The sequence below is a fragment of the Archocentrus centrarchus genome, chromosome 3 (assembly GCF_007364275.1).
Source record: "Archocentrus centrarchus isolate MPI-CPG fArcCen1 chromosome 3, fArcCen1, whole genome shotgun sequence".
In the NCBI taxonomy this organism is placed as follows: Eukaryota; Metazoa; Chordata; class Actinopteri; order Cichliformes; family Cichlidae; genus Archocentrus; species Archocentrus centrarchus.
In genome coordinates, this window is record NC_044348.1 from 21042983 (window position 1) to 21281656 (window position 238674).

At 40.4% G+C, this 238674-nt stretch overlaps 9 protein-coding genes across 17 annotated transcripts in view; 4 read left to right on the top strand and 5 right to left on the bottom strand.

The window, feature by feature from the left end:
* The first annotated feature begins 10147 nt into the window (after positions 1-10147).
* tspan15 (tetraspanin 15) lies at positions 10148-53960 on the top strand. 2 transcript variants are annotated; one of them, XM_030724754.1, is made up of 8 exons: positions 10148-10289; positions 23702-23887; positions 25150-25224; positions 30070-30165; positions 41495-41611; positions 46475-46525; positions 46967-47080; positions 51794-53960. In XM_030724754.1, the coding sequence occupies exons 1-8, from the start codon at positions 10203-10205 to the stop codon at positions 51956-51958; spliced, it is 891 nt and encodes a 296-aa protein (XP_030580614.1). In that variant the 5' UTR covers positions 10148-10202; the 3' UTR covers positions 51959-53960. The 2 variants fall into 2 exon arrangements, with proteins under 2 accessions (XP_030580614.1, XP_030580623.1); XM_030724763.1 differs by lacking the exon at positions 46967-47080.
* A 17272-nt stretch (positions 53961-71232) lies between these two features.
* On the top strand, positions 71233-78967 carry LOC115777661 (zinc finger protein 501-like). The gene is made up of 2 exons (XM_030725608.1): positions 71233-71625; positions 77331-78967. Exons 1-2 carry the CDS (start codon positions 71463-71465, stop codon positions 78230-78232), a joined length of 1065 nt encoding a protein of 354 aa, XP_030581468.1. The 5' UTR covers positions 71233-71462; the 3' UTR covers positions 78233-78967.
* Positions 78968-88446: 9479 nt separating this feature from the next.
* On the top strand, positions 88447-101746 carry dna2 (DNA replication helicase/nuclease 2). Of its 3 annotated transcripts, none has more exons than XM_030724362.1 (25): positions 88447-88750; positions 88912-88977; positions 89117-90053; positions 90595-90703; positions 91369-91518; positions 91865-92048; positions 92299-92447; positions 93092-93214; positions 93518-93758; positions 93871-93985; positions 94212-94368; positions 94460-94651; positions 96693-96935; positions 97024-97137; positions 97260-97369; positions 97525-97634; positions 97745-97873; positions 98076-98168; positions 98358-98551; positions 98692-98781; positions 100030-100243; positions 100501-100590; positions 100731-100916; positions 101039-101185; positions 101352-101746. In XM_030724362.1, exons 1-25 carry the CDS (start codon positions 88721-88723, stop codon positions 101403-101405), a joined length of 4227 nt encoding a protein of 1408 aa, XP_030580222.1. In that variant the 5' UTR covers positions 88447-88720; the 3' UTR covers positions 101406-101746. The 3 variants fall into 3 exon arrangements, with proteins under 3 accessions (XP_030580222.1, XP_030580226.1, XP_030580232.1); XM_030724366.1 differs by having other exon boundaries at positions 93521-93758; XM_030724372.1 differs by having other exon boundaries at positions 89117-90047.
* A 15573-nt stretch (positions 101747-117319) lies between these two features.
* LOC115777096 (phenazine biosynthesis-like domain-containing protein 1) lies at positions 117320-127516 on the bottom strand. The gene is made up of 10 exons (XM_030724927.1): positions 127316-127516; positions 126750-126849; positions 124245-124343; positions 123977-124086; positions 123849-123878; positions 123656-123744; positions 123328-123419; positions 120782-120865; positions 117856-117918; positions 117320-117679 (listed from the first exon to the last, which is right to left on the bottom strand). The coding sequence occupies exons 1-10, from the start codon at positions 127397-127399 to the stop codon at positions 117567-117569; spliced, it is 864 nt and encodes a 287-aa protein (XP_030580787.1). The 5' UTR covers positions 127400-127516; the 3' UTR covers positions 117320-117566.
* A 5762-nt stretch (positions 127517-133278) lies between these two features.
* On the bottom strand, positions 133279-139254 carry LOC115774141 (phenazine biosynthesis-like domain-containing protein 1). The gene is made up of 10 exons (XM_030721255.1): positions 139053-139254; positions 138497-138596; positions 135992-136090; positions 135724-135833; positions 135596-135625; positions 135403-135491; positions 135075-135166; positions 134059-134142; positions 133799-133861; positions 133279-133615 (listed from the first exon to the last, which is right to left on the bottom strand). Exons 1-10 carry the CDS (start codon positions 139134-139136, stop codon positions 133503-133505), a joined length of 864 nt encoding a protein of 287 aa, XP_030577115.1. The 5' UTR covers positions 139137-139254; the 3' UTR covers positions 133279-133502.
* Positions 139255-139975: 721 nt separating this feature from the next.
* Positions 139976-151030, top strand: hnrnph3 (heterogeneous nuclear ribonucleoprotein H3 (2H9)). Of its 4 annotated transcripts, none has more exons than XR_004019167.1 (11): positions 139976-140127; positions 142944-143036; positions 143351-143506; positions 143739-143882; positions 144974-145112; positions 145902-146101; positions 146433-146528; positions 147736-147851; positions 149587-149722; positions 149853-149930; positions 150043-150099. XR_004019167.1 is itself a non-coding variant. In XM_030721220.1 (11 exons), exons 2-11 carry the CDS (start codon positions 142949-142951, stop codon positions 150325-150327), a joined length of 1209 nt encoding a protein of 402 aa, XP_030577080.1. In that variant the 5' UTR covers positions 139976-140127; positions 142944-142948; the 3' UTR covers positions 150328-151030. The 4 variants fall into 4 exon arrangements, 3 of the variants coding, with proteins under 3 accessions (XP_030577080.1, XP_030577091.1, XP_030577099.1); XM_030721220.1 differs by lacking the exon at positions 149853-149930 and adding an exon at positions 150251-151030; XM_030721231.1 differs by lacking the exon at positions 149853-149930 and adding an exon at positions 150251-151030 and having other exon boundaries at positions 142949-143036.
* Positions 151031-151308: 278 nt separating this feature from the next.
* On the bottom strand, positions 151309-172697 carry rufy2 (RUN and FYVE domain containing 2). 3 transcript variants are annotated; one of them, XM_030718689.1, is made up of 20 exons: positions 172423-172697; positions 171986-172302; positions 170338-170511; positions 169487-169604; positions 167956-168057; positions 167718-167841; positions 166518-166582; positions 166353-166418; positions 165874-165943; positions 164995-165096; positions 164737-164853; positions 164561-164653; positions 163189-163263; positions 162984-163081; positions 156365-156484; positions 156019-156148; positions 155816-155910; positions 154696-154744; positions 154489-154569; positions 154047-154190 (listed from the first exon to the last, which is right to left on the bottom strand). In XM_030718689.1, exons 2-20 carry the CDS (start codon positions 172260-172262, stop codon positions 154047-154049), a joined length of 2100 nt encoding a protein of 699 aa, XP_030574549.1. In that variant the 5' UTR covers positions 172263-172302; positions 172423-172697. The 3 variants fall into 3 exon arrangements, with proteins under 3 accessions (XP_030574557.1, XP_030574549.1, XP_030574564.1); XM_030718697.1 differs by lacking the exon at positions 172423-172697 and having other exon boundaries at positions 151309-154190; positions 171986-172262; XM_030718704.1 differs by lacking the exons at positions 154047-154190; positions 154489-154569; positions 154696-154744; ... (1 more) ...; positions 156019-156148; positions 156365-156484 and adding an exon at positions 158132-161196 and having other exon boundaries at positions 171986-172697.
* A 5462-nt stretch (positions 172698-178159) lies between these two features.
* LOC115777669 (uncharacterized) lies at positions 178160-181381 on the bottom strand. Its single transcript, XM_030725620.1, has 2 exons — positions 180968-181381; positions 178160-179240 (listed from the first exon to the last, which is right to left on the bottom strand). The coding sequence occupies exons 1-2, from the start codon at positions 181307-181309 to the stop codon at positions 178911-178913; spliced, it is 672 nt and encodes a 223-aa protein (XP_030581480.1). The 5' UTR covers positions 181310-181381; the 3' UTR covers positions 178160-178910.
* Positions 181382-221075: 39694 nt separating this feature from the next.
* fam120b (family with sequence similarity 120 member B) overlaps positions 221076-238674 on the bottom strand; it is a 27780-nt gene continuing 10181 nt past the window's right edge. Inside the window, exons 11-15 of the mRNA XM_030723031.1 lie at positions 234098-234190; positions 228997-229203; positions 228636-228783; positions 222020-222290; positions 221076-221875 (exon numbers count right to left, since the gene is read on the bottom strand). Of these exons, the coding sequence (XP_030578891.1) occupies positions 221845-221875; positions 222020-222290; positions 228636-228783; positions 228997-229203; positions 234098-234190 (750 nt within the window). The 3' untranslated portion in view covers positions 221076-221844. The remainder of the gene's footprint in view (positions 221876-222019; positions 222291-228635; positions 228784-228996; positions 229204-234097; positions 234191-238674) is intronic.

The window sequence follows — 238674 nt, forward strand, 5'->3', positions numbered from 1 at the left end:
TTTTTCACAGTCTGTACTCCCAGTGCAGACAAAAAAAAATCTGAATAAAATTATTTTTTAAAGATTGAATTTCATAGGCCCTGAAAAGGTTTGGGTTACTTTGCCGCTTTTAGTCCAAGGTCATTTTCTCATTGATGAAAGTAATAAAGGTGATGTATAAGTAATAAATGTATCAACAGGGTGAAAACAGCCAATCACACAGCTCCCTCCTACTGATGCAAAATGTTTTGTTGGCTGAGTCACTGCTGATAAAAACTGAGCCGCTGTTGGTGCTGAACAAACTGCAGCAAGGACGCTATAACCGCCAAAAGGACGAGGGTTCACACAACCTAATAACTGGATTATTAAAACCCTAAAATGTCTTCTGGTCCTTGACTGTATATTCAGTGGTTTGCATGTATGCTTTGGATACAGTGTGTGTTATAAAGTCTTTGATGGGCTGCCAGAGGATCAGATTTGCATGGGCTGTCCTGTTTGGAGGTGGTCACTGACCCACTATTAATCATAGACGTCATCACATGAGCCAAGGTGTGAAAAAAAAAGGCGTGCGTCATTCCCACCATGGGTGGTGAAGCCACGGTGAGGTCACCTGAAGTAAGATGTGTGTGGGGGTTGAGGGTTAGGGTTAGGGGTTAGTCAAGACTGCATTGAATGACTTCCGGGTGTCATGGCGGCCAGAGTGGCAGCATAAGAAGGTGACCCTGCATCGACAATGATTAAAGCCCCCTAATTCAAGTTATTAACACGCCAAAAGTTACTTTAAAATGAGTGGGGATAAAAATAGGAAGGGGCGAGTCCCAGGTCGGAGCTCAGAATTGCGACTCGAAAGCAAAGTGTGTGGAACATGCTCAGACGAAGGAGAGAAGATGGAGACTGAGGCCTTGCCTGCTACGGTTAGCTCACTGAGACAGGTGGTGGCCGAGGTAGTGGCGGAGGGCATGCGGGACCTTAAATCGGAGATGAAGAAGGAGTTATCCCTAGTGAGAACGAGCTTAAAGGAGGACATTAAAGTTCAACTGAATGAGCTTACTAACGAAATAAACCAACAGATTAGCGCTGCCACCAACAAGATTGGGGAGGTGGCTGAGCGCCTCGGAGAAATGGAGAAGAACATGGCGGAGAGAGAGAAATGGGACGTCGGAGTGCGTGATGTTATCGTTCAACTGCTAAACAACCAGAAGTTGCTTCAGGAGAAGATCACAGACTTGGAGGGACGCTCGCGCCGTAATAACCTCCGGATTTATGGCATCCCTGAAAATGCAGAAGGCACTTCCATGCAGAGATACGTGGAAAACCTGATTAAAACTGAGTTGGGGGACAGCGTGAACCTGGATGGTGAGAAAAGCCTGGGGATAGAGAGAGCCCACAGAGCGCTGGGTCCGCGGCCTCCGGCGGGTGCCCCACCTCGCTCTACAGTGGTACGCTTCCTGAAATATAATATCAAGGAACAAATCCTCCGCGCGGCATGGAAGAAGCCTGTGTACATACAAGAGAGACGCATATTCTTCGACCACGATTATGCCGAAAACGTTCAGATGAAGAGGAGAGAATATGCTCCTGTGAAGAAAGCGCTTAAAGAGAAGGCCATCCGGTTCCAAACCCCGCTGACCAAAATGCGCGTGCACTTTGATTCAGGTATGGCTATTTATAACAGCGCGGAGGAGGCTGCGGTGGATTTAAGACGACGTGGACTCGCGGTGGGCCCGGTGTCTGCAAGCAAATCCAAAGTCATTACAGCGGAGATGATCAACAATCTTCTGCCAACGAGAGAACGCACGAGAGAACGCACGGGAGAGGCTAAAGGTGTTTCAGCGACCAGGAGGAGAGGGCGTCACTACGGATGAATGATTTGTTCCCTGTGTCCTCCCGTCAAAGAAGCATTTGATCATGTTATGGGAGAGCTTAGGACTAGTTGATTATTACTGTTTAGAGCACTGCTGGGTGTTTTTTTTCTCCACACAGGAGGATCGAGAGGACTGTGACCCCTTCAAAACAAGAGTGTTGATGGAGCGATGCAGGTGACTCGGAAATTAATTACTTTAGTTTCCTTTTCTTTAAGTAGGCGACTAAGTAGGGGCCCCACATAGTGGCAGCTCCCCTACATTAAGAGGAAGTAAGAGATCCTCTTAATTGGAAGACCTGTTCATCGTCATGACAAGTTCAGTCATTGTGTATTATTGTATTTGGTTTGTTTTGAGGGCTGGGAGTGTTGTTACACAGGTACAAGGAACCATGCTAATAGTGTGTAGAAGGTATGCAGTATTATAATATTCAGTCTCTAAATGTGAATGGTTTAAAAAACCCTATTAAGAGAAGCAGGGTCATCTCAAAGTTAAAACGAGAGCGGGTTGACATTGGTTTCTTGCAAGAAACACATTTGTCAAATGAAGAACATGAGAAACTAAAGAAAATGGGTTATAAAAACACATATTTTGCATCCCATAGATCTGGTAAAAAGAGAGGGGTAGCCATTCTTATATCAAATAAGAGCAGGTTTGATCTTACGGCTGAACATAAGGATAAAGAAGGCAGATTTGTGTTGTTAAAGGGGAAATTAGAACAAGAAGAGGTAACTTTATGTAATGTTTATGCACCCCCTGGTAGCAGTATATATTTCTTCAAGGAAGTATTTAGCCTTATTGCTGAAAAGGCAAGCGGGGTATGTATATGTGCAGGCGATTTTAATTTGCTTTTAAACCCAAAACTTGATACAACCAGCCATGAACGAAGGAAAACTCACTTGGAAAAGCATTTTAAAAAAATTCTGCAAGAACTGGCACTCGTTGATATATGGAGATATACTCATAAACATGATCGGGAATTTACCTTCTATTCAACTAGACATAAAATACATACGAGAATTGATTATTTTTTTATGTTCAGTAAGGATCTCCATATAGTAAAGGACTGCATGATTGGACAAAGAGACATCTCTGATCATTCGGGTTTAACTATGAAAATTAGTTTAATCAAAAGCCCTAAAAACACTTTATGGAGGCTTAACACAAGTTTATTAAATAGTACCTCATTTAAAGCGGAAATGGCAGAGGAACTGAAAGTCTACTTGGAACTTAATGATAATGGAGCAGTTAGCCCTACAATCCTATGGGATACAGCTAAAGCATATATTAGGGGCAAAATTATTGCAAAATGTGCCAATCTGAAGAAGATCAGAGCAAAAAAACTATCAGATCTGCAGGAAAATTTGAAAAGATTGGAACAGATGCATTCGATTAATAGAAATCCCTCACTGTTGGAACAAATGAGGCCTGTTAAACAGGAGATTCACAAAATTCTAAATGAAGAAATTGAAAAAAAACTCAAATATACGAGACAAAGATACTATGAGGCAGGGCCTAAAGCTTCCAAGCTGCTGTCATGGAAACTTAGGAAACAACAGGCGGAAAACACAATTTACAAAGTTCGAGACATAAAGACAAATGAGATGACTAGTAAACTGGAAGAAATTCAGAGTTCATTTGAAGAATATTATGCAGCTTTATACACTCAGCCAGGCAAAGTAGATGATCATATAATTCAAAAATTCCTTACTTCATTGGATCTCCCATCCATAGGGAAAGAACAAAATGATAAATTAATGGCAGAAATATCAGTCGAGGAAATTGACCAGGGAATATCAAATCTTAGGACCAACAAATCACCAGGCTGTGATGGATTCCCTCCAGAGTGGTATAAGGGAATGAGGGGACCCTTACTCCCATTATTAATGGCTTCTTTTAACCATACTCTGAGAGGTGGTGCCCTCCCACCATCATGGCGGGAAGCATTTATATCGGTCATACCAAAAGTGGGGAAGGACAAAACAGACCCTAAAGGATACAGACCAATTAGTGTGTTAAATATAGATTACAAATTATATGCTGCAATTTTAGCTAAGAGATTGAGTATCTTGATGCCTTCTCTGATAGATGAGGATCAGACGGGTTTCATTGGTAATAGACAAACACATGACAGTGTAAGAAGGGCCATTCATATTATTGACCATATAACTAAAGGAAAAACAAGTGCAGTCCTTCTCAGCCTAGATGCCGAGAAGGCGTATGATACGGTTGGATGGGAGTTCCTGTTTCAGGTAATGAGGAGATTTGGGTTAAGCGAGAGATTTGTTCAATGTATAAAAATGATTTACTCTTCCCCAACAGCAAGAATTAAAATTAATGGAAGCCTTTCAAATCGAATAGCACTACAACGAGGATGTAGGCAGGGCTGTCCATTAAGCCCACTACTGTTTAACCTCTTTATTGAGCCATTGGCTCAGGCTATCAGAGAGGAGACAGGGCTGGAGGGGGTGACAATAGGGGCTGTGGAAAACAAAATATGTCTTTACGCAGATGATGTCTTGGTGACAATTAAAAACCCTGAATCTGGTATCCCACTGCTTATGAACATCCTGGAATCTTATGGTAGACTTTCCGGTTATAGACTCAACATACAAAAGACTCAAGTCATGACATTTTCTTTTGTCCCCTCAAAACAATTAACAGCTAGCTATCGATTCAATTGGCACCAACCACAAATAGAGTATTTGGGTGTTTTATTAACAAAAAATCTCGCTCAATTATACGATGTTAATTACAAATGGATAAATAAGAAAATATATGAGGACCTGGATAGGTGGAGCCTGCTTCCCCTCGACCTCGGCAGCAGAATTCGAACAATAAAGATAAATGTTCTACCAAGACTGCTATATATGTTTGCAGCACTCCCGGTAGAGGTCCCGGCAAAACAATTCAGGGAGTGGGATAAGCATTTTTCAAGGTTTATATGGAGTAATAAAAGGCCAAGAGTAAGATATTCAACTCTGCAGCTGCCTGGGGAGAGGGGAGGGATGGCCCTCCCTTGCTTATTGGATTACTATTTGTCTGCCCAACTCAGACCACTAGTGTACTGGTGTAACCCAGTCTATGAGGCAAAATGGAAGGACATTGAGCTTTCCTTGCTGGACTTCCCTATACAGTCTGTTTTGGGCTGCTTGGACAGGCTACCCCAAGTATATCAGTTACAAAATCTGTGTGTAAGTTCCTCCTTGAAAAAGTGGGCAGAGGTGGTTAAAAAAATTTCATCTCAGCAAGCAGATAAGGGTGTTAAGTTGGCCTGCATACCACCCTTGCTTCCTTCCAGCATTGATAGATCACAAGTTTAGAACTTGGGTAAAACAGGGAATCACCTCATTCTGTAAAATAATAGAAAACGGGGAGCTACTAAATTTTGAGGATCTGTGCCGGACTTACGAAGTGGGCAGAGAAGACTTCCATCGCTACTTACAGATCCGGAGTTTATTTGAGAGGGAAATCAAGTCCCATGATTTGGTTGTAAATCCAGGAATAATACAATTATTCATGGATGCATATGCTGCCAAGAGTACAAAAGGCATCATTGGTAAACTTTACAGAAATTTCTCATCTATGAATAGGAACTCAACAGATTATATTAGGCAACGGTGGGAAAAAGAAGCAAACATAACAATTTTACAGGAAGTCTGGGGACAAATCTGGAAGAATGCACTATCCACCACAAACTCTTTAACATGGCGTGATTTTTGCTGGAAGAATTTAATCAGATTTTTTATTACACCAAAACAGAAATCAAGAATAGGTGGCTCACAAGCTGCGTGCTGGAGGGAGTGTGGGGAGGTCTGTGCGGACTGCTTTCATGTCTTTTGGGCCTGTCCGAAGTTGAAGATGTTCTGGAACGCCATAAAGCAAGTAATCTATGAAACTCTGGGTATAACTTTAGCTTTTTCTTTTACTACTATGTACCTTGGAGAATCTCCTGAAGGTCTTAGTGTAAGCGATATATACTTGCTGAGGATATTTATGATTGCAAGCAAGAAGGCAATTACTAAATGTTGGCTCCAGCTAAGCCCTCCTACCCTGAACCTCTTCATGAATATTGTAAACCTGATTCATAACATGGAGATGCTGACTTTTTCAATACGTCTTCAAAGGGAGAAAGGAGAGAGACTCTGGGAAAAATGGCACTGTTACACGTGCAAAGGCTTGGAATAGTTAACTGGTGTGAATTGGGAGTATTTTGCCCCTCTGGTTGATTTGTAACCTGTTCCTAGTGTATATATAGAATAGTAATGTGCCTGTAAAATATGATGAATAATGTGATCGCCTGGTACCTGCCCTAGCCCTCTTGTTTGTTTGGTTGTATGTTATTTTTCTACATCAAAATAAATAATAAAGTTTAAAAAAAAAAAAAAAAAAAAAAAAGACTGCATTGAATGTGCCACCACCTATGTTTAATGATGTCATTCTCATGTATATGGCCACTGTTTGATCCCACAGGTATTTACCTCTGTGACAGCTTCTCCGTTTCATAGGGTCCTGATCATTTGGTTCGACAGGGTATTACCCACTTCCGAGCCCAGTGATACTACTTAAGCTGTGGCGGGGCTGCTCGTCTGGCTCTAACTGCTGATAATCCTATCATCTGCCCCTCTACCTCTCTGTTCTGATGCTATCGTTCAGGAAGGCTCACACAGACGACCCAAAACAAAGTCCAGATAGTTATAGCAGCCAGCCCCTTGATAAGTGCACTTGTAACCGACCAGAAATCTTTTATCGGTTTGGAAAAATAAACCCAAGGGACATATGTTTAAGTTGAAGTGGACTTCATACGACTAGTGTGTCCAAATAGAACCAGATGTTATAGCTTATCTTGCCTATTATTTTACTGATTGCATGAACGTAAGGGTACCGTAAAAAGGGAAGTAACTCTCAACGAATTATACTGACTTTTTAGGGTCAAATTTTATTATTATGCAGGTTTCAGCTCAAGCAGTTTGCATATAGCTCAAAATCAATTCTTAATCAATTCATCTAAATCAACGTTCTGTCTAGAAATCAATTTCAGAATCAAAAGTAATCAGTTCATGGAGCATAACTGTCAGAATGGCTAAATCTGATTCAAGATGTTATACTTAAGCTGGGTTGTTGATGAGGGGCTTGATAATGTCCAAATCTGTCCAAAAATCCTTTTTGAAGAGACTGCATTCAAGTGAGTCACTCGGCCAAAGCGACCACACCCAAAGTCCAGTCCTTACTGCCTCGGTGAAGAAGGGAAAAGGGGAAGTCGAAAGAAAGATATTTTCCTTGGTCAACCATCTCTTTATAATCCTCGTGCTGTAATCCAGAAATCTTCTCTGACTCAACACAAAGTCCACAAGACAGAATTTCCACAGCGAAGGCACGTCCAGCATCACTCGAACTGGCAGGGAGAATACCGGCAGAACTGTTCATCGTCGAATTAGTATCCACAGAGGGTTGGGGCAGTCCTCTCCGTGGAGCAGTTCTTGTCCGGGGAGAAAACTCCTGTGATTCTCAAATAATACCTCTGTGCAGCATAATTTATAGTCTCAATTCTAAGACCAAGCCTATTTTTCAAAACATCATCATGACAGTTATCACCCCGTTCCTGATATCCTTGTAGGGGGTTTGTCTTAGACATTACTTCATTTCTAGTTATCACCCCACTGTCCATACCCATTTATGGGATGGTTGGGCTTAACCATTACTTCATTGGGCCTTTTAGGTTCTTTTTAGGTACTTTTCCATTCTGAACAACATGCCTGGACATTTTTCTAACTTTGCTCTGCTCGTCTCCGGGCAACAGTTTCAGTTCCTCTTTTTATCCTTGGCTCAGTTGCACAACTTCCTCAGCTCACTGCTTCAACCATCACTTCTGTTACACTCACACACATTATTTGATCATAAATCATATACTTCATTCTCTAACGGTTCTATAAATTTGAATTATGATCGTACGTGCAGCACCAAGCTTAGGCTAACAGGCAACCAAGATCTCAATCTTCACTTGACCTCATTTGACACCACTTACTCCTCTTTCACTTTAATTTTCATTCTCCAAAGTGTGCCCTTTATCCTTCAGGTGCAGTACACCAGAGTCTTGTTCTCTTGAGGTGGCTCTTCTATGTTGTGCCATGCAGTTGTGAAGTGGATATTTGGTTTCTCCAGTGTAGAAGTCTCGCTGCACTGCACTGCACTGCATGCACTATGTTGCTTACCTTGTGTTTGGGAGATTTTTCCTTGGGACGAACCCGTTTTTGTCTTGGAGTGTGGCTTGGAGAAAATTCTCCAACAAACCAGCAACAAAAGGGACGACTATGTTGTTGTGTCTGCCATTCTCTTTCTCTCTAGCTGGTGCTTGACCTTCTTTCCTGTGCTTCTTCGCTGATTTGATGAAGGCCCATTTGGGAAAACCACATGTTTTAAGAGCTTTTTTACACATTTGTTTTTCTTTTCTTTCCCTTCTGCCTTAGAGGGAGCGTTTTTGGCTCTGGTGTTGCAGGGTCCCTGATCACCCAAAGTGTGCTGCACTGGGTGGTGGGTCTGTGTGGGGGTGCTTCTGGTAAACTTCAGTCATGAGGCTTAAACTGACTGAGCACAGCACAGTCCAGGAATGGTAATTATGCTTGGTTTCCTCCCTGAAGAAATTAATGTTTTTCTCCAGTTAGCTGATGTGGTCAATGAAGGCTTCTACTTCTTGAGTTTTCATTTTGACCCAGATGTAGAACTGTACTGGTGGCTAAGTGCTAAGCCTTTGAAGGAGCCAAGAGTTTTACTTTCCACTTCCTCCATGTAAAGGTTCAGTCGCCTTTTTTCAAGCTCTTGAATCATGACCTGGATGACTGAGAATCTACACAGACAGTCTGTGAATTAGTACAGCAGAGGGATGCAGGCTCCCTCTGCCAAATGTCACCACAAGGGGGCAAGGTTACTGTAGATGTCTTTTGTTTGTTTTTGTTTTGTTTTTTTTAAAATAATAATAATAATAATAATAATATACTACTTGTTACATTAGGTCAAAGAAAACATATTTATCTTTGACCGAAAGTATGTTTGCCTTTCTGGCTTCTGCCATGATCACACACTTCTGATGGCTGGCTCATTGCTCTCCCACGATTTTTTTTTTTATGGCAAGACGGATTGGTTGGTAGGCTATTTGTACTACAACAAACACCTGTGTTGGCTACAGTGTGAAGAAATCAATCAGAGTCATTAGGAGAATTTACAGGGTGAAGAGACTGTACTTTCCTGTCACACCACTTGAGCAAATCTCTCTTTAAAGAGGCTTGGACATAACACATGGTAACACATTTTAATTAGTATTAGTATGAGTGAATAAAGGGCATTCACAATAGACTAAACACAGGAACCCAGATCATATCACTTGCATCACTCAATCAGTCAAAACATGCTGGCATTTTGTCTGGCATAAAGGATAAAGGATATCTTTTTTTTTTTTCTTGACTTTTTACATTTGATAGCATCAAGTTAGAGTGGAAACCAGCAAACAAGATTCAAACAGAATATTCTGTCTTTTTGTGGCCGTGCAGCTAATCCACTAAAAATAAAATGACACCAGGAAAGTTAGAGTTTGCCTTCTGCACAGCGTTTTTATTCCTTGTCACACAGCTTGAGCCACTGTCCCACATTTTGACTGGCTCTGCAGGATATGTACTTTTCTAAAGTCTGTTTTTTACCCTAATGTATTACGAAGGAAATAAGAAATAACTAGAAATAGCTGGGAAAAATTTAGAAGATGCATCTTGTGAAATAGCCACACTGTATGTAAACTTCAGCCATAATGATGCTGGTTTGTTGGTTTCCAGTTTAGTATTTTAGCCGTTGTTTGTTTGTTTGTTTGCTTTCCTTTAACCAGACGTGACCGTCATATCAGCTTGTTATCAAGTTACAATAATAATTTAATGCTGGATATCTTGGTTAGAAAGATACATGTGTAATTCACTGTGGTACATGCAGACGGTTGGTGTGACAGAGGATGCAAGGATAAGGTGAGATGGAGGGAGATGATCTGCTGCGGCGCCCCAAATAGCGCAGCTGGAAGAAGAAAAAAGAAGAATGTAAAAAACGATGCTCATTTTGATTTTTTTTAAAGGCAGACTCCAGAAATCCTATTATACTAAAGCACATGACCAACATTTAATCACATTTTAATATGGCAATTTCGCTCCCCTTAATTGCTGACATTGTAGCACAGTAGTATGTTACAAGTTAAAAGTCTTCTATATGCCCCTTTATCCATTGATCAGTCTTACGCGTGTGTGCAGGTGCGGTGACGCGGACAACGCGGAAGTGTCTTGTCAACAGTCCGAGGAGCCGCTGAAAACAGCTATCTTCAGTCCAGAAACGATGGCCGACTCGGATGTCCGATACTGTCAGCGGTTTTCCTATTATGTACTCAAATTCATCCTGTTCGCCTATGCCTGCGGCTGGTGGGTGAGTACAGACGCGATTATTGTAAAACGAGCGCTTTGTTTGCACGGAGATCTCGGCTGGCAGGAGACAAGCCTGGGTGAATGGGTGTTTGTGAGTCCGGTACTTTTGATTTGTGGGTGTGTGCGCTCCGTTCAGATCCGTAGGGGGGGGGGGGGGGGGGGGGGGGGGGGAATGTGATTAGGTCTTATTTCGCTCTTCTAATAATGGCGCGCACTTTACGATTTACACCTGTGGAGAGACGGGTATTGTACCTGTGGAGTTAAGCCACTGATCACAGAGCAGTAGACGATATCCCCTCCCGTGGCCACACCCGGCTCTGCGTACCTGAGAAGAGTAAACAAAGACAGAAAAGGAGACAAAAAAACGGGGGTGGGCGGACGGCATTTTCCGCGTAGGACTGTGTTGTGACTGTGGTCACACTGTACGGAGTCATGTGGACAGATGATCCACATGCAAGTTAAATGACAGTGACAGCGTTGCTTCAGCAGTTTTTCATGCACTTTGATGACCAATTAACTCAGTGCTCAATGCGTGCTTTCAGTAAAGTTTCGGTTTTTCTTTTGTAGATTTAGGCTTTTTCAGCGTGATTTATTTTATTTATTTCAATGGCCGTGTGAGATCAGAGCTCTGCCATACCATACTGTTCTGGTTGTCTGGGGTCACTGATTCACTGCAGAATTTACCAAATGCCTCGCTGATGATATTATGTGATATTTAAGAATCTGGATAAAAACATAATCATCTAGTTTTTGTTTTGTTTTTTCCACAGACCTATACTAACTAAGAGGAAGTAAGCATGGGACCATCTAAACTGTAAATGACCAGTTACATTGAAAATTGAACCCAACATAAAAAAAAATCCATAGGAAATCTAATGGGGTGGCTGTAGCTCAGGAGGTAGAGCTCTAATTGGAAGGTTTGTGGTTTGATCCCTGGCTGCTTCAGTCTGCATGTGAAAGTATCCTTGGGCAAGATACTGAACCCCAAGATGCTCTCTGAGGCATTCATCAGAATGCTAAATAGAAAGCACTTAGGCGTGGAAAAAAGTGCTTGTATGAATGTGTGTGTGAATGGGTGAATGAGGCATGTTGTATAAAATGCTTTGAGTGCTCAAGTAGAGCAGAAAAATATTATATAAGACACAGTCCATTTGCCATTTACCAAAGTGCTGTGCAGGTCACTAATGAAACATCTGAACAGTGATAATGTTGCCCCTACCAGGCTTTTTGGGATTTGTCTTGTTTTCTTTTTAGGATTTTTTGCAGGACTGATTGACACAATCTGCGGGTTGGTTCTAGACTTCAGGACATCTTTGTGTCTGATAGAGTCATCTGAGACAAGGCCAGGAGTATATTGTACACAGCTTCTTAAACAGTTTAAGCCAGAGCATATGCAGACACAGAGCAAAACTTCATCCAGCACAATACAGTATAATATACAAAAACTAATACAGAATCCATATGTAATGCACTGTCACCATGCAAGGACAGAGGGACGGGACCGGCTCTGAAAATCAATCAACATCATAAGATGGTTGATAAGTTTTTTGTTTAGTTTTGTTCTTGTATTGTGAAACGATAATGATCCAGGTTTTCCTGTTTTGTCAGCACGTAGAATGCAATGAAGATAAGATTTTGTTGGGTGGCTGAAAGCCTGCTTTCATCATCGCTTTCATGTGACCTGAGGCTGTGAAAGTAATCAAACTTGATTTTTAATTATGATTTTGGCTTTCAACAAATAAAACCAGGACATTTTTTAGATAAAACTATTATTATCCAATATCCAGTCTGACAGTGTGGCTCTCATTTTAATGATACAATATAATGATTTATACAGATAATAAATAAGTCTCTGAGCCAACTGTGCACCTGCCTTTAGTCATGTAATTTATGAAAGTAGAACTATATTAAATTGTGATCCTGGCGTAGTGGATATATTTGTTTTGTTTTGTTCTTACCTTATCTTCATCTTAGCTTCTACATTTTATAATCAGTTATATGGGATAACAGGTGCCCTTGATAAAATTCTATAAAATTATGTTGTCAAAATAAACATAATTAAAGACACAAATGTTAAAGAATATCCTTCAAAAATATGCATCAAAATGTTGGCACAGGTACTGCTGAGGACCTCATCTCCAAAGAGTTGCTGTTATAATATATAGCTTCATATTCAGCTTGGTCTGGGTGCAGGTGATGCTACTGACAAGTTACTAATTATTAGATCAAAAACACATTAAATTATACCAATTATATTCACACTCAAAGCATCACTTAAAATTAAGCAGTCAGCCCTTAGTTTTTAAAAGATATCATGTTGGTTGTTGAGCTGTGATCTGCAAACTGCAACTAAACTGCCAAGATTACATTTGACAGCTTAAAAAAAAAATGCAGCTTTACTGATGACTTCTTTGGCACAGTGTTAGTTTAGAGCCAACTAAAAGTTCAATAAGTGTAAACACTAAAGTTGACCTACTGTGGGTTTTCTTATTTTTGTCATATACAAAAAATATTGTGACAGTGGTGGATGGAGGTCATTGTGTCAGTGATCCCTCTGAGCAAAAATCTCAGTCTTCAGCATCTAAATATTCTGTTTCAATTTGTGGAATTCTGATTTTCTATTCTGGAAAGTAACATAATAGGTCCACGTTATAAAAGCTAGCGCTAGCAGCCTTCTTTAAGTTTTCTAGAAACCTGAAGGGTATACTATGAGCGAAGTTCGACACAGCCAGGTTTACTTTGCATTAGCTGGCTCGACAAAACCTAAAACCCCAACTGGAGATGACGGGTATCACAATGGCAGTCAGCAGCTTTCTTTGTTTTTCCTTCAGACTCTGTGCGCTTTCGCATTAAAAAGGCTATTTTGCAGTTCATGTAACTCTCCCATACAAAATTATCCCTGTGGGTTATCAGATGATGATGATAAAATGGTGATTAAAAATTTCTAAAGAACATGAAAAAAAAATAACAGTAAAATTCAAGACTGTTACAAATAAGAGGGAGTAATTAATGCTGCAGAAATTAATGCTGCAGAAGATCATTAAACTTGAGATTTGGTGGTAGAGTGGTAAAACATTTTAATTCAGGTTAATTAGTTTATCACTGTAGATGCCCCATGCCCCCCATGGGACAAAGTGAGTTCACTCTTAGTGCTGCTGTCTAAGGTGATGGCTGCACATCAGTGCTCTGAAACTTTAAACTGGATACATTTAAACATTAAAGGTTACTTTATCCCCATCCTGATAAAGGAGACATGGGAATGGCTTTAGTTTGCCTACAGATCAGAGTGAAATTAGTTTTATTGATTCAACAGGTATTCTTGATGTGTGCTGCAATTCCAGCAGTGTAAAAGAGACTCAGCAGCAAATTAGAATCAAGTATGACAACATTTCTCTGGAGCTTGAAAAAGGCGACTGGACTTCTTTTTGTTTCTTGAAGACGTTTCACCTCTCATCCGAAAGGCTTCTTCAGTTCTCAACCAAATGGTGGAGAGACCCAGGTATTTAAACCCCTGTGGGCGTAGTCCCCTGGAGGTGGTTATGACCCTCTATTGATCATGTGCGTGAACACATGTGCCCAGGTGTGAAGGGGGCGTGGGTCATATTTAATCAGTGGTTTCAGTTGAAACCAATTTAGGACTCCGCTCCATTGTTTCCTGTGGCCTATTGAGGTCACTGGAACAAAGGTGTGAATGGGGGTTGAGACGTCTGATCATTCACACCTTTGTTCCAGTGACCTCAATAGGCCACAGGAAACAATGGAGCGGAGTCCTAAATTGGTTTCAACTGAAACCACTGATTAAATATGACCCACGCCCCCTTCACACCTGGGCACATGTGTTCACGCACATGATCAATAGAGGGTCATAACCACCTCCAGGGGACTACGCCCACAGGGGTTTAAATACCTGGGTCTCTCCACCATTTGGTTGAGAACTGAAGAAGCCTTTCGGATGAGAGGTGAAACGTCTTCAAGAAACAAAAAGAAGTCCAGTCGCCTTTTTCAAGCTCCAGAGACTACTATGACCTGGATGACTGAGAATCTACACAGACATATGACAACATTTATACAGTTTATGCATCAGCAGATTAATAGACCCATGTTCCTGTGGCACTTCATTCAGTGGTTTTAATAAGGCACAGCTTAACAAGTTGAACATATAAAACACATCCCGCCCAGCAGTGAATGTATAATGCAGTTAAAACATGTTGTAGATAAAAGATGAAAATGAAAATGTTGATTTTAAACTAAAACCTGGAACATGATCTGCTCCTGACCAGGTTAGGTGTTCAGCATAAGTTACCATGGTGATTTAACCAGGTAAAAAAGAGAGGCACTTTTGTGGCACAGAAAACTCTGACTTTAAGCTCCACTTCTGGCTTTGTAGTACACCCCTCTGGTTTTCCACAGGTAGCCTGTTCTTTCTGTTACCAGAAACAGTGGATCAGTACTGGAAGGCTACCCATGCACACAGAGTTGCCTGGCTTGTTTATTTTTTTGGGAAAGATGACCAAGCATGCAGCTGCTCCCTCTCATAAATGACGTGGCAGATTGTATATTTTTGAAGACAGATGGCAAATTGACACAACACTTAGACGATCTCTTGTTTGTTTTTCTTGTGAGTCTTCTGAAAAGTTAATTTGTGATGGAAGGAAGAGTAAAAAAAGACGGGGGCAAGGAGACGCATAAGGCTCAGTAATGGGTTTATTATGGCAAATGAATACTGCCTTGATAGGGGAGGTGAAACAGATTAACATGTTATATTTACTTTGCTTCTGCAGCTTGTGGATTCAGTCATATTAAGAAGATATTTTTACCACATCGTGTCTGAATAATTATCTCAAGAATTCTGGCACATCCTCCAGGAAACCTAGAAAAAAAAAAAAAGACTGAGCACCAACAGCGATTCTCATGAAACATTTTGTGCAACAGGTGCATATAAAGAAAAATATACAAATAAATAGAAATATACAAATAAACCTATTACAAGTTCACTGCATGATGTTACAGTCATAATTTTACACAACATGTATAATGAGTAATGAAAACAGCAAGTAGTGATGCAACAATTGGTTATGGAATAAACAGAACTCTGGTGCGGAGCAGCATTAGTGCTCTGGTGGTGATTTATTGAGACCATCACTTTCTGAAATGTCAGTTGAGATTTTAAACCCCCTGAAAAAAAGGCTTGAGTGGGTTTCTTTCAGATGTCTTTGTACTTCCCTTTTGGGTGTTGTTTGTTTTTAATGAGCTGTTTTTTTGCCCTCATTCAGTGTTTTTTGCAGAACAGGATGTACATGTGCTGATTATCAGCTGTCTTGAGTGTAAATTGCAAAACAATGTGGTATATTTTGGAGGAACAATGTACAGAAGATGATTTCCTGCTTAATGTGGGAAGGATTTAATTCACATTAGGGCAACAGGTTAATCTCATCTGGCTGGATATTCGGTATTCAAATGTGAAACAATTGACAAAGACTAAACACAAAATTAAAGCAAAGCCCGAGGGTGACGAGAATGCCTTAGGTCATGTTTAACAGTATTTGAAAGTCTCTGATTTAAAATCTTATTCCAAAATTACCATGAAGTGGAATCATGTAAACAGCAGTTTAGGAGGACAGAATGGATCAGAGTGCTGGCTGGAGTGCTGTAAAATGGTTTTGTCAGCAGTTTTGATGGTAGTCTGTAATTTGTTACAAATTGTTTTTTTCCTTAATCTTGAAGCAATGCAAAAGCAGCTGGATAACCTTCCCAGCATGTTCCCAAGTATGCTGGTTTCTTTTCAGTCTGCTGCATGAGGTTATTTGCTTTTCTTAACCTTTACCCAGGGAAGGTTGCCTGAGCTCACTTAACAGTGGCCCGCACTAGCACACAGTAAAACGCTCTCCAGGTAGCATCTCCTGTCTTTGACTTTTTACCCATGAGCAGTACAGTTACTCTGTAATTTAGGACTACAGTAACCCTTGTGTCATGTTTCATGTTTAATTGGCTTTAAAACAATGTACAAAGCTCAAGACAAAAAACTTCAAATGTTTATGGTATGCCTGGCGAGGTCTCCAATCAGAGTTCACAAGAATCACTACTTGTCCTCCTACTATTGGTCAGAATTTGTTTATCCAGATTGTCCTCAGTGTTGAGGTCAACGCTCATGTTTGTCATTTTCACTCTTGATGCTCTGATGTACTGTTCTCAGCGTTAATAAATTTTGCATATACAAAATGAAAGTGATCTTATTGGTCATGATCATTGAGAGAGTTGTCCTACTGATTAACTCCCACATAACAGAGGCGTGGCTAACACTATTACATTGACATTAGTAATATGGTCAGTGCTATGATATGTTGATATGTTCACATATTTTCATGCTTTTTATTTTTACTACTGATCATGTAGTCATAATACTCAGTCATTTTCATTTGTGGTGAACAAGATTAATTGTGACAAAGTGTGAACCACTTTGACTTCACCATGGACTTTAATTCTCATTAGGTTGTGTAGTACAGCCAAAGAATGACAAGAAAATATATCTACTTTTTTCTGTATTTTATACATTACAATAAACTCTGAACTGTGATGGATCATGAGCTGCATCACTGGTGTTCTGGTTTTAGTGTGAGCTCATGCCAGTGTTCACCAAGCAAACAAACCTAAGTGTAAAGGAAAAGGCTACAACCATGTGACAGAGTTTTTCACATGACTCTATGTGAAAAACCAAGCACACCTTTACTGCTTCCATAGGACTTAAGATGGTAAGTAATTGCCAGGGACTTCTAGACAAATGCACCTGATTAACTGATCATTCAGGTGTGTGCTAACACAATGCCAAGGAGGAGAGACATTAGCAATGATTTTAATCATTGCTAATGAGACGCAATTGTTACTGCCTATAAATATGTATAAATATGGGTAGGGCTCTGAAGCCATGTCCAAATAAACTGAAGTCTGTCAATCTACCGTGAGAACGATTATTCACAAGTGGGAAACACTGAAGATGACTGTCAATCATCTCAGGAACAAATGTCTGGGCAAATTTACCCCGAAGTCAGACTGTGCAATTCTCAGAGAAACAACAAATTCCCAAAAGCTACATCTCAGACTGCAGGCCTCAGTATGTTAAATATTAAAGTTCATGACAGTATAATTAGAAAAAGACTGAACAAGTATGGCTTGTTTGGAAGGGTTGGCAGGACAAAGCCGCTTTTTTTCTAAAGAGAACATGGCAGCACAGCTTAGGTTTGCAAAATTGCATATGATCAAACCACACGACCTCTGGAATAATGTCCTTTAGACAGATGAGACCAAAGTAGAGATGTTTGGTCATAATACACAGCGCTACATCTGGTGATTACCAAACAGCATATCAGCACAAACACCTCATAGCAACTGTCAAGCAGGAGGTAGAAAGCTGAAAATTTGATTTGAACTGCTTTGGATACCAAGTATTTTAGAGTCAAATGTGAGGCCACCTGATAGCTAAAGCCTGACTGAAACTGCCTCATACACCAGGAAAATATCGCAAACACAGCCTCAACCTGATTGAAATGCTGTGCATAAACGAATGTCCACAATCTTCAATAAACTGAAGTGATATTGTAAAGAAGAGTAGGACAAAATTCCTTTACAGCAATGTGAGAGAGAAAGTCATACAGAAAATGATTACTTCAGGTTACTTTCAGGTGACTTTCCTTTCCTTTTCCTGGACTGCAGATAGGATCAGTGAATCTGTAACTATAGGTTTAGCAATGTTTTAAGGCCAAAATAAACCAACAGACATCAAATTTAATTATTAATATATTAGTGTTTATTGTAATCTGGGGATTTCTTTCCATTCATAGTGTCATAAACCAAAGTATTGGATCAGATTTTACATTACATGAGAAGGTACATCACTGTGGATTCATGGAAATGTGGCATTTATGGTTTAGTCATTATGATTAATATATATATATATATATATATATATATATATATATATATATATATATATATATATATATATATATATATATATATATATATATATATATATATATATATATATATATATATATATAATATACGGTATATATATATATATATACAGTGTATTAATGGCCACTGGATTAAATAGCCAAAGAAAGCACTGTGGAAGATAGAAAGCAATGCAGTAATTTGTGGAAAGAACATTTTCATCTATAAACATGACCTTTTTAGAGGAAAAAGTCTAAAAAAAATTTTTGTCTGGGTTCAACGATTAAATATGTGTGGAATTTGTGGCAGGTTATTAACTGTTTTTCTTTTTTTTTTCTTTTTTTGACATTTACATTTGGGCATAATCGACATCTAAAGAGCTGCTATAGCTAAAAATGCAAATGATGTAGTTATTATAAGGACTGCCATATGTGCTCTGATTTTCACTGGTCATAGGTAAAATGCTACAGTCAGTAGAGTTTAGAGATATTTGTTGGTTACTTGTTTAAATTAGCTTTTGCAGACATTCTAAAGCTAAATTAGGACAGCTGATAGCAGTGATAACAGTAAAGACAAAGTTTCAGTCTGACAGTAGGTCCTTTGCATTGGAGAAAATTGATTTTTCTTGTCTGTCCCATGTCTGCAGCTTGTAGCCTGGTTTCAAAGCTGCACTGCATGCCTTTGTAGCAGTGATCTGTGTCCAGTAATAGCACTATGAAGTTGTTTTAGCAGAGTGTAATAGGTTATAAACTACTACTTGATCTTGGCCTAATGCCCTGAATGTGTTGCCAGGCCATCTGCAGCTAAGTGCATGCTGATAAACAGAGTGTGGCCTGTTTTATTTTATTTTCCCCAAGTACGTTTGTTAAAAATCCACTTGCATGAATCAGAATGATCCCACAAACAACAAGGCACTTTGTGGAGACTATCACTCTGGCTGTTGACATGTTCTATTCTTGGCAGAAATTTCAAATTACTGTTTAAAATACTCTAAGTGGTCTCCTCTCCTCTTGGCTGAATGGAAGTCAGTTTATGGCGGGCAGAGAACTGGCCGGTAAGATACCATAACAGACAGAATAACAGACACCAAGCAGGGACATGTAAGGGAAAGACGACATAGTGAATTATAAACAATGTTGGACCTTCAGAAATCTTCACATCTTTGCTTCCTCTCGCTCTCTCCTGTTCTGATGTGTTGTGCGTCTCAGGAGATGGCTGAAATCAGATTGTGGGAGGCAAACAGCAATTAGCAATGCGTCATACAATGGAATTTGCAGAAGCAATATGCCATGATTATCAAATCATAATATCTGCCTCTGTGCTCTTGCCATGTATTTCCTCCTCTCTTTCATGTTATCTCACTCTCTCTCTCTGGAACATTGCTGCTTTCACATTTCTGTGTACATCCACAAAAAGCCAATTTATGTTTTCTCGTTTTCTTCCTCTGATCTATTCAGTACCTGGGATAGTGCCGCGTGGCTCTACACAAATAGCCTAAATTTGTCTGTTTACAACATACCACACTAGCAGAAAAAGAAACCAGCTCTTCTACATTTTCTCAGTAGAGCTGCAGCCTTTTCAATAACAAGCTTCTAATATTACAGAAAGACAATTTCATTACGGCCATAATTATGAAAATGCTGGGGTTTTTTGTTTGTTTTTAGGGAGCAAAAGAGAAAATTCTTGTTTTTTGGTAATGGATATGTGGCTGAATGTCACAAGAAGTTGTGCTTATTTTAATCTATCCAGCATGCAAAAAAACAGCAAATAAATGAAATCACTATAAATGGATTGTTGGTGTTTGGCCAGTTTCTACTTTAGCTGCCTGATCCTATTACAGGATGTGCCATGTGCTATTTGGCACTAAATGAATCAGTATAAGTGGCTCTTTTCATTTTAATTTAGCCTGGAGCTCACTGTTGGAATGCACCTGGTCATTTATATTTGTTTCAGCAAATGCATAGTTGTTGACAGTTAGCCACAGTTGTTATCATGTGGCTCGTTAACATTGGTCTCAGACTGAAATTCAGGTACATACAGTGCTGTGAAAAAACATTTGCTCCCTCCCTTCCCAGACTATCACTGACCCACCACCAAACCGGTCATGCTAAACAATGCTACAGGCAGCATAATGTTCTCCACAGCTTCTCTTGATTCTTTCACGTCTGTCACATGTGCTCAGGGTGAACCTACTATCATCTGTGAAAAGCACAGGGTGCCAGTGGTGGACCTGCCAATTCTGGTAAACTATGGCAAATGCTAATCAAGGTCCATGGTGCCAGGCAGTGAGCACAGGGCCCACTAGAGGATCTCGGGCCCTCAGGCCAACTTTGTGAAATCTGTTTCTGATTGTTTGGTCAGAGATATATATACCCATGTGGCCTGCTGAAGGCCATTTGGTAGGGCTCTGGCCGTGCTCATCCTGTTCCTCCTTGCACAAAGGAGCAGATACCGGTCCTGCTGATGGGTTTGATATGTCATCCTGGAGAAGCTGGACTAAATGTGCAACCTCTGTAGGGTCCAGGTATCGCCTTATTCTACCTGCAGTGACACTGACCCTAGTCAAATGCAAAACTAGTGAAAAAACAGAAAAGATGAAAAGGGGGAAACTGTCAGTGGCCTTCACTTGTAAAACCGTTCCTGTTTTGGGGGTTGTGTCATTGTCACCCCTCTAGGGCACATGTTGTTAATTTCATTAACACCAAACAGCTGAAACTGATTAACAACTCCCTCGGCTACTGACCAGATCAGTATCCCAGAAGTTTAATTGGCTTGATGCTGTACTAAATTAAAAAGTGTTCCTTTACTGTACTGCTCAAAAAAAAAGAGAAATTATTTTGATGTAGGTGTGTCATGATAGCTCATTACTGAAGATAACGGTTTAAAAAAAAAAAAAAAGGTTTAATTCGCGTTAAATATTGCGTTAAATATGGTAATATTGTAAAAATTCCAGCACCAGCATAATCAGGTTAATAGACTCACTTTCCAGTTTATTGTGACTCTCTTCTCTTTTGGTAACTGCTTAAGTTCAGCTTCAGATTAATGACACACTTCATAGATGACAAAAGCACGTTGATAACACACTGGGAGCAATTCCAGTTCCCTACCAAACCTGCCAGACTAGGTCAGACTTAGTCACTCACAAAAATGAATGAAGCACTGGAGACTGTTTAGGAATTAATTGTTAATTTGATTACAGTTTTCTTTCCCTTTGGTGCTCCTCGTCACCTCCTCTCTGCATTTCAAATGTTTGAGCTAACAGCAGCTCATCCCTGCATCGTTAATGTACCCTACGCCTTGACTAAGATGTGTTTCTTCAGTTTGTCGCTGGCCTTGAGTCACTGCAGTTTGGTGCTCTATTTTACTGCATATTAGAGCCCGACTGGTTTATACAACAAGGTGATCCAAGCAGAGTGAGGCAGAACATAAATGAGTAAATAAATAACTATACACAACAAAAGGAAGGAAGGAATTCTGTTTATGCCTGAAAAAATGTCTGCCAATGAACTGTAATATTTTTAATCACTGTTATCAGTCTTAAAAGTCCTATATCAGTCATGCTCTGTTGCATATATTAGTGACATTTGTTTATACTAGCTTAGAGAACTCACTTTTTGATTTTTAATTGTATTAAACAAGGGCCACTGTTGCTTGAAATATATTTTTCTTATGTTTTTATTTTGTAATTATATTGAGATACGTGAAGGAAATGGATTTCCGCTCTGCAGAGGTTTTACAGGGGTTGTTCAATGTTTTGAGGTTTTTTTATTTTCTTGTAATTTGGGTGAACTGACCCTTTACGCTTTCCCGTCTCTCATTTTGCTCCTCCTAGACTTTGATAGGTTCGTTTGTTGATTGCTTAAATAGCTTCTGCCAATGCTAATTTAACTTAATTGACCTTTTGATGAAGGGTCTCATTAACAATTCTAATTTCTACATAAGAGCCTTCTTGTGATATATTATTCAGTCTGCATGTGGCAATATAGTGCTGCTTTCACAGCATCAAATAAAACACAATGGAACTGTCGGTCTGTGTATCTTAGTTTATATATCTAAGTTCAAAATGTATCTAAAATGTATAATTATATGAATCCACTCCAATCCAGGTTTTTGTATATTTGTCAGAACTAAATTGCCCTTGCAAGTTTTGCTTGAATTCAATCTGTGATGTTGAACACACAAAAGAAGAACATTTCTGTTGTGCTTTGTGAAAGCCTGCTTTGTCTATGTGATACTGTGGCTTCACAGGAATGTCCTGCTGAGTTTCCAATTATCAGTCTATAATGCTGGTGCCCTGTCTCGTTTTTACCCATCTTTTGTCTTTAATGGGGAAAAGCCAGCCTTCTCAACCCTGATCGGGATAATGGATGGATGAATGGTTACATTAGAACTTAAAACTGAGGATTGAAGAAAATTTTAAAGAGAAGCAATCACAAAGACAGTAAAGTGTGTTTTTATGGATGTGTATAAACAGTCTAGGCAATTAACTTCACAACATTGATGGTTCTTAAGTGTTCTTTTGAATTGATTATTGAATTATGTGGGAGTAATGAAGTGAAAGAAAACTCATAGACAATGTGTGTGTGTCCCAAATGAAAGCGCTTCAGAGAACCTAATTAAGGAATTGTTTGGGAAAAATGTCATACCCTTATAGCTCTATAATTTCTTGCAGACAGATGAATAATGACATCAGTGTTTAAGTTTTCCTTTTTGTTAAAGAGTCTATGCTAATGCTTTCTTTTTTTTTTTCACAGCAATTTTTACTATTTTTTGCAAGGAAATAACCAACATGTAAGCATATCGTAAGAATGCCAATGCTTTCTACAGTTGGGTCCATAATTTTTTGGACAAAAAACACAATTTGTGTAGTTTTGCTTCTGTACTTCACCATAGTGGTTTTTAAATCAAACAATCAAGATTTGATTGAAGTGCAGACTTTCAACTTTTATTCAAGGTTTTTTTATTTATTTTTTTTTCTTATAAAGAAACTGCATTAACTGTTCAGCAATTACAGCCATTTTCAGAGGCTCAAAATTAATTGGACAGTTGACTGACAGGCAACACAGAACTGTGTGAAATCTGAATTCAATTTCAGTCACCACGCCCAGGTCTGATTACTGCCAGACTTGTTGAACCTGTCTGAAAATTTCAAGTAAGCTAAAAGATCTCAAAAAGGAAAACATATTGCTGGATGTTTCTTCTAATGTGTACAACCTTCAACTTTTTTCTGCTGTCTTTAAGACCTGATGGTCTGAGCACTTTCCTTTTCCACTTCAATGTTCACTGCTAAGTGGTAGCTGACTAAGATGTAATTGTGGAAATTAAGCTTCGGCCCACTGAATGTTTTACTCTTTTAGTTATATTTAAATCAGCAGAAACTGAATGATCCAAGACACCTGCTGGTTTCCATCATGTTCAAGCTGATGACTAATCTTCCTTACTGCTTCTCCTGTGTGCTTCCAGCTAATAGGCGGATGCATCCTGGCTATTGGCATTTATGCTGAGGTGGAGAGACAGCAGTACAAGACCCTGGAGGGTGTGTTTCTGGCCCCAGCTATCATCCTGATCGTACTGGGACTCATCATGTTTATTTTTTCATTTATTGGCGTCTTGGCTACACTGAGGGATAATCTTACTCTGTTGAAAGTGGTGAGTGGTAAATTGTCCTAAAAATGAAGTGGTCGCTATCATTTTTAATCTGTAAATTTTCTTTGCATTATTGTGATGGACGGGTGACCTGTTTACCATCCAGCCCCCCTAAGTTTGCTAAGCACTTAAGAAAATGGATGGGTTGATAATGACACCCTTTCAAAATAATACTGCAGCTATGCTGAAAAAATATCAGTGAAGGAAGAAGAAAGAAGAGAAAGTCACTTGACTTAGGATATAGTCACACAGGAGAAATTATCATTCTCCAGCCCGTTGGTGAATGGTTGCTGGAGGTCGTTTGCTGTTGCTACATGAAATTGGTTGCAAAGATACGGTATTAGATGCTGTACCGAAAACCTACCCACAATTGCTTTGGTTGCTAGCAGATTGCCGCAGTTGCCCGTAGTTTGCATGGAAGATGCCAACTTGTCTGCAAACACTGGTTAACTATTTGCTAAGCAGTACTGAAACTGTGGAGAGCGCATTGCAGACCAGAAACGGAGACCGTTCACCTTCAAAATAAAACGTCCGTCTTTTGAAATGTATTTGTTTCAGTAGTAAAAGCACAACTTTTACTTCAACTGCAGCAGTCCCTTAGTTGCCGAAGCAATCAAAAGGAGGTTTTGCAACTGATTTCATCTAGGCCAGCAAACCAGCCAGAAACTTCCAGCAACCACTTGCCCAACCACTCAGGGAATGCGTATTTTCCCTAGCGCCTGGAGGTTGCCAGGAGATCATTGACTGGTCTCTAGGCCTGTGTGAGTGAGGTCTTAGTGGTGACAAAGTCATTTGACATAGTGCACTAAATCAAGTGATTTTCTTTTTTTTTTTTTACTACAAGTGACCATATTCATGAGATGCAAGACTTGTGTTTGAATAAATAAAGGTCAGTGGTATCGAGGGTCTGGATAAGGACAGGTACTCTAAGGATTTTGAGGTTATAATTTGTCAGACTGCAGTGATCGTTAAAGAGCAGCATGTTGGCTTTTGTTATACTAAAACATAAGAAGAAATGCAATGAATTGTTGGGTGAAAAGTGATAGTTGTGACATAAGTAGTCCTATTAGTAGTAGTCTCTCTGTAAAGTTACAAAACACATCTAAACCATTAAAATATGCACAGAAAGGAACTTTCAATAATCCTTGGGAAATTTTATCTCAGTTTTTTTGCTTGTTTTGAACTCCAAAAAGTGTATTACGATGTGATTGCACATGTAGAGTATATAATGTGTAATTTCTTTTCTCATATCTGGTTTGTCACAGTTCATGTACACCCTGGCAGTGTGTCTGGTTCTGGAGCTAGTCGGAGCAATCTTGGGGGTGGTGTTTCACAACCAGGTGAGCTGCCTAAGGTGTTAATCAGTTCCCTACTATTTTATAGTGAAGGCATGTGTTTTATTTCATGTAGCGCAGAACAAGATAACAGCCAAAGCTTCATACACCAGCAGTCTCACATTCTGCTTACTATGAGAAAGAGATGTACACTAGCCAAGAAAAATAAAGCCAGAATATATTTTTAAATTTGATTTTTTGAGTCTCATTCACTTTAACGTGACATAAATGTGCATGGTAGTATGAATGAGTCTGTTAAGAGCTGTTTAACTGTGACCAACTGCAATAAACTTGCATAGGATCAGAATTAGTATGTTTAAAGAGTATGTCTTTTTGTTATAATATTTTGTTACCGTCTCTCTATTTTGCACTTTTAATATTCCTCTTAATTTCCCCTGTTGTCTTGCTTATTGTCTCTGCCTTATGTTTGTCTCTCCATATATTTGGTGTCATCTGCTCTTTATATACAATCCTTAGAGAAACAACTTCCTCCAGCACAGGTCTTCATCACAATCGATACTTTGTATTCAAACAAAAAAGACCAGAAGGAGGGACTTTACATGACTTAGAAACTCCACATAGTCGTTTAAGATGTAAAGACTGGAAAGTTTGTCACTTAATTGTTGGAAATCACTGCAGCATTGAATGTCAAACTGTTTTCAATAATGCTCTGCAGGTGGGTGATTCAAAATGCAAGGTCTTGTCTAATGTAGAGGCCCCCGACCCCGAAATGTAGAACACCATTTAATGAATCCTGATTAAACAAGAAGACTTGAATGCCTTCATTTGCTGTGCTGCTGGAAATTCCAATTCTAACTCATTTAAAACTGTTGTTAATGTAAAGGTTGTTCCTGCTGCTGCTTCACACAAAGAGATTTTAATGATGTGCCATGTGAAGGCTTTGATTATGAAAAGCAACAGAAATTTATTTCTCTGTTCTTTTCCGGGGACTCAGTTTTAAATTTAGTATAAAGGGGAAAAAAACTGCGGGAGACAGTGATTCATCAGCAAATTCTTAAATTAACAGATTAAACAACAACAACAAAACACATTGTTATAAAATTTAATTTATGTGAGACGAATGTTCTTAAACTCCAACCTCTTAATGATTTGACTTTATGTAAAAGAAGCAACAGGGTTCTGTACACCAACAGCATTGTTTATTGTGTTTTTATTAAAACAGTTTAAAAAAATCTGTCCATTTCACATGAATTAAATGTGATTTTTATGTATACAGTAATTTAATACAAAATAATTTCCCTTTGCACCTTTAAAATACACTTTGTGGCTTGGGTGGATCCAAACTAAAGAAGGTTGTTCAAGTGAAATTAGGAAACTTTTGTAACCTATGAACTTAAAGTTTCAATTTATACCATCGTCACTAAAGAACAGCTAACATTGGTAGAAAAAACAAAAGCTATAAGGACCACAAAGGTATGTAGGTCCTGAAGATCTCCTTACAAGCTAAAATGAAAATAGAACCACTGGACCCATTAAAGCACACACACAATTAAAAACTATTCGACCACAAATTGTTGCTGTGGTGGCTGGAAGGTGTTTAGAGGAAGAGAAAGCATGCCAAAGGTCCGGTCCCCTCTATTGGTTTTTCAGTTGTTCACACCAGACCAGTTACACCAGAGGGAAGAGCACAAAGCACCGTGAGTCACAGATCATTTACTCATCATAACTGGCATGAAGGGGGTGATAACATTGACATGACTTATCTCCTTCTCATTTACATGTTAGAGCTGCGTGTTCGTTGGGCATAAAATTCCTCATATTATTTTTGTCAAATGAAAACCTTGTGATGTATGTAATTAATTTTGAGAAAGAAACCGTGATGGACTAGTTATTAAAATTACAGAATCAATTTGTTGGGTGCTTAGACTTAAGGTTAACACACTGTCAAAGGATAATGGCTAATATGGTCATCTTAAATATGATTCATGTTAATAAAGCAAACCCCACCAATTCTCTGCCAAGATATTAATGTCATTGGTTTTTCTTTATTTATTTATTTTTTTAAGCTTTCTTCCATAAATGTATTAATGTGGATCTGTAGGGAAAAACTTAGGAATGCTTCTGTCTTCTCCCGAGAACAGTTCTCCATCACACAGTTTTGTTCATACGCTACACCCCTGCCTAGTTTTAATAAATTCTGCCAAGTGGTTTTGCATAATCTTGCAGACAGACAGGTAAACAAAGGACAATGAAAACTAATTTCCCTGAGGCTCCACCTGTGTGGTAGAGATGATAAAGGCTTCTCTTTATTTTACGTGGATCTTCAGATGTGTTTTCTATTTTTTTTTTTTGTTTCTTTGTTTGTTTTGCTTATGAATTCTTTACATAGAAATAACATGATTTCTGTTTCTTGGCTGCATATGTCTTGTATTTCTGTGTAGTATTAGATTTTGGTTCCAGCTTTTATTTGATTAATATTCTTTTTTGTGTTTTGGTCTGGTCTCTCTGTCCATCAGTATTCAGTTTTCCTGTTTTTCTTCTGTTTTATCTAATGCTTCAGTCACATTCAGGAAAACAGTGGCTGTAGACCACAGTACGGACAAATTGATTGCAACAGTGTGCAATGAACATACAGTCTTGTTGCCTCGGAAATGTTTGCTTCAAAGATGGGAACCAGGTCAGCAACCGCTCACAGTGGCTGACTTCAAAACAGCAATAAGACAGAGTCAGTCTGCCATCAATTTGCAATTCAGTGGGGTCACGTTAGCAATTGCATATATTTTGTTTGTGATATGGTGATTAACAGGGATAAATTGGTGAAAATCACAAATCTGTTGCTTTCTACTTCCACAGAACTTCACATTAACTACTGTTTAACCACTAAATCCAGCAAGAACCTCAGAAACAGAAATTCTTCCACAAATAGTGATGTAATTGCTGCAGGGTGGGAATCTAACTGAAAAATAAATGCCTCTTGGCAACCAGTTGAGTTGAGTCCCTTATTGTAAAGCGATCCCAGATGAGTTGTGCTCATTGGTGCAGACTGACTCATAATGATTGCAACATGTTAGCAATAGAATAGAATAGAATAGAATAGAATAGTTGCCTGGTGGGAGGCAACTTGTGCAATCACCGTGTGACTGAAAGTGGTAAGTAAGTTTTGACATAGCCAAGCTGTTTCTTGTTTAGCTGGCTTGACAAAACCTAAAATTCCTATCAGAGATGACATTCGCCAACTGTCGTAGGGTTCTTTCATAAACTCCTCCCAACAGGTGAGGCAAAGAGTGTAGGCATAGTCAGAAGATGTTCTCAAGGTTTAAATTATTCTGCTGGCCTCCCAAAGTGCACAAAAAGACTGTTTACAAAAAAATTAAAAAAATTTAAAAAACAAAATACTTTATATACAAAGTCAAAGTGACTGAACTGGGTTCCTCCATAACTAACCATCAGAGGACTGACAATCCAGGCCATGACAGCCGCCCTTTAAACCAGTTGTCCCCTCCCAATAGGCAACATGTTTATCCATCAGAGATATCTTTTCCCACTTCTTGCTCATTAATCCAAACTATATTTTGCATATTAATTAGGCATGTTTCTATAGACATTTACCTGTACCTTAAACAGGCTACTTATGGGGAAAAGAAGTTCATGTGACAATAATAACGGTGTTTTTAACTTCCTTGGCGCTCGTGAGAACCGCGTGAATGTGCCTCCGTGTCCACAGGCAGTGACGGAGTTGCTCCGTCACACCAACCTTTCCATTTTAGGCTCACTCATATAAAATGTTACTTGACTCTTTGTTTCACCTGCTTTCTGCTCAAAGTAATGCGACTGAGTGCCACCTGCCCCTGTCAGAAGAGCATCATTAATCTTTTGAATCAACAAGTTATTATATTTTATTTAATTCCCTGAGTTCACTCTACATGCTGCTCTTTATTTCTAATGTTACAGCTGCACATTAGAGCTCAGAAACTTTTGAACATTGAAGGTTACTTGTTGCATTTCAGGTCTGACACTCTCCCATAGCCTGGGCACATGTAACTTTACAGCGCAGTTTCCTTTGGTGGTATTACTATCATGTGGATCAACAGGTATGAAATGTTCAGAGCAGGACAGAGCTTAGAATCTTCAAAAGAAAATGGGCCACTGGCACTTTTAACCCAGTTTCTTTCTTTAGCTGTAGTTCTACAAATGAGCATATTGTACTTTGGTTTAAATGTGGTGGCCTTGCACCAGCAGATTCACTGTCAAGACCTGATATGTTCAAGAGAGGGAGAAAAGAAATTACATGAAAAATGAAATCTCTTCTCTGTTGCTCTAATGGAGGGGTAGTGGGTGCAGTCTTAATTCATTATTGTCGGTGGTGCGCCAAAGAAAGAAATGGGGGAACAACGACAGGTCTAAGCAGGGGAAAAAGCCCAGCACTTTGGCACCGTCATCTCCAATGAACTCTAAATAAGACTAATGTATCAGAAGCACAGTGGAGAAATTAGTGGAATAAATGAACCGTTCCCTAAATGAAAACATTCAATGAAAAGCTCTCAACAAATTCTCTCAGGAGACTTACAAGTTATAAATATTTATTCTGAGTGTCTCGATGGGCTTATACATTGAACTAATGTAACGCCACAGCAACAGATTGTCTCTGACAGATGTGAGCGGTCAAACTCTCATTTTAATATTCTGGTTCAATGAATCAGTCACCTTGACTTATGAGAGCATTTCCTTTCCACAGGCATGTGTTTGACACGCTGATTGTTGTGTACTGAAATACCCCCTAACATAGAGGGTTTGGCATAGCAAATGGTTTTGGACAAATACGATGAATGTGATAACCTGATCTTCTCCTCTCCTAGTAATACTTGCTTTTGCTTTCATTCTCCTTCACAGACGGTGGATTTATTGAACAAGAACATCCGAAAGGGCATAGTAAACTACTATGACGACTTGGACTTCAAAAACATCATGGACTACGTTCAGGAGAAGGTAAGGTGACTTCCTGTCATTTGATAAATGCCGCTTGTGATAAAAAAATAAAATAAAAAATTAGCTTTTACATACAGAATGTAATAATTGCATCTTTCTACTAGTACCTACTCAGCTCGGGTTTTTAGGGTTTTGCATTAGGTGGTAGTACCTGGTGTGATGTCACAGTAGTGACATCCTTTTTTTTTTTTTATATACAGTCTATGTTAATAATCCATTGCAGTGGCGACAAAACCTGATTATCATTAAAGCTGAGGATTTGTTGGCATAAACTGCACCACCAGTGAACCTGAATGCTTACTGAATGTTAAGTGGTTAATGGCATTGCTGTGCACTGCTATCAGAGTACACCGAGCTGCCGTACACATAGCCTGAAGCTGAAGATCTCTTTTCCATGTTTTATCCAGCATATGGTAATGCATTGTAGGGGACATCAGATTGGTCACACGCTGAAAATAGCAGCCAGCAACAAACTCCTCGGGAGTTTGTAGCTGGCTGAGGAAGCAAATGTTCCATAAATCTGCATGCTACAGGCCTTCATCATTTTAAGGAATGTGTGGTGTGGAGCAGGATTGTGGCTTGATTGCGTGATAATTTGGGGTGCTTGAATTCCCTAAAGCCATTGTGTGGCAGGTGATTTGGTAGTTTATGGAATGGGCTGAATTTTGCACACAGTTGCAGACTGGCAGATTTAACAGCCTTTGAGCATTATCTATGAAAGTTAAAGTGACTACAAGAAAGATTTTTGTGGTTTTAATCACCAGTGTTACTGGATGGATGTAAAAATAAATGAGGTCTGTGTACTTATTATGATTTAAGAAAAATTAGAGTCTATCCCAGCAGTCGTGTTTCATGTTTTCATTCTTTCATATTGTTTACACCAAATTCTGACCGTGTCATCGTAATGTTGCAGCATAAATCGAGACTCGTCAGACCAGGCAATATTTTTTTCAATCTTCTATTGTCCAATGTTAGTGAGCCCGAGCAAATTTTAGCCTCAGCCTCCTGTTCTTACCTGATGGGAGTGGCGCCCAGTCTTCTGCTGCTAGAGCCCATCTGCTTCAAGGTTCAGCTGGTTATATGTTCAGAGACGCTCTTTTGCATACCTTGGTTGTAATGACTAGTTATTTGAGTTATTGTTGCCTTTGTATCAACTGAAAGCAGACTGACAATTCTCTTCTGACATCATCAAGACATTTTCACCCAGAGAACTGCTGTTCACTAGATATTTTCTCTTTTTCAGACCATTCTCTGTAAATCCTAGAGATGCTTGTGTGGGAAAATCCCAGTAGATCAGCAGTTTACGAAATACTTAGATCAGCCCGTCTGGCATCAACAGCCATGCCACGTTCAAAATCACTCAAATCACCTTGCTTCCCCTATTCTGATGCTCATTTTGAACTTCACTGGGTCGTTAACAAGCAGTTAACAGCTGTAACCAATAAAGTCCATGAGTGTATAAGCAGGTAATGCAACAAAAATTTAAGTCTTTCTGTTTCACCAGGAATGTTTGTTATTGCTTAAGGGGAAAGAAAAAAGCCTTGAAAATGATGTTTGTGCTTGGTTGGTCAAAAATGCACTTTTTTTTTTTTCTTGTATTTACTTTTGTCAAAGATCAGCACAGCCTTGGCAAACTTGTAGTTTGTTAAATTCGAAAGCAATTCCAATTCATTATCTCTTAAAACATAAAATGAGCCTTGAACAGCTTTGTAACAGCAAACACTGCCTGTAAATTATTTTTCCTGCCATGGTGTAAAGCTGCTTACTGCCCTTGCTGCCCTACTCTTAGTGAGATTTAAAAGTTTTTCTAAAGGACCCCCCCCCCCTCCCAAAAACAAAAAACAAAAAAAAAAACAAAAAAAACAAAAAACAAACAAACTAAGAGGTACTAAGACTGTTTCCACACCTAAATGGGTTTTTATCTGTGTTTATGAGGTTGGTGCCAAATTCAGTCACGCATTTGTGTTTGCGTCAAGCCAATGGTGACATTTCATATGTCGTGGGCGGGTAGGGGAAGATAACTGAATGGAAAGTTTAAGTTGTTTGTGTGAGTATTTCACTGCTCACACTGGCTGTGTGCGTATTGAGCACGGATCTGTATCTAACAGTGTTTTTAATGTTCTTTTTAAAATGTAGATTATATAACCAACTATTTTGGATTTTAATGTGTTATATTTGCTGTCATCCTGTGTTCCTGTTGAACTCTAGAAAGCCTCATACTCAGATGGAGGAAAACATTTCTAATGTGTTTAGATGACACCTGCTTATATATTGTCACTTGAATCTTTTTTTTGTGTCATTTGAAAAAGGTCCCTGTATGAGCCTTCCTGGAAAATGCTAGGTATTTTAAGTATTTTAAGTAGGAACTCAACAGGAAGTGTCTTATAAAAAGCCTTATTTCAGACCATGTCCCTGTTTATGTGTAAATAGATACTGATGGTTTAGATGGTGCTACTTCCGAACCACCTGTCATAATTACTTGTCAGGATGAGTCTTTAGGCTTGAAAACACCCTCATGCCCAACAGTCTGAACAGTTGTTTCTGAATCCAGAAACTGAAACTGACAGCCCAACAGTGCACACACTGTGTAGTTGAAGCAGGTAGGATTTAACTTCTTATATGTTTTTTTTGTTTGTTTTTGTTTTTGTTTGTATCCACGCTGGGGACAGCCCATGCCAGACACATGTTTTCTGGTTTTCCATTTTTCTTGAATGTGTCGTTTCAGGAATGCGTCATGAAATTTCAGTTTGACACAACGTTCACTTGGGCTGAAGGATGAACTAATTAGATTGCACTGGTCAAATGTTACACAAATGTCTAACAGGATAAAATAATATAACGTATAATATAATGTATTTTAAATCCTAAAGATTAAAGTGCAACTTTCATAATTTTCACAACTATGGCTAATTTAGAATCTGAAATTAACTTAACATTTATAGTAATGGTAAACTCATGGAAAGAGATATTTTAAGTCAGTAAGGACTGGAACTAATTGAATAAAAAGTAATTTTTTAAATATACAAATAGGTATATGAGTATTGTTTTAAGATAGGCTTGAAGCAATGTGAACTTCACCTTAACAATTGTAAAATCTGATGCCATACAGGTCAGGCGATAATCACTTTTATGCATGAGATCAAACTCTAAACATGCTGAATCATACAGTCACAGTTAAAATGAAAAGCATACTCACTGTCAATTCGAAGGCTTTATGTACTATGACATAATCAAAATAATCTGTCATTAAAATTTTAAAATTGGGTAAATACAACTTCAAATGAACTACAAAACATATTACACCATGTCATTATTAATAAGCAAAAATGAATCCAAAATGTAAAAGCAGCATGCAAAAAACAAAGTGCACCCTTGCCCTCTTAATTTTTATGGAGGCAATAAGTAGCAGCCAGGTGATGCTAATCAAATTCATTTGATTAATTGATCATCATCAAGTGTGAGCACCTCCTATAAAAGTAGAAGTTGTGGCAGTTCAGCATTCAGTGCCAAGGAGTAAAGTTATAAGCAATAATCTTAAAGACGCAGCTGTTGCTGCACATCAGTCTGGAAACGGTGATAAGGCCATTTCTAAACATCATTCTGTAGTGAGAGCAATTATTCACAAGTGGAAAACATTCAATACAGCTGACAGTCTTCGCAGGAGTGGACATCCCAGCAAATTCACCCCAAGGTCAGACCATGCAATGCTCAGAGAAATTGCAAAACATCGATAAAGAGATACATCTCAGACTCTGCAGGCCTCAGTTAGCAATTTAAATGTTAAAGTTCATCACAGTACAATCAGAAAATGACTGAACAAGTTTGGCTTGTGTGAAAGGATTGCTAGGAGAAAGCCTCTTCTCTCTAAAAAGAACATGGCAGCATAGATTAGGTTTGTAAAGTTGCATCTGAACAAGTCTTCTGGAACAATGTCCTTTGGACAGACGAGACCAAAGTGAAGCCCCCCCCAACATGGCATATCAGCGCAAACACCTCATAACTCCATGATGGTGGAGAGGTGATGATTTGGGCTTGTTGTGCAACCAGAGGACCCGAGCATCTTGACTCATAGTTGACTATGAACTCCTCTGTATACAAAAGTGTTTTAGAGTCAAATGTAAGGCCACCTGTCTGACAGCGAAAGCCAAAACTGGGTCATGCCACAGGACAATGATCCCAAGCACAGCCGCAAATCTACAATAGAATGGCTGAAAAAGAAAACAAAAAAAATCAAGATGCTGCGATGTCCCAGCCAAAGTTCAGAATAGAGATGAAGACATGCACAATCCAAAAATGTCTGAGGAAGGGCGGTTGTAGCCCGAAGCATTACTGATATTATGCTTTTGTATTACCGTAAGTTATTACTCAGGTGCTTTTGCTGGTGTGCGGACTTCTTTTTCCTCCAGCTAAATTTCACACCTCAACCCAAATGAAATGCTGTGGTGTGGGACCTTAAGAGAGCTGTGCACAAACAAATACCCCCAAACCTCAATGAATGGATGCAACATTGCAAAGAAGAGTGGGCCAAAGTTCCTCCACAATGATGTGAGAGACTCATAAGGCCTCACAGAAAATGATTACTTCAGAATAATGCTGATAAACTATTCTAAAGATGTGCGCTTATTACAGTTTTCACTGTTAATGGCTCCTCTTTTGGCACAGATAAGATGATAAATGCCAAACTAAAAATTATTAATTTTTGCCCTAATCTTTTTCGTTTGAAGCATTGTTAAACCTGTCTTTGGTGATGGAGTCCATGTGTAAGCTTTTTGTTCCTGCTGTAAAAACATTAGGAAACATCTCATTCTGAGCACAGCATTCATATATAAGTGGTGGGTCATATCATATCTGGTATTAAGTTGATTTCAAGCTGACCTTTCTATCCAATGCGCCTCAGTATTGTAATGGAGATGTGACATTTATTCCACCAGAAGAGGATGCCTCTTTCTTCGCCCCTGCAGAGGAAACAGAGGGGGCCTTTTTCTCATACAATTACATACATAATTTATCAAAATAGTTGTCATAATATTGACCACTTCTTGGTTTTATTGCCAGGAGCTGCAATTTTTCATTTACCTCATTAGATAACACTGTCACCACTGCAGACACCTTGCCTCATAAAGACAACACAGCTTGAAAACTGCACATCATTTGTTAACCACAATCTGCTCTGCAGTCACAGTAATACGTGCCCCCACAAGCACTGCAACAGGGTTCTGTTGTGTATACCAAGAATTGTTAGAGAACTTCAAACAAGAAAGCCATTCATTCATTTTGGCAGACACTCACTATCTTTTCACAGGGCTGTATATTTCACTCAGAAGTGATCATGCATATTTATAAGTAAATTCTGGATTCATCACAGAAGACATTGGTGCAATTTAAGCAGGGCAGTTTTGCATAGACATAACAAATTTCATTAAGAGAAAACTCTGTGAGCATAATATTAAAATATATCCAGTGGTGTCTGTCAGTGAAAATATAATAGACACCATAATACAAAATGCAATAACAAACAAGAAAAGTACAATACCCATTAATAAACCTTACACACATCCACATCCACACTGATAATCTTTGCCTTCCACTTACAGAAAACATTTGAATTCATTTATGTGGGTTGTGTAGGTATATTAAAATTATATTATGGTTATGTATATATGTTATGATTGTTTGGAAGATTCGCAGACCTGAAAACAAGTCTTTACCCTGCCTGCATATTCATCCATCTAATAGATTACAGGTTAAAACTGTATCTATATAATATACTGACTTATTACAAAACTCGGTCTTCAATGTAAATGTCAAAATAGCATAATTTCCTGGGAAATAAAGTTAAACTCTAAAGATGTTTTCACAGATCCTACAATAACTATATCAGTCCCCTGATGGTAAAAAAAAAAGTATATTCAGACACAACAAAAATTCTTGCCTTTGGGTTGTGGGTCAAGGCTGAACAGGTTCTTCCATCAAGCTGTTATCCTGTTAAAAAGTTTAAGCCACTTGCAAAACATCTAGTTCTTACCGCCTTGTGCATCCCTAAGAAAACTATCTTTGTGAATTGGAAATTAAAAAATAAACTGTGTATTACTCAATATAGAAACATATTAGTAGCTCACGTTAGTTTAGAGAGATTGTCTGCTTCTTCTAAAAAACAATTGGATGAATTTGATTCTCTCTCGTTCCCGCTGTTCAGCTCCATTACTTAGTGGAGGTGGTTGTCTGTGGATTCTGCTCCTGGTGTGCTTTGTAGGTGGCCCGCGGTGGCCTCCAGGGCCTGCATTTATCCGGTGGCTTCCTGAGACTGGAGTCCTGTGGCTGTCTTCATGTGATGTCTGTGCGTGTTTGTCCTGGTTGTTGGTGGTGGGGGGCTTGGGTGGGTCCTGCCTTGCGGTCTTGGGGTGTGGGGCCTGGGGTGCTTGGGGTGGCGGATATTGGCCCTTGGCTGGGTGGCTGGTCTTCTCTGTGGGGCTCATGGTGCGGGGTCTGGGCCCTGGGGTCGCCCGGTCCTGGTGAGATCCCTCCCTGCACTGTGGTGGTCTCTGCTGTTTACTTGCCTAAGACCCCAGCCACACAGGCCTAGGAACTGGGTGGTAACTGTCTGGCAAACAACCAGTTCCCCAGCTTGTTGCAAGTGGTTGTTGGCTGTCACTGTAAGATTGATTGCTAAAGCTCCAGTCACACAGTTTGAGTCTGGTCAGCGACCCCACTAGGTGGTCACAGAGGTATACAGTGCTGCACCGAAAACCTCCTCATTTGGGTCATTAGCAGATTAGCAGAGTCATCCATCATTTTTATGGAAGATGCTAACTTGTCTACAAGCACTTGCCAAGAAGTTTCCAAGCAGTAGTGAAACTTTGAAAAGTTACGCCTTTAGAAACATTTAATTTCCAGTTGTGCAGTAAGGCACAGCTTTTACTTTGAAGGCAGAAGGTCTCCAATTTTAGTTTGCATTTCATTCTTCAAGGTTTCACTTCTGCTTGGTGGTTAGTTAACGAGGATTTGCAGACAAGCTGCCATCTTCCATGCAAACTACAGGTGATTGCAGCAATTTGCTAGTGACCAAAGCAAGGTGGTTTTTGGTGTAACACCCTCTTTGTGACTGATTTCACCCAGTGACAGCCAGCAACCACTCAACAACCAGTTGAGAAATTTTGCCTTAGCAACCAAAGGTTGCCAGTGGTTGGCTGTCTGGCCTCTAGGGTCATGTGTCGTTCTATTGAATAACTGCAGACTCTACAGAACTCTGCTGCCAGGCTTTCAACTAGAACAAGGAGACAAGATAATATCACTACCATTTTGGCATCTTTACACTGGCTCCCACTATGTTTAGAATTGATTTTTAGATTCCATTGATTTCTTTGAAGGTGCTTTATGGCCTTGCACCTCTCTACATCTCTGACCTCTTTGTAAGTACCTATGCACTAAAGGTCTTTTGTCTGTTCCAGGAGCCTGGCTGAAAAGTAAAGGGGACAAAGCATTTGCAGTCAGGGTCTTGAGGCTTTGGCGCAACCTGCCTGGGGAAAACAAGTCATTCATTTCCTTTAAGTCGCATCTTTAAACATAGTTTTGATGAGAAGGCGTTCCCTTCCCTTTTAATTTGAAGTGTCTTTTTATTTTCTGACACTTTTGTTTTGTGTTGTACCTATGAAGCACTTTATAATGTCAAGCTAGAAAAATGGGATTATAAATAAAGTTATAATTACTGTTTTTACAGTATCAATAGTGAATGATCCTGAAAAGTTAAGCAAATTTTTTGGGAAAAACATTTTAGTCTTTAACCTATAATCATACAGTCATTATGTTGCTGTAATTGCAGCCAACGCTTTGAGCAGTTGGCTCAGCCGGGCAATTACCCATGCAGTTAGTCACTCAGTCTGTGTGTGAACAGCCCATCGTCAGTCAGCCGGACAGCAGGACAGCAGGACATTCTTCCTGCAAATGCTTAATTCCTAAAGATATTCCAGTAATTTATCCAGGAAAAATATTCCAGAAATCCACAGTTATAAAAGCAATCTAGAACTACCATCTTGCTCTTGTATGCCACTGCTAACCACTTGAGTTATATATTTTTGTGAGGCCATAGTCACTTTTGACCACTTTTGTGCAAATTTCAAGACATTAAAAAAAGAAGGGGGAGAGAAATCCTAATATTTTAACCTAATATTTACCAATCACTCCATGAAGTGCCTCTAAATGTCACATTGCCAGTTACAGACCTATGGACAGAAGGATAACCCCAGAACATAACGCTTCCAGTCGTGGCTGTCACCAGTGCAGAGTCATAAAAATAAATGAGGAAAAAAGTAATGAATAAATAAATAAACGGTTTATCTGTGACACCAGCAGAGGCAGACATTATTGTAACAATTTAACAAACTGTATTTGATAAAGATGTAAAAATTTGTTACGTCACTCTTAAATTACTTTGCATTTTACTTTGAACTTAAGTAAACAAACTGTTGTGTAATCGAGTCATCACTCTTAAACATCAATTTGGAGTCGCAGGAGATGGATGTGTTTTGAAAAGGTGCTTCAGTTTTATCTCAGAAGGCTGTGTAATGAATTGAATATGACAATCTGCTCAAAGATGGAATTTAGATTGTGTTATGCTGCACTGTTGCACCTGTCAAACTGGAAACTCTCTGTTTTGTTTTGTTTTGTTTTTAAGTTAAAGACTTTATAAAGTCATACTTTCTTTGCCTCCTTGTGACCTTTCTTTGGGTCTTGACCCAAGACTGGAAACAGCTGTGCAGAATCACACCAACAAGAAGAGGGAGTATTGCTTTGGCACACTGGCATCATATCAGCATACTGATCACACCGCCTGACAAAGAGCGTCCTCATATCTATTCATTTATTCATCGTCCCTCTTTATCTCTTGTCTCATTCCCTCTTTCTGTCTCATGTTCTCCCTCCCAGTAAAATATTAGAATCAGTAAGCGACTACTAAGCAGAGCTGATAGCACTGGGTGCTGCTTGGCTCACTGTTTACCGTCTGAGGCAGCTGTGCGGTTGCTGTCTACCCCAAGTGAAAGTGTAAATCAAACAGAAATTACTGGGATGTCAAACGGCAGCTGTAATTTATTGTGAGTCAGTATGGGTTTTTTTTCTTTCCCTTTTTATATTCAGATATTGAAAATCATTTGGTGCCAGATGTTTGTCATATTGGATCTGAACCACCCGCCCAATACTAGTAAAACTTGGGTGTGACCCCATTAACAGCTGCATCCCATTAATGCTAATTGTTAAGTGATGCAATACTGCTTTGAAAAATTCATTTGAATTTGTTATATGACAAGAAATGAGAGTTTAGGCTTATTGCTATTTTCTCTGAGCCTGTTCTCCAACAGTCAGTACTGCATTAATGATGTGAAAACTTTGCCTGTCTTATTGTCACTTTGGACAAAAATGCAAAATACAGTTCAGCATCAAAGCGTCAGCTTGTTCACTTTTTACGATGAATACTGAACAAACACAGCTTAAGATGGAAACGGATAATTCACCTTCAAAGTGGAAGTTTAGCCTTTTGAAACGTGTTGCCTTCGGGGGTAAAATGTAAGAAGAGCTAAATGGAATAAAACAAATTTCCTAAATGATGAACACAGTGAACCTATGAACAGCTGCAAACTGCTCATAGAAAAATTGACCTTAAGAAAATAACGCCTGGTTTATTGTATGAACAAGTGTATGCCCATCTTACAGTATTGTTTGTTCTGCAATTTTGAGTGTTGCTCAGTGGTTCCTAATGTGCTAATGAACCTGATGATGTCATGATATATCATGCGTAGTGAAAATTTTGTGGACACTGCATATCGTTGTCAAATAAAAAACATACCATAGGTGTTGTAGGTACATAAATGCTACAAATGGGTCATTTTAGTCCATTTGTAGGTGGTTGCTGGACAACATGATGACATATCATGCATAAAGTTTTTCTGAATAGAAATTAGATGTTATTGTCTTGCAGTACAAATCACAGTATGTTTTCATGAGGTGTTGTAGGTACATAAATGCTACAAATGGGACATTTTAGTTTTTTAGGTGGTTGCTAGGCAATATGATAATATTATATTGCTTGATTTATAAATAAGAACCATAAGGGATTCTTGTTTAATTAAATTAATTAATTAAATAATAATAATAATAATAATAAATACATTTTAATAAAAGAACCTTAAAGGGCCTAGTGCCAAGCCCGCTTGAACAACTCCTGATCATGTAGGAAGAGTTCACAAACAAACAGAGTTTGTGTATTATATTAGGATTTGTATTATTTGTATTTTCAGGAACAATACTTTAAAACTTTATGAAATACTTTAATAGTTGTCTTATTAAAGCTAATTTGTTTTCCAATTTTTATTCTTGTTGGTGCTGTTTGTTTTGTTATTTTTCATTCTCTTTAGGGTTTGCAAGCAATAACTGAAAAAGAGGGGCAATAAAAACATTGATTGGTGCAGCCACGCAAGTGTTGCTGACAATTAATCTTTCACTGTTCTTGTGAATATGATCATTTCCAGATTTGATGTGGATCAATGAACCAGCAAATTCTCTTTAAACATTCCAAATTAGTCCTTTTTCCAAATGAAGCATTTTGTATTTTCAAGTTTTCTTTTGATATGGGAATATTTTCCTCAGTTAGGAGTATGCCTGAGTCAGCTTTGTGCTTTGTGGACAAACAGAACAGCCAGCACTTTACAATTCAGGAACAGAGATGCATCCCCAAAGTAGAGCTTACATTTCTGGTGGGAAGGTGAAATACACCTGCTCTTAAAACTAATGAAGGAAGTAGATATAAGCAGGTTTTTGGATGTGTGCAAATATCACAATTCCTACCGACCTTTTCAAGAAGCTGGTTGAAGGAATGAAAGAGGGAAGCTGCATTTGCACAGTCCGATAAGATTGCCACCATTGGCAAATCTGCTGTTACTGCATGTAAATGTGAAAATTAGTAGCTTATTCTACATTATTTGTCTTGTAGGTAGCTTAATAGAATGTTTGCTTTGTGCATGAAAGCATAGTCATCGCTTCAGATGAAAAAAAAAATGTGTATTGCCAAACCAATCCACATTTGAACTGTACACTGTTTTTGGCAAAGAGGCACACAGACAATCAAATACTAATTAGATGCAAAAAAAAAATGCTACATTTCACATCATACCAGCACAAAATAATTAATGATGTTCACCAAATCGGTTTTTCTCTTTTTCCTCCTCTCTCTGTCTCTTGGATGTAAATCTTCTCCTCTCTTGCTTTTTTTTTTTTTTTTTTTTTTTTTTTAAATCCATGTTTTCGTTGACATTTTTGCCATTTTTCTCCCGTTTGTCAGTTTAAGTGTTGTGGAGGTGAAGGCTTTAAGGACTGGAAGGTCAACATGTACCACAACTGTAGTGCGCCTGGTCCACTAGCCTGTGGTGTCCCCTATACCTGCTGTGTTACTACTAAGGTAGGTGTCACTTTTACTGATGCTGTTACCATTACATCAGCTGCTTTTCTTGTTGCAGTAATGCTGACCTCTTGCATTGCCAATTTCTATGAATTAACTAATTCTACTCCTTCTGATAATACTGCTAATCTGTTACAAATATGTAGCTATGACAGAGACCCACAGCATTATATTTTGTGTTCAGCTACTGTGTACGTACCAGTTTTATAACTCCCACTAAAAGTAAAGTACTTTTTTTTTTTGCATGGTCTGTAAAATTTTGGATATTTTATAGAAGTTTTGTCATTGTTGTGTTTGTAAGACTTTGTTTTAGTGGTTGTGTCTTGGACATGAATATTAAACATAGCCTAAACATAGTTTAAAATAATGAGGTCAGTGTAGTACATATGTTTTTTCCAGGGTGGAGCATGATCATACAGCACACATCTTCAGTGACTTTAAGAAACAATAACAGTGTGCACAAGCTTGAATTTATTGTAGATTCTCCACACAGGGTCAAAAGTATTCATACAGGCTCAAATATATACATTCAAACAACTGTAAGAAACTACTAGTAACTCAGATGTGTCACCACTTTGCCAAGGTCACCCTTTGCAGCTATAACAGCTTCAGTTCATCTGGGAAGACTTTCCACAAGACTTGTTTGTTGGAATTTTTGACCATTCTTCCAGGAGCACATCTGTGAGGTCAGACACTGATGTTGGATGAGAAGGCCTGGCTCGCAGTCTCCATTCTCATTCATCCCAAAAGCGTTCTATGGCTTTGAGGTCACAACTCTGTGTAGACCAGTCAAGTTCTTCCAAGCTAAAATTTGCTCATCCGTGTCTTTATGGACCTTGCTTTGTGCAATTCTGAGCAGTCAAGTTGGAACAGGAAGGGGCCATCCCCACAAAGTTGGGAGCATGAAATAGTCCAAATTGTCTTGAAGCATTAAGAGTTACTTTCACTGGAACTAAGGGGTCGAGCCCAACACCTTGATTTTAAAGGGAGGGGAGCTGAAACTGTTTGTTTCAGACTGTGGGTGAACTGAGGGGCTGCTCCAAGGCCCTTTATAAGAGAAATAAGGATTACCTTAAACTGGACCTCGTGCAGAGCTTCTCTAACGGAGTCCAGGTATAAAAATATAAAGCTGGAATATTAGTAGGTCCCCTGACTGATCTGAATTTATCTTGATACATACTTGTCTGTCTCATTAGAGGGATTTTAATCTGCAGTTGTTGTGAAGACAACTCCCAAAATCCCATGTGGCTTCACTCCTGAGAGACATAAATTATACACTGTGTGATGCTGGCATCTTATTTGCTCAGGAAGACACCTTCTCACTGAGGGAACGCTGTCTGAACATAAGAGAGAATCGCAGATCAGCGTTAGAAACCAACTTACCTGTGATTTTACCATAAGTGTTTGTATACAGCTTTTTACTATTCCTGGATTTGTTAGTTTTAGATTAGTGTGTATATCATTAAATCCCCAGTCACACAGGCCTAGAGATCGGTCAGTGACCCACCCCCGCCCTCAAACAACCCAAAATCCTTGCAATCTCGAGCAACCGCAAACAACTGAAATTCAAGTTTTCATTTGCTAAGTGGTTGGTATTGGGGAATACAAATTTTGCTCTTGTGACCGGTGGTTGCCACTGTCTGTAACTGTGTGACTGTGGCCTAAAGTAATACCTGTTAGATGTGGAGCGACATTTAAAATCACCCTTATATTGTGATTAAGCCCCAGCCATGGCATATGCAGGGCAATTATCTCCACCACTAAGTAGCAAAGGCTCCCTGTAATTTATACACCTACAATGTCCAGTAATTATAAGGACAAAAAGACCAACCAAAACCTTTCTAGCTAAAGAAACGATAGTTTGATAAACTGTCTGAACTCATGAAACTGATCTCATCCATGTTCTCAAAATTAAATTTAATTACAAGGATTTGGTGTTCCACAATTTTGCATTACAGTGAGCCAATATGATAAGGAGGTTGTAGCAAAGGCCTCTGCTACACACGGGTTCACCTCAGCACAAACACAGAAGGGGACTGGATTGAGCAGTCTTTTATTTTTTTTTAAATAAACTCAGTGTGCTCTACGCTGGAGTTTGCCCGTCGTCACAAAGTGCACTCAACTCTGAAGAACAGCCTGGCCCCTGCTATGCAGCTCCAGCTTGTATCATCTAGACCCAGCACAGTACTGCATAAACAAAAGAAACTGATTAGCAGCTCATGACAGGTGTGCCAACTGTGCCAATCACATCACCTGTCACCCCTCCCTGAATTACTGAATTAAAAAGAAAAAAAACACACCCCACTGCCACAGAGCTTAAGTTTGTTTTTCCTCTTAAATGGCAACAAATGATGTTATATTATTGTTTCTGATTTGTCAGGTCATTAAGTTCAAGTAGTGCTTAATGTTGGTTTGAAATGGTTTTTTTTTCCAGGGTGGAATGATTGTACAGCATACATCTTTAATGACTTTAACAAACAAGAACAGAGTGCACAAGTTTGAATTTATTTTGGATTCTCGACACAGAGTCAAAAGTATACATACTGGCTCAAAGAGATAGATACTCAAATATTTTAATAAGTGAGGCTGAAGGTACTACAATGTCTTTTAACCTTATAGCCCAAGGCCTACTATTTTCTCATTAGCAATCATGATTGACTACAACTTTGACACCATAAAAAGGATTTGTTTGACAGCACTCATTGATTTGGCCAATACTCAGAACAACTCAGTGAAGCTCTAAGAAGGAGAATTGTAGATTTAGGGTTGGGAAGTTGGGAAGGTCTCTTGGAGCCATTTCTAAATAACTGAAGATTCCAAGATCATCAGTTCTACAATTATATGTACAATTTATTTGGATATAGATGTGTCTGGAAGTAGACCCAAACTGTCACCCTCAGATGAGAGGAAATTGGTTAGGATACTCAGGAGCAACCCAAGAATCAAGGCTCAACCCTGCCATGAACTGGAAACTGCTGTAACGCCCGTGTCACTGTCCACAGTAAAGCCAGTTTGACATCAATATGGACTGAGAGGGTGCCAACCAAGAAAGAAGCCCCTGCTCCAAAATGTACACCTCGACTGAAATCTGAAGCTGCCCACGTGGACAAGCCAAATGCCTGAGAAAGGTTTTAAAATCAGATGTGGCAAAGCTTGAGCTATTTGGGTGACAGTGGCGCAGTGGGCAGGTGCTCACCTTGCAACTGGAGGGTTGCTGGTTTGAGTCCCTGTCTGAGTGCATGCTGTCATTGTGTCCCTGGGCAAGACACTTAACCCACATTGCCTAAGTGTGAATGTGGTTGTGTGTTTGGTGGTGGTCGGAGGGGCCGTAGGCACAAATTGGCAGCCACGCCTCTGTCAGACTGCCCCAGGGCAGCTGTGGCTACATTGGTAGCTTACCGCCACCAGGTGTGAATGAATAGTGCATGAAATTATAAAGCGTCTTCGAGTGTCTAGAAAAGCGCTATATAAGACTAATGCATTATTTGGCCACAATGACAAGAGGTTTGTTTGGAGGAGTAAAGGCGTAAACTACCTCCAAATTCTTCAACTTTACCTCAGATTAACAGCTAGACAGTTGAAACTTGGATACAATTGGGTGTTCCAACAGGACAATGATCCCAAACACACATCAGAACTGGTTTTGGAATGGATAAAGCAGACTAACTTTAAGCTTCTGTAATGGCCTTCCCAAAGCCCCAACCCTTTGGAAAAATTTGTGGACTATACTTGAAAGCCTGGTCCATGCCTGGAAACCAACCAATTTAAATGAACTCTACCTATTCTGCCAAGAAGAGTGGTCAATACCATCAATACCAAGTTACAGTGCAACTTGCTAAGGGAGATTTAACCAAATATTAGTGGGGGTGTATGTATATATTTGAGTCTGTATGTATACTTTTGACCCTGTGTGAATTAGAGAAAATCCAAAATTAAATTCAAACACCCAATTCTTTTTTGTTTTTTAAGTCATTAAATATGTGTGCTGTACAATCACCCTGAAAAAAGAACAGTTCAAAGAAATCATTAGAAGCCCCAAATTACCCTGACATCCATGCCAATCATAAGTTTATGTAAACTTCTGACCACAGCTGTAATGGAAAGATTGTTAAGCAGCCTAAAGGCAAGTGTTTTATTTTTTGATTAGCAGTATTTTTATGTGGAAGAAAAATGCTCGTAACAACTGTTTTGGTGGCTTATAGGTGGCATAACGGACCCCTAGCAGCCAGATATGGCTCAATTGGTGGCAAAAGATGCTTCTCTAGAGCAGAACGTAATTGTCCTTAACACAGACTTTTCCTGGTAAACAAATACAGAATATACAGATTTAGAGGTTTATTTTTAATATTTAATAATATATATATTTTTTAATACAATTTAATTTAATTTTAATGCAATTAAATGTTATTGTGACACTGTTCTGAAGAGAAAACAGATTGCTTTAATTTAGCTATTTCCAGTTTGAAAAGTGAGATACATGAGGATGATGCGTGACAGCCTGGTGTTGTAACTGCACTTTATTTACCATCTTATTTGTATTTATTTGTTATATGTCTAATTCTGTATCTGAATATATAAGACCACAAGCTCAGAGTAAACAGGCTACAACAAGTCTAATTTAGACACACACAGTCTTTTATTCAATGGTAGACAGTTATTACAGCTGTACTCTCAGCAGTATTGTTCCCACTGTTTTAGCTGAATGTGAATTAGTTAACGCATCGCCTCTAGGAGTTTCCATGTCTGAAGATGAGCACCATCTAAAATCTTGTATTCTCCTATCTGCTGTTTGCTATTAAGTACTTATGCTTGACAGTTTTCTGGTATTCTTTATTTAAAACTCTTTACTTCTCTTTCCCCCAGCCTAATGAAGTGGCAAACACTATGTGTGGGTACAAGGTCCTGGAGAAAACGGTAGGAAACTTTTGTGACTGAAATAAAAAAGAAAGATGAGACATTTTAGTGGAGCTCTTCTCATTTGTTAAGTGTTGAAATATCCATTGTGACTCTTGTCTGCTTTACATCCAGAGAAGAATCATTTAATCTGGCAATTACAGACAGTTGTTTTAAAGAAAACTGGCAGTTGCTGTTCTTTAGCATCATCTCATTGACAGCTGGATATTTCTTAGCAGTAACTGTAGTGTCTGGAGCTGCCATGTATGCTGTGTCACTCTCATTTAACTGCCACAAATTTGTGTAGCACTGAAGACAAGTTACAGATAATTAAATAATGTACGGGTCCTATTAAAAGCAAAGGATGGAAAGTTATACTTCTAGATGAAGGAAAAAGGAGCTGCCTTTGACTTTCATGTCATTTTGAAATATGACTGACCACCAATGCTTTGTGTCCCACAGCAATATGAATTGAGTGACATCTATACCAGAGGCTGCACTAATGCGTTCTTTCTCTGGCTGATTGACAACTATAAGATAATGGCTATACTGCTGTTCTTGATCCTAGTGCCTCAGGTATACACAAACACACTTAACACCAACAAACAGACACATTTCTCTCATGGGTAGCTCAATTTTTATGATGAATGCACAGACTGAGAGATGGATTCATGCAGTGTCTGCAGTAACACAGTGATGTAGATGCTGTAATAGTCTGTTGTTGTGAAGGCAAAGCTGTCAATGGCAGATGCAAGTGTCGGAAATTAACTTCCTCAAAAGATAAGATAGATAAGGGTGAGGAACTCTGTCAGTCAAGAAGGGCACAGAGTAGAGCCATGCATCTTAGTTTGTTGTCCACAGGACTCAGATTCATAAAGGCCATAGATAATTGAGTCAAGAGAGTCAAGAGAACTTTATTATCATCATACATACAACAAAATTAATCATTATACATACAATGGAATTTCATTCAGAACAACCATCCAAGGACAGACAAGACTAACATGCGGGGGAGATGGGTGTCTGCAGCCGCTGCCGAACTAAGGGCGCCGCCAGCATAATCAATCCCAGGAAGAAAGGAAAAACAAACAATAGGAAAGTTAGGTTCAAAGAATTCATCTTGTACTGTGCTCATTATGAGCACCTTACAAGGTTCCAAAAAAACACCACAGCAAAAGCATACATGGCATATAGCATGGGAGCACTAGGGTGGGGAGAGGCAGGGATGGAAGGGAGCCAGTGGAGGCGAGTGGGGGGGGGCTACTGTGGGGCTGACTCAAACTCCCCTCCTCAGCTAACAGTTCTGATAAGAGGTGGGAAAAATGTTCATCAGCAGCTAGGTCAAGGGAGATCAGTCCAACACAGATCAGAAGGAGACAGGACAGCAGGGGCGTAGAGCATCTGTTTACAAAACATCCAGGAGAGGAATGAGATAAGCGGCAGTCCAAGGCCACCAGGGAGCAAAATTTCTGATTCTACGACTTGTTTTGGTACAGGCTGTACTGATTAATTTGTTTACAGCCTTTAGTCTTTCTGGCACTTCTCAGTGGCGAAAAAATCCAATCCAATCATCCGAATCCTCTTGGTTCAATCCTTCGCCGTGCAGAACCAGGTACCTCTCCAAGATCTAATCCCTCCAATCAGCTCCAGATATACTGAGTCTGAGTTTGAGTCTGTACCTTTCTGCATAACCTGTCATAAGCAGCCTTAGCATGGCCCAACAGCTGCCCAGACTTCCTGAATTGTAATGACAAGCCAGGTCCAATTCGGAGAAATCCTAGTCTCAATAAGCCAAATGTGTATGTCCTCCATTGACAGTACGGCCAGGCACGTCATCTTCCACCCACACAGGAATCCATAATGTAGCCAGCCGGGAATGTTAATTGGATAAGAGGGAATAGGATTCTCCTTTCCCCAATCTCCTCATGGTGAAAATTTGATCAAAATAATGGCACTGAAAGACCAGCTGACCAGATCCATAATTATAAATTATATTTTGGAAGCTTTCTGAAGAGAGGCACTACGCAGCAAAGGAGGATTAAAAAAAAGGAAGGGCTGGGGGGAGAAAAAAAGTGTGTTCTTCTCCGCTGTGGAGCAGGAGGGAAAGGAATGGATATACCTAGAAACATATGTGATTAAAATGATGCATTAAAGAGCCTATTAAAAAGGCATAATTTAACACAAAACAAAAGCTTCACCTTTGTGAGATCACCAACACTGGCTTGCAGTCTCCATTCTAATTCATCCCAAAGGTGTTCTCCTGGGATGAAGTCTGGACTCCGTGCAGGCCAGTCAAGTTCTTCACACCAAACTTGCTCATCCATGTCTTTATGGTCCTTGCTTTGTGCACTGGTGTGCAGTCAAGTTGGAACAGGAAGGGGCCATCCCCAAACTGTTCCCACAAAGTTAGGAGTATGAAATTGTCCAAAATGTCTTGGTATGCTGAAGCATTAAGAGAGTCTTTCACTGGAACTAAGGGGCTGAGCTCAACTCCTGAAAAACAACCCCACACCATAATCCCCCCTCACCAAATTTTACAATTGGCAGTCAGACAAGTACCGTTCTCCTGGCAACCGCCAAACCCAGACGTGTCCATCAGGTTGTAAGATGGAGAAGCCTGATTTGTCACACCAGAGAACATGTTTCCACTGCTCTAGAGTCCAGTGCTGGTGTGCCCCACTGCATCTGATGCTTTGCATTGTGCTTGGCGATGTAATGCTTGGACTCAGCTGCTCAGCCATGGAAACCCATTCCATGAAGGATTATTTAGTAGCAATGAGAGTTCATTACTGGACTTGTTGCACAGGTGGCATCCTATCACAGTACCAATCTGGAATTCACTGAGCTCCTGAGAGCGACCCATTCTCACAAATGTTTGTAGAAGCGGTCTGCATGGCTAGGTGTGGCCACGGAAGTGATTGGAACACCTGAATTCAATGATTTGGATGTGTGGATCCATTTCTGGTAGAAGCCTTACATCTGATTCAGCCTTTTGGGACTTGTCTCTCTCCAAGTAAGAAGTAAAAGGTACTTCAACAATAATCCACCAATCAAAAACAGAGGCCCAAACTATTTCAGGTCAATCAGCCAATAAGAATCATCTCTGTGTGTCAAACACACCACCTAAAACAAACTGAAAAACAATAAATCTATATTTTCAGTTAAAACCGTTGAAACTCAGTGTGTCGCTCTCATACCTCTGCACTATTATTGCAATCTTTGTAGTTTCCTTCCTCTTCAGTTACACGTTTGGTAGTACATGACTGTATTGCTCTAAATCATTTTAAATCTTGGAAGAAATTATTCTGGCATCCCAAAGAGGAAGCTGAGATTGCATACAGTGTTGTACAATCTTTCAGTTGACCTTTTTTGTGATGCTCAGAGGTGTGGATGCAGTGTTGTCATTTGAACCTGAGATTTTGTGAAAGCAAACTTGTACTTGCTTTTTTATTTACCAAAACAGTTGGCAGGGGCTAATGAAATGTACCTTTAGAGCTCAGTGGAATAAATCAGCTGTCCACATCCAAAAATCAGATTAGCACGTGGAATAAAATGTAAATTGCTTCACCCTCAGCAGTGTTAAAATAAGCTGTGCAGTTACATGCTGATCCAATTTATTTAGATTTGCTGCACAGCTGGATTCAACATGACACAGCTTTAAAAAAAACAAAACTTTTTTTAATCATTGTTCTTTTCTAGCATTAAATGAACACAATCTAGAACCTACTTTGCTGCTTATAAACCCACATAAATGCACACCATGCATTCACATTACGCCTTACACTCCCTCATCCTTCCTTTTTGTTTGAACCAGATCCATTTGGCAGGGTGGGTGTGAGAGCACACAAGCTATTTTTCATTACTTCACCATTTCTACTCTCTTGCTGGACTTTAATAAGCATGTTGAACTTCACGGAGCTGTGCAGAAGGTGTCAGTCTGACATCCAGTCTATAACACGGGTGCTTCTCTTTTGCCCTTTTCCATACATCCCAGTTCCTCAGGTGATGCTCAACAATTAATCTGGTCTCCTGCCCTGTGAGATATTTGAGACCCCTGGGTGTTTTGTTCTTAGTGGGGTCTTTTATCAAACCTTAAAGGAACCTCTACATAGCAGGACAAATAATATTCTTCTCAGCTGCAAAATAGCTTCCAGTTTAGGTTCCTATTTAGTGTAAGATCTTGCATCAGTGGTTAGTGTCTGACTAAAAAATTAAGCATAAAGCAACTTTACTCTTTTTTTTTTATTTTAACATATTTTGAATAATCTTAAAGTACAGGGTAAAGAGTTTTTTTGTATTTCATTAGTAAAAAAAAATGTTTTTGCTTTTTGTTGTGAAGCTGATAATTCAAAAATGTCCATGTGATTAAAAGTGCCTGATCTTTTCTATGATTCACTGAAATTATTTCTACAATTTTTCACTTTAATGTGGATTATTACATAAAAAAGCAAATGAGGGACTGGCTCAAAATATAAATAAAGAGATTAAAGGATTACCACATTGCCAGTACGCGTATTTTGAGTGTCTGGGCCATAACTTTAGTTGCTTGGATTTGTACGCAGAATAAATACAGGATGAAGAATTGGAAAATAAAAAGCCCTTCTTCTGCCACTTCCCCAGTCTCTTTCAAAGCCCCTACCACCAGAGAGGCACAGGCATTATATACTATAAAAAAAACTTAGGATTTACTTTCTACGTGGGCTTTGTTTAGTCTTAACAGACCTGTCTCCAATCATGAGCTGATTTCTTTAAAGCCTGAAAAAGCTTAGAGGAGGTGTGGGTGTCTAGTTCACTCAGACCACTTAAATTGCATTAATGTGTTTCTTTTTTGTTTTGCTTGTTTGTTTTTACCAGTGACATTAATAACATCAAAGGTTCAAAGGGAAACATACAGAGATATTTCCCATTGACTTTTGTTAGGTAGAAAGATATGGCAGCAGTAGTAATGCGCCCTTATTATTTAGATGGGCATCACTGTATCCCTGCAAAGACAATGCATGCAAAGCTGCCACTACCTGTAGACTGCCAGCTGATCAGGCTGTGCAGTCATCATCCAGACTGATGTTGCTTCAGGTGCTCATTCAGAGGATGTTCAGTTTATCTAAACGCACATTTCCTCTGTTCCTTCCTCCTCACATCTTCTCCTTTAATCTCTTCCTCATATCTTACATTAGAGAGGCTAACATGCAAGGTAAAGACTCAAATGAGACAAGTGACTAATGAGAAGCAGCCAGTGACTTTTCTTCCTTCACCCATATTAAGATTCTCTCTGTCATTCCCTCTGTCTAGTTCTTTGGTGTGATAGTCAGCTGGCTATATACCACTCGCATTGAAGACATTATTGAGCACAGTCAATCCATTGATGGGCTTCTGATATCCAGTGCACAGGAGAGTACAACCAAGAAACAACACCGCGTGGCTAAATGGTTCAAGTGTATGCCAGTGATCGACTGACGGAGACGGAAAACAACAAGTACCAAAAAGAACTGAGCAAATGCCCTCGGCGTGTTCGATGTTCAGCAACCACATTATTTTTAGTTTTGATGTTTGTGTTTTGTTTTGATTTTTCTTTTTAGCATCCACTGTTTTAATTACTTTACTTTTAACTGCTCTGAAATACAGTGTGCTCATGGATAACTGGAAAATAACTCATTTAGAAATAGGCTTTTAACTGCATTGTGCCTAAGACAGTCTCAGGGATACACAGAAATACAAACCACCTTTGCTTCTTACTTTGATATGAAATTAGTCTCTTAAGATGTAACACAATATCACAATCTATGCCTTTGCCTTAATTTTATAACTGCCTGTTTCTCCTACTGACCTTTCTAAACAACCACTGATGAGACAGCAGTGAAGCCCTGGTATACAAAAATAGGCTATTTTTTGTTTGTTATTCATATGAATGCTGGTAAATTTGCCTTATTTGTATCTCCTGAAGCGACCAGCACCAGTGATGCTCAGACGTATTACAGACATTTTATAAAAGCAAAGAATAAACTTTATTATGAAATGCAATTTTCTCATCGTCAGCAGATTAAAAATATTCATCTCAGTGAAGTGGCACTGCCATAACAGGCTATCTCAGGGTTACTATTACCAGCAAACCCTGTCTCTTAGAAATTGCCACTGTATTTCAGTTTGAGATCCGGTTTCTGCTGGGTTAATGTTGCCTATCTTGGACTGGGACACTGTCTTGCAAAATAAATTGCAAATCTAAACAATTTCAATAAATAAAGGTTCAAAAACAAATGTGTCTAAATGAAGTAGCAATATGACAAAGAGTCGTGTGTGGGCATTTTATTATGCTGAAAATCATTGTATTGGACGTTGATTTAAAATATACTGCAGCATATAATCCATTGTGGTTTTATCATTTACATTTACATATGCACTTGTTATGACATAACTGAATAATGTGAATTTATTGTGCTGTTGAACTTTGCTTCTGATTTAACATCAAACCAAAGGAAAAATATTTTGTTGAAGCTGATTTCCTTCTTCGTCTTGTGTGCCCAGTACTTTTTTTTTTTAACAGTGTATTAGTAGTGAAATATTTCAGATATACATGGTACAATGCACAGTGAAATGTATTTATATCAGGTGCCAGCTGGTCAGCACAGGTCTTACTATTACCATGTGGTCCAGCACTAAAGCATGTTTGCGAGCATTTTAAGTTCCACTCAGTTATTATTCAACCATGGTTTACAGAGTACTCCAATTTGCACAGGAGGTGCTTTCATTGACCTTGTTGCATATCAGCCAAATAGGAAATAATTGCAGTCAAATGAATGTGGCTCATGGTAGAGACAAAGGTTATTTGAAAGAAAAAAAAAATCTAATTTGGCCTTGAGGATGTGAAGCTATTGGCTGGTGGATATAAGGTAAAAATGTGTGTATATGTACCCAGTCATAAGGGACATTTATCATGTGTTGCAGTTATTTTATACTCTTTACAGTAAGGTTGTACTCACAGAGAATCAGTTTCAATATGAAGTAATATACAACAGCTTCTCCGTGCATGAAGAAAAAGTTTTATTTTTCATGATTTTTGCATCTGAAAAGAAGACTATTTTTAGTTGCATGGATTTAATTACACCACTGAATGTGCGTCATTGGCCTGACTCTAAACTAACGGTGACAAAGGGACTATTTCAGCTAATTCGTTTTAGAAATTTGATGGAAACTATAAACTAAACTGAAAGAAAAAAATGCGTTGTCCCGATTCACAATTCAAGTGCCAGTGTTGTATTTTTAAAAGAATATCAATACATAGGTGTAGCTATGTTAGTTTCATATGCATTATGCATGTGTTTCACTTCCCGTTTCTATGCCATGTGTTGTGTATTTATCTTTTGACCCTGGTTGCATACATATGTAGACATTACAAGGGTGGTCTCGATGGTAAATCTGTATTTAAAAGTTTGGGTGGGTGGAAAATAAAACAATTAAACTATTTTTAGAGTCCTGTTGTTTGTCTTTTAGTGGACTTTGACTGAACAGCAAACCCCAAAAGCAAGTCCACCCCACACACACACACACACAAACACACAACTCTACCCTCTCACCCAAATATAGGCACTTCTGGCTCCAAAAAACCCAGACAGCTAAACTTCAAATGTACTCCACAAACAAATGGGAGACATAACTGTGGTTACTTCCATTTTTTAAATGGAGTTTATGATCATAGCACTAATTTGGTCCTCCTGTAAAGTGATATTTGGGGTGGGGGCAGCCACTAAATAAATGATGGTTGATATCATACTGTGCATTTTCTAGGCCAGCCTTCATCCTGAGTTTACAGCTATGTCTAAATTTTTCATGTTTCATGAAGTATGTGAACATCTACGTATGAAGACGGAGCAAATGAAAAATTTAAAAGTTCCTGAATTATTTCTACCAGTATCTCCGAACAACGCAAATTATAATCGAAAGTTATCACATTCAGTTCCGCTGTTGCAAACTGGCACTGAAACCTGTCCAAGAATGGTGCATACAACAGAACATTAATCCAAAAACATAACTGTCAACATAAGATTTTTTTTTTTTTTAACATCCAGCCAGCCAGCCACCTAAGTATAGAAGCCCAGGCACATCCTCCAGCACATCTGGGGGGACCTCAAGGTGTTCCCAGGGCAGCTGAAAGATATAATAAATGCATTTAAAAATGAAAAAAAAAAGAACACCTGCTATTGTAGCACTTCTTTTTTGGATACAGTACCAAACAGTACCAGCCTAGATGCTTGCTTCTCAAACACCATGTGTACGTCACCTCAGCATTTCTTGGTTGTTAAACTTTTTCTGTTTTACACACTAGAGAAGTTTCTGTGAAAAGAGTGGGAAAGTCCACAGTGGTTTAGTGTTTATCTGTTATATTATCTTTCTTCCTCCTGTTCTTACTGCTCCACAGACTTCCTGCTGAATTAAACCCATTAATATTTTACTTTGACCACCACTGAGGAGCAGAAAAATTATTTTCCTTTATCACAGAAAGAAGACACTTTTGGGAATGATCTGAAAGTAATGGGCATGTTCAACCAACAAACAGCTTAAAAATGATATAAATAATAATAACATTACAGCCAGACTCAGGCTTAATTTCAAAGCAAGTCCTGTAAGCATTTAGGAGTACAAAATCAAAGATGATGATTACTATTCATCTCATTGAGAGCAAAAAAGAGAGAGCAAAAGCCCCTTGTCTTTTCCTAAACTTTTCCTTGACCTTGGTATAAAACACAATGAAGTCAGGGAAAGATGTGAAGAAGAATTCATAAAGATTAGGGAAAGAGAATTAGGGTGCTCAGAGAATCTGACTTAACACTGGCCTCCTTAACCCATAAGAGCCCACACACATTTCTCTTTCGAGAAAAATCTATACAGAATTTCAAAAATCATCTAAATTACAAACTTATTCAAGGAAACTTCCTTAACACGCGAAATTGTGACACTGGTGTCACTGTGGGTTCTTTATTTGTTGCTGACCTGGGTCTCAAACTGCAATGTCCTGAAAATGCAGAAAGCTCATCTTAGCTGCTTCAGTCAAATAAAAGAGAACAACTGGTGAAAAATAGGACTTCATTTGCTAGATTAAAATTCTAAAGGGAAGAAATAGCCTATAAAGTCAAATGAAATGCTTGTCACATTGAGATTAGTTGTTCTTCCTGTCCACATGTTTTCTCTTCCTGCTGGAAAGATGAGCAAGTGTAACTAATGTCTTTACTAAGGCTCTCTGTGACGGAAGAAAAATGAATTAATCATCATCTTGAGGCAGCAACACATAAATTGAGAACATAATTAATGCAAACTAAGTTATAGTAAACCTTAAATTAACTCTGATCAGTTTAATATAGCTCATAATCCTTCTTTAGAGAGCTACGCAAGGCAGCAGCTTCACAAGAAGCAGTGTTTAGTACAGCAGTGTGTTCATAATTCACCTGTGGGTTTAACAGTCAGTTGCTGAAGGTTCAAAATATATCAGCAGATCATGGCATGAAATATCTTTTATCTGAGTGTTGCTTTGAACTGTGGGGCAGCATTTCTGCTTCCTTTCATAAAGGATGGTCCAGTGTATCCTATCCAAAAGGAGGAAATAAAGAAAGTACTGAAACACATTTCCAGGATTTAAAGAAACTGGCCAGCTCTTATTATGACTGCCACAAAGATACTCCAGAATCCCTTCACTCTGTTAGGAACCTTCATAAAACCATTCAGACATTTTTTTGCAAAATCAAATCCAAATAATTTGCATCCAGTGCTGATTTATGGTGCAAGCTGCTGAGCATATGAGCACAATGTTTGAATATTAAAATCACATATTTCTTCCAATAAGCTTTCAGCTTACACAGCTACACACAGACCATCCTTCATCATCTGCAGTCAAATTTAGGAGGCCAAACCTGTCTTTGAGTGTCTGAGTCATCTTTTAAGGTTATGGTTTTACATCTATCTGTCCATTTTCCTCCACTTATCCAAGTCAGGGTCACGTGCGTGCGGGAGAGGTTGGAGCCTAGAGCAAAAGTGTGCCCATCTCCCTCTCAGTCTGGCTCTGTCTTTTCCTTGACTTTCACCTCTCCTCTTCAGCTGTTTACACCAAAACAAGCAGACAGATGTACAGAGAGCAGTGATTGGTCTGTCAGGCACATGGCATGCCTTATATATGACTGTACGTGAAACGGTTACAGAAGCAGACAGTATGCACTTTAAATCTGATTTTTCACTAGTTTTATAGTTTGTTTGCACTTCCTCTGAGAACGATGGCTGTCTGTATGTCTGCTGCTTCTTTGTGGAACCCAAAACTCAGCAGTGTTCAGGGCTCTGTCGGGGCCACACCATCTGTTGCAGGATTCAGTCACATTACTTATTGTTGAAGATTGTTTTTTACAACTCTGACATTTGGCAGCAAGTCTTCCAACTTTTACCTCTCATTTATTCTGCTAAACAGAGTAAATGGGAGGCTGCTGATCAATTGTTTAGTTATGATCAACAGATAATTACCGACACAGAGATGATTCCACCTTAAAATGTGTTTATCAGGGGCAGTTTACAGATAACATTTCAATTCACCACTTTATATCTACATCAGATATTTTATCATGTATACCCTCAGCAGTTTATACTGTGTTAATGATTAAAGGGTGGATTAATTGATTTTGTTTATTTATTTTAAGATAAATTGTTTTTATATATTTGATAAAAGTAAATGTGACAAAGAAATACATTCTGTTTCAATTCTTCTTTTGGTCATTACCAAATATTTGTTTTGCAAGCATTAGTATATGCACAGCTCTATCAGGTCCCCCATACAGCATTTCAATAGTCTGAACTTTGACAGGGTCATTGCAGCACCCGATTCTTTCCTTTTTCAGCAAGTCTGTTGGAAATTTGCTGCTCTGGTTGGGATCATTGTCCTGTTCCATGACCTAATTTGGGCCGAGGTTTAGCTGTTAGACAGATGGTCTCAAATTTGACTCTAGAACACTTTGGTGTGCAGAGCAGTTCATGGTCAACTCAGTGACTGCAAGGTATCCGGGTCCTGTGGCTACAAAACAAGCCCAAATCCTTGCCCCTCCACCACTGTGCTTGACAGTTGGTATGAGGAGTTTGTGTTGATATGCTGTGTTTGGTTTTCACCAAACCAAATCAAACATGGTGCTGTGCATTATGGCCAAATACCTCCACTTTGGCCTTGTCTGTCCAAAGGACATTATTCCAGAAGTCCTGAAGTTTGTTCAGAAGCAACTTTGTAAACCTAAGTTGTACTATATTCTTCTTAGAGAAAAGGGACTTCCTCCTGGTAACCTTTCCAAACAAGCTATACTTGTTCAGTCTTTCTCTAATTGTACTCTCATGAACTTTAACATTTGGCATGCTAACTGAAGTTAGTGAACTCTGAGTGTTGCTCTTGGGTTTTTTGCAGTCTGTCTGAGCACTGCATTGACCTCGGGGTGAATTTTCTGGCTATCTTGAATGTTTTCCACTTGTGAATAATCTTTCTCACTGTAGGATCATCAACTTCAGGTTGTTTGGAAGGGATCTTATAACCCTTTGCAGATTTATCAGCAGTAAAAATTACTTGTCAAACAAATGGTCAATTCTGACAAAAAAATGTGTTGACGCTTCTCTTGTGTCTTAAAAATTTGATTAGACTGCTGTGGACATAAAAAAAATTCAAATAATTTACCTAATAAGAAAGCATTTCTTTCCGGGCGCCCGGGTGGCTCAGTGGTGGAGCAGGCAACCACATGTATATGCCACATTGTGGTGTGGGTTCAAGTCCTGGCCTGTCGTCAGTTTGCCCATGTGTCTTCCCCTGTATCTTTCCCCATTTCCTGTCTCCCTCTACTGCTGACAAAAAGCCACTATGGCCAAAAAGAAAAAACATTTCTTTCTAAGGATTACATTTTAAATGTTAAGCAAAGACAAGGAGACACGCTTATAAGACTGCAATCAGTGTAAATTGTGGAATTTATTACTGTAACCTCCGGTTTTAAAATGATTTTAATTATTTAAAAAGAAGCAGAAATCACAGGGCATTCAGACCAGCAGGCTAATAAAGAGCATGTAGATGCTGTATACTCTCCCTTCCATTGCCATTATTTAGACACAGGTGTTCTCTCCCACACACTGTCACAGTGTTCAGTAATGTGTGGGAGTGAGCTGGCCTATTAGTCTTGGAGATAGTCCCATGTCTGGTCTGATGCTGACATTTAGGCCTGACCCATGTAAGAAAGTAATGTAATTAGTTTGTAGGGGCAGTGGACTTTTATTTATTTATTTTGTCTATGCATACTTAAAGAGTTCAACTGTAGCTTGCCAATGATACAGATGGTTTTACACCTTTGAATAATTTGGTCAGCTCCAACATGCTCATGTTGACACACCACATCTGAAACACATCTAATGGGCTGTGGCCATTAGATGTTTCTCTGTGACTGCAGACAAATTGACTAATTAATCTTCAGAGCAGACGCGCTTCTCTAAATGAATCACCAAAATTACCAAATCAGATTCGCCCAATCTGAAGTTGGCATTTAACACTGAAGACACTCAATAAACTAACAACAGGAATAGATTGAGTCTGGAAAGCAGCGACAGCTACAGGGTCCCCTGAGAACACCATGGCAGATGTAATAAAAGATGCAGTCATCTAAATAACTTTAAATAAATTATATTATGAATATCATTTCAAACTTGTCAGAGTAGTAAATAGTTTTACTTATGAAGGTAAATATGCAGACAGTAGTTCTATGCATAATTAAAATAGTCTTTCACTAAAGGAAACTAAATGTGTTTATGTAGAAGTAGATTTTGATTTGCCATATGGTATGTTCAGTCATGCAGCTGGAGCACCTCTATACATTAAGATTAAAAAGTTGTTTTTAACCCCTCTATGCTTAGGTTTGTCAGAAGTTGTAGGCAAAGGGATCCAAATACAAACTTAGATGCAGGCTAATATAAACAAAAAGCAAACTTATTCAGATACAAATAAAGTCCACCCTACTTCATGAACAGCCAACAAACAGACAGGGACAATAAGCATAACTGAGACAAAGACTGAGAGGAAGGTGGAATTATTTATACACAAAAGAGTAATCAGGGAATGGGACATAGGAGGGTAATAAGACACAGGTGAAGATGATCAAAGACAATAAGATGGGGGGGGATAAGCAGAAGAGGATGGATGGATGGATGGATGGATGGATGGATGGATGGAAGAACAAATAAGACAACATTTTTAGTAACAAATTCAATATCCAAAAAACTCAAACACAATGCAAAAAAAAAAAAAATGGCTATGTGCCACTGGATTTGTGACATTTACTGATCAGCCAAAACATTAAAACCACTGAGAAGCGAGGTAATTAACACTGATTATGTCTTTGTGATAAAATGTTTTGCTGGGTCAGACTGGCTCCTGGTTTTCATGTGGATGTTGCACACTCCCTGACGGCAGCGGCCTGCACCAGCAGGACGATGCCACACTACAAAAAAATACTCAGGAAGGGGTCATTTAACACTCACAAAGATCACAAGGTGTTGAACCAATCTCCAAAGTCCCCAGATCCAGTCTATATGAAAGTGCAAGTGTAATGCAGAATTGGATTGTGACCAAGTTAATTACAGCATAAGATCATTTTACACAAATGTCTCATTGGCAAGAAAATATACTGTTCATTCATCTGTGTTCATTTTCATGTATCAACAGCTGCACGCTTATTTTGAAAAAATACAAAATCCAGTTCCCTCTAATCATTCCCTCTATGTATTCAAAAGATACATTCTGATCTAAAAACTCCCGCTTACACCGTTTGACTAAAGTAATATTCTTGACTGCAAATGTGAAATTGTTATCTGGGGGTCACACTAAAGAGTATGGACAGATGATTATTCTTAAAGCCTGTTGCAACCACTTTTATCTCTCTTTGTTTGTTTTTTCTAATGATGCACTCAAGGGGGATTTCTCTCCCAGCCACATGCTATTGAAATAACTTTTTTAAAACAAACTAAAAACACACAAATAAACAAAAAACTGGAACCTGCTCTGACAAATTCACATCAGATTCCCTGCTCCTGTTAGTGTCATTTAACAAGGTTTTGATTGTGATATTTTATGGGATCACTGTAGCTTGAAATTTCTGCATTATTATTTCTTCATCTTAGTTTTATGAGAAGACATTTTAATTACATTTTCTTCTGAACTGGTAGATGGTAGATTCATGTGTGCTCTAAGGTGGAGGAGGTGGTGGATGCTGGGTAAGATACTGGGCAAACATAACAGCAAAACTATAATTTTGAAAATAATGGTATTGGAGAGGAAAGGCAGGGTTATGACCTCAGAGAATAAATTAACTGAGAAACATTTTATAATTTCATCTTTGACCCAGAAAACCTGCCTGTGCAGGCCCACAGTGGGTAGCTGTGAGTGAACTGTGGGGTTGTGTGTGCAGGGCAAACACACACTTATCCCACATTTGTCCGCACAGGTGACACAGCACTTTATGGGTTTTCAAGCTCAGTGGTTTTGCCCACAGAAATGCCACTTGAGAGCCCATTTGAGTCCATGCATGGCCCACAGTAGTTTTTCCCCTTGGAGCCCTCATAACAGTTTTGTGGGTTAAATTTGGGTTTGTTTGTTTTTTAACAACATTCTGGTGCACACTCTATACCAGTTGGTGGCAGTATTGCACAATGGGGCACATGGTGGGGCCTGGCACTGTCAGGCCTGTGTGGGTGGCCCCAGTATCAGCATGAAGTGCCCTACATTTCATGCAATACCGGTGCCCACAGATGGTTGTCTACTGTGTGCTGTGTGGGTCTACCCACAGTGGCCCCAAAGTGGCCCCAAGGGGGCATTACTGCCATATATGTTGGTTGTGAATGTGAAGGAGTAGAAATATATGGTATCATAGGGTCTTAAGCACTGTGGAAAGTTTTATTTTGCTTTCTTTTCATACCATTTTGTTTGGGTTGAACCGTACAGACTTTGCTGTTGTGATAACGTCAGTGATGTTATTAGACACTGCTTTCTGGAGATATTACATTTTGCTGTTGAATTTCTGTTCTAAATGTAATTGGTTTCTTTTTATATTTCTAAATCTTGAGAAAATTCTCTTTTCATGCTTAAGATGTACCCTGGGCCCTTTGTTTACTGAGCAAAGAAAATTTGAAGCTTTCAATTTCTTGCCACAACACTAGAAATTCACAGTGCATGCAAATGCAAGACCATGTAGAACTGAGCTTGAAGGTGTTACAACCAAACTTTTGTTTGTTTCACCCACATAAGAATGAAAAGTATGTGAATACAGGACTACTGGTTATTCAGACAGTGCACTGCTGAGTCTAAATATTCCTCACTGTTGTTCTGTGTGCCATATTTGCGCATTATATTTTCCCTCCTCCCTGTTTGTGTGTTTCACAGTGAACCTTTTCATCACAGTGTAAGTTATTTAGTGGAGCCATAATCAGAACATTAATTACAATAATTTTCTAGCCTCTGCCTCATATTTTCATTTGTACCCACACTGAAAGTTGATCAGGCATCAACACACAGAAGCTCCAACTGAGGCAGCTCTGCAATCTTCTACTTCACTGATTTACTATAGTAACTACTGGGAATAACAATTACCTTCGAAGATAGCCGGCAGAGATGTCTGTCAAATACACAGTGTCCAAACAGAAGCACAACACAACAAGAACTCTGTGCATTGGCCACCAAACCCTCCAGATCCCAGTCCAATCAAGCATTTGTGAGATGTACCAAAACAACTGTGGAGGCCCCACCAGCACCCCACAGGACCCTAAAGATCTGCTGCCAAAGTCCAAATGCCAGAGACCACAGGACATCCTCGGTTGTCCTGCATCCATGCCCTGATTGGTGGGCCTTCACAATATTAGGCAGCTGGTTTAATGTTCTGACTGATTTCTGTGTCGCCCTATCCCCTGCGCAAATTATTTGATGAATAAAAGGACAAATTTTCAAGAAAATATGGAATTTTCTGGCTATGTATTTTATTCTTTTTTGCCATCTATTCTATATCCTACACATGAAAACATGCATGGAAACTGACAAGAGATTGTGTTGAATATAGAGGTTTATTTTTGTCCAGAAGGCAGGCAGTGCACAGCATGTTTTAACACAGTTTCAAGCTGCAAACATTTTGGAAGCCAAAAGTCTCACAGAGCTCAATTTGAAGGAAAGGAAAAAAATAGGAACAGGACAAAAGAAACACAGGGAGCACCAGAGTCTAAACAAAAGGGAAAACAATTCAGGAGATTGTTCTGGCCAAGGGGCTAGGGACAGGAAGTGTAGTAGTTCAGGAGGCCAGCCCGGCCACAGGGCAAGGTCTAGGGGCAGAGGCCAGCAGCAGAGACGAAGCAACTGCAGTGGCTTGGCAGGGGGCAGCTGCTGGCTGAGGAAATGGAGCTCTCTAGGAAACAAAGAGGAAGTCGGCAGCAAAGCCTTTCAGGTGGTCTGCCAGGGGCCAGAAGGCCATTGATGGAGACCATTTGAAAGTTGAAGAGGTGGTCATTGACTTCACTGGAGGTTGGCAGATCAGGTGGAACAAGACCCTCAGACTCTGGGCTCTCAGGCAGCCAGCTGATGCCTCCAATGGGCCGGACAACAGGACCTCCAGCGGGCTGAGTGGCGTTGTCAAGGCAGAAGAACTGGCGTGCTTTGGGGAGATGTGGTGACAAGCACGCCGTCTCCTCTTAACAGCTGATAGAGGAGGATCAGGGGAAGGCTCTATATCCTCAGACCACTGACTAACCAAAAGAATGCACTGCCAGGCGAGGAACAGGCAGACTGTGGCAGTGTAAAAGCTGGCTCAAACTCAGGTGAGATTGGTGTATTTTGGTCCATGGAAGGTAAATGTAGAGATAACCAGTGCTTGTAGCAGTTATGGTTTCTGGTAGATTGTGGCGCCAAAGGCAGAGACACACTCACTAACATTCACAATAACATATTGAATACAACATTACAATGTCTTTATACTTGTCTTGCTTCATCTTGCACAAAAAAACTCCACTACATGACTACATGACCTGCTACAGCCCCCAAAACCTCCCCCACCCCCACTTTGAAGGTGGTGCTTAACTCTGGCCCTCTCTATGCTTGCATGACAGTAATCTAATGTATGATAATGTAATGAAATAAATACATCATGCACCTGCTCCTAGAAGGCTGCTGCAAATTGTGCAATGGCCAAAACATGTACAGTGGTGTACAAGGACAGTACATTTGCCCCATTTTGATTTTTGTTTTTTTCATATTTGTCACAAAGATCATCAAACAAATTTTAATCATTTAATATTAGACAAAGATAAATACAAAAATGCAGTTTTTAAATAATTATTTTCATTTATTAAGGGAAGAAAGCTATCCAAACCTACCCTGCCCTATGTGAAAAAAGTTAGTAAAATATTCTGTGGACTGACGAGACAAAAGTTGAATTTTTTTGGCAGGTTTGAGTCCCATTACATCTGGCATAAAACTAACACAACATTTCATAAAAAGAACATCATACCAAATATGATGGTGGTAGTGTGATGGTCTGGGGCTGCTTTCTGCTTCAGGATCTGGACAACTTGCTGTAATTGATTGAACCATGAATTGTGCTCTCTACCAGAAAATCCTGGAAGAGAGTGTCCCGCCATCAGTTTGTGTCCTGAAGCTTAAGGTTTGGTTTAAGCAGCAGGACAATTATCTGTAACACACAAACAAGTCCACCTCTAACTGGCTAATTAAAAAACCAAAAAGAAATGACCGTTTTGGTGCTTTGGCATGACTTTACACAGGCCAAATGAGCCAAAATTCCTTCACAGTGACATGAAAGACTCACTGCCAGTTATCACAAATGCTTGATTACAGTTCTTGCTGCCAAGATTGGCACAACTAGTCTCTGGAGCTTGAAAAAGGCGACTGGACTTCTTTTTGTTTCTTGAAGACGTTTCACCTCTCATCCGAAAGGCTTCTTCAGTTCTCAACCAAATGGTGGAGAGACCCAGGTATTTAAACCCCTGTGGGCGTAGTCCCCTGGAGGTGGTTATGACCCTCTATTGATCATGTGCTTGAACACATGTGCCCAGGTGTGAAGGGGGCGTGGGTCATATTTAATCAGTGGTTTCAGTTGAAACCAATTTAGGACTCCGCTCCATTGTTTCCTGTGGCCTATTGAGGTCACTGGAACAAAGGTGTGAATGGGGGTTGAGACGTCTGGGAAGGGAGCTCAGGACAGCACTGTAAGCGGGGGAAAGTTGGTGACGTAATCCACCTCCTCTGTTCAATGATGGTTGTTCACAGTGGACATAGATGGCTTCTTTCACTCCTCTTTCAAACCATCTGTTTTCCCTGTCCAAAATGTGGACATTGGCATCCTCAAAAGAGTGCCCTTTTTCCTTCAGATGCAGATGTACTGCTGAATCTTGTCCTGTCGAGGTGGCTCTTCTATGTTGTGCCATTCGTTTGTGAAGAGGCTGTTTGGTTTCACCAATGTAGAGGTCCGAGCACTCTTCACTGCACTGAACAGCATACACTACATCGCTGATCTTGTGTTTGGCGGGTTTGTCCTTGGGATGAACCAGTTTTTGTCTTAGGATGTGACTTGGTTTGAAGTATACTGAGATGTCTCAGTATACTTGGCACAACTACTTTTTCACACAGGCCAGGTAGGTTTAGCTTTCTTCCTTTAATAAATGAAATCATCATTTAAAAACTGCATTTTGTAAGTACTTTTGTTATCTTTGTATAATATTAAAATTTGTTTGATCTGAAACATTTAAGTGTGACAAATGTGCAGAAAAAAACAATTTTAAATCAGGAAGATGTCAAATACTTCTCACAGCACTGTATATGTCAGTGGATCATATGGCCGGGAAACCTCTTCACTCTTGGTTCAGAGATATTTTAATGTGTGTGTGTGCACGCATGTGTGCGTGTGCGTGTGTGTGTGTGTTTTAATATGGTAAATGGACTGGTTTGTATACAGCACTTTTCTACTCTATTTGAGCACTCAAAGCACTTTCTTATTACAAGCCTTATTCATCCATTTACACACGCAATCATGCAAGCACTTTTCTCTATGCCTAAGCACTTTTAACATAAGATTCACACACTTACACTCCGATGGACGCATCAGAAGCAACTCAGGGGTCAGTGTCTTACCCAAGGATACTTCAACATATGGACTAGAGTAAACCACTGATCTCCCAATCAGTAGATGACCCACTCTACCTCCTGAGCCACAGCCACCCCATGGAAACTTAATAATATCAGTCCTAACTAAAGGCTGTCAACCTACAATGTTCAGAGTCAAAATGCAAGTTTATTTAACTTTAACTCAAATTATATGACTCAAACTGATTTCACACTTGACAAAAAAAAGACTATGATGTCATATCACTTTAGTTTAACAAGCTTCTGCTTGAATTGTACCTGGACTTAGTTTTGCAGTAGTTATACTGTATTCATGTGCAAACACAGTAAACTCATAGGACTTCCTTTAATTCAGTCTTTTCTCCTTCACAGGGACCAGTCTGTGTGTGCTTTTTCCTTTTAATATTCACAAATGCAATTAGTTTTAATTTTGAAAAATAAACCTTTGTTCAGCAGATCACACTTTCATGGCTCACTTCATTTATTGCTTTCTGACTGGAAACTAATGATGATGGCAAACTTTTTTGTCTGAACCTTCTAATTAACAAAGATTAATAGGTATCCAATTTGGATCCTGTAAAAAATTCAGACTTTAAAACATCAATGCTAAATCAGGTACTAGTGCACATGAAAAAGCTTGATCATTAATATGCAGCACAAGATTGAAAGGTCAATTCAGTCAGGTATTCAGGTGCTTTGTCTAATGAGTCTACTGAAGAGCAGTTACATCTCTGTCTTTGCCTCTGTCTCTTTTTCCTTCTTTAATTCTCTAAATTTGGCTCTGACCTTTTTAAGAAATGGTGCTGATGCAAGCAAACACCCATGGCCTGCAACGATAAAATAAACACTACAAAGGAATGTGTAATGGAAGGGGGGTGACTAGATCAGATTGTGTGAATATACAGTAAAGTTCAGAGTTTAGTGACTGTGATCATTATCTGTCGCAGAGATAAAACTCATTTTAAAATACATCATGGAGGTTGTGGGTCCCACAGTTGTTGCTGTTGTGCAGAAATGTCATATCAAGATTTCAAATACACAACGTGTATTATCTGCAACTCAAACTCTGCTGGGACTTATAGGCAACTGAAGAGTTCGCACCCTGTAGTTTGTATTCTTTTAGAGTCATAACCCAGAGTGAAAACCACAGAAACCAAAATGAGAGTCATTGCTGTGGCTGGAAACAAAGGCATGGAAAAGTCTTTGAGCATTTCCATTAAGTTAGGCTATTTACCAGGTTACCGCAGTAATTTGTAGCATCTGAGAAAACTGTACCTAGTTCAGTTGCTTTAGATGTTATCAGTGATGCCAGTGAGTTACCTGTAGCTAAAACTAGTGAAATAATATCCATCTATGCTCTTATTCTGTTCAGGGTCGCAGGGGGGCTGGAGCCTTCCCAGCTGTCATGGGGCGAGAGGCAGGGTACACCCTGCACAGGTCGCTAGCCTGTCGCAGGGCCAACACAGCTAGACAGACAGCCATACATGCTCACATTCACACCTATGGGCAATTTAGAATAGCCAACAACCCCAGTAACTGCATGTCTTAGGACTGCGGGAGAAAACCAGAGTACCCGGAGGAAACCCACATAGACACAAGGAGAACGTGCAAACTCCACACACAGAGAGAGATAGGGGCCCGGGCCAAGGTGGAATCAAACCCAGACCTTCTAGATGTTATTGTAACTGTGAGGCAGCAGTGCTAACCACCACACCGCTATGCTGCCCAGTGAAGGGGGGCAGTGAAATAATATATTACATATAATTTACAAACTGATTTTCCTAAACAGAAATAGTAATGTGACAACCTAATTTAAAGAAACAGTCGCAATTTCTTACTAGGCAGTAGGAATTTGAATGTTTCACATTCAATTGTCAGCAACAGATACAGTACTGTGCAGAAGTCTTGTGCCAACCCTCATTTCTTTATGTTTTTTGTAATGTTTTAAAGTGATCTTGAGCAATAGTTCTCCAAGTTTTCTGAAAGACTTTCAAATTTTTTTATTTTGGGATTTGCTGATTTTTCACTCATTTTCAGTCCTGTCCTTATACCTGACCATTTTCATGTTTTGTTTTTTTTTGTTTGTTTGTCAAAACACTTAAAACTGACCACACTGATCCAAACATAAGAGGCACCTAATTCAAGTGATGAATCAATTAGTTTTCTACATATAACTGACAATTTAGCAAAGAACCAATTTTAAACATCAACATGAAAGTCATGTCCTTCAGAAACAGGAAATAAATTCAAAGTAAAGACTTGAGACAGGATCTAGGATATGCGTCTGGCCCTTCAGTTGATCCATCTGCTGCTTGCCAAAGCCACATCAGAAATGGTCTCAGTGAAAGGGTGGCTGTCAAGAAGCCATTCTTAAGGAAGGGAAACAGGGAGATAAGGCTGAGGTATGCCAAATTACACAAGAACTGGAATTAAAATCAGTAGCAATGGGTTTTATGGAATGATGAATCCAACTTTAAACTTTTTTTTGTTCAAATCATTGTCAGTCTATATGGGGGAGGTTACAGTAAAAACATGGAAAAACATGATGAAGGTTCTGTCATGGTTTGGAGCTGCAATTCAGCCAGTGGTGTTAGGGATCATATCAAAAATTAGAATTATGAATGCAGAAAAGTACCCTCAGCTTTTGCTCCACCATGCAGTCCCATCTGGAAAGAATCTGATTGGTAAGGGTGTAATTTTCCAGCATGACACCAAACACATTCCCAGTGCAGTAAATGCTGCGGGAGAAATTACTAACACTAGCATTCATGGACTGGCATCCCCAGAGGTCAAAATGATTGAAGCAGTGTGGGACCATTTTGACAGTGAACAGAACAAAGAGCAGCCAACATCCAAAGAAGAGCTTCGAATGTCCTTCAAGAAGCCTGAAGAACTATTCCTGCTTAAAGAAATGACATAAAAGCTTGCCTAAGAGAGTTGAGGCTGCATCGAAGAATTAAGGTGGTCATACCAAATATTGACTTTTGAGCCCATTAGAATTGTACAAACTATGTTTTTGCATTTTATACTATATTTCCACATATGTCAACAAATGGCTCCACCTATTTTGGATTTCCATAGCAAAATATAAAGAAATGAAGGATAGCTTAAGACTTTTGCACAGTATTCTGTGGAAAAATAAAAGAACAATGGACATTTTTATGCTTTACAAATATTTGGTGAATATCTTCCAAGGCTGCCCCTAAGGTAATTGCTATGATTGAAACACATTTTAAGAGTTTTTGACAGCTGCTGTAATAGAAAGAATGATTGAAGGAGCTGTGACATAAATTCCTGAACTAAACTGCAATAAATAAACTATCCAAAGAGGTCACACTGTCGACACACAGTCCAGGATTGCCTAAACAGAATGCTTCTATTTGCAATCCGTTGGCACACAAATTTTCAAACTCAAATGAGGGCTCATAAATTGTAGTTTTGTCTGACATCTAACCACACAAACTTGCTGCTACAACTGTGCCCTAAAAATACATTTTAATATTACATTAGCATCAGGCTTGGGTAGATTGATGTGTGTGGTCTGCAGGCTGAGCTGGTGTGTGTCTGTCACTGGCATATAAAATTTACATGGTGCCTGTGTTTTGTGTGGGCCCCCCACTGGTATGTTATTGTCTGCCCATACTGAAATAGTGAACCTTAATCCTCACGTCTAAACAGACAGAAAAGTCTGACAGCTTAGGGACAAAAAGGGGGAGAACAGAAAATAGAGTACAGTATATAATAATTATTGGGGAATAAAGACGCTGGATCATAAATTAAGTAAAAACAAAATATCAAAAGTATATTTTAAACAACTTTTATTATGGGTTTATGGAGGATAAGGCAGCTTGTTGCTTGGAATAGAACATAAAATGACCTAGAATGAGGTTAAATGGACAAAACAGGATATTTAAGTTGGCGGGGTGGGGTTAAGGTGGTTCATAAAGACAAATGGAAGATGATATTTGACAAGACAGTGTTGGTCAACTTATCCTCAGATTTTTGCACCATCTGTCCAGGTAAATATGGTAGATCAGCAGTTTGTGGCCACAGCTTTGACCAAAATAAATGATCTGTAGTTTTGAACGCCTCACTGACTGGAAGGTTTACTTGGATATCTGCTGCCATCTCCTGGTGGGCAACTGGAAATGAAAATCTGGTTAATCTGGGCACACAGGAATTCACCACTGCAAAAACATTTGTGAACTCCTTGGAGTTACTGGGATTTCTGAATTGTACTCCTAAGTAAATATGATAAATGTACTCCTAAGTAAATATGATTAACTTTATTGTATATTTGTGATAGGCAAATAACAAAAAAGATACTATGATTGTGAGTGATGTGATAACAGCTACGTTTAGGAAGTCATTTAATGTTGATGTCTCTTGTTTTTCTCAAGATATCTGGCAACCCAAAGGCAGCCTTTCTGCCCCTCAACCTCAGTCCAAAAAACGGACTGGAGGATAGTGATGTTCAATACCACAGATTTCCTTTCCGATCCAATATTGAGTAAAATTCAAGCTGGTATCAGCAAAAATCTTAAATGAAATAAAATCACAGGGCAAAACAAATGATAGAGCTATTCAACACTGATTGCTTATTCTTATTTAGATTGAACTCTATGGAGTCTCTCCAAATATCTATTGGAATACAAACATCAAGTGTTTGTATTCCGGTCACTGGGTGACTCAAATTAAAACTGCCAGTAAAATATTTTAATAAATAAATGCCACAATAATTCCATGTTTGCCAATATACCTATATTTTATTCAACAAATAATACAAAGTAGACTGATAATAAATGAGCTATATTTTATTGGTAAATAATTTTTTTATTCATCTTTTCTAGTATATATTTCTTATATTTCACCATAGCAGTTTTTTTTTGTTTTTTTTTTATCAGAATCGCGCTGTATTATTTAATGACAGCTATTAAACCACTTTCAGTTATCTTATACTTTAGGAAAGCTTACTTGAATAATTCTCGGCTTTTTTACCTCTGTGAGATTACCTCACGTAGCCATGTTACAAATATTACGCCAAGCTGAAACCATGCAGCTATGTGCTGAAGGATGTGTTTATTTCATTACTTATACTATCTAAATTAATTTGTCCAACTCAAACAGCGACCATGCTTATCGCCCCTTAAAACTCTAGATTCCCCTTCTCTGTACCTGGATAGTGCCTGCCTGCAACACTCCGTCTGTCTTGTCCTAACAGCAGCACCTGGCGTTTGGTTCTCCTCCTCGGTCGGCGTCATCATGTTTATTTAATTTATTTGTAATATTTTAAACCTTTATTTAACCAGGCAGACAGATTAAGAGCATGTTCTTAATCATGTTTCCTTCGTATTCAGTATTGTGGTCTATTCTGAGGTGTTAACGAGGTTTGTTGTGTTACCTCAAGTTCTCACTGTATTCCCACAGTGTGCATCTTGGGTATTTGTAGAGGTGAAATGGCTCCACACGTGACTATTTGCCACTGTTTCTATGTTTGAGTGAGTGAGTGAGTGAGTGAGCAGTAGCAGCACGCTGCGCTTGGGGATTACGTCCTTACGCATTACACACTTACCAGGCGGAAGAAAAAGTAGTTCCCATCAACCCTGTCTCATTTAGGCAAGAGCTCAGTCACTTAGTTACTTCCTAACGTGTTCTTGGTAAGATACGTTATCTCAAATGACTGAAGTATTGAAAGCATCGATACTTAGATTTGAGAATCGATTTTAAAAAGTAAAGGTCTGAAGTATCGATATTTCAGTATCGATCCGCACATCACTACTGGAGGACTCTCATACCGCCGCGAAAATGTTCAAAACAGAGAAACTAAAAGCTTTGGTCAATGAACGACTGCAGGCGGCTGCCGAGGAAATATTCAACCTCTTTGAAGAAGCTGTACGAGACTATGAGAAAGAAATATTCCGTTCAAAGGAGGTCGAGCAACAACAGCGAAGGATGGCCGGGTGGAAAGGTAAGGCCAGGGCACCACTGAGGCTGCATGTTCACTTTGTTCACTTCGTTAAGCTCAACTAAAGCCTTCACTTTAGTGAGCATCTACTGGAGACTTTGGTCTGTTATACAGAATACAGCAAATAGCGCCATTTTGCATCCCTGAAAGAGGGAGGGGGATGCAAAATGGCTGTCACTGAGAAAAAGAAGCACAAAATGGTTTTCTTTCTATTTTAACCAAGATTTAGATTAAGATTTTAAACCCTATCCACCTCCTGTCTGTCCAAGTCCAGAATTTGCCTCAAAATAGCAAAGTTCAGTGCCTGGAGAAAGTTGATTAGTAGCTACTCCTTTTCCTGTAGTGCTCGCCTTTCATTAATAAAAGTGGTAACTGTACCAGTGACGTGCAGTCAGGGGAGGCAGGTGAGGCACGGCCTCACCTGTCATCGTGGAAATATAAAATTAAAAAATAAATTAAATGGTTATATTCATTCAGTGATTTGTATTTTAAAGTTCTTTTCCATTTAACTACACCATTTTTAGATTAGTTTTTCAAAATCGCTGAATTTTTGCATTTGCCGGTCAAATACTAAGAGACGAACGGTGAGGCACCAGCCCGGCGAGCCGCACCACGGATTGCGCAATCCGTGGTGCGGCTCAGTATAGTCATTGCCAATGACTACTAACTGTGCTGGCATGCTATGCAGTGAGACCGGATTACTTTCCCTTTGCATGTGGCTATTAAAATGTTCTAACACTTTTACTATATGAACTAAATTTCTATATTTTAGCTGGTGTATATAATGCACAGTTTTTTTGTTGTTTTTTTCATTAACAACTGTATGTGTGTAATGCATTCTTGTGTTGAGCGATCATGAAACTGCTGCGAAGAGACACTAGGTGAGGCACGCAGTTCTCGTGCCTCATGGTAGGGGGCGCTGGTGATCCCAGGGACTCTACGACTCCTCGGCGGCAAGCTACCATAAACAGTTAGCAAGGCCAGTTAGTTTTTCCTGTTGCTTGGCCTTATGTTCAACATGGAAGATTACATAACTCAACTGAAAGAATTTTCTAAACTGGACTTTCAATCGAAGCAGAAGATAATAATTAAAGGAAGACCAACACCGGAGCTAAAAGGTTTGCTTCAGACTATGTTAATGTTAAACAAAACAACTGTTGCCAATCAAATGGTGAATAAGCTATATGTTTGTAAATCTGATGTGATGACGTCAGTGCCTCACCAGTCACGACCCTCACCGCACGTCACTGAACTGTACATAGTAATGAGCTGGGAATATTATAGTTTCAACCCCAACCAAGGGCGTAACTTTGGGTCCAAGATTGGGGGGGAGGGAGCTCTCTGCCTATTTATTTATTTATTAAATCATTTACTTTTCTAAAAGGATTCAGGAGATTTTGGGTTAACCGTAATAGAAATACATTGTAATGTTTTTACAATGTATTTATTTAACTTTCTTTGTATTTACTCTGCACCTTCAACAATTAGGAAAAGGCTTACATTCTTCACATTTCTTGATTCTCTAAATCAAACTGTGCTGAAGAATAAACGAGGTCATGCCAAATACTGGCTTTCATGCTCCATTTTGAACCTTGTAAACTGCATTCATGTATGTTTCAATACATGGCTACACCTATTTCCTGTAAAATATGAAGAAATGAGAAATTTTGGAGTACTGAGCCACCAAATTAAAGTGAATTAGACAAGTGCTAACTTTATGGACGTGGGGGCAGGGAAACGGTCTGGGTGATGTGACAGAGCAAAGCTCATTGTGCTTTCTGGAAAACGGGACGTTCAAAGACCACCAATAAAAGCCAGCTTAGAACACTTTATGAATTCTGTAAATTAAAGGTTTTCCATTTTGACATTCAGTTTTTGGTGGTTTATTTTTTGGTGTTGAAACCTCGAGTTTCTCTCGAGTGGAGTCCATGATCTCATTACTGCCCAAAGTTAACGAGAATGGTCTGAGTGTCAAAATATCAGAGTTTCACTGAATGCATCCAAAAAGTTTTCTGACCGGATTTTAACAGTCGTGTTCACTCAGAAATTTCTACAGACACAGAGATGGGGGTGGCGGGGAGCTTCTTGGCTGCAGGAAGTGTTTTATTTCACACCTGATCACTGGGAGGTGAAAAAGTTTCACTGTGATTTGCATCACAGTGCAAATCAATCAGCATTAAAACGGGAAAAACTGGTCAGTTAAGGGAAATACAAACGGAACTGTTTTTAATGTTATAAATACTTTGTGTCGTTTCCTCCGAAGAGGGTACACAGAATCACTGTTTTAATGGGCATACTTAAACCGTATGCCTATTACAACGTAGAGATACTGCCTCTTAAAATTGCCGCTCCCAGCTGGTGAGCCGGCTGCAGGGGTCCACGGTGGGGGTGGGAGAGAGAGGGAGAATTCCTTCCATAGAAGAAACCTCTGTAATGCTAATGATAGTCTGGGCTCCCACTTGTCTGCAATGGTAATTTCTGCCCTTAAAATTCCTGTAGCGATTTACCAGAGATACGCAGTATTCATTTATTTTATCCAAAGAAAAAGACAAAGTGGTTTGTGGCAGGCAGTCTACTACATTTTAAAGTTATGCAGTCTATAAATTATTTGTAAAACTGGTGATGGAACATCATGTAATTAGTTTGCTTATTTATTTATTCACTGGGTTAGGGTTATTCAGACCGAAAGTTTAACTACTGCCCTGTTCACGCTCTCCTACCTGTCAGCATATATAGTTTTCGTACCTGTAAATAAATAAACACTGCAGTATTCGGCTGGACACTGTTGCAGAACACGTGGCTGTTGTTGCATTTGGTCGCTTTCACAGCGGCATGACTAAGATCGTTGCCGCTGTGACTGTTAGTTTGGAAAACAGATTATAGGTCAACAAGTCATTTACAGCCATTTAAATACAGGCAGTCATTTTCTGGCAAATACCAGAAATCACTTTTTGGCAGAGGATCACTTTTTGGCACAACACCAACATGTCACTGGCACGGGATTATTCCTGTAAATGTAACAGCCAAATCTTTGGGTCCCTCTCCTAAAGTAGCTTTTCACTGAGTCTTCACCTTTCGTGTTTTGAACAGTGCTCTACATATTTCTGCCATATATCTTTAGAGCTGACTACACCCTCACATACATCGTTGTTGCGCAATCCCGCTCCTCTCTGTCCTATAGATGCGCCATTCACTGACAGAAGCCAGCAATAATCAATTCATGTTTACATTTTGAATTTACTTTTTGTTTACAAACATTAGCAGTGTGGTTTAATAATTGTTTCATGCTGTCACGTTCATTAGTCAGCTTGTTCTGTTTGTTCATCCTCTACTTTACTGGCAGCAAGGAAATATTTATATCAGTGTTTCACAGAAAGGTTCAACATTATGTTTCTGTTAGAATCATAGAACCTCTGAGTAAATATAATACGTATGAATTAAATACATCATAGCGGGCGTAAGTGAAAGCGCTTCCCCTATCACTGCTCCTCCTGGTGGATATACAAGACATTACCACCAGTTTTCCCAAATGCTAATTAGGGGCGTTCCCACCCGTGGCTGAACTGCTACGTCATGAGCGGGGGATCTCATTTCGCCCACAGACCGGCCAAGGTCCCATCACGGATCGGCCGGCCGTTTTGAGTGGCTTCAACTCTAGTCACAGTGGCAAATGGTCACGTGTGGAGCTATTTAAGCTCCACAAATAGCCAAGACGCAATCTGTGATGTTTGTGGGAAAACAGTGAGAAGTTGTAGTAACACAACAAACCTCGTTAAACACATCAGAATACACCGCAATACTGAATATGAGCCAAACATGATGACGTGGACCGAGGAGGAGAGCCAAACGTCAGGTGCTGCTGTTTAGGGCAGGACAGATGGAGTCCTTTGGTATTGCAGGCAGGTACTATCCAGGTACAGAGAAAGGAAATGTAGTTTTAAGGGGCAATAAGCACGGTCGCTGTTTGAGTTGGACATTTTAATTAAGATAGTGGAAGTAATGAAATAAACACATGCTTCAGCACATAGCTGCATGATTTCAGCTTGGAGTAATATTTGTATCATGCCTACGTGAGATAATCTCACCCCGACTCTTCCTTTGTGCCTCTCAGAGTTTGGCTGTTTTCCCAGCCAGCGAAGCATTGCACCACCTAGTGGTCATTTCTTTTAACCAAGTAATTACATTTGTACAGCTCACAAATGCATATATAAACAGTCTTAGAATATTTAAAAGTAGATGTAGGTGTATGTGTTATAACTAAAGGGTGCTGAGGTATCCCATCTTCCACAGAAAATCGTCTTTGTCACTTTTGCACAAGTATAGAGTGAAATAAGTTAAGTGGAAAAAAAAACACTAGACCCCGAACAAAACTCAGATGACCCAGCTTTGCACCAGCATTTAAACGCATCAAGTTATGCACGAATCTGGGAGCTCTCCAGAAGCGTGAAGTGTGTCTCAAAAACTTTGTGCACTCGTAACTGTCGTTTTGTCCCTGTGTATCAGGTGATTCGTGTATTACAAAATATTACAAATCCAGCAAGTTACGCACAAATCCAGCATTACAGACACACAGATATTTTGAGTCAATTTTCTCTCCATACACATCAGGTTATGTTGTAGGTTACAGTGTAGATTATTCACTGAAGCAAAAGTCCCCAGTAAGGGTGATCCCAGATATACTTCCTGTTTTTCCCTGCTTGTGGCCATAGGTGAGAGTAGGAGCATACACTAACCAGTGACTCCTCTTGCTTATCACCGCAACATACAGCTACAGTTTCACCATCATCACTGCAGACCCCAGTCAATTTCCTGCTCCACTCTGACCCTGAGGTTCTTGAGTCTCTCACTCTTCACAGGTCAGATGCCACAGTCTCAAAAGCTAAATCACACTAGGTCCTTAAGCTCCAAGCCTGATGTCATGCACCTGTTAAATCAGTTTTTCTCACCTTTGAGGAGGACCTCGAAAGCTCTCATAAAGTTATTGTTCAATTTTTGGTCTTTACTCTGATCAGGCACCACATTCTCAGTTTCTCAGATTTGCCAGATGGCCAACCCTATGCGTCCTGGTGGCTCAAAGCTTCTCCGGTGTCACATTTAACATTTCATATTTATTCTCCTTAACTTGAGCTAGGTGGTATCTTTGTATTTTACAATAAAAAAATAGTGAAATAAAAATTCAAAGATTAAAATGGCAGTTGCAAAGTAACTGTGTAATCTGTTTGGTTCAGAAAGCTTCCGAAAGAGAAAACATTAATGACCAGTGAAACACAAGACACTATTTCCACCTTTCATCTTCACTACTACATTCAAAACAATCAACCGTGACCCAGAAACCTATATTTATTACACTTAAACGAGTACTCTAACAGAACATCTAAATACAGATTTGATATCACTGCATTTTAAATTTGATTTACTGTATTTTTCTTTTAGCTGGGCTTCATAATAAAGCAGATTCTTTGTTTTCATATCACAAACAAGAAGTCACCAAGAGATTAGGCTGTATGCATCTGATGTTGTTTTGTGCAAAGGGAATAACGCTGAAGTTATTCTGTTGCTGTTTTCATTTTTTCAACAGCAGACTACACATCACAACTTAAACATTTAAAATTCTGAGATTTGTATTTACTGCTCTGCCTGTCTTGTATAGCTTTCTGTTTAATACAATTAAGCCTAAATCCATTTTCTGATGTGTGATTTCTGTCCAGCCCCCCAGCAGCTCTCTGTTCAGGAAGATGGTGCGCCCTCTGAGCAGGATCATACTGAGAAGAAGACAGACCTGTGTGAGGATGAAGAAGAGTTCCAGATTAAAGAAGAACAGGGGGTGAAACTGTGGTTGGCGGGTGAAAAGTGGGAAGAGGCTGACACCAAAGACTCCATGTTTAATATAATTTATGTGGAGAGAAGTGAGGCTGGAAAGCATTCACCAAATCAGTGCCAAACGGAAGATCAAACTGTTAAACAAAGCTGTGACGCATCAGAACCGACCACTGAGTGTCCATCGAGTGAAATCAGTAATGATGAACAGCGAGACAGTGGAGAAATTCATTCAGGTGCAAACAGTCAGAAACTACAGAAATCTGGTCAAAGAGTAGAGAGACCTTATACCTGCAGCGTTTGCAAGAAGAATCTCAGGACTAAATCCATTCTGACTCGACACATGAAAATACACACCGGAGAGAAACCCCACAGTTGCAGCATGTGTGGTAAAAGCTTCATCCAGCGCTGTTATCTGCAGACTCACATGAACTCCCACTCAGGACAGAAGCCGTACATTTGTAGTTTTTGTGGCAAGGGATTCACACAGGTGGGAAACTTGAATGTCCACATGCGTATCCACACAGATAAGAAGTCTCACAGCTGTGATGACTGTGGTAAAAAATTTAGAGAGAAAGCTGACCTTACCAAACACGCAGTAATTCACACATTTGAGAAACCTTACAGTTGCACCATGTGCGATGCTAGATTCAATGCCCAGTCGAACCTCACACGCCACATGAAGACTCACTCAGGCGTGAAGCCATATAGCTGCACAGTTTGTGGGAAAAGATTCAGCCAGCGCTCCCATCAAATTGTTCATATGAAGACTCACACTGGAGAGAATATCTAGAATTATTTGCTCCCTTGGATTTTTCTGACAATTTCCTGAGTGGGACAGGATACATATTAGGGGTACTGCAAATTAACCAGATGTCATACTAAAAAGTTTATTCCTTTGTGTTATTGCAGAAGAAAGTTGTAATATTGTATATCTTTCTGGGTGATATGGTAAGGGCTTAGTCACACAGGCCTAGATACCAGTCAGTGATTTCAGCAGTTGGTGAGTGATTGCTAGAGATTGCTGGCTGTTGCTAGGTAAAATCAGTGGCAGTGAGTTATACAGTGCTATAGCTAAAAGATAAAACAAAACAAAAAAAAACCCTCCTTTCAAATGCTTTGGTTGCTAGCCGACCAAACTGGAAACAGTGTTTGCCTTCTAAGTAAAAGTTGTTCCCTACAGCTGCAACCAGCGTGTTTTAACATTCTCTGTTTTCAGTTTGTGTTGCATTTTTTTCAAGTTTCACTACTGCTCAGAGATTATTTGGAAAGAGTGTGCAGGCAAGGCTGCATCTTTCATGCAAACTACAGCCAACCATGGCAATCTACTAGCAACCAAAACAAATGTTTTTGTGCAGCACCCTCTTTGCCACCAGTTTCACCTAGCGACAGCCAGCAGCTGCTTCCCAACTGGTTACTATGCACATTTTCCTCTAGTGACTGGTGGTTTCCAGAGTCTCTAGGTCTGTGTGACTGAGGACCCATTTACACAACACCTTTTCAAAATGAAAACAGCACAGATTTGATGTGTCTTGACCAGGGTTATTATAGTTAACGAAAACGAACGAAATAACGAAAACTGAAATTGAAAAAACATTGTCGTTAACTGAAATAAATAAAAACTATAATTAAAAGGAAAAAACGATAACTAATTAAAACTGAATTGTGAGTTTACAAAACTAACTAAAACTAACTGAAATTATCGATAAACTGACTTTCATTTACTTGTTTTTTTGGGGGTTTTTTAAGCCTTGTGGATTGATATGAAATCATTGTTTCCGCTCTCCGAGTTTAAGCTGGGAGCGCCACAGGACAACTGTGTGAGTGCGCATGTGCGTGCGCTCACCGCGCTGGTCCGCAAAGTAATGGCTGCGGTCTGCCGAGTCCCGTATGGAGGTTCTTTGAGTACAAACACCTGCACACGACCACAAGGTAATTAACACACACAATCCAGCTACACAAGCATAAATGCGGACATGAGGTCGGCAACTTCTGTAGGTTGTGTACAGAGGCCGCAAAGACCCTGCAGGTTTAATTAGCAGCATCTAACCAAGCTAGCTCCAAAACAGAAGCAGCATCAGGTGGTGAGAACATCAGGATGCAGCTGGATTTGAGCTTTGACTCCTTCAAAGAGTTTGTTTTTGTTTAACACCACATGTAGGCATTATTAATCTGCTGCACTGATGCTGAAGTTTATTGTGGAGTTTATTGTAGAATTTATTGAGTTTGGGAGTTCATGTTTTTCTTTGTTTCTCCCTGATTATGCTCATGTGTGTCCTTAATATTACACAAATTTAGCATGTCTTGTGAACAGTTGGTTGTTGACTATATTTCTTTAAACTGTATCTTTTGTCAAGTTTTCATTACACAATAGTCACTTTTGCGCCTTGAATCTTGCACCTGATTAGGTATGAAAATACTAAAACTAATACTGAAACTAACTGAAACTAACTAAAACTAAGCATGAAACCAAAAATAAAAACTAATAAAAACGAGCAAAACCACTCTGAAAACTAATTAAAACTAACTGAATTAGAGAAAAAAAAGTAAAAACTAACTAAAACTAAACTATAATGTAAAATCCAAAACTATTATAACCCTGGTCTTGACCTCCCGTTAACATGAGAATGGAGTGAAATGATACTTTTTGGAAACGGGCTCCAGAGTGGAGTGTTTCTGAAATGCTCTGTCCTCCATTCCATGTAAACAGATGAAAACAATGCTTTTTGGAAAGGGAGGCACTCGCAGATGCGCACAATGGTTGCGGCTCCTATTGCCACACCTCCAACTTGTAGCCTGGCAATAGGAAGTGCAGCGTTTTTGTGTTTCCATATAAACAGAGATCTCCGTGTAAATGCGTCACTTTTTGGAAACAACAATGCCAAAATGACACCATTTCCACTGGAAACGTTGTCCTGTAAATGGGGTCTAAGGCTTGATTTGTGTTGAGGTGTAAAATAGTCACTTGGGCGAGGGGGGCATGTTTTTCAGAACCATTTACAGATTTCCAGTTTGTCAGTGATGCATTTTCAGTATTACTAGATTTTATTTTTCTTACTGTTAACAAAACTCATGAGAAAAGCAATACAAATTGTTGGTTTGTTCCAGGTTGTCAACGGTATTCACACTAACTTAATCCTCTGAGGTCTAAGTGATGATCCCAGCCCTAATCATAACCCTAACTCCATCCATCCATCCATTTTCTTCCGCTTATCCGGGGCCGGGTCGCGGGGGCAGAAGCCTAAGCAGAGAAGCCCAAGCTTCCCTCTCCCCAGCCACCTCCTCCAGCCCATCCGGAGGGACCCCAAGGCGTTCCCAGGCCAGCCGAGATACACAATCTCTCCAGCGTGTCCTGGGTCTACCACGGGGCCTCCTCCCGGTGGGACATGCCCGGAACACCTCACCCAGGAGGCGGCCAGGAGGCATCCTAATCAGATGCCCGAGCCACCTCAACTGGCTCCTTTCGATGTGGAGGAGCAGCGGCTCTACTCCGAGCCCCTCCCGGATGGCCGCACTCCTCACCTTATCTCTAAGGGAGAGGCCAGCCACCCTTCGAAGGAAACTCATTTCTGCCGCTTGTATTCGCGATCTTATTCTTTCGGTCACTACCCAAAGCTCGTGACCATAGGTGAGGGTAGGAACGTAGATCGACCGGTAAATCGAGAGCTTCGCTTTTACGCTAAGCTCCCTCTTCACCACGACGGACCGGTGCAGCGTCCGCATCACTGCAGAAGCAGCCCCGATCCGCCTGTCGATCTCCCGTTCCCTTCTCCCATCACTCGTGAACAAGACCCCGAGATACTTAAACTCCTCCACTTGAGGCAAGAGCTCGTTCCTGAGCCGGAGATGGCACTCCACCCTTTTCCGGCTGAGGACCATGGCCTCAGACTTAGAGGTGCTGATTCTCATGCCAGCCGCTTCACACTCGGCTGTGAACCATTCCACTGCGAGCTGGAGGCCCCCCCGTGATGAAGCCAACAGAACCGCATCATCTGCAAAAAGCAGAGATGAGACTCTGAGGCCACCAAGGAAGAAGCCTTCCGCCACCTGGCTACGCCTAGAAATTCTGTCCATAAAAATTATGAACAGAATCGGTGACAAAGGGCAGCCCTGACGGAGTCCAACACCCACAGGAAACAAATCCGACTTATTACCGGCTATACGGACCAAGCTCTCACTGTGGTTGTACAAGGACTGAATGGCCCGCAACAATGGGCCAGACACCCCATACTCCCGCAGAACCTCCCAAAGAACACCCCGAGGAACACGGTCGCCTTCTCCAAGTCCACAAAGCACATGTAGACTGGTTGGGCAAACTCCCACGCACACTCGAATATCCTTGAGAGGATAAAGAGCTGGTCCAGCGTTCCACGACCAGGACGAAAACCGCATTGTTCCTCCTGAATCCGAGGTTCGACTAACGGACGCACCCTCCTTTCCAGCACCCTGGCATAGACCTTACCGGGGAGGCTGAGGAGTGTGATCCCCCGAAAGTTGGAGCACACCCTCCGGTCTCCCTTCTTAAAGATGGGGACCACCACCCCGGTCTGCCAATCCAATGGCACTCCCCAGATCTCCACGCGATGTTGCAGAGGCGTGTCAACCAAGACAGCCCTACAACATCCAGAGCCTTCAGGAACTCAGGGCGAATCTCGTCCACCCCAGGGGCTCTGCCACCAAGGAGTTGTTTAACTACCTCAGTGACCTCACCCCCAGTGATGGTCAAGTCATCCCCCTCATCCCCAGACTCTGCTTCCACTACAGAAGGCGTGTCAGTGGGATTCAGAAGGTCCTCGAAGTATTCCTTCCACCGTACGACTATAGCCTCAGTTGAAGTCAGCAGCACCCCCCCCACACTATAAACAGTGTGAGTGAAGCACTGCTTTCCCCTCCTGAGTCGCCTGACGGTTTGCCAGAATCGCTTCGATGCCGTCCGAAAGTCTTTTTCCATAGCCTCACCGAACTCCTCCCACACCCGAGTTTTTGCTTTGGCCACTACCCGAGCTGCATTCCGCTTGGCCTGTCGATACCTGTCAGCTGCCTCCGGAGTCCCACAGGCTAACCAAGCCCGATAGGACTCTTTCTTCAGCTTGATGGCTCCCTTCACCTCCGGTGACCACCATCTGGTTCGGGGGTTACCACCACGACAGGCACCAACCACCTTGCAGCCACAGCTCTGAGCAGCCGCCTCAACAATGGAGGTGCGGAACATGGTCCATTCGGACTCAATGTCCTCAGCCTCCCTCGGAATGCTGTCGAAGTTCTGCCGGAGGTGGGAGTTGAAGATCTCCCGGACTGGGGCTTCTGCCAGGCGTTCCCAGCGCACCCTCACAATACGTTTAGGTGTGCCAGGTCTGTCCAGCATCTTCCCCCGCCACCTGATCCAACTCACCACCAGGTGGTGATCAGTTGACAGCTCAGCTCCTCTCTTCACCCGAGTGTCCAGAACATACGGCCGCATATCTGATGATACGATTACAAAATCGATCATCGACCTGCGACCTAGGGTGTCCTGGTGCCATGTGCACTTATGGACATCCTTGTGTTCGAACACGGTGTTTGTTATGGACAAACTGTGGTTTGCACAGAAGTCCAATAACAAAACACCATTCGGGTTCAGATCGGGCAGGCCGTTCCTCCCAATCACGCCCCTCCAGGTCTCACTGTCATTGCTCACGTGAGCGTTGAAGTCTCCCAGCAAGACTATGGAGTCACCAGATGGAGCACTCTCCAGCACCCCACCCAGCAACTCCAAAAAGGGTGGGTACCCTGAACTGTCATTCGGCGCATAAGCGCAAACAACAGTCAGGACCCGTTCCCCAGCCCGGAGGCGCAGGGAAACTACCCTCTCGTCCACCGGTGAAAACTCCGACGTACAGGCAGCAAGCCGGGGGGATACAAGAATACCCACCCCAGCTCGCCGCCTCTCACCGAGGGCAACTCCAGACTGGAACAGAGTCCATCCCTTCTCCAGGAGACTGGTTCCAGAGCCCAGGCCATGCGTTGAGGTGAGCCCAACTATGTCTAGCTGGTATCTCTCAACCTCACGCACTAGCTCAGGCTCCTTCCCCACCAGAGAGGTGACATTCCATGTCCCAACAGCCAGTTTCGATAGCCGGGGATCGGTCCGCCAGGGCCTCCGCCCTCGGCCACCGCCCGACACACATTGCACCCGACTCCTACGACACCTCCTGCGGGTGGTGGGCCTGCAGGAGGGCGGGCCCATGTAACCTCTTCGGGCTGCGCCCGGCCAAGCACCATGGGCTAATGCCTGGCCACCAGACGCTCTCCCTCGAGCACCCTCCCCAGGCCTGGCTCCAGGGTGGGGCCCCGGTAACCCTATCCCGGGCAGGGTAAACTGTTCCCTTGTTTTTTCACTCATAAGGGTCTTCTGAACCGCTCTTTGTCTGGACCCTCACCCAGGACCAGTTTGCCATGGGAGACCCTGCCAGGGGGACAAGCCCCCAGACAACATAGCTCCTGGGATCACTGGGACACACAAACCCCTCCACCACGATAAGGTGGCGATTCACGGAGGAGCAGCCCAAAAGTCCTGTAGCATCATTTGTATGTGACAGAAACAAACGGTTGGTACATCTAGCTTCCTCTGGATTCTGTCGTCAGCCACCAAGCACAAAAACACCTGTGTTGGTTAGTGTGTAGCCTTTTCCCTCATTGCTGCATTTAAAAAAATGGTGGGTTTGATTCTTGTGAAGGAGTCGCTCTCATGACTCATATAGTGACATCACTCCCTAGCCAATCAGTGGCATGCAGTCTGTTGTCACATTTTCAGCTCGACTTAGCTCGCTTGGAACACCAGCTGAGTAGGTACTAAAAAAGTACCTGGTATTAGGTACTACTGCCTAATGGAAAACCCTGAAAGGTAGGTCGAGCTGAGTGGAAAAGTGGCTTAACTGAGACATCAAAAAAATATTGATCTTAAAAAATTCTTTTGAGAAAGTTTTGCCTTTCAAAATACAAGGTTAGGGTTATGATATCTTAGATCTCAGAGGATTAAACCAGTTAATTCCTCCTAAAGATGTTCCCCCTAAAAAGGCAAAGTCTCAGGGATTTCCCACTAAACCTCTTCATTTGTCAATCAGGAGTAAATAGTGCTTTTGCTGGGGGAGGATTTCCAGACATACCTAGTGCACTAATGATTTAAACAGCAGGAAGGTGTTTGTTGACTGTATTCATTTGAGTGTAAGAACATAATACTCTGTGCAGCTGTGGGTTAAATGTTTGTTAATTTATGAAAGCAATACAGAAAATCTGGTTATATAAATCTGATGATCCGGACAAAAGTTTTTCTTTAAATGACAAAGTTATTAGGCTTCATTAAGGTGAATTATGGAATATGTAAAGACATCTGATGGGATTAAAAAACAGATGACAGATGCTGTCATGTCCTGGGTCCTTATGACCCAGCGTTTTTGGTTATGCTTTGTTTTGTATTGTACTTTTCTGAGTTATGAATTAGGATTTTAGGTTATCATGGTTTTTGTTTAGTCATCTCGTCAAGTCAAGTGAAGTCATTTTATGTTACATTTTGTTTTGAGTTAGAGTTTGTGCTGCTGGCTCTTGTCCAGCCCGTCCTTGTTTTCTTTATTTAATAAAGCTAAGTTTGAGTCAAGCCTTTGCCTTTAGTGTGCTGCTTTGGGGTCCTCCATCCTTGCCTGCCACAGCAGTACATGACAGATGCTGAAATAGTTTGATGCTTTCACAGTCAAAGTGGCAGCCTGGGAATGAATTTAAAAGATGCTTTTTATTAAATAAACTGTGTGAAGTTTTCAATTGACATAACTTTTGTAATACATAAATGTTTTTTTTCTATGCCATGTTTTTAATAAACTGAGTGTGCTTTTGATAATTGGATGAAATAATGTGTAAACCTCTTTGTGTGTGTGTAGGGGTGGGGGGGTGGGGGTGGAATAGAACTTTATTTTTAACAGATCCTTTGCTGGAAATTGCTTTGCTGCAGTAGCAGCTAACACTAATACAATATAAGCATGTTAAAGTTTCTTACCCGTGAACAAGTTGCTGAGCTGCATTTTCCATTTCGTTTTCCCAGTAGTGTACTTCATGTAAAGAAAGGTAACAATATGTTTTTGTCTGTGACGTTAATCACGAGCACAAAAAAATGTTTAAAAAAAAGTTTTAAAAAAGTTAATTCTCAATCAGTTGTTCATTACCAAAATTATAGCTATTATATTAAATTTTTACATGAGGAAAAAGAACATACACCTTACCTTCCCCTGAAAATAAGGGGAGTTAATTATATTCAATCCAAACTGCATAGCAGGTATTCATAAAAAAATAAAAAGCAATTTCTTAAAGCTCCTTTTATGCTGAAGGGAAGCTAATTTTGTGCTAAAATACCTTCATTAACTTATTTGATTTATTTTAATTAATTTATTGCAGAGAACAACCAGCTCTGTAGTTTGTGTTCCCCGTCACTGTGGCTGTACGACAATGGTTTAATCTGTTTATGTGTGCTGACCTGTACGTTTTAGCCGTGAATACAGCAATTGAGAGTCAAGCATCATCAAAAATTGTTTCTGATATGAGTCAAAGGTGATATTTTGCACAGACTTTGGACAAAGTTTACTTGGAAAGAAATGTCACTTAAGAAAAGCAAAGTCAGTTTACTAACTGGCAGTGACTATATCAAAGATGAGCAATGATTCAGCAAATGCAAATGATTCAAAAATCATTAGATTAAAGGCCATTGTCTCTGCTCTGATAGAATATGTTACAGTGCCTGCTGTTTACAGTATTCAAATATGCAATAAAGAACCTTTCAAAATAAATTGAAAAAAGTTTAAAAATGTACAAAGGCCACAGGCAGAATAAAATAAAATATATATATATATAAAATTTAGAACAAATAGAAAATTGATAAAATAAAGCATATAAAACATTAAAACAAAGTAAGGCTAGATAAAATGCATTAAAAAGGTACATCATAACATTTATAATTGTCATAAAGTTTGATCAATTGAATAAAATATTGCACTCCTAAATGAAAATTAAAAAGCTTTGAAACCTGTCCATCCATCCATTTTCTTTTGCTTATCCAGTTCAAGGTAAGTAAAGCCTGTCCCAGCTGCCACGGGGTGAGGGGCGAGGTACACCCTGGACAGGTTGCCAGTCTGTCACAGACTAACAGACGGAGACAGGCAACACTCACATTCACACCTATGGGCGATTTAGCCCCACTAAGTGCATGTCTCTGGATTGTGGGAGGGAGCCAGAGTACCCAGAGAAAAGTCAAACAGACACAGGATGAACATGCAAACTAGCTTTAAAACCAAAATGTTAAAATAGAAACAAAAATAAATATTTGTAATGATGGAGAATGAAGTATAGAGAAGGTCAGAAGGAGTTGCATTGTGTCTTTGTGGATCTAGAGGTAGCATGTGTTAAGGTGTCAAGAGACGAAATGTACTGCATGAGGAAGTCAGGAGTGGCAGAGAAGTATGTATGGGTGGTGCAGAGCAGGTATGAGGACAGTGATACCACGGCGAGGTGTGCGGTAGGAGTGGCTGATGGGGTTGGGATTACACCAGGGATCGGCTCTGAGCCCCTTCTTGATTGCAGTGCTGATGGACACGTTGACAGATGAGGTCAGGCATGAGTCTCCGTGGACTATGATGTTCGCAGATGACATTGTGATCTGTAGTGAGAGAAGGGAGGAGGTGAAAGAGAGCCTGGGGAGGTGAAGGCAAGCAGTGGAGAGAAGAGAATAGAATAGAATGCCTTTATTGTCATTATACAGAATGTACAATGAGATTTGAGGGCCACTCCTGTTCAGTGTCATGTAGTAGAAAGTCACACTTCCTAAAATATAAAATAGAACTTCTAAAAATATAGACAAAATTAAACAGAATGTATAAAAGATATACAGAATATAAAACAAATGTATAAAAATCTACAGAATATAAAACAAATGTATAAAAATATATACATTGTAAATGTATATACATTGTAAAGTACATAAATATAATAATGAAGATGGTAGGTATTGCCCTAGGGGAATGAAAGTCAGTAGACAAAAGACAATACATATGTGTGAATGAGAGAAAGGCAGTTAGAGAAGCAAGGCTGAGATGGTTTGTGCATGTGTAGAGGAGAAAAGTGGATATACTGCACACAGGATGTTGAAAATGACGCAGCAACACAGGAGGAAAAGAGGAAAACCAGAAAGACGATTCATGGATGTAGTGAAGGAGGACATGCAGACTGAGGGAGGATGCTAGAGATAGGTTGAGATGGAGGCAGATGATGCACTGTGGCAACCCCTAAAGGGATCAGGCCGAAGAAGATGATTTGTAAAAATGAATAGTGTCTATAAAGCATACTCAATCAAAAGCTGACATATACTGCATGGCCTAAATTAAACTTATCCTAGAGCTAATTCCTTGGAAAATAAAACACTGAAGGACCTTTCTCTTTTAGTATAATTTTTTCATATTAAAAAAAAAAAAGAGTGGCCGTGGGTGAGCAGGCAACCGTGTACTCCGCATGGCTGTGGTGCAGGTACCCCGGGCTTGTGTGGGTCTTCCCCTATCTCTCTCTCCCCACCTTCCTGCCTGTCTTCACTGTACACTAAAAAAGAATAAAAAGATCTAAAAAAAAAAAAAAAAAAGGCATTTTAACTGGAATATTATCATAATATTATTATCGTCAAACTTTATGAAACTTGTTATTCCTATATTATTATTATTATTAAATCTACATAGAAAAATGTGCTTATTTCAAAAATATATTAGAATGATTGAATACACTTTATTACCAATCTAAACATATTCATAAGCTGCTATATCTGAACTTTTGTAATGATTGTTTTTTTAATTCATGTGCGGCTCTTAACCGTTAGGTGGCAACATGATTCATCCTTTTACTTCCTGTTCCACCAAAAGTTTTTTTTTTTTTTCCTTTTAGCGGAACTTTGCAGACGTAACTTCCGTTCCGCGAAACTGAAAATTTGGCGCGCTAGACTTTTAAACAAACACAGAAGACGAACGCTAGCACTAAACTAGCACGGTGGCTTCTTTAAAATAATAATAATAAAGCGGAATGGAGAAATAACGTTATCTGTGGCTGTTAGATTAGTAAGTCGGGTCGTGGTGGTGGAGATGCGGCGTCGGTCAAAATTAAGTGAAACGAGCGGTCTTCGGGGAGCAGTAACGTTGGCTTCAACAGGATAACCATCAGCTTGTTAAAGAAGCGGTTTGAAGCAGCTACGCTCGCACGCCAGGCTGCTGTTTAAACAATTACCATGAACAGTATGAAAGTGAAGAAAACCAAGGTGAGTTGTCGTCGTAATTAGGTGGCACTGTTACATGTGACACCTGGTTTAGTGCCGCTGTATCTCCAGTTATCCACAATTCAACCAGGTCTCTGTAGGTTAGTTTTATTTTGTTTTTTAACAGTGAGAAATGTGAAATGCGTATTTTTGGTTTCTTCCAGGCACTCAGAGGGTTATCTGGAGGCCAGAAGAACATCACATCCTTCTTTTCCTCTCAGAACCTAAAGGTAACATTACTCTGTTTCTTCTGAGTCTTACCAGGCATGGCAAAATCTTAATCCTACTACCTAACGTCATTACTGGTCATTAAAAGAGAGAGTACAGTATAAGATGTGTATTAATACTCAGTTGACTGTTTGCTTGTAGGACTTGCCATCTTCCAAAAAAGAATCTGCTATTGGTACTGTCCTGCTCAAGACTGAGGCTCACATCAAAGATTGTGAAAGCTCTCCATTCAAACTCCATTCCCCATTAAAGAGGAGTGTTCTTGGGGACCTTGAAAACCTCCTTCCATCCTCACCAGATCTTCTCCTCTCTGTGCCTGAGACACCCAACAGCCAGATCAGACATACCTGCTCGCCTTCCTTTAAGGAGGACCCCAGCAGAGCAGAGGTGTGCCTGGCAAAGCTCGGCCAGCTGTCTCCTATCTGTCGCAGTCCCCGGTCTAAATGGCCAAATGTACGGAGCGTAATGACTAAGGATGGAGGAATACCCCAGAGAGAAGATAGATGGTCTGCCTCCACGAAAAGACTCTTCAGCCCTCCTGAAGAGTCACACAATGCCAAGAGACCAAGAACTGCCAGTCCATCGACAACAGATGCAGTAATCAGCCCCAAAAGTAGAAGTCTAAAATTAACACACACTATGACTGAGCCAGAGAAGACACCCACCTTGTCCACTGACCGTTCAGCAGGTCATTCTGATAAATTGGTGGGTCACAGTGGCTGCACTGAAGTGGTCTTACATGATAGCAGAAGCACAATAAAGTCTGTGTCTTCCCTCTCTTTGGGGCAACAGAGGAAACCTCAGGACGATCACGATGAGAAAGATCCTGGTTTTACTTTGATAATGGAGCAGAAAGCAGATGAGGTCAAAACCAACAAGAACCTGCACACTAGTCTGGATAAGGATGCTCTAAATCCTCATGTCCATGAAACCAGCACTCCAGCTGTCACACCTGCACTACAGGGAGGTTCAGAGGAGAGAGTGTTTCACCCAGACGAAAAAGAGACCACAAGAACCCCAAAGACGGTTGGAGATAGAGACCAAGAAACACTAGATCAGGAACAAGCTGGAGGTACAGGTGTGACCTTCTTACTGCGTTTCTGTTATTATCACACATTTTTCTGTGCCAGATGGAACCTGACAGTGAAGCTGGTTGAATATTAGAAACATTATTTAGAAAAAAATGTAAGCATTAGAGTATGTTCACCAGAGAGCATTTTGAGATTAATTTTACTGTCACGTAGCAATTATGTTGGTTACAAGTTGAGAAAAATCTGAGTGTTCTGAATCAGGATTGTTGTGGTAAAGAAAAAACCTCTAATTTATTGGTATTTGGTATTTTTTTTAAAAAAGGCAAAAATTAATATTAATTAATGAATTGCAGTATTTATCAGCCTAGAGTGTGAGAGCACTTCCTGTTATGTTTAAACAAATTCAATTTAGAAAACTTTTTCCACATACAAGCTGTCTCAATATTATAAATTTTGTCACTTCTTACAAATGTACTCAGTGCTACAGTATACCCCTTATTTGACTGTGGTGTGATTTTAAATTTCAGCTTGTTTACCTTTTTATGTTTCCTCTTTATACTGAAACACCATTAAAAAAAAAAAAAACAGGAGCAGCACCCGCATGTCTCACAGAAGAGAGTCTGGATTGGAGCTTGTTTGCAGAGGAGATGGAGCATAATGAAGGTCTAAAGATGGAGGATAAATCCAAAAAATCCCGGTGAGAAATGCACCAAAACACTGGCTTAACAAGTGTCACTGTAGAGTTTGGAAAGAGAGGTGATGATGAAGAAGCCCTGACAGCAGAAGTATATGATTTTGGGCTAAAGAATTTGGATTTAATTTGATATTTGCTCTCTTTCTGAAACTGGACCATGCATCTGTACCAGGGAACAGTATAAAATATGGATTACAGTAATCCCTCACTTATTGCAGGTGTTACGTTCCAGGACCCGCAATAAGTGAAAATCCGCGAAGTAGGGACGCTATATTTATTTTAATACTTATACATTATTTTAGTAGTTATATACTATTTTAAGTTTTTATAAACCCTCCCCACACACTTATACACCAAATATATATATTACTGTGCAACACGTACTACGCATGTGAAGAACGAGTACCGCAAAAACCCTCGAAACAGCGAAAATACTGCAATAAATTTTTTACACTAATATTGATTGAAAACCCACGAAACAGCTAGTCCTCGAAATGCGAACGGCAAAGTAGCGAGGGATTACTGTATTTTGATCTGTGAATCATTCAGATCTGTTAAAATCTGTCTGCAGTCTGTTTCTGCTCATGAGAAGATGCTTAAAACAAATGAATTCAGATTTGGTCTTAAGAAAATGCGAACACTTATAAAAGTCCTCTCGGTCCTTACAGTAAGGTACCAGACCATGTAATCCTCTGTGGAGGCCTGAACAACCGCTACTGGGTCATGGACGTTGAGGAGAGACCTGGTCACAAAACGCTGACCATCTCCTGCTCCAAGTTTCTACATCCAGCTGAGACGTGTCTGCTCAAAGATGGCTGGTAATGCTGTGTGTTTGAACAGTTATTCTGTTGACATTTTCATTTGAAATCCTTCAAATACATCATGATGTACACATCATGTACCTGTAGCCTGATTTATGAGTTTTGTGCTGACCTTTCATCTTCAGCGTGTTGTGCAGTAAATGGTAAATGTCTCATTATTTACAGTAGGCCCTGTCCCTACTTACTGCCTATTCTGTCTTTTCTCCTGTGGTGATTAAGTTGTCACACTGTTCTGCAGTGATCGGGGACCATAAGAATTTATTCATACGCTCTTGCATCATGATTCACTTATGCATCTTTCTTTTATATTCATATAAAATTATCCTTCCTTGGGTGTTCCCAGGGAGATGACACCTGTTCGTCCTGGTGATGTGGTGCATCTGGAGGGGCGTTCTGTTAGTGGATCCTGGTTGGTGGACAGGGAGCAGGGCTTCCTGGTTTTACTACCTGATAGCCTCATCTCAGGTACCAGCATCTCAAGCGCCATCCGCTGCATGAGGCGTGCAGTGCTGGGAGATATGTTCAAGGTAAAGGGTGTTACTCGTTATCGCGTCATTTTTTTGGATGCACAAGTGGTTAGAGGGCCTCTTTTGTATTTTGTAATAAAAAAAAATACTGTATTATTAAGGGTAAATTTCAAGTTCATTGTGGTTTCTTGTTTCAAAGATCTTCTGAATTCAGTAGCTTTTTAGGCCATAGTGTTCATCCTATTTTGAACTCTGGTACCTCACGAACGTAATGCTGAAGTTTAACTATGTTTTTTTTGCTTTGATGTAGAGTTTTGATGGTGGCAGCAAGCAAATGCTGAATGGCACCATGGTCCATGAAGTCTTTCAGAGAGCAGCTACAGCTAAAGATTTTTCTTTGGAGAAGCTGTCTAAGCTCGCTGATGAGGCCCTGCACAGTCCTCGGTACCTGGGAGATATGTAAGTGGTTAGACTGTTAGTTCAGATGAAGCAATGTCGAGTGGCCAAATATTTGAGTTTTTGAACAGTTGTTTGTTGGGTAGTTGGGTTGTTCACTTTTTTCAAAGTGGAAATACTATATATATATATATATATATATATATATATATATATACCATCTCAGCTGGGGCACATCAACTCTTGCTTTGATCAGCATGATTCAGTTTAGCTCATTTCTGACATAAAATTTGTTGATTTTGGGACATTTCCTGTCAGTGTAGTCACTTTTTAAAAAAAAAAGATCTAGAGAAATGTCTGAGTATTGCTCTGTGAATGCAAGTCTTCTCTCCAAGGGCTTCACCTCAAAGTGGAGCCACATGGAAGCTGCACTGTGTGAGAGGACAAAAAAAACACAGTTAATAAATTACATTTTTAGGAGCTGATGAGAAAGCTACCCGAGCAATCCACCTGTACAGTAATAGATTAAAAATTCACTAACATAGAGCCATTTTTTCATCATCATCATCATCAAGCTTTATTTATCAAGCACTTTAAAAAGCCACAGCAAATACAAAGTGCTGTACACCAAATAATAAAATATATATATATATTTTTGTATGTTTGCTACATATTTCTTCTTTATGTTTTGCCACTCGTGTTCGTAGGTACAGTTTGGGTGTAACTCAGGAAGAGATGAAGCAGGAGCTACATGATTATCTCCCCTCACTGGAACACTGGTCAAAGGAATACCTCAACTCTCCAACGCCTAAAGCCATCAGCCTTAAAATGTACGTATATATACAAAATGTTGTCAGCTCTGCAAGGAATAAACCTAATGCTCAGTGTAAGGGCTAACCACAGTTTAAAGGTAATGAGACCTACATTTCACAGCAGCATTTTTAGCATAAAAAAGAATGACTAATCACAACAAGTCTCTGTGCCTAAGTAGAACAGAAGCTTCATTAACATCATAATAGCACTACTTGTTTACCTGTTATTTTTTGTCAGAATGGCTGCTTTGAATTAAGTAATTACCCCAAACCAGTCCAGACAGTTTTAATCCTGGTTATTTGTCCGTCTCTGCCTTCTAGCAGTGGCGGAGCTCCAAGTAGGTGTCAGGACTTGGGAGCTGTTGCCACCGTTACAGAGCTGGCAGATATAGAGGAGAACGTTTGGTCCCCGAGATTTGGCCTGAAAGGAAAAATCGATGTGACAGCTCGGGTTCAAATTCAGCGGCCGCGAAACGGCTTCCACAGAATTCCAGAAGAAAAGACCATCCCCTTGGAGCTGAAAACTGGCAGGGAGTCAAACTCGATAGAGCATCGCAGTCAGGTCATTTAAACACAGCATTTATACTTACTTAGACAGACACTGTTCTGCAGATTTAGTGGGTTCAGATGAAAAAGGCCGTTTTAATCATGTTAAGCTGTGTTTCTGTGTGCAGGTGATTCTGTACACTCTGATGACCTTGGAGAGATACAATCCTGAAGCTGGCTTGCTACTTTACCTCAAGACTGGCAACATGCACCCTATAGCAGCCAGCCACATGGACCGCAGAGGTACAGTATGCATACATATCATGTACCAACCTGCCCAATGCGAGCAATTCATTCAGTTTTTTTTTTTTTTAATCATTTAAAAATGGAATGTTTTACACAGAATAATGCAAAATAAGATCAAATTGTATCTGGGAAGCACTTATCAGCTAAAATGAGCACCTATATTGTAGTAATATTACAAAGACTAACTCAGTTACCTTTATTGCTAAAACTCTGTTCATGGCAGAACTGCTGAAACTAAGGAACACTTTGGTCCATCACATTCACAACTGTGTGGAGAAAGAGGCAGAGCAGAGCTGCCTCTCCAGGCTGCCAGACATACTGACCAACAGACAGACCTGCCAGTATTGTCCTCAGAGGAGAAACTGTGCTTTATATGAGAGGTAAACATTTTGTATTGAATGAAAGCACGCGTCGGAATTTTTATAAAACTCCTCAGCTGATTATTGCTCCATCTTCCGTCTTTTCATCCAGGGCAGTAGTTTGCAGCTCTGCAGATGTCACTGAGGATGTTATACGTGAATTTATACAGCAAGAGACTGGCCACCTGGCATTGCCTCATCTGAAATATTTTTCCCACTGGCTGTTGCTCTGCTGCTTGGAGTCTGTCACCATGGAGGCCAAGAATGGTAGAAAGCGTGTGTGGCTTCAGACGGTTGAGGAAAGGTACGAAGTTGGACCTCAAAACAACAAATACTGGTAGTGAAGGAACCTAAAAAACCAGCTTATCCCCCCAGGTTCGGGCATGTTTGTTTATCAAACAGGAATGAGACAATACAACGGAGTCCAGTTATTAAATTTAATTAAGCCGTTTCAAACAGTTTACAGATATCTGGGTCAGACTGCATGCCATGCACATGTGAGATGGCATGAAGTACTGGCACATTCTAATTCAGCTTACAGTTTCATATAGTCACAGCATATCAGTCTTGGTTACATCATTATACAAAACAAGAAATGTGCAAGACAAAGGATTCCAGCAGCTGCGTCTTGACATGACCTCGGAGTTTCTCTTTATCGTTTGTTTGGTCTCCGTCAGGCTGACCATCGCCACCCGACAGAGTCCTGGCATCTGTTATTAATAATCTGTTAATGATAGAGACATACCCAGAACGAACTGTTCTTGGCTGAAACCAAACATTATGTACTTGTGTATTTTAATCAGTTATGCTTTTTCCAGACAAATTTCTCAGGGAAGTAAATGTACATTTAGTAAAGACAGACATATACCACGAACCTCATGAAACTTCATAAAAATTTAATTTCCTTCAGTAGTCTTTGGTTTTGGCTGAATGATGAATTTTTTTTAAACTTATTTTAAATGTAAAGACATGAGAACACGGTGGCTAGAAACAAATATTCTACACTGTTCAAAAAAATTAAAGGAGCATTTTGAAAATACCTTAGATCTTAATAGAAAATCATGCTCTATATCTATACCCTGAACAGAATAAGCAGAAGAGAATGGATGGATATCTATGCTGATATAGAATAGGTAATTGTTAGGAACGAAAGGATCCCACTTGTTTGATTGAAGTGAAAATGATCAACCTACAGAGGGCTGAATTCAAAGACACCCCAAAAATCAAAGTGAAAAAATGATGCAGCAGGCTAGTCCATTTTCCTGAAATTTCATTGCAACAACTCAAAATGGTACTCCGTAGTTTGTGTGGCTCCCACATGCTTGTATGCATGCCTGACAACACCAAGGCATTCTCTTAATGAGATGACTGTTCTGGGGGATCTCCTCCCAGATCTGGGCCAGGGCATCACTGAGCTCCTGGACAGTCTGAGGTCTGACCCGGCACCGTCGGATAGACCAAAACATAATGCACCAGAGCTGTTATACTGGATTTAGGAACGTGGGGGTCCAGTCAGTGGTATCAGGTCTTTAATTCTCCAGCGACTGCCTGCATACTCTCACCACATGAGGCATTGTGCAACAGGAGCTGATGGGTTAAGTCCTTCTACTGCCCTGTCCAGCTCTCCTAGAGTAACTTCCTGTTTCCCGGAATCTCTTCTATGCTCTTGAGACTGTACTGGGAGACACAGCAAATCTTCTGGCAATGGCATGTATAGATGTGCCATCCTGGAGGAGTTGGACTACCTGTTCAACCTCTCTAGGGTTCAGGTACCGCCTAATGCTCCCAAATGTAGCATGAAGCCAAATGTAAAACTAGTGAAAAACCAGAAAAAATGAGGAGGGGAAAAATGTCAGTGGCTTCCACCTGTAAAACCATTCCTGTTTTGCGGGTTGTCTCATTGTTGCCCCTCTAGTGTACCTCTGGTTAGTTTCATTAACACCAAAGCAGCTGAAACTGATTAACAACCCTCTCGGCCATTTAACTGACCAGATCAATATCTTCAAAGTTTAATTGACTTCATGCTATACTCTGATTTAAAAAGTGTTCCTTTGCTTTTTTTTTTTTTTAATTTTAATGTAGCAGTGTATATGAGTGGGAAGGGAGCCTGACAGAACCAGGCTCTGCTGACCACGTGGGGTGAGGGGGAACAGCGAAGAAAAAATAGAAGAGCACATAGAGATAACAAAATTGTTCTTTTCTCTGTAAACTCTTGTCTCTGTAAACGTGGCATAATCACAAGACTCACTCAAAAGCTGTGTATGAAGACAGCCACTTCATACTTGTATTTATGACTCCACAATTATAATTCTGAGTACTTGGTTTATCTTGACTTGTGTTTCCAGTGAGAAGAATGGGAGCTGTGTAGGGAACCTGCAGCTCGGTGGACCAGTGATTGCTCAATCTGAAGGTGTCTTCCTGCATTGTTTCCACCGCAGTAATGTTGCTTTGCAGCAACGTTTTACCACCAGCAGTCTGGCCAGCGGGGATCGCATTGTTGTTAGCGACCTGGAGGGTCGCCTTGTTGGCTTGGCAACAGGGTACCTGCGTGAGGTCAGCGGGACTGTAATCAGCTGCACTCTGGACAGGTTAGAAAAAAGGCAGTGAATTGCTAGACTAGATGGCACAGATAAAGTCCATTATCTCACCTGTTTTGTTCTTGAATGTTCTTAAAAGGGATCTGTCAAAGTTCAGGGACGTGATGTTTCGACTGGATGGGGATGAAGGTGTGGTAGGCTTCAGCACCCACCTCACCAATCTCTCCAGACTGATGGAAAACTCCCAGGACAGGTGGGGACAGTAAAAAATATGATGTGTTGATGGTATAACATTTAGGTGACTTAATACAAATGATGACATACATTTTATATTTGGTCTTTTGTGTATGAATGACAATTATTTACACTCTGCAGTGGTCGTCTGAGGGAGCTGATCATCGACCTTCGTTCTCCGGAGTTCATCTCTAACCTCAGCTCTGTTTTACCCAGAGGCGCTAAGGACACTGTGGCCGACATCCTCAAAGGTGACTCATCTCTGCTCATCCACGCCGGTCTCATGTTGTGTTTTTCTTTTTTAAGGATTTTATATAAAAGCAGTTTCAGGAAGTAGTTGGTATTGAATGCACAGTTTCACATGCAAGTAAATAACTGAAGCTTTTAAAAATTGATGCGTTTGTAGGTCTCAACAAACCCCAGAAACAGGCCATGAAAAAGGTGTTGTTATCTAAAGACTACACACTGGTAGTTGGCATGCCTGGCACAGGCAAAACCACAACCATCTGCACTCTGGTAAACCCCAAACTGTGAACTACAAACTTATTTGAACCATAAATCAACATTTTATACTTGTTGTAAGTCCAACTGTGTCTTGTTCTTTGTGTTCTTGACTTTTCTCCTAGGTTCGTATACTGCATGCATGCGGTTTTAGTGTGTTGCTGACCAGCTACACCCACTCTGCTGTTGATAACATCCTCTTGAAGCTCAAACGTTTCCGAGTTGGCTTTCTGCGTCTGGGGCAGGGACAGAAGGTGAGATATCTGTGACGGTGTTAGAAGCACAACAGACTTCCCAAATTTGTTGTACTTCAAACTTTCTTTTTGTACTGATATGTACTGTTAAAATAAAGTTTTTATTTTTACTTTTTTTTGTAGTATTTGCTCAGAAACATCCATCACTTAAATGTTATTGGTGCAGCGTGGTAATATTTATCTCATTTTTGATTCTCTCCAGGTTCATCCAGACATTCTGCCATACACAGAAGAAAGTGTCAGGAAGAAGGGAGTTCACACTCTGTCAGACCTGGAGCAGCTTTATAACAAAGAAGTGAGCAGTTGGTTTGTGGAATATTAAAATGAAAACTACTGCAACATTCAGTGATTTTTTTTTTTTTTTTTGTTTGTTTTTTAAATAAACTGCAATCATTACATTTGCTTATCACCTGTAAATGTTGTTTTTTGTATGAGTAGGCAAGCCTTGCTGTTTATTTTGTTTTGTTTGTTTTTTTCTTTGTAGCTGGTAGTGGCAACTACTTGCATGGGCATCAAGCATCCTATTTTCACTCGGCGCCGGTTTGATTTCTGCATTGTGGATGAGGCGTCACAGATCAGCCAGCCTATCTGCCTGGGACCTCTGTTCTACGCCAAGAGATTCGTCCTAGTTGGAGACCATCAGCAACTGCCTCCAATAGTACAAAACCGGGAAGCCAGGTCAAATATCTGTGTCTTTTTACTTTTAGAACAACATACAGCTCAGTTACAGTGTCATTGCTCAGATTAAAATGTAAAGTTTCAGCATTTAGGGAGGTGGGTTAGGTAAATCTGTTTATTCTCTTTTTTTTGTTCTTTAGGTCTCTCGGGATGGATGAAAGTTTATTTAAGAGACTAGAGCTGCATAGTGAAGCAGTGGTCCAACTCAACGTACAGTACCGGATGAACAGGTAACCTACATCCAAGATAACACTGCAGTAATGTAGTCTTCTGAAATACAAGCACAGTCTTTAGACCGGTGCTGCTTATTTTCCATGTCATCAAGCACTTATTCCAATAAATAATCCAATTTGGATTAAAGAGTAAGTATGATAGCATCAGCTAATTGTTTTTCCTGAATAAACTGATTCATTCAACTTAAGTTCATTGTGAGTAAGGCCCACCCCACAGTTTGAGGACCACCCAAATGGGACTTAATAGCTAACAGCAGCATGTTGGTGAAGCTTCAAACAATTTATCAAAAATTAATTAACTTGTAATATGAAACCATCCATCCATTCGCTTCCGCTCATCCTGTTCAGGGTCGCGGGGGGGCGGAGCCTATCCCAGCTGTCATAGGTCGAGTGGCAGAGTACACCCTGAACAGGTCGCCAGCTTTTTGCAGGGCCAACACAGAGAGACAAACAACCATCCACACTCACATTCATACTCTCATTCACACCTATGGGCAATTTAGTGCAGCCAATTAACCTAACCCCAGTAAGTGCATGTCTTTGGAATGTGGGGGGAAACCGGAGTACCCGGAGGAAACCCACGCAGACATGGGGAGAACATGCAAACTCCACACAGAGAGGGAGAGGCCTGGGCCAAGGTGGAATTGAACCCAGACCTTTCAGATGTTATTCTAACTGTGAGGCAGCAGTGCTAACCACTGCGCCACTGTGCTGCCTGTAATATGAATATGTAGCAATTTTCATTGGGAGTGACTGGGATGGACAGGATTAGAAATGAGTATATTGGAGTGACATCTCAGGTCGAGCAGTTTTAGAGAGGTGAGGCTGAGATGAATTGGGCATGTACAGTGGAGGGATAGTGGATATGTTGGACAAAGGGTGTTGAATGTGGAGCTGCAAGGCATGAGGAAAATGGGAAGACTGCAGAAGAGGTTCATGGATGTAGTGAAGGAGGACATACAGAAGGTTGGTGTGACATAAGAGGATGCTAAGAATCGAGTGAGAGAGCAGCAGATGATCTGCTGTGGCAGCCCTAAAAAGAGCAGCTGAAAGAAGATGCTGTTAAATCTGAATTGACTTTGATCTTAGAGAGAAATTTTCACCTGCCCCATCTTCCTGTAATATTGCATAGAAGAGTTAATTATGTGACAACCACAGATATATCCAGCCGATGACTGTGTGTGTGTGTGTGTGTGTGTGTGTGTGTGTGTGTGTGTGTGTGTGTGTGGGGTGTTTCTTTTATAGGCAGATCATGTCTCTCAGTAACTCACTGATGTATGACGGCCGGCTGGAGTGTGGCTCAGAGAGGACAGCCACAGCCCTGCTCACCCTGCCCTTCCTGCACTCTGTCCAGTCAGAGTTGAGTTCCTACTCTCAGACTCATCCCCAGCATGACCTGATGTGGATACAGGCCACACTGTTGCCAAGCAATCCTGTTTCCTTCCTGGACTGCTCAATGGTTGGTACAATGAAGAGTACACAAAAGGATTTGAAATGTGTTGAGATTGTAAATATAAACTGAAGCAGGTACAGTAACTGGAAAAAGTCTAAAATTAGATTGGTTTACTATGAATGTTGCTTTTTTAGTTGGTTTAGTTTCATCACGTCTGACAGACTCGGTGCATGTTGGAAGATATTTGAATCTAACTGAACTCCTCCTCCTAAGAGATTGTAATCATGCTCTTAACCTTGTTTCTCTGTACTGGTTCCTTTCAGGTGCCCGCGCTAGAATCAGTGGAGCAAGGAGGAATAAGCAATCACACCGAAGCTGCCCTCATACACACTCTGCTTTCACTTCTGATAAAAGTACATCAGTTTCCCTTCTGATGAACTACTTAAGACATAATGAAATACCTCTTTTAATACAATTCCCATATTTAAGTGTCAAAATTAGTTAGTAGTAGTTAGTTCCTATATTAATGTGTGCTTATTCTTCTTGCTTTTAGGCAGGGTGTAAGCCCAGTGACATTGGTGTTATCGCACCCTACAGGCAGCAGTTAAAGACTATTTCGGCTCTGCTGCAGTCGTCTGCATTCACCGGTGTGGAGGTGAACACAGTGGACAGATACCAAGGACGGGACAAAAGTCTGATCGTTCTTTCTTTTGTCAGAAGCACAGTAGAGGAAGGAAATGTAAGTGTTTCTCTTCTCATCTGCTCTCTTTTTTTTGTTTTGTTTTGAACTCGTGTGCACCTGCAGGGATGAACAAGTGTATGGAAACCTGATCCGAGTCTTTCCTCCGTGTCCATTTAAAGTTAGGAGAGCTATTAAAGGACTGGCGTCGCCTGAATGTTGCCATTACGCGGGCCAAACACAAGCTGCTGATGGTCGGCTCGGCCACAACGCTACGACGCTACACACCAGTGGAGAAACTTCTCAACCACCTCCAGCAAGAGAACATGATATCCTTTAAAATTGTCTTCGTACTATCACTGAACCTTTCTTCATTTTCAATAGACATTAGCCTTTAGTCTAAGCAGTGTTATAAATAGTCTTAGTGAAAAACAAATTAGTTTGGCCATTTGTTTTTTACTGACTTCTTGTCCTTTTCCTGAACCCTTACTTCACATTCTCCAGCTCCCACCAGCTGCCCACAATGCCTTACCCAGCATGCACCTGTGAGAGAAGCCTAAGAGGCCGTGAAGGTTTTTCAGCTAACTTGAAATTTCCCAATCTCAGCTAACGAACACTGTCATGCTACTCCAAGTGCTGATGTTTATGTTCCTATTTGTGAAATTCTGAATCTTTTCTTGTATATTTTTGTAGATCAATAGATGGCCAGCTGCTGAGTTAGTGCTGACCAGTTTTTAATGCAACATACTTGAAGCACTCCGGTTTTAAAGTATCCGTTAATGCTAGTGCCATGAACCAAGGTGCTGAGACAGGGACCAGCTGAAATGGGTGCGCGCACAACTGTACTGCATCCATAAGTTGGTCTTGAAGTTTAAATGTATTCAGCTGACACTGTGATAGTTAGGGCCCGAGCACGAACTGTGCGAAGGCCCTATTGTAATTGCTTCGTTTATTATTAGGGCCCGAGCACGAACTGTGCGAAGGCCCTATTGTAATTGCTTCGTTTATTATTATTTTTTTTTTTTTTTTTTTTTTTTTTTTTTTTTTTATTATTATTATTATTCAGGCAAATGAATTGGCTTTTTGGGGGCTTTATCATATTCAAAAACTCATGAAACTTGGCACATGCGTCACACCTGGTGAAAATTTAAGTATTTTAATGGGCTCGGGCAAGGGCGCGCCCAAATGGCTCGCTAGCGCCCCCTAAACTGGAGCCCCACCGCTGTGTTTCACGTACATGAATGAAACTTCATACACATGTATATCATGTTCAGGCGCACAAAAAATCCTCTTGGAGCCATGCCCTAAACCCAACAGGAAGTCCGCCATTTTGAATTAATTATGCAAATTTGGCGATTTGCAGCCCTCACACTTTTTCTAATAACTCAGAGGTTTTAGACGTTATCATCTTCATATTTGGTTTGTCTAACCTACACCCCCAGGGGAATCTAAATCTCGAAAATGGTGAGTTTTTGCCAAGGGGGAGGGGTCCTTATGCCCCTTTGAACTTTGATCATTCGCCATGAAATTTTGATTGCCTCTCATTCATACCTACATGATCCAATGTGCATCAAACTTCTCCAGTAGGATGAGGGTGCCCCCCTGAACACATACATATGACAATATTTAATATCAGTCGCAGCGCCACCTAGTGGGAACAGGAAATGTCATATTTTACACTTGGAGGTCCAGCTCCAAGGTGGTTTAGCAGAACCATCTCAAATTTCACCTGGAAAGCCTTAAGAAGTTGGACTTACTGTGTTTTCAAAACTGTGAGTTTTTGACAAAAGGGCGTGACCCTTATGGGACGGCAAAGTTCGATGATTCGCCATGAACACAAAAATGGCTGTAACTCCAAGCCAACTTGCCCAATCTGGCTCAAACTTCTGTGGTGTGATAAGCATGCTGCCCTGAACACACTCATATGCATAAAGTCCATAAACGGTAGAGCGCCGCCTAGTGGCAGCTCCGAATATCTTAAAATAGCATGTTTTTTGAGTAGCCCCGGAGCTACGTTTTATCTACATGTATGAAAATGTACAGGCTCATGTAACATCCTAAGACGTACAAAAAAGTCTCTTGGACCCATACCCCAAACCCTACAGGAAGTCGGCCATCTTCAATTGAAGGTGTCAATTTTTGCGATTTCCACGCCTGCTATTTGAACGAACTTGTCCTAGGGCATTTGACCCAGTGAGACCAAATTTGCTCCACATCATCTAGACAAGGAGCCCATCAAATATTGTGGAAATCTTTACAAAATATTAAATGGCCTTATCACACCAGGCCATTGAAGTTGGCCTTCGTTTTTCTCCCTCACCACCAAAATTGTTTGTGCACTTGTTCGCACATGCTTTGTCTGATCAGGCTGAAAATTTAATCACTCATGTACACACCCAGGCTGAATCCATAACTACAGATTCAAGACTGTAGGCGCAATAGCGCCCCCTACAGAAGCAAATGAAAATTTGTATGACCGTCCACAGAATTAGTTTTGCTCTGAAATACATGAAATATCTTTCACCATTCCTTACAAAATCCTCATCTATTTGATAAGCCTCCTGCCCTGAACACATTGATATGCATAAAGTCCATAAACGGTAGAGCGCCGCCTAGTGGCAGCTCCGAATATCTTAAAATAGCATGTTTTTTGAGTAGCCCCGGAGCTACGTTTTATCTACATGTATGAAAATGTACAGGCTCATGTAACATCCTAAGACGTACAAAAAAGTCTCTTGGACCCATACCCCAAACCCTACAGGAAGTCGGCCATCTTCAATTGAAGGTGTCAATTTTTGCGATTTCCACGCCTGCTATTTGAACGAACTTGTCCTAGGGCATTTGACCCAGTGAGACCAAATTTGCTCCACATCATCTAGACAAGGAGCCCATCAAATATTGTGGAAATCTTTACAAAATATTAAATGGCCTTATCACACCAGGCCATTGAAGTTGGCCTTCGTTTTTCTCCCTCACCACCAAAATTGTTTGTGCACTTGTTCGCACATGCTTTGTCTGATCAGGCTGAAAATTTAATCACTCATGTACACACCCAGGCTGAATCCATAACTCCAGATTCAAGACTGTAGGCGCAATAGCGCCCCCTACAGAAGCAAATGAAAATTTGTATGACCGTCCACAGAATTAGTTTTGCTCTGAAATACATGAAATATCTTTCACCATTCCTTACAAAATCCTCATCTATTTGATAAGCCTCCTGCCCTGAACACATTGATATGCATAAAGTCCATAAACGTTAGAGCGCCCCCTACTGGCAGCTTTAAATATCATAATATACCATGTTTTTTAGCTAGCCCCTGAGTTACATTTTATCTACAGCTCTGAAATTTTGCACACTCATGTAACATCCTAAGACATACAAAAAAGTCTCTTGGAGCCATACTCCAAACCCTACAGGAAGTCCAGCATCTTCAATTGAAAGTGTCAATTTTTGCCATTTTCAGGCCTGCTATTTGAATGAACTCCTCCTAGGGCATTTCACCCAGTGAGACCAAATTGGCTCCACATCATCTAGACAAACAGCCCATCAAAAAAGTCAATCAGACCCATGCCCTATTTTGCATGCTGGAGCCGTGACCACACCCCCAAATATTCCATTGCGTCTATGCCGAGAGCAAAAGATACCTTTTCCTATAAAAGAATTCAACTTTCTAGAGACCCATCACGATCACAAAACCTCCGAGTGCGGCACGGGTCGACGAGCGCCACAGGTCGACGCGCGCGGAGTGCGAGGGCCCGATATCACCGCTTGCGGTTTTAATTAGGGCCCGAGCACGAACTGTGCGAAGGCCCTATTGTAATTGCTTCGTTTATTATTTTTTTTTTTTTTTTTTTTTTATTATTATTATTATTATTATTTTTTTTATTTTTATTATTATTATTCAGGCAAATGAATTGGCTTTTTGGGGGCTTTATCATATTCAAAAACTCATGAAACTTTGCACATGCGTCACACCTGGTGAAAATTTAAGTATTTTAATGGGCTCGGGCAAGGGCGCGCCCAAATGGCTCGCTAGCGCCCCCTAAACTGGAGCCCCACCGCTGTGTTTCACGTACATGAATGAAACTTCATACACATGTATATCATGTCCAGGCGCACAAAAAATCCTCTTGGAGCCATGCCCTAAACCCAACAGGAAGTCCGCCATTTTGAATTAATTATGCAAATTTGGCGATTTGCAGCCCTCACGCTTTTTCTAATAACTCAGAGGTTTTAGACGTTATCATCTTCATATTTGGTTTGTCTAACCTACACCCCCAGGGGAATCTAAATCTCGAAAATGGTGAGTTTTTGCCAAGGGGGAGGGGTCCTTATGCCCCTTTGAACTTTGATCATTCGCCATGAAATTTTGATTGCCTCTCATTCATACCTACATGATCCAATGTGCATCAAACTTCTCCAGTAGGATGAGGGTGCCCCCCTGAACACATACATATGACAATATTTAATATCAGTCGCAGCGCCACCTAGTGGGAACAGGAAATGTCATATTTTACACTTGGAGGTCCAGCTCCAAGGTGGTTTAGCAGAACCATCTCAAATTTCACCTGGAAAGCCTTAAGAAGTTGGACTTACTGTGTTTTCAAAACTGTGACTTTTTGACAAAAGGGCGTGACCCTTATGGGACGGCAAAGTTCGATGATTCGCCATGAACACAAAAATGGCTGTAACTCAAAGCCAACTTGCCCAATCTGGCTCAAACTTCAGTGGTGTGATAAGCATGCTGCCCTGAACACATTCATATGCATAAAGTCCATAAACGTTAGAGCGCCGCCTAGTGGCAGCTCGGAATATCTTAAAATAGCATGTTTTTTGAGTAGCCCCGGAGCTACGTTTTATCTACATGTATGAAAATGTACAGGCTCATGTAACATACTAAGACGTACAAAAAAGTCTCTTGGACCCATACCCCAAACCCTACAGGAAGTCGGCCATCTTCAATTGAAGGTGTCAATTTTTGCGATTTCCACGCCTGCTATTTGAACGAACTCGTCCTAGGGCATTTCACCCACTGACACCAAATTGGCTCCAGATCATCTACACAAGTAGCCCATCAAATATTGTGGAAATCTTTACAAAATATTAAACGGCCTTGTCACACCAGGCCATTAAATTTGGCCTTTGTTTTTCTCCCTCACCACCAAAATTGTTTGTGCACTTGTTCGCACATGCTTTGTCTGATCAGGCTGAAAATTTAATCACTCATGTACACACCCAGGCTGAATCCATAACTACAGATTCAAGACTGTAGGCGCAATAGCGCCCCCTACAGAAGCAAATGAAAATTTGTATGACCGTCCACAGAATTAGTTTTGCTCTGAAATACATGAAATATCTTTCACCATTCCTTACAAAATCCTCATCTATTTGATAAGCCTCCTGCCCTGAACACATTGATATGCATAAAGTCCATAAACGTTAGAGCGCCCCCTACTGGCAGCTTTAAATATCATAATATACCATGTTTTTTAGCTAGCCCCTGAGTTACATTTTATCTACAGCTCTGAAATTTTGCACACTCATGTAACATCCTAAGACATACAAAAAAGTCTCTTGGAGCCATACTCCAAACCCTACAGGAAGTCCAGCATCTTCAATTGAAAGTGTCAATTTTTGCCATTTTCAGGCCTGCTATTTGAATGAACTCCTCCTAGGGCATTTCACCCAGTGAGACCAAATTGGCTCCACATCATCTAGACAAACAGCCCATCAAAAAAGTCAATCAGACCCATGCCCTATTTTGCATGCTGGAGCCGTGACCACACCCCCAAATATTCCATTGCGTCTATGCCGAGAGCAAAAGATACCTTTTCCTATAAAAGAATTCAACTTTCTAGAGACCCATCACGATCACAAAACCTCCGAGTGCGGCACGGGTCGACGAGCGCCACAGGTCGACGCGCGCGGAGTGCGAGGGCCCGATATCACCGCTTGCGGTTTTAATTAGGGCCCGAGCACGAACTGTGCGAAGGCCCTATTGTAATTGCTTCGTTTATTATTATTATTATTTTTTTTTTTTTTTTTTTTTTTTTTTTTTTATTATTCAGGCAAATGAATTGGCTTTTTGGGGGCTTTATCATATTCAAAAACTCATGAAACTTTGCACATGCGTCACACCTGGTGAAAATTTAAGTATTTTAATGGGCTCGGGCAAGGGCGCGCCCAAATGGCTCGCTAGCGCCCCCTAAACTGGAGCCCCACCGCTGTGTTTCACGTACATGAATGAAACTTCATACACATGTATATCATGTCCAGGCGCACAAAAAATCCTCTTGGAGCCATGCCCTAAACCCAACAGGAAGTCAGCCATTTTGAATAAATTATGCAAATTTGGCGATTTGCAGCCCTCACACTTTTTCTTATAACTCAGAGGTTTTAGACGTTATCATCTTCATATTTGGTTTGTCTAACCTACACCCCCAGGGGAATCTAAATCTCGAAAATGGTGAGTTTTTGCCAAGGGGGAGGGGTCCTTATGCCCCTTTGAACTTTGATCATTCGCCATGAAATTTTGATTGCCTCTCATTCATACCTACATGATCCAATGTGCATCAAACTTCTCCAGTAGGATGAGGGTGCCCCCCTGAACACATACATATGACAATATTTAATATCAGTCGCAGCGCCACCTAGTGGGAACAGGAAATGTCATATTTTACACTTGGAGGTCCAGCTCCAAGGTGGTTTAGCAGAACCATCTCAAATTTCACCTGGAAAGCCTTAAGAAGTTGGACTTACTGTGTTTTCAAAACTGTGACTTTTTGACAAAAGGGCGTGACCCTTATGGGACGGCAAAGTTCGATGATTCGCCATGAACACAAAAATGGCTGTAACTCAAAGCCAACTTGCCCAATCTGGCTCAAACTTCAGTGGTGTGATAAGCACCCTGCCCTGAACACACTCATATGCATAAAGTCCATAAACGGTAGAGCGCCGCCTAGTGGCAGCTCGGAATATCTTAAAATAGCAAGTTTTTTGAGTAGCCCCGGAGCTACGTTTTATCTACATGTATGAAAATGTACAGGCTCATGTAACATACTAAGACGTACAAAAAAGTCTCTTGGACCCATACCCTAAACCCTACAGGAAGTCGGCCATCTTCAATTGAAGGTGTCAATTTTTGCCATTTCCACGCCTGCTATTTGAACGAACTTGTCCTAGGGCATTTGACCCAGTGAGACCAAATTTGCTCCACATCATCTAGACAAGTAGCCCATCAAATATTGTGGAAATCTTTAAAAAATATTAAATGGCCTTATCACACCAGGCCATTGAAGTTGGCCTTCGTTTTTCTCCCTCACCACCAAAATTGTTTGTGCACTTGTTCGCACATGCTTTGTCTGATCAGGCTGAAAATTTAATCACTCATGTACACACCCAGGCTGAATCCATAACTACAGATTCAAGACTGTAGGCGCAATAGCGCCCCCTACAGAAGCAAATGAAAATTTGTATGACGTCCACATAATTAGTTTTGCTCTGAAATGCATGAAACTATCTTTCACCATTCCTTACGAAATCCTCATCAATTTGATAAGCCTCCTGCCCTGAACACATTGATATGCATAAAGTCCATAAATGTTACAGCGCCACCTACTGGCAGCTTGAAATATCATAAAATAGCATGTTTTTTAGCTAGCCCCAGAGCTACATTATATCTACAGCTCTGAAATTCTGCACACTCATGTAACATCCTAAGACGTACAAAAAAGTCTCTTGGAGCCATACTGGAAACCCTACAGGAAGTCCAGCATCTTCAATTGAAAGTGTCAGTTTTTGTCAATTTTTGCCATTTTCAGGCCTGCTATTTGAATGAACTCCTCCTAGGGCATTTCAGCCAGTGAGACCAAATTGGCTCCAGATCATCTAGACAAACAGCCCATCAAATATTGTGGAAATCTTGACAAAATATTAAATGGTGTTGTCACACCAAGCCATTGCATTTGGCTTTCATTTTTCTCAATGGCGACCAAAATTGTTTGGGCACGTGTTCGTACATGCTTTGCCCGATCTGCCTGAAAATGTAATCACTCATGTACACAGCCACTCTGAACCCATAACTATGGATTCAAGGCTATACGTAGCTGCAAGAGCGCCCCCTACAGAAGCAAATGAAATTTTGTATAGCATCCACAAACTTAGTTTCTCGGAAATGTATGAAAATGTGTTTCAACATTCTTGACATCATCCTGATCAAAACAGTCTATCAGACCCATGCCCTATTTTGCATGCTGGAGCCGTGACCCCACCCCCAAATATTCCATTGCGTCTATGCCGAGAGCAAAAGATATCTTTTCCTAAAAAAGAATTCAACTTTCTACAGACCTTCTGTACACCATCACGATCACAAGACCTCCAAGTGCGGCACGGGTCGACGAGCGCCACGGGTCGACGCGCAGGGAGTGCGAGGGCCCGATATCACCGCTTGCGGTTTTAATTATTATTATTTTTTTTTTTTTTTTTTTTTTTTTTTTTTTATTATTCAGGCAAATGAATTGGCTTTTTGGGGGCTTTATCATATTCAAAAACTCATGAAACTTGGCACATGCGTCACACCTGGTGAAAATTTAAGTATTTTAATGGGCTCGGGCAAGGGCGCGCCCAAATGGCTCGCTAGCGCCCCCTAAACTGGAGCCCCACCGCTGTGTTTCACGTACATGAATGAAACTTCATACACATGTATATCATGTCCAGGCGCACAAAAAATCCTCTTGGAGCCATGCCCTAAACCCAACAGGAAGTCCGCCATTTTTAATTAATTATGCAAATTTGGCGATTTGCAGCCCTCACACTTTTTCTAATAACTCAGAGGTTTTAGACGTTATCATCTTCATATTTGATTTGTCTAACCTACACCCCCAGGGGAATCTAAATCTCGAAAATGGTGAGTTTTTGCCAAGGGGGAGGGGTCCTTATGCCCCTTTGAACTTTGATCATTCGCCATGAAATTTTGATTGCCTCTCATTCATACCTACATGATCCAATGTGCATCAAACTTCTCCAGTAGGATGAGGGTGCCCCCCTGAACACATACATATGACAATATTTAATATCAGTCGCAGCGCCACCTAGTGGGAACAGGAAATGTCATATTTTACACTTGGAGGTCCAGCTCCAAGGTGGTTTAGCAGAACCATCTCAAATTTCACCTGGAAAGCCTTAAGAAGTTGGACTTACTGTGTTTTCAAAACTGTGAGTTTTTGACAAAAGGGCGTGACCCTTATGGGACGGCAAAGTTCGATGATTCGCCATGAACACAAAAATGGCTGTAACTCAAAGCCAACTTGCCCAATCTGGCTCAAACTTCAGTGGTGTGATAAGCACCCTGTCCTGAACACACTCATATGCAAAAAGTCCATAAACGGTAGAGCGCCGCCTAGTGGCAGCTCGGAATATCTTAAAATAGCAAGTTTTTTGAGTAGCCCCGGAGCTACGTTTTATCTACATGTATGAAAATGTACAGGCTCATGTAACATCCTAAGACGTACAAAAAAGTCTCTTGGACCCATACCCCAAACCCTACAGGAAGTCGGCCATCTTCAATTGAAGGTGTCAATTTTTGCGATTTCCACGCCTGCTATTTGAACGAACTTGTCCTAGGGCATTTGACCCAGTGAGACCAAATTTGCTCCACATCATCTACACAAGTAGCCCATCAAATATTGTGGAAATCTTTACAAAATATTAAATGGCCTTATCACACCAGGCCATTGAATTTGGCCTTCGTTTTTCTCCCTCACCACCAAAATTGTTTGTGCACTTGTTCGCACATGCTTTGTCTGATCAGGCTGAAAATTTAATCACTCATGTACACACCCAGGCTGAATCCATAACTACAGATTCAAGACTGTAGGCGCAATAGCGCCCCCTACAGAAGCAAATGAAAATTTGTATGACGTCCACATAATTAGTTTTGCTCTGAAATGCATGAAACTATCTTTCACCATTCCTTACGAAATCCTCATCAATTTGATAAGCCTCCTGCCCTGAACACATTGATATGCATAAAGTCCATAAATGTTACAGCGCCACCTACTGGCAGCTTGAAATATCATAAAATAGCATGTTTTTTAGCTAGCCCCAGAGCTACATTATATCTACAGCTCTGAAATTCTGCACACTCATGTAACATCCTAAGACGTACAAAAAAGTCTCTTGGAGCCATACTGGAAACCCTACAGGAAGTCCAGCATCTTCAATTGAAAGTGTCAATTTTTGTCAATTTTTGCCATTTTCAGGCCTGCTATTTGAATGAACTCCTCCTAGGGCATTTCAGCCAGTGAGACCAAATTGGCTCCAGATCATCTAGACAAACAGCCCATCAAATATTGTGGAAATCTTGACAAAATATTAAATGGTGTTGTCACACCAGGCCATTGAAGTTGGCTTTCATTTTTCTCAATGGCGACCAAAATTGTTTGGCCACGTGTTCGTACATGCTTTGCCCGATCTGCCTGAAAATGTAATCACTCATGTACACAGCCACTCTGAACCCATAACTATGGATTCAAGGCTATACGTAGCTGCAAGAGCGCCCCCTACAGAAGCAAATGAAATTTTGTATAGCATCCACAAACTTAGTTTCTCGGAAATGTATGAAAATGTGTTTCAACATTCTTGACATCATCCTGATCAAAACAGTCTATCAGACCCATGCCCTATTTTGCATGCTGGAGCCGTGACCCCACCCCCAAATATTCCATTGCGTCTATGCCGAGAGCAAAAGATATCTTTTCCTATAAAAGAATTCAACTTTCTACAGACCTTCTGTACACCATCACGATCACAAGACCTCCGAGTGCGGCACGGGTCGACGAGCGCCACGGGTCGATGCGCAGGGAGTGCGAGGGCCCGATATCACCGCTTGCGGTTTTATTATTATTTTTTTTTTTTTTTTTTTATTATTATTATTATTCAGGCAAATGAATTGGCTTTTTGGGGGCTTTATCATATTCAAAAACTCATGAAACTTTGCACATGCGTCACACCTGGTGAAAATTTAAGTATTTTAATGGGCTCGGGCAAGGGCGCGCCCAAATGGCTCGCTAGCGCCCCCTAAACTGGAGCCCCACCGCTGTGTTTCACGTACATGAATGAAACTTCATACACATGTATATCATGTCCAGGCGCACAAAAAATCCTCTTGGAGCCATGCCCTAAACCCAACAGGAAGTCCGCCATTTTGAATTAATTATGCAAATTTGGCGATTTGCAGCCCTCACACTTTTTCTAATAACTCAGAGGTTTTAGACGTTATCATCTTCATATTTGGTTTGTCTAACCTACACCCCCAGGGGAATCTAAATCTCGAAAATGGTGAGTTTTTGCCAAAGGGGAGGGGTCCTTATGCCCCTTTGAACTTTGATCATTCGCCATGACATTTTGATTGCCTCTCATTCATACCTACATGATCCAATGTGCATCAAACTTCTCCAGTAGGATAAGGGTGCCCCCCTGAATACATACATATGACAATATTTAATATCAGTCGCAGCGCCACCTAGTGGGAACAGGAAATGTCATATTTGACACTTGGAGGTCCAGCTCCAAGGTGGTTTAGCAGAACCATCTCAAATTTCACCTGGAAAGCCTTAAGAAGTTGGACTTACTGTGTTTTCAAAACTGTGAGTTTTTGACAAAAGGGCGTGACCCTTATGGGACGGCAAAGTTCGATGATTCGCCATGAACACAAAAATGGCTGTAACTCAAAGCCAACTTGCCCAATCTGGCTCAAACTTCAGTGGTGTGATAAGCATGCTGCCCTGAACACATTCATATGCATAAAGTCCATAAACGGTAGAGCGCCGCCTAGTGGCAGCTCGGAATATCTTAAAATAGCAAGTTTTTTGAGTAGCCCCGGAGCTACGTTTTATCTACATGTATGAAAATGTACAGGCTCATGTAACATCCTAAGACGTACAAAAAAGTCTCTTGGACCCATACCCCAAACCCTACAGGAAGTCGGCCATCTTCAATTGAAGGTGTCAATTTTTGCCATTTCCACGCCTGCTATTTGAACGAACTTGTCCTAGGGCATTTGACCCAGTGAGACCAAATTTGCTCCACATCATCTAGACAAGGAGCCCATCAAATATTGTGGAAATCTTTACAAAATATTAAATGGCCTTATCACACCAGGCCATTGAAGTTGGCCTTCGTTTTTCTCCCTCACCACCAAAATTGTTTGTGCACTTGTTCGCACATGCTTTGTCTGATCAGGCTGAAAATTTAATCACTCATGTACACACCCAGGCTGAATCCATAACTACAGATTCAGGACTGTAGGCGCAATAGCGCCCCCTACAGAAGCAAATGAAAATTTGTATGACGTCCACAGAATTAGTTTTGCTCTGAAATGCATGAAACTATCTTTCACCATTCCTTACGAAATCCTCATCTATTTGATAAGCCTCCTGCCCTGAACACATTGATATGCATAAAGTCCATAAATGTTACAGCGCCACCTACTGGCAGCTTGAAATATCATAAAATAGCATGTTTTTTAGCTAGCCCCAGAGCTACATTATATCTACAGCTCTGAAATTCTGCACACTCATGTAACATCCTAAGACGTACAAAAAAGTCTCTTGGAGCCATACTGGAAACCCTACAGGAAGTCCAGCATCTTCAATTGAAAGTGTCAATTTTTGCCATTTTCAGGCCTGCTATTTGAATGAACTCCTCCTAGGGCATTTCAGCCAGTGAGACCAAATTGGCTTCAGATCATCTAGACAAACAGCCCATCAAATATTGTGGAAATCTTGACAAAATATTAAATGGTGTTGTCACACCAGGCCATTGAAGTTGGCTTTCATTTTTCTCAATGGCGACCAAAATTGTTTGGCCACGTGTTCGTACATGCTTTGCCCGATCTGCCTGAAAATGTAATCACTCATGTACACAGCCACTCTGAACCCATAACTATGGATTCAAGGCTATACGTAGCTGCAAGAGCGCCCCCTACAGAAGCAAATGAAATTTTGTATAGCATCCACAAACTTAGTTTCTCGGAAATGTATGAAAATGTGTTTTAACATTCTTGACATCATCCTGATCAAAACAGTCTATCAGACCCATGCCCTATTTTGCATGCTGGAGCCGTGACCCCACCCCCAAATATTCCATTGCGTCTATGCCGAGAGCAAAAGATATCTTTTCCTATAAAAGAATTCAACTTTCTACAGACCTTCTGTACACCATCACGATCACAAGACCTCCGAGTGCGGCACGGGTCGACGAGCGCCACGGGTCGACGCGCAGGGAGTGCGAGGGCCCGATATCACCGCTTGCGGTTTTAATTAGGGCCCGAGCACGAACTGTGCGAAGGCCCTATTGTAATTGCTTCGTTTATTATTTTTATTATTTTTTTTATTTTTATTATTATTCAGGCAAATGAATTGGCTTTTTGGGGGCTTTATCATATTCAAAAACTCATGAAACTTTGCACATGCGTCACACCTGGTGAAAATTTAAGTATTTTAATGGGCTCGGGCAAGGGCGCGCCCAAATGGCTCGCTAGCGCCCCCTAAACTGGAGCCCCACCGCTGTGTTTCACGTACATGAATGAAACTTCATACACATGTATATCATGTCCAGGCGCACAAAAAATCCTCTTGGAGCCATGCCCTAAACCCAACAGGAAGTCCGCCATTTTGAATTAATTATGCAAATTTGGCGATTTGCAGCCCTCACACTTTTTCTAATAACTCAGAGGTTTTAGACGTTATCATCTTCATATTTGGTTTGTCTAACCTACACCCCCAGGGGAATCTAAATCTCGAAAATGGTGAGTTTTTGCCAAGGGGGAGGGGTCCTTATGCCCCTTTGAACTTTGATCATTCGCCATGAAATTTTGATTGCCTCTCATTCATACCTACATGATCCAATGTGCATCAAACTTCTCCAGTAGGATGAGGGTGCCCCCCTGAACACATACATATGACAATATTTAATATCAGTCGCAGCGCCACCTACTGGGAACAGGAAATGTCATATTTTACACTTGGAGGTCCAGCTCCAAGGTGGTTTAGCAGAACCATCTCAAATTTCACCTGGAAAGCCTTAAGAAGTTGGACTTACTGTGTTTTCAAAACTGTGACTTTTTGACAAAAGGGCGTGACCCTTATGGGACGGCAAAGTTCGATGATTCGCCATGAACACAAAAATGGCTGTAACTCAAAGCCAACTTGCCCAATCTGGCTCAAACTTCAGTGGTGTGATAAGCATGCTGCCCTGAACACACTCATATGCATAAAGTCCATAAACGTTAGAGCGCCGCCTAGTGGCAGCTCGGAATATCTTAAAATAGCAAGTTTTTTGAGTAGCCCCGGAGCTACGTTTTATCTACATGTATGAAAATGTACATGCTCATGTAACATACTAAGACGTACAAAAAAGTCTCTTGGACCCATACCCCAAACCCTACAGGAAGTCGGCCATCTTCAATTGAAGGTGTCAATTTTTGCGATTTCCACGCCTGCTATTTGAACGAACTTGTCCTAGGGCATTTCACCCAGTGACACCAAATTGGCTCCAGATCATCTACACAAGTAGCCCATCAAAAGTTATTCAGGGTTTTGTAGAATATTGAACGGTGTTGCCATGGCAACCCTCTGAATTTGGACTTTTTTCAATTTCAAATTCACAGAGATTCTAAACATCAGCCCCTGGGCTGTGCTTTCTCTATGTACCTGAAAATGTGCCTGCTGATGTAAGATGCTAACATCTACAAAAAACTCTCTTGGACCGATAGCCCAAACCCAACAGGAAGTCAGCCACGTTTACTTTAAAGTGTCATTTTTGCAGCATTTTTCGCCTTTTTCAGGCCTTTTTGCCTCAACTCCTCCTAGGGCATTTGACCCACCGAGACCAAAATGGCTCCAGATCATCCACACAAGTAGCCCATCAAAAGATATTCATGGTTTTGTAGAATATTGAACGGTGTTGCCGTAGCAACCCTCTGAATTTGGACTTTTTTTCCATTTCAGGCCCAGATAGGTTCTAAACATCAGCCCCAGGCCAGTGCTTGGTCTGTGTACCTGAAATCGTGCATGCTGAAGTAACATCCTAAGACGTACAAAAAAGTCTCTTGGACCGATAGCCGAAATCCAACAGGAAGCCTGACATGTTCTAATTAAGGTGTCATTTTTGCAGCATTTTTCACATTTTTCAGGCCTGCTATTTGAATCATCTTCTACTACAGCTTTTCATCCAGTCACACCAAAATGGCTCCAGATCATCTACACAAGTAGCCCATCAAAAGATATTCATGGTTTTGTAGAATACTGCACGGTGTTGCCGTAGCAACCCTCTACATGTGGGATTTTACTCATATACCACAGTGCACCAAATTGTTACATCTCTGACATACATTGTCCAATCTGCCTCAAACTTCACAGGCTTAATGGGAGGGTAAGGGAGACTGGACACACCCCTCTATCAGCTTTGTTTCACACTCATAACGCCACCTAGTGGCAACAGGAAATCAGTAGGACACTGATACTCATCATCCTATGGTCATTACAGTTTCATTGATGGCTGCAGGCATTACATAGAGCATTGTGACATATTAATTAGTGGGCACTCACCGACGCCACCTAGTGGAAGCGGGAGACGATCGACGCGAAGTACGGCTAGCCTGCTGAGCTGTCAACAGCCGGGTGAGCCAGCTACTCTCTCGTCTGCGAGAACCTCCGAGCGCGGTTCGGCTGGAGCGTGCCACGGGTCGACGCGCGGCTTGGCTGGAGCGCGCCAGGGGTCGACGCGCGCCGGGTGCGAGGGCCCGCTCATCGCCGCTTGCGGCTTTAATTAAAAATGTGATGCATCAAACCTCAATTTTTCATAAAGCTCATATTTTTCATCAGATACCTCAAACTTTTGGTACTTTTGCAGGACAACACACAAAACTTCAATGTGTGAAATGATGGCGACAGCTTCCACAGGAACTGGCCCGGTGTTTAGGATAAAAACTGAAAAGCTGTATCCCAACATCCACATTTATCTGTCTGTGCCGAAAATGAACATTTTCCAGCTCGCACTTCAGACGTGTAGTATCATTTTCTATTAGCTGACCAATTTTATTTATTTAACCAGAAGTGTTAAAAGAACTTTAGTCTGTCAGCGGGCTTCACTACATTGGACAGAAAAGAAAACTAACTTTATTCCATTGTTTTGCCAGTAAAAACAAGCGTCAGAGTCAGACCAGCAAAACCAAATCTGCACAGGAACGAAGATTACACAGAAGCAAACATGTGGTCATAATAACTTAATTGCAGGAATATGTACTAAACCATTATTTAGGATCAAAATCAATTATTCAGTATCATTTTTGTTTTTTTTACCAGTGTAGTCAACTCTATTTCATTTTATTGACTCTCATTCATTAGTGAGCAGCACATGTCTAACTGTGACTCTTCTGATTTTACATGTTCTTGTATTTCTGTTTTTAAAATCTTGCAGTTGTTGGGTTTTTTTTTTTTGTTTGTTTGTTTTTTTGCTGTAGTGTTATGAATAAATGATGGAAGTCCTAACAAAGTATGCTATATTCTTTCTGTCCTATAGCATGTTGGTTAGCTGAATTACAGGATTGCCCAGGCTGAACTTTATTCAAGTGGCGTAAAGCTTCTATCTGCAGGCACGCGTTGACCGTGGTAGCACATCAGACCGTGTTTGCTCGGACGTGTCTCAGACTACAGTTTGATCATTCCTTGCAGTACAGTGATGGTCTGTCCAGCTATGTTGATTCTTCCATCATCTCTCACTTCAAGTTCCAGCTCCCCACCTCGACTGGAGCACTGGTAAGCTGCACAAACGCACACAGAAAGGATGAGCTGAGTGACAATAATGGATTATTTAAAGCAGGACACATCTGTTATCAGATAAATGAAAGATTAATAAAACATCTGACCTCTGGCTGAGATAACATTATAGATTTAATCAAAGAGAATATAACTGGGTGGGGATGGGTAGAATACATACCCAGCATTTTCTTCTTTCCTAGTTTTTCAGACCAGTAGCTACCGAGGACTGTGTGGGCAGATCCTGCCAGAAGAGAAAACGCACAGCAGAGATAGGTTAACATATTTTTACAGGCAAATGTCACAAGATGCACAAAATATTAAACATCTGTAAATGCATCCTCTTTAATTCAATTCAATTCAATTTTATTTATATAGCGCCAAATCACAACAAACTGTCGCCTCAAGGCGCTTTGTATTGTGGGTAAAGACCCTACAATAATACAGAGAAAACCCAACAGTCAAAATGACCCCCTATGAGCAAGCACTTGGCGACAGTGGAAAGGAAAAACTCCCTTTTAACAGGAAGAAACCTCCAGCAGAACCAGGCTCGGAGAGGGGCAGTCATCTGCCACGACCGGTTGGGCTGAGGGGAGAGAAAGACATGCTGTGGAAGAGAGCCAGAGATTAATATCAATTAATGATTAAATGCAGAGTGGAGTATAAACAAAGTAAATAAGGTGAATGAGAAACAGTGCATTATGTGAACCCCCCAGCAGACTAGGCCTATAGCAGCATAACTAAGGGATGGTTCAGGGTCACCTGATCCAGCCCTAACTATAAGCTTTATCATAAAGGAAAGTTTTAAGCCTAATCTTAAAAATAGAGAGGGTGTCTGTCTCCCGAATCCAACTTGGAAGCTGGTTCCACAGAAGAGGGGCCTGAAAGCTGAAGGCTCTGCCTCCCATTCTACTCTTAAGTATCCTAGGAACCACAAGTAAGCCAGCAGTCTGAGAGCGAAGTGCTCTGTTGGGGTGATATGGTACTATGAGGTCTTTGAGATAAGATGGTGCCTGATTATTCAAGACCTTGTATGTGAGGAGAAGAATTTTAAATTCTATTCTAGATTTAACAGGGAGCCAATGAAGAGAAGCCAATATGGGAGAAATCTGCTCTCTCTTTCTAGTCCCTGTCAGTACTCTAGCTGCAGCATTTTGGATCAGCTGAAGGCTTTTCAGGGAGCTTTTAGGACAGCCTGATAATAATGAATTACAATAATCCACCCTAGAAGTAATAAATGCATGAATTAGCTTTTCAGCATCACTCTGAGAAAGGATGTTTCTAATTTTAGAAATATTGCGCAAATGCAAAAAAGCAGTCCTGCATATTTGTTTAATATGTGCATTGAAGGACATATCCTGGTCAAAAATGACTCCAAGATTTCTCAGTGTTACTGGAGGCCAAAGTAATGCCAAGTATCTGGTTCGCCACCATGTTTCTAAGATTTGTGGGGCCGAGAACAAGAATTTCAGTTTTATCTGAATTTAGAAGCAGGAAATTAGAGGTCATCCAGGCCTTAATATCTTTAAGACATTCCTGCAGTTTAATTAATTGATGTGTGTCATCTGGCTTCATTGATAGGTAAAGCTGAGTATCATCTGCATAACAATGAAAATTGATGCAGTGCTTTCTAATAATACTGCCTAAGGGAAGCATGTATAATGTAAATAAAATTGGTCCTAGCACAGAACCCTGTGGAACTCCATAATTAACCTTAGTGTGTGAAGAAGACTCCCCATTTACATGAACAAATTGGAGTCTATGAGATAAATATGATTCAAACCACTGCAGTGCAGTACCTTTAATACCTATAGCAAGCTCTAATCTCTGTAATAAAATGTTATGGTCAGCAGTATCAAAAGCTGCACTGAGGTCCAACAGGACAAGAACAGAGATGAGTCCACTGTCAGAGGCTCTAAGAAGATCATTTGTAACCTTCACTAATGCTGTTTCTGTACTGTGATGAATTCTGAAACCTGACTGAAACTCTTCAAATAAACCGTTCCTCTGCAGATGATCAGTTAGCTGTTTTACAACTACTCTTTCAAGAATCTTTGAGAGAAAAGGAAGGTTGGAGATTGGCCTATAATTAGCTAAGACAGCTGGGTCAAGTGATGGCTTTTTAAGCAGAGGTTTAATTACAGCCACCTTGAAGGTCTGTGGTACATAGCCAACTAATAAAGACTGATTGATGATTTTTAAGATTGAAGCATCAATAATTGGAAAGACTTCTTTGAACAGTCTAGTAGGAATGGGATCTAACAAACATGTTGCTGGTTTGGAGGAAGTAACTATTGAAGTTAACTCTGAAAGATCAACTGGAGCAAAAGAGTCTAAACAAATACCAGCAGTGCTGAAAGCAGCCGAACATGAAGAATAATCTTTGAGATGGTTATGAATAATTTTTTCTCTAATGTCTAAAATTTTATTTGTAAAGAAATCCATGAAGTCACTACTAGTTAACGTGCAAGGAATACTCGGCTCTACAGAGCTCTGACTCTTTGTCAGCCTGGCTACAGTGCTGAAAAGAAACCTGGGGTTGTTCTTATTTTCTTCAATTAATGATGAATAGTAAGATGTCCTAGCTTTACGGAGGGCTTTTTTATAGAGCAACAAACTCTTTTTCCAGGCTAAATGAGCATCTTCTAATTTAGTGAGACGCCATTCCCTCTCCAGCTTTCGGGTTATCTGCTTTAAGCTGTGCAGTTGTGAATTATACCACGGAGTCAGGCACTTCTGATTTGAAGCTTTCCTTTTCAGAGGAGCCACAGTATCCAAAGTTATACGCAGTGAGGATGTAAAACTATTGACGAGATAATCGACCTCACTGGGAGCAGAGTTTAGGTAGCTGCTCTGTACTGTGTTGGCATATGGCACTGAAGAGCATAACAATGAAGGAATTAGATCCTTAAACTTAGTTACAGCACTTTCAGAAAGACTTCTACTGTAATAAAACTTATTCCCCACTGCTGTGTAATCCATTAAAGTAAATGTAAATGTTACTAAGAAATTTAGTGTCTTTGGTCCAGCTGCTTGTATGTCAATGTTTTTGGTTTTCATGTCATTTGAGGGATAAGACTAGTTCTAGTAAAGGGCAGTTATCTTACCAGTGACAGGATCCTCAGGAATGCCAACCCATGGAGAAAAGTTTCTGGAGTAGAAGTCATATCCTGGCTGGCAGTCTGGTGATCCTGTTTTCACATGTAACAATGTTTAAAGGGGAGAAGCTTTTGATAGACAGCGTTAGGCAGGTCTGAACATTTAATGTTTGTTGGCTGAAACATTGGCTGACTGAAAGAATTAACATGAACAAACAAGTGCAAAAATTGGTGATGGAGAAGGAGAAATCATCCTCCTTTTGAAGGTTTTCCCGAGTGATCACCATTTGTCCTGTGAAATACACTGCTCAAAAAAAAAATAAAGGGGACATTCAAATAACTCATCTTAGATCTGAATGAATGAAATATTCTCATTGAATACTTTGTTCTGTACGAAGTTGAATGTGCTGACAACAAAATCACACAAAAATCATCAATGGAAATCAAATTTATTAACCAATAGAGGCCTGGATTTGGAGTCACACACAAAATTAAAGTGGAAAAACACACTACAGGCTGATACAACTTTGATGTAATGTCCTCAAAACAAGTCAAAATGAGGCTTAGTATTGTGTGTGGCCTCCACGTGCCTGTATGACCTCCCTACAATGCCTGGGCATGCTCCTGATGAGGTGGCGGATGGTCTCCTGAGGGATCTCCTCCCAGACCTGGACCAAAGCATCCGCCAACTCCCAGACAGTCTGCAACGTGACATTGGTGGATGGAGTGAGACATGATGTCCCAGATGTGCTCAATCGGATTCAGGTCTGGGGAACGGGTGGGCCAGTTCATAGCTTCAATGCCTTCATCTTGCAGGAACTGCTGACACACTCCAGCCACATGAGGTCTAGCATTGTCCTGCATTAGGAGGAACCCAGGGCCAAACACACCAGCATATGGTCTCACAAGGGGTCTGAGGATCTCATCTCGGTACCTAAGGGCAGCCATGCTACCTCTGGCGAGCACACGGAGGGCTGTGCAGCCCTCCAAAGAAATGCCACCCCACACCATTACTGACCCACTGCCAAACCGGTCATGCTGAAGGATGTTGCAGGCAGCAGATCGCTCTCCACGGTGTCTCCAGACTCTGTCAAGTCTGTCACATGTGCTCAGCTTTCATCTGTGAAGAGCACAGGGCGCCAGTGGCGAATTTGCCAATCCTGGTGTTCTCTGGCAAATGCCAAGCATCCTGCTCGGTGTTGGGCTGTGAGCACAACCCCCATCTGTGGATGTCGGACCATCATACCATCCTCATGGAGTCGGTTTCTAACCGTTTGTGCAGACACATGCACATTTGTGGCCTGCTGGAGGTCATTTTGCAGGGCTCTGGCAGTGCTCCTCCTGTTCCTCCTTGCACAAAGGTGGAGGTAGCAGTCCTGCTGCTGGGTTGTTGCCCTCCTACGGCCTCCTCCACGCCTCCTGGTGTACTGGCCTGTCTCCTGGTAGCGCCTCCAGCCTCTGGACACTACGCTGACAGACACAGCAAACCTTCTTGCCACAGCTCACATTGATGTGCCATCCTGGATGAGCTGCACTACCTGAGCCACTTGTGTGGGTTGTAGAGTCCGTCTCATGCTACGAGTGTGAAAGTACCACCAACATTCAAAAGTGACCAAAACATCAGCCAGAAAGCATAAGAACTGAGAAGTGGTCTGTGGTCCCCACCTGCAGAACCACTCCTTTATTGAGTGTGTCTTGCTAATTGCCAATAATTTCTACCTGTTGTCTATTCCATTTGTACAACAGCATGTGAAATTGATTGTCAATCAGTGTTGCTTCCTAAGTGGACAGTTTGATTTCACAGAAGTTTGATTTACTTGGAGTTACAGAGATTGGACAATGAAACTGAAACACCTGGTTTTAGACCACAATAATTTATTAGTATGGTGTAGGGCAGGGCTCTTCAATTCCAGGCCTCGAGGGCCGGTGTCCTGCAGGTTTTAGATGTGTCCCTGATCCAACACCAGGCTGGTCCATTTTAGCCATGAAACCTCCCACACTAAAATGACAGGTGTTTCAGTTTCATTGTCCAACCCCTGTATATTGTGTTGTTTAAGTGTTCCCTTTATTCTTTTGAGCAGTGTATTTCTCCAGAACACCTAGATTGTGAATGAGATCATGGACTGTGCTCTTCGCCACCATCATTACAACGTCAAGCAGCGTGGTGTTCGTCCCTCTAGTAGAGTTAAAGAATCAATGCCACAGTGCATTGGAGCTTTCCTGGTGGCACATGGTGGGACAACACCTCACTTAAATACACTAAACAAAAATATAAATGCAGCGCGTTGACATCACCAGATTGTCAATAGTGGCCTGTGGGATGTTGTCCCAGGCATGTTATGGGACAGGTCATTTTAACTTAACCTTTTGGGTTTATGTGTTTTATATTTTTGAGTGTACTGCATTTTGGGTTCAGTTTATTCTTAAAAGAAAGCTTTTACTGTTGTGGTTTAATTTTGATGACACTGTAAAGATAAAATGATTTCATGTGGCCGAACCAGTGCACAACAAAACCCTCTTGGTCTAGCTTCAGGATCTAATGAGGCTCTGATTACCTTTGATAGTGACAATGACTTCAATGATTCCTCCACTTCTGTCACTACTCTCAAGAGCCACAGGGTCAACTTTCAGCTGGGTAAGCACAGACCTAGAGATAAAACACATGAAGCACATACACATTTAAGGCTAGTTTCTTGAACATTTGTTTGGCCTTTAAACATATGAGTAAGCCCACCATCTGGGCACTTGAGCTTCAGTGGAGCTGAAAAAGGATTAGTGAGAGTAACATAAGTATGACTGATGTTGCTGAGTACATATTTTTTATGAGATCCTCATGAATTGAGATTCCCTTGAATATGGTGACAAGCGAAGTTTTTGACTAACGTGTCACAGCTGTCAGCCAGGCGAATCAGCAGCTTCTTGAGGTTGGAGCACAAGTAAACGTCCTGAATTGGGTGATTTCCGACTGCCGCCTGTGTCACGCGTGCAAAGACATTTGAACACATGCTGAAGCGCACGAATGTAGTTAGACTTTAACAAAGTTCACAAAGATGGGGTCAAAAATATGCTGGCTGACCTTGATAATGTCTCTAAACTCGTTGGGATCCTGAAATAAAAGGAGTTCGGGAAAAAAAGCCATTTTTACATATATGGTTTGATTAAATTCTTAGTTCATGTAATTAAAACAGACAAAATGTAATTTACCTGTCGGGTGGGGGGATTGAGAGGAAAGTCCATGACGTACCCTTCCCCCTTCTTTGTGACGGCAAGATCTCCACTCTTGGTCTCAAACACCAGGGTGGGATTTACGTTATCTGATGGTAAAACATCCGTGACATGGTCTCACACTGCTAATTCTTTGCCCTTTCTTGCAGTAAGCTGCATTGTGTATTACATGCAACTTAAAAAAAATTATGCCAACCTTATCTAATGTACCATTTAAAAACATTTATATGTAAATGCTGCAACTTACTCTTGTGTTGGAACAGCACTGCTGCAGAGGCCAGAGTGGCATGTCCACACAGATTCACTTCAGTGGTTGGTGTAAACCACCGAAGGCGGAACCTTGATCCTGTTAATCACAATAATATTTGAGACATTTTCCACATTTTTTTCTATGTTCTATATATGATTCACTGTGAAGCAGAACCTCACCCCAGAAAGGGAGTTCACATCCACAGTTTCTCATAAGAAACTTACTTAATTGTGAGCATTTTTTAATTTATAGAGTTTTCATACTTAAAAAGTGACTGTAATAAAAGCATTTACTGAAGCATCACTGCATGCTGTGATGTATTTTTGAGCATGCTTGTGGTGTTGGGCTCGCTCAGTGCAGTGAAAATGGGACATCGAGAAGCTGGTTATAGCTGGAAGTAATTAAATTGTGGGAAAAGGCTCCAGAAAAAAAATGTGTGATGTCAGCAGAAAGCTGCATCTGAATCTTCAATGTGACAAATCTCAGATGACCTCTGCAGCCAATTACAGGAAAAAATACTGAACCCTTATTGTCATAGTTTTGGTCCACTTTTTATTTATGTATGTTAAATCTTTTAAAAAAAGTTAATCTCATCACATGTGGACTGTTGCAATTCCCTCTAGTGAGGGCTCAGCCAGAAGTCTTCAGAGCGATAAGACCACGTGAACCATCTTTGCTGCACTACTCTACCTGTTTAATATAGGATTGATTTTGAACTTTGATTAATTTTAAAGCTTCAAAATGGCCTCCCTCCCACCTAGTAAGAGATGTAATAACGCTGTTCACAGCTGGAAAAAATTAAATTGTAAAAAAAAAAATGGCTCCAAAAAAAGGGTAGTAAATCTAAAGGGAAAACATTTTTGATGCCACTGTGTGAAACTTAGTTTTCAGTATTTTTCCAAAGTTGCATTTTTAATTCAAGTTAAACTTATTGTTTAACATATCTGCTTCCTCTTTGTCTGTGTGTAAATTATATCTGCATTCCTCTTGGACTGACTGCACACTGCATTTTTCACTGTGGCAGCCTGTTGCACAGTCCTTTGGACTTCATACAATGTAACATTGTTACCTGCCAGACTGCTGAGGACAGGTGTTTTTTTTCAGTTTGCGCACATAATCAATGAAATGCAGATATGTGTGCGTTTTAACTGCACAGTACATTTGTGACCATGTCACACGTGTCTGCCTCCCTGTGGTTCTTACATATACGTGCTGTCTGTTTTATGACTTTATTAAAATCACTGCATTGAATAATTTCCTCTCAAAGTGGCTTTTCTAAGCAGATTTTTATAGCATAAGCATAAACTGTATGTTGTCCAAAGTTTCAGGTGCTCTCTTTAATTTAAAATGAACAGCAGAGTGCTGGAAAATTTTTAATTAACATGTCACAAAATGTACACTGTAAACTTTTACTCTATATTTTTATCCCTAAATGTTTATTGTTCCTGACAACACTTACAAATAAGTATTAATGTCAAATCTTCCATTGGCCACTACAGGTATTTATGTCCTTAATAGTAACCAAGACCAGCTGAACTGGTTACAAAATCTTTACCCCAATACCAGCTACCTCCATAACATTATGTGTAATAGATGAATTGTCAAAACTTTGAGGTTAGTTCTTGTAGTGAAAGGCTAACTTGTTGAAGAAAGCTACATTTCTAAGATATCAATGTCAAGTTACAGGATAAAACCTAAACCCTTGATGCTTACAGTGAGTGGATATTGTGGCTTTTTTTTAATGCTGTGGGGAACATTTTGCTATCGTAGTTTGGGTACACTTGCTCTTTTATAGTTAAACCTTGTTTTTTTGTTTTGTTTTTTTTTTTTTATCTCAGGCAGTTTGGAAAAGTCAGCCATGCTTACAGCTCATCATATTTGGACTATTGTAATTCCTTCTACTCGGTGCTCAGCCAAAAAGTCCTCCTACCTCTTCTGGCTTGTTCAAAAATCAGCTGCTAGAGACAAGACAAGACCCCCCACTCCCACTACACTAGCTTCTATTCAATTCATATCTCACCTTGTTAACAGAGCCTCTGCCTTCATTCCTGGTGTCAAACCCTCCTAACTCTTCCCACAATTCCTCGTTACAAAAGGAAATCTGGCATTTTCCTCACAGCTGTGCAAACTCTTTAGCACTCCTCAAAACTTAATTTTGTTCATAGTGAGTAGTATTCAGGTTTTATCCCGTTTTTATTTGTTGTTTGTTGCAATTTATGATTTCAGTATTTTATTGTTCTGTAACTTTGTACCTGATATACAAAAAAACCCCAAAAAACTTTATTATCATTTTTATAACTATAAATAAATACAGACTTATTCTGTGTGACCATTTATTCAAAAAACTATCCTGGTGTCAACTCCCACATCCATAGGGGCTAATTTAAGTATAAAAAAGCATGTGAACCATATACCATATCTTATACAGTTTTGAGTATAATTCAAGAATCTTGGGAATCGATACCAAGGCAAATTTCACCACCTGCATTAAAACAGATTTACCTGTAGTAAAATTATCAGCGTGATTAATTCTGGTGATGAAAGCCGTTTCTGAGAGGTTCATCTCTGCTGCTATCTTCTGATACAAGTCATCATTCAGCTCCTGTTTGAAACACACGATTTAATAAGCAAATATAAATATTTGTGCTCAGCATAAACACGCTGTAAACATGCACTGATGGTGTCCTGGGCTGCTTAGACCGTTTTTTGTTTTGTTTTTTAGGGAAATGGTTGCAAGCTTTTGGCAATGAAAGTCGAACTTTGCTCATTGAAAATGAATAAATACGCCAGAAGCAGCAGGCTGAGGTTTCTTACTCAGTGCTAGTGTAGCAGGCAAGTTTTCAGCTTCAAATTCTTTTCAGTTTTCAGTCGCAGTTTGGTAACATGAATGCTATGAGTTAAAATCCCTTTAAAACAAAACTTTTTTTTTTTTTTTTTTCTTTCTGCAGAAATAATTTAAGGCAACTTCTTCCATCTGCTGCTAGTCTGCACTTTCGCGAAGCATCGATGCAAGCCGCCATAGTGCCACAGAGCAAATATTAAGCTTTGACCTAAATATCCGTACTCACATGCATAAGTGGACAAACCGCCGCAGGGTTTCCCCTGAACGGTAAGTTGGTGAAGGCGTCCAGCGTGAATACCGGTATCTCCATTGTAGGCAGGCTAAACAAAATGAAAATGGCTTGAAACTCAATCCTGCTGTGCGGTTTTTGATGGAAAGGATCCACACGCACCACTGTGGATGGACTTTCGACCCCCGTCTGCTTTGTCCCCCCGCCTCCCTCTGTAACCTGTCCAATTTTCCACGTGTATTCAGTCACATTTAGACACAGCCAGTTTGTGATTGCTATGAGTATCCGCTGAAGCCTACGAACTTTATCTTCCTTAACACAAACACAATCGGTGGTTATCTGACAGTTAAAAAGTATTGTTTTTCAATGTGACGAATCTTCGTTTCATATTTTATAATAGCCAGAATACGCATGACTAATGTTGAGAGTAAAATCTTTTTGTCTGATTGTAGACGCAAACTATACCAACTACCCTGACCATATTTTAATCTTAGACGCATTATCTGGAGGTTAATCAATTTACAAAGGGGGTGGGGATATAAAATATTTGGTAAATTAATTAATTTTATTACGCGTCCGAGACAGCAGCTCCTTTGGGAGTCATAAAACCCGTGAATAAGCTATTTATAGACCATGGACTCTAAAATGAATTGACGTTTATAAACCGAAGTCTCGCAAGATCATACCTGTGTTTCCGATCCACACTCCAGTCCAGTAGGTGGCATACCTGTGCAAGTTTGGCACTCTGTATTGTTGCCACTACACTTGGGGGGCAAACCCTTGGCTATCAAATTTGACCTCTCAACAGGTAAGCATGCAGCTGCCACAGTTCTGGGCGTGGGTGAATCACTTCCCCTCCTGCCTGAGAGAGGAGGTCCCTGCGGAGAGGAAGCTGCTAGGGCCTTGCTTCCAACAGACTGATCATTTCTGCATACCATGGCTTCGCTGGCCACCAGAATCAGAGAGAGGTGCTGCTGACGCGCTCTCTCTAAAACCGGTGGTATCATTTCCACTGGGGAAAAGGCATACAGGAGCATGTCTGGCCATGGGTGAGCCAATGCATCCGTCCCCAGAGGTGCATCATGGTCGGCTATGGGGAAGAACAGGGGGTAGTGAGCATTCGCTCTTGAAGCGAACAGGTCCACCTCTGCCCTGCCAAATATGTCCCAAATCTGGGCCACAACCAAGGGGTGCAACCTCCATTCCCTCACCAGGGGACCATCCCCTGGAGAGAAGGTCCGGTCCCCGGTTCAGACAGCCTGGAATGTGAGTGGCTCTCAGCGACAGAAAACAAACACTGCACCATAACAGCAGAGAGTGAGACAGCTTTAACAGGGGAAGGGAACGTGTCCCTCCCTGCCTGTTTATGTAAGAGACCACTGTCGAATTGTCTGTCCGGACCAAAACATGCTGGCCCATTAGAACTGGACAAAAATGCTTGAGCGCTAGAAAAGCGGCTAGCAGCTCTAAGTGATTGATGTGCAGCTCACGCTGTAGTGCAGTCCAGACCTCTCACCGATGCGTCGTCGCACAGAGCCCCTCACCCCCTCAGGGAGGCATCTGTGGACACCACCTTGCGAAACGACACCCTCCCAATCTGAGACGCCTGATGCAGCAGACCGGGCTCCTTCCAAGGGCGGATTGCTAACATGCAGGATGCGGTTATCGTCAGTCTCCTCCGCAGGTGGCGCAACGCACACAGGTGGTGAGAGAGAGTCAATCACTGGAAAGCTCTCATCCTTAACAGCCCGAGTGGCACTACGGCAATCATAGATGCCATCATGCCCAACAACCGTAAGATTGTTTGGAAACGCAGTCTGCGTCCCAACTGAAACTGAGCGAGGCAGCGGTGAAACGCGGCTACTCTGTGCTCTGACAGACGTGCTTGGCTGGGAATAGGACGGAGCCCTCCCCCTTTCTTTGGAACGACAAAATAGCGGCTGTACCAACCTTTGTCCGTCTCCAAAGCGGGGACCACTCGTATTGCTTTCTTCTGCAGCAGCGAGTCTATTTCCTCCCTTAGTATTGTCGCTGTTTTGCTTCTTAAGGTAGAGTTTATTATACCACGGAAGCGAGGCGGCCTGGTCCGGAACTGTAACCAGTAACCTGTAGCAACAGTTTTCACCACCTACAGAGAGGGGGCGCAAGTGTGCCACTGGGGGAGGTGGGCCGCCAGTCGGCTTACCTGCAGCACTGTAGGTGAGGCAATGTCACCCCCCCAGTGTGTCTGCGGGGAAAGGCATGACCTCCCTGACTCGGCTCATTTGATTGAGGATTGCACTTGTTTGCGAATATGTATTCTTTATTGATCGTAGTACAGGAACATGTACACTTACATGGTTTGTAAGAGGCACCTTTATTGGGGCCTAACAATGAAATACAGGAGGAGCACTCGATGTGGTCACCTGAGCATTTAACCCAACCTGAACAGAACTTATGCAGCACCTTTTGTGCGGCAACAGATGGGGGAAGCGGCATCTCTCTGCCGCTGGAGCCCCTCTTCACTCAATTCCAGAGCTGGGAGGGCTGAGGATTCTTCCTCCTGGGCACGGAATCCTTCCTGGGCCCTGAAGGCGGGCCTTTGTCCAGGCCGACTGGCGTGGAACCCAACCCGGCGGCTGTGTTCTTGCTGGTGGTGCCCCCACAGCAGCTGTGGGCGGTGCTCTCTTTCCGGTGGGCAGAGAAATGGCGGGCCTGTGAGAGTTAACTGCCAACTTGGGCTTTGCATCACGTCCGGAGATGATATCACGCAGAGCTTCCGTCTGCTTCTTCCTCAGCTCGAATTTAGCCTGAATAGCTTCGAGTGATTGCCCAAATAATCCATCAGCAGACACTGGTTCATCTAGATAAATAGCCCTATCCCTATCCGGGACATCGGAGAGGGTCAGCCACAGGTGCCTCTGAGCCACTACTGCCGAAGCCATCCCTCTATCCAGCGTGACGCACGGAGAATGTAGTCCGTAGTGACTCTATCCTCATCGAGGAGAGGCGCCAGTGGGCTGTCTGGGGGAACCAGTGAGCCAAGCTCCGCCAGGCATATTGCCTGGTACGTCTGGAGCATAGTAGCGGAGCTCATGGCATGGGCAGCGCCTGCCTGAGCCCAAAAAATCTTGTCCAGCTGAGACGCGGAAAATCTGCCATGCTTGGACAGGAGAGTTGACGGGCCAGGCACACCATGGTTATGGGGAGGGGCCAGATAAGCCGCCAGGGACGCCTCCATCGGAGGTGGGTTACCTAAGCCAGCCTCCTCTGCGCCGTGAAGTTCCAGATACTGTCCATAGCCGGGTACAGTGACACGGGTAGATAGTGGTTTGCTCCATGAAGCAGTCAGCTCGGAGACAAAATCTGGGAACATGGGAAGGCAGTTTCTGACCGTCGTAGGCTCGGGTGGGAGGAAAAACCCCGCGAACCTCGATGGTTTCTGAGTTGGCGGAGGAGAGGGCCAGTCCACCTGCAGCTTATCCGCTGCATAGTGAAATAGCGAAAAAAGTGACATGTCGTCTCGTCCGGCCAGCGCAGCAGCAGCGGCACACTGAGCCGACGACAGGCTCTCCTGTTCATCCTCCGACAAACCATGCAAATCCAGGCTGATGTCCAACAGGTCCTCGTCATACTGGCAAGCAACTAGCTCAGACTGAAGCTGGCCAGCACTCTCGCATGGTTCCAGCTCACTTTCGGCTAACCCATCAGTGTCCTCCATATAGTCTGCCCAGCTAAATGCGGGGACATCAGTCGGATACTCCTCGCCTTCGGATCCAGGGGAAGCCGGGATCCCAGACTCGGAGAGGAGGGGGTTATGCCGTGCGACAACCATCCTTCCCAACACTTTTTCCACAAACGTCACCCGTCTGTCCAGGGTTGAGCGCCGGAGCTGGCGACAAAGCGCACAGACATCGGGCTCAGTCAACGCTCTCCTAGCATGGACAATCCCCAGGCAGACGGGGCACGCGACGTGCTGGTCCTTGTCGTGCAGAGAGAAACCGCACCCCTGAGGACAGGGGTGAACAGAAGATTTCTGCTCTGCTCGCTTTGGTTTAGTATTCATGCTAAAACGCAAAGTGAAAATGCTGCACTAGAAGACTCAAAATTAGCGCTCCACGGGCAGTCCACACACCAACTGAGCGGTGGGGCTAACACCAACAGGAGCAGTTAAACTAACTTTGAGCCGGCAGACAACAGAGCTAACTAGCAGCAGCTAGCTAGCTTGCCTCGGCAGAGGTGTTCTTAGCGAGGTGAAGAGTGTAAGAACTGAGGAATGACTGTGATGACAGTGTTATTTATGTGCGGGCGGAGCCACACATATGTCATCACAGGTCATTTGCCTTAGAGGCGTGAATAGAGGTGTCTTCAGCAGGACATGCGAGGGCGTGATATCCCATGCTATATATATGTTGTACCGAGTGAATCGACTGAAAGGGAACTTTATAGCTGCTCCATCCACCCTGTTTGTTTCACACAGGGAAAAACTGCAGTACGGAAGTTAAAATATGCAGATGAACTGTTAATGTGAAAAAAGTATTTCTTATCCAGTTACTCGGGTAATTGATGGTATAATTGATTGAATACTCAATTACTAAATTAAGCAATAGTTGCAGCCCTACTGAAATTTGCAACATGCCATAAGCCAATGCATCACCTTCTCACATAGGAGCAACAGGATTCAGGTGATAGAGCGATTGTTGTAAGTAAGTAAAGCTTATTTTAGTGCTTTTCGCAGACAAAAAGTCACAAAGTGCTGTAAAACAATTAAAACACTATCAAAAAAACCCAAATAAAACACCATGTTAAAAACATATTAACATTACCATATTAAAAGAAAAGAATAAACTCAATAGAAAGCCTGGTTAAACATGTTTTCAAATGTTTTTTTTAAGACTCCACAGAGTCAGCTAAATGGAGCTGGAGTGGTAAACAGTTCCAGAGCTTTGGTGCCATTGCCTGAAAAGCTCTGCCCCTCCCTGGTTCTTAGTCTTGTACGTGGGACAACTAAAAGATTTTGATTTTGTTGTGTGTGACTGTTGACATATGTAAAATGTATCCAGGCATTTGAAATCAATTGTTTTTTGTTTTTTTGAAAAGATCGGATTTGTATCGACAGATAAAATATCGCATCGGACCTAAAAAAAGTGGTATCGTGCCATCCCTAGTTTTTAATGCAACATACCTGAAGCACTCCAGTTTTAAAAGTATCCGTTAATGCTAGTGCCATGAACCAAGGTGCTGAGACGGGTACCAGCTGAAATGGGTGCGCACACAACTGTACTGCATCCATAAGTTGGTCTTGAAGTTTAAATGTATTCAGCTGACACTGTGATAGTTAAAAATGTGATGCATCAAACCTCAATTTTTCATAAAGCTCATATTTATCATCAGATACCTCAAACTTTTGGTACTTTTGCAGGACAACACACAAAACTTCAATGTGTGAAATGATGGCGACAGCTTCCACAGGAACTGGCCCGGTGTTTAGGATAAAAACTGAAAAGCTGTATCCCAACATCCACATTTATCATCTGTCTGTGCCGAAAATGAACATTTTCCAGCTCACACTTCAGACGTGTAGTATCATTTTCTATTAGCTGACCTATAGTATTTAACTAGAAGTGTTAAAAGAACTTTAGTCTGTCAGCGGGCTTCACTACATTGGACAGAAAAGAAAACTAACTTTATTCCATTGTTTTGCCAGTAAAAACAAGCATCAGAGTCAGACCAGCAGAACCAAATCTGCACAGGAACGAAGTTTACACAGAAGCAAACATGTGGTCATAATATCTTTTAATTGCAGGAATATGTACTAAACCATTATTTAGGATCAAAATCAATTATTCAGTATCATTTTTGTTTTTTTATCAGTGTAGTCAACTATTTCATTTTATTGACTCTTATTCATTAGTGAGCAGCACATGTCTGACTATGACTCTTCTGATTTTACATGTTCTTGTATTTCTGTTTTTAAAATCTTGCAGTTGTTGGTTTTTTTGTTTTTTTTTGATGTAGTGTTATGAATAAATGATGGAAGTCCTAACAAAGTATGCTATATTCTTTCTGTCCTATAGCATGTTGGTTAGCTGAATTACAGGATTGCCCAGGCTGAACTTTATTCAAGTGGCGTAAAGCTTCTATCTGCAGGCACGCGTTGACCGTGGTAGCACATCAGACCGTGTTTGCTCGGACGCGTCTCAGACTACAGTTTGATCATTCCTTGCAGTACAGTGATGGTCTGTCCAGCTATGTTGATTCTTCCATCATCTCTCACTTCAAGTTCCAGCTCCCCACCTCGACTGGAGCACTGGTAAGCTGCACAAACGCACACAGAAAGGATGAGCTGAGTGACAATAATGGATTATTTAAAGCAGGACACATCTGTTATCAGATAAATGAAAGATTAATAAAACATCTGACCTCTGGTAACATAATGAGATAACATTATAGATTTAATCAAAGAGAATATAACTGGGTGGGGATGGGTAGAATACATACCCAGCATTTTCTTCTTTCCTAGTTTTTCAGACCAGTAGCTACCGAGGACTGTGTGGGCAGATCCTGCCAGAAGAGAAAACGCACAGCAGAGATAGGTTAACATATTTTTACAGGCAAATGTCACAAGATGCACAAAACATTAAACATCTGTAAATGCATCCTCTTTAGTGTCTTTGGTCCAGCTGCTTGTATGTCAATGTTTTTGGTTTTCATGTCATTTGAGGGATAAGACTAGTTCTAGTAAAGGGCAGTCATCTTACCAGTGACAGGATCCTCAGGAATGCCAACCCATGGAGCAAAGTTTCTGGAGTAGAAGTCATATCCTGGCTGGCAGTCTGGTGATCCTGTTTTCACATGTAACAATGTTTAAAGGGGAGAAGCTTTTGATAGACAGCGTTAGGCAGATCTGAACATTTAATGTTTGTTGGCTGAAACATTGGCTGACTGAAAGAATTAACATGAACAAACAAGTGCAAAAATTGGTGATGGAGAAGGAGAAATCATCAGAAAATGTTTTTTCCCGAGTGATCACCATTTGTCCAGTGAAATATTTCTCCAGATCTTAACCCAAATGAACACCTAGATTATGAATGAGATTATAGACTGTGCTCCTTGCCACCATCATTAAAACGTCAAACAATGGAATTTTTTTCTTTGGCAGTGTGGTGTTCGTCCCTCCAGTAGAGTTAAAGAATCAATGCCACGGTGCATTGGAGCTTTCCTGGTGGAACAACACCTCACTTAAATACACTCAACAAAAATATAAATGCACAAAACAGTTTCTGTATTTCATCTAATAACTAATCAATAATGTATAAGCACAATTTGCGTATACACTCCGTATCATTTCAGGCATCAATAGCAACCAATTTTTCAGATCTTTATGCAACAGTCCGTGGGTTCTCATGAAGTGAACACATTATGGTCAGCGATCAGAGTTCACAGCACTCTGTATCGTCTGACCGTTGGCGTCACGCATCTGTGGCGCATAGACATCACCAATTTGTCAATAGTGGCCTGTGGGATGTTGTCCCAGGCATGTTATGGGACAGGTCATTTTAACTTAACCTTTTGGGTTTGTGTGTTTTTATATTTTTGAGTGTACTGCATTTTGGGTTCAGTTTATTCTTAAAAGAAAGCTTTTACTGTTGTGGTTTAATTTTGGTAACACTGTAAAGATAAAATGACTACATGTGGCCAAACCCAGTAAGTCTTGAAAGTGCACAACAAAACCCTCTTGGTCTAGCTTCAGGATCTAATATGAGGCTCTGATTACCTTTGATAGTGATGATGACTGCCCTGACTCCTCCACTTCTATCACTACGCTCAAGAGCCACAGGGTCAACTTTCAGCTGGGTAAGCACAGACCTAGAGATAAAACACATGAAGCACATACACATTTAAGGCTAGTTTCTTGAACATTTGTTTGGCCTTTAAACATATGAATAAGCCCACCATCTGGGCACTTGAGCTTCAGTGGAGCTGAAAAAGGATTAGTGAGAGTAACATAAGTATGACTGATGTTGCTGAGTACATATTTTTTATGAGATCCTCATGAATTGAGATTCCTTTGAATATGGTGACAAGCGAAGTTTTTGACTAACGTGTCACAGCTGTCAGCCAGGCGAATCAGCAGCTTCTTGAGGTTGGAGCACAAGTAAACGTCCTGAATTGGGTGATTTCCGACTGCCGCCTGTGTCACGCGTGCAAAGACATTTGAACACATGCTGAAGCGCACGAATGTAGTTAGACTTTAACAAAGTTCACAAAGATGGGGTCAAAAATATGCTGGCTGACCTTGATAATGTCTCTAAACTCGTTGGGATCCTGAAATAAAAGGAGTTCGGGAAAAAAAGCCATTTTTACATATATGGTTTGATTAAATTCTTAGTTCATGTAATTAAAACAGACAAAATGTAATTTACCTGTCGGGTGGGGGGATTGAGAGGAAAGTCCATGACGTACCCTTCCCCCTTCTTTGTGACGGCAAGATCTCCACTCTTGGTCTCAAACACCAGGGTGGGATTTACGTTATCTGAAGGTAAAACATCCGTGACATGGTCTCACACTGCTAATTCTTTGCCCTTTCTTGCAGTAAGCTGCATTGTGTATTACATGCAACTTAAAAAAAATTATGCCAACCTTATCTAATGTACCATTTAAAAACATTTATATGTAAATGCTGCAACTTACTCTTGTGTTGGAACAGCACTGCTGCAGAGGCCAGAGTGGCATGTCCACACAGATTCACTTCAGTGGTTGGTGTAAACCACCGAAGGCGGAACCTTGATCCTGTTAATCACAATAATATTTGAGACATTTTCCACATTTTTTTCTATGTTCTATATATGATTCACTGTGAAGCAGAACCTCACCCCAGAAAGGGAGTTCACATCCACAGTTTCTCATAAGAAACTTACTTAATTGTGAGCATTTTTTAATTTATAGAGTTTTCATACTTAAAAAGTGACTGTAATAAAAGCATTTACTAAAGTAACACTGCATGCTGTGATGTATTTTTGAGCATGCTTGTGGTGTTGGGCTCGCTCAGTGCAGTGAAAATGGGACATCGAGAAGCTGGTTATAGCTGGAAGTAATTAAATTGTGGGAAAAGGCTCCAGAAAAAAAATGTGTGATGTCAGCAGAAAGCTGCATCTGAATCTTCAATGTGACAAATCTCAGATGACCTCTGCAGCCAATTACAGGAAAAAATACTGAACCCTTATTGTCATAGTTTTGGTCCACTTTTTATTTATGTATGTTAAATCTTTTAAAAAAAGTTAATCTCATCACATGTGGACTGTTGCAATTCCCTCTAGTGAGGGCTCAGCCAGAAGTCTTCAGAGCGATAAGACCACGTGAACCATCTTTGCTGCACTACTCTACCTGTTTAATATAGGATTGATTTTGAACTTTGATTAATTTTAAAGCTTCAAAATGGCCTCCCTCCCACCTAGTAAGAGATGTAATAATGCTGTTCACAGCTGGAAAAAATTAAATTGTAAAAAAAAAAATGGCTCCAAAAAAAGGGTAGTAAATCTAAAGGGAAAACATTTTTGATGCCACTGTGTGAAACTTAGTTTTCAGTATTTTTCCAAAGTTGCATTTTTAAGTCATGTTAAACTTATTGTTTAACATATCTGCTTCCTCTTTGTCTCTGTGTAAATTATATCTGCATTCCTCTTGGACTGACTGCACACTGCATTTTTCACTGTGGCAGCCTGTTGCACAGTCCTTTGGACTTCATACAATGTAACATTGTTACCTGCCAGACTGCTGAGGACAGGTGTTTTTTTTCAGTTTGCGCACATAATCAATGAAATGCAGATATGTGTGCGTTTTAACTGCACAGTACATTTGTGACCATGTCACACGTGTCTGCCTCCCTGTGGTTCTTACATATACGTGCTGTCTGTTTTATGACTTTATTAAAATCACTGCATTGAATAATTTCCTCTCAAAGTGGCTTTTCTAAGCAGATTTTTATAGCATAAGCATAAACTGTATGTTGTCCAAAGTTTCAGGTGCTCTCTTTAATTTAAAATGAACAGCAGAGTGCTGGAAAATTTTTAATTAACATGTCACAAAATGTACACTGTAAACTTTTACTCTATATTTTTATCCCTAAATGTTTATTGTTCCTGACAACACTTACAAATAAGTATTAATGTCAAATCTTCCATTGGCCACTACAGGTATTTATGTCCTTAATAGTAACCAAGACCAGCTGAACTGGTTACAAAATCTTTACCCCAATACCAGCTACCTCCATAACATTATGTGTAATAGATGAATTGTCAAAACTTTGAGGTTAGTTCTTGTAGTGAAAGGCTAACTTGTTGAAGAAAGCTACATTTCTAAGATATCAATGTCAAGTTACAGGATAAAACCTAAACCCTTGATGCTTACAGTGAGTGGATATTGTGGCTTTTTTTTTTATGCTGTGGGGAACATTTTGCTATCGTAGTTTGGGTACACTTGCTCTTTTATAGTTAAACCTTGTTTTTTTGTTTTGTTTTTTTTTTTTATCTCAGGCAGTTTGGAAAAGTCAGCCATGCTTACAGCTCATCATATTTGGACTATTGTAATTCCTTCTACTCGGTGCTCAGCCAAAAAGTCCTCCTACCTCTTCTGGCTTGTTCAAAAATCAGCTGCTAGAGACAAGACAAGACCCCCCACTCCCACTACACTAGCTTCTATTCAATAAAGAATTCATTCATATCTCACCTTGTTAACAGAGCCTCTGCCTTCATTCCTGGTGTCAAACCCTCCTAACTCTTCCCACAATTCCTCGTTACAAAAGGAAATCTGGCATTTTCCTCACAGCTGTGCAAAACTTAATTTTGTTCATAGTGAGTAGTATTCAGGTTTTATCCCATGTTTTTATTTGTTGTTTGTTGCAATTTATGATTTCAGTATTTTATTGTGTTCTGTAACTTTGTAACTGATATATAAAAAAACCCAAAAAACTTTATTATTCTCATTTTTATAACTATAAATAAATACAGACTTATTCTGTGTGACCATTTATTCAAAAAACTCTATCCTGGTGTCAACTCCCACATCCATAGGGGCTAATTTAAGTATAAAAAAGCATGTGAACCATATACCATATCTTATACAGTTTTGAGTATAATTCAAGAATCTTGGGAATCGATACCAAGGCAAATTTCACCACCTGCATTAAAACAGATTTACCTGTAGTAAAATTATCAGCGTGATTAATTCTGGTGATGAAAGCCGTTTCTGAGAGGTTCATCTCTGCTGCTATCTTCTGATACAAGTCATCATTCAGCTCCTGTTTGAAACACACGATTTAATAAGCAAATATAAATATTTGTGCTCAGCATAAACACGCTGTAAACATGCACTGATGGTGTCCTGGGCTGCTTAGACCGTTTTTTGTTTTGTTTTTTAGGGAAATGGTTGCAAGCTTTTGGCAATGAAAGTCGAACTTTGCTCATTGAAAATGAATAAATACGCCAGAAGCTGCAGGCTGAGGTTTCTTACTCAGTGCTAGTGTAGCAGGCAAGTTTTCAGCTTCAAATTCTTTTCAGTTTTCAGTCGCAGTTTGGTAACATGAATGCTATGAGTTAAAATCCCTTTAAAACAAAACTTTTTTTCTTTCTGCAGAAATAATTTAAGGCAAACTTCTTCCATCTGCTGCTAGTCTGCACTTTCGCGAAGCATCGATGCAAGCCGCCATAGTGCCACAGAGCAAATATTAAGCTTTGACCTAAATATTCGTACTCACATGCATAAGTGGACAAACCGCCGCAGGGTTTCCCCTGAACGGTAAGTTGGTGAAGGCGTCCAGCGTGAATACCGGTATCTCCATTGTAGGCAGGCTAAACAAAATGAAAATGGCTTGAAACTCAATCCTGCTGTGCGGTTTTTGATGGAAAGGATCCACACGCACCACTGTGGATGGACTTTCGACCCCCGTCTGCTTTGTCCCCCCGCCTCCCTCTGTAACCTGTCCAATTTTCCACGTGTATTCAGTCACATTTAGACACAGCCAGTGTGTGATTGCTATGAGTATCCGCTGAAGCCTACGAACTTTATCTTCCTTAACACAAACACAATCGGTGGTTATCTGACAGTTAAAAAGTATTGTTTTTCAATGTGACGAATCTTCGTTTCATATTTTATAATAGCCAGAATACGCATGACTAATGTTGAGAGTAAAATCTTTTTGTCTGATTGTAGACGCAAACTATACCAACTACCCTGACCATATTTTAATCTTAGACGCATTATCTGGGGGGGTATTTGGTAAATTAATTAATTTTATTACGCGTCCGAGACAGCAACTCCTTTGGGAGTCATAAATTCAAACAACCCGTGAATAAGCTATTTATAGACCATGAACTCTAAAACATAGACATATATATATATATATATATATATAAGCCCTAAAATGAATTGACGTTTATATTGTCATATTGTTATATTATATTTATTTATATTATTATATTATCGTTATATTGATCATACTAGATTATAATATTTTTATTTTAGAGAGTTTGATTTTCTGTTACATGGCACTGAACAGGAGTGGCCCTCCAATCTCATTGTACATCCTGTATAATGACAATAAAGGCATTCTATTCTATTCTATTCTATTATAAATCGAAGTCTCACGAGAACATACCTGTGTTCACGATCCACACTCCAGTCCAGTATGTGGCGGTAATGCACCTCTAAGCTGGTTTGCCAACCGCCAGTAAAACCACAAGAAGAACAACAACATACCTGTGCAAGTTTGCTGGCAGAGTCACCTGAGGCTCGGGATACGAGTAGGAGGAGACCGGGGACAAGAGGCAAATGTGAGATCATTTTACCGTTTCACTCAATATATGCTGACGTTTGATATGTTTCTTTACGGGGTCATATTTTGAAATCCAATAACGGCGCAGGACCATTAGAACGAGAACTCGTTCGCCCTGTACGTTTGACCGCTGCCTGTGTCCTACAGTTAGCCTTAGCGGCTAGCCTGCTAAATGCTAATATTGCCGAGCTAACGTTTTCACGTCAGCTTGGCTGTAGAGAAACATATAACTAGTATTAATGTTAGACTGACGGATATTATTCTGTGGAGAACTTTAATAAAGATGCTGTTTTGCGTTTTAAGGATGTTCTGTGTAAGTTGAACTCCGGTTACGTTAGCTAGCACAGCTCTCGAATTTGTAGCACGTCGGTAACAGCTGGAAGGAGGAAGTATCAAATGTTAGCTTATTTAAGCTGTTTTAGCTGCTGCAGAGCCACAATACAGCGTTATATATATGTTCTTTGAAATGTCGTTATGTCGCACTCTACTAACAATTGTTGACTTTAAGTGTACAAAACTGGCGGGGTTTACCGCCAGTTTAAGCTAAATACCAAAAAAATAAAAAAAAAACGTCTAGTATGTCACTACGTCGAGACCCGTTAATGTTAAAACGGGTTAAAGCATGAGCCGAATGTAAACTGTGCCCATAGATGCAACAGTAAACTTTTAATCGCAGTGCTAACTTTTGCCAAACCTGTTGCTCTTGCAAATTTTAACATGGTTGATAAGAATAAGATGGAAACAAAAAATTAGCTCTGGCAACACATTGGGTGATCTTGCTCATGCTTAATAAGCCGAAGCCCTTTAAATCACTTATTCCTCAGCTGTTGGTTATCTCTATACATTTTAGGCCACCATACACGTTAATAATGAGGGATTATTAGTGCAGCCTAACTTTTATGCTAATGGCATTTAGTGTATATTATTATTTTAAAATTAATCTCGTGTAAAAATACACATGGAGTTTATGCAACTCAGGATCTTGGTCACAAGTGAAGAGAGAGCTGAGCATTAAAGCAAAGTTGTGAATCTATGTCTGTCACTTACGGTCATGAGTTCAGGGTAGTGATCAAAAGAGTAACATCACAAATACAAATGATTGAAATGAGCTTTCTCTGAAGGGTGGCTGGCCTCTCGCTTAGAGAAGGGTGATAAATTCAGTAGGGCTGGACAATATGGACCAAAAGTAATATCTCAATATTTTTTAGCTGAATGGTGATATACCAGCAGGTCTGTAAAACCGTTAAATCTAGTAACAAAGTTGCCAATTTGGCAAGGCTGCCATGCTGTCGCTTCCTGCATGATTTACGGGTGAAGCGGTGAGGGAGAGAAGTTGTGCAGAGACAAATTGGGAGAAGACAAAGGATTTGCAAGTATGATTGTGATGTGACATAGACTATATTGATATAAACGATATTGTCTCATCTTATATCGCTTATGAAAATATATTGATATTTCTTACAAACTCGATATATCGCCTAGCCCTAAAAGTCAGTTATTTGGAAGGGACTCAGAGTAGATCCAATACTCCTCCACATTGAAAGATGCCAATTGAGGTGGTTCAGGCATCTGATTAAGATGCCTTCTGGGCAAGGTGTTCTGGGCATTTCCTACCAGGAGAATGCTGTACTGGAGAGATTATGCTTCAGCTAGCCTGGGAATACCTCGTTCCCCCGGGAGAGGCCGGTGAGAGGGAGGTTTCAGCTTCTCTGCTGCCCTCACAACCTGACCCCGGACAAACGGGAGAAGATGGGTGGATGGTTGAGGAATGCTGAGTACTATTTCATTAAAAACTTTCTGCTCCGTTATCGGCATTAACAGTGAATGGACAAACTAAATAGAAATGCAGGCCAAAATGCAAGAAGAGAGATCAGCCGCATAATTCATAATAATAAAAAATAAGTAAGTACTGCATTTAAGTTAGTTTGTCCAATGTCCAGTACCCCTACAGCAAATGACCAGAATGGCTTTGGTCCTTAATATAGATTCGGCACTGGACTCCACACAGTGACACATGCTTGTAGGTCAGGCAATACTAGAAGCATAATTTTAGATATGCACCAAATGCAATTTTCTTGTCCAGTTCCGATTTCAGATTTTCTCAAAGTGTGACATGCTGATATCAATTTTCTTTCCAAGAACGATAACTGACAACATATACAAACAAATATCAACTCTTTTTAAAGCTACTTTTGGCTGTTTTGTCACAAGGGATTGCTGCTGTAAGCAGGGACACATGGTTTGGATTTCGGTAGTTTTACACCGGGTGCCTTTCTTGACGTATCAGGCTGGAATTGAACCAGAGACCTTTCATTTACTAAGCAAATGTGCTAACTCTAACACTTAAATGTAAAATATTATTTTCACAGTAAAGAGATTATTAAACTCTAATACTACCCAAGCTGCCATAAGTTACAGGATCTTCTTGAACTTAAATGACTGAAAATAAAGTGCTCTGCTACTGGAAAGAGGTACAGAAAGTTAACTAAAAATAAGTTGCTGTATACCCACCTTTACCTGACATATTTTCCCTTACCAGACAAAAGCAACAGATGGTAAATATAGCAAAACAAATGTCAAGTACTTGCATTGTTTTCTAGTATGTTTATAACATTATCGGATAACAGGACATCGACCCTTTTTAATCGCCATATGGGAGGCTGCCCGGGTGGTCAGTGGTCCGGGCTGAGAACACTGGAAATTGGCTAATTCTAGTACCTGGCTGGTCAATCGATAAACTTCTACTAATGTTGTTTCATTAGTAAGTATTACTGACATCCATTGCTTTGTGCTGTGTTTTGCTCTCTGTGGCAGTGAAGATGTCTTTGAATGAGGAGGGGTACGTGGTTCGGATCAGAGGACTTCCCTGGTCCTGCACACAGGAAGAGGTGGCCAGTTTCTTCTCTGGTGAGGGAATACAGACATCTTTACATCCTTGGACAAAACATCAACTATTAGTGTTGAAATTATTATCAGTCTAGTTAGATCAATTAGCATTAGGTTCAGGTTTGTAGGCTCAAGTTTATGAATTGCATAAACATCCAAGCTTGCAAGCTGATACTCCATTGGTGTATTTTTAAGGTTTTTCTTTTTTTGCCATTGTTCCATTCCATGACCAGCAGTGGTTTGAGGGACACCAGCAGCACTCCCTGTTATTTCTTTTAACATTTCTAGCAGAAAGCATTGTTTTAAAAGCTTAATCCAATCTCTTTTAAATATAGATTGCGACATTGTGGGGAAAGTAAATGGGGTATGTTTCACATACTCAAAAGAAGGCCGTCCGAGTGGAGAGGCATTTATTGAACTGAAAACAGCCGAGGATTTCAAGAATGCACTCTCCAAGGACCGGAAATACATGGGGCACCGATATATAGAAGGTAAGTAGTGAAAATGGTTAAAACTGAGCAACAGATTTGAGTGTTGGAGTCATGATTCCCCATTAATGCTGATCCTTCTATTTTTTTTTTTTTTTTGTGTCAATAATGTTTCATAAACCAACAGTTATTCAGTTGTATTGGCCTTTAAGACAACTGTAATGAAAATGTTTATTTTAAGTTGTAATGACAGACGTGTGATGTTTGAGTTTTTCTGTTTCTGTGTCTGAATCAGTGTTCAAGTCAAACCGTAGTGAGATGGACTGGGTGCTGAAACGTAGCGGTCCTGCTGACTATGACAGCTGCAGTGGCTGCATGCTGAGACTTAGAGGCCTGCCCTTTGGCTGCAGTAAGGAGGAGATTGTTCAGTTTTTCTCAGGTACATGAACACTGAGACTTTTGTCTAAATACTGTATTAAATTGTAGTGATGTTACATGTTAAAGTCGATATTTTAGTCCCAAAGATAAATAAAAAAAAAAAAAATTTTCTGTGCTTCACTTTTCCACTGAGACCAAAGTAGCAGCCAAATGAGACAAAACTACAAAAAGAAACTGAAGACCACAAAAGAAAGTCCTATATCAACTCATTATAATATAGAGCTTTTCTTTTTATAGCACTTTTAAATATTCTATGGCAAGTCTTGTATAAAAGTAGAACAGCTGTCAACTTCACATGATCTTCACTCTAAACAGTACTATATTAGGAAATGTGATTTGGATCATTAAAAAATAAAAACCCTCCAAATACTGCCAACAGCACTTTTGCTAAGAAACTCCATGGCAACACATGAGCACACACTAACCTTCAAAGTAGACTGACAGATGATTAAACTTAACATGATTAACTGTGACTAAGCTATTAAAGATGTCTGCGTGTTCTAATGTACATTTGTTCCTGTAGTTTAGTCATGCTGTGCTTACTAATTTGTCCTTGTCCAAACTGTTAGTAGTCGAGCAATCATGTTAGTGTTCTGTTAATCCATTATTTAGCATATTTATATGACTTAAGATGCCATAGCTCCTTAAGGATTTAAGGATCGAATGAGCTGGGCTGTTTTGGCTGAGGGAAAACAATCCCTTGAAACTGATCTGGGGTCAGTATTAATAAAACTGGCAACCTACATCTAGGAAAACAAACACTGATGAATTGATATAGATTGAGAAACTAATAATATATATTTTTAAAAAACTGAGCTATACTCTGTAGTGTATCAGAAAAAAGTGAATATACTGTGGCTTATATACTGACTCCAGGGCAGTTTGTTTTTGTTTTTGTTCCACTGCTGAGCAGCGAGTGTAAAGTCAGTCCCCTGAGATGCTCCTATTTTAATTAGTCTGAGATAATACAGCTGTTGTTTATTTGCTTTAATGACACATTAATCCTTTAAGCTCCACTGATGCAGTGGGTGTTGTACTATCAATTCTATCAGTCTACCTACCGACCTATGTATTTGTGTGCTTGGGTTGAAGGGTTGAGAATCGTGCCAAATGGGATAACTCTGCCAGTGGACTACCAGGGGAGGAGCACAGGGGAAGCCTTCGTGCAGTTTGCCTCAAAGGAGATAGCAGAAAAGGCTCTGGGGAAACACAAGGAAAGAATAGGGCACAGGTGGGACAGATGGGAAAGGGACGGGCTGGACTGGGTTGGGCTTCTGTTGTAGAATTTAATGGGTGGTGATATTAGAATAATTGTGGAACTGTTGGGATGGGTTCTGATTAGCATGGGTGGATGTGATAGAATGATTTTGGTAAAACAGTGATAAAATGGTAATTAATAATGGGTGGATCATGTTATATTTATTATAATGCTAATAAGGTTAATGGGTTTATATATTGTAATTAAATGTTAAATATTGGGATGGTTTATCTGTTATTCAAATAAAGGTTGGTGTGTTATTTGTCATAGATAATTTTCTGGTGGTCATTTAAGATGTGGGAGTTGCATTTAATTATCTTACAGCAACATTTTTGGTTTATTAAATGAGTCATTGGTCCTTATTTTGTATCCTTCCATGATTCTTACGTATAATTTATTATGGGTTGGGGGGTTAAGTGTAGAATTAAGGCAAACCGCCAGGACAGACTTAACCATTAAAGCAGAAAAACAATAAAAGCAGTACCTAAAAGCCCTGTAATGATTTCCTTTGCTGTAAGTAACAGTGGTGAGGTTGGTGTAGAAATCCTTTACTTCAGCCTTAAGCCCAGCTAATAATGAAATTGTTTTTTTTGTTTTTTTTTTGTCAATCATTCAGACCACTATTAAGAATATTTCTCCTTTTGTGTCTTTTCTCTGTAAATCATATCTATGTTTGTAAACTAAGTTTAGCCATTTCAACACCTTAACCCTCTCCTTTGCCTCTCTTTTATCCCACGGATCTCTATGTACCTCATATTCCAGGTACATAGAGATTTTTAAGAGCAGTCGTAATGAGATCAGAGCCTACTATGAGGTTCCCCGACGGGGAATGGGAGCCCAGAGACCAGGGCCCTATGATAGACCAATGATGGGGGGCCCCAGGGGAGGATTTTTTAGTCCTTCCCCTGGCCGTGGTGCAACAATGATGGAAAGCATGAGGAGTGGAGGTGGTTATGGAGGAGGTAAGGTTTTTTTTTGTTTTTTGTTTTTCTCCAATCTGTGCATACAGCCCAAAAACAAATCAGTCAACAGCATACAGGAATAAACAGTTTCACTTTCAAACAGATAACATGGTTAAGCTAATTTAGGGTTCCGTTATATAAATAATAAAATATGTTGTGGGTGTGTTTAATTTTTGTTTGTTTGTTTTTTTTGTCTGAGCCTATAGAAAAATGAAAGTATATATTCAGTTCTGTCATTCTGTTGCTGGTGTAAAAGATGAGCCCTGATCCAGCTATGGTGTGGCTGTGAGTGGTAAACTGCAGTTTGTCTTTGCTGTGTTACTGTGTCCAGGTTACAGTGGCTTTGACACCTACAATGGCTTCAGCAACTACTGTTTTGGCAATGGCATGTTTGATGAGCGAGTGAGAGGAGAGAGGGGAGGAAGAGGTAAAGTTCAGATTTTATCTACATTTCAGAGTCTTTGTATTTGCAGTTCAGTGCCCCTGCTTGAAAGGCTGGAATATTTTACAGTATTTGGTGTTCACAGTGGTTAATTGTATTATTCCCCAAAATATACTTTCTGGCTGCACAATTTTAACATTCATGGTTTTAATCTAAACAGGGAAGATTATTTTTTTTCTTTTATGTAAATCAGTAGCTCTTGTCAGTCTAAGACATCTCACTGTTAAGTGAAAATTTCACACCTTTATTTAGATAAGTGATGGTGCAGTACATAATAGACAATCTTTCACAGGTTGATATAAGTTCTAAAATTTGCATGTTTGTCCCTCTGGAGCCATTAATTTGAAAAATCCCATTAGCCATTTAGATTTTCAATTTTTTTTTTATTTATTTATTTTTTTTAAATTTGGCTGTTTCATTACTACTTTCAGAGGTTTAACTTTGATTTTTATGCTTTTGACTGTAATAAAGTCAAATTTATCTTTTTAGAGCTTGTTTGTTTCAAGTAAACTAAATAATTGCAGTTGCACATGTTAAATGTTGCTACAGTGGTCCAGTTAGAATTTCAGCTGCTCAGTGCTGGCCAGGGATTACCCTTTTATTGCTCTGCTATGATACATACCTTGGTTCAGCTGTCCTTGGCACACCCTGCCATCTTTTTTTTTTTTTTGAAAAAAACATTGCCCTTTCCAAAAAAAAAAAGTTTTTATAAAACAGCCTAACACAGAGAGATGGAAACATTTACCGTCACACCCATAGTCAGGTTGGAATCACCAATTAACCTGAAAAGCAGGTCTTTGGACAGGTTCAAACCTGGAGCCTCCATGGTAAGATGCAATCAATGCACCACTGTGCTGCCAAGCTGCTAGTCATATTGCCTAACTTGTGGAACTAACCTAACTACACACTCAGGTTTGTAAAGTTAGTAGTCTCTATAGGGATGGGAATCGGGAATTAATTGGGGAATCGGGAAGTAATTAAATTCCTTGGAATCATTAGTCTGCTTGTTTTAACGATTCCGCTTATCGATTCCATTGACGTGAGGATGCATTTACATGATTACATCACACACGCGCCTTATTTGCTTCGGAGTATATCCAACAGCGTGAAGACAGAAGCGTCAAGATAAAAAGCATTACAAAATTATGTTCACAGTGTTTCAGCAACATAAGTTGTCTCTTTTCCCACTCAGGGGTTGGAAGCCATGGTTACAGTGGTCAGAGTGAAAGTGGCTCGGGCTTCCACAGTGGCCATTTCGTCCATATGAGGGGTCTGCCTTTCCGTGCGACAGAGGGAGACATCGCTAAAGTAAGAACGCACTATGTGAATTTGATTGTTTTAAAAAATCCACGCCCCAAGACTTTAATTTTAGTTTCCTTAAAAAGAAGAGTGTTTGAAGGGATTTTAAGTCTTCAGTGGTTTATTTTGTCTGTAGTAATGTTGATTATAAAATGCTTTGGTGTATCTGATTGTAACTTTTCAGGAAACCCTAAATGCCTATTAACTAGGGCTGCATAAAACGATTATTTTAGTAATCGAGTATTCTATTGATTATTCCAGCGATTAATCGAGTAATCGGATAAGAAATACTTTTTTTTATTAACAGTTTATCTGCATATTTTAACTTCCGTACTGCAGTTTTTCGCCTGTGAACAAACAGCGGTGAATGGAGCAGCTACAAAGTTCTCTTTTCTTCACCTTAACACTTGCTGATCAGGTGCTTGATGAAGGACCTCCAGCTGTTTCACAGATTTAATGGTGGTTACTAAAAGAAAAAGCTGCTGTTTTGGACGCTGGAAAAATGTTTCCTTTTTCACTACTTGAGCTCACCGTCACAGCTTCGCCTCTTTGCGCTTGCGCAGTTAAAACCGCTGCCTGCTATGAGTGTTTTGAAAAACTAGAAGCTGCGGGAGCCATGGCGCATGTGTGAGTAATGGTGTAATGCTTTGTATTCACAAGCATTCTCGAAAATACGTTTCTACTGCAGGTCTATATTTAGTCACTAATAAGGGATTAAAGTATAAAAAATATTTTGAAGGAGCCCCTCGGTCCTGGGGGGCGGGCCTTCCGGTACCGAACCATCGCTAGTGCTAATGGCCCGCGCTCGCTAGCAAACCAGTTCTGGTAGCTACAGCTGAAGTAAAGACAAAAATAGCAGCTGAAATTCTCAGCGAGCACAACACACACAGACACACAGAGAGCAGTGGAGGCGTGGAAATGCATGTCAGCGACAGTTGCCACCCATCTCGTAAAGTACGGAACACGGCATGTTACGGAGCCGTATTCCACGGAGTCCCGTAACATACGGGGTTCTGTATTTTACGAGACAGGTGGCAACTCTAGTGATGATCCACTCTGTGTTAAATGAAATCCATCGCAGCGACGGAGAGCTTTTTAGAATGTGTGCTTGTGTATACGTGAGTGATTCACACTCCAGTCCAGTAGGTGGCGGTAATGCAGTTCTATGTTGGTTTGCCAGCCCCCAATAAACCCACAAAAAAACGTCAGCACTAATGCTGCTAATGCTAGTGAGGAGCGCCGCTTACACCGAGACAGCTGAGCGCTGCAGAGTTTAAACGAAGCATCGACACAGTAAATTTGTGTCGATAAATTTTTAGAATCGATTTAATCGAGTTAATCGATGAATCGTTGCAACCCTACTATTAACTGAAATTAGGATCATTAGTCAGTTTTGTCTGTAGGAAATTGATGAATCCTTTGAGGATTTTTTTTTTTAATTTTTTTAAACTGGATAAAGTACATCAACTGATTGTATTGATTCTAACAGAAACTTAAATTAACTTTCATATATTTCATATAATTAACTCTCATAGTTCATAATGGTGACAGAAAACCACATTAACCAATTATTTAAGTATGTTACATGTGTGAGTTTACACCATACTTTTTCACCTTAGAAGTTATAATTTGGAAATGCATTAAGGTGCCCTCTATAGCTGTCATTCACTTAGATCTGAGATGTCTTAATTCTATTTAAGACTTAAAACATCAAGAATTGCAATCATTTTTATTTATTTTACAGTTTTTCTCTCCTTTGAACCCGCTGAGGATCCACATCGATATGGCTCCTAACGGCAAGTCGACCGGAGAGGCGGACGTGGAGTTTCGCTCCCATGAAGACGCTGTGGCCGCCATGTCCAAAGACAAAAACCACATGCGTATGTTCCCTTCTTTTTAATTTTAATCTCCAACCAGTGCTTCCACTACTTAGACTCAGAAATACTTGTTGACTTTAAGCAGAGATGCAGAAGAAGAGCAAAGATTTTAAAAATAAACATGTACTTTCAGGGTCTGACTGTCAGTGAGGCCAGCTATTGAGCTAAGACCAAATGTCTCCTTTTTACATGTCTTGTGCAGATATTTCAGGTTTATCACCTTCATTAATCTTAGTTTTAGGTAAATGGTTACATTTATATTAAACAGCAATAGAGTTCTTGGGTATGAATGATTGGGTTGATGTTTTTTTTTCTTTCCACAGAGCATCGCTACATCGAGCTGTTTCTCAACTCAACAGCCAGTGGCGCTGCTGAAATGAGTGGGTTTCAAGAGTTTTGTTCAGGCAGCGTTACATTTTATAAAAAGCCTGGTTTTATTGCTCATTACACTTGCAGTATACATTTATGGACTTTAATGTTATCGTTTGTAACACCAACTTTATTTTTTAATTTTTTTGGAAAATCTTTTAGGCCGTGGCAGCAGTGGTTACTATGGTAACTCAGGAGGAGGCGGCTCGCGGAGCAGTGGGCTGCGAGGTGCATACTGATGATGTCATCCCACAGTCCCAATCCATCCTGGCGTTCCTGTCACGTCTCTTCAGGCCACATTTAATTAATGAGCGTTTCTAAGCGGGAAAGTTGACGCGAAGTTCCTCATTTTCTTTTTTTTAGGGCAGATTGAAAAAAGTAAGACCCTAACAAGCCTTAACAAGTGACCCTAACAAGCACGATTTCACAACACAGCTCGTCTGAGTTTAAATGCCAGAACTGACGTAGGTGCTGAACATGGTCGGTCATGTTGAAGATCCCGTGTTTTTTGAAACTGAAGATTGCAGTTTCTAAATTCATACAAATACAGAACAACAGTTGCAAAGATGCATTCTGTTTTTCAAATTTTTTTTTTTTGGAATGGCATTGAGAGCATTATATCTGAATGTCAGTTTTCAGGTGCACTTTCATTTTGTTTCAGTGCAGCAAGAAGAACTTAACCTCACAGCGCAACAGCTGTGGCATTCAATACGTAACGGGAAAAAGAATTACCTGGCAACATCGCTTTGATTTGATTGACTCATTGCAAGTCTGCATATGTTGAAGTCTTAAATATCTTGATTTAAAAATGTGATCAGAATACAATTGTGATACACTGATTCAAACTGGATTTCAGATCAGCTTTCCTGGTTCAGAATGTTTTCTAAATGTGAGCCCGTGTGTTTTTTTTTATGAATGTTTTCACAGTTCATTACAGAATTTAAAAAAAAATAAGTTGAAATATTATTCCACTCTTAAAGAGTGGAAGTAAAATAAAGTCTCTATATTTGAGCTGTAAGATAGCTTGTGCAGCTGTTGTACATTTTGCCTAATAAATTTTATATTTAATTGTCTTTCTGACTCTGACATGTTTCAGGATAATTTTCCACATTAAGGTGATTAAAAATTAACTAATAAGCTGCATGCAGGAAAAATCCCGGACAGTTTGCGAGGAATTTCAGTGGGTTGAAGAATGACAGGAAACAGGAACCATTCTGTGAGCATTTAATCAGAAACTGCTAAACAGTCAAGACAACAGACTGTTGGCAACAGTTGATATTAAACTGGTAAGATTTAGTAAGCTAAAAGGTAATGGTGATTATCAATGTTATTTATGTACAACATTAATCTGTATCAACTGTACAAGTCCCACTGTAATCTGGGACATTCCAAAAAACTAGTCTGGGTTCAGTTTGGAAACTTCTGCCAATAGATCACGACATATTTAGAAAATATCTGAAACGATATAAACAGTTTCTGAAATGATCCCCTTCCTTTATCTCCTCATGGGAATAAAAACGTCCAGTTCTTCAACCCCACCCCAAAAAAAGAGAAATTGAACCCATTTGTAAACATTGCAAGCACAAAACCAGAATTATGCACTGAAACTCATTTCAACCTGTCACTGAAGACAATATTCAGCATTAGTTTGGCAGCACAAACATTTTTAAATAAAACTTTCCCTCATGAATGGAGCAGCAGCTAAAAAAAAAGTGATTCTTCTATAACATCTGATTGCAACTGTCTTCAAGTAAACAGGGAAAGTTCAGACTTAGAAAAGTACAAATTAATGTGCATGAAACACCTATATTTCACACAGTATGACTGGCAAGTGTTCATATTTTGTGCCTTAGCAGAAGTAACACTCATAATTGTAACCACTAACTTGTTTAGTTGTGATATTCTGAGTTCTAATTTTTAAATCAACAACAAAGGAACCAGCCGCACTGAGACTGACTGAACTCACAAACCAGAGCTGACTGCTTAGGCTGCTCCTCTTGGTTCTTAAAGCAGCATCCACTGAATTAGTGTCACAAACAGTGAAATGTGCCTTTAATCTCATTTGTTTCCTTGGCTAGTGTTGTATTCTGGGCTCTCAGATTCTCACTGTAGAAATGTAGGACTCATTTCAGCAACATGAAAAGGTAATTTCTGCATTTACACAGGCACATATGGCACCAATACCATAAACAAAAAAGATTCAAGTTCTTTTCAAACTAGTGTCTGCAGAGCTCAAGCTGCCTGGAGCAGTAATTAGCCTGAAAATGTGAGTGTACAAATCTAGGATCCTATTTATAAAAAATGTTCCTGGATTTATAAAAATGTAGTCTTTAAGATCATTCCCAATGGAGTGCTGACATTAAATACATAAAGGATTCTAAGTTCACAATTTCACTTGTAAGGAGAATCCCAAATAAATTGAAAACAAGATCCTGGTGATTGTAGAGGTGACTGAAACTGAGCAACACAAATTATTTGGTGAGCTTAACAATGGGATGTGCAAAGAAAGGCAAATGCACAACTTTAAGGGGTGAATGAGGTGTGGCAGAAAGACAACTGTGGCTGATAGGTCCTAACATAGACTGTATCTTAAAGATGGACAGAGTTTCAGGGTTTAATGCGACCCCTCTGCATAAGTGCCTTAATCCACCCGCTCCATGGGTTTCACAAAGAAGTCTTTCTGGAGAAAACTTCAGCTTTGCTTCCTCTTTCGACTTCTGCTTCTCCTGTACCAGCGCTGACAAGGCAGTTTCTTCTGAGTGGCGACATCTATTGCTCAGGAGAAGTTCGGCACACCTCAGTCACCAGTATAAATGGGGATGGGGCAGTGGTGACGTCGCAGTCAGTACATGCAACATGGTGACCTTGAACTAAGCTTGAGTGTGCAGCATGCCTCAGTTTCTCATTCAGATCCACTTCTTGCTTGTCATGTCTCCAAACATCGTGATGGCAACAATCAAAACCAGGGGTCTCCAAACTTGCGGCCCATGGGCCGCATCCAGCCCCACCCACTTCCGGTCCGTGATGTCAAAAATAACATACAGTTTGGCCCTTTAAGTTACTTTTTTGACATTTCGCTTAACCCTCTTAATTGGAGGGGAAGGCGAAATGTCAAAAAAGTAACTTGGCCCTTTCTGTGTCAAACTGCTGCTACAACGCTGACAGAAAGTGATTTGTATTGTAGCACAACTCTTCCATCTGTAAATGCAAAGGCTTTATTGAGCCATTTTAACTCCAGCTCCAGCCATAGCAAGGCCACCATACTGCATGTGCGAACTTTAAGCTCTCATCTCTTTGACTAGAATGTTAATGTGAAGCGTTTGAGGATTAATACATATGTTAGAGGTTTAATTCTGCTTTTAGCTACAGGAGTGCTCAACATAGTGCAGTTTCACTTCCACCTCTACAGTCATTTCTGCTTTCATAACCAGACGCTCAAACTCGTTTGAACCAAAAAAAACAGCCTGCTGATCGGTGCCTGGGGCTCACGTTTTAGAGTTTTAGCTTTTATTTTAGTGACCATTATTTAGAGTAGTAGTTAGAAAGCTTAGAGCTTGCTGATAAATGGTTACTGATCATTTGATTCTGCACCATAAACTAAATCTAGTTCCTTCATTATGTTGCATTATTTTCATTGAGATCGATATATATTAAGGACTGCCAGTCATGACTATTAATATTACAGCAGGCTCTTCTGTGTCTGACTACAAGGGAAGATATTTTAGACTCCCTAGAGAACATCTGCAGAGAAAGCAGCTACATCACACAAAGACAAGTTAGATTGATGCAGACGTCGCTGTTTTTTTGTTTTCCTTCAAACAAAGATGACAAATCAAGTGTGAGGATGTGCTCCCCCCATAGCAGCAAACACTGTAGATGTAAGTTGGGAGATGGATGAGAGGTGGTACACATGAGTGTGACTGTTTCAAGGCTGTCACGACAGAGGTGAAGCGCACTCTCAAGTTGGATTGGAGGAGCATCGCTGCAGGAGGAGGGCGTGGCACGTGTCACAGACTCGCACTGGTTTGGGAGACGCTGGCAGAGGAAGCTCATTGTCAGAGCAGCTGTTACAGAAAATCTCCCCACAATTCCTACAGTGGTGCTGTAGACAGAGGCAGAGAGTCAAAAACCACCTCAATGTTGTTGGATTCATTTTTACATCCATTAAGTAATCAATGATTCTTTTTTAGCATTTCTTGAGGTCTCCGAGGTTAAAACCATGATTGTACCTGTTGTTGCTTCTTGCGCACCTGAAGATTTTTCACATAAAGTGGGTGTAAAATCTCAAAGTGAATTAGAAGCATTATGAAAAAGGGGTCTGGGTTACGCCCACAAATGATTTCCAATGCTGATTATAACCATACTGGATTGTAAATGTTTGTAGTCAAATGGGGACAGACCTTTCTTCTTGAGATGGAGAACTCCTTCTCACAGAGCTTGCAGTGAGTGGCCTCTTTGTCCTTCAACCAAACCTGACCCCCCTGAAACAAACGACATACCTGTGTTCTTACATGCCAACTACACAGGGATTCAGGGATTATTCAGCGCTAGATTTCTTCTTTGAAGGGCTTTAATCTTCCCCTCCACTAAACCGTCTGCTATATTACCTGAAGAGCTTTGTTGGCTTCTTTGATGTCCTCGATCTTCAGTTTGGATCTGATTTAGACAAAATGAACAGAAAAGTTAGCCATCAAAGCTAATCATTTTGTAGAACAGATTAAGATAGAGGAGATATTAGCTGTAATAATAATAGTAATGAGATCACTCTCATTACAGTTTTTTTCTGAATCACTAAGACACTATATTCTCTAAACAAATCATTTTCATGTAGTTTGACACAATCAAATCTTATTTGCTGGGTTTTTTTTTTACATATTCTCACTTAACATTTTGCACAGTGATCTACAGCTGATGCATAATGGATGTCCTGAAGAAAGAAGAAAAGAAAAGAAAAAAAACAGACAACAGCTAAAAATTTAAACTGACTTGGCTCAAGCCTCATTCACACTTTCCTAGAAATCAGTCAGCAGCCCTGTGGGAACCACAGGTTGCTAGGGAAAGTATGTAGTCCCTGACCGATTGCTGGCAGTCACTAGGCAGTGCTGCACTGAAAACCTCCATATGATTGCTTTTCTTGCTAGCAGATTGCATGAGTTGCCTGCAGATTGTATGGAAGACACTGACTTGTCTGTAAACACTTGCCAACTATTTGTCATGTGTGATGCGATTCCAGTTCGCATCACACTTTTTCAAGTTTTACTAATGCTCAACAAATAGTTGCCAAATGTTTGCAGACAAGTTGCCGCCTTCCAGGCAAACAATGAGTGACCGCAACAAGCTTCTAGTGTCCAAAGGAATCGCAAGAAGATTTATGGTGCAGCATCTTCTTCTCACCCGGCAACAGCCAGCAACCACTCGCCAACTAGTCAAGGAATACATAATTTTCCCTGGCAACCATCAGCTGCTAGGGAAAAATGATCTCTAGGCCTGTGTGATTGAAACAACAGTGTTGTTCCCACTGTAATATGTATTAAATGCACACAGTAGTGTTTTTTCTTTTTAACTGACTGAGTTTTGAGAAAAGGGTGGAAGATTTCACTAAATGTGTCTGCAAAAACTCTAAAATATATATTTTTATATTTAACTGAACTTCTAACTGAGCTCTCTAAACTGGTAAAGAGCTTAGTTATGGCACTAAGAGAGCATTTCAAAATAAAGTTTACATACTCGCTGAGTTTGGAGCCAAGTTCCTCCAGAGCTTTTTCTTGGTCGTTACAGATGGTCTTCAGCTGAACGTTTTCATCCTGGAGACGATGGAACTCCTGGCAAATTAATCAGAGGGAAACAAGAGAAGACAAGGATCAACATGTGCACTGTCAAAACCACAAACATGCACTTAAAATAAAAAACAAAAAAAAGCATACTGTTACCTTTTTTAGGCCGTTTATCTGCAGCGCTTCTGTGCTGAGCTGAGCAACCGAGTCTCTTTCTCTCTCCAGGTCATTTTGTAACGTCTGCCTCCACTCCCTCTCTATCTTTAGGTCCATCTCCAGCTGCAGGCTGCAGGCACAGCATATATATATATATCAACAAGAATAAAGGTGACAAAGTAACAGATTATTTTATAGCATACACTGATTTAAACATATTCAAATGTTTTTCTTAGGGAAAATTTGATGTATCAAGTAATTAAGTAAACTTTAGTTAAAGCAGTGCATTATTATGTGTGGGTGTGTATGTGTCTCAACCAGTCAGATTTGTATGCGATTTGCTTACAGCTGCTTTTCTCTGTGCTCGATCTGCCGCTGGAGACTGTCGGCCTTGTTTGCAAAGTCCAACTTGAAGCGCCTGGTTCCCTCCTCGGCCGAGGTGCGGTGCCTCTCTGCTTCCTGTAATCTGTACCATTATAACCAGGGACAAACTCAGGACCATGGAGAGAAAAAACTGGGAGGGCAGGGGAGGAGGAAGTAAGGGGGTGTAGAGGGAGAACTCAATATAGGGAGATGGGAAGGAGGATGCAGGCACGGTTGAAGCTGGGATGAAGGACGGTGTTGCAGTTTGAACTGCCAGGAAGTAAAACTGTGCAACAAAGGGACATGTGAATGAGAATTTAACTGTGGGTGTTCAAAAAGGAAAAATAAGGAACACAAAAGGGTGCTGACTCCAAAACAAAAATACACGATCAAACAAAGCATGGAAACTGCCTAGGAGAAACTAACTGGACAAGAAGAGTAAAGCACAGCTGCCCACACACAAGGTCTCATTACAATGACACCTTTAAGTAGACCTATTATGCTTTTCCTTATTTTGTGTCATTTTTTTGTGTTTTATGCTGTTATAATGATAATGCTCATACTAAACTAAATACTGAAGTCAACATATGCACAAGTATTCTCTGTGAGCCAAAAGCTCAGGCTTCAGGCTGCTCTAAGTGCTCGGTTTTGGTAATTTTTTTTCTACTCTCAGCGCTGTGTGATGTCAAAGAGAGTGGATATCTCTAAAATGCTTTAAGCAAAAGAGCCCCACCCACCTACAGCTATGGGGCAAGCCAACAGAAGAAAGATGGCTTAAATGAAAGGGAGCTAAAGGCTTGTTTCAGACATTGGATGGATTAAAGGACTGCATTAAGGCCAAACATAAGGTAATTAAAAATTATTAGAACCGGAAATCATGCAAAGCTACTCTAGTCTTCTTTCAGCTGCTCCCTTTGGGGATATCCACAGCGAATCACTTGCCTCCATCTCACTCTCCATATTCAACATCCTTTGTACAGTACATCCACTATCCCTCCTCTGCACGCGTCCAAACCATCTCAGCCTTGCCTCTCGTAACTCTGTCTCCAAACTGCTCAACCTGAGCTGTCCCTCTGATGTACTCATTTCTAATCCTGTCCATTCTGGCCGCTCTCAGTGAAAATCTTATTATCTTCAACTCACCTCCAGCTCGGTCACCTGTCTTTTTGTCAGTGCCACTGTCTCTGAACCATATATACTGGCTTGTGGCCTGCCCAAGGCTGGGTTGCAAAGCTATTCTAGTAGAGTCCAAAATTATAAAGCTGGACATGAACTTAATAGGTCAACTTTAAATATTTAATATATTCTTATGTGCCAATTGTACAGTTTTTCACCCAAAGAGGAAACCTATTTCCAGGCTTGTTTTCAGTCTTTAAGGATTTTAATAAAGCTCCCAATCATGGCGAGCACAGAGTAGCTCCAATAGGTAGCATTGTTCCATAGTGTAGTGGTTTATGCATTTGCCTAACAAGTGGAAGATCCCAGGTTTGATCCAGGAAGGACACACAATTCCCTTGGAGGCTGCATAGGGAAAGACATCCAGCACATCCTGCAAAATCAAATATGTGGAGCTACTGCTGTGGCGACCCCTTGTGAATAGGAGAGCAGCTGAAAGTAGCCTTCCAATCACGTTGAGCCATCTAAGGGTGATACCGCCACACTCTGACATACACTGACTGTCGTCTCACATAAAAAAATACTTCTATACACAGCACGCTAAAGGTTGCGTAAAAACTCAAATCGTACCCAGCATGTTCAAAACATCTACCTTTATTGATCACGGTGATAAAAGACAGTAGTTGTGAGTTTTAAACAGTTGTACTGAGTGTTTTTTTTTCTACAAATTAAGAGTATTAGGAACATGGAGTTAGAGCAGACTTAAGTCCTGATATATCACAAAAGTCAATAAATATGCCAAGACAAACACAATAATGCAGTTCCCTTGACAGAAACTCCAGAGGTTTACAGCTGTGTAACTACAGTTCTTTACACTTGGCTCAGCTGTCTGTTCTGCAGACACTAAACACACCAATTGATCTAAAGCTGCTGGTCCCACTGAGTAGTTTACATCTAAAAATCTCAACCCAACAATGAGATGAGCTGTGTCCAGAATCACTCTTTTTTTTTTTTTTTTTTTTTTTAAAGATACAGTACACATATTTACTTTCTACCATATTACTTGAGTGTCCAAATTCTGAGCATGTGATGAAATTTCCATTTACTGTCCATTAATTAACATATAGGACTTGTGAGTGAGTGAACGAGGGACAAGGGTCATGGGTCACCATTCAGAGAAAACCACTTGTGATGGTTTTCCTGTTACTGCTCTTACTTGTGACCTTGACTGCCTGGAAGGAAAATAAAAGCGCTCTTTCTGGTGCAGGAACAGACAGTGAAGAACAGAAGCAGTTACTCAAAGATTTCAGCCAAGCCAGTTTGAATGCCTCTAAAGGACTATTTTGCTAACAGGTGGGTCTGTATTTTTTTGTTATGTGGTGGTGGGAAGATCTTTAATAATTAAGCATTAGTGCCTTTCACCTTCACTTTATTTTAAGTTTAGACCCAAATGCAGTCAAAACATTAAGGTGACTCCACTCAGTGTTGCCAGGTTAAACCTCTCAATAGACACAAAAGCCCAATGCATGCCCTTCTAACTCAATGTGATCGATAAATACCTCTATGATTATATCCAAATAGTCAGTTATCTCACTATGAGTGTTACTGCACATACACTGACTACTGGAGACAGGAAGAATATGTAGCATTTGTGTATGTGTGTGCATGCCTGAGCATGTTCATAAATAGTAGTGTATGATTAGTTCAAAAATGTTTCTTCAGTTTCTATTAAAGTATTAACTGATGCAATATTGAAACAGTTAAACTGTCAGGACATTCAGAGTAAACTTTCCCTCACTTAGCACAAACCATAGACTGTATATAAAAGATGGACTTAGCTTCCGGGTCTGAAAAGTGAAGTCAAACTTGCATAATTTCTAATGGCCAGCAGGGGGCAACCCATCTGGTTGTTTGAACCATCGTAGGCTGGTTCAGACAACCCTCGTCTTTTACTGCTGTCATCTATTATCTCTGATACAGCTCTTATAAACTGGCAATATTTCAAAACTGCCTAATACAACAAGTGCAACATGGAAATATGTACCTGGATAAGAACAGAATATGCACTGTATATGTACGGTTACAAGAAGCTCGAATAACAGCACACTATAAAAGAACAGTAAGTTACAGCAGTACAGGCGCTAGCTAGCCAAGGAAATGCATTATTCCACTATAGAGATGTTTTAATACCTACAAAGTACAGCAACTCATTAGTAACTCTTCTCATAAACATTTCAGTAATTTACAGTACTCATATATTCCATAAGGTGGCCACAAGGATATTAATACACAGTGTTTGTGCATAGTGCTGTGCTCAGTAACCATCCTCAGGCAAGCTTCTCATGAAGTGGTAATGTTTCAACTAGGGATGTGCACAACTGGCTGACTAGACATTTAAAGGTCGTGGTGCTAAAAATATTAGCCGGTTAAATGTATTATTCTTATTTTATTAATGTACAAGGCCATTACTGGTTCAAAGATGTTACAACACGACCCTCCACTATCTGAGGCTGCAGCCGTGCTAACCAGTGCTATTCTGTAGTACTTTGATGTAAAATAAATAAATAAATGAGGTCCTCTATGTCGGTTTTCTTGGAATAAAGTAGAATATAACCAAAGCAACTGAAGCAATGTGTAACTGGTGTGTGGATGAAACCAAGGCTACTGATGCACTACTACGGTTATCCAAACTCTTCAAGCTACTCTGACACTGTCCTTGTTTGCAACATTATATACAGCCCAAAGTGCTGCACATGTCAGAGCCAATTAAAACATGATTTCATTAACAGTTTCATGCAGCTCCTAAAATACAGACAAAATATTTATTTGGCCAAAGTTTAACTTCATCCATTAGATTGTTTTCTGAGGGTTTTCTGTCCCTTAAACTTGTCAACTAGTCTATTTTTTTCTCTCTTGTTCAATGACTGGTAAATTTGTCACCAGGAACATCCCTAGTTTCAGCACTGCTACCTCTGAGAGAAGGCGCCATTGAGCAAGCTAACCCCTACAGACACAAGAATAAGAAATTGTGGTGTGTGGCAAGTGGAGTCACATACAATATAAACTCGGTTAGAACTGCAAAAACAAGTCTTGTCCATGATCTAACACTTTCCTGATGTGTTCACAGCCTCAGTCATTAGTTTCAAATCCTTCTGAATGCAACCCAATGTTCAATTTGTAAATTATGGAACCCATTAGAGTCCAAAAGGAGGACAAAGTCATAACTTTATGTGCATGTAGTGTCCCTTGGTTTCTCACTCAGATCCACCCCAATTTTGTCATGTTTCAAAAACCAAGATAGCAACAATCAAAGCCCTCAGCTCATGGTGTCCATTTTTAATACCCAGTCTATGCTGACCAACAAATCTCTTAAAGTTGTCTGGATGTATTTTTATCAAAGATCATAAAACATTGCAATAATCTCTATGAATCCCAGCACTGTGCTGATGATGTAAATTAACCAAACATGCAGTCCAGTTTCACCTGAATATGTGGCAGCTCTTAGGCCCTAAAACCATCTGAATATTATGTGCAAAAAAACCCAGGAATGTTCTTTTAAGTTAAGTCCACTTATTCATGCGCTCATATCCTCAGAAGGAGATGTCCTTGACTAGCTTGTACTGGTGCTCTGTGTCTGTGCTGGCACACTTGACAAATGACATAGCAAGCGTTCTGGTCTGACTGAGCAGATCCTTATCACTGCACACGGGAGCAGAGATAAAAATCGGGAAAAAAATTAAACATGGAGATTTCAGGGGCATAAAATGAATGGATGGAAGGTATCATAGAGAAACAGAAGGGAGGGAAGACAGAGGAAAGAAAGGAGGGAAGGAAGAAAGGATGTCAATATATCAGTGGCCCGGGTTATACTCAACACTTTTTGTGACTTAACATCACAAGCACAGCAGGAAGTGTAAATGTAAGGCATTGAAACACAAATCTGATTTCAGGCTGCCAGATTTATATAACTTTTTATAGTAAGCTAATGAAAAGAAGTTGGAAAAAAAAGACAGGAAGGAAATGAATATAGACAGATGAATATAACTACAGCAGATACATCTGTTATTTTCAGGCACAGAACTACACTATCAACATGAAAGATTCGAGCCTGGACACCAAGCTTTATGCTCACAGCAACTACATGTCCAATTCTCAGGGGGAGAGATTTCTCTTTTTAGCTGGTAAATAAAATCATTATTTGATTACGACCTTTATATTTATTTTATTATACATTTCAGCAACAACTCTCCCACTAATGACAACCGAAGAATGTGTCCTACAGCGGCAGCCTACATACATCTTTAGGGCAGCAAAAAAACAAAAACAAAAAACAAAATATTCACAACCAATCACAAATAGGATGGAACAGATTTAAACCAATGGGAGAGGAGACAGGAGGGGTGGAGTGTGTTGACTGGGACTGTTCAATGGGCTTAGGTGGGGGTGGGGGGTGGTTTGTCATAAAGCATCAATGAACTAGCCGATAAAAGCACAAATATGGAGCACGTACACACTGAAGGACTGAAGGACATGGGCCAATAGTGATTAAACTCAACATGCATGAAATTAACTGCAGTGTGTATCATATAATAAATTTGTGGTTGAATGATTTCCACACGGAAACTATTAATAAAATACTGACATGTCGTCCTAGCAGGTGCTTGCCTACTTGCAGAATCTAAATTTTTGTCATCTTTTTGGTAACTGTTGCACAAATCAAAAGCACTGAAAGGTTTAGGAAGAAAAGAAGGGACATTAATTCATTTCATTACTGAATCTATGTCATAACTAATTGCATCACAAGAACAAAAAGTGGGCGCACTCAGTCACACAGATTTAAGAAAATTCATGTATAAATTTATCTGCATGGTCAATACTTCTGAGAATGAAATCACTGCGGGCTTAATGGAATTAAGGCTCGACACCACATTATCGGTCTCTGTGGAGACACTGGTATAGTTATCTCTCTGTGGTAAAGGTGATCTTGGTTTTTATCTTGTTTGTTGTATTTAATGTGACTTTTTCTGTTTTTAATGGGCCATGAGTCAATATATTGATTGATTGATTGATTACTAATCAAATCCCATTTGGTAATGTCAGGTAAAAACTTCAGTGACAAACAGAAAAAGAAATTAGACAGCTGCACTTCAGCGATGAGAAAGAAGACTTAAATAATTTTCCCCCATGTTCTCCGCAGTTCTTTTCTCCATAGTTAAACATGGGGCAAAAATAAATACGATTATTGACTCTGTAACATTAAAAAAAAAAGTTTCCAAGAAAAATTATTACTATAAAAAGGTTCTCAGAAATATCAAACTGACTTAACTGAGGAGGAGTAACGTATTTTCAGGTAACTTAAAGAGAGACTCAGTTTGGAAATCTGAACAGAGCAGCAGAAAACCAGATGCAAACAGCTGGATATGAAAGCACATGGGACAAAGTGATTGGGTGACATGCGCTGTGCCTTCGGAGGCTGTGTGTCTCACCTTTGCTCCAGCTGCTTCATGGTGGCAGTAATCTGATTGGTCTTCTCCTCCAGACGACTGATCACATCGTTCTTCTTCTTCATCTCCTCGTCAGATGACTAAGAAATGAGAATTAGTGGCTTTCGTGAGCAGCAGTCATGATTACTATAATCTTCATTTTTTTCTGTATCTTAAACATTATGTGACAGCGAGTGTGCGTTTGTACCTGCATCTTCTGGTACATTTCTACATTAATGGCTTTGACCTCGTCCAGCTGCTGTCTCAGTCCAATCAGTGTGTCCTGTTAATAAAAATCAGAGACTTACGCTGTGTTCTGGGGCAGTATTGGCTGTGCTGTTTACACGGACATGAGTGTTTTTTTATTTGCAACAGCAGTTACAAAAAAACTGAAGTACACCAACCATGCTCATATTAAACATGGACAAAGTTTAAAATAATGAGGTCAGTGTCTAAACTGAGGCTTCAGACTGCTCTAAATGCTCTGTTTCCAACAGTTTATTCTTGGATCTTTATGAAGTGAAAGAAAGCAGATATTCTTTATATGCTCATCTCAGCCATGAAGCTCTGGCTGTGAGCACAGCCGCTGTGCACAACTTGAAAACGAGCACAACAGGCCCCTCTTTACAGTCGCCCTCCAGCTCCACAGCAGAAAGTCTGTGCTGTTGAGGATGGGTCTGACTGCAGGGTGAGACTCTCTGTAGGTGAATGATATACAGGACCTGCATGAGAGGAGACTGACCAGTGGGCCAGAAAACACGAGACAACAAGGACCGAGCTGGTTAGCTCCAGCTAAATGTTCAAAATTAGGACTGGATATTAAACGATGTAACGATGTCTTTTTATTGTAAAACAATAGGAAATGTCCATTATTCTTGTCAAACTTTGCTTTTGGGGATTTTAGAATGATTTTTTTGACCCAAAATACATCAAACACATCAATATCCAAAAACATCTATTGATATTTTTTCTTTCAACTGAATATTTTTACAATATTTTTGAAGAGAAAACAGCTTAGAAAAAGGTTAAAACCTAAATGAAAACCACTACTAACTGGCATTATATGGTAAAAGGATACATATATTGTAATATGTTTTTAATATGTAATATGTTATAAATATATAAAGCAAAGTTTTGGGATCAAAATATATATTTTTTTTAGTTTGTTTACATGTACAGAAGTAGGAAAACAGGTAGCCAATATACCTGGGCAGCCTGCCCAAGTATTCATAATAGAGACGGTGACATTCTGCAGTATGACATTTTAGATGGAGTTTTTTGAACAGGGCATGGTAGTTGACATTCTCCACCCACTTTAGTTGGGATTTTATTGACCTCAGCAGCCTCCTCACAAAGCTGAAATAATGCTGCAGCTACTGCATCTCACAGCCTGACTACAAATGCCAGACAGATGTGTTTCTGCTGCACAGTCCACACGCTGGTTCTAAGAGGCCTGACACTGGCCTCATAAAATTACACATACAGCGCATACCTAAAAACTAATTCAGGTTCACCATTAATCAGTAATATCAGTAACAAGCCTGCTGAACCTGTTCTGTAAACAAAGAATTTATCTTGACCTGTTTTTCGTGAATGTCTTTTTCCAGAAGTTTCATGGCCAGCTCCATTTCCTGTTTCATCGACACCTGGACTACCAGCTCATTCTCCACATCCTGAAAATGGACAAAATGCATAAATAGAATCTGTTTTTTTTTTTTTAAACAAAGATGTCACACACATGCAGCCACAGTCTGACCTGTCTGAGCTGACACTCCTCTTTCAGCTGTCTTCGCACTTCGTTGTACATCTCATCCAAACCCTGACGAGACTGTTTGTATGTGTCTCTCTCCACTGACACATCGCCTTGAGTTACCTAAAATAAAAAACAATAAAAACACACACCAACAGGGAAGCTATTTATTGATGGAATATTAAGTTGTAAAACCTTCTTTTGGTTTCACGTGTACTTTAAAAATAACTTTCATTTTGTCTTTGTACATGCGAGACTGTGTACCTCAAAATGATGCTGCGTCTTCAGCAGAATGAGGCTGTTTTCACTCCTCAGCTGCTGGTTTTCTTCCTGCAGTTTGATGATGTTGTTCTTGGCTATAGCTAACTGCAGATACAAACATATGCACATGTCTAAGGACAAAGGTACGACACACGGTTTGGATAACCTCAGGAACGGCTGCCAAGTCCATACACCAGAAAACTTGCATTTTGTATTCGTATATGTGAGACCGTGTACCTCTAAATGTTGCAGTACATACTTCAGTACATGAAGCAATTGCTGCAATGTGTCAACCCTACAAATTTCAGTTGTCTACGACATAAAAGCAGTTTCAGAAATATAATTTTTATTAGCCAGATTTTAGCCACAGCCAAAGGAAAATCAGCAGCCCTGTAATAAAAAGACTGTCATTACTAGTTTTGTTAATTTGGGTTTCTTCTACTCGGAGCACATTGGACATTTTGTTTACCAAATGGTCACAAATAAGGCAAATTCATAGAGCTTATTCTGTTAAATAAGCTGATAAAGACTTGCTGGATTTACTGTATATGGCTTAAAAAAAAGCAGCCACTCCTCAAAAGCCCAGTTTGAGCCAGGAAAAATCCCTGATACGGGGCTCTGAGTTTAGCTGGACTCCAGATATATTTCTGAAAACTGGGCATCTTCTAATGGAAGATGACAAGGTAGAAACACCATGAATATCTATGCAGGTTTGTCCCACAGCAACAATTGAACTGAACTGAATTAATGTGTAACAGACAACTGCTTCGTCATGAAGACAATTGGTGGATAAAATTAAAACATATAACCCTTTAATGATGAGTTATTTTGTGAGCGTCTACTCTGAGAATCATGTTTAAATACTCTGATAGTGGTTCTCACCTCTTCTATGAGTTTAGAGTTGGATTTCTCTAGAGAGTCGACTCTGCCCTGAAGCCCATGAACTGTGGAGCTGCACGAAGAAAAGAAATCATGATTGACCTCTGACCTCAATATGAGTTTCATTAAATTCATGCACAAAAATTTAATTTTTAGTATATGAAACCAAGATTGTAGTAGCTTTGATATAATTCACAGATGCTGCACAGATTTCTTTGTTAGTGTCAAAGAAAGAGCAGCAGATAAGTCCATGTTCATTAGCGTGAAGTTTCTGAGAAGACAAAAGTTGGATTTCTGAAACACCCAGACTGGTTCTAACTCAAACTCGGGAATACTTTTATTCAGGGAAGTGTTGTGGTTAAAAAAAAAAAAAAAAAAATTATAAATACAGAACTTCCTTTAACTTGTTTACAGTTACTAACAGCACAATCTGCAGTAACTCCAGCCAGCTGGTCTGTTTCCAATACAAACAAGTGTCTTACTTGAGCTGTCGGTTCAGTTCCTCTACATAGTTCTTCTGATCCAAGATGGATGCTATCTGGCTATTCCTGTTGTCATAGAAACAGACATAAAAGAGAGTGCTGCATCACATTTGGGGAAAGAAACCCTGCTGCATCGAACTGTGGAGAGACAAGGAAAGATCGTACCTCTCTTCACTCCTGTAATCATCTATATCGTTCTTCAAATACATGGAGAAGTCGATCACCCCAACCTTAAATAAATAAAATGATGGTGTTAGCATCACTCAGAGGCAGGCACATCGCTTTTCACAATAATTTATTCATTTGAATAAATTCTTTATATCATCTATAAGTAGTAAGTGCAATCCAGACTGTTCACAAGAATTAGAGGTCTACAATTTATTTTTTTTTACAAATTAAACCTCACAAAACAAACACAATAAATGCAACTCATAAAAGTGACTGCTTTCACTAACTGCACACATTTATCTATTAATCACACGCATGTATAAAATCCACCACGACATTGTTAATGCGATGAGTTGGGCAAGAGCTGATAGGAGCTCAAAGGAAAGTCGAAGTGAAAAAATTTGGTATCAGCCTGTCAAAGGAGAGGACTTTATCTGTTAAATTACCTCAAAAATCTATTTATGTTCTAATTTACACGCTCTCATTTCATTTCAGCTCGGTGTGAGAGTCTGCACCGCTGTTTTACTGCTACAGTGAAACACAGAGCAAAGGAGATTTTGATGCACCAGTTGTAGCATGCCTTTCCAGCTTATTATGATCTATTATCATGGGCTAACGGTTGTGGCAAAATTTGTTTTTGTCGCCTCGTGTCTGTTTCTTTTTGTGCTCCAGCGTGAATGCCAGTGGCTCTGAATTTGGCTTATTGCACCTTTAATCAAAAAAGTGACTGAGAAGGAGGACATGCAGAGAGTTGGTGTGACAGAAGAGGATGCTAGTGACAGTGTAAGAAGATGACGAATGAGCTGCTGTGGCAAACACCTAAAGGGAGCAGCTGAATAAAAAAAGTGGCTGCCCAATTGATTGATACTAAAAATAAATATTAGGTAATAGTGAACACATTGCTCACAGGCCGTGAGCAATGTTTTTGGAAAGGGAGTCACAGATGCCAACATAAAATGACTTAATAGGCAGTTGTTTGTTGCAACCATGCTTCCTGACACCAGACAACAAAAGATAAACTGTTTATGGTCAAAGCTCATGTAGATATAGGAGACCGAGTAACATTCTTTGCTCTGTTAACACAAAACACACTCTAACGCTTAGTATGGTGCAAGCAGAAACTTAAATAAAACCATCTGCACAGCAATGTCAGATTCTTTTTAAACTTTTAAAACATTGCTCCCCATTGCTGGCTACCTGAGAGTCCAGGTCCTCGCCTTTGACACACAGGTTAGCATCGATGACGTTCAGGCCCACCAGCAGGCCGACGATCACTGCTCCCTCCTCCTCCAACATCAGAGCTGAATTCTCATAGAAATCACTGAGGAGCAAGAGATGACATCTGCTGTTAGCCTTGATGGCCTAAACTGTCAAACAGCAATGTTTGTTAATATATAACAATATTCACATATACACATATTCTCTCTGCATATACCTGAGCAAGTCTTTCCTGGTGATGAGAAGTCGCAGGTAGTCGGCCAGCCGTTTCTGCATGAGAGCCAGACGCAGCCATGCTCTGGCTCTGCCTAATGGAGTCCTGGAAACGGAAACACACACACACACACACACACACACACACACACACACACACACACACACACACACACACACACACACACACACACACACACACACACACACAAACACCACTGATAAGGCTGGGCTCCCAAGGAGTTTCTGAAAGCCTTAGGTTGGTGGTGCTAGGTCTTAATTAGATCTATCTACTCAGGTCTGTAGCAGTTAAGATTCCTTTTTTTTTAATCCCTGACTCCTGTTATTGTTCATCTTCTATGAGATGGGAACAAAAATTTCACTTCAGTCCAACATTCAGTATTTTATCATAAAGTCTGACAAAAGTTAGAGGTTTTCAAAAATGTTCTAAATACTTTTCTTTGTTCAGTGTTTTGACTTTCTCTCTTTATCCGAGCATCCAAAACATTGGGGTTTTTTTTTTTTTTTTTTGTTTGTTTGTTTGTTTTCTGCTGGCACAGAAGCTGTTTGCACTTCCTTGTCTCAAACCTTAGCGTCTGCACTCGGTGGTGCTAAAATCCTGCTTTTTTGCATGTCTGTTGGTCTGACTCAGCCCCAGCAAAGGAAACAGCCCCTGTTCTCCATATGAAACAACACAACTGTTCCTCATTTAGGACCAGATGAAACGTAATAACTTAAAGCCCACGTGGAAATTGTGTGCATGAACAAAGTTTCGTGTGATCCTACTCCCTAAATCCACTGGAGGACACTATTTCAGTATTGATGCAGTATACAAAACCAGAGTTTTTGTTGTTGGTATCATTTCACTTCCAAACTGAATAAATATCACTGCTGCTGTATCGCTAACATTAATTTTCTGAATTTTATGGAGCTTCTTATCTGCCAAAAACAGTTCAGTGTGTCACATGTTTAGACGCTGCCGATATAAAAGAAGAATAGGGAAATAGGAAGAAATGGAGCAGCAGGCAGATTAAAGGTGAAGTGAAAGTAAATAACTCTCAGGTACTTCCCTGAGCTGTCTCATGTCACATTCTTGTTTCAGTCCTGCACTGAATCCCTGTAGTAATTACACCTGTGCACTGGTGTGTGTGTGTGTGTGTGTGTGTGTGTGTGTGTGTGTGTGTGTGTGTGTGTGTGTGTGTGTGTGTGAGTGAGTGTGACCATGCTGAAATTTGAGCAAAGAGAACTACTAACAAATTTGCCTGAAATACAAGAAATAATGAAGCCTTCGGAGCTGTAAAACGACATAACAACCTGTGTCTCCACTGGGAAAACACTAGCTCCTGCATTAGCACTGACAACAAGCTAGATGCAATTACAGTCTATTTACATTCAATTTAACAGAGGCATTATCTTTGCTCTAATCAGTAAACTGTCTACGTGGAAAAGCAGATCATTCACTTCTTATGATTGTGTGGTGGATGTTAGATCAAGTCATTTGAGCGCAAACGTGTGTAAATAAATGTATTTCTTACTTAAGCCCAGGCAGGTCTCGTACAGATGCCGAGATCTCTGCTGCTTCAGGACACAGTTTCTCCACCAGCTCCAGAGGACCCCACAGGGACTTGTTAAAACCCAGAAAGGACTTCTTCACTGGAGAAAGAGGAAGAGAGGCAAACTCAGATCACACACAGATTCCCAGCCCGCACTTCGTTGTTGTCTGCTGGGCAGCAGGGGCGGTATCAGTGCCAGAGATGCCACAGGATCAACGAACTAATGCGCAAGGCTGGACCTATCACTGACCAGAATCTGTTTGAGTCAGTGAGGGAGAGGAGGTCACTGAACAAACTGCTCTCCATCACCGACAACCCATCACACCTGCTCCATTCCACACTACGGAGGCAGCAGAGCTCAATCTCCCTCAGACTTAATCAACCCCACTGCTACAAAGAACGCTTCAGGAAATCTTTCCTACTGTTCTCTATCACTCTACAACAGGTGAACACACCTGTCAAGACATGAGATTCCACCAACAGTTCTGTATCAAACCTTGTTGCTGTTTCTTAGATTTATAGTGCACATTATTTATTAATACATTTGCACTATTTGCTAGAAGTATTTTTTGCACAATCTGCATCTTATTTTTTTTAACTTCATTTTTTATTATTTTATCACTCTTGTATATAAAATCTTGTACCACCTCACATTATAAGGTCTTTGCTATGACCATATGGTACTTTTAACAATGTTGTTTTTACTGTAAATTTTGCTATTCTTATTTTTATTCTTAATGCTGCTGCTGTAACACAGTAATTCCCCTTGTAGGATCAATAAAAACATACCTATCTATGCACTAGCACAACAGTGACAACTATCACATCCTTACCTTTGAGCCCATGTTTGAGGCAGTGCTCCATGACCACAAAGAACTGCTGAAGAGGCGGGTAGTCTGAGTCCAGGGTCCGCCCGAAGCTCAGGGCTGACTCAATCAGCCCTTTGATACTCAGCTTGGCCATGTTCAGCAGGTTAGCTCGTTCCATGGCCATCGGATCTCGCAGGGCTGCAGGAAAAAAGGAAATAAATCTTTGAAATGTGTCTTCCTGCAGCAAACCCTGTGTCCCCGTTTTGCAGCCATTATAGGCTTGGAATGCTAACATCTCCCACAGGTAAGGCTTTTAACTGGGCAGCCAAGTTAACGTATAGCCAAGCACAAGAACACAACACGGCAGAGTCAGGTGAAAATGTGCAGAAATGTTGCCTAGCACCTTTAATTGCAGTGGCAGGTCAGCCCTGCAGGCAGAAACCAATAAATGATTTCTTGGAGAGTTCTCTGCATCACAGGACGAACAGTAAGCCTCTGACTGCCTGTATCATTATGCCACTTTTACTGCAGCATACTCAAAGTTGTTGATAGTAAAATGCTTCACACGTAAACGGCTACAAACATTAAAAAGGGCCTATTATACTTTTCTTTATTAAAATAAAGGGTCCAAGTTTAATTTAATGAATTAATTTAACAGTCAGCACAACAGCAACAGGAAAATCATATTTATTTTCCCTGAAAACATAATATTTATTTGATTTAAGTTCACCTCATATTCCACCTCATAAGTGATTTTTCATGCCCCAGCAGAGATGCCCCCCCCCCCCCCCCGTTTTGAGACCCAGGACAAAGTGGGCTGAAACAGCTCTTTTCAGACAGACGATGACCTAAGGGCAGCACCAGCAGCTTGCAGAAGATAAATAAGCATTATTTTTGATCTGTTAATCATGCAAAGCTACTCAAGTAGAGTCCACAAATACAAATAAGAACTGAACATAAATTCCCTCCTCTAACAGCTAAATTGTTGGATGTTGCCATACAACCATGATAGTTTCTCAAGAGAGACTTACATCTTCATCTGTCCAAATCACAAAGGTGATACAAAGCCATTAAAAGCAGCAAACCCACTCCTAACATGAGGCTGGAAGTTGCTGAGGTTTAAAATTCTAGCTAAAAATTTCTCAAATTTATCATTTATTAACATTTATCAAAAATAACTGGCTCCTAACAGCTGACTATTTCATCCTTAATTCAAACAAGTCTGTGATGTAAATCTGAAAGCAGCCAGATTATTTATAGCTGTGAGTGTGGGAGGTGATGTAGAGACAGACACTCGGGCTGCTGGACAGAAGTAATTAAGCTCTACACAGTTACTGTTTTTGTGGGTAACAACACATGATGCAGCCAACAGCTCTGCAACACAAGAGCACAGAGCACGATATAAGCCCCAGGGAAGTAGAAGGGCATTTTTCAATTGCACCAGTGCAGCATGTGATGTTGCAGGCAGTTAAGCTACAGAACTATTGACAGTAAGGGATGGAGATTTATCATGCAAAAAGCGCCCTAATAGAAGTATCAATTAACTGAATTAATGGCTTTTTTTTTAACGTAACCCAGCACCTAACACGGTCACTGGATGCCATCAGTCCCGTCATCAGTAACCAGGCAGTCCTTCACACCCTCACGTCCCCAGAAGCTCATCAAACTCTACCTTGGACGGCCCAGTCCCCCGGCAGCGACGTCCTGTGCTCCGACACTTTGGGCAGGACGTGAATGCTCCCTGAAATGGTCTCGGACGCCTTTCTGGCCAAAGCGAAGATAGGAGCCTGCCATCGCCCGTCTCCTCCTCTCACCGTGCCGCCGCTGTTAGCTTTATCCCCAGCACCAGCTTTCTCCTCCTGAAGCCTTAAAATCCCAAACACCTGGGCTTTCTCCTTGCTGCTGTCCGCTTCAGACAGAGACAGATCGTGCTCTGCTGACGATGCCATGTTCAATCGCTGAAATTATTATAACTAGGTGTGCTCTTCGCTGCGAAAACAGATTCATACGGTTTGCTAACCGTTAGCGAGCTAGCTTTGATGCACAGATCCACTGGCGAGCATAGTGACAATCGCTGCATATATATATTTTTATATATATATAAAATACCTGTGATGGCACTGGGCAAAGCAATGACAGGTCTAACCAGAGTCAAAAATCAACTGTCGTTATGTCTCCGGTCTGCAAAGCGTAAATTTGGCGTCGGTCTCGCTACATGATGAAGGTGAGTGCAGGTGGCGACGGCGCAGAGAATCGCTGCTCAATAAATGTTTGTTTCCCGTCCATCGTGGTGGAGTAAAAGATTTGTTTACAGCTAACAGACCTAACCGATAGTTGGCGTCTCCGCCGTGCCACTGCACCCTCCGGAGGGGCGGCTCACAAGACACACAAAAGGCAGCACTACGTAATGATTTTAGAGGCTGCACTCCTGCCCCCTGCTGATGTAAACGGGAACTGCAGCTCGGCCCGTAGGAGGCGTGTGTACAGAAACACAAAAAAAAATCAGTCTTCTTCTTCTGCTTCTTTTTCTTCTTCTTCTGCTTCTTTTTCTTCTTCTTCTGCTTCTTTTTCTTCTTTTAGCTGCTCCCTTTAGGGGTCGCCACGGCGGATCATCTGTCTCCATCTCACCTTATCTCTTGGATCCTCTGCTGTCACGCCAACCCTTTTTCCATGTTCGCCTTCACTACATCCCCAACTCTTCTCTGTGGTCTTCCTCTTTATCTCCTGCCTTACAGCTCCTTCGTCAACATCCTTTTCTAATATATCCACTATCCCTCTTCTGCACATGCCCAAACCATCTTTAAGCCATCCTCAAACTGCTCAGCCTGAGCTGCTCTTCTGATAGACTCACTCTTGAGCTCGTCCATTCTGGTCACTCCCAATGAAAATTCAGCTCTGCTACCTCCAGCTTGGCCTCCTGTCTTTTTGTCAGTGCTACCATCTCCAAACTATACATAAAAGACTTGTAAATCTTCCCTTTCACTGTTACACCTTCTGTCACAGATCACCCGACACACATTTCCACCCACTCCACCCTGCCTGCCTGCCTCTCTTCTTCACCACTCTTGCTCAGTGTGTTGCTTTGGTTGACCCCAGTTATTTAAGCTCATCTACTTTAACTACCTCTGCTCCTTACCTTTCTTCTTGTCTCCCTCTCATTCACACACATGTATTCTGTCTTCACTTTCATTCCTCTTCTCTCCAGAGCACGCTTCCACCTCTCCAGACTCTCTTCCATCTGCTTCTTACTCTCACAGAAGATCACAATGTCATCTGCAAACATCATAGTCCATGGCCACCCCTGTCTAACCTAATCTGTCGCCTGTCCATCACCAACAGAAACAAGAAGGGGATCAGAGCCATTTCCTGATGTAATCCCATGCCCACCTTGAATCCATCTGTCACTCCTAATGGACATCTTACCACCGTCTCACTGTTATCATGCATGTCCTGCATTCCTCTCTTGGCACCCTATCATGTGTTTTCTCTAGAGCCACAAAGACAGTACAACTACTTCTGGCCTTCTCTGTACTGCTCCATCAACACTCTCAAAGCAAACATCACATGTTTAGTGCTCTTTCTCAGCATCAAGCTGTATTTCCATATAAAATCAGTCAAATAAAAGAAAAAAGCCCACTTGACCCCCTCAGAATGAACTATATTTATTATTACTTATTGTTTGTACAATAACTTTAGTATATTTAATGAAGGCGAGCAGAATTTTACTTCAATACTGTCAAAACGTTCCTGTAAAAAGGGGGTGGGTCACACACACACACACACACACACACACACACACACACACACATATATATATATATATATATATATATATATATATATATATATATATATATATATATATATATATATATATATATATATATATATATATATATATATATATATATATATATATTTTTTTTTTTTTGTTTTGTTTTGTTTTGGGGGTTTTTGCCTCATTTTAAGCCCTCATAGCTGCTTTAGTACAATACAGCCAAATGAAATTTCCATTGGTGAAAAATGAAAAATGCATATAAGCTCTGTTCAAAACTGCAACCAAATCAATTTTACTCCCACTCTAAGTATTCCAATCCAAGGCCAAAATCTTGTGTTTGTTTAGCATGATTTTTTTTTTTTACTGTAATTAGCTTCAGTATATGGGATATTGCTTCATTCCATCGCAAATCATCACATTTTTATAACATTTTCTGCTCAGCTATATCTGATTTGCCAGCACTTGTTGAACTTGACTAAATTTACTATTGACTATTACCATTTTCATTTTCTGCATTTTGCAGGATTAATAACTGATAAAAATGTCTTGAATCTACCATTAAAAAAATAAGGTATATTAATATGTAATTGTAAATATTTTTAAAAATTCCAACACCAAACCCAAACTGAGCAGGTAAATTTCCTGAATGTTAAACAATAACTTTTCCTTTTGGCAAACCACTTGATGTTGATATGACTCAAGCTACAGTCAAGTCATCCTGAACCCACAGTAGAAACTTTTTAAATAGGAGTGCAGAAGAATTTAAAAACAGAACAGTGGAAATCATGAACACCCCCACACAGTCACCAGTAAAGAGGAAGAAGAAGCAGATGAAGAGAGCACAGCAGAATGGAAAACTTGATTAGGTTTGAAGCTGAAACTAAAGGCTGCAACTAATAATAATTTTGTTATCAATTTATCTGAAAGATTATTATTAAAATGCCTTTCTGCAGATTCAGCATACACAGAGGGCTAAAAAATGAAGTATATTTATCAAATATGCACACTTACTGTAATCAGTGTAATCATGTAAACTGTGCTGAACAATAACAACAACAACAACAACAACAAAACAGTTAAAAGACAACTCATTCAGTATGAGAAATCAAATAGTAATTTCCATTGTACCTTGGCTGTAGGCTAACCGCTCCATACTCTCACTATGAGTGATACCCCAGCGGTGGAGACTCTGAGGGGAGTACATGATGAGTAGGACTCGTCTCTGCCCACTGCAAACTAGAGAGTAGGTCCTCTGGCCTGAAGTGATCCACTCTGATCTGGATTTTGCTGAGTTGGTACCACACACCAGTCAGGTTATCTTGCGTTTTCTGATATCCCAGATGACCTCACCTCCTCAGTTGTGGTGGACAGTTTGGTGAGGTTTGGTAACCTTCTCAGGAACAGATAGTAAAGCGCATAACTTTAAGCTCTTAAAAGCAGGAAATCAGCAGCAAACTACTCAAGAGACTTTTTTTCATAGAAAAGAGTAGCCTAAAGGAATACATTGCTAGTATTTATTCACAGGATGTGCATGGTTATGAGATAGATGAGACATGCTGTTTTGAAACAGGCTAGCAATGTAGAACTGATATGCTCCAATTTGCATGTATGGAAATACACCAGATGAATAGAATGAAACGCAGTCTGATTATCAGGTTGCTACACTTCCTCCCATAAAGACACCATCACGACTCTGTATCGATCACTGACCCAAAAAACAAGACTCACATAAACAAACTCTGTGATGTCATGAATAATAGATGCTAAAAGTGCCTCTCTTCAGATATTTCACATATTATAAAATCTTAATAAAAAAATTTAAAAAATGAGTGTATTTATGTGAAAATACACTCACCATCACATTTAGAAGACGGCCTTTTACCTTTTCTTTCAGCTATGAGGAATGCATCCGCTGGGCCTCCATCTCACTATTGTGTGGATGTAAAAGCCTCCAACCACACCAACGGCACAATCCTAAACCCATTAGCATAGAGGCTACAATAAACTGTATGACACAGAGCACTGTTTTCCCCGTCTTGTATGCTTTTCTCTCATCCTCTCTCCCTGTTCTGCTCGCTCTAATAGCTCAGGGCTGACCAGGAATCATATGACCAGGTTTGTGCAGATCCGTGCATTCCTTGAATGCTGCCAGCGTTAATTCTCTGAATGCACATTTCTCAGTTCAGTCAGCAGAGAATACATGATTTGGGCTCTTGCCACCTCAGGTTTTGTATCAATCTCTTTTCTGCCTCACTAAATGTATCTGTATCCATCTTGCCTTTTAAAAGTCACTATGATAATGTGTAACCCTTTTGGCCTTGCTTTACAAAGACAACACATATTCTGTTTAAATATCTTCAGTGCCACATGTTAAGATTTATGAACTGTGGCAACAAATTCAAGCCCCATTCAGCTTAAAATGCATTTGAATTTAAAGGTAATTATTCCTTTTTTCAACCTTTAGAGCAATAACTTTGATACATTTTACTTCAAATTTATTCATAACCAAATTTTTATCTTGTTGCTGTGTCATGTTTCCATCTATCTCCTCCCTTCTTCCTTGAACCACACCTAAACATACTCACTACTATGCACCACTTCCAGCATGGTGTGTTTTTGTACAATTTGACAATCTGTAGGGACATGCCCTTCTGCCTGAGAGACAGCTCAATGAGCCAATCGATATTCTCCACTGGAAGCTCTTTCCACCAATAGGGGTGTGGTGCTGTTTCATCGTAGTAGGAAGCCATTCATTGTGCAGCAATCCTGCAGTTGGAGCGTTGCTGTAATCAGACTCTGACAGTCTGATTTATTAGTATTAGTTCGAATGACAAAGCGCAAGGAGGATATCAGAAGTGACACATCTTTCAAAAAGAAAACAGTGTCATTACAACATGCACAGTACAGATTACAGCAATGTGTCACTCCACCACTCCTAATGTGTTATCATAACTTGAACATGTGAATGCTGCACCTCACCTCAGCAGGAAAAAGCAGTGTGTTGATCCTTGGTTGTGCAGCTTCTCAGCAATCTGTAGAACGGTCCAGAAAGAAGATAAATCTATTCACTTTCAGGTGATGACTCTATGCAAGATGGGCTTGATGTAAATCAAAGCTTCACTGTCCATTTATCAGCTCCCAGGCATCCAAGATTAAACACCAGCAACGATCTATCTATCTATCTCCTCCTTACAGGTGGTACACGGATGCAGTATCAACATGACTGTCTGTAGTTCAGGAGGAGTAAGCCGGTACACACTCAGGGGATATCACCGGCAGAAACCACAATCATCACCCCACACACCACCCAATGACAAGAGAGTAGGGAGGCTGTGAGAGGGGAGGGGTTTAGGAGTAACAGCCAAGACCAGAGAGGAGGCTGAAAAGGGGGATAAATACAGCAGTGAGGAGAAGAAAGGAGAGCTGACAGATGACACAAAGCAGGATGAGACAGAGGCCAGTGGGTGACTTATTTGTGCTTATAGGTATATCTACACATTAGCATGGTACACTGAATGCATGAATGAAATATATAAAGATATGAATGAAGACATGCAAATGTTTGTGAATAGTGGTTTCTGAACACAAAGAGGAGGGGTGAGTCTGTTACCGTCCAATCAGGAGCAGGATGCAGAGGGCGGGCCTCGGTGAAGCAGTGCAGTGATTGGCTTTGTTTGGGAGTGAATGATGGTGCAGCTCAGAGAATTAAAGTTATCACTGCAGCTGTGAAATATAAGATGAGGCTCACTACATTTCTACGAGAGCACAGAATGAGCAGAACGCTAAAACTGATTTCTTGTAGGCAGATGTGAGCAGTAAAAATACAAATAGCTTTTTTTTTTAAAATAAGAAACATACGCATTGTATACCTATAATACACGTCTAGCAATACTGCAGTACTTTTATAAACATAGTTTTAGCTTCACATTTTAGTTTCCTGTTAATTTCTCTCTTTAAAGTCAGTCAGTAGGAGCTAAATTACAACCAAGCTTTGAATGGGATACAATGGAACTATCAAAACAAGAAAAAAAAAAACCAAGAAGCAAAAACTGTTTTGTGGGAGCAATAAAAACATTTATTTATAAAACATATACAGTAAAGTGACTTTTGAGAAAGATAATGAAAAGTGATTCATGTAAAGGCAGTGGGCTCTGTCTGAAATCAGTCAGTGAGTGTTAGCAAGAGAAACTATTTTGAGACTAACTCAGACTGTTTTCTACCTTTAATAAAGTTACAGAAAACTTTGTTCTTTCAGACATTTAAAAATGTTACACTGGAACAAATCTGCTTAGCTTTTATCTTTGCACGTCCAATGGTACTACGCTATTATGGGTCTTAATTAGTTTAAACTCTTGATACAGGATACAATACATATATTTCATATATTACAACAGCAACAGTAATCCAAAAATAAATACCAATAACTTACAATAGTTAAAAACATTTATTTACAGGCCGAATCCTTCCGGATTTTTGTAAATATGGCATTAACTTGAAATGTGACAATTATGAAAGTCTGGGCCGATACAAACGATTTAAAATAACCGTTTAATTATTATCTGATATCAATATTTTTTCTTATTATTTATTCCTTTCTTTGTTTCTGGGAGAAAATGAAATCTTAAATATAAAAAAATACAGATTTTTTTTAAAAACAGTTTTCTTAAAAAAATAAACGCAACAGATAAATATCGGCCACCGACCTCAGTGTTTGCTTCTACCAGTCAACAACGCCAATATCGACAAATGGGCCAATAAAAATGTACATCCATAGCATTAAACACTGCCAGCTACCAGTGTTTGTTGGCTTTTGCCCTCTTTAGTCTTCAAACTCAGCAGCATAAAGCACTTGCTGAAATTTCATCCGCACTTCCATCCTTTTTTTTATGGTTAGTCTCTTCAGTGATGGCAGGAGGCTGAGCAAAAACAGTTCATCTTCATCTCTGAGGCTGGAGAGGGGATCGGCAGAACTTATCTCCGCTTCTGCAGTTGTTTGCCTTTTGCGTTTAAGGGAAGCTCCCACATCCTGATCGTTGGTCGGACAGGGCTCCGCAAGAGAAAAGCTGGTGCTAACGACAGGCAGAGAGCCCAGTTGCGCCTTCTCATCTTTATCTTGCTCCTTCTCAGCATTGTCTGCTCTTCCACTTATCTGTGTGGCACGAAAAGAGAAAACCCAAATATAACAACACACTGATGCTCATGCTCAGTAAGTTTATGTATTTTGTTTCCCCAGATTGCATTGATTTGTCCAGAGCAGATTTTTGCATGATGCTCTACCAGAAGATGTTGTGGTGAGTCAAAGTAACATCCAACCGGAGAGGAAGACTAAATGCTGATGGGAAGACAGACGTGGAACACAGATGTCCTTATGAATCAGACAACAAACAGTGGGTGCAACTCTCATCACCACAAGGTTGTAGCTTTTGTCTATGGAAAAAAAAAAAAATCCTGGTTCTTAGGCTGAGCAGGGATCCATCCATCCCTTTTCTTCACAACTTATCCAGTTTGGGGTCGTGGAAAGACTGGAGCCCAACCCATGTGAGAGTGAGAGGCAGGGTACCCCTTAGTCAGGTCGCTAGTTTATCACAGGGCTAAAACAGGGAGACAGATAGTCTCATATCTACATCCTGCAGCCAGTTTATGGCTGTATGTCTCTGGACTAGACCAGGAGGTTTGACCCCACAATCTCCTTCCTGTGAGACAACAGTGTTAACTCCTGCATCACCCTGACCTCAGACCAGGGGCAAGTGCACTTACTCAAAATCTCACCTCTAGGTGTCATCCCCTTTTTCTTCTTCTTTCTACTGCTGTAAGGGTCAGCACGACGGATCACCTGCCTTCATCTCACCCTCACTCTCGCATCCTCAGCTGTCACACAAATCTCCTTCACTACATCCATAAACCTTCTCTGTCATCTCTCTTTTCCTCCTGCCTGGCAGCTCCTTCTTCAACATATTTTGCCAATATATCCACTATCCCTCCCCTGCACATGTCCAAACCATCTCAGCCTTGTCTCTAAACTGCTCAACCTGAGCTGTCCCTCTGATTTATATTAATTTCTAATCTCAAAATGAACATCTTCAACTCTGCCACCACCAGCTCTGCCTCTTGTCTCTTTGTTGGTAACCTAGAGATAACATTTTTAGTTAAATTACGCAAAATCTGATTAATTTACATTTAAAATGTTTTTTTTTTGTTTGTTTTAATTTAATTTTTTTTTAATCGGTCATACTGTTCTGTTGGGGCTGATTTACAGAAAGGCTATAGTACTGGCCAATATTAGCTCATCCGATGCACATACTGGTAGAAAATTGTCTATTTAGGTGAAACATAGTTTATCCAACACTAGGACATTTTAAAACATTTATTCATGTGTGAGAGTTCAGACTCAGTAATGACTTACAACATTTTCATAGATTTAAGCATCAGATTTAGAAGCTGTGCACTAAAACCGCAGGCTATACACACCCATGAGTTAAACCCCCTGTGTGAGTATACTATGGATATCCTGACCAAAAAAAAACTTCAGAAACACAGTATCCTACAGCAAGCTGGTCGCTGACTTTCAGACTTCTTCCAACCGCTTTTATTTTGAAAAACCAAAGGCGTACATTGTTGCAGGTATCTCAGTAATGATATGGCTGGATGTTTTCATTAATTTAGCATGTAAAACAAAAATGATCATGTTAACAATATTTAGCTATATATATATATATATATATATATATATATATATACTGTTGTTTATAATTATAGAGATCCAACGCTGTGCAACGGTTCGGTTTGATGGCAGCCACCACAGCCCATACTAAGGTAACTAGCAGCTGCTAAGCTAGTAAGCATAAAATAATTTTTTACTGAATGGCGGACACACACCTCCTCTGGCTCCCCCATGCCTCTTTCTCCTCTGGGTTTGACATAGGCGCTGAGCCAGGCTAGCTGGTTGTACAGCACCGGGATAGGCCTCTCCGCCGGGTTCTCGTTGTCGTCCAGCAGGGGGAAGTGTCTCTTGGCCAGTCGTTTCTTCGCTTTACAGAACTTGTCGCGTAGATTTTTCCATTTCAGCTTCACTTCTTCCTCTGACTTTCCCATGGCGTCCGCAATTTCTTTCCATGACAGGTGCCCCTTCAAGTTGTCTTTGTAGTCCCGTCGCGTCGGGTCGTACAGATTCGGGTGTTCCCGTATCAACTCCGCCAACCTCTTTTCCATCGAGTTCATTTTGTTGTTCCCTTCTTCACCGCGAAGTCCATTCGTCGACAGACCGCGATTTCGGTTCGTTTTTCTCGGAAGGGTTCAAATCGTTAGGAGGAAGTACAAACTCCGCAGATTTCAAAATAAAAGTTATTGCCTGGGGGTTCTCAAACATAGGCACAAAAGATACACAGTACTTCAGTGGTTAATTCCTTATAGAAACATAACAAAATCTAAAATATGCAGAAAAACATAATGCTATAAGTAAAAAACAAACAAACAAACACTGAAAGCTATTAAAATTAATGCACTTTAAAATTGTATGTTGTTCCATCCCAGCATATCAGTTTGTTCAAATGTGTATCCTGTGTTTCTCCATTAGATGGCGTATTTGCTCTATTCTTCTCACCCAGGCTGCCGTTTTATACTCACTATCACTTACTGTCACTGTGAAGTAAGCGACAGATGTTCAATAAACCAGATAGGTGGGCTTTTCATTTACCCACAATGCATAAAAAGCATGTGCATGTGGCTGTAACTTTGCTGAACCAACCATAGCACAGAAACAGCTCTTACTAAAGACATCAATGACCTGACAGTCAACAGTGATTGATCTTCAGGTCATCTTAGTTCTACCTGATCTCACTGCTGCCTTTGACACTGTTGATCATGACATTTTAATTCAAAGGCTTCATGATTCAGTTGGTTTAACAGGTCAGGTTCTTGATTGGTTCTCCTCATACCTAAGGGGTAGAAGTTTCTATGTTTCAACTGGTTTTAGATTTGCAGAAATAAAAATTCAATCAGGGGTTCCTCAAGTGTCAGTTCTTGCTCCATTACTCTTTGACCTTTACCTGTGGTACTGCCATAAAGAATCATAATATATCCTACAATTCTTATGCAGATGGTACACAGTTGTACTTATCAATATCTTCTGATGATCTAACCCCTCTTCACAAACTAATAACCTGCACTGATGACATAAACTGCTGGATCAAAACCTTTTTTTAGAACTTAACAGAGACAAGAGAAATATTTGTTAAGACAGAAAATTTGTTCAGATTTATCCTTTTCTCTGAAACAGTAAGTCAGGAACCTTGTGCATTATTTTGGGCAGTGACTTCAGTTTTGATAGTCATGTTAATAAGGTCACCCAAACTGCTTTTTACCACTTAAATAATATATCGAAAGTTGCAGGGCTAACACAGAGAGACAGACAACCATTCACACTCACATTCACACCTATGGGCAATTTAGAATAAAAAAAAAAAAACAGACTTAAAACCTTTAAAATTCTCATAGGCAAACAAATAAATGAGTGTCTGTGTGTGTAAACTTCTACTTTATTTATTTGTAAAGTTTGTTTTGTTTTTATTGCCTTAAGGCAGGGCTCTTCAACTCCAGGCCTCGAGAGCCCCTGTCCTGCAGGTTTTAGATGTGTCTCTGCTTCAACACACCTGAGTCAAATATAGAAGTCATTAGCAGGACTCTGGAGAACTTGACTGCATACTGAGGAGGTAATTCAGCCATTTGATTCAGGTGTGCTGGATCAGGACATCTAAAACCTGCAGAACAGGGGCTCTCAAGGCCTGGAGTTGAAGAGCCCTGCCTTAAGGCATCATGGACCTACATAGGTTTCAGTGGGTTTTTTTTTTATCTTCTATGTTAAGCACTTTGAGTTGTAATGAAACATGCTATATAAATGAAATTGTCATTGCCATTGTTAAAACTTGATAGTTGTGAAAGCACGTCAGAAAGGGTTAATATAGTGGTGATCAGTTGGTGGATAGTTGCTTTTTAGGCGGATATTTTATTAATAAAGAAAATATAATTGAAAAATGCATTATAATAAATTATAAGAGCATAGTGTTACACTTGTTCTATGTTTAGCTGCTGTCAACAAAGTCACTGTTACTTATTTTACCTACATACAGTATTATTTTTATACAGTATGTGTTACAGTAACCACAATTATGAAAGCAAACATGTAAATGTTTTCTGCATTAGTCCTGTTCAGATATTTATGCAGCGTTTTAAACCAGAGCAACAAATTTCATTTGCATGTGAAGGAGACAATGCTGACTCGTGACAGATCAAACATGGCCTCTGCTCAAGGCTGTCTGGGTCCCCACCTGGAGTACTACTCGTGCAGGACAGTGCAGATTACAGGGATGGCAGTATGGATAACACCAATTACCAGGACATCAGCTTTGATCATAGGGACATCACATGTGATTCACACCCTGTTAAAGTGACTATTATAGCATAGCTGTCTAGACTACCTATAGGTCACACGAAAGCAAGTAACATGTTATTAGTGGTATCCATGAAGTCAAGACACCTTCATTTAAAAGGACAACACTGATTACACACACAGCACAAGACGTATTTACCAGTTTTAATCTACTTAACTGATAAACATGTAGAGTTGTTGTTCTTGTTGGCACAGAAACAAAATCATCCATAAAATGTTTTGAAGGGCTGAAATCTTTACAGTTGATTTTTTTTTAATTAAAATTCAGCTTTTAGTTATTACATTGTGCAGAAGCAGTGAAATAAGTTCAATTTAAACTTTTTCATTGCAGCCCCACCAGTACACAAACTATTTCAGCAAATCAGCTTCACACTCATGAAGTGACTGGGGGTAGACTGTCAGCTGAGAGTCCAGTGTCACAAGCGGACCAGAGCTTTGGTGTTTCTGAAAGATCTGAAGCATCAAGTTTTCCTCTAATAACTTGAGAGCTCATCAAAAATATATAATTAAATAAAATAACACTAGGCAGAGTTAGAAAATGAGAGCTAAAATACTTCTGTCAGAAACAATTATTTAAGGAGAAAATATCAGTTTGGAGAAAATATTTGTTGCAAAAGCTGTCATTTTTAAAACAGACACATCCAAACAAGGGTGTCAAACATACAGCCCAGGGTCCCCACCTGGCCCAGCAAAGGGTTCAATTTGACACGCTGGATGTTGTGAAAATGGTAACTACTCCAGTTTCTGGTGTGGCAATGCCAGAATTGCACCTGAGTGGACATATAAAAAAGTATTTCTAGATTTACACTGTTTGAACCATTAAGATACAAAGTACTGCTGTTTAGATACAAAACTCTTTATGTGAACACTTTGGGTCTTTCAGCTGTGATTTGTAAATTGCCACTTTCAGTGTCTGACATTTTTTAATCAAGTAAGGGTCGACTTTCAATTAGACTTATGGTGTCAGCTTTTTAAAATCTTGGCTATGATCAAGAAAAAGAAACATCTGGAAGGCTGCTGTAAGATACATAATACAGTATATCCTAATGTAAAATAATGACCAAAATTAGTTGGAAATGTTTTCTGCACTAGTCTTTTTGAATCAAGAAATCACTTAAATAGAAGCTCTCTGACAAAGTGAAGTAGGTTAAAAGATCTCAAAAAGCAAACTCAAATACAGATGAGAAACAAAGTCACTGACATCTATCAGTCTGTAAAAGTTACTAAACCTGTTTAAGGCTCTCGGACTCTAGTGAACCAAGGTGAGAGCCAGTGAGGGTGGTGAACCTTCATAGGAGTGGCCGGCCTACCAAAATTACTCAGCGAGCACATCGACGACTCATCCAGGAGGTCACAAAAGATCCCAGAACGGCATCTAAAGAACCAGTTGGCATTGGCAGTTTTTACACGGCTTGCACCTCAGCTCTTAGTGACCCTGCTATTTAAGTTGCTGTGGTTCCTAAACGGTTCCAGTTTGCAATAATACCATTTACAGTTGATTGTGGAAAATCTAGGAGGGAAGAAACTTCATATACTGACTTCTTAACATCGGTGGCATCCTGTTCCAGCATCACTCTCAAGTTCAGTGAGATCTTTAGAATGACACATTCTATCAAAAATGATTGTAAAAGCAGACTGCATGGCTTGGTGCTTGATTTTATACACCTGTGGCAATGGGACTGAAAAAAATGAATTCAAAGAGAAAGAGGAATGGCCCAATGCTTTTGTCCATATAGTGTATGTGTATAAACAGCTACCTAGAGGGAGCCAAAGACCAAAAGGAGCAGAAATCATCGGAAGGAAGTCCAAGCAGACAGTGGGGTTGACAGAAACCATAAAACTGTAGACACTCACTTGAGTTTGATTTTAGAACTATTCAGTTTTTAATCAAATCAGTCACCTGAATTCATACTATCAGTGCTCCCAGTTACTACTGATAGACAACTGCGATGAGTGCTGTGCCAGAGAAACAGTTTCTTTGGTCTGTAGCACATCAGCATCTGGCAGCTGCCTTATAAACCAGTGACTGAGCGCTGGGGTACCTTCCTTTACATCATCTTAATGGGAGTTGTTGTGCTTCAGCAGCTTTGCCTGCCAGGCTGTTCAGGAATGTGAACCGCTGACCCATTGGTCACAAGGTCATTGCTGCCAACATTTGGCTACTGTCCTCTACAAATGTTTATTTTCTGTACTGTGCTGAATGCGTGCCTGTCCTTGCATGCCCTGTTGAAGTATCCTGTTGCACGATGAACTCCGCTGAGTTTAAAATAACAAAGTATTACTGTAACAAGTGTGTTTTTACTAAGGCTGCCACAATCTTGATTTAAAAAAAAAAAAAAAGTGTTTCTCTTGGTAATGCTGCTTGTCTGCTGCCTTATCTTCCTTACAGTGGGTGACTCAATTTCCCAAATTGTCTGGACACACACTTTCCCTCAGCCACACACACACATCCTCTGGAGTGAGAGTGACATATTTATCTTCAGGGGAAAGGAGGAGCAAGATACACCGCCTAAAAACAGACACCAGTCAGGTAGTCATAGATAAATCTGTGAGTGAGTGTCAGGCCCAACATGTTAAGCCAGCATGACGCAGATCAGTAAAAAGCAGTATCTTTGATTGGGCAGTTTAGAGGGGACAGTGAGTTAATAATCTGCAAGTGCTAAAACAGTCGTTTTGTCTTTCATGTCTAGACCTGATAATATTGATATCTGGTGAGAAGGAGATTCATTTTCCAATCCGATTCATTCTGTGCTGTGTGTGTTGTTTCAGAGCAGCTCTTTCCCAGACCAGTGATAAATGTCACCTCAGTGGGGGCTTTAACACCTGGGCTGGTGTAAAGGCTGGCAGAGTTGGGGTGGGGCGTGAGAAGTCTGGGGTTCACACCTCATTGAGATAGGAGATGATCCTGTAACTGAGCTCTTAACACACACACACACACACACACACACACACCACACACACACACACACCAAAGAGGACAATAAAGGAAGAGGTACAGTGTCATTGGTGCTCCTAGGACACATGAAGAGTACAGAAAAATCCACTGATTGATTTATTCAGACTAAATAGAAATGCTGTGTTAACATATAATAGAATCTCACTTGGTGAAACATTCATGTAGCTGCAACAACCAAACTATAACATTAGTCAATTACCATTTTGCAGTTTCTTCGCCATCAAATTGCATCTAGAAGACTGAATGTTGCGTAGTGCTTTTTCCATGGATGATGGCCCCGTTTTTGTGCTCTTTGACAGCACATACACATGTTTTGGATATTAGGCCATCATTAAATGAACCAGAAAGTTAAAACAGTATCAGCTGCAACTGTGTCAACATCCATCCATTTTCCTAACTGCTCATCAATTTAGGGCCACAGGGGGGCCTGGACAGGCTGCAAATGTGTGATGAATTGTTCAGTTCAAATAAGTTTCAGTCATTTTATTACAGGTTAAACTATACTAGTCAAAACAAGAAACACAAGTTTGTTTGTTTTTAAATAGATTTTATAACTCTATAATATATGTATTTACAAGACATTTAATTCAAGGTATGACCTCCTCTGTATGTGATGCAAGCACTCACCCATCTGTGCATGGACTGCACAAGTGTCTGGAAGCCAAAAGCCAGCCTTGCTCAACTTCAGTTTGTCACAGCATGACAACACTGATGATGATGTTGTGTGTACACTGTTTGTTTTGTTTTTTTCGTGGTCTGAGACCACTGGGTTGAGAATGCAGTAAACTGTACCGTTTATGAGTTGTACATGTGAGTTCATTTGTGTTTGGTAAACAAATTACTAATCTCGCCATTGATTAAAACCAATCAACTGAAACCAAATCTACTCACAGAATATGTTTGAGTTTTCTAAGAGATTAAAATAATGTACTATGAAATGGATTTAAAACAAAGACTGAAATTATATATGACATAAAACTTGCTTTTATAAATAAAACTGATGATAGCCTCATGGTATTTTGGCTAAATAACCATTTTACCTGTATGGTTTCATGGAAACAATATATTATAACATATTTTATAATACATCATAACCCACTGAGAAACCTTTCCATGCAAGCTTTACTGGACTGCAGGGCTAGCTCATGGTTGCACCATCATATCAGGATAGTTCATTGTGAGTTTTACAGGCTTGTTACACAATGTTTTATTGCACACACCCGTAAATAAAATCCTGAAAGTACTCAAAATTACAACTGTGCTTGCTTGCACAGCACTTCAAGTACAACAAGTACTTTAAAAAAAAAAAAAAAAAGAAATGTCTTAAAATGACTGGGAAATCTCAGAAGCAGCCTGAATCTCAGGAGTTGAATTAAACTGCTCACAGTCACACTGTAGCTGCGTGACGAGGCCCCATACTGTCAGTGTGCCCATCCTTTAAACTCTCTCACTGCCTCTGTCACACAGACACATATCCTGTTCCTTTTGGCAGATACATGCTAAAGAGAGACTGGGACGCATTTGTACTACTTAAGGCTTCAGTGAGATGTCATCCTTATTCCCTTCTTGTGTGCCCTGCCCTGCATCTTACTCATCTTCTGGGTGTGAGAATTGTCAGCAAGTTGAACTCTCTCATTAACTCTTTAATCTCTTTAGCATTTTCCCCCTTCTTACACACACACACACACACACACACACATTGAAATAGCAGAAGTAACAACTTCTTTTTTATTTCATATATGGTATATTTTACAGCAATAGTCACTGCCAAGTGTTGAAAAAATACTACCCGTTCACTGAGTCACACTGTTATTACTGAGATCATAACCCATAATGCCAATGACACTAAAAATCTGTTTTAGCAAAAACAATTTCAGTCAACAGAAACCTGAAAGGCACTCTTTGAAATGCTTAATTGGTGAATTTGAAGGAGTCCCTCTTAATATGTGCTGTAGAACAAAAGCGATGCAAGTTTTGGGCCACACAGGTTAACCACATGGCACCACAGAGGAAAGTGTGTGTGTGTGTGTGTGTGTGTGTGTGTGTGTGTGTGTGTGTGTGTGTGTGTGTGTGTGTGTGTGTGTGTGTGTGTGTGTTTGTCAGACCCATGCTAAGGGGAAGTGTCTGTGCTTATCAAAGAGCAGGTTGAGCTGACATCTACCTGCTGAAGAGCTACCAGCTTTTCCACTCCCACCACCTTCCCCCACAGATACAATGCGTGTGTGGAGTGTTTGTGTGTTTGGAGATGTATTTGAAAATCTGAAAAAAAACTTGCAGGTGATGGTTTTGCAAACAGAGCCATCACCTGCAAGTGATGTGCAGTGTCACAACTGTTGGTCTGTTACACAATCTCATGCAACTTAAGTATATCTGCTTGAGTGCTTCCACATTTGCAGAAGTGCAGGCAGTGTGTGCAAGTCTGGAATCCTTGGCTCGAATGCTGTTCTTAACTTCACATTTGTGTGCTCCACAGGACGTTCCATGTCCCAAGACTCATCTGCCAACCGCTAGTGTCTTGTGATAGCTCTCCCCACAACAGCTGACAGCATTGGTTCTAACTTTAGGTCCACCAAATGAAATGCGTTCTGCGGGTACAAGCTTTTTGGCACCTAACTTTTTTTGGTGGAATTGCAGGGAGTAGAGTCTAGATTGGACACCAGCATCACCATCCATCCATTTTCTTATCCACTTCCAGGTTACAGGGATCTGGAGGCTATCCCAGCTGTCACAGGTCAAGAGGGAAAGTACACCCTGGATAGGCCAGTCTATCACTGGGATAACACAGAGTGACAGATAACCATTCACGCTCACATTTAGACCAAATAACCTAACATCCATGTCTTTGGACTGTGGGAGGAAGCCGGAGAATTCCACAGAGCCTCACAGGACCTTCTTGCTATGAGGTGACTAACTACTGCACTTCAGTTCAATTCAGTTTTATTTATATAGCGCCAAATCACAACAGCAGTCACCTCAAGACACTTTATATTGTAAGTTAAAGACCCTACAATAATACACTACCATCACATTGGTGCTAATGTGGTTCTCACTATGGAGCATAAATTTCACTCATAAAGTTGTTTCCTCTAAGCTCGTCATGTGTCCAGTTGGAAAAAGATGACCTGGAAGGTTGCACCCTCACCTCAGTTAAATGTGGACATACTCTCACACATATACACATTATCTTCACCGTGATCAAAGCCTCTTCTGTCAGACATTTACAGCAATGATTTTGATTTACACAGAGGAGGATGCCACTGGGGTGCAACAGGCTTGTGCATGTCACTTAAGCAGCTGGGATCCCTTTTTTTTTTTTTTTTCCTCTGATCAATGACTAATTAAAATAAATTTGTCACATTTTGTAGCTTGTGTTTTTAAGGACTGTGTTCGCACAAAGTGTGTTCACAAAGCAAAACTAGCTTGAATTGCTACATAGATGGGCTTGCAAAAAATATTAATAAAAAATGTAAACTTTGCAGACAGTTGTACAGACAGGTAACCTAACATAACCTAGCCTAACGTTTATTACTGAGTGGTTCCTGTTTCATAAAAGACACATGTTGTTCACAGTTTGGCACAAACAGGATGGAAATGGATTGTATGTTGTTTGTCCCGAGGTTGCTAAAAACCATGTGACTAAATTCAAAAGAAATCATTACCAGCAGAATTAACAGCCAAATAGCAACCAAACCAGAATATACTGACGATAGCAGAATATGTTTCAATAGTTTTTTGCAACTTTTTGAAGAAGTGGTTTAGAAGAGCTGCAGATCAAAGCAGATTTCTGAAGTAATTATCCCACAGGAGGATGAGCGGCCCTGCATTGAGCCCTGGGATTTCCCTGTTATCCTGACCTTTGACCATGACCTGCTATCCCCACCTCCCCAACCTGCCTGCTTGTTAACCTGAGCGTCATGCATGTGACCCATCAGCACTTCAGAGGAAGTGCCAACAGAAAGTCATCTGTGGAGGGTTAAAGCGTTACTGACAGTCAGAACGTGAGAGAGACAGAATGGTATGAATGAGACTGAGGGAGAGGAAGAAAAAGAAGCACAAAGTCGGCGTGTCATGATTCATGCATTAACACATGAATGCCATTGAGCAGTGGAACAGGCAGACAGCAGGGGGGACAGCATGTGCATGCAACCAGTGATCAAGTTAAAGGGAGAATCCACAGCAAAACAAATCCATGTGTGCTGAGCTCCCCTTATTCTGTAGGGTTTTGAAAAATAAACATACCAACACAAATATATCTACAATAAGTGAGATGGACTGTATATTTTTTATTGTATGTATGTTTTTACTTTAATATGTAGGAAATCAATGATTTACCATCCATCCATTTATCTACTTTCTTCTGTTAAATTCCATTAATCAAAGATTTACCTAAATCAAAATCTTAGGTCTCTTAATATCCATTTATGAAGCTTAAGTAAGTTTGCTGGTCTGGAGCATTCAGGTGTGTTAACACAATGCCACAATTTCCCAGGAGTGGATTCACCACAAGGTCAGACCATGCACTGCTCAGAGAAACCGCAAAAAGCCCAAGAGCTGCATCTCAGACTCTACAGGCCCCAGTATGTTAAATGTTAAATTCATGACAGTACAATTAGAAAAAGAGTATGGTTTGTTTGGAAGGGTTGCCAGGAGAAAGTCTCTTCTTTCCAGAAAGAACATGGCAGGTTTGCAAAGTTACATCTGAACAAACCACAAGACTTCTGGAACAATGTCCTTTAGGCAGACGAGACCAAAGTGGAGATGTTTGACCATGATCCACAGCACTATGTTTGGCAAAAACCAAAACACCTCCTAACAACTTTCAAGCACAATAGTGGAGGGTGATGATTTGGGCTTGTTTTGCAGCCACAGGACCTGGACACATTCGACTATGCCTCTATATACCAAAGTATTCTAGTCAAATGTCAGATCATCTGTCCAACAGCTAAAGTTTGGCCTGGACCATGCTACAGGACAATGATCCCAAGTGCAGCAGCAAATCTACAACAGAATGTCTGAAAAAGAAAAGAATCAAAGTGTTGCAATGGTCCAGTCCAAGTCCAGACCTCAACCTGACTGAAATGCTATGGTGGGAGCTTAAGAGAGCTGTGACTAAATGAATGCCTACAAACCTCAATGAACTGAAGCAACATTTTAAAGCTGAGAATGGGACAAAATTACTCAACAACAATGTGAGAGGCTGATAAAGTCACACAAAAAATGATGACTTAAGGTTATTGCTGCTAAAGGTTCTTCTACAAGTTACTGACTCATGGGCTGTGCTTAGTTTTTCACAACCCTCTGAAAACTTTTCTTTTCATGGGACTGTAGGCAGTTATCAGGCCAAGGAGCAGAGGTGAAAAAATAAAAGGCTTACTGGTGCTTTTTACAAACCCATGTGGGACTTTTTTTTTTTTAACTCCCTATGTATATGCAGATCATAAGTTCACTCATAACAACTTCAAATAATTATTTAGCACTCTTGAAACTTGCTTGTAATCTTGAAATTATGCAATTTTAAATTAATTTTATTGCCAATTCACAACAACCGGGCTTAAAAGCACTTTATTTTGTTTGGCAAAAATCCTACCATATTAGAGATAAAACTCCTACAATCAAATGACTCTCTACAAGCAAACATTTGGCAACTGTGGTAAGGAAGAACCTCCCTTTGACAGGAAGAGACCTCTGGCAGAATCAGGAAGGAACAGCTGTCTACCGTGACCACTTGATGCCAGTTGTGTGAAGTAATGCATAATTTTACACCTATTTTAGGTTTCTGGGTTTTTGGGTGTCTTTCCACAAATATACTACTTTGCTAAAATATACTGCCCCCCATTCTTAATGTATACTCCTCCACTCATACAATGTGGATTACAACTGTGGAAGCTAAACCCACAAAGACGGATGTGTCACAGTAAGAGACAAAACAATGGAATAAGTTTTTTGTTCATCATTAGGATGAACACAAAACAGCAGCAGATGGGAGCTGTCACTGTGTTAGCCAACAATGCACGCATACTGTGTGGTTCACTGTGTAGAGAGTTTAAAAAAACAAAGCAAAAGCAGGTAGAAGTGCTAAAAATAACATAAAGCCTGTGTGTGCTCGTGTTTGCCATGTAATAACACTTGTGTTTGAGACCTTGTGGGTTTTGGTGTCCTACCAATAAAATACAGACAGGTACACATAGAGAAACATTCCTTCCTTGACCCAGTGGGGAATAAATTAGCTTAACTTCTTTGCTCAAAGACAGGAGTATTTGTACAGAAGCTGGATAGACTGAAAGGCCTGAACAACTGCAATGAATCCTGCTCCCTACAGATAGAAGAAAAAGTTAAAAGGAGCGAGAAGATGAAGGGAAGTAGAAAAGAGGGAAAGTGGAGTGATTCACTTTAGAAAACTGCAAACAAAACAAAAGAAGACATCAAGAGAAGAAGAATGGAATAAACAACAGTTGGATCGTGGTCTGAGGCTGCCAGAGTTTGCAGCTAAAAAGCTCACGAACACACACAGTCAGATGTGGTTTGCTGCTATACTTTGCATGCATACATACAGAATGCAGAGAGACGTTTTGGCTAACCATAACTAGTTGAGAATTCTGTGGTCAGTAATGCTGTGTTTACTGAATATTTTCTATGATTCAACTGATGTTGCACAATATTACACCCCCACATACACAGAGATATATTATGTTCATCGTGTCTGCTTGTATGTTTTTCTGTATCTGTCAACTGAGATAGCTTCACAGCTGCTAAGTTAAAGCTGAAACAGGGAGTGGGTCTGTACACCAAGAAAAACAGCTTGGGTGATAATTTTTTATATTCCCTTCCAAAATGTTTGCCTTTCAAAACTTGTGCAATCATCTAAATTCTGTTTAGCTAAGCACACACTCCCAGCTCCTAGTGATTATCTCAGTGAGTTCAGTATGATTAATACAAATGATGTGCAAAACTGTAGAAAAAATTCTGAGTATAATGCCCAAACTAAAATACGTTATATGGACAAAGGTATTGGACCATCTACACCAGGGGTTGGCAACCTTTAACACTCAAAGAGCCATTTCGACCCGGTTTCCACGGAAAAGAAAACACTGAGAGCCGCAAATACTACCAGAAGCTGGTAGCCGCTACCGGCTTCCGCGAGTGACGCATATATTGAGAGATGAAAAATTAAAAAATCAAAAGTCAAGGTCACAATTTAGAACTACAACAAAAACCGATCTAACAAAATGTGTGCCCGAAGGCCTTTCACAGCTCCACTGGTGCTGAAAACTAATGTTTGACTATGGCTTTCTGAATACAAATAGGGCTGCAACTATCGATTATTTTAGCAATCGAGTATTCTACCAATTATTCTATTAATTAATCAGATAAAAAATAATTTTTCGCATTAACAATTCATCAGCATATTTTAACTTCCGTACTGCAGATTTCTCTGTGTGAAACAAGGTAGATGGAGCAGCTACAAAGTTCTCTTTTCTTCATGTTGCTGATCAGGTGGTTGATGAAGGACCTCCAGCTGCTCCACCTGGCCTCACCGTCTCAGTAAGGGCTTGGCCTCTTTGCGCTGCAGACAGACAGTGAAACAGCTATTGTTGTTGTTTTTGTTGAAAAACAGGGGGCTGCATGAGCTTAATGCTGTAATGCTTTTTATTCACAAGCATTATCCTAAATACGTTTCTACTGCAGGTCTATTTTTAGTCACTAATCAGGGAACAAAGCATAAAAAACATTTTGACGGAGCCCCTCGGTACTGAGGGGAGGCTTCCAGCACTACCATTGCTAGTGCTAATGACAGCCCCCTCTAGCAAACTGGCAGTGACTTGAGGTTTGTGACTTGAGGTTTGTGACAGACTCCTCTGGAGTCGGATATTCACATATATGAAAATTATGCCAATGGTTAAATATGCTTTAAATAATATGCTAGGATAGCATTAAACAATTTGTTAGCTAGCTAACATTAGGTGACCTTTCTGTTTTGCAAATAGAATGTCTTTAGGCTCCAATCTTGATTAGACCAGGGTTGCAACCTGTCACGATAAATACGCAATCGTTTGTTATTTGGCAGTTAAATGTGGTTTCCCAGTGCTGCCTGAGCGTCCTGCAGTTTTGGTTGCTTACAGACAGACAGACACCACACACCTGTGCCTTTTTTTACTGTCCACCCGCTACTGCACCATGTCCTAAAAAGTTAAACTCTTGCAAAGGTACAGAAGTGAGTAGGAAGACTCTAATCTCAGGCTGAACAGCTTCAGCAAGGATGAAAGGTGAGCCGTCTGATGTCAAGAGATAAACATTGTAGACAAAGAACCTACAGGGGTTGGACAATGAAACTGAAACACCTGGTTTTAGACCACAATAATTTATTAGTATGGTGTAGGGCCTCCTTTTGCGGCCAATACAGCGTCAATTCATCTTGGGATTTTAAGCCATTCTTCTTGCAGGATAGTGGCCAGGTCACGACGTGATGCTGGTGGAGGAAAACGTTTCCTGACTCGCTCCTCCAAAACACCCCAAAGTGGCTCAATAATATTTAGATCTGGTGACTGTGCAGGCCATGGGAGATGTTCAACTTCACTTTCATGTTCATCAAACCAATCTTTCACCAGTCTTGCTGTGTGTATTGGTGCATTGTCATCCTGATACACGGCACCGCCTTCAGGATACAGTGTTTGAACCACTGGATGCACACGTACAGGGAGGTGATTAGTGTGACTATCATAGTTTGCAAGATCACATGACATAATGAAATCTATGTTAAAACTGACATATCTCACTTTGCAGGTCCTCTACCAGATCCTCACATCATGGCCAGCAGGGAGAAGCTGAAAGACACGTCCACAACCAGGGATATGCAAGTTGCTGGATGGACTTGAAGGGGATGAGGAGCTTATCCTCTCAGTGAGACAGAGGCTTGATCATTTCTATCATGACATCTACAAGGGTGTATTCTTAAGTTGTAAACCCTGAGGAATGTAGGGTAATATTGAAATGCAATTGATATGCGTTTTGCAAATACATTTTCTCTGCCAATGCAAAATGGACTTAAACTGTGTATGTACTTCACACACACACACACATATATTTTTTTTTCTTTTTTTAACAATCATTGCTCAATGTACAGTGTTTAATAGAATTATTAAATGTTTGCAAGAAACTGCTGCAAACCTTTTTTCTGCTCACAGTTGTTTTTGAGCCTGATTGGTTGTATTTTATGTTTCCTCTGTTCTACCCGTGGAAACCACTTTTTATCTCAGTGCTTTTATGTAGCTTACATTTTGTATAATAGCTTGAACTAGCTATTTGATTCCTGGAACTCATGTTGAAGCCAGGGAGCAGAACTGAACACATGATTCAACAGTTCTTTACTCTGTTGCCTGTTTTACTTGTCAAATGTTTCTAGAAGATTCAAATTATTTGTTCTCCTTTGATAGGAGAACGTTTGGAAAAAAGCTTTTTTTTTTATATATATGCTGTTATGATTTGCTGTAGTATGAGTTTCTCATCCAGGGGTAGGGAACTCCAGGCCTCGAGAGCCGGTGTCCTGCAGGTTTTAGATGTGTCCCTGATCCAGCACACCTGAATCACATATAGAAGTCATTAGCAGGACTCTGGAGAACTTGACTGCAGACTGAGGAGGTAATTCAGTCATTTGAGTCAGGTGTGCTGGATCAGGGACACATCTAAAACCTGCAGGACACCGGCTCTCGAGGCCTGGAGTTCCCTACCCCTGTTCTAATCTAATACAGAAAAAAGATCCTGATGTCTTGGAAGCCTTTCCTCTTTTTGTTTGTTACCCCTCTTTTTGCTTTCATACTAAATCATCTTTGTCAATTGGTCTGGCACTTCTAGGAGAGACAAAATTTCAGTTTTTTTGGTATGTTGTTCATATGATATTTGCATATTCAAAATAAGTGGCACAAAAAAAGTGATAATTTCTGACATGAGAAATGCTTTTCCCCCAATATTACTCCTTTGCTTATGAAGTATTTGTCATTATCAGGCATGCACTTCAGATAAGACTGAATACATGTTCAATATGAAATGCTACTTTAAAATTACAACTCTCATTTTATGTTAGGAATACTAAAATGGTGAATAGAATCAATCTTTTATAAATTCAATAAATTTCACTTTCAGAAATAATTGTAGATATCTAAAAAAATATATATGAATACAAATGGGGTGGCTGTAGCTCAGGAGGTAGAGCAGATCACCTATTGATCGGAAGGTCATTGGTTTGATTCCTGGCTGCTCCAGGCTGCATGCCAAAGTATCCTTGGGCAAGACACTGAACCCACAAGCATTGGAGTATGAATGTGTGTGAATGTTCGACAATAAAAGCACTTAGCTTAGTTACTCATGGAAGTGCTTGTATAAATGGGTGAATGTAAAAGTGTTGTATGAGTGTTCAGACAGAGTAGAAAAGCACTATATAAGAACTAGTCCATTTACCAAATAGTTATGTTTTACATGTACATGCAAAAATCAAGTTAATTCTACTTAAGAAAAATCATTGAATACATTTTAAAAAATTAAGTAATTTATAAAAAAGGTTTTTGTTTGATCTACATAATAAAATGAAGTTGCTTTTACTTGCTAATTTCATTTACTACATTGAAAAAGTTGAGTGATTTATACAGAGTTTAGTTTTGCTTCATCTACTTGACAAAATTAAGTTCACTTTACTTGGATTTTATATTTCATGTAAAGAAATAAGTAAGTACTTTAAACACAGAACAGTCTTGCTTGATCAACATAAATAAATTATGCAAATAGTTGCCTTAATTTTATTATGAAGATAGTGCAGAATATTTTTATCAGTGTAGATGGGGTTGAGGTCAGGGCTATGTGTGGGTCAGTCAAGTTCTTCCACGCCAAATTCATCTAACCATGCCTTTATGGACCTTGTTTTGTGCACTGGGGCACAGTCATTCTGGAGCAGAAATGGGCCAAAAATGTCTTGGTAAGTTGAAACATTAAGATTTCTCTTCACTGGAATTAAGGTGCCTATACCAGAGAAGCAGCCCCATAGCATTATCCGTCCTGCACCAAACTTTACAGTTGGCACAGTGCAGTCAGGCAGCAGAGGTGGCAAAAGTACAGACATTCTGTACTTAAAGGGGATATATCATGCTTTTAAATCCTTCCTTTTCATATGTAAATTATTCACTTGTGGTCTATATAAAGTTGAACTGCAATGCTTTAGTCTGAATTCTTCATTATTGTACCTCCACAGACCCTTCTTTTACCCCTGTTCTGAGGCAGTCTGAGGTGCCGTTTACACGAAGCCGTTTTCACTGGAAACGGCGTCGTTTTGATGCGTTTCAGCCTTTCATTTACACGATGGCGTTTCAGAAATGATCCGCGTTTACACGACGACATGTGAAACGATGGAAACAATGAAAACGATGTAGTTCCCATGCCAGGCCACAAGTTGGCGTTGGTTTTATCTTTGCAAAGTTTGTTTATGCAAGACGCGCATGCGTGGAGTGACACAGTAGGTAGTGCTGCAAATTGTTCATTACTTACAAAACGGCCAATGTGAGAGGTTTTGTGTGGACTGAGGATGAGGTTGGATCGCTGGTGCACACAACACTGAATTACAAAACAGTAAAAACACAAGAAAAGCATAAGAAGCACTCCTGAATCCGCGAGTACTGTTTATCAATTTGCGCGTGCGCGAAAAACTGTGGCCGTCGCAACCATAGTACACATGTGCGAGTCGAGCGTTTTCAAATCACCCCGGTTTCAAGTGTTTACACGAGAACGCAAGCCGGTGCATTTCTGAAACGCTCCACTCTAGACCCCGTTTCTGAAACGCATCGTTTTCACTCTGTTGTTGTGTAAACAGAAGGCCGAAACGCATCAAAACGACACCGTTTCAAAATGAAAACGGTCTCGTGTAAACGGCACCTTACAGCAACTCGTTTTGGTGCAGTCTCTTTAAATGTGAATGAGACATTTCACGCCCCGCCCCCCTCCAGGTCACAGACCTTGACTTGTCTACTTGCAGCTTTGGCATAACTGAACTTGGACTACAAAATTACTGCAAGAAAAAAAATGGCGTTTTCACGAAATTGGTAAGCCGGAAGTCCATGATCCACAGCAAATACTGTGACGTAATAGACAAGAAAACGTAATAGGGAATAGAGAAAACTGAACAGACTGAAAAATATGACCCAAAAGGAATATAAAGATATCAGGAGATATCAGGTACCAGGAGAGAATAAATTTAAATTTTCTGCACTCCTAGACACTCAAAGTACACAAAAGTTTAGTTAAGGGTTAAAAAAGTGGATTTTGCATGATGTGTCCCCTTTAAGTAGAAGTACAAGTACTTGTGTTAAAAAAATACTTTGGTAAAAGTTCATTGTGTACTTAAGTAAAAGTAAAAAAGTTCAGGCCCTGAAATGTACTCAAAGTAAAAAAGTAAAGGTAGCAGGTTGTATAAATGTTGAATTCAGTGAATGAATCTAAGCATCAACAGCTTTGATTTGAACTCATCTCTGCTACACTTCATGTAACCTGTAACTCTGACCATGAACACAGACACTGTGCACCAGTCCAACACACAGCTTTACTGTAAATACAGTACAGCAAGCTGACCTGCACTAAACTGCAGAATATTTTAATACAATCTTTGAATTACATAAAGTTAGCATACCTCATTTTGTTTTGCGGTCCTTACCTTTAAATCTAACTTCTCTTCTTCCTCTCCTGTCCTCTTTCGTACATCTCTGAGTGAACTTCTCTCTCATTCTTTTCTCTCCCTGGAAATACAGCAGCTCTTCTTTTAGCTAGCAGACACACTGTGTGACAAACTGCAGACACTTTTGTGTGTTTGCTGGCATTTGTTGAGCATTTAGAAACGTTGCATTTAAAATTACCTGCCATATGTTACTCCCTTTATGTTTGCTCCTCTTCATTCTAGCGCTAGCTAAGATGCTAAGTACCGTGAGCACAACTTACGGACATCTCTAACCCTTGATTATAGTGCTATAAATGATACATAAATTATATGGTTTTTGCCTCTTTAATCTGTTTGCATGCGATAAGCCCAGGTGATGAGGATACGCCAGTATGTGTTATTGTTCTGCTGTTTAGGCTCAGATCGTTGGATGCTTGACAGCGCAGTGACCAGAAGTGCAAACTTTTCTCAGACGTGTTAAACCTTAAGTAACAAGCCTGTTTTGAAAATGTAAGAAGTAGAAAGTACAGCTATTTGTGCAAAATTGTAGTGAGTTAAAGTTAAAAAGTAGTCAGAAAAATAAATACTCAAATAAAGGACAGATACCTGAAAAATCTACAGTAACAAAGTATTTGTACTTCATTACTTCCCGCCTCTGTCAGGTAGGTAATGTTTTCCTGGCATTCACCTAACTCAGACTCATCTATCAGACTGCCATATAAAGAAGTGTGAGTGTCACTCCCCAGAACAAGTTTCCATTGGTCCAGAGTTTGTGTGCATTACAGCAGTCCATCTGATGCTTGCCGTTGTGTCTCAAGGCATAAGGCTTGCATGCAGCTGCTCTGCCGTGGAAACCCATGTCAGGAAGCTCCAGGTGCACAGCTTTTGTGCTGATGTTAATGCCAGGAGGAGATTTGGAAATCTTCAGTTATTAAGCCAGCAGAGTGTCGGTGACTTTACGTGGCTATGTGGTGAATGCTCTGTAACTTTACGTGGACTACCACTTTGTGGTTGAGCTGCTGTGGTTCCTAAACAAATCCAGTTGACAATGGAATATTTGGAGGGAAGAAATTCTATGAACTGACATGCTGCAGGGGTGGCATCCTGTCAGCACAACACTTGAATTCTTTACAACGACCCATTCCTTCACAAATGTCTGTAAAGGCAGACTGCAAGGCTAGGTTCTTGATTTTATACATCTGTGGCAATGAGACTAAAAAAAATGAATTCAAAGACTAAGAGACCATGTGGCCCAATACGTTTGTCCACATAGTTTATTAAGCCCTGAGATATAAAACTGGTGTTCTTCAAATAACAACAGGTGGCATGAAAACAAACCATATTTGCTTCTCAACATGACATTTGTGAGGGTGCATATGTCATGACTTTTCAAAGGCAGGAACTTTTCCCATGGATGAGAAACCATTTCTGGATTAAGTTCAGAGGGAAGCATTTTAGCCCTTAAAAGTTTCTGCTCAGAGGGGAGTATTTGTTGTAAAACTGCATGAACTTCGTGGTGTTGCTTTCAGCGTCGAGCATTTCAGATTGGTCAAGCAGCCCACTTGTAGTATTTCAGCCAATCTCTGTATGTCATCTTATGGACAATCTCTGGAAAATCTCATGAAAACTCAGTTTGCTTACTAAGGTGCACCTTATACCTTAAAAACTGTTGGTTGTTGTTTGTAACCACAACATTTAAACTTGGACCCTGATAAAGAAAGACAGAGCAGCAGTGGTAGAGTGAGCTAAAAAAGGGGGGGTAACCCAAAGCAAAGCACTGAATCAAGGAAACAACTGTTACTCTTTTACTTTGTTAACAGCAGTTGTGTTCATAAGCGAACATAGATGTGCCAGTATCCTCAGACTTTATCCTGTGGCTGCTCAGTGTATGTGTGCTGTTTTCACACATGAAGCTCTGAACTTCTCTTGGACTTACCAGACGGATGTGCATGTGAGACTGACATTGTCAGATCATTTTTAGCTGGTCCTTAACCTGCCACCATAAAGTCTGTGTGATGTTAGACTGAGCTGATGTCTGAAAAGAGTGGCTAATATAGCTATACTTTTATTGCGAGCAAGTGGGTGTCATTTGTGCAGCCTCCTACAAACAAAAAAAACACCAAGTATTTCTAGTAGTGTGATTTTACCCAACAGAATACCACAGAATTCACTTTTGACCTTGGTTTCCAGTTACTGTATGATTTCCTGTTGTGTATATGTGAGAAAACATCCAGACTTAATGCTCATGAAGTTTAAATGTGGTAGGCTTTTTAGACAGCAGTGAAAGAACATTTTGGTACCTTACAAAAAGTCCTGGGAGAAAATATTGTAATCATTTTAGTTGTAAAAAACTCAGTCTACCCCCCAAAAGTTTTTCACATTCAAGGATTATAACTAATCTACAAAGTGGTTAACTGTTTTATTGTTAACCATTCCTTAAACTAGTTACATTTGAGTGAACTTGTTCTTTAATTTTTAGCTCTGAACTCTGCCTTGGCTTTTAATTTAATGATTCCTTTTATAATGTAATGATCTGCCAACAAGTGATTCATGTTTTGCAGACTTTTAACACAAGCTAAACTTGTTCCATACAAACACAGCAAAGGAAGTCGATCAGCTTTATTACCTTTTCTCAGATCCCCTTCATCCACTAACACAGGCTTACAGTTGCATAAACACAAAACAGACACACAAAAGTCACAGATTGGCACAAACACGCAGGATGGATGTGAATAATTTAAAATCATTTGTTTTTCTCTGTTCTTGAGGAGTTAAACAAGACATTCAGTCCTTTGATTGCATTTAATCTAAGAAATCAGGAAACAATTGTCTCTTCTCTTGTGGGATCAGAAACACACGGTACTGTTCTTCTCAGTGACAGCCAATCAGCATTAACACTAATAATAACAAAAGTATTACCGATGGAAAGCGTAATAGTATATTCAAGCCACGTCTGTTGTTATGAGATAGTGGAGACAGTGGTGAGACATCAATAAAATGGGAAAGAATTTAGGTGGTTGACATTAAACCAAGATCATTTGGACTCAAACACAAGACACCACAACATGGAATGAGCCGCAGTCTGCCAAACAGCAGGGACTCTCCAGTAAGTACCATATTGTTGTTTTATAGGGGGATTCCTTTGTGCTTTTGGACTAGACAGATGTTAGATGCATGAATTGTTACGCACAGACACCTGTGCTTTGTAACACCTGGAAATGTCACTCCTATAAGACACCTGAGCTTCACTCTCCCGCCATCCTTTTGAATTCTGCGCATTATAAGTGACTCATTAAGGACGTTACCAAAAAACAGTGTATGATAGAGATACCAAATATCCCTCAATGTATTTCCATTTCTAAACATGTTGCTATATCAAGTGTATTTACATTAATAGGCAGTAATTATATCTAGAGCCATAATAATTTGCAGTCAAATATTCCTTGAAAATACCCAAATCAAGAGTGAATTAATAAATCCACCAATATATGGTTATTTTTCTGTGCCACAGAGATCAGTATGTGTCCATTAAGAATGCACTGAGAACTCACAGTGTTGCTCTGATACATACTCCTTAACTACAGTAAATGTGAGCTTAGTAGTTTACTTCGAGTCAGTCCCACACAGATTATCCTGCAGCTGTTAAACAAGACTGTCTTCCTTAAAAAAAAAATCCCATAGAACATTTGTGCATTTTTTTTGTTTTTTAATAAGCGACCTCTAGCAGCTGGTGTGTGTAAAATGTGTGTTAGTTTGGTTACCTTTAGATATGAACTCAGTATCCTGGTAACCAAAATAAGGAAAGTTTCTAACATGTATTTAATGTTGTTAAAGGCTAAATTTAAAACCTTGATCTTTCCCTTAAACCTATCATGTCATTTTTGCGCATAACCCTAAAAAGTAGCTTTGGTTCTTCTTTAGCAAAATCTAAAAATGGTCCCAGACACTTCAGCGTCCTGGTCAGCTACTATGCTACATACCTTAAATGGACTCTTCTGATGTAGAATCCCTCCTGTTTCAGGTCTCAACAAACCACCAATATGATCGTTTAGTCAAAGGACCTATTGAGCAAACCTCAATAGAGCAACAATTTTGTGTTATTCAGCCTCTGGTAACAGTCACAACAAATGCATTCTTTTTTTTCCCTTTTTTTTTTACAGACCTAAACTGTTTCACAAAAAAACTGCAGTTTTTTTTTTTTTTTTCAGTTCCTATATTGGCCCTGATGGGCATCAGGCTGATTTGTGGATAGCAGCAAGAGTGAAAGGGAAGGTCAGACCTAGTATGATGTATGGTTCATAGACAGTGGTTCTAACAAAAAGATAGGTGGCCGAGCTGGAGGGGGCAGATTTGAAGATGCTAAAATTTTCACTGGGAGTGACCAGGATGGACAGGATTAGAGGGACAGCTCAGGCGGAGTGGTTTAGAGACAAGGTTAGAGATGGTTTGGACATGTGCAGAGGAGGGATAGTGGATATATTGGGCAAAGGATGTTGAATATGGAGCTGCCAAGCAGGAGGAAAAGAGGAAGACCACAGAGAACATTTATTGATGTAGTGAAGGAGGACATGCAGAGGGTTGGTGTGACAGAACAGGATGCGAGGAACAGGATGAGATGGAGGCAGATGATCCGCTGCTCCTAAAGGAAGCAGCTGAAAGAAGAAGATTTTTATTATTTATTTGAGGATATTAGTCCTCGCTCAGAACCACGGGAATGATGGGGAAATCAATCAGTGCTTTTTTTTTTAACTTCACATGTCAAGGAGTTATTAATATTTTTTAAAAACTACAGAATAACATAAGCTACATAATCTGAATACAAACAAAAAAATAAACATTGAAATAACTTATAAAATACAAAACTTTTTTTCAGTTGCATGTTCAGATAATCATATTTTAAAAAAGTTACGATAAAATACATGATAAGACCAAATGAATCACGCATTTGGAAATTCCCACAGGTTTTAGTGTTGAGGCTACATTTTGAGAAAATCTTCACTGAGATTAGAGAGCAGGGATTTTCACAACTTAAGGAGCTTAAACAACTATCACTATTTACTATCACTCTGATAATAATTTCTCACTGAGACATTGTATCTATGAGCATATCATTATCTTTTAAGACAAAAGAACAAATAAATAAATAAATAAATAAAAACAAAAAAACCCCAAAACAAATGCTAAACATTACAGTTGTGGGTCATCAGGAGTAAACAGGGTATTTTCTGAGTGTTTGCAGTCAGAGCCCCAAGGCTCCTGAACGAGCTGACTGAGGAGATCAGCGTGGCTAAATCAGTCACTTCCTTTAATTTCAATCTTAAAAAAATACCTGTTATGAGCCTTTCATATTTTACTTGAGTTTTGCTTTCTTTTGAACTCTCCTTTATTGCATAAATTCCCCAAATTTTGCACGTTTTCCAGTGTTTCTTTGATTTTGTTGCTCACGCAAAGCATGTTCTAATGCAGATTTTGCAAAGTGCTGTACAAATAAAGTTTGTTTTATTATTATAGATGTTGCAGTTAGATTTAGAAACATAACCTGACATCATAACATTTTAGTGAGCTACAAGGCCTAATAATAAATTTCTAATAATTTCTTGTATAAAGAGCTTGTTGTGCATAAATATAAAAAAAAACTACACATGGATTTTTGTCCTGATGTTGCAAGTTTTCCCAACATTGTCCTTTAGGGTACTGACAAATTAAAGCACTTGCAAAACGAAAGAAGGAAACTGGAGGAACATACAGATGATATTTAAAAGAAAGATTGCTGTATGAGAATATGTCCTTCGGGACCAGAACTTCTGATGTGCTGCATTTTGTAAGTAATGGTAGAAAGGCTGTTTCTCTTCAGTGCTGTTATTGAGTTATTGTTTACATTAATGTGTCTGCAGTGAGACAGACATGCACACACAGACGCCACTGTGACAACTCGCTGAAACCAAAATTCTGAGTTTACCATTGTGTCTCCAAAAATCAACGTCAGTGATGACCCGCAGGCAAACAAGCCACAGGGGCCCGCCACTGGTTTCAGCAGGTTCAAATTAAAACACATCTACTGCTTTCATTTCTCAAACTCGCAGCAGAAAATAGGCTTTGTCTTCACCAGCGAGACCAGAATTTAAAAATACTGAAACTAAGCAGATGTTATGTGGTTAGCTGGACTAACACGCTGTGTTTTAATTTCGCTGAATACGGTGGAGAAGTGAGACAGTGGAGAGATGGCAAACACATTAGAGAAGACACACACAGACACACACACACATATACAAAAGGAGCGGGGGTCCGAGGAGAGGTGTCTCTGAGGAGAAGGGCTGACATATGGCCAGCAGACCACTGCACTGGGTGGGGCAGGGTGTGTGTGCGTGTGTGTGTGTGTGAGGGTGGGGCTGCTGAATGGTCTGACTGAGGGTACAGATGAATAGACCAGTGGTTAGAAACAGTTGAAACTCGATATTCATTTTCACTGTTGCCCTGCTGCTGTTTTGTGTGTGTGTGTGTGTGTGTGTGTGTGTGTGTGTGTGTGTGTGTGTGTGTGTGTGTGTGTGTGTGTGTGTGTTTGTTAACAAGTTTCTCAAGGTTCTTCTTTCAGAAAAGATGTTGTCTGTATGATCAACAACAAACATTATGTTGCTGTATATATTATTGTATAAAGTTCACAAATTAAAGCGTATTTTTTTCTCCATGTCTGATAATTACCATTATAATCCACTGGTTAAACTGCACAGTGGCTTCTCCCTGGTTTGTGAATGGGTTAGCAGGTCTCCTGATGACAATGTCCTCAGTCTGCTACAGTATTAAAAACATCAGTGAATCTGGAGATCAGTGGAGACTTCAGATATAGTAGGAACAGGTCAACTCAGAGGGCCAGCTTCATTTCATCAACATGTGGGAATTCCTCCACTCTGCCAGCCAATTCCTAAACATAAACACATACAAATGCGCACGCGCATACACACACACACACATGCGCACACACACACACACACACACACACACACATGCGCGCACACACACATACACACAAACAAACACACAAATAGAACCAGGGGTTGTTTGATGGGTGATTTGACTGAATGGCCTATCGTCATGGTTACAGCAGCACTCCATCAGTCCATTCAAGGAACAGATGGCCGATGTGCAACAGGAGGCATGTTTCAATGAAAACACGCACACACACACACACACACACACACACACACACACACACACACTGACTTGTATTCAGACAGACACATAAACACACACCCAGAACGCTCTCAGTCTCATTCACACACACACACACACACGCATGCATGCACGCACATGCATGGATGCACCCTGCTCAGAGGGAGGGTATTGAACAACCAGCAGCATATGTTCCACTAGTCAGAGAGCATTCATTCAAGGACAGACAGGGGTGGGGGCTGTGAAGGGATGGAGGTAAGCAAAAGGCAAAAAGAGTGAGTGAGGGAGAGGGATGGATGGAGGTGAAAAGAGATGAATTTGGGGGATGGGGGGGAAAGCCAATTGGAGGAGAGCAGGAGAAGAGGGAGGGAGTGGTCAAAGAGCTCCTGCCGACTGCTGGAGCCAAAACAGTTGCAGAAAGTGCTGGGATGCAACGTTTTACTAACAATGTATTTTCTTGTGTACAACGGTCTTTGAAGTTCATTTGGTCTTGTTTGGTGGGTGTGTCAGAAATGTTACCCAATTAGCAGCAGCATGTGTTTAACCCCTGCTGCGATAACTTCTGGCACAGTGGGGATCATCTTTTTACAATGATATATATTCTACAATCAGTGCTATTGTAAATAATTAAGGTTTTATTTATTTTTTATGGGAAAAGGAGTTAACCTGATTTACAGTGCTGTGAAAAAGGATTTGCCCCCTTGCTGATTTTTTTTTTGCATATTTATCACATTTACATATTTCAGATAATCAAACAAATTTTAAGATTTTTAAAATATTAGATAAAGATAACCCTAGTAAATACAAACTGCTGTTTTTAAATTATCCAAAAAAAGGTCATCCAAACCAGAAAAAAGGCTATCCAAACCTATGTGGCCCTGTGTAGTAATTGTCCCTCCTTGTGAACTCATGAATTAACTGTGATTAACTGTCTTGTTTTAGAAAGCTGAGTTCAATTTCACTAGCCACACCCAAACCTGATTACTACCAGACCAGATGGATCAAGAAATCACTCAAATATAACCTGTCTGAACCTGAATAAGCTAAAAGATCTCAAAAAGCACCATGTTTTGCCACGACCTTAAGAAACAGATGAAAAAACAAGTCATTGACATCTGTCAGTGTGGAACAGGTTGCAAAGACATTTCCAACACTTTGGGACTCCAGTGAACCACAGTGAGAGCCATTAGAAAACTTGGATCAGTGGTGAACCTTCCCAGAAGGACCAAAATTACCCCAAGAGCACATCAAAAACTCATCCAGGAGGTCACAAAAGAGCCCAGAACAAAATCCAAAGAACTCCAGGCCTCACTTGCCTCAGGCAAGTTAATAATACAACAATAAGAAGGAGAGTGGGCAAAAATGGCATCCATGGGAGAGTTACAAGGTGAAAACTCACTGTTTACCAAAATGAACACAAAGGCTTGTCTTACATTTGCCAAAAAAAACATCTTGATGATCCCCAAGACTTTTGGGAAAATAGACAAAAGTTGAACTTTTTGGAAGGTTTGAGTTCCGTTACATCTGGCATAAAAATAACACACCATTTCATAAAAAGAATATCATACCAACAGTCAAACATGGTGGTGGTAGTGTGATGGTCTGGGGCTGCTTTGCTGCTGCAGGACCTGGACAGCTTGCCATAAATGATGGAACTGTGAATTCTGCTCTCTACCAGATAATCCTGAAGGAGAATGTCTGGCCATCAGTTTGTCCTTGAAGCTCAAGCACTCTTGGGTTATGTAGTAGTTCAGTGATTTGAAACACACCAGCAAGTTCATGCTGGAAAAAACCCTCTAATGTGGCAGAATTAAAACAATTCTGCAAAGAGGAGTGGACCAGAATTCCTCCACAGCGATGTGAAAGACTTATTGCCAGTTATTGTGAACACTTGATTACCGTCCTTGTTGCCAAGGGTGACACAACCAGTTATTAGGTTTGGGGGAAATTACTTTTTCAGCCAGGGCTAGGCAGATTTGAATAGTTTTTCTTCCCTTAATAAATGAAATCATCATGTAAAAGCTGAATTTTGTATATATATATATATATGCCAACTTCAAGCCCATTGCACGAGTCAACATCAAGTGCGGGATTTAGCAAGGAGATGCTCTGTCCCCACTACTGTTCTGCATAGGCCTGAATCCCCTCACCCAGGTCATCACTGACAAGACTGGCTACAGATACCAACTACGGAATGGAGCAGCCATCAGCTACTTCCTCTACATGGATGACGTAAAGCTGTACGCCAGGAGTGAACGAGATATTTATTCAGTGATCCACACCACCAGGATCTACAGCAATGATATTGGAATGTCATTCGGACTGGAGAAGTGTAGTCAGATGGTAACTAAGAGAGGAAAATAGTCAGAACTGAAGGGATTGCACTAGAAGGCAACATTGCAGACATTGAGGACAGCTACAAGTACCTTGGAGTCCCACAGACAAATGGGAACCATGAAGAAGCCGCTAGGAAAGCTGCAACCTCCAAGCAAGAACAAGATCCTATCAACACCTATGCCCTGCCAGTTGTCAGATACCCTGCTGGGATAATAAGCTGGCCAAAGGAGGACATAGAAGCCACTGACATCAAGACAAGAAAGCTCCTTACCATGCATGGAGGGTTTCACCCCAAATCCATAGCCCTTAGACTGTACGCTAAGTGGAAGGAAGGTAGCCGAGGACTAGTGAGTGTCAGAACCACTATCCTAGATGAAACAATAAAGATCCATGAATACATCAGGAAGATGGCCACAAAGGATCTGGTGCTTAGTGAGTACCTCAGGCAGCAGAAACCCAAGAAAGAAGAGGAGGAAGAACAGGAACCATCATGGAAGGACAGGCCTCTGCATGGCTGGTGCTCCTCTGCTGGTGGTACATGCCATGCAGGAGCACAGGAACAAGTTCTAAGCACAAGACTGATTGAGGCTGGGGTCTAGCACACCAGGCAAGACCCCAGGTGCAGGCTGTGCCCCTGAGACAATCCAGCACATAACAGCAGGGTGCAAGAAGCTAGCAGGCAGGGCATACATGGAACACCATAACCAAGTGACCGGCATAGTATACAGGAACATCTGTGCCGAGTATGACCTGGAAGTCCCAAGGTCAAAATGGGATATGTGCCCGAAGGGTGGCTGAGAATGACCAAGCTAAGATCCCGTGGGACTTCCAAATACAGACAGACAAACTTGTGATGTCTAACCAGCCAGACATTGTAGTGGTGGACAAACAAAGGAAGAAGGTCGTAGTGATAGCTGTTGCAATACCAAGTGATGGCAACATCACGAAGAAGGAACACGAGAAGCTCAACAAATACCAAGGGCTCAGAGAGGAGCTGGAAAGGATGTGGAAGATGAAGGTAACAGTGGTCCCCATGGTAACTGGAACACTCGGGGCAGTGACCCTCAAACTGGGAGAACGGCTCCAGTAGTTTCCTGGAACAACATCAGAGATGTCCAGAAGAGCACAATACTGGGAACAGCTAAGATACTCCCAGGCCTCTGGCAGTAGGAACCCGAGCTTGGAGAGCAAAATAGACTGCCCATAGGGGCATGCTGGGATATATATATCTATATATAGTAGGGGTTGCATGACTTAGGATTTTTTTAAGGTCGAAGTCAACATGATAAAAGTCGAGTCGATAGCGACTAGTCGCTATGACGTCATATGAACTCAAGACATGATGCTTTGCAGTAACTTACAGGCTTTATTACCCATATTCACAGATAAAACATTTGTTGTGTGAAATTCTGTTCCCCCGTGAGAATCTGTTCCCCCTGTGTCGGGAGAGCGCAGCCAGAGAGGCGGATCCGACAGTCTTCACGGCGCTTCTGATCAATTTCTTGGTAAAAGTCTTTTACAGTGTTTATTCCTCTCATCAAGAACAACAGCTCCCGTGAATATGAAAACCTTTGCTCTTTATTTGCCAAAGTTACACGGGGGGAACCAAATATTTCAGCTATCCAAAATATTGTGTTACCCCCTCCATGACATGGGAACAAATTCATTTACCAGCAAGTCTTTTACAGTGTCATTTTACCGAGAAATCGATCAGAAGTGCCGTGAAGACAGTCCGATCCGCCTCTCTGCCTGTAGTTCATACTCACGACACGGGGGGAACAGATTTTCATGGGGAAACAAAATTTTGCACAACACCAGAACAGCTAAATACCTTCTGCTGAGTTTTGCCAAATGGGGGAAATCTGTCCTGATTGCTGGCCCACCACTCCAGCAGGTTCACCATGGTGGGAATCTGCGGTAACAAAAAAGTGTGCTGCTGATCTCCTGTCACTCTGGTAATGTGGCCCAAAAAGGTGCTCAAAATCCTTTCAAGTGACTGTGCATCACGGTCGTACTTTTGTTGTACTTCAGCACAGCTTTGCAGATTCGGCATGTAACGGTAGTTGAACCAGAAGAGTCATCTTTAGTAAAATCCTTCCACACTGTTGATTTTCTAGCTGTTTGCGAAGACTCGGCCTGCTCCTCGTCCTCGCCTTCCAAACTTGCAAGATTTCCTAGAATCGACTATTCGACAAGTCGACTAGTTCATGCAACCCCTAATATATAGCTAGGATATCTATCTATCTATCTATCTATCTATCTATCTATGGCTGGGATTAATAGGTAATGCACACATTTATTGAGCTGCCTTAGGTGCAAAGCAAACTGGTCAGTGCACAACCGTTTAAAAATCCACTTCTTTATTTTTCAGGGCTGAATGCAGCCCGGATGTTGATGATGAAAAGTGGGGCCACACCTTTGTCTTTTGCTGTTGTCCAAAAACCTCACAACTGTCAGTTTATAAGCAGTAACTCTGAATTAAAACCAAAATTATAAAAAGCAAGGAATCAATATTCACCAGTCTTCGTAAAGTTAATTGAACACTGGAGTTACCAGAGCCTTTAAATGTTTTATATATCAATGTCTATCAGCTAATGTTAACTAATCTTAATGCATCACTTCTTAGCACAGACTGTATGCTCATTCTTTTTATTGTAACTGTAGACACCATTGTGGAACAGTAGTGCCAAGGCTATTATATTGAAAATGTTATGAACCATTATTCAGAACTTTGGTTTAAAAGATAAACCATTAACAGGCTGAGTTACTGCTGTTGTGAAGAACACTGGATTGGTGAGATTTGTTATATATTTGTGTTCTCAGTTCTTATTTTTTTAGTTTAGTTCTCCCTCTGTGTCTTCCCCCAGTATAATGTTCTCTCCCTCTGGTGTCTTAACTCTCAAGATTTGCTCATGTCTATTTCTGTGTCCCTTGTGTTTTTGTGTCTAGCTTGTTCTCCATCTCTGTGTCCCGTGTCTGTCTTGTCTCTTTGTGTTTTGTCCTTGGTGTCCCCTGTGCCTGAGCACTCTGCACCCAAACCTGTTGCTTGGGTGAGGGTGGCTAGAGCTCAGCCTGTCCCTGCTCCCATGCCATTTCCCAGGGTGGGTGTGGTTAGAGCTCGGCCTGTCCCTGCACCCATTCCTGTTCCTCGGGTGGGGGAGGCCAGAGTTCAACTTGTCCCTGCACCCATTTCACTTTCCAGGGTGAGGATGGCTAAGGTCCAGCCTGTCCCTGCACCCGTACCTGTTCCAAGGATGTGGAGAGTCAGGTCCCAGCTTCAGCCTCAAGAATCAGCATTGGGCCCTGCTGGGTGGCCCGAGTTGCTGGAGGTGAAGGGTGGGTGTCCTGCTTAGCAGTCTGAGGCACCACAGTCTTCTGAGTCATTTGAATCATCTGAGGCTCTTTTTACACAAAAATGATGCACCTGAAACTGTCATGTAAATACGGACAAAATGCAACAAAAGTTTACCATTTTCACCTGAAGATGTTCTCATGTAAATAGGGCCTGAGTCTTCAGAGTCACCTGAATCATTTAAGTCTTCTGTCACTTGAGCCCAGTGGTTTTGAGTTGTCTGAGCGTGGGCCCGAGGGTCCTGAGCCGCCTGCTCTCGAACCTGAGCCTGAGAGTACCGAGCTGCCAGAGCCTGAGCTTCGGGTCGCAAGTTCCCTGAACCTGAGCCCTCTCTGCCTGAGTGTCCGGAGTCTATGCCTGAGTCCAAGGATCTGACGCCACCTGTGTCAGAAGTGTCCCATCACCTCCGTTGACTTTGGGTCTCAGAGAATTTCCCCTGCTGTTGACCCCCAGAGGGGTCTCATCATCTTTATCGCGAGCCACTGGAGATGTCCTGTTGCCTCCACTAACACCAGCTTCTAGAGGGCTTCTGATGTTGGCATTCAGCCATGTCACATGGGGTTCACTATCGCTGTGGCTGGCCACTAGAGTTGCTTTGTCTCCATAACTGGCCACCCAGCTGGCCTCCTAAACTGTTTTGTCTTCCCCAGCATCCTACCTTGGGCTATTTTTCCCAGCCTTTAGCTACTGCCTTTTGTTTTGGTTCTGGCTCCCTCATCCATTCTAGGTAGTGTGTTTATGGTTCAGAGTTTCCCCTAGAATTTCTAGTTTGTTGGATTATTTGCTCCTGTTGAGCTTTCTAAGTTTCCTTGTATATATATTCTTTTTCTTAATAGTGTAAATTATTATATTTATATTTATAACTGCAGCTGCTGTTACACCCAAATTTCCCCTCTGTGGGACAATAAAGGCTGTTTCTTCTTCTTCTATATAATAAGTAAACAGCTTTATGTTTAAGTTAGATTCCTGCATTTGGGTCCACATTGTGCCTCCCACACTGCCTAGCCAACAAGTAACTGCTAGAAATAACTGTCACACAGGTAGAAAAGCCTTCAATTGCTCTTAAAAGTATGCAACATCATATGAAAACCATGAATCCTCATTCTTTTGCACTCACTCTGGAAGAATTACTTGTCTTTACAGAGGTTGCAGGATTCTGTATAGGTTTATCTTAAGGTACTGCATAGTACAGGAGTGGGCAATTAATTTTCCCAAGGGGCCACATAAGAACCTGGGACTGTTGCTGCCAAAATGTGTGTTTTTGCAAAATTTCAAAGACTTCTGGATTTTTACAAAGTGCTATTGCTATTTTGCTTGTAGTTTAATCATGTCATCTGCAACTTTTCTTTTTTCTTGTTTAGTCTGAAAAAGCTAGTCTGTTTTGGGCTTCAACAAGTGCAGGTTAAATGTCTAAGGTGGAAATGTGAAGGACAGCGGGCAGGTGATCGTCACTGAGAAAGGATCTGTATCTGGATTTGTCGAAGGAATTGTTGATTTGTTGATGAAGGTAGGTCCAAAGTGAACCAACATCTTTTGAACATTTCTCCTTATGTGTGGAAAATTATCTCTTTGAGAGAAGAATATAAGTCCAGCAGTGATAATGCCTTGAAGTGCAACAAATTATCTGTGATTCAGTGCTCTTGCGCTGATTAACTTAACTATTTTAGTTACAAAACCAACAACATGGCTAATTTTAGAACTGGCTTACACAACACCTAGTGCAAAAATACAAATTTCAGTTTTGGGTTCATCTCAGTCACTTTAACTTGCATCTGCTTCAAAAGTCTGACAATTTTTCCTGTCAGATTTGGACAGCCATCAATTGGAACACCTTCCAGTTTGTCCTGTTTCAACCCAAGCCGATCCAAGCATGCAAAACACCCCCCCCCCCCCCACCCCACCCCACCCCAGTAAAACTAAAATGACACAGTCTCAGGTTCTTTGATCTGCTTTCTCTTCTCAGTTGCCACTTTTTCACATTACTCACTTTGTCTCATTTTCCATTGTGGTTTTCCCTTTTTAGTTACCTCCTCCCTCTGTGTGTCCAGTACCACCAACTAGCTGCTATTAGGCAGCAGTATGAAGGGTGCTCGAACTGGTTAACCTTTCACTCACTCACTCACTCACTCACACACACACACACACACACACACACACACACACAGAGAGAGAGAGAGCAGTCTGGGAGTTGTTCCCTCTGTGTTTTGGCCTCCGCTAAAGAAAGCAGATTGTATTTATAGATTCTGCTGTAAATACATGAGGGTTATATTTGTTCACTATGGCTCAGTGTATTTTTGGATGCCTGTGTCTGTTTGGTGCGTGCCTTTGTAAAATCGACTAAAACAACAGCAAAATAACAGAGCACTTTCTGTTACCAAGATTCTTTCTTTGTGTATGTTTACATACACACACACACACACACACACACACACACACACACACACACACACACACACACACACACACACACACACACACACACACACACACACAACATTATATTGACATTCATTTCCTGCACATTTCTTCCCCATAAGGAAGACTTGGCCCCATAATGTGATAGCCTAAACATATTTAGGCCCTCACAACATAAGCAATGCTAGGACCACACATACAAACACACAGAACCAGTATGTATATAAAAACAAAAAACAGAATGTGAATATCTTGATCTACTGATGAAATACAAGTAATTGAAATAAACTGGCAAAACATCTTTTACAAAGATATAGTCACAATATAGAGTATAATAGATGTACCGATCACTGAGGAAGAAGAAAAGGACTTGTACTGATTGACTAGGCAGAGAGATTGAGATGGAAAGGATGTGCAGAAGGTTATAGTGATTAAGGACAGAGGTGGAAATGTGCTAACAAGTGAAGAGAATGTGTTGAAAAGATGGGAAGTGTACTTTGAGGAACTGATGAATGTAGAAAATAAGAGCGAGTTAGAGGAGGATAGATGAATCAGGAAATGCAGAGGATTAGTAAGGAAGGAATGAGGGCAGCTATGAAGAGGATGAAGAGTGTAAAGGCGGTTGGTCCAGATGACATACACTCCTCTCCAAAAGTATTAGAACAGTGCGGCCAATCCTTTCATTTTTGCAGTAGACTGAAAACATTGACAAACATTGGGTTGTACGGGGTGCCTGGGTGGCTTAGTGGTGAAGCTGGTAACCACATACATATGCCGCGTTGCAGTGCGGGCGGCATGGGTTCAAGTCCCGGCCCATCGCCAATTTGCCCGTGTGTCTTCCCCTGTATCCATCCCCCATTTCCTGTCTCTCTCCACTGCCCACAAAAGCCACTGTGGCCAAAAAAACCCCACTGGGTTTGACATCAAAAACACAAAAGATCAACATCTCAGCTTTTATTTCCAGGTATTTACATCTGGATCAATACACAGTTCAGAAGATAGCACCTTTTGTCTGAACCCCCTATTTTTCTTGTGAGCAAAAGTATTGGAACTTGTTACTGACAGGTGTGCTTTGTTCCCCAGGTGTGTCCTGTTACATTGATTCAAACAGTAAATGGTGCTAAATGTCTTTGTTTCAGTTTCAGATTTGGGTTTTGCCTGTGCAGACTGTGAATTTATAGTTAGAAGAGTAACCAATGTAACAACCAGAGAGCTGTCTGTGGGTGAAAAACAAGCAACTGTGAAGCTGAGAGAAGGTAGAAAACCATTCAGAACCATTGCACAAACATTGGCCATAGCCAGTACAACTGTTTGGAATGTCGTGAAGAATTAAGTCGTCACTGTTGTATTATGTAACAGTGGAACAGGTAGACCAAGGAAAACAACAGCAGCTGATGACAGAAACATTGTAAGTGCTGTAAAGACCCTAAAACAACTGTTAGTGACATCAGCAACAACCTCCAGAGGGCAGGAGTGAAGGTATCACAATCTACTGTTCACAGAAGACTTCATGAATAAAAGTACAGAGGCTTCACCAGAAGATGCAAACCACAAAGTAGCAAGAAGAACAGGAAGGCCAGGCTGGACTTTGCCAAGAAGTACAGAGACAAGCCTCAGAAATTCTGGGACAAAGTTTTATGGCCTGATGAGACAAAGATGAACCTTTACCAATGTGATGGAAAGGCTAAAGATTGGAGAAAGAAAAGATCTGCTCATGATCCCAAACATATAAGCTCATCTGTGAACACAGTGGAGGTAATATCATGGCTTGGGTTTGCTTCTTCTGAGACAGGCTCATCAGTTTTCCATGATGATGTCACGCATGATGGCAGCAGTACAGTGAACTTGGGCAGGAGTGTCCGTGGACTATGATGTTTGCATTGTCATTGTGAAGAAATAATTGAAAACACTGATGATTTATTAATTTTGTGCCATGACACAGCAGTTGTAGTTAGAGTGCATGAGATATTAAAGATGAATGACCTTTACAATGCAAAATGTTAACTTTATGAACTATCAGTGCTGTAACAAGAAGCATTTATTTTGCATTTAATCAGCACGTACATGTGCAAAAGTGAAAAAAAGAATAACAGATAAATAAAATGCTTTTATTCTACATGCCTGTCACACACAATGAAGAGTATTACCTTGTTACACCTGCCTGCATCTGAGTGTGGCATCTACATAAATGTAACCTTGGCGCACTTTGCTTATGTTGAAGTGGTTTTTTGATCCCCATAGGCTCCATTTAGGTCCAGGCCACTGTGGCCACATATGGATACCACAAGGGTTTAAATCAAAACCCTTCTTTGTCCAACTGGGTTGCATAAATGGGTGGCTGGTTTGATGATCGTAGTGGGTAGAATCCTCAGAAAGTTTAGATAAGAGAGAAAGTGTGTGACACAAAAAGAGTAGACAGCCCGTTGAATGACCGCCACCAAAGAGGAAAGAGGCCTGAGCCAATCTGAGGGAGGAGGCCACAAAAAGGGGGTTGACTGTCTGTTTGTCTCCCTGCTACTGGAGGGACCACGCCCAGACCTCCACCACACACACACACACACACACACACACACACACACACACACACACACACACACACACACACACACACACACATACAGGAAGAAGTTTTGTCGGACAGCCAACAGGGTTTCCTCCGGTTGAGGGAAGACTAGCAGTGCTCACACTGCTTATATTTTCCCCCTTCCTCTCCTCTAACTTCACCTCCTCTCCTTTTCCCTCCATCCTGTTTTCTCTTGTTTTCTCTATTCTTAGTCCACCACATCACCATCACCCCATTACCCGGGCGCGTTTCCTCCACTTCTCATCTTTCTCTGTGTTTACGTCTCCTTTCTCCTTTAAACTTCTCCATATCCCTCTGCCATTTTTTCTTCCCATCTTCCTCTCTCTTTAACCTTCACTCACTTCCTCTTCACTACAGAAAACATCCCTCCTCCTGTTATTGTTATCATCTAGAAGGGGCAACTGGACCCGAGTTATGCATGTGCGTTGCATGTGTGCCCCACCCTTGGCATCCTTCTCGCACACACACACACACCCACTCAACTCACCACAGCTACTAACCCCAAAACACCCACACGCTTTGTTGTTTCTTCTGCTGCCACTGGCCTGAGACGAAAAATAGGGAGCGGATGGTGCAGTCACACCCCGTTAAAAAGGTTTTATACAACAATCAGACATTGATTGGTTCCCCTACCCTGCTCCTTTAACTCATTAAAACTCAAGAAACCAGATCATTATTGTCTTTTACATACAAGATACTGCTACATCAAAACCATGAAAAGGCTCCCCAGTCATGCTTATGGTCCACTCAAAATCTTCCGATACACAACCGCATGAAACATTCACCTCTTTTACACTATTGCCACATTACTGAAAACTAGAAGAATGAAATTCTCTGCCAAAGCAAATCCACTGTCTTGCCAATGGACTAAAGAAAGTGACTCGGTTCCATGCCAGACTTTTTCTTCTTTTGCCCATAATCTACCTTTCCACCAAACCTGTTTTCACACATGCTCTGCAGCTCTGAACATTACTCAACAGAGGTGCGTGTGAGACCGCGAATCTCTGATGCTGTCGGATCAGACAATATTTAACCTGCCAGCTCCCTAGTTAATAGGTCTGTGTGATGTTTTACTGCATCAGTTTGTGCTGATGTGAAATTAACAGATAATTCTGTGAATCCACAGTAAGAGGCTCTCCCGTGTCCTTTGGCTCTACTTAGGCAGCACCTTGGGTACTTCAAATGGAGTCTGAGGAAGGTTGTCTCCTGCTTTGTGCTCAATGAAAACTCTGAAAAAAAATTTGGACCTAATTCTCCCAAAGTTGTCTGAAGCTCAACTGAAAATGACTGAAGTCAATTTAGTTAAAATAAGTCCTCATACCATTTCTACTCCTTATCCTTTACAGGTCACATTATCAATTAAAATGCGCACAGCCACAATTTTCTTCAACACATAAAGGGCTGCGAAAAAGTATTTGTCCTCTTCCTGATTTTTTAAATTTTTTTTTGCATATTTGTCACACTTACATGTTTCAGATCATCAAACAAATTTTAATATTAGACAAAGATAATCCGAGTAAATACAAAATGTAGTTTTTAAATGATCATGTCATTTATTAATGGAAAAAAGTTATCCAAACCTACCTGATCCTGTGTGAAAAGTAAATGTCCCCTAAACCTAACAACTGGTTGTGCCACTCTTGGCAGCAAGAACTGAAATCAAGCATTTGTGATAACTGGCAGTGAGTCTTTCACATCACTGTGGAAGAATTTTGGCCCACTGGAGGTTTTTCCACCATGAATGGCCTGTTTAAAGTCATGCTAAGCACTTCAATTGGATTCAAGTTTTATTTATTTTTTAGCCATTCAGTGGTGGACTTGTTTGTGTGTTTCAGATCATTGTCCTGCTGCATAACCCTGGTTTGCTTGAGCTTCAGGACATGAACTGGTGGCCGGACATTCTCCTTCAGGATTTTCTGGTAGAGAGTAGAATTCATGTTTCAATCAATTACAGCAAGTCATCCAGATCTGGAAGCAGCAAAGCAGCCCCAGACCCTCACACTACCACCACCATGTTTGACTGTTGGTATGATATTCTTTTTATGAATTGCTGTTAGTTTCATGACAGATGTAACGGAACTCAAACCTTCCAAAAAGTTCAACTTTTGTCTATTTTCCCAAAAGTCTTGGGGATCATCAAGATGCTTTTTGGCAAATGTGAGACAAGTCTTTGTGTTTGTTTTTTGTTGAATCATGAACACTGACTTTAACAGAGGCAAGTGAGGCCTGCAGGTCTTTAGATATTGTTCTGGGTTGTTTTGTGACATCCTGGATGAGTCGCTGATGCACTCTTGGAGTAATTTTGGAAGGTCAGCCACTTCTGGGAAGATTCACCACTGTTCCCAGTTTTCTCCATTTGTGGATTGTGGATAATGGCTCTCGCCGTTCTTCGCCGGAGTCTCAAAGCCTTATAAATGGCTTTGTAACCGTTTCTAGATTGATAGATGTCAGTGTGTCTTCCCGTGTTTCTCCTCCACGCTTTCCTGTCTATCTCCACTGGAAAACTGTCAAATAAAGCTGAAACGGCCAAAAAAATCTTTAAAAAAAGACACAGATACCAAAGTCACTCATATGAGGAATCTCAAACTAATACAGTCCACAATTAGTCTACCTAAATAGTTCAAAAGTGTGACAAACACTTGCTCTTGTGCTTCATGGAAGTTTCACGCTGTAGAAACCAGCAGTAGTCACCCATCATGTTTGCATTATAACGCCCCAGGTACCTGGTCCCCATTTCAGAGATATCTTGATGGAACCTTTCACCATGCTCATCGCTCACGTCACCCAAATTGGGTGGAAAGAAGCCAAGATGAGAGTGAAGGAAGTGAATCTTAAGTGACATTCTGCAACCCATACATTTGAATGATATGAGCATGTTCTTCATAGTTTGTGGCTTTGTGGTTGTCCTCAATATTGGCAGTTAAACTTTAGTTGATTGAATTTTAAAAACCATATTTGGATTCAGCACCCCAAAATCACCCAAATTATTGCTAAATTCTGTTCAATTTCAAAATTAGAAACTCTTAGCACACTTTACATTTGTGTGAGAAGTGCCAGTACAGCAATACATTAGCTAAATATTGACATGTGCATAACTCAAGAACCCGATGTGCTAGAGAAATTCTGATTATAGATTTGGAATCAGCATACCTGAAATGCCTTATATCTCGTATTTTTCTCCAGGTAGCAAAATCATTGTTGACCAGTGTTATCAGGCCTGGGTGTGGCTACTGAAATCAAATTCAGCTATCAAAAAAATGCATTTAATTACAGTTAAATCATGATTTATCAAGGTGGCATCAACATAGTCTGAGGCCAAGCAGCATTTAGTTCACACACTATCCTCTTCAGCTTCTTCCTTTTCTGCTATCTTAGTCTATACCATGCCTAAGATCTAAATGTTTTGAAAATTTTCTCACTAAAATCTTCTTGTCTAAGCCTCTACTGGGTCAGTTTACACGGATAACTTTTGACCTATATGACAAATAGGCTTTTAAAATGAGGTAGCCCAATTTATTGCAATTTTATGACTATCATCTGGTTCCTTTAAGAAACATTGTTTACAGCAGTTCTCATCTGGATAAGAAGTGTCTCAAGTTTGTTTATCTACTCTATGATTTACCTTCATTTGTTTCCATTTATTGAGTAAAATCACACTTCTTTATGTTGTGCTTGGAAGCACACACGCGCAAGAATGAAAAAACTCAAGTCTGGGAAACTTTCTCGGCATCCTTTTCCTCTGCTGGATTTTACAATGTTCACAGTGCTACAGGAAGGTGGGCAGCCTGATTATACAGGCTATACATTCCTCAACAACTCAGCACACACACACACACAGATGCAACAGCAATTTGATCCACACACACTCAGTACTGAGGGTGTTATTCTCAGTGTGAAAATACTTTAAGCTACTACTAAATAGTGGAAATAAGCCCTCAGAGGTCAGCTTCAACGCACTGCAGAAATCTGGCTCTGAGAGTTTTATAACAAATAACAGGTTCATATTTACAGGTCATTTTTCACAGATTAAAGAAATAAAATCCAGGTTAAATCATACGTAAAGTGATCTAAAACTGGAAAACTGTGCCAGCATTCAGAGAAATTTAAATCTGATTAAAAGTTCACATGACTGTCAAGACCTTTGCTGTGCTACAACTTCACCAAGCGGTTTCCATATTTCTCCATTAATAACTATTAGGGCAAAACAAAAACAAAAAAAACCAGCAACTACTGTATCCTCACTTTGTTGTTTCGCATACCTGACAAATAGTATCCCATTACAGAAGTGCATGTAAACTGTGTGGCACTGATGTCCCATTTCATTTGATATTTGATACCAGCATCATGGTTTCTCTAGTTAAACCCACTCCTTTGAAAGGATTAAGCCACTGTACACAAACAGCTTTTAAGATCTTTGCCTTTTATTGTTTGAGTTAAGACATAAAAACAGCCTTGAGGGTTACCTGTTAATCCACTTCTCAGATGCAAGATGGAAGTATCTCATTCTGTGCTTGTTTGATGACTTTATGCTCTTCACTTTGTGTAATAGTAAAACAGGTTTTCCTGAGATTAAACAGGGGCTGATGACAGACTCCACTGAGACACACAGGCAGACAAATTCAGGCTAAACTGACAAAAATGCCAGATGCATTTCAAACCTCTTCATTCTTCCTCCTTTAAATCCTTATTTATCTACATACTGCATCCTCATAATCAGTTTGTTCAGAGAAATTAGATCTCTCCTCTTCTTTTATCATGCCTTTCATTTCCTCGTCGTTGCCTAAGTCTTCCCTTCTAATCCTTGTTGAGTTATGTTCCTGGAGCAGGAGGCTGTGGCCATCTGAGAGGAGAGGAGATGGAGAGGAGAGGCGAGGAGAGGAGAGGAGAGGAGAGGAGAGGAGAGGAGAGGAGAGGAGAGGAGAGGAGAGGAGTTAAAGAAGAGGAAACTGTAAACTGACATTTTTGTGCCATATTCTGTTGCTACCTTGGAGCCAGCTGGTATTTCCCTCTGTTGTTATACGCTCGACCTCTGGGCTTCGAAGGGTAGCTTGTGTTCTGAGTTTCTCCCTTGTGGCACTCGTGAAAATGTTGACCTCCTCCCCTGTGTCCTCCTCTCCCCCACGGTCTGTCTGTGCTTTCATATTCTCTTCGAGCTCTTCTTTCCTCCTCTCTCTCCCTCCATCCCCTTCCTTGTCGATGGCCGCCTGCTGTCTCCCCTCTTTGCTTCCAGCACTCACCACCACGTGGAGCCCAACCTGAGGGTAAGACAAATCTATGTATTGTGCTTCCAGAACATTCAAACACACAGAAAACAGATTTTAGACTTCTCCTCCTACGAGAGTTTTGGAGGTTTAAAACCTTTGAATGTGTGAATTATTTAGTCATTAACCTGCTTCAACTGATTGGTCTTGGTCACTTAAAGGCAATGGAAACAAGTCATAAATAAAACCCTGACTTATTATTAACAGAGGTGGCAAAAGTACTGACATTCTGTACTTAAGTAGAAGTACAAGTACTTGTGTTAAAAAATACTTTGGTAAAAGTCGAAGTACTGGTTCAACTTCTTTACTTAAGTAAAAGTATAAAAGTACAGGCTCTGAAATGTACTTAAAGTAAGAAAGTAAAAGTAGGTCTTTGGAGGACGTTTCTACCTGCTATTTTTCTGTAAAGCTAACTGAACCTCATTATATATTATTGTAATAATATAAAATAATACATGAGAATAGAAATGTTATTCCAATCTAAATTTTAATCCTAATGAACGCTCTCAGCTTGAATCTGTTATATAGGACACAAGCTGTGAAAGGGAATTTAAACACAGCTCTGTTCTCCATGTCCTCCATAGTAGAAGGTGACTGTGCCTCCACCTAAACACAAACATGAGGATACTCAGGGGTTACAGTGGGATTCAGAAGGTGGAGGAACCCTAAGATCAGCTGTAGTGGCTCTGCATGGGGAGAAGAATCACAACTTTCTATTGTGAGCTCCAGTAAATGATGTTGGTGTGCAGGCTGTGATCAGCTGACCTGCTGCTGCTGCTGCTCTGAGGTTTACTGCTCTGTGTGGATGAACTGAACTCACAAAGATGTAACCCAGTATTTCACAGCTATCTGAGCTGATCTCCATCCCCTACACTGACAGCATACAGGCTGTAGAAATGTTGGTCTCAGCATCAGCAGCTTTGATTCAAACTCATCTCTGCTACACTGATGTAACCTGTAACTCTGACCATGAACACAGACACTGTACTCCAGTCCAACACAGAGCTTTACTGTAAATACAGTACAACAAGCTAACCTGTTTATTAGTACTAAACTGCAGTATTTTCATACAATCTTTGAATAACACAAAGTCGGCATACTTCAGTTTGTTTTGCAGTCCTTGCCTTTAAATCTAACCTCTCTTCTTCCTCTCCTGTCCTCTTTCTTACATCTTTCTCCATCTCTGAGTGAACTTCTCTCTCTTTTCTCTCCCAGTAAATACTGCAGCTCTTCTTTTAGCTAGCAGACACACTGTGTGACAAACTGCACACACTTTGTGTGTTTGCTGATATTTGTTGAGCATTTAGAAAGCTTGCATTTACCTGCCACACGTTACTCCCTTTATGCTTGCTCCTCTTCAGTAGTGCTAGCTAAGCTCTTTATGTCCCGTGAGCACAACTTACGGACTCAGTCCGGTGTTGTGCCAAAAAGTGATTGCCAGAAAATGATTGCCTGTATTTAAACTGTGTAAATGACTTGCTGACCTATAATCTGTGAAAAATATGTCAAACATTTCTCTCCTGAATGATATCGAGTAATTTTGAGTAAGAAACAACATTTCTGTCACAAGGTAGACGCTGTAATCAGTTTTTGGCAGCGACTTTTATATATTCTTTATTTATCAGGGTAAAAACTGTGATCGGTCAGATTTTAAAGAGAAATCTGGCCAAGAGAGCAGCAGAAATCAGAACAAATATAACATTACACTCTATAAAGATATTTTAAGTGACCAAAGAGGACTGGATTTATTATAATGTACGTGCAATAATGCAGAGTCATAAACATACTTGAAAAACAGGTCATTTCTTCATTTTATATTTAAGCCCTTCATAAATCCTATTGACTACACTCTATTCACCAATATAAGCAAAGACACATAAAAGCACATAGAAACATCGAAAATCAATTTATGGCAGACGATCACTTTTTGGCACAACACCGGCCCACTGCAACCCCTGATTATAGCGCTATAAATGAGACATAAATTATATGGGTTTGCGTATTTAATCCCTTTGTACACGATAAGCCCCAGCGATGGAGGATAGGCCAGTACGATTGTCTCTTATATGTTATTTTTCCTCCGTTTAGGCTCAGATCATTTGATGTTTGACGGAAATGCAAACTTTTCTCAGACGTGTTAAACATAAAGTAACGAGTCTGTTTGAAAATGTAAAAAGTAGAAAGTACAGATACTTGTGTAAAAATGTAGGGAGTAAAAGTAAAAAGCAGTTAGAAAAATAAATAAGTACAGATACCTGAAAAATGTACTTAAGTACAGCAACAAAGTATTTGAACTTCGTTACTTCCCACCTCTGATTATTACCTTTCATGTTGACGTGGCCAACTTGATAACAATTACAGTTTACAAACTTAGTGTAAAGGTGCTTTCCACTAATCTCATTTGTGGTATCTGTGAGACTTGCTAATGTAGTGTATTTCTGGTAGCTGACACGGTTTTTAGGACAAATAATTAGACTCAAAATCAAGAGAGTGAGAGTAATGAGACAGCCGAAACAGAAAATTTGCAAGATGGAAAACACAAAATATGACCACAAAGCAGCTATAAAGCTCTGTGGTTTAATGAGTTTTTTAGAGTCTGGGACTGGACTTTACTGTACCCAGTAAATAATAACTTTAACTGATGCTTGAAATCAGCAGTCTTAGCAAAAGTTAATCAGTTCAAAAGGTATCAACACTCGGCCCTCTCTCTCTCAAATATACACAGATATCCATCTTGCCTTTCATGTCTTTCCACAATTATTTAACAGCAGCCCACAAAACAGCAAAAATGAAAAATGTCAGACAAGACACACACAGTCATCAAGTCTACATTAACTGTGTCGACAGCTGAATTATAACAGGAAACAACAGTTTCATCAAGCTGGATGTTTACACAGCCTTCCTTACAAATAAAAAAAAAATCAAATAATATTCAGCTTTTTATTGCTTCACGATTGATTATAAAATTGATATACTGTCAGGAACAGTTTATCTGGGTGTGTTTAGCGGACATTAAAATCTTTTGTTAGATTCAGAGAAGCCTGTGACTTATTTTCCACTTAAGGAATTCAGACAGATGTGGAAAATTTTAAGCCATTTACAAAGTGCTCAAAATAAAACATCAAGTCCAACTTTAGACTTTGTTTTTGGCTCAATCAGAACACCATCTTCACATCCATCTAGTGTCTAAGTGTGAAGGTGCAGGAAAAAAAAGCGCATGTAAGCACGCCATGAGCATGAGAATGATGGCGCAGCAAAACCACAAGCACCAAAACCTTTTAAAGTTGTGTCAGATCTTGCGGAAAAAAGTTGGAACTGAAGGAGGGAGAGATTGGAGATTAGGGTAAATATTTTATTTCAAGGAGAGGGTTAAATGTGTGAGGGTGAATATTAAAATCATCTGAAGACTGATAAGAGTGGAAGGTGCATCTGCTCCACAATGAGCCAGACTAAAATTGAGGTTGTTTATAATGAACTCTCATCTTTTTGAAATAAACTGGAGAGATGTGGGAGAGAAGCTATACTGGATTCTGTTGGAGCGTAATTGCAAGGGCAGGAGAGCAGAGGAGATATTTGCTGAGGAGACTAAACATCAGGCCTGATTCAAACAAAAACCAAACCCGGGTCCTCAACGATACCACATAGCGCCACCGCTACTCTCACGCACATACATACTCTCTCTGCGTCTCTCTCACACACACACACTCATTTCCCCACAGCTCTGTAGTAATGATCGGTGTCTGTGTCTGGCAGAAATGAAACACTGAGGTACAAAGAGTGTATAGCCTTCCATCTATGAAACCAGAAACATCCTCATGAGACCCACAAGGGTTGACTTGGGCAAAAAGCAGACAGTTCGGCGCAAACTGGAGAATATGCGCCAACATGGCACGCAGCAAAACGGTCGCAAAAGGTTTATAAGTCACAGGGTTGAAGAGAAACTGTGGGTTCACATTTCATAAGCTCCTGCTGCTGAGTCGTCTTTGGTGATGGGGTCTGCAAACTCCAGACAAGAGCTGAAGTTGGCCTACAGCCTGCACACTGCAGTAAAGACCATCATATAATGAGAAGACACATTAATACTCATTCATGACAAACCAGGAGAGGTGTAAAAAGGTTATCACTGCTTTCTGTCACACAAACAGGAAAGGTTTTTGAATAGTGTGGAGCACCTAATGACAGAATCCTAGAGGAGAAACAGCAAAATAAATACAAAAAGTGAAATAGAGGGGAACAACTGAGGGGAAGGGGAGCAGAATGAGGGGAGAGACAGACTAGAGGAGTCTGTAATCAGTTGTTGTGAGTCTTAAAATAGAGCTCTCCCAGCCTATAAACAGAAACCCACTATTACTAGTGCACTGACAAAGCAAGTCTCGGATCCAAGAGTGCATGTGATCGTGTGTGTGTGTGTGTGTGTGTGTGTGTATGTGCAAATGAGAATGGTGGTATGCAATGAGGCCGCAGCACACATGGAGCTTGTTACAGCATGGCCCTCTGGGTAATGTGGTTCCATGAGGGGCCCCAAGAACTACAACCGCAGATCAACTGTCAGATTAAAATGATGCTTTTCTGCTCCAGGAGGATTTTTTATTAGTTTTTCATGTGAGCATGCAGAGATTCTACCCATCAGATCACCAGGGGTTTCTTAAGCCCTCTGTACTTTGGACAGTGATTAGCTCAAATTATAAAAAAATACTGAAGCATAAAAAATAATAGAGACATTGTGGCATCTCTTTTCAGGGCTTGATTTTTTTGTTGTTTGTTTGCAGAGTAGATACAGATATGGGAAACATGAAAAGAAAAGTGGTCTGATCTGCAACAAAGGTCCCCAGCATAGCACAGAGGACATTATGGTTATATGGTATGCGTCCTAACCACGAGGTTACACCAGAAACACTGTAATATTCAGTCAGAAGGATTTTCTCTCTCTGATCCTCATTTAGGATGGTCTTTAGATCAAACATCTTTTTTCCAGAGTCGTGGCTCAAATGGGAGCAAAATTATATGGCACGAAAACAACACACACAAAGGGAATGGTAAGGGCAAAAAAAAAAAAATCATCAACCTATTATAATAATTTATTTCTCCATATTTTTATTCTTGAACTGTACACAATAGCAGTTCAAATGATCTCAAATGATCTGATACTGGGTCTTACTGCAGCTCCTCAGTTCTATCTGAAACAAACCATTTTAGCCCCTATAACCTTAAGCCAACTCTCTTCTGATTGGGTGCCCCTCGTTAGCAGGTTCAAAGAGCAGGTATCGAAGCCATGTGCCTGAGATGATCATATTAGGGATATATGTTCTCTTTTACATCATGAGCTTTCAGCCCACAGGGGTTACTTGTACATACATTGATGGTAGCAACCCATGTACGACATAAAATTAAATTAAATTAAATTAATAAAGAACATAAAATTCTGGAAATGTGGAACAAATGGCTGATTTAAAGTACATTTGCCTTGATTTTATCAAGGCAAATAATTTTCCGCTGAAGCATAAATCCATGCCGTAGCTACGCTGTAACCGCCCGCAAGCCGTTCTGAAACCCTATGGTGTAACCTGATGTGCACCTCCCTGGAAATGTACCTACACGCGGCGTCAATGTAGCCCACAACTATTGTGCCTGGACTGTTCAGTACCATCAATTCCCCCTGTGCATTTGTCACCACAGGTTTTGAATTTAGTGAGAGAATAACAATTCAGTGAGAGAACAACAATCATGGCCTCAATATAAGGAATAATAATCATAACATCAACAAAAGGACTCACAAATGTCAGCAAATTCCTGGAGTGAGATTGCTCAAACTATCGGAATAGACGTGAGGGAATGTACAAAGAAGTGGAAAAACTTGAGGGACAAATATGTTTGCACCCCCAAAAAAGCTGACCACAACAAAGAGTGAGGACCCAGGAGAGAAAAAAGTCCAAGCATTTTATTTGTTCCTATCGGGTGGCACTGCATATAAAACACCGGGACACGACCACATGGTAATTAACACATAATGCAGAAGCACAAGCATAAATGCCAGCAACGTTGGCCACTTCCGTACTGTAGGTTGTGTTGTAGGTTCTGCAAAGATTCACTGCAGAAGTCTAAATCATGCCTTATTCCCAGGGTCTCACAGCGAAGCTCGTGAGCTAATGAAGACCCTTGGTAACATAGAGCAACATGTTTACAGGGAAAACTTTGTACAAAATGTCCTAAAGAAGAGAAACAGCAAAGGTGATGGAAACTGAAAGTCACAAGACAGTATTCGCATGTACTGAGATGATTTGCTAAAAGCAGGTAGTAGGAAGGCAGTGTGTATCTAAAAAGAAGTGTTGGATGTCTCACCTGAGTGTCTGTCTCTGTATCTGGCTTGTGTTGTGATTTTAGGATGTGGCTGTGGTGCTTTGGGTCTGGACTGCAGGACTCTGCCTCTCATGCTGCAGGTTTCTGTAAGTTTCTTCGTTAACTGGAGGAACAGAGACAGGCTGGACGACTGGGAGAAAGAGGCGAACTTAAGATTACACACACACAGTATCCAAGTTATTCATCATTGCCAAAGACACGTGTCTGAATTAAACAGAACCAAAAGCATACAAGCTGAAATTAAAGTCATGTTTTTCTCTGTTAAAAATTTTGACTAGCTCATAAATTCTCCTGTTTTCTTTTTTTCTTAAAATTCTCCTTTTATTGTCATGTCTCCACTCACATTGTGGTCCAGCAGCTCAATTTTCTCTGCGCCACTGTGAGCCAGCAGGTACTTTGAGTGGAACAGCCGTCCATCGAAGCTGTGCCAGGGCATCAGAGCAGCACTGGGCAGCGGGCAGCCGCTGGCACAGTTAGCACCCAGCAGGTGGCTCAGCCCTCGGACGTACAGAGATCCCAACTGCACCGCCCGACTGGAAAGCATAGGCAGCTGAAAACAAAGGAAAAAAAAATTGTATTTTAATTGTGGAACATCTTTACAGTAAAATCTGATAGTTTGCTGTAGGTTATCATCAGTTGCCATATAAGGAGACACAACTCTCTCCTATGCTGCCAGTGGGTCACACTGGATCTCCCCTAATGTGGATTTATTTATTTATTTTTTTTTTTTTACAAACAAATGAAAAGATTTTCTACAGATTTAGTGACTTCACTGTACATAGAGAGACTTGTTAGCTGTTTCATTTATTACCATGATTGATAAATGCTGTAATTATGTCCATTAATACAAAATCCACTTAAATCCACTTGCTAGCTTTTATCTGAGATTTTAATCTCTCAGCAAATTTGATTCATTTATCTTTGACTCACTGTCAAAATTATCATGATGTTAACATTAATGAATAAAAAAACAATATAAACTGAGATAAACTGCAGCACTGATTGAGGCGTTAGTGCCTCTTCTGTACTGGAGTGTATGTAAAAGTCCTGCTGCAAAGAGCCATCAGTTTCTTCAAACACATGTTTAGTGTCACTGTCCACAACAAATTCCTGAACATTGTTGTGTTTCCCAACCCCAATTTGCACAAACTTATCTGCTCTGCCCTCACTCATAAATCAGGCAATTAAAATACAACTCAGGCCACCCACTTCACTGTTACTTGACTCTGCTTCTCAGTGCTTGCTGCCAAATGACAGCGAGGCATCTCTGTATATCCTCCTATTTGTTGGGATGACTGTATATGGTGGCGAAACTTCTTTGCTCAGTTGGGCTTTAAAAAGTTAGACCCTAATTAAAATTTTTTTCTTGGATAAACCTATACGCTAGATGACATTTTGAATAACGAGGCTGAAGTAATTAAAATAAAAACAGGAAAGATACGTGCAATTATGTATGAGTGTACCTGCTCTTGTACTGCAGCAAAATATATACAAAACAAGGCAGTCAGTTACTAAGGTTATTTTACACACAGTAAAACTTATTTACTGTTCAAAAGTCTTGAGTCACCCCTCATTTCTTTATATTCTGCTAGAAAAATGGGAAATAGGTGGAGTGATTTATTGAAACATGTACAAACATAAATGGAAATACAGCATAAAATATAATAGTTTTTACAATTTTAACCAGCTTGAAAGCCAGTTTTTGGTATGACCACTTATATTTCAACACAGGCTGAAATCTTTCAGGCAAACTTTCTTCTCATCTCTTTAAGTAGTCTTCAGGAATAGTTCTCCAGGCTTCTTGAAGAACATTCAAAGCTCTTCTTTGGATGTTGGCTGCCTTTTGTTCTCTGTCAACATGATCCCACACTGCATCAATAATGCTGAGGTCCAGGCTCTGGGGAGGCCAGTCTATGACTGATAGTGTTCCACTATCTGTTTTTTTTTTTAATCCAGGTCTGTTTTTACTGCTTTGGCAGTGTGTTTAGTAGGTCAAAATCTGACATCAATTTTGAGAAAATCTCCAACTCCACTGGCTGAAATGCAGACCCAAACCATGACAGAGCCTCCACTGTGTTTTATAGATGGCTGTAGACATTCACTTTTGTACTCTTCTGTACATATTGACGATGATTTGAACCAAAAATGTCAAATTTGGATTCATTCTTGTGTAATCTGGCATACCTCAGCCTTTTCTTCCTGTTTCCCTTCCTTAAGACTGGCTTCTTTACAGTCACCGTTCCATTTCTGATGAGGCTTCAGTCAACAGTAGACGGATTGTCTCTCAGGTCCTCTCAGGACTGAAAATGAGTGAAAAAGCAGCCAATGTCCAAAGAAAAAGGCCTTCAGAAAGCCTGGAGAACTACTGCTCAAGAATTTTTCAGTTTTGTTTATAAAAATTAGACAGACAAAAATCTCTTGTGTTTTGTGTAACTGAGAGAAACAAACCGCAGGAGAAGAATAAAGAATAAGAAGCTGACAAAGGAGTGAAGAGCAAGCTGATTGTAACAGCACGCAGATGTTCTGTATGTGTGTCTGCTCTCACCTGTCCTCTGGCAGATAGCACTGATAACAGTGATTACGTGTATACACACACACACACACACACACACACACACACACACACACACACACACACACACACACACACACACACACACTCATCCCTGCCTGCCACCTGCTTCCAGTCAAACACAGCTTCACCTTCTGAAAAACAATGAAACACGGGACAGAGACACACAAGCCTGAAGGCACACACAAACACAGAGACACAAAGACAGAGAAGAGATACAGAGCAACACGAGAGAGAGAGAGAGAGAGAGAAAAGAGTGGTCGAGTGTAAAAGGGATAAGAACATGAGAATACAAGAACACACAAAAGACAGAAGACAAAGAGTGTGTGTGTGTGTGTGTGTGTCCGTGTCCATTGGGGCGGAGTGTGCGTGGTGTAAATAGCTCCATGTGGTGAGCGTCAGCCAGGACAGACAGGCGACTGTCGCCAGCTTACTCTCTGTCGCGCACACAAACACACACACACACCAAAATCAGTGTCCCATGGGGAGGAATGTTGCAACACAACTGACGCATCCCAAAACCTACAACCCCTTTCTCCTAAGCACACACACACACACACACACACACACACACACACACACACACACACACACACACGACACACACACGACACACACACGACACTTTTTCACAAACACAGAAACTCTTCTCTAATAAATGAATATTTTAACACAATATTTGTTTTGTGAAGTCAGAATTTAATTTCTGGTGTGATGTGTGTGTGAATCTGTAGCTGTCTGTGACTTGTGCACGCACATACACAGAGATCACAGATATGAGCTTCCTAATGTATACCATACACACATCAATAACAATTTGTCTGTGTATGTGTTTATGTGTGTATTTAATCCGTACACTAGTCACTCAGTTAAAACCCCTCCTGCAGCTCGGAACCTCTCCCACACGACATATTCAAATCAACGCCCAGCCCTAATTATTGTGTAGAAAACAGATGAGCAGCACAAATACACATTACTAGACATAAGTATGGTAATTAAGCGGTAAAAATAAATGGGGCTACAAAAAGGCAGCAAACACAACGGTCGTTTTCCCAGAGAATGGAAGTGCACAGCTGACTCACTGATGCTCCCATCTGTGAGAACTCACAACAAACCCCAATCATTGAAGACTGGCTCACTTAATTTTTATTATTTGACCAACAGCTAATGCTCTGATCTAAAAATGTATAATTTTTTAATCATCTCAAATTTAAAGTGTCCATATGTCACTTTTCCTATACTGTATATATGTCATGTATATACTGTTATAATGGTGGATGCTCATTTCAAACAAAAATTAAAATCATTTCAATCCAACCAATTGGACAAGAAGAGTCGATCAAAGCCGCCCTCAGACAGAGTGATCTGTTATTCAAGTGTTTCATTCAGTCCCATTGCAACAGGCGTACATGATGAAGCACCTAGCCATGCAGCCTGCCTTTATAAGCATTTGTGAAAGAATGCGTTGCTCTAAAGCACTCACTGAATTCGACTGTACTACTGTAATAGGATGCTACCAATGTAACAAGTACGTTACACAGCAGGTTACTGAGGTCTGGGGTGCATTGTGTGTAAAAGCTGCCAACACTCTGCAGATTGCCAAACCTCCTCTGACATTAACATCAGCACAACTGTGCACTGGGAGCTTCATGGCATGGGTTTGCATGACAGAGCCGCTGCAAGCAAGCCTTGCATCACCAAGCACAATGCTAGGTGTCAGAAGGAGTGGTGTTAAGCACACAGCTATTGGACTCTGGAACAGCTGAAATGTGCTCTGAGGTGACAAATCACACTTTTCTTTCTGGCAGTCCAATGGACGAGTCTGGGTTTGGTGAATGGCAGGAGAATGTTACCTGTCTGCACTGTGCCAGCTGTAAAATTTTAGTGAAGGGGGGGATAATGCTATTGGTCTGTCTTCCTGGAGTTAGCCTGGACTCCTTAGTTCCAGGTAAGGGAAATCTTAATGCTTCAGCTTACCAAAACATTTTGGACAATTGTCTGCTTCCAACTTTGTGGGAACAGTTTGGAGAATCCCCTTTTCTGCTTCAGAATGACTGTATCCCAGTGAACAAAGTAAGTTCCATAAAGGGCTGGAACTTTATGGAAAATGAGTTTCAATCTAAAGACTATCCTGGCTAAATAAGGATGAGAGAGAGAAAAGGTTTCGACCTGAATTAAAAAAATATTACAGTGTTTCTGTTGTGCTATGGTAACCTTGCAGGTCAGGTGCATACTATATAACCATAATGTCTTCTGTGCTATGCTGCACATCAGATTACTTTTCTTTTCATATGTTTCCTCCATCTAATCTGCAAATTTTCCATTAAAAAGGGGGGAAAAGCACCCAGAACATTACAGAAGAGTTTTTATATTTTCAAAACTAACTAGCACCAGTAAATATTAAACAATTGTTAGCTATGTAAGTGTAAACATTTTATACAAATGTAGTTGAACAGAAAAGCAAAAAAAAGAAAAGAATAAATATCTGTCAATGTATGTGTGCTTTTAAGACAGTCTTTAAAAATACGTGGTTCAAAATTTCCATTTCCAACAATAAAAACACACCGAAGTTTATCGTAACTGTTTATTTTTTTAAGGTTGTTGTATGCTTTCTTGGAAAGATTGTAAATCGGCAGCTTATTTATGTTTTCTCTCCACTTTCTCTTCACTTTCTATTAATGGAAACAATTTCTGAGCTGTGTTTACCACAAGAGGACTTTGTTTACCGTAAACGTCAGCGAACATTGTCTTCTTGCAGCAGGATACACAATCGTTTGGCTTTACTGTTAAAAAATGTGGGGGGTGAAAATCTGAAAATAACTAAAGGTCAAAAGCATCTTTTATAAATTATCTAAATATGTTTGTGACAGACCTCAATCTGTTGAAGCTCCTGAGAGGATTTCAGTCTCAGACATACAGCCTGACTCAGGTAGGAATCCACATCTTCTAGAGATAAAGTTTGTACCTGAAAACATGCACACAAACCAAACACACAAAGGAAAATACATGGTTAGACAGTTCAATCACATCCCAGTGTGTCTTCTTTGTGGGTTAGTTTGTTTTGTCTGCTCACTGTGCATCAAGTCAACACAGAAAGAAACAATGCCGCCTGCAGAGACAAGGCAGCCCAGTTGTGTGTACAAAACAAACAAACCCTGAAGTTATTTAAATAGAAGAGCAAGAGGGGAATGTGAATGCAGCAGTGACCAGACAACAGCTACTATTGTCTGTCAGGCTGTCTGCTCATCTTTAATCATCCATTCGTCTAAAGGTCCTTCTCTAACAAGCTACTCAGACCTTCATTCATTTAAATTGCTGCCAGCCAGCGCCTGTCTAAAAATCAGTCTGAAAAGCTGCCTGTCAATTTTAGCATCTTTAAGCATTCAGCTCTGTCTCTCTGAGATGGGATAAATATGAGGAAAAAGTTACTACGAACCAAATAAGATTCAATCTCTGACTGAACTTTTGTTGTTTGAGTTGCTTTGTGTTAAATGTACTTGAAAAAGAAAAAAAAAAAGAAAGTAGTACTTGAAGTAACAACATGTTTCACAGGCATCAGAAAAAATCTGAAAACTTAAGGCAACAGTTTAGGTATTTTTGTTAGAGATGCATTAATGAGCCATTTAAGTGTTTATGTTAGAGAGTTGATAAAAGGTAGTATAATTTATGTTTTGCTTTTATAATATGACGCACACACCTTTATCTCTGTTGTGTTTAAGCTCAATCAGATGACGTCACTGCAAAATACCCAAACCAAAAGCACAAACCTTGGATTCTTTCACATACGAATTAGTGATCACAGGGCTTTACAACAGGATCACAAGCAGCTCAGATTGATATAGTCTTAGATTTACAAACAAAATACAATAATAAGAGTTCTGAGGTGGATTGAGAATTGTCTCCTGAATTATTCAAAGCCTCTGGATGGTTATCAGGTCTCTTGTTGACGTAGGAGCTGAAGTTACAAAGACCAGTGTCTGTAGCTAAACTGGGCCCCCAGTGGGTGATAACGGTTACCATCAAGCCCTCATAAAACGACTCAGAACAGAGCATCAACAGGAGATGTTTGACTTTACATCACATGGTGACAAAAGAAACAAATAATTGTTGTGTATGTGTTATAGATGTAAATCCCAAATCAAAAGCTGGCTCATACGTTAAACTGTCATCAAATATATTTGGTCTTTCATTACTTTGTTTACATGAACCACCAGGTGTAGGTATTCTCCCCATTCATTTAACAGCTTAATCGGAGCCTAAGCCAAACATACACCCTGACCAACGACAACCAAAAGAAAAAGATCAATCACAGTGCAGATGTCATCATTTGCAAAATACAATGTCACCAATATTGTTTTCATGTTTTTTGGGTCTTGATTACCCAACATGACTTCAGAGAAGAGTGTACAACATGTATAACAGATAAAAAAGCACTAACCTCTATTTTTTCCTATTTAAAAATAAAAATAAGTCACATTTGTTACTGATTTATTAATGTGACACAAGAAGGAATAAGACTAATAATTAAATCACTTCCACACACTCATCTTAGGTGTTTTAGGTGTCCAATTTCTGACTTGTCAACCCTTTTCACTATAATAAACTTTAAAAAAAAAAAAAAAAACATCTCGTAGCTGTGATTTTATTGTGATTACTACCAAATAAACACTACCTGTAGGACTAAATATGTGGTCAGACAGAGAGCAGCCAGGAGAGAGTCTTCAATAACTCCACACAGCTCGGAGAACTCGGGACAGCCAAAAATTGTAAGGAAGGCCTTCAGGCGAAGAGCAGAAACCTCAGGATCAGTGCTAAACCATAACAAATCCAGACTGGGTTCATCACCTACAGATTCAAGCAAAAGAGAAAAATACTATGGGACTTTAACCATATGTAACAATATGACACAATATATCATAAATGTCTTTGATGTGTTAAACATAACCAGAACCAACTTTTTAACATGAATCTTAAAGCCATTGGTGCCTCAGGGTTAGTCTACAATGAGTTTAATTACAGAGAAAACATAATTCCCAGGAAACAGTCATTTATAACCACCAAACTCATTTTGTTGCTGCTTATATGTGAGCAATTTAATCTTAAAGTGCATAAAGCAAGATACATGGATATAGTCTGCGTTTTATCATCCCAGGGATAACAAACAAAAGAAAATCTTGTATCAGGTGGTGTAACTAAACTGAAATCAGGTTTTGTCTTATCCTGTGTCCAAAAATAAAGAGATAATTATATAAAAAAATAACAGGTACAGTACATGAGAGGCTGAGTGGGACAGGGTGGACTATGTCAGGTTCCTTCAAAGGGTTTCCGGGGAAGACAAACCATTCCCTGATTGCTGGAAGGTCCACAGTGCTGCCTGAAAACACACAATAAGTCAGCATTATGCTTGTATTGGCTTTACTCTATTTCCTCCAAAGAACATCAAAGCATTTTCCTCCTATCCACAAAAACTAACAACACAAACTCCACTGATGTGTGTGTGCTGCACAGTCTGCATGGGTGGTAATACCTTGGCCTCTCTTCTGCCGATAAATTTTTCATGTTTATGTTTACAGAATCTATGTGTATCTACCATAGACTATATATAAAAGATGGACATAGCCACTGTGAAGTCATCCAGACCCAGATGAGAGGCTGAATTGGTTTGCAAAGCTGCATCGACAGGCTGTTTATGAGCAGCACATATGCACATATCTGCTGATTAGTTTTAAGCAAGGCTTCAATAACACAGACCTAGAAACCAGTGGGTGACCTCCTGGCAACCAGTTGCTAGGGAAAATGTATTTCCTGACTGGCTGGTGAGAGGTTGCTGGCTGTCGCCGTGTGGAATCAGTTGCAAAGATGGCTCTGCACCAAAAACCTCTCCCTTGTGACCAGTGGCTGCCAGGTGCTCACCACCTCATCTCTAGACCTGTTTGATTGCACCCTAATAGAAAAATACCTGAGACTTTAACAAAATCTAAATTATTTGATTATAATAAATAAATCACCCATTGCATAGTTAATGTAAAGATAATGTACTTTTATTTCTTCTGTAAAGTTATGTATTTTAACATGTCTATGGAGTCGATGGAAACTGGATCACTGTTGGAGCCAGCCTCAAATAACCATAAGAGTTTTTGGCATTTCTTATTGACTTCTTCTTCTATTCACATATGCCCCTGTTATCATATTCTGAACCATCTTACCATCATGCCCAAGCAGAAGGAGCAGACCATAGATGAATTGTCTGCAGGGCTTGTAGACAAGGGCTTGAGGCATTAACTCAGAGTCCTCCTCATCCTCCAGAGTGTTGCTACACTCAGTGACGCCCACACACAAGACAGTGTAAACCATGAAACCCTCTGCTGCTGCATGCTTCTCTCTACATGCCTGTGGAACACCACACAGTAAAGAAATATTCATTCCAGTCTGTAGGGAGTTCTAAAGAACAAATTCACATATATGACCATAACATACCTTCAAGATTTCTGGACTAACATATTTCTCAAAGGCAGAGGGAAGTGAAACGGTTTCACACAGCTTGAAAGCTTTCTGCCCAGGTAGTATGTACGAGCAAACGCCTTTCTTCAGTAGCTCTCTACTAGGACCTGAGAGATTCAGCGACTGAGGGACAAGTTCAGTTTCGTTCTCCTCTATACTCCACAAAGAGCTCACAAGCTGGGACACTGCTAGCACCACCTGCCCCTGTGGAGCACCATAATGCGGTACAGGATTGTTTTTCCTGGGAACAATAAAATGAAGAATTTTAACTATGTTGGCTCATTGTCAAACCCAAACAAAATGAGTGTTTTTCCTTGCAGATAAAAATAAAGAGTGATGGTTTGGCACCGCAAGTTGATCTGAGGCCTGTATTATGAAGAAGGGTTTGAGCTTAGTGAGGTAACTTCAGGTTTAACCCTGGGTTTTTAGGGTTACAAAGGTGATTCACGTCTCACCAGGGTACATCACCATAATAACTTGTGCTTCAGATCTAACTTGCTCTGGAGCAGGTTATATTGAACAGATCAACAGATACTAACTACTGAACATTTTTCCCTGAAAAATAGCATCATCATTCATGGAAGATCCAACGGACCTCAGCAGAAAGATACACTATATTCCCAAAAGTATTCACTCACCCACCCAAATCACTGACTTCAGGTGTTCCAATCACTTCGGTGGCCACAGGTATATATAAAAAAAAAATCAAGCACCTAGATATGAAGACTGCTTCTTCAAACATTTGTGAAAGAATGGGTCACTCTCAGGAACTTAGTGAATTCCATTGTGGTACTGTGATAGGCTGCCACCAGTTGTGAAATTTCCTCGCTACTAAATATTCCACAGTCAACTGTTAATGGTATTATAACAAAGTGGAAATGACTGGGAATGACAGCAACTCAGCCACGAAGTGGTAGGCCATGTAAAATCACAGAGTGGAGGTCAGTG

Excerpts from the sequence above, each read along its gene's own strand:
- tspan15 (XM_030724754.1), top strand. The coding sequence starts at position 10,203 with ATGGCCGACTCGGATGTCCGATACTGTCAGCGGTTTTCCTATTATGTA. Across the intron at positions 23,888-25,149 it reads ATCTTACTCTGTTGAAAGTG|TTCATGTACACCCTGGCAGT; the intron begins GTGAGTGGTAAA and ends GGTTTGTCACAG. Across the intron at positions 46,526-46,966 it reads ACAAGGTCCTGGAGAAAACG|CAATATGAATTGAGTGACAT; the intron begins GTAGGAAACTTT and ends TGTGTCCCACAG.
- LOC115777661 (XM_030725608.1), top strand. The coding sequence starts at position 71,463 with ATGTTCAAAACAGAGAAACTAAAAGCTTTGGTCAATGAACGACTGCAG. Across the intron at positions 71,626-77,330 it reads AAGGATGGCCGGGTGGAAAG|CCCCCCAGCAGCTCTCTGTT; the intron begins GTAAGGCCAGGG and ends ATTTCTGTCCAG.
- dna2 (XM_030724362.1), top strand. The coding sequence starts at position 88,721 with ATGAACAGTATGAAAGTGAAGAAAACCAAG. Across the intron at positions 97,370-97,524 it reads TGTGGCCGACATCCTCAAAG|GTCTCAACAAACCCCAGAAA; the intron begins GTGACTCATCTC and ends ATGCGTTTGTAG. Across the intron at positions 100,917-101,038 it reads GCACAGTAGAGGAAGGAAAT|TTAGGAGAGCTATTAAAGGA; the intron begins GTAAGTGTTTCT and ends GTCCATTTAAAG.
- LOC115777096 (XM_030724927.1), bottom strand. The coding sequence starts at position 127,399 with ATGGAGATACCGGTATTCACGCTGGACGCCTTCACCAACTTACCGTTC. Across the intron at positions 126,850-127,315 it reads CGGTTTGTCCACTTATGCAT|GAGCTGAATGATGACTTGTA; the intron begins GTGAGTACGGAT and ends TGTTTCAAACAG. Across the intron at positions 123,745-123,848 it reads AGTTTAGAGACATTATCAAG|GCGGCAGTCGGAAATCACCC; the intron begins GTCAGCCAGCAT and ends CGCGTGACACAG.
- LOC115774141 (XM_030721255.1), bottom strand. The coding sequence starts at position 139,136 with ATGGAGATACCGGTATTCACGCTGGACGCCTTCACCAACTTACCGTTC. Across the intron at positions 138,597-139,052 it reads CGGTTTGTCCACTTATGCAT|GAGCTGAATGATGACTTGTA; the intron begins GTGAGTACGAAT and ends TGTTTCAAACAG. Across the intron at positions 133,616-133,798 it reads AGGAAAGAAGAAAATGCTGG|CTTACCAGTGCTCCAGTCGA; the intron begins GTATGTATTCTA and ends GCGTTTGTGCAG.
- hnrnph3 (XM_030721220.1), top strand. The coding sequence starts at position 142,949 with ATGTCTTTGAATGAGGAGGGGTACGTGGTTCGGATCAGAGGACTTCCC. Across the intron at positions 146,529-147,735 it reads AGGAGAGAGGGGAGGAAGAG|GGGTTGGAAGCCATGGTTAC; the intron begins GTAAAGTTCAGA and ends TTTCCCACTCAG. Across the intron at positions 149,723-150,042 it reads CAAAGACAAAAACCACATGC|AGCATCGCTACATCGAGCTG; the intron begins GTATGTTCCCTT and ends TTCTTTCCACAG.
- rufy2 (XM_030718697.1), bottom strand. The coding sequence starts at position 172,262 with ATGGCATCGTCAGCAGAGCACGATCTGTCTCTGTCTGAAGCGGACAGC. Across the intron at positions 168,058-169,486 it reads CGAGACCTGCCTGGGCTTAA|GACTCCATTAGGCAGAGCCA; the intron begins GTAAGAAATACA and ends TTCCGTTTCCAG. Across the intron at positions 163,264-164,560 it reads AAGACATTCACGAAAAACAG|GACACACTGATTGGACTGAG; the intron begins GTCAAGATAAAT and ends TTTTATTAACAG.
- LOC115777669 (XM_030725620.1), bottom strand. The coding sequence starts at position 181,309 with ATGAACTCGATGGAAAAGAGGTTGGCGGAGTTGATACGGGAACACCCG. Across the intron at positions 179,241-180,967 it reads GCATGGGGGAGCCAGAGGAG|ATAAGTGGAAGAGCAGACAA; the intron begins GTGTGTGTCCGC and ends CGTGCCACACAG.